The sequence below is a fragment of the Phascolarctos cinereus genome, unplaced genomic scaffold, assembly GCF_003287225.1.
Source record: "Phascolarctos cinereus isolate Bilbo 61053 unplaced genomic scaffold, phaCin_HiC Scaffold_9;HRSCAF=440, whole genome shotgun sequence".
Taxonomy (NCBI): Eukaryota; Metazoa; Chordata; class Mammalia; order Diprotodontia; family Phascolarctidae; genus Phascolarctos; species Phascolarctos cinereus.
Genome location: NW_027556402.1, coordinates 50,257,811 through 50,546,168, shown reverse-complemented (window position 1 = coordinate 50,546,168; position 288,358 = coordinate 50,257,811). Strand labels below are relative to the sequence as shown.

The following is a 288,358-nucleotide window of genomic DNA, read 5'->3' as shown; positions in this document are numbered from 1 at the left end:
GCTAGATTTGAATTTGGGTCTTCCTGATTCCAGGCCTAAGGCTGTATCCATTGTACCATCCAGATGCTATAAGCAGAGTACTTACCTTTATAGAGAGAGCATCTGTTTTTCAGTAATTTCCTTAACAGTTCATTTACATGGTCTAGAGTAGAACACCTGTCCCAGAGGAAGACAGGAAACAAAAACGCAAATGGAAAGAGCACTGAGTGCCCCTTTGAAACCCTCTAAGACTCAATGAGAGATGCTAAAAAAAAAAAAAAGGGAAGCCCATTACATGGGCACTCAGGGAAGGAGGAAGCAAACTTTTGAATTTGCTGTGCTATAATTCAAGACAAGAATAGAGAGGCTTTGGAGAAATCTGAGTAGTAAGTTTTCTTATAGCACCTGATCCTACCCTTTGTTTGTAGAATGGGATTCAGGTTTAAAAGAACAGAATGTGCAAATTCTGAACCCAGAGGCCTCAAAGAATTTTAACACTGTCAGAAATGCCAATGTGTCCCACCTGTTCAGGAGTTGGCACCCTCTCCTGGGCAGCCAGCCAAAGACCACAGAATGGAGAAGTGGAGCTGAGGACAATGATGAGGACTCATAGTGCCCACTGGAAACAGAGCACAGCATTGTATTGACGTAGCAGGCTTCACGGCACCTGGGAAATGGGAAAGCACTAGGTTGAGCTGTGACAAAGTCAGTGATGTGATCAGTCCTTTTCAACTTTGATATCTGCTCTGTAGCAAAACACCATACTCCCCTAGCACAGCAATAACACAGTGAATACATTTTCATGTCCTTGATTCCACTTCTACTCAATGATACCCACAAAGGTACACATTCCACAACTGACCAGTCTTAGTAAGGGTGGGATTTGACTACACTCTATGCCCAGTTCAGTTCTCCAGGGGGCAGCATGGATCTAGTTGGCCATTTCTATAATTTCTTCTTTCTTTTCCCCTCACCTATTAGTATTTTATTTTTTTACAATTACATGTAAAGATAGTTTTCAACATTCACTTTTACAGGATTTTGAGTCGCAAATTTTTTCCTATCTCCTTTCTTCCCCAAGCAATCTGATATAGGCTATACACGTACAATCATATTAAACATATTTCCATTACTAATCATATTGTGAAAAAGGAATCAGAACAAAAGGGAAAAACCATGAGAAAGAAAAAAAAGAGAAAATAGTGTATTTCAATCTGCTTTCAGACTCCATAGTTCTCTCTCTGGATGTGGATAGCATTTTCCATCCCGAGTCTTTTGGAATTGTTTCAGACTGTATTGCTGAGAAGAGCTAAGTCTATCAAAGCTGGTCACAACACAATGTTGCCGTTACTGTGGATAATGTTCTCCTGGTTCTGCTCACTTCACTCAGCATCAGTTCATGCAAGTTTTTCTGGGTTTTTCTGAATCCACTTGCTCATCATATCTTACAGCACAATAGTGTTCCGTTACCTTCATATACCACAATTTGTTCAGCTATTCCCAATTGTTGGGCATCCCTTCGATTTCTACTTCTTAGCAACAACAGAAAGAGCTGCTATAAATATCTTTGTACTTGTGGGTCCTTTTCCCTTTTTTATGGTCTCTTTGGGATTACAGGTCTAGCAGTGGTATTGCTGGGTCGAAGGGCACGCGTAGTTTTATAGCCCTTTGGGCATAGTTCCAAGTTGCTCTCCAGCGTTTCTGTCATTTCTTGCTCCCGTACGGAGCACTTTTAATGAGCCTCACTTGTCAGGTTCCACCCTGGCTTACTTACTGGTGTTTTAGTTGGTGGAGAAACAAAGTGCCATCTCTTGCTTCTCGTTTCTGGGCCCTTCTTCTTTTACTTCTGCAGTAGACTACATAGTGTTCTATTACTTATGTTAATGACTTCTTACTACGATCTTCTTTGTGGGGTGGCCCCTTGATGGAGAGATTAGACTTGTACGGCCACGGCAAAAGTCATTATTTTACATAAGATAGGACCCTTTTGGGAATATTGCCAAGCAAGTGAAATCTTTACCGACTTGTTTTACTCATACATACCACTTTTTCTGGGGGGTGAGGAATGGGAATCTCACCAATGGGAGTTCTGTTTTTAAGACTGCATCAGACGCAGCAAAGTGTTCTTAAATTGTAGTGGACAGCGAAGTATTTGGGTAAGTGATTTTCTGTGGGAATCCTAATGCATCTTTCTTGAGTTGAGTATTTAAACCTTACATAGCTTGCAGTCTTTGGGGCTTTAATCAGTACACTGAAAACACCCTTCTAGACCAGAGCCGCAGTGGTAAAGGAAAGTAGAGCTACAATGTTGGAACCAGAATGGTACATTAAGTCATAGGAATGACTCAGAACTCTGGGCCAAAGACAAGTGAGGCCCATTGGAAGGAGGAAAGAAGTTCTTCTGACTCTCTCTGGGCTCAGATATGAGTCCTTCCTATGTTTTATTGGATAAATAAAAATCTGTTTTATATTTGATGGCTTGTAATCTGAATGCTTGTAAAGGGCACTGGTACTACCACTGAGAGAATGACAGATTCTAGTGTTCAAAAAGGGAGGAGCATAAGACTAAGAGAAGTGAGAGTTTTCAAAATGTTTTTTGTTTACTTTTTAAATTGATGCATTTTGCTCTGACACATCAGTCACAACCTAGTAATCCTCCATCACTTCCTCCACACACAATCTGTTGAATAAAATTTTCTAATACAATGGTAATGATCATTAGCATAAGTAACATTCCATTGTTACTGTATACCATTTAGCAACAGAAAAGAAAGAAAGATTCAGTCATTTGGAATCATTATTGTCCACTGACTTTTACTGAATTCCATAGTCTTCGTTTATATTGTAATTATAATGTGGACTATTCTTTTTTTTTTCTAAGCCACTTCTCATTTATTCAGTCTGTTCTAGGTTTTACAGTTATGAAAATAAGAAAACCAATGCTGGAAGCCCAGGAATATTTACAATCTCTCTGTGTAGTGAGGTCAGTCTATTCTGTCACACAGATTGGTTATGTTTGGTACCACACCACAAGGTGTGTATAATTCTGACAAAATTGGACAGATTAACAATTATATATACAGGAAAATAAGAAGGGAAATAATTCAAGCTTTAGTTTTATTGCTGTATTGTGTTATTTTTCAGTGTAGTCTCACTCTTTAAATTGCAGCCACCCCCTGGAACCTTTCTTTCTAAGCAAGAAAAACTTTTTTTTTTTTGGCTAGGCAATGGGGTTAAGTGACTTGCCCAAGGTCACACAGCTAGTAAGTGTTATGTGTCTGAGGCCAGATTTGAGCTCAGGTCCTCCTGAATCCAAGGCCGGTGCTCTATCCACTGCGCCACCTAGCTGCCCCTCAAGAAAAACATTTAAATGAAACTAACCAATACAGTGTCAGCATAGGAAACATTCAGCATCTGTATGTAACCTCTTTACAAATTTCTATACTGAAAGGAGTTAGATGAGTTTCATGATCTGTCCTCTGAAACCATTATTAGCTATTGTATTTAATTTTAATTCAGCTACCATTCTTTTGGTGTTGTAATTTAATATATTGGAGTCATCGTGTATATTATTCTCCTGATTCTGCTTTTTTCACATTGCATCAGTTCATGCATATCTTCCCACATCTCTCCGGGTTTCTCATATTGGTTATTTTTCATCAATAATATTTTAATGCATTCACATATCACAATTTGTTCAAGCATTTTGTCAACCCACTTTATTTCCAGTTTTTCATTACCATAAAAGGTATAGTTTTGAGTGTTTTAATATATAAAAAATACACATGAGTATATATGTATGTGTATATATATTTATATTTATGTAAATATAAATATTGAAATATTTCAAGTTGCACGTGCAAATATGTGCATGTGTATATATAATATGTACTTATTATATATGTGTGTATCTATAAATAGATATTTAGATAAATGATAGACATAGATAAATGAAGATAGATTAGATGGATAGATAGGTAGGTAGGAAGAAAGAAAAGAAAGAAAGAAAGAAAAAATTTCTGCCTTTTACTTTCTTAGGATTAATGGCCCATAGTGGGATCACTGTGTCAAAGGACAAAAAGTTTAATCACTTTTCTCACATAACTCCAAATTCTTTTCTAGAACAATTGAAAGAATTAATAGCTCAAACAATTATTCTTTAATGTGACTATCTTCAAGCTGCTCCTAAACTATGTCTATCTTTCAAAACTTCTGACAATTTGATGAGTGCAAGATGAACCCTCAGATCTTATTATTATTGGTGATTTGGAATATTTCTTTTGCACAACTTTTGACTTTTTTTATTCTTCTTTTGAAAGTTCTTTTTTTGTATCCTTTCACCAAATTTATCTATTGGGAAATTTCTCTTTGTCTTTTATATCTTCATTCATTCCTTATATATCTAAGTATCATGTTTTAGTGGAACAATTGATGTAGAAAATTTGGAGGTTTTTTGTTTGTTTTTTACTACTGTCCATTTCTCTTCTTATTCTCTTTCCTTTGCTTAGATTCTTAGAATCTAACCAATACCTCACAGACTCTCAGATTCCTTAAGAGTCTGCCCAATATGATGATGTTCTAATAAACCTTGTGTTTGGCTGAAAGAAGGCTTGGGTCAAATTCTTTCAGGCAGGGTCCATGTGTTGATTTTTGGGGTCTCAGCACCCCTAAACCTCAACATATGAATGCATACATATATGAATTTCTCTTTCTATTTCTTCCTCCTAGTCTTTATTAGTACTGTACTGATAGGGTGATGGGACTGATAAGGAACCCCGAGATCTCAACAAGCAGGTCCTGTCCAAAAGAATTCAACCCAAGCCTTCTTTCAGCCAAAAACAAGGTTTATTCAAGATTCGCCATATTAGCTAGATTCTTAAGGAATCTGAGCATCTGTGGGCTATTGACTAGATTGTGAAAATCCACACAGTGGCTAGATTTTAAGAATCCCAGAAGTGGCTAGATTATAAGAATCCCAGCCTCTTAATAGAGACAAATGGACTTTGTATATAGAAAGACTGTGGGAGGGATCTACGAGTGACCTTGTAGTTTGGGGAGGAGGGGTCTAAGGAAGATCTGAATGGGAGCGGCCAGTAAACTGGGATGGGTGAACAGAACTCCTGGGACCTGGACAATGGAGCCTATCTAGGATTAAGTGTGGGAAATGTCTAAGGGCCATGGGGAGGTAAGACAATGGAGGGGAGACTGGGTGTAGCCACAATGAAAGGTCAATTGATAGAATTATAGCCTCAGGAGAAAGCCAGAGATTTGGCCACATGAGAAAGTCCCGGGTTTTTCCTTTTGGGGCTTTAGTTCCCATCCTCATCAGAATAATTTGTGTGTCATAGAGATTTATTGTGTATTTCTTCCCTTTGGTAGTTCATTTATGACTAGCTTGGAGTAGCTAGATAGAGCATCAGGCCTGAAGTCAGAAAGATTAGACTTCAAATCCCACCTCAGACACATCCTAACTGTGTGACTTTAAGCAAATGATGTAACCTCCATTTGCCTTAGTTTCCTCAACTGTAAGGAGATCATAGCCCCTAACTCCCAGGATTGTTGTGAGCATTTGTGCGAATGTTATCTATCTATTATTGTTGTTGTTGCTTGATTCTTTTTGAGATTGAATTGTTTTGTATCTCTATTTCCTGTTTTAAGTTGGAAATTTAATATATTTTAGCAATTCATCCATTTCCTTACCCATTTTAGGGAGCCATTCCTTATAATAAAGAAAAAAAAAAGAGAGTAAGAAAAAATTTAACAAAACTGACTAATATATCAGAAAATGTTAACATTATATATAGAATTTTCGTACACATGGTTGTGACAAACACAGTTAACTAAGAAGTGACTGAAGCTGCTCTGGTCTCCTTCCCCAGGCCAATAAATTGCCTGGAGTTGACCAAACCTTGTCACTTCCAGCTTCAGATTATTTTGTAAATATCTCAAACTCCAGAGATTCCCAAGCTGTCTTTATGGACTTTTGCTTGTTATACAAAACAACTTATCTTGTGAAACTGTGCCTTGTCTAACCTCTCCCACCTGGAGCCTAGTCAATCTTTCTGCCTTTGTGTGCTATATAAACCCTGTTCCAGCCCCTTCCCTGGGTACCCCAGCACTTGCTGTGCGGCACCCGGAGTTGCAGCTCACTTGCCCTGATTAAAGATTTCAATTTCGTTGTAGTGACTGTCTTCATTTGAATTCAGGTTGACATTCCCTTCATCCCTGCAAAAAAAAAAAAACATTGAGTGAGGTCAAAGTCTCTTCTCATATATCTTCTTTAGGTCCAAGTGTAGTTATCATAATTGTTTAGCATTTCATTTTATTTATTTAGTTGTTTTCCCATTTGCATTGTTGTAGGCACTGTGGATATCGTTTTCCTGATTCTGTTTGCTTTACTCTGCAGCAGTTGCTATGTCTTTCTATCCTTCTCTACAGTCATCATTTCTTGCAGTATAGTAATAATCCATTACATTAATGTACCATATTTTGTTTAGGTATTCCCAAATCAATGGCCATCTACTTTGTTTCCAATTCTTTGCTCCCACAAAAAGTATGGCTATAAGTATTTTCTTGTATATGGGACCTTCTTTTCTGTCATTGACCTCTTTTATGAATACATCTAACAGTAGAATCTTTGGATCAAAGGATAAAGAAATTTTAGTCACTGTCTTCACAGGATTCCAAATTGCTTTCCAGAATTGTTGGACCAATTCACAGTTCCACCAATAATGTATTATATTAGTATGCCCTTCTTTCTACAACCCCACCAACATTGACTATTCCCAACTTTTTCAGGGTACAAGATAAAAGAAATAGGGGGCAGCTTGCAGTCTAATCATAACATATGAGGCTGAGTCATATCCACATTCAGCAAATCTGTAGTGAGTTTATCACATTCAGGGGTTGCCTTATTTCTTAGTATTTTCTTAATGAAAGTACTATTTCCCATAAGTGCTTAGGACAAGTAACAAAACTGATAAAGAACTGCTTAATGATGACAGAAATGCTTTCTAGCAAGTCATTAAAGTGATGGCTGATGGTGTTAATTATGTGAAAAGAGTAGTGGAAATGACAACAATTATAAAAGATGACTTGTAATAGAAATTACTTGTATGAATGTCACTGAGCCAATAATATTATTCTATTTTTTACAGTAGTTATTTGTGGTTTTCTGCCTATAATAGACTGTTAAGTTTCATGAAGCAGGATAAGGTATATCTTAAACTTCTATCTTTCCCAAATGCCTTCACTCAAGGAGGAGCTTAATAAATGTTTGAAATGAACTGGTTTTTGAAAAGCGAAAAAACTAACCCTGTTCTATCATCTTCTGATAATAAACACTAACTGTATGCTCACCAAAGTTATTCATTATTGCAATGGATGAGATCCAAAGCAGAAAATTTTGGACAAGCCTGGTAAGACTTGTAAACATCCACATAGTAAAGTGACCAGAGAACAATATCTACAATTTTAAAAAATCTAAACAACATCATAAATACAACTTTGAAAGACTTAAGAATTCTCATCAATGGGGGCAGTTAGGTGGCACAGTGAATAGAGCACTGGCCCTGAAGTTAGGAGGACCTGAGTTCAAATCCGGCCTCAGACACATAACACTTACTAGCTATGTGATCCTGGACAAATCACTTAACTCCATTGCCTAGCTTAAAAAAAAAAAAAAAGAATTCTCATCAATGCAATGACCAAACAACAATTACAGAAGGTTGATAAGGAAGTGTGCTATTCCCCTCCAGGCAGAAGATCATTTCACTAAAGGTTTAGAGGGGAGGAAGAGAAAGAAAGTCTTAGTATTGTGCCCCCCCCAAAAGAAAGAAAGTAGAGTTATTAAAGCATTTTTTTAAAATTCACATCAGGGATTGTAAGAAAGGCTAGAAGGAAATACAGACAAGTAAGATAGCTCTGCAAGTTAAAATATTAAGGTTTTTTTTTACTTATTTAAAAGTAAATGCAAGCTATGGGTGTTAAAAGGGAGACAAGACTGACCAATAAGTTGGCTCAAAACTCATTTTGATTGATATCTACAAATTCAAATACTCCTTAACACAGAGGTTCTCAACCTGGAGTTCATGAACTCTTAAATATATATATATTTTTATAACTGTATTTCAATATTATTGGTTTCCTTTGTAAAGCTATGTATTTTATTTTGTACATTTGAAAAAAAAATTCTTCTGAGAAGGGGTACATCGCCTTCATCAGATTACCAAAGAGGTCATGACACACAAAAAAGTTATAACAAGTTGGCACTGCACATCATAGAAAGGCAGTGCTGAGGAATACAGTCACAGAAAGATGTGATAGAGAGTGCAGGAATACAAGGTCATAGAAAGAAACAACAGAGATCATAACACTCTGCATCTACCTAGTTGGGCATGTGCCAACCCCTACGGTGAGTATGGGATTCTCCAGTATGGCTATCAGTGTCATCTGGTGGCTAAACTGTCAATCATGTTCTGCATTTCTGCTAGTTTTTACCACTTGGTGCATAAATATTTAATTGTGATTTTGTTTAATTATTGTGCCTTTAACAGTCATGTAGTTTCCTTGTTTTTCTCATAGTCATATCTCTTTTAACTACTGCATTATCAAAAATAATGATTTCAATGGGTTATTTGGATTTCTCTAAAGCAATGGTCTCCAAACAAATCATCACATCCATAGCAGTAAAATATTTTTAAACACAAATACCCAATACATATGTATATGTACAGATTTTCAAATTATTTGTGTGTACTAACAATTACATACATTGCAAAAGTTATACAAAATAGAAATTTTAAAAGAATGAGAAAAACATGAGATAATAATTGATCCTAGAACTGATAGAGAGCTACTGGAATTTATTTAATAGGGCAGTGACATAGTCAGACCTGAACTTCAAGAAAATCACTTGGTAATTATGTGGTAGAGAGATAGAAGAGGGAAGATACTTTGGGAACTTTTTGCACATGAAACTGCAGATCTGTTATGTACAACTTGCTACTCCTTTTAAATATATATTTAGTTAGCATTTAACTTTCCCCCCCTTTTTTGTTCTTTTCCCCACCACTCCCACCCTAGAGATGGCTACAATTAGACACAAATATGCATATCTATGTGTGTGTGTGTGTGTGTGTGTGTGTGTGTGTGTGTGTGTGTATGCAATGTACTTCTATTTCTCAGTTCTTTCTCTGGATGCAGATAGCAACTTCCTTCAAAGGGGAGATACTTGAGGCTGGGTTACCATTGGAAGGCTATAGAGTAGTAATGCTGTGAGAGTTGATGAGGTCCTGAACTAACATGGTGGCTCTGTGACTTAGAGAAAGGGAAAGATGCAAGAGTTATTGTTGAGGTAGAAATAACAATATTTGGCACCTGATTGGATAAATGGGGGGAGTAAGGGCGAGAAACTGAGAATAACACCAAAGTTGTAAACCTGGGTGACTGGAATGATTATGGCATCTTCAACAGTAATGGAGAAGTTTAGAAGAAGGGAATGGGGTTTGGAGGAGAAAATAATGTAATGAGACTTGTTGTGCAGATTGCAACCCATCTACACCTGCTCATCCTGTGTGACTCAGAGGAACGTTCCCTACAGCCACAAGGTGATCTAGGGGGCAGAGTTCACCTAGGCTAAGAGGGGAGCATTTTCTCACAGAAGCTGCTGGTCTGCTAGAGTAGGCATCTGGGTAAAGGTTAGCTTATAACCACCCAGAAGCACCCACAGAAGGACAGAAGGGGAGAGGCTGGGAGCCTGCACAACCATTGGACCACACAGAGAGGTGGAGAGTTAGGCCAAAATGGGTGAAAGGGTGGTATGATCTGATGTGCTGGAGACCAGCCTCATTATTGACTTTTTAAAAAAATTAGTGGAGCCAGAATGCTTAATGAATACAAAATATTTACTATCTTGAAATGTGAGCACTAGACTCCTTTATGAGTAAAATTAGAATTTCAAGAAAAATTCCTTTTATCATATAACAGTATGGTTAGTAATTTGTTATGAATGAATATGCCATTTGGTTGTTAAAAGATGCTTATTTCCCCTCAGGAATCTCAGCTGTTAACCAATTATGAAATATAACAGGATGAATTAGAAAGGCAGTTTACCTAGTCCTTCTGTTATTAATGTTTGTTAGACATAATTACTATGAATGTTTGTGTATGTAATTTTAGATAATAAGAATCTCTAAAAATAGGTAAGGCAGTGTATGAGAAAGGATAGATGTCAAGGATTGTTAATTTAATTGGTATAAGTGGTTGTGACTGTTCTTTGAGCAGTCAGCACTACCAACCCATTCAGGTTCCCCACCACCACTTCACAGCCCATGTAATAGGCAATAGGCCTCAAGAAAGAAAGCGTGGCTCAGATGGTGTCTGTATCAATGACAGACAGACACACTGTCCATCGCCAGGTTTCTGTCGGAAGACTTTCTACCTTAGTAAGACCTATTAGAATTAGTTTTCCATTGTTATAAATTTGAGAATCCACAGTCAGTCCTCTTCCATGATGGAATCACTTTCCCGAAGAATTGGAAAAGATATTTGCACTAAGACCTCTGCATTGTAATTCAACAAACATTTGTTGAGCATCTACCATGGTCAGAGCACTATTAAGCACCATGAAAGTTCATATACAACATAGTTCTGGCTCTCCTGGAGCTTACAGTCTGGGGAGAGAGGGAGCATGATGCAAACAGATAGCTATAATTCATAAAATACATAGTCAGCAGTATAATTTACCATATGCAGACAATAAAGAAATGACTGAATTTGGCATTCTGGAAGTCTGCTATTTAAACCGTGGAGCTATCCCAATAAGTTTGAATGAGAAGTCCCTAAATACAATTTCCCAAGAAACATTTACTTGCAAACTTCCATTCCCCCAAATGCCTCCACCATGCTCACTAGAGGGCATCCTCTTTACATGGTACCCAAGTACTTGCAGGGGCTTCTTGGGCAGGAATAATGTGTATAATCACAAAGAGAAAGGATGCCATTATAAATGCATCCATGCCATAGCATTGCCAGAGTAGATTTTACCAGAGTAGATTTGGAGTAGGGCCAATCTCTTTCCAGAGGGCGTCCAGTCGTTCCTCATTTACTCTTGACCAGGCCTGAAGATCAAGCTGTTCTAAGAAGACAACCCTCACAACTGGGTTTTTCATTCCTGACACATGATGATAATGAGATAGCCTGGTAGGCCCATCTGTAGCAACAGAACTTACCTTCACAGCACATCTCAGTAAATTCTTAATCAGGAATCAAGAAACGTTAACTATACCAATGCAGAGATTTTTTAATTTTTCCATTTGTTTACTCTGTGGCTACTTTTTTCTGACCTTGGAAGGTTTTCTTTGATGTTGGGGAGTAGTGAATACATCTACTTCAGTGTCTAAATTAAACTTTAAAATGTTTTAAGCAAATATTTTTCCTTAGAGCTATGGTATTTTCCCAAGTTTCCTCGTTAATGAGATTTCTTTAATGGATTTCTTTAGTTTTTCAAGTCTTCTGTGGAGAATCCAGTCTCTCCAGAGAAAAAATAACACCCTTGGGGGTATATATGAGAGTATTTCCTCTTTCACCTAGAATTTTATCTAGAATATACTCTGTGACTCTCCTCAATCAGAGTTGCTAGTTCTGATGTTTTTTTTAATTTATTTTTAGTTTTCAACATTCACTTCCATAAGATTTTGAGCTTTAAATTTTCTTCCCCTCCCTCCCCACCTTCCTTCCAAAGATGGTGCAATCTGGTATAGGCTCTACATATACATTTCTATTAAACATATTTTCATATTAGTCATGTTGTAAGGAAGAATTAGAACCAATAGGAGGAACCACAAGAAAGAAGAAACAAAACAAATAGAAGAAAAAAAAAGAGCAAATAGTATGCTTCAAGCTGCATTCAAACTTCATAGTTCTTTCTCTGGATGTGGATAGCATTTTCCAACATGAGACTTTGGAGATGTCTTAGATCCTTGCATTGCTGAGAAGAGCTAAGTCTATCAAAGTTAGTCATCACACAACATTGGCTGTTACCATGTACAATGTTCTCCTGGTACTGCTCACTTCGCTCAGTGTCAGTCCATACAAGCCTTTCCAGGTTTTGCTGAAGTCTGCCAACTCATCATTTCTTATAATACAATAGTATTCCATTACATTCATATACCACAACTTGTTCAGCCATTCCTCAACTGATGGGCATCCCCTCAATTTCCAATTCTTTGCCACCACATAAAAAGCTGCTATCAATATTTTTGTACATGTGGGTGTTTGTTAATATCTAATTCCTAATGATTCCTCCTTTAATCTGACTGAGGCCAACTCTTCCATTCCCTCTGTTTGTTAGGTCAACAGAAAGATACCGATGAATCGTCTTACCCAGTAACTGATCTCAGGGGATACACTAAGATAAAACTGATGCTGGAACGCAAACCTAACTTGTGTTATCCAGGGTCACATAGCTAGTAGGTGTCTGAGGCTAGGAAGTAAGATGAGCCTTCCTGCCTCCAGGCCAGGAATTCTATCCGCTGCCCCACCTAACTACCCCCAGAGCATTAGTCTTTCCCCATTCCTAGAAGGCACTCCCTTCTCACCTCTTCCTAAAAGAATCCCACACCTACCTTCAAGACGCAGGTCAAGTACTACCTTTTGTATGAAGTCTTTCCTGTTCTCCCCAACTGCTAATATCCTCCATCCCTACCTACCTTGTATTTCATTGCTTGTATTTATTTTGCATAGGGTTATTCTGCATATACATGTTGTCTCCTGTAGGAGAACATAAGCTCAAGAGAGCAGGGATTGCTTCATTTTTGGGGGGTTTTTTTTGTTTTCATATTATCAGGATCTAGCACAAAGCCTGGGCCATAGTATGTGCTTAAATAAATGTTTGTTGATTGATTTATGGAGCAAGGACATGGATAATCTATAGAATGTCCTAAGGAGGGTAACTAGGAAAGTGAAGGTCTTGTTTCTATGCAATATCAACATAGACTGAAGGGACTAAGAATACTTAGCCTGGAGAAAAGAAAATTCAGAGATAACATAATAATTCTGTTAAAGTGTTTGAAGTGTTATCATGTGGAAGAGACACCATAAGTCTTCTGTTTGGTCCAGGGGGACAGAAACCAGAATCCATGGATGGAGGTTGCAAATTTAAGCTTTATTCTAGGAAAAAAATTCTAACACTTAGAGCTGCTTCAAAATGGTAGCTAGGTAGCACAGTAGATAGAACACTGCTGGAGTCAGGAAGTCCTGAGTTCTAATTCAGCCTCAGACACTACTAGCTATGTAGTCACTTACCCTGTTGGCCTGTTTCCTTATCTGTAAAATGATCTGGAGAAGCAAATGGCAAACCACTCCAGTGCTCTGCCAATAAAACTCAAAAGGGGTCATGAAAAGTCGGACGTGACTGAACAACTATAAAAGTAGACTAGGCAACCCCATGAAGTAGGAGATTTCTTTTCATTGGAGGTCTTGGGCAAAGATTTGTTTATCACCTGTTCAGAATGTTGTAATGAGGCTTCTTTTCCAAGTTTGGGTTGGACTGGTTGCTTACTGAGATCCCTTTTAACTTTGAAATTCTGAGGTTCAATGATTTTTATTAATTAGAAAGATTTCTAGATAGTAGCCCAAAGAATATTTAATTAATTAATCTATGTCATTTTAAAGAGGACTTTAATGGTTTGCCCTAAGATTTTGTCCTTAGACATGTCCTGTTAGCTTTCTATCAATTCAATACAGCAAATATTTATTGAGGGGCAACTATGTACATGGCACTATAGGGATACAATGATGAAAAACAATGAAAGCTCTTCCTTAAATCAAGAGGAGACCAAAACAATATCTTACAAAGCAAATTGAAGCAGAATCACCTAACTTAGTCACAAGTTCCTTGAAAGAACTCCTCAAGAAGGGCATCCCCAAAATCTCCAGGTCTGGGGTGCTTAGCCCTCTCAGGAGATCACTCCAACATTCCTGGTGACTTAATACCTGAAAAGCTGAGCTGTAATAGACATGCCAACTGCTTCCAGCTATTGAGTGCCACCCCCTCCCTAAGCATGTCCCAGGAACAGAAAGTATTTTGCAATCAAAAGCTGAAAAGTCTTCAGTAACTGTGTGCTACAGTATAAAGACTGCCAGATTTAGATTCAGATCACCTAGGTTCAAATCCCAGTTCTGTCACTTGCAATTTATGTGACCTTGGGAAAGTCATATAATCTATAAGCCTTAGTTTCTTCATCTGCATAATGAAGAGTTGGACCAAATTGTCTCTAAAGGTCTAAATCAATAATCCTGTGATGCCCTGTTTGGTGTGGCAGGACAGAGGGAAATTGCCCAAGACTTTCCAATACCAAACTTGACTTCTTCAAAAACATGGCTCTCTTTAATTTTCTGTCTCTCCATTGTCATTCTGGAAAGTTCAGGAATGTTCCAAAACATTCTTCATATGAACAACTGTTGTGAATGTTGCATGACAGAGTCAATAACATAACATTCCCCTGAGGCCATTGAACAAATGGCATCTGGGGGCAGCTTGGCGCAGTGTATAGAGCACTGGCCGTGAAGTCAGGAGGACCTGAGTTCAAATCCGACCTCAGACACATAACACTTACTAACTGTGTGACCCTGGGCAAGTCACTTAACCCCACTGCCTAGTAAAAAAAAAAAAAAGAAGAAAAAAAGAAGAAAAGAACAAATGGCATCTGGAGAACTATTTATGATGCTGGTTTCCATTTATTAGCCTGAATTGGGCCCAATATAGTCCCAGAGAGCAGGCAGGAGGAATCTTCCACAAGAGTTTCAGACTCATTAGAATATGGAAGGGAGACTGTCACCTTCAAAGACACCTGGGCATGAAAACTAGTAAACTGACTTTTAAAAAGTCTCTTTTAGAAATAAAACAGGAAAAATTAAGAAAAGAAAAAAGTTCATGAAATCACATATCGTTGTCATTTGTCTTTCATTGTCAAAGACAGCCATGACATCAGGAAGGTGATACTATGACTTGCAAGTGATTTGCATTTAAGTCAGGGAGGGCCATGCGAAGCCACCAGCCTCACTTTCTCCTCCTGAGCCACCTGGGTCCGGTGGTAAGATATAGATCAGGACAACTGGAGATGGCCCTGGATGCAGTGGGAGACCATGGCCTTTTAAAGGTAAGGTCTTTCATAGGTCTCAGTTTGACTGAGGCAACACCCATTCAGTGATTAAGGTTAGGTAAGAAATGAGGCAAAGAATAGGTTCTTTTACATATTCAAAAAAATTACACACACACACACACACAAACACATTAATCTGGGAGGAGAGGAGAGGAAGAAGGAAGGAGCTGTGTTGCCCAACTGGAACTGGCCAGTTGGGTCACCACTGGGACAGCTCATACTCATGAGATCACATATCAGAGATCCACTAAAGGAATACTTTTCCCTACCTACTGAGTTGAGACAATGAGAAGGAATGAGGTGGAACAGAACGTATGTTCCTTGGAGGGGAAATATTTAGCCACACTGATCCCCTGCAAATCCACTAAGAACTTGGGAAGTGGGCATTGCTTATGTGACAGAATAGGTAATACAGTAGATAGAGTGCCCAGCATGATGTCAGGAAGTCCTGGGTTCAAATCTCATTGCAGGCACTTACTAGCTGTGTGACCCTGGGCAAGTCACTTAACCCTGTTTGCCTTGATTTCCTCATCTGTAAAATGAGCTGGAGAAAGAAATGGCAAACTACCTCTTTGCCAAGGAAACCCCAAATGGGATCACAAAGAGTCAGACATGACTGAAATGACTAAACAACAGCAATAGGAGGTGAAATCTCATGTTGTAGTAGATAGTGCATGGAGAAAAAGTACGTTACTTTAATAATTTTCAGAATGCATAAGTTCAGAATTTATCCTAAACCTCTTTTCTTTTTAAACTCAGAAAGATACATTTATAGGGGAATAAACCTGTAAGCTGTGTAGTATGGGGCTTGGTAGAATTTTTGCCGCTTGCCACTAAAGCCTTGGGAGCATCTTGACACAAGAGAATGGACAAATGAATTTAGACTTGATTTGGGAATCTAAGGAAAGAACTTCTTCGGACAAGATCAAGTAGGCTGATAGGTGTCTGCCCATACAAATAATGAAAAGCTAATGTTTGCTCTAACCTGCTTTCAAAATACTCTCAGGGAAAGTCGGGGGAAAGGGAGGGGGAAGAGATCATCCTCCACATGATAGACATTGGGAATCTCCTCTTTTACCTTCTCAGTCAGAGCACCTCCATTTCCAATGAATGGCAAAGTGTTATCAAATATTAAGAGGAAGGCAATTGAGATGCTAGGGTTGAGAGAAATTCTACTATTTGTAAGCCATTAGGTTTCTCCAGATGGTTTGGTACTGGTGCCAGATGGAGCAATAAGCTCTTATGTTGATTACAGGAACACTCACACTGTTACTAAACAAAATATTGAGCCCATTTTGAGAACCTATGATCTTACCGAATCAGTGGGCCCTGCTAAGATAAAGATAGCTCCAACATAGATTTGGATAAGCAGTGTTTGCAAGTGGAAATAATCCCAGCACATGAGAAAAGCTTTCCTCACTAAAGAGGGGCCATATGAATGTTTTGAATTTAAATTATTATTAATATCTTTTGGTTTTGCATCACCTTAATTCCCCAATATATCCTTCCTTCCACATCAGAAAATCAATGCTTATAACAAAGAATTTAAAAGAAAAAAAGTCAATTTAGCCAAAACAACCAATGCATTATACAAGTCAGGCAATAGGCATAATATTTCATACCCATAGCCCCTCCCCCACTCCCATAAAGAAGGGAAGAATGTACCTACTTATGTCTCTTCTTTAGTGCCAGTGATGGTCCGTTACAATTTTTTTAATACTCAGTCTCAGTTTTATGTTGATGCTTCTCTTCCCATTTACTTTGTTGAAAACATTGTGTGTATCGTTTTTCTGATTATGCTTACTTCATCAAGTCTTCCTATTCTTCTCTGTAGTCCTCATAATTTCTAACGGTACAGCTATAATAATGCAAGATTCTATTATATTCACATATGACAATTTACATGGCCGTTTCACAATCTTCTACTTCATTTCTAATTCTTTGCTGTTTCAAAATATGCTACTATAAATAAACCATTCTCTCCCAGGCCATCTGCATACCACACTCCCTATACTTTAGCCATCATCCTCACCCCTTTTGTATTGGATATCTCTCTATATATCTATATATTTATTTCCTATTTATTTTCTTTTTTTGTTGTTATTTTTTAATTTTTAAATTTTTTTCCCATTTACTTTCTTTAAATGTTTTTTGTTTTAAATAGTATTTTATTTTTTCCCACAATGACATATCAAGAAAAATTTTAGCACTCATTTTTGCAAGATTTTGAGTCCTAAATTTTTCCTATTTACTTTCGAGAGAGAGAGAGGGTCCCCAGAGTCTTGATGATTAGGACATGGCTAAGAGCAGTTTGTTTTTCCAAACAAAGAAACTCTACTGGAGGGATGTAGGAGGGATCCTTGCTAGAAAGTCCCCTGAAGGAACAAAGCGGAAAAATGTCCAGTGGTTTGTCTTTTTCCTTTGTATACTATATTACATGACATTTTGATAGAGCTGGAATGAAGACGTTGCAGTTGTAGCTGGAAAAAAAAAGCTAGAAAAGGAAGGCTTAATCACTCAGTATTTAGTGTGTGCCTCCCATGGGCCAGGCACCATGCTATACTCTAGGGACAAAAAGTGAAAAAGACGAAGATGAAGTAGGCCTGGGTCTGAGGGAGCTGACATAACTGTCATTCTCCTAGGGAAGTTCATGTGAACATAAATAACTATTTGTATGCATATATGTATATGCACATATATGTGTGCACATCCTAGATAGATACAATATGTATATTTTTATACTTATTTATATGTGTATATATGTTTGTTTGTTCTTTTTCAGTCATTTCAGTCATGTCTGACTCTTTGTGACCCCATTTGGGGTTTTCTTGGCAAAGATACTAGTTTGCCATTTCCTTCTCCAGCTCACTTATGAGGAAATTGAGGCAAACAAGGTTAAGTAACTTGCATAGCTCCAATGATACAAAAAATGGCCAAAGCAGTGCCTGCCCTCAGGGAGCTCACAAACTAATAGAGGGGGTAATATGCATATGACTATTCATAGAGATATATAGTGAATAAACTGGAGATAATCTCAGAGGGAAGGTACTAACACTAAGGGGAAGTGGAATGGGCTTCTTGCAGAAGTTGTGTTGAATAGTGTAATCAGTGAAATCTTACTCATCTTTATCTTTCACCATTATCATGGGTAATGAGTAGGTGTCTAGCTTATGATGTTTAAATTGAACTTCATGTTTTCTCTAAGGTTTTTCTGTAATTCTGGAGAGCCCTGCTTTAGCTTACCTTAGGCCTAGAGCAAGTCATTTGGCATTCTAGGGGTGGCATCCACCTCCCTCCCCCAGAATAGATCAGGAAAGCTGAGTTACATAGAGCAGATCTGACATATACAGACTTTGATGCTGGCATGATTGAATTATCTGCCCTCATTAGCAACTGAGCCTCAGAAACAATAAATGAGCTACTGAGACTATTTTAAGGGTCAGAAACAGAGCAGGGATTGGTGAAGCAGCTCCATGCTTTTGCCTGTGATCACTTTTTCTCCCGCCGATGGCTTAAGGAATATCTCCTTTTTAAGCTATGGCCTTGGGATCCCGTACCTTGGTAATTGTGTCTTCTATCTATGCCCTTTCCTTAATAGTGCCACCAGCAATTAACTAAGTTATTTATGATAAAAGAAGTTACTTTAACAATGAACGGGAAATTTGAGGCTATACATTCACATATTATATATATATATGCATACATCATATACACATACATGTTATACACATACATATTCTCAAACTTGTGATTTCATCTGTATAGGTACTGATTTCATTTGTATAATATATATATATATTCATTGAGATATATATAGGTATATATTGGTATTATATATTGGTATCTCTGTACATATACAGGTATTATACATTGATATATATATACATGATTTCATTGTTACATATATTCATTGGTATGTATATATATTTACATATATATGAAGAGGTCACATTAAGGATATGCATGTATATAATATTGTATATATTTATATATGTGTGTATATATTTGATTCTCTTCTGTGAGACATTTGTCCTAAGGTGACATTTGCCTTTGCAATATGCTATAATGCCATTAACTGGCAGTGTAAACAAAAAATAATAATGCCATCCAGGCAACAAGCATTTATTAAGCACTTCCTGTTTGCCAGAGACTATGTTAAGTCCTAAGGATAGAAAGAAAAGCAAAAAAAGCAATTCTTTCTCTTAAGGAGCTCACAGTCTAATTGGAAAGAGTCCTTGCATATAACTATACAAGACATAAAAAGTATAAATTGGGGATGATCTCAGAGGAAAGGCACTGAGGACTAAGAAAGGCTTCTTACAGAAAGTAAGATTTTATCTGAGACCTGAAGAAATCTAGGGAAGTCAGGGGATAGAGATGAGAAGGGAAAGAATGTGGTACAGCCACTGAAAACTCCTGGAGTTGGAAGATGAAGTGTCATTGGCTCACAGAGGAGTAAAATATTAAAAAAAAAAACCCTGGAAAAATAGCAAGGAGCAAGGTTATTAAGGGCTTTAAAAGCTGGAGCATTTTATATTTGCTGCCAGAGGTGATGGGGAATCACTAGAGCTTATCAAATTTGTAGGAGGGTGGAGCAACATGGTCAGATCAGCACTTTAAGAAGATTGTTTTGACAGCTAAGGAATGGGAGACCTAGGAGCGGGTTATAGCAAGAGTCTCAGCATCAGGTAATGAGGGTGTTAGCAGTGCCAGAGGAGCAAAGAGGGCATATGTGAAAGATATAATCAAGATAGAAACTATAGGACTTGACAATTGATTGAATTATGGGAGTAAGAGAGGGTGAGGAGTGAAGGATGACACCTAGGTTGTGAACCTGGGTGACTGGGAGGATAATGGTGCCCTCAACAGTAAAAGAGAAATTAGAAGAGGGGAACATTTATAATGTATTCAGTTTGGGACATGTTGAGTTTAGCATGTCTATGGATCATTCAATTTGAGATGTTCAATGAACAGTCAAAGATTCATCACTGTAAGTCAAGAAAGCACTACACAAACAGATCTGAGAATCAACCAGCATAGAGATGATGATTCCATGGGAGCTAACGAGATCACCAAGCAAAATAGTACAGAAGGAGAAGAGGAGAGTGCCCAGCATAGAGCCTTGTGAGACACCAGTGGTTAGCAAGCATGATCTGACTAAAGATTCAGAAGAGGAGACTGAGAAAGAATGGTCAGATGGGTAGGAAGAGAACCAGGAGACAGTAGTGTTATGAAAACCTAGAGAGTATCAAGGAAAAGAAGGTGACTGACAGTGCCAAAGGCTGCAGCAAGGTCAAGAAGGATAAGGACAGAGAAAAGTCCGTTGGATTTGACCATTAAGAGATCATTGGAGAAAGTAGTATCAGTTGAGTGATGAAGCCAGAGTGCTAAGTGTTAGAAGAGAGTGAGAGAAAAATGGAGTACCTTCTCAAGGAGTTTAGCCACAAAACAGAAGATTGTGTGTGTGTGTGTGTGTATATATATATATGTATGTATGTATGTATATATGTGTTCATGTATATACATATATATACATATATTTGCAGCTGTATATGTATATATATAATATATGTATATATATATATATATATATATATATATATATATATATATAAACAATGGCTAACAGGGATGGACAGATCACGTAAGGATTTTTTGAGGATAGAGGAAACATATTTGTAGGCAGTAAAGAAGAAAACAATAAAAAGGGGGAGACTGAAAATTAGTGAGAGTTGGAGAAAAGAGAGGAACCAGTATGTTGGAGAAGATGGAATAGAATAAGATCACTTGAGAATGTAGAAGGATTTGGTTTGGCCAGAACATCCACCTGTTCATGTGGAGCAGAAGAGAAGGAAGAGGTAATGGTGGAAGACAAGGTCATGTAATTATCACTGTTGTTGTTCACTCTCCATTTTTGAAGAAACCAATAATATCATGGATAATGTCTTTACATTAGACATTACCATCACCAATCATCTTGAGTTTTGTCCTACTTCTGGAATTCGATGACTTTGAAAGAAAAAGTGACACTGAGACTTTGTGCAACTTTTCCCCACTTAAATCCAGTTCATTGTTACTGAGTATGGTGAATAGCAAACAAATGGCTGGGATGAAATGTGAAGCATGCCAGACATAATGAACCATAATGATGTAGTCACCAAGCAGGATGGCATGGACTGCCCTGACTGAGAGTTGCTTAAAGAAACAACAAAGGAAGATGTGATCTTAGTATGAACAAAGCATGCTCAAGAGATTAGGGGAGCTATGGATGGTGGAAAGTAGCCCCTCAACTTTTCTCCTTTGGCAATTCATCACTACTAAGTGGTCTGAGATAAAGAGGAAGGGAGAAGGAGCTCTCAGGGGGAAAAAAAGCCTCAGGTTTTTTTAGTGTAATATGATTTAAGGTTCTCAGATGAAAGGATGGGATGGGGGTCAAGGCTTGAAGATGAATGAAAAAGTTTCTGAAAGTTGCTGTGGTAAACAGGATAGTGAATTGATTAAGGAAATGTAAAAGGACTTGCTGACTTGGTGTCCTAGTTGAGATTATGTAACATATATCTGTAGTGGACTTAATGAACACAGTTTTATGATTTTCTCTAACGTTATTCAATGGTACATTAGTAAAAATGAAGGTATAAGATCATTGGAATAATTGTAGGTGGGGGGTTGGCAGGCTGGGCCAGATCTTTGATAAGATCAAGAGACTGAGAGAAGAAAACAGTATAAAGTTGAACTGGTTCACCATGGGATCAAGACAGATAAGAGAACAGACAATGGCTAGCCTGAGAATTGGAAGTGAGATTTGCCATGAGAACAAAGAAGGAGACCTGGGGTTACAAGGTAGAGGGAGAAATGGAATGACAAGAAATGAGTTTATTAATATGGATTTGGAACACTTGTGAATGGTGGCAAGATAACCATTTAAATCCCAATAATTATTTTGATCTTTTTTTTTTAAATAAGAACTGTGATTATTGATTTAGGGAATTTCTCATGAGGAACCTTACTCTGCCAATGCAGATGTACAACTATTCCAAAACTTTTGGTCTTAGTTACCTGGGGCACCACAAGGTACAGTGACTTGTCTAGGGTCATACATCCAGTAGGTAGCAAAAAACTTAAGTCCCGGTCTTCCCAATTGTGAAGCAGGCTCTCTATCCATCATTCTATGCTGCCTTCAGATAGAGAGACAGGAAGACAGACAATAGATTAGATAGATATAGAGTCAGGGAGGCAAGTTATAGACCTACAGTGTACTTCAACCCAGGCTTTCAAAAATCATGAATCACATTGAGACTTGCAAAGCTTTAATGATGCCATTAAGCTGGTAAGCATTCTTACCCTTGTTTTATAAATAAGGAAACAGAAGCTCAGAGGCAACTTTCCTAGAGTCATAGGGTCAGAAGAAGGATTTGAGGCTGAAGTGGAGACTCTAAGCTTAGTGAATTAATTGAGAAATATGGGGAAATTTTTGAAATTAATGAGGAAATAGGTAAAAAATATTCCCTCTATTAAGAATAATAACAATAATTGTTATTGTTGTTCAGTCATGACCAACTCTTCATCACCCTATTTGGGATTTTCTTCACAAAGGTGCTGGATTTGTTTGCCCTTTCCTTCTCCAGGTTATTTTAGAGATGAGGAAACTGAGGCAAGCAAGGTTAAATGACTTGTCCAGGGTCACACAACTAGTAAGTATCTGAGTCCAAATTTGAATTCAGGTTTTCCTGACTCCAAGCCTGGTGCCCTAGTCAAGGTACCACCTAGCTGTCAACAATAGTTAGCATTTATAGAGAATATACTATGTTCCAGGCACTATTCTAAGTGCTTTACTCGATCTTCATAACCCTGGGAGATAGGTGCCTTTATTATTTTCATTTCACGGTTGAAAAAACTGAGGCAGACAGAGGGTAAGTGATTTGCCTAGGGTTACACAATTGGTAAGTATCAGAGACTAGATCTGAATTCAAGTCTTCCTGACTCCAGGTCCAGTGCTCTATGCAATGGGCTACCTTACTGCCTCTACCCTAGAACTCAGGATGATAAGACTAAAGATGAAGAGTTAAATAGCACTCTGAAAGATGACAGACAAATGAGGCTGTATGACCCATGTAACTCATTATATGTGGAGCAAAATCCTCTAACCCTATTATTTTGTCTTTGTATTATCTATTAGTTGGATTTACATAATCAGAAAAGGCTTTTCAAAATTCCATTCTAATCATATTTTTCTCTTAGTTTTGTTTTGCTTTGGGGTTTTTTTGCTTCCCCCCTCCCCACCCCCCAGAGCATGGCTAATGTGGAAATATGTTTTGCGGCACATAACTTTCCAGTCTTTGTACACCTTACTCTTCAATCTAGGTGACACTGGCATCTTGGCCATTCTATAAGCAAGACATGCTATGTCTCAGTTCCCATCATTCTCTCTAGCTATCCCCCGTTTCTGGAATGTTCTCTTTCTTCCTCTCTGATTACTGAGCTCCTTGGCTTCCTTTAACTTCCAAGGAAAATCCTACCTTCTACTGGAACCCTTCCCCAAACTCTCTTAATCCCAGTGCCTTCCCTCTTTTAATTAGATTGCAGGATCCTTGAGGGCAGGGGCTATACTGTGCCTTGTTTTATAACCCCAACACTTAGCCTAGTGTCTGGAGTATAGTAGGCACTTAATAAATGTTCATTAATTGATTGACTTCATATGTATAATGGGTATCATATTTCTTGCCTTCACAATAGTTCGGAGAAGGATATAGGGAGGGAGTGAATTTGGAACTGAAAATAAAGATATTTTAAAATAAAAATAAGTGGGGGGGAAATTCCATTCTAAGTATTTCCATCTCCTTTTCAAGAATTTTTGTCATTCATTTTATTATTATGTGAGGCTTTGGAGTTTGTGTTAAAAGTAAGTATTTAATCTTTTAGGGTTCTTAAGCTTTTTCTCCTTCAGATTTAAGCAACTCCTCAATTTCTGCTTTTATTTTCTCTAATCTGGGCTGAGAAATCAAAGTGTTTCTTATGGTTGCTCTGAATTGATCTATAATTCAATGTGATATAATGTCAAACCAGGGGTATCATTGACCAAAAGCAGTATGAAGTAGTTGCCAATGCTGGTGCCTAATAAAAATATTCCATCCGTTTCATTCTCACTCCTAGTTTGCTCACTTTGACGGACAGCACCATCTGCAAAGAAGCATTTCCAACAAGTGGGATATTGATATTTCTGATTTGTTCTTACCTTCTTAAGGCATCAGAACATAAAAGAGTGCTATGTCTTTATTCTGTTGATCATCCAGACAGCTAGTAAGTGTCAAGTGTTTGGTGTGAGGCCAGATTTGAACTCAGGTCCTCCTGACTTCAGGGCCATGTTACCCCCTTTTTACAATTGAGGAAACTGAGGCAGGTGGAGATTGACTTATTTAAGGTCATACAGCTAGTATTTCTTAGCTTTATTGGAGTAGTTTATATGCCTTCCATTTCTTAAACACTCATCCTGTGATCTTGGAGTAACCTCCAATGGGTTCTCTTCTTACTTTTATGAGTGAAGCTGTTTCTCACAGGAAGAAATGACTGAAGAAAAGAGTCATTTTTTAACAGCCCTATATACTATGTAATTCTCTCCCATGAAGCATAAAGATTAGAACTAAGAAAGCAATCTATCTTTTTTAAGTACATAGGTTTATTTAGGAGTTAAGTGCTAAATTTCATTTGACAGGTCTTTAAGTGAATTTGTGAAGGTTAATTTATGTTTTTAATTAAAAATATGAAGACTACACGAATGTATTGCAGGAAATGTTGTCATGTATTCTATGACATTATTGAAAATATTTCCATAGTTTAAAATACATTCAATCTGACATAGCAGAATCATTGCAGAAAAAATAATCAAAATTAGTTTGATAGCTTAGACGAGAAAAATGACTGTAGAACAGAAATTTTGAACTTTTCACTAAAAATAGTATTTTCATTAACATTCTCTAAAAAAAAGAGAGTCCCCACCCTTCATATTCTGTTTTTTAGTTTTCTATTTCCTTTGCCTATTTCAGGATTCTCACACCTGTTCCCAGATCTTTGCTTAAAAGAATTCTGCTTAAATTCCAAACATACTCTTGTACATATTTCAAGCCTGCTGGGGACTAGGGGAAGAGGAGTATGTGTACATAGGCTGCATCAGAAAACATCTCCAAACGTGTATTAACTCTTTAAAGTTGCTTTCACTGAGGCAGGAACTATGGGAGAACAGGGGCTGGGAAATTAAATATATCCTATACTTTGGCATATGAAAGTCAAAAATAGAGGAAGAGGGCATGCTTGTTCCTGAACTTAAGATAGCTCTCGAGCTTCCAAGGCATAGAATTTTTAGACCCCTATGGCAATTTGTCAAATTCTAGAGACCTGAAAGGGTAAAGTTTTCCACTGGAGAACATATCACCTTATTAATTATGATACCATCTTCCTTAACCTTTCAAAACTTATCATATGCTTATTCTGTACAAGGCAGTAGACTAGGTAGAAGGAATACAGCAATGAAATAAACACCATCCCTTCTCTCAAGTGGGACACAGTCCATTAAGAAAAATAATGTGTACATGTGATAAAAATGTGAGCACGATAGGGGAAAAGGTGAGAGAGACAAAAGACTTTCAACTGAGTGATAAAGGAAAATTTCCCATAGGCATCAATCTGAGTTGAGCCTTGAAGAAAGAGGATTCTAACAAGCAGAGATAGGGAAGGAATACGTTGCCCCTGGAGAATATAAGCAACTTGAGGACAGTGACTATTTTGTCATTATATTCTCAGCATCTAGCTCAGTGCCTAACACACCATCAGCACAAAACAAATTCTTATTACGATTGATTCTTGTTGGGGAGAATACAGGTTGAGATCAGGAAAAGCCATTAACACTGTTTAACTGGAATGATGCCTGTGAAGGGTAGCAATATGAAATAATGTGGGAAAGTTAGGCTGGAACCATTGTTGTGGATGGCCTTACAAGGCCATGTTCTTCTATTGCAGTGGGGAGCAATTGCAGGTTTTGAAGTTGAGTCAGACCTCGGTCTTTAGAAGATGACTTGGATACTTGGATAAAGGCAAAAACTGGAATCATGGAGATAAGTTGGGACACTAAGCCCAAAATATACTTCTGGAATTCTACAGTTAAGAACCTTGATTCCCAAATCCAATGGACGTTATTTCAATTGTATAGATATGATACTGAAAGGACATAACTGTGGTACCATGAAAGCTGTGGATATGAATATGAATTTTACATATGTATCAGAGAATGGCAAATTTCCCAAATACTAAAATTTCTTCTTAAGCTAATTTTAAATACCTTATTTGTAACACATTATTCAGATTTTCCTTATTGTGGCTATTTGAACTTTGGGTTGTTTTCTTACTGGTCACTTTTTTTTTGCTGCTTTCTTTTACTTGAGGGAGAACATCAATTTCTAAGGTTAATGAACTCATTGGTAACTGTAATTAGCTTGACCTTTCTGTGTTTTTATGCTTTTAGTAATTCTAGCTGGCCCTCTAACATGCCCCTCCCATAATTCCACTCACTGGATCAATACCAAATTCTAAAACCCTGTTTACCTTGACCATGGCAATACTGTCTGTTTGTGTCCTTTCCTAGATAGGATTCAATAAATAGGTTTTTGTTTCTAGCATCATGTTTTCCCCTAAGGTCTCCAGACACTGCCTTACTGTTCAAAGAAATTTCCAAATGAAATAGAATTATTTCTGACCTTTTATCTTATTGTGCCCAAGATGTCATGTGAGAGAAGATTGACTCTTCTTGACATTTGTGATATAAATGTATTTAGAGATGAATAGGCCCTATGTCATTTTTCAGGGTACATCGCTCTGCCAGGAGCATTTCCACAAATGACTGAAGTAACATTCAGATAGCAATTTAGTGCTCAAATATCTAAATAAGATATCAAAGAGACAAAGGATAAAATAATTCTGTCTCTGTAGATGGAAAAAACATGAAAGATACATCAAGTATGTGTGTTTAGGAAAAAGGGAAATAGAAGATAATTCTTTTAAGTATATTCCTTTTAACTTCAAAGGAAAACTGTATTTAGAACTGTGAGCTAGATTTGTATACCAGGTAATTCCTTATGTATCCATATAAACATTAGCTAAAGAAAGTACCATAAGAGCAGAAAATAACTTCTCATTTGATATCATCTCCATTATAAGTTTAGAGAGGTCAAATACAATTTAATTTTATCTTTGTATCCTCAGTAGTTAATTTTTTTAACCTGTATATAGTATTTTATTTCTCCCAATTACATATAAAGACAATTTTAATATTCTTTTTTAAATTTTGAGTTCCAAATTTTCTCCCTCCCTCTCTTATCTCCCCTCTCCCTAAGATGGTAAGAAATTTGATAGAGGTTAAATATGTATAATCATGAAAAACATATTTCTGTATTAGTCATGTTGTGAAAGAAGAAACAGATCAAAAGTAAAAATGACCAAAAAAAAATAAAGTGAAAATAATGTGCTTTGATCTGCATTTGGACTCCTTCAGTTCTTTCTCTGGATGCAGACAGCATTTTTCATCATGAGTCCTTTGGAACTGTCTTGGATCATTGCATTGCTGAGAATAGCTAAGTCATTCCTAGTTGGTCATCATGCAATGTTGCTGTTACTGCATACAATGTTCTCATTCTGCTCACTTCATTTTGTATCAGCTCATGTAAGTCTTTCCAGTTTTTCTGAAATCCACTTGCTCATCATTTCTTACAGCACAATAGTATTCCATTACATTCATATACCACCACTTGTTCAGCCATTCCCCAATTGATAGGCATTCCCTCAATTTCCAATCCTTTGCCACCACAGAAAGAGCTGCTATCAATATCCTTGTACATATAAGTACTTCCCCCCCACACTTTTTTTTGATCCTCAGTACTTAATGCAGTGTCTGCCACATATATGCTGAATAAATGCTTGTTGTGAGACAGCTAGGTGGCGCAGTGGACAGAGCAGAGTGCCTGAAGTCAGGAGGACCTGAGTTCAAATTCGGCCTCAGACCAAACACTTGACACTTACTAGTTGTGTGGCCCGGGGCAAGTCACTTAACCTCAATTGCCTAAAAGAAATAATAATAATAAATGCTTGTTGCTTGATTGAAATTATTTACCATTCATTGGAAGAAATATTTTGGAATTCAGAGTTCAGAAAATCAGAGAATCATAAGATCACAGATTTAAAATTCATAGATCCTTAAAGGTAACTGAGTACAACTCCCATATTTTATAAATAAAAAACAAAAGCACAGAAAGGATAAATTACTTTCCTAGGGTCACACAGGGAGTTAGTATCTGAGAAGAGATTTTAATTGAGGACCTTTCTGAGGTCCAACCCTCTAGTTCTAGCAAAGAAATATCACTATGTGTTTTCAACACAACTTTTAAAATCCCTTTTGTTCCTGGGCAATAAATTAGCCTCTATTATAGCTAAAACAGCAACAAAAATAACCCTCTTGTCATCCTTAGTATTCATCACTAGTCTGAACTCTTCCTGAGCTTCAGTGCTCCTGACACCATTCTTAAAGAATACCTCTTTAGAAATCTAAGGTAACTCATAAGACACTGGTCTGTTGAGGTAGGTCGCCTGCTGCCACCACCCTTTTTTCCTGATCAGAATTGTGTTCACGACCTCAGAATTTCATTTTGGGGAGCATCTTATGGATCCCTTTCTGCCATAAACTTTTAGTTTATAGAATGGAAATTCTCCTTTCTCTCCAAATCTAAGGTAAATTTCAGACTTGATTTGACTGTTTCTATTTCCATATCATGAAATCTAAGATGCATTTCTCCCCAAAGGTTTCCATCATTTCTGCTTCAGTTTCCTCCTTATTAGTCACAATCAGTTCTAAAATAGAAATTTCCCTCCTCACTTCTGCTACTTTTAAAGAATAAAATTTTAATTACAGTAAGTCAAGAACTGGTTACCTGTTTAGGTTTTGTATTGAAGAGCTCATTATGTCTCCACAGTTGAAATATCCTATTATAACTGTATTATATTTCAATGCCAAATTTGTAATCTATTATATGAACTCATCATTTCTTCATCCTCTCCGGGTGATCCAGTCTCACCATTATATTGTCATGCTACTGTTGACTTTTTGTTTTGTTTTTTTGGTTTTTGGCTAGGCAATGGGGTTAAGTGACTTGCCCAGTGATTTAACCCCAATGGGGTTAAGTGACAGCTAGTAAGTGTTATGTGTCTCAGGCCACATTTGAACTCAGGTCCTCCTGAATCCAGAGCCGGTGCTCTATCCTCTGCACCACCTAGCTGCCCCTATTGTTGACTTTGATTCTCATATAGATGATGTAAGCATTTCTCTCTGCCATATAATGTATTTCCTTGTATGAACATGTCTTCATAATGTAAATTAAAATGTGCAAACAAACCCAATAAAGCCAAGATTAAAAGGAAAAAAGTTAGAAAAATCTCTGCTGCAAGTTTTTTTCTGATAAAGGTCTCATTTCTGAAATACATAAGAAACTGATTCAAATTTGTAAGAATAAATACATTCCCCAGTTGATAAATGATCTAAGGATGTGAAGAATCTGTTCTCAAGGGAAGAAACCCAGATTATCTATAGTCATAGTTTTAAAAAGTGCTTAAATCACTGCTAATTAAAGAACTGCAAATTAAAGTAATTCTGAGATGCAACCTCATATTTATCAGAGTGACAAAAATGACAAAAATGGAAAATGATAAAATGTTGGAAGAGCAGTGCATAACAAGTGCACTGCTGACAAATCTGTGAATAGCTATAACTATTGTGGAAAGTAATTTGGAATTAATTATATACAAACATTACTTAACATTGTGGGCCTTATACCCAGCTATTTCACAGCCTATACCCAAAAGAGATCAAAGAAGGAGGAAAAGGTCCTGTGTATACCAAAATATATACAGCAGCTATTTTTGTGACACAAAAAGTCCTGAAAACTTAAAGGTGACCATCAATTGAGGAAAGACTGAATTTCTGTTATATAGATGTGATGAAATACTGTTGTGTTATAAGAAATGAGGAAATAGATGATTTCAAAGAGACATTAGAAGACATGTCTGAACTGATATAGAATGAAGTGAGCATAACTGGAAGAAGAATTTATGTAACAACAACAGTCTAAAGACAGACAACTTTGAAAGCTGCAAGAATTATAGTCAACACCATAACCATCATTATTCCAGAAGACCAATGAAAAAGTATGCTATCAGCCTCTTGACAAAGAGGTGATAGATCCAATGTGCAGGATGAAACATTTATTTATTATTATTATTTTAGGCAATTGGGGTTAAGTGACTTGCCCAGGGTCACACAGCTAGTAAGTGTCAAGTGTTTGGTCTGAGGCTGGATTTGAACTCAGGTCCTCCTGACTTCAGGGACAGTGCTGTATCCTCTGCGTCACCCAGCTGCCCCTCAAACATTTATTTTTGTACGAAACCAATGAGGAGATTTGTATATTTATTATAAAGAATTTTTATTTTATTTTCTCTTTCTTTAAATGAGGTAGGGTATGAAAGGAAGAAAAATATATTTCTATTAATTAAAAATATTTTTTAAAAAGAAAAATGTAGAAGAGGCTACAGGAACAGAATTTTCCATGCTTTTTCAGATGATATCACTTGTACTATTAGTTTTGCTTTTTTTTTTTCTTTTTACTTTGTTGCAGGAGAACTCTCATGGGGTGAAGCTGATCTGGAAACATCTGTAATGTAAAAATAGATATATTAGTAAAACTTTTTTTTTTAAAAAGAGATAAAGCAAGCACAATGTAAGAACCTATCAATTACACAAGATATCGCTGTTGTTTTGGTCCTCATCTCCTTTCACCTATACTATTGCAATAGCCCTCTAACTGGTTCCATTCTCTTTCTTCTTTAATTTATGTTACACATAGCTAGAAAAATAATGTAATACCCTGTTACACTGATTGTCTCATTTAAAGCTTAGGGAGCAATACAATGACTCTAAAGTCCGCATGGTTCCTTACTCTTCAGCTTTACAGAGTTTGTTTTTGATGAAAAATTATGAGATCCATTATACCAGCTCCAACTTTCTCCCCGCCTCTTCCCAGTTGGGAAAATTTCTAACACTTAGACAAAAGTTGTGCTCTCTGCTACCTTAAATTCATGTACTCTTTGTAGTTAAAACAAAATTCATTTTACAGTACTAGAAACTTTGGGGTAATGAAGCAGCAGATTATATCAGTACTTGTGGAAAGAAAGGCGTAAGAAGGGCAATTTGGGGAAAGAGTCTGGATCTTCCACTCTGGGATGCCCATATAACCCTCCTTGATAGCTTCCTTCCCTGCTGCAGTTCTTTCCAAGCTTTGGTTCTCTGAGGTGTGTTAGAGCAGGGCTTCTTAAATTTTTTCCACTCACGACCGCTTTTCATCCAAGAAAGTTTTATGCAACCTGGAGCATATAGGTATATAAAACAGGTATACAAACCAAACATTTACTGATAATAAATTATAAAAAATTATTTTAAAAAATTCTTTGGTATACATGTAATTTTACTATTTATTAAAAATGAAAGCAAATTTGCATGTTAATGAGATGGATGGGCTAATTTATTTTCACAGTAGGAAAATATTAAAAGTCTTTATTTTCCATAATTAAACTGTTATGTTTCTGTAAGAACAGAAAACTTTATATGTGCAGTAAAAATACTGCAATTCATAACACAATAGTCTCGAATCTGAGCCAAGGTATTTCTGGCAGTGTTGTATGGTGTGACAGCACTTGCAGTCCAAAGTGTGTGTGTTGTGTGTTCAGAACCAAGGCTGCCATGAAGTCACGTGATGCAACTCAGGCAAGAACTGCCAGAAACACCTCAAATTCATCATGCATTTGATTTTGAATTAATTTTTGGCCATCGCATATTCAGAAAACATTTATTGTTGCCAAATTTTTCGCAACCCCTACATTCAGTTACACGACCCCTTACCGGGTTGTTTAAGAAGCGCTTTTTAGAAAGCCAAATGTTACCATTTCTATTCTTTCTCAATTGGCTTGATATCTTGTAGATAATCCCTGGAGAGGGGGATGTGCTGGAATAAGCTCATACAAACTCTCAGGAGCCAATCGTTAAATTTTTAATGTGAGATTTACACTTCAGAAATCAGTAAACACTACATGTCATGGCTTAATTTAGTGTTTTATTTATTATCTAAACTTAGGAAAGTGATGAAGAAAAGTGTGTCATGCATGATTTTTTTTTGGAAAAGCCAGTTATTAAACATTTTCCAGAATTTCCCTGCCTGGAAGTGTGACCAACTTTCCCAGCCTATTGGAACAGACTTTCTATCTGGCATCATTTCACTCCATCCAATGACTTTCAAAGATTTTTCACACTTAGTCTAAGATCCTTTAATTGATTGATTGAAACATGGTTTCAGCTAAAGTATGAGAGCTAAAAATTAGGCAGAGGTGATTTGAATCCCACCTTTACAATAATCTTCCTAAAGGCTCCATAAGGTACAGCAACACACTATTGCCTCTAGGATAACATATAAACGTTATCATTTGGTATTTAAGGTCCTTTACAATCTAGCTACAGCCTGCTTTTTTCCAGGCTGATTATAGATTATTCTCACGTATTCTACGCTTCAGTGAAACTGGCCTAATTGAGGTTTCTTATATACAATGGATGGGGCAGCTAAGTCGTTCAGTGGTCATGGAATCGGGAAGACCTGAGTTCAAATCTGGCCTCAGGCACTTACTAGCTATGCAACAAAAATGGGCAAATCACTCAATTTCTTTTTGCCTTAATCCACTAAACAAGGAAATGGCAAACCACTCCAGTATCTCTGCTAGTGCTGTCCGTGGGATCATGAAGAGTCAGACATGGCTAGGCAACACCAATATCCAACAATTCCTCTTTTACTTCTTTGCCTGTGAAAAGGCTTCACCTCTTTTTTTTGTGAGGCAGTTGGGGTTAAGTGACTCACCCAGAATCACACAGTTGGAGACTGTTATGTGTCTAAGGCTGGATTTGAATTCAGGTCCTCCTGACTTGAGGGCCGTGCTCTCTCGAGGCTTCACCTCTTGCCAAGAATGTGCTCCCTCCTAACTTCCACCTCTTGGAGTTATTAGCTTTCTTTAAGTTTCAGCTCAGGTACCATGTCCTTCGTGGGCTATTTACTGATTTTCTGCCTAGTTATTAGTACCCCCCACTCAAATTACCTTGTATGTATTTCGTATTTACTCGTCTGTGCTCATGCAGTATCTAACCAGTAGAATGTATGGCCTTGTTGGCAGGAATTGCTTCACCATGGGTTTTGTAGCCTCAGAACATTGTAGAATGCCTATTATGTTGTTTTTGTTTTTGTCGTTGTTGAGTCCATTCGGTTTGTGTCTGACTCTTTGTGACTCCAGGGACCATACTGTCCACGGGATTTTCTTGGCAAGAGTGGTTTGCCATTTCCTTCTCCAGTGTATTAAGGCAAACAGAGGTTAAATCACTTGCCCAGGGTCACACACCTAGCAAGCATCTGATGCCGAATTTGAGCTCAGGTCTTCCTGACTCCAGGCACAGCACTCAGTCCACTGAGCCAGCTAGCTGCCTGTTACATACTAGGTGCTTAATAAATACCTGTGAAATTGAATTGAATTCTGTGATTTTGTCATCACTTTAGGTTATTGATTTGCATACCACCTTTTACCCCATTAAAAAGGGCACAGATGGCTTATTAAGTTTTAAAATAAGATGGAGGGACAGCTAACATACTGTGTAATAGGGTCCATATCCAAAATTATCTCAACAGCATATAATTATGGCATTAATTAGAATGAAAATTAATAACATTAATTAAATGTTTATTCATTATCATCCATCAAATCAACTAAATATAATTAAAATTAATAAAATCAAGTGTAAAATCTGCATTACGATTAAAAAATCAATTTCACCAATACAGAATGGAGAAGGCATGGCTAGACAGCAGTTTGTCTGAAAAACTTCTGGGAATTTTAGTGGATGACAAGTATGTGTGCCAACAATGTGAAATAATGGCTAAAAACATGAATGCTTTCCCCTGTTGCATTAAGAAAAGCATAGTGTCAAATTCAAGTGAGATGATAGCTCTGGTGTGTACTCTGCCCTAGCCAAATCAACATTTGGAGGATGAGTCTCAGTTCTGAAAATAAAAAACAAGTCAAACATTTGTCCAGAAAAAGGTCTTCAGTATGGTGATGAGGTTAAAGAACTTGCCGTGTGAGGACTGGTTGAAAGGCAAGAGAAGGAGAAGGGGAAGAAAAAAGGATTAAAATTGTTTGCCACCTGAAGTCAAAAGAGAAATACATAATGGACAGAAGCAAGCTGCCACACATTAAAAATGAGGAATTGAAAAGGAGAAGCCCAGTAAAGGATGGCATATGATTAAAAAGAAGATGGTCCAGTCGTGTGACAAGAGTCCTTGTAACATGAAGAGATACCAAGAAAGGCACGCAGGATTTGGGTTTGATCCCCTACAAGGAACATGGGAAAGAATATAAACAAGAGTCACACAGGACAAGTTAAAATATGCATAGTTAGAGGGAATATCCATGTTGCTAATCTTACAGCTCCATTTGAGTATTTTTGGACTTTTCCAGTGATGCTATATGGCTCAAAGTCAAGCCAACAAGATTTATTGAGCACAACAACAGTAACTTCAGAATTAAAGTTGAGGGTCATCCAAAGGGTAATGGAGAAGCACAGAAGAAGCATTATAAAGGATGCTGCCAGAAAAATATATGGCTAGAAATGAAGGTGGACCTTTCATGTAGTAAGAACAAACAATAAGCAATGTAAAACACTCATGCTTCAATGGTATCCACGTAGCATCAAGAGATCTGAAGCACACATATGTGAATCTCCTGTAGATTTGCAGAAGTTCATGGACGACAAATACAGAAGACAGGAAGACATGGGTAGGTTTTTAATTCTATCATGGAAGGGAGTACCCACTTCAATAACATCACCAATCCTGCTTTGTGCTAGTCTTCTGGTGACATAAAATAGCTATAAAACGTAGTCTCTGCTTACAAAAAAAAACCCCAACTTATTCTAAACTGGATTACAAGATTAATATGCATATTTTGCTGATAAGCAAGGCAAAATCTCAGCACTTCTATAGTTTTAAAGAAGAATGATACAATGAGAATGTTAAGGATATTATTTTAGACAGTTGAAGGATTTACTATTTTGTTTGTCTTGATTATATTGGTTTTGGGTTTTTGTTTGTTTGTTTTGTTTTGGCTAGGCAATGGGGTTAAGTGACTTGCCCAGGGTCACACAGCCAGTAAGTGTTACATGTCTGAGGTCAGATTTGAATTCAGGTCCTCCTGGATCCAGGCCCAGTGCTCTATCCACTGAACCACCTAGCTGCCCCTGTCTTGATTATATTGGGTGGGTCATAATTAAGGGGAAATAAATATTTGTAAGTTTCTGGCTGAGAGGTGTTGGCTGAAGAGAAGGGGTAGATAAGTCTGAAGACAGATAATAATAGTTAGCTTGTATATAGCATTTTAAAGTTTACAAAGTTGTTGAGTTATTTTTAAATCCATGTTATCTCACTTGATTGTCCATTTAGCAGACATGGTGATGCCAGAAGATGAGAGAAAAGCCAGGGCATAGAGATTATGAGAATTACAATCACCAGTCCTAACTGGTAATGACAGAAAAGTATTATTGGAAGATTCAAATGGTTCTTGACTGTTGTCCTGAGAAAGGCAGAACTATTCTGGAGCTAACAATTGGCATGATAGGGAATAAAATAAAAAGACTTGTTCCTGTGTAAGGACATTCACCCCCTTCTTTGACCTCACCAGGGCTACTATCCCGTTCAGGCTCTTAGACTAATAAATTTAATGCTGTAATGGACCTTCAAGGTTATCTTGTCTAACACCCTCATTTTATAATTTAAGAAACTGAGGCCTCAAGTAATGAAGTGACTTGTCCAAGGTCATATAGATAGTAAGTAGCAGAGACAGGATTTAAAACCCAAGTTCTATGGCTTTGAATCTAGCACTAATTACCCTGCCTCCCTTCCTGGATTATTGGGTTTTAGAGTCACAAATTTAGGAATCAGATACTTGAATTACAATTTTGGATATGGTCTAAGAGCCCATGCCATCATGGGAAGGGTTTTTGGATTTGGGTTTTAGTACAGGAAATCTGTATTTTCATATACAGAAAATGTGTATTTTCTGTATATATTTGTATTTTCTATATATATTTTCTGTATTTTCATATAAAGATACAGAAAAAAAGGAGTTAGCAAAGAAGGAGACATGCAGCCCCTCCAGGGCTATTTCCTTCATCCCATTGGTAGACCAGGTCCCTAGAAGACAATTACTATAACTCTAAGAGATGTTGGTGCCTCTCACAAGCCCCTATCAATTTCCCATTGATAATGAGCCAGTGGCTTCAATTAACTTTTAGAAAGAGTATTTATAAATGGGAAAGCAAGAGCAACTCTTACAAAAGCAATCCTCTCCCCCCCACCCCGCCAAGAAAAACTGGAAAATACATTCTCCTCTTGTGCACACAAGGTCCCTGGAAAGATTGAATTCAAATTCAAGTTACGAATATGATGAGACATACATGTAAAAAACACAGGTGTGGCAAAAGATTAACTTCAGTGTCCTTGAAATACTTATCACTTTATGTAAAGTTCTCATGTGAAGCTCCCCTTTGATAAAGTACAAGTCTCCTCTGGACTCTGAGAATCAGTCACTTCATAGAATCCTAAAGTTGATTTTCCTCAGCCTGTAGTGTTTCTCTTTTAGCTTTCTATGCAAGCTGCTATCATTTGTCATTGTTCTGAGGATGCTACTATTGGCTTTAGTAGATGCTACTCCAGATGCCAACCAGATCTTCAAATCTTCCAATCTTTCATAATTCATAATTTCCAAGATCAGAGCTTGGTCAATTTATCCCTGTATACTTAGTTGCCTTCTATTAGGGACTTTTCTGTTTTCCCTATATTTCTCTCTTACTCCTGACTAGACTCTTATTTCCCTCTAGTCCAGTCTTTGTGCTAACATGATCATTGGGAAAGGAAGAAGCAAGAGACAGAAGAGAGAAAAGATAGCACTGTAACCTGTCCCCAAGAGAGATTCCTTCTTGGGAGCCTGGAATCTTCAGCTCTAGAATTTGGAATCTACTCCCACTTAAACTGGCTTCCTCCGAGCTAGCCTGTGGTTTTTATACATAGATTCACCATGTCTGATTTATTCTCTTCAACCCATATTTCCTGTGTGACATTATCTAATTTTACCCAATGACCCAAAGTGCCTTTGATTCTTTCAAATTGATTAAGAACTTATTCACACCTAGTTTACTTTTGATTGACTGATTGATTGAATAGAGATGTCTGGGCCTTCTGTGATTAACCGGAGTAGGGTTGGACCCACACCCTTATGTTGAGAAGAGGAAATTGTTAGCATGAGGTCCCAGAGGAAGCAGGAAAAGATGGAATTTAATGGAGAGATGACCTCTGGAAAAGTGAAAGAACTCATACCTCTGAGAAAGAAGGGAAGGAAAAGAAAATATATAAAGATATGGAAAAAGTCTGAGAGAGGCAGGCAGGGAACTAACATGGTAGAGTGGAAAGAGCATTGACTGTACAGTCATTGAACCTAGGTCCAAATCTTACTTCTGATTTCCACTACCTTTGGGACCTTAGGTGAGTCCCCTGAGCCCCAGTTTTCTCAAATGTCAAATGAGGGGATTAGAATAAATAGCTTCTGAAGTCCATTCTAGTGCCCCATCTCTGATCTTAGAATTCAAAGTATCAGTCAATCAGCATTATTAAGCACCTGCTGTGTACTTGGCACTGTGTTAAGCTCTGGGGAAACATAAGAAAGGCAAGAAACAGCCTTGCTCTTAAGAAACTCATGACCTAATCTTAATGCAGCCAAAAATTTCGTTAGGATAGATGAATATGGCTGCCAACCTGCTCACACTAATCCAGCAATGTTTATCCAGGTGAGTAAATATCATGAGACACTTAGCCTAAATATTCTTCTTTAACTCCTCTTCCTAATAGTACAGTATGTATTGTAATATACAGTTGGCTAATACAAGCAAATTCAGACCTCTTGCAAGAGTCCTATTCACCTCCTCTCAATATAGTTGAGGACATTGTTTAGCACAGCTATACAATATTACTGGCCTATACAATATCAGAACCCTTTACCTAATGCCATGATTATTTGGGCTCATTTAACACAGCCAATGATGAGACATACTTGGTTGTGTAATTCATTCTATTCTAGGAGTCTCAAAGCTAGTCAACATATCCATTTGTTGACCTCAAACAAAGATGGCAGCCCTCTAACTGTTTTGGAAATGAACCAGATGAAAGAGTCCATCCAGGACTTTGGAAGAAAAGTGGGGAGCTGAAGGTCTGCCATAATTTTAGAGCCCTAAACACCGTCACTTCCAAATTCACCATCCCCTACTTTTTTTTTCCTTTTATTTCCTTACTTATTTTGAAATTAACTTTTCTGTTTTATTATGAACTTTATCATCTACAAACATAGCATTTCAATATTCAAAGAAAAATTTTAAAAGTTTGTTTGAACAACTGTGAAGTTGGTTTAGTTTGTTTTTAAAATATATATAATGTTAAATCTAACGAGATAGTAAAAAATAATTACTCCATGTCCCCTTCTGCCCTTTTTTTCTTCTGTATACTTTTTTTAAAGTATTAATGTTGTTTTGCTTGCATATCTATCGCTACTGACTAACCTATCATCCACCCTCCCTTACCCAGAAGAAGCCCTCCTTTTTTACAAATACATTTGGACCAGCAAAACAAATCCATTCATTGGCCATATCTGAAAACATCCATTTCATTCTGCCTCTCTTGACTCCCCACTAGATGAACTAGTTGGCCAAGACAGTGCTATTCACGGTATTGGACCTTTAGGGTCCAGATTCAAAGGGAGCTGTGTAAATGCTAGGTTTTGCTCTTTAGCTTGCATATATCTATAGAAATCCATATATCTGGTATTCCAAGACTTGCTGGACCAAGGGGTGGTGTCTTTTCTTAATAATAACTACACTGAGTCATAAGCTAGTGAATATTTAACAACCAGCTCTCTGGGAGGGAAATGTACACACGACACACTTTTAAGTTTAAGCAGCTTCATTTGACATTTTCTCCAACACTTTCTTAAAGTCTAGATAATCAACAAAACAATAAACTAACTCTGATTGGAAGTGTTTGTCCATTTCAATGGTACAAATGTGCACACTGAAAATTTAACAATCGAGTCTCATGAACCAGTACAGTCTGGCTTCAGCGCAGCACTGACTGCATCTATTTCCTAGCTCCAGACCAGCAAGCCAGCAAGCCATCAGCCAGCAACTGCCAAAAGCTAGTGATTCATCAAATTAAGGAAATGCTGCTTTTAGAAATAGGAAATGGAATTCCTGGTGAATCAATAGCATGTGCATCTGTGTGAAGCAAGAAGAATTTAGAGCAAGGGGTGATTTGTTCAGGCTACCAGATGCTGGCAACTCCTGAAAAGAGTTAATCTCAACTTTGTCAATAGACTTGTGGCTAAGAATATGTTCTGTGGTACCTAGTGTGTCTAGAAGCAGAAAAAATAATTGAGGTCACATCCCTGCCTCCCTTTGATAATGGCAACTAAGTGGAAAAACATATAGCCTGAGGAGGACCAGATGAAGGAATCCTTCTCAATTGAGCACACAATCATGTTTTTATACACAAGAAAATATGGCAGGGACAAAGACTTGCTCTTTATCTGTGGTTGGCCTTGGGAGCATGGAACAGTGGAGTGAGAAGTGCTCAACTTCCAAGAACTGTATTTGGTTATTATTGTTGGTTACTGAGTCATTTTCAGTCATTTCTGACTCTTCGTGACCCCATCTGGGGTTTTCTTGGCAAAGATACTAGAGTGGTTTGCCATTTCCAACTCCAGCTCATTTAACAGGTGAGGAAACGGAGGCAACCAGGGTTGAGTGACTTGCCTAGGGTCACACAGATTGTGTCTAAGGCCAGATTTGAACTCAGGAAGATGAGTCTTCCTGACTCCAGGCCCGGCACTCTATCTACTGTATTACCTGGCTAATTTTGCTTGAACTAGACCTTCAAGGCCCTCCTCTCTGGGTCCAACGCTCAGCACAGTGCTTGGCACATAAGAAACACTTGATAAACGCTTGTTGATTGAGATGTCACACTAGAAGCTAGTGCTTTGAGAAAGGGGGACATCTAAAATATGTGATTTCCAGCTCAGAAAGGGTCGTGAAATTCTCAAATTTTTAAAAAATTAGTTAAATTAAATATGCATGAAGAGTCCAGTTTATATTTTAAGGGGGTTCATGCCTGACTAGTCTAGACCACCCATCAAGAAAGAAACCTATGAAACCTATGAAAATCTCAAGAATGCTAATAACTTCCTGCTTTCCAGTATGTGAGTCATAATTATATCAAAAAGCTTTATTAAAAAGAAAAATAATTTTACAATACATAGCAAATAAAATGACCCAGTATCACTTGCAATACCTAGATTCTCACTGTGGAAAGTCACTAATTCAGATACCCAGTTAAGCTATATCATGCTATGCTGTCTTCTATAACCCTAAGCTGGCAGCTCTTTCATGTTGTCCTTTTCAATGCTCTCTTTTGACTTTCTACTGCCTTCTGTGGCCCCCAGGAGGTGAATCTGCTCCCCACACTGGTTGTGTTAAGTAACCTTAGAGCTCCTAGACTGAGCCTAACAGTTTGACTTCAGGTTACAGCCCAGTCCCACAGCGCTTATTACCCTAGCAATGAGCTGCTAAATCAGAAATTTTACTTTGTTGAGGCTTATTCTCCCCACATTGTTGTTTGTCCTTTGTTTTCAAAGAGGACCAATGACCTCACGGGATGGTGTCTAGATCCCTTGTGGATTGGATTTAAGTGAGGCAGAGTTGCATAAAGTCATCAGCCCTATTCTCTCTTCTAGAGTCATTGGAGTCCTGTGGCAAGGCAAAAATCAAGAGGACTGGTGATGGCCTGGGATGCAGTGGATGCCCTTTGCCTCTTTGATGTTTGACCAGGCTCTAAGCCAAGGATGGAAAACCTGCAGCCTGGACGCCACATGTGGCCCTCTAGGTTCTCAAGTGTGGCCCTAAAGGATTCAGTCAATGGGCCTCAAGGCCACAGGTTCCCCACCCTGCAGTCTAAGCAATCCATAGCACCTACTTCAGCCATCTTCTTTGTAGTTGGAACAAATTGTTCTTATCCATCCATTTTTATTATAAATACTAAATTTTGTTATAAATATAAATATTCAGAGAGAACGATAAGCCTCACTCCAACTTCTATATCCTTCCTGCTTTGCACATACATGTGAGCGTATGTCCCACAAAAGACTATTCCCTACTGAGGTAAAGCCTAACAAGGTATCATGAGTGCATTCTAATTCATTCTTCTTAAGCAACTAGGTGAGGTGATTCAAATGACCCAAGACTTCAGAAATCTATAAGGCAGGTGGTGTGGATTATTACTGCTATATTGTTGGCTTATTCTCCTGCTTTCTCAACCTACAAAAAAAGCAGATTGTTAAGAAACTAGTTGACTAATTAACCATCTTGGAAGCAGAGTATGTAATTTCATCCTACCTGCAAATCAACAGCCAGGTGAATTTTGTTAAAAATGCCAGAGATGTGTTGATAAATGTTTAATAACCAGCTCTCCTCAACAACAACAAAAATGTTCACATGACAAACTTTCAAATTGAATCTTCATTACTAACATTTTCTCCATCATTTACCTAACTCTAGACAATTTAAAAACACCAATAAATCAAGCCCTGATTGTAGCATTTGCCAATTTATGATGTTTAAATGCTCATATTGAAAACTTTAACAATCAAGTCTTATGAACTTGTCTGAGCTGGCTCTAGCACACCCCAGTTTAGAGCACATGTACCAACTTTTTACTGCTCAGCAGAAGATTCTCAGTCTTTCAACTCTTAGCTTCTCCTTTCTCTCACTACTTAGAAATCAAAAGGCTTTTCTTCCCCGAGCACAAGCCCTAAGCTCATTGTAGATAGTTTTTTTAAAAAATCATATTAAAAACCCTTTATAACTTTATAGAGTTTTTGACATATGTTGTACTTTGAGTGTTGTACTTTGTTAAAGCCTTTTTCTGCATTTATTGAAATAATCATGTGGTTTGGAATGTTCTTATTTTTAATATGATTAATTACATTGATTATTTCTCTAATGCTGGACCATCTTTGTATTCCTGGTATAAATCCAGTTTGGTCAAAATGAATGATTTCTAATTGCTGTAGTTTGACAGGATTGTATTTAAAATTTTTGGATTTACATCCACTAACTGTATTGGTCTATATTTCTCTTTCTTTGCTTTATAATTCCCTGCTTTGCGTATTAGAACTGATGAGGTCTAGAGGTTAGAGGTGCTGGAATCCCAAAATCATGATAGGCGAATCTGCCCAAAAGAATTCAATCCAAGCCTTCTTTCAGCCAAAAACAAGGTTTAATTAAAGATTTGCCATATTAGCCTGACTCTTAAGGAATCTGAGCATCTGTGAGCTATTGGCTGGATTGTAAAAATCTGAGCAATGGCTAGATTATAAGAATCAGAGAATCTTAATGGAGACAAGATGGACCTTATATACAGAAAGACTATGGGAGGGATCTAGGGGTGTCCAAATAGTCTATGAGGTAATAGAACTCCAGGGACCTGGACCATGTGGCCAAGGGAGAATGGAGCCTAGATAGAATTAAGAGTGGGAAGTGGCCTGGGGCCATAGGGAGGTCTAAACTACTAGGTTAAGGGTAACAGAGGATTGGGAGATTGAGTGTAACCACAAAGAAAGACCAGTTGATGGGATTATAGCCTCTGGGGGAACACCAGAGATTTGGCCATGTAGGAAAGTCCAGGGTTTTTCCTTTTTGGGGTCTTGATCCCATCCTCATCAGAACAATCTTTGTTTTGCTGAGATTGGTAAATTGGTAAATTGCTTTCTTTCTCAATTTTTGAGAATAATTTGTATAGTATTTGGTATTAATTGTTCTTTATAGGCTTGAAGAATTCCCTTGTAAATCTGCCTAAACTGAGAGGTTTATTTGTTTGTTTTTAATCTTTGGTGGCTCCTCTATCATTAATTCTCCTTCTGAGATAGGACTGTTTAAGATTTCTTTTTCTGAGATAAGGTTATTTAAGATTTCTTACTGGCTTTCTGTTATTTTGGGGAGTTTATATTTTTGAAGGTATTCCTCTATTCTTTTGTGTTATCAGTTTACAGTAAATCTGATGAAGGCTAGTCTGATCACTGGCCTTCCCAGGCTTCCCAGACTCTTGATTTTTATCTAGGCAACCCAACTCCAGACTTTGCTCTGGGTGGAGTTTCAGTAGATCATTGACGTCCCAACCTCCATCACCTAACTGAAAGGTTCTGCAGATTCAGTGTGACAATGCAGTCTGCTCACCTCTGTTCTTTGCCAATAGTGAGTCTGCAATCCCCTTTCTTGAGTCAGTTCAATGTTTGTGAGTACCCGAAGGCTATAGGATGAATCTACCATTTCTTCTGAAGCTCTGAAGAGTTTCTGTTCCTCTGAAGAGGAACCTATCTATGACCATCTTCTGTGCCCTGGGGCTGGGCTGGGGCTGAGATCTTCTTCCTGAAGTCAGAATGATAATGCTGTGGCCCTGTTTTCCCAGGGTCTAGCTCTTGCTCCACAGTTCCTATCCCGGTCCCTTGACCATTGATCATATTTGTGATTGTGCTGGAAAAATGACTTACTGTGATTTCTCCTTAGATTTCTTAATCACATATTTGGTCTGGTACTCTTCTTAGATTTTTGTTGAAGTAGTTGTACCAAAAAAACCAGGTTCTACTGCTCCTTTTACTCCACCACTTTGACTAATCTCATCATTTCTTTTAAAAAATACTTTATCTATGCCTTTTGTTTTTACATCCAAGTTACTGATGGATATACCCTCCCATCCTCTCCCAACATGGGATCCTCTCTAGTAATAAGGAAAAATAATGAACCAAAATAACTAAAACAATAATCTCTGAGAGTGAACACTCTATAACCATAGTCAACCACCTCATCACTGAAAAGAAAGAAACATCTATCTTTAGCTGAGAGATGACTAGGTGAAGGAGTGGATAAAATACTAGACTTGGAGTGAGGAAGACCTGAGTTCAAATGTTGCTTCAGACACTTACCAGTTGTACAACCTTGGGCAAGTCATTTAATCTCTATTTGTCTCAGTTTCCTCATCTGTAAATGTGGATAATAGCACCTATCTCCCAGGATTGTTATGAGGCTCAAATGAGATAATATTTTACATACTTTGTGTTGCTTAAAGTCCTCTCCCTATATGCTATTATTACAACAATAATAATTATCATTATTATCTATTGTTCAGTATCAAGACTAGTTATTACAGTTACTCAGAGTTTGACTTCCTTTTAATATCCCTTTCCTTACCATTGTATATCTCATATATAGTGTATTTTAGTTCTGTTCTCTTTCAGTTCATGGAAGTTTGGCACTTTGCAATTTGTACCTAGTACTCTTTAATTCTGTCCTCTGGGGACAAAAGGAAAGATCACTCCACCATATGACAGCCTCTCAAATTCTTAAAAGCAGCCATCTTGACACCACTGAATCTTTTCACCTCCAGTTCTTTCTGCCAAACCTCAGATGATATAAAGTCATAAAATAATCCATACCTATGTGTAGGCTGGCACTGTGAAGCCCTGATCATTATCAGGCTCTTCTTTGATTGTCATCAGGGTCAAACTGAGCAAGAACTATCTCAGGCCAACCAAAAAGGGCATGATTTTTACCCTGTACTCTCTGGCCCATATAAGTATATCCACTAACAACAATGCTCATGACTTTTGCTCTATTTAGGGCAGCAGGAAACCTCCCTATCTTCATGTGGGTGCAAGGATTTATGGAAAAACATGGACAAGAAGCAGACAGAATGAGAAGGCATGAATGGACTGCAACCTTCATTAGTGGAAGGAGAAAAGTAGGCCCTGCTGAGGACCCATAGGACTTACAGAGGCAAAGAGGTAAAAATTGACAAACATAAAGAATGCAAGGAGTTTGGGAACTTCTTTTTCAAAACAATGAACACCAAAGAAAGCAGTGTCGAAACAATGGTCACATGGACCACAAAGAGTTTCAGCAATACACCAAAGCCAACTTAGAAGGTCAGTAGGAAAGGTCTGTCAGACCTGGGTGAGAGAAGAGCTCTGTCCAGCCCCAGTCCTGGTACAGCCACTGAGTGGCGACTGCTTCCAGATATCTTGGCCCATAGACAGAGGGAGGGATCAAGTGGCTATCAGAGCTCTTCTCTCTCACAGAACTGAAAATTTACAGGTCCCTAGAAATATCTCTGAAAACAGCTGCACAAAACCCCTGAAGCTTGGGACAGTACATTCTCCACACTGGAAGCAGACCCCTACCTTAACAAAAAGTTTAAAAGTAATTGGCTGGGAATGTGAGCAAACGGCGCAAAAAAAAAAAGTCAGACTATAGAATCTTATTTTGGTGACAAAGAAGATCAAAACATACAACCAGAAGAAGAAAACAAAGTCAAAGCTCCCACATCTAAAGCCTCCAAGAAAAATATTAAATCAGTTCCAGGCCATGGAAGAGCTCAAAAAGGATTTTGAGCAACAAGTAAGAGAAGTAGAGGAAAAACTGGGAAAAGAATTGAGAGTGATGCAAGAAAATCATGAAAAACAAGTCAACAGCTTGCTAAAGGAGATCCAAAAAAAAATGCTGAAGAAAATAACACCTTAAAAAAATAAGCTAACTCATATGGCAAAAGAGGTCCAAAAAGCCAATGAGAAGAGTGCCTTAAAAAGCAGAATTGGTCAAATGGAAAAGGAAGTCCACTGAAGAAAAATACTTTCTTAAAAATTAGAATGGAGCAAATGGAAGATAATGACTTCATGAGAAATCAAGAAATTGTAAAACAAAACCAAAAAAGTAAAAAAAAAAAAAGACAATGTGAAATATCTCATTGGAAAAACAACTGACCTGGAAAATAGATCCAGGAGAGATTATTTAAAAATTATTGGACTATCTGAAAGCCATGATCAAAAAAAGAGCCTAGACATCATCTTTCAAGAAATTATCAAGGAAAACTGCCCTGATATTAGAACCAGAGGGAAAATAGAAATTGAAAGAATCACCAATCACCTCCTGAAAGAGACCCCAAAGGAAAACCCTAGGAATATTATAGCCAAATTCCAGAGTTCCCAGGTCAAGGAGAAAATATTGCAAGCAGCCAGAAAGAAACAATTCAAGTATTGTGGAAACACAATCAGGATAACACAAGATTTAGCAGCTTCTACATTAAGGACTGAGGGCTTGGAATATAATATTCAGAGGCAAAGGAGATAGGATTACAACCAAGAATCACCTACCCAGCAAAACTGAGTATAATCCTTCAGGGAAAAAATGGCATTCAGTGAAACAGAGGATTTTCAAGAATTCTTGATGAAAAGACCAGAGCTGAATAGAAAATGTGACTTTCAAATACAAGACTCAAGAGAAGCATGAAGAGGTAAACAGGAAAGAGATATCATAATGGACTTATTAAAGTTCAACTGTTTACATTCCTACAAGGAAAGATGATATTTGTAACTCATGAGACCTATGTCAGTATTAGTGTAGTTGGAGGGAAAAAAATATTGATAGATAGATAGATAGATAGATAGATAGATAGATAGATAGATAGAGGGCACAGGGTGAGTTGAAGATGAATGGGTGATATCTGGAGAATAAAATTAAGGGGTGAGAGAGGATTATACTGGGAGAAGGAGAAAAGCAGAGGTAGAATGGGGTAAATTATTTCAAATAAAACAGACAAGAAAAAGCTTTTTACAGCAGAGGGGAAGTGGAGGAAGGTGAGAGAGAATGAGTGAATCTTATTCTCATTGGATTTGGCTTAAGGAGAGAATAACATACACACTCAATTGAGTATGGAAATCTCTTACCCTACAGGAAAATGTGGGGGAAGGGGATGAGAGAGGGGGGCTTGACAGAAGAGAGGGTAGATTGGGGGAGGGGGTAATCAGAAACAAACACTTCTGAAGAGAGACAAGATTAAAAGAGAATAGAATAAACACGAGGTGGGATAGGATGAAGGGAAATACAGTTAGTTTTTCACAAACATGACTACTATGGAAGTGTTTTGTATGACTATACATGTATAACTTCTATTGACTTGCTTGCCTTCTCAATGAGGGTGGGTGGGGAGGGAGGAAGGGAGAGAATTTGAAACTTAAAGTTTTAAAAACAAATGTTAAAAATTGTTTTTACATGCAACTGGGAAATAAGATATACAGGCAATGGGGCATAGAAATCTATCCTGCCTTACAGGAAAATAGAAGGGTTAGAGGATAAGAGAGGAGGGTGATAGAAGAGAGGGCAGATTAAGGGAAGGGGTATTCAGAATGCATGCCATCTTGGGGTGGGGAGAGATGGCGAAAAAACATGGAATTCAAAATCTTGTGTAAGTGAATGTTGAAAACTAAAAATAAATATTTAAATTTAAAAAAAGATTATTTGTTGTTGTTTACAGAAAACTTCATCTCCCTTATTTCTCACCGTAGAAACCTATGGGAGTAAAGAATCTATTTCCAATGAAATAGGCATCTTTCAAAGACTGGTAGAGATTTTCAATGGAATTGTGATATGCTTGGAGCTGACTTTGAGGAGAGAAACCACAGATGTAGACAGTCTTTACCAAAAAACTATAAATAACAGGTTGTACCAACAGTAAGAGCTACCTTTACTCTCTATACTATATCAACATGGCAAGAGTGGCAATTATTTATGTCCGGCAGGTTGACTAGTATCAGCACCTTAAATATAAAACATAATGTCCTTGAAGGCAGAGACTTTTCATTTTTTTTTGTTTGTTTGTTTTTGTATCCTCTGCTCCAAGCACTGTGGCTGTTGAATAGAAGGCACTGAATAAATGCCTGTTGATTGAGCATTGTCCATCATTCTTTCTGGAAATACTATTTTACTTCTTTGTTGTTGTTACTATCGTTCAGTTGATCAATCCTGTCTGACTCTTTGTGACCTCATTTGGGGTTTTCTTGGAAAAGATACTGGAGTGGTTTTCCATTTCCTTCTCTAGCTCATTTCACAGATGAGGAAACTGAGGCAGAGTTAAGTGACTTGCCCAGGGTCACACAGCTAGTAAATGTCTGAGGTCAAATTTGAACTCAGGTCCTCTTGACTCTAGGGATGACACTCTTTCCATTGCCACCTAGCTGCCCCTTCTACTTCTTAAAGATCTTAAATGTTTGGGGTTTACATGTACAAAGCACTTTCTCATACATATAATCCTCTAGCCTACAACAATTCTGTGAGATAAGTACAACCTGGCTTTGATGCATGGTCAGATCACTTAAAATAGAGGAGCCTACATGGTTGTAGAAAACCAGTGAGGCCATGGGGTGACATCTTGACTAGTTCATGAATTGGATTTAAGTGAGGTAGAGTTGCCCAAAGTTATCAGCCTCATTCTTTCTTCCAAAGTCATCAAGATCCAGCGGCAAGACAAAAATCAAGATGACTCATGATGGCCTGGGATGTGGAGGATGACCTTGGCATCTTTGATGTCTGACCAAGCTCTAAGAGCTCCGCAGCACCTGCTTCAGCCACCTTCGTGGCCATTGGAAAAAATTGTTCTCATCCACCCATTTCTCCAGGGGAAGTCTTCATGTACTTGGGGTAGATGCCCTCCTAATTCACTGATGGGTTTGAGGCCTGTCAGTTACGCTAACCTCGTTTAGCCCATCTACTGAGATGGTTTACTGGGATATAGCCACTTTGCATGCTACACTTTCTTGGAGCCACAGGTGAGAGTTGGGTGAAGGTGGACAGAAATCCCCTGTCTTTCACTTGGTTTCTTTCATATCACCATGTCATAAACCTATTACTCCTGAGCCCTGATTTAGCCTAAGCCATTCCTGTATGTGATTTGTAGCCTCATGACTGAACCCTCACCTGATATATAACAATTTCCATATGAGCATCGGTTGATCTCTTAATTTTTTGATTCCTGCCTCACATTAGAGACAAATTCCTGGTTCTGGCCATCTGGGGTTGTCCACGGCCTCTCCTTCTGGAACACCAAAGGCAGTTAGTGATCCGTACCCAGCAGCCCTGGCATCTGGACCTAGACAGATGCAGGTAGCATAGGATAAGCATTCCCTTTTCATGGATGAGGAAGTAATTTCAGAGTAATTAAGTGACTGCCAAAGGTCTAGGAGTTAGTAGGCAGCAGAGACAGCCCTGGATCTTTTGACTCCAAGGATCGTCTCTATTATACCCAAAGCTTTCCTGATCTTACTGATGTAGTTCATGTGATCTTGTAGTAACACTAATGGTATCAATTTAAAGGAGATATAAAATGCTCATAAATTTTTTAATTAAAGCAATGGCCTAACAATGAGACAAAATAATACAAAACCTCTGGACAAAGGCTAGTTTTTTTTTTCCCAGAGCTTTTAAAAGTAATAAATAAATATACTTACCATAAAAGTAACAACAAAGAAATTGTACTAGAAAAATCTGCTGGTTTTAGCTTGTAGCACACACTGAGGTAACCGCTTAATCTAAAATATGTATCAATGTGGCAAAGAGTCAGCTATGGAGAAATATATGTATACTTCAATTATCCACATTGCTTTTACTTTTTCCAATTTTAAACATTTTTATTTAAAGTTCTATGTTCCAAATTCTGTCCCTCCCTTCCTTCCTCCCTTCCCCCCTCCCTGAAACTGTAAGCAATCAGATACAGATTATATGTGTGCAATTATGTAAAATATTTCCATATTAGTCATTTTGTACAAGAAGATTTGAATAAAAGAAAAAAATGAAAGAAAAAAAGGGAGAAATAGCATGCTTCAGTCTGCATTCAATTAACATCAGTTCTTTCCTCTGGAGGCAGATAGTATGCTTCATCATTACATTAGTACTATGGGATTGTCTTGGATCATTATACTCCTGAGAATAGCTAAGTCATTCACACTTCTTCATCGAACAATATTGCTGTTACTGTGTACAACATTTGCCTGGTTCTGTTCACTTCACTATGTATCATTTCAGGTAAGTCTTTCCAGGTGTTTCTGAAATCATCTTGCTTGTCATTTCTTGTAGCACAATAATATTCCATTACAATCATATACCACAATTTGTTTAGCCATTCCCCAACTGATAGGCATCCCTTTGATTTCCCAATTGGCCACATTATAATCAAATCTTTGGTGGCAATGTTTGTTATTATATAACTTGTTACATATGACAAGTTATTATATAACTAGATTACAACTGAAGTAGTTTTCAATTGGCATCAGCAACTGCAGCAATGTTGTCAACTGGGGGTATTGCAAGCATTTTGTAAGGTACAGGCGCAGAAATGCCAAGGGCATGCCCCAGGTAAGGAAAGTACATTTTCTGGGATGCCTGAGACCAAAGTGTAGATGCTCATGGGAACAGTAAGGACTCCAATGCATGAGAAGTAATGTGCTCATGGCACAGGTGGACTGTGTCCAGGTGATGGAGGGATGACGGTCATAATATGAACAAATAATGGAAATTTGGTGCTAGAATTCATCGCCATGAAGAAAGAAAAATAAACCCAAAGAGATAAAGGAATACAGCATGGAGATGTTTGCAACCTTGAGCAGGGCCTGAGGCAAGACAAGTCAGACAGGGTTGAAGAGGAGACAGCTATCCTTTCATCCTTTGCATTTTTGAATTTGCTATAGTGTGGAAAAAAGACTATTCTGTACCAGATTTATGCATTGTTACCTTGACTTCTTATATAGGATCTCACTACATCTACAGAGATGTAGACACAAGATATAGCTACTTTCTGAGATTTCCCAGAGGGACCATTGGATGGTGGTAAAATGAGCCAAAGAGAGAATTATTTGATAAGGTAGCCTTTAATCCAAGATGTAGACAAAGAATCTGAGTGGCTAAACCATATATTACACTCAGTTGAAAAACCATAAAATTTATAAAGTCACCAGAACAACTTATAATTTTAAGTATGAAAGCACCCCTAGTACAATCCTCTTCCCTGAAGGCCCAATTTATTCTACCTCTTTCTTTTTTACCAGCCTCATTCAAAACTGTGAATATAACTCTTAGAGCATAATTTTATTTTCCCCATGAATTCAAAATGAAAAAGGGAAAAAATCCCAGAAATCACTACATTTTCTAGCTTAGAACTCCTAGCTTTCCTCATGAAATATGTTTCATTTCAATTGGGTTTTCCTATCTCAGCTTTCTTAATGTAATTTGGAATTCCTGTGTTTAAACATAGTAAGCAGATAACAATAAATGCTTGTTGAATGATTTATTGGTTGATTTCTGTCTTTCCTATATGATAACTCCATGCTCTTTGATTCTCTAGTTTGACCTTTGCCTGTTCCATTGTTTCTCTGCATTTCCACCCTTGACATACAGCATCATCTCCCAACTCCAACATTCAATGCACCAGATGGCCACCTGTCTACTGGTATTTGTCTGGTCATGTAATCACTGTCTTTTGGGTTTTTTGTTGTTGATGTTGCATAACAAAGTAAAATGAAAAGTTTTCAGCATTGCATGCCCCTCACCCAGGAGCACTATATTCCTTGTGAACTATTCCTTGCCTCACACTGACATTAAGAAATTAACCATTACCCTACAGCATCCCTCAAAGACCTTTCCTCTTTTGAGATCCATGTGTTCCATTATTGTTGCTTTTCAGTCATTTCCAGTCATATCTGACTCTTTGTGAACCCATTTGGGGTTTTCTTGGGAAAAATACCGGAGTGGTTTACCATTTCCTTCTCCAATTCATTTTATAGATGCAGAAGCTGAGGCAAAGGTGTTGTTACTTTCCCAGGGTCACGCAGCTGATAAGTATCTGAGGTCAAATTTGAACTCAGGAAGATGAATCTTCCTGACTCCAGGCTCGGCACTCTATTCACTGTGCCACCCAGCTACTCCTCTATTATTACTACCTTCATCTTTATTGCTATCCACAACTTCAAGTCATTTGCCCAGCTTTCTGAAAATTTTCATTACCTAGTTCATGAGGTTCCTCTCCATTCTGCTTTCTTCCCTGAATTTCTGCCATTCTGAAACTGCTAACCCTCATCTCTGGGTAAACCCAATCATCTGATTCATTTATTCCTGCTCCAAGGCTGCATATAATCACAGAAAAAAAGTGACAAAAATCAAGCTTATTTTATCCTCTTCAAATTTATGGTACAAACTCAATTGGTCTCCTGATAATCCTTCTCTACTTTTAGTGACTTTTCTATCTCATTACTTACAGTCACTTTTCCAAATCGTTGCTTCTCTCTTTACAGCTCTCAACCACACACCTGCCTGCCACACTAAGACAGCCTAATAGATGACCTAGCATCTTATTAATGCATTCTGTTTCCCTCAGCTCTTCTTCATTTCTTAATCATTATCATCCCCATCATCTATTCTTTCTTCTAGTCACCAAAGAAGAGGTATTTTTACTCCCAATGTGTTACATCATTCTGGATTAGGAGTCAGAGAACCTGGATTTAAATCCTGACTTTGTTACCTGCTGTCTGGGTGAGCCTCAGTTTCCTCCATCCATAAAATGAAAGGGCCAGATAAGATACTCTTTAAAGGTCCTCATGGGATGATTTCAGAAAAACCTGAGATGACTTTTATGAATTGATGCAAAGTGAAGTGAGCAGAACCAGGACAACATTGTACACAGTAACAGCAACACTGTAACAATGATCAACTGTGAAAGATTTAGCTATTTTGATCAAGACAATACCCATGACAATTCCAAAGGACCCATAATGAAAAATGCTTTCCACCTCCAGAGAGAGAAATAATGAACTCTGAGTGCAGGTTGAAGCATATTGCTTTTCAATTTATTTTTCTTGCTTTCTTTTTATGTAACATGGCTGATACAGAAATACGTTTTGCATAACTTTGCATGAAAAAGCCCCTTATAAGTATATGCATATAATTTTATGAGCTTAATCTCTCCGGCCATTCCTTTGATCCCATTTCCTCATGCCTTCTCCAAGAACATGTTCTCTTTCATATGTCTGCAATCTCTACCTGTCCAGTAGCTCCTTCTATATGCTTAAAAATATCCTCATGCCACATAATTATAGATTTAGATGAGATCAGAATGCTAATCACCTTGGTTGAACTGAAATTTCATCTTGTTCCCAGGTTGCAGAGCCCCCTGGCTCTTATAAATTCTATCACTTAAACTAATCTAACGGAGTTTCCACATTACTATTTTTACTTGTTTGCTTTGATAAATATATTTGCTCACAATCCATATTTGCCTTTGTGTAATAGGTGTTTTGTGGGAGGAGAAGATAATTTACTGAGATTACTGCCACTCTCCAGGTCTGAGGCAGGTGGAATTGCTTTCCCCTGGAATAATTAGAAAAATGGTTTTTTTCTGGAACTTCCCAGAAGAATCATACCCTTAGACTGAAGACATCTGAGATGTAACATATGTATATATATAATGTATGTACATATATATGTAATATAATTCTTCTTTGCAGATTAGAGTTAGCATCCAACCATGACCATCTTTTTAATCCCCACAAAGGTGTAACTCCACTCTCTCAAGATGTGGGGGGGCATTCTAGAATCCCCATTACAGGTAAAACAGAATGTCTGTATTTTAAGAAAGTATTGTCAAGTAGATAAAGCAATAGAGTTTGAATCAGAAAGATCTGAGTTCAAATCCTTCCTCAGAAATTTATTAACTATGTGATCAGGGGCAAATCACTTTAACTTTTCAGAGTCTCAGTTTCATCATCCATAAAATAGAGCTAATAATAGCATTTACAGAATCAGTATGAGCCTCAGCAAGATGATATATTTAAAACCCTCTGCAAACCTTGAAGAGCTATATACATTTTAGCTGTTACTGCTATAACAAAATATTATGAGAATTCCAGAGAAGGAGAGATGATGATGAAGGTTCAAATAATTTACTTAAACCTCAGGTCTACCCCCATCCCTCTTCTCATGCCTTATACTTTGTGGAGACCCAAGCCACCAGATATTATGTCCCTCATCTTTCCTTCTCTCTGTCAGGACCCCCACCTCAAAACCACTCCCCTTTTCATTCTTCTCTTTTCTTACATTAGGAGACAACTTGTTTTCCAGGGCCAAGGCCCAACCAGCAAGCTATGCCCTGATGTTGGCATAACAACAGTCTTTTGTGCTCACCTTCTGGATGATCTCTGCTGCAGATAGACCACTGTTGGATCATACCAACCCTAGGAGTCCTCAGCTTGGGCAAGCACCTGTAGGAACCATATTCTAGTCATGAAGCTGTGCTATGAACAGACTTCTTGTACCTAAGCAAACTCATCACATTCTTTGTCCTGCCCCATCTATATGTCTCAAGGTTTAGCCTCACTGCCTCAGGTCTCCTTGGTCCTAGACCAGACTCCACTACACATGTCCTCCTCCAGTGGAATAAAGAAAGCTGTTTGCATATAACTTTTATGAGCTCTTTGGTACTTTATTTTTTCACGGTTAACATCTCTAACTCAATATTTATCTTCACCTATCTTCACCTCCTTTTTTAGAGTAAGACATATCCCTTCCTCTTATCCATGTAAATCCCTCCATGCCTTCCCCTTCCTCTGCTGGAATCTCATTGCATTTATAATTATTCTCAATTTTCTTTTCCTTCTACCTACAAATTTGCTTAGACTTTTTGAATGAATGAACAAAAAAAATTCATTAAGTCCTTATTATGTGTTAGGAAGTGTGTGCTAGGTTCTAGGGATGGAAAGATTGGGGGGGGGGGAAGAGTCTCTTTCCTTAAAGAATTTATATCTTAGTAAGAGAATGAAGCACATAGAGAAGAGTGTTGTCCACAAAGGATGTTTTGGTGGGACGGGTCCCAGGGATGGTGAGTGACATATTGGGGATTTATCCTTTGCCATAGCAATGGTTACATAGATTTGATTACTGTCGTCAGAGCAGCAGCAAAAGATTCCCAGAACATTCATACTGCCAGGGCAGATGGCAAGATGTCTGCACTGGTTAGACTCTAGTTTCATCTAGATGGCTAGATAAGATGTGAAGGGTGGTTTGTGGCCAGCTACAGATAACGATGTGAGTGAATTTTAGCTCACTCACCATTCAATACAGCTCAGTTCCAAGGTTTCACAATGCCTATCTAATGCTAGGCCCAGCTAATTGTCCATTTGTAGTATTTGTCTAAAATATGTAAGAATGGAATGGATAAGCTCTATATATTCCACTTAACTTTGTGTCACAATCTAAATAAGAAACACTCTTAATCTACTTGGTTTTTCAGTTATAGAATAATTTCTTGCATTTGTATAACAAAAAATTTTTTTGTCTCCATAATTGAGATAATTATGCTACATTTTTCAAAAATATTATGTTTTTGCTTTAACACTAGAAGAATTAGACATATCAATATCCACAAAAGAATTACAATTTTACTTTGAAACAAAAATATTCATTCTATTCTCTCTGTCTGTCTGTCTGTCTGTCTCTCTCTCTCTCTCTCTCTCTCTCTCTCTTTTCTCTCTCTTTTACCTAATGGATTAAAAAAATGCACTATCTCAGTTGATACAAATTGGTATTTTAAGATATTCTTAAATACTTCAAGTGATTCCTAATTTTCTCTAGTGATCCAAGTAAAATTTACTATAGTTTTGTTATATAATGTGAAGTAAACATATATATACATACACATACATAAGTATATATTTATCTATCTATCTATCTATCTATCTATCTAGCTATCTAGCTATCTATCTCTATATATATATATATATATATATATATGCAACTACCTTATTTTTCTAACAGCATTTATTCAACAATGATTCCATTCATTAGTGGCTTTTTAAAGTCTTGGACTTATGAAATGCTAGTTGCTGGTTTACTTTCCGTTTTGGTAAACCTAGTTCAACTACAGTGACCTCTTTTTCTATTGTTGAACCAGTTTCCATAATTCCTTCTGATGATAATACACTTTGAAATCTCTCATGATAAAACTCCCTTCAGCAATTCTCTTTTTTCAGCTTTTGCCTTGATACTCCATGCCAACTATTTGGCTATGTGAATTTTATTTTTGCTCTATCCAATTCTATGAAGTAACCTAGGTACTTTCACTGGTATTACATTAAATCTATAAATTAATTTGGTAAATAGGAATATGTAGAGGGCCGGCTTTGGGGAGTTGGAGGGCTTAGGCCAGCCCGGGTCTTACCTGCAGCTTGTACTAAGCCTGACAGCTGTGAAACTCAGGATGTTGGCTCACCACCCCCCTGTTCTGTCTCTTGAGAACAGGATGCAGGAAGGGAGGAAATGGATGGGGTACAGGACAGGAGGTAGGAAAGATTGTAACAGACAAGGTACAAGGAAGTAAGGAAATCACCTAATTAGATTTGTACTTTTCATGAATAATAATGTTACTGTTGCTTGATCCAGCACTATATAAGCCTGAGCCCTCAGATCCATAAACAGAGTTTGTTCTTCACTGCTCTCACCTGGCCCGTGTTTTCTTTCTCTCTTCACACTCTGCCGGCATCAGACCACAGCCGGGGACGCAGGCGCTCCCGGCAGGAATATTTTATATTTAATTAATCTGAATCTATCTTTATGTGGATTTTAAAAAATCAAAAAAAGAGAGTAAGATTTGGAGAAAGAAAATGTGATTTCAGATCCTGGTTCCATTACTTACTGCCTATGGAGAAGCCTTATGCCTCACCTCCTTAAGGTTGTTTTCTCATCTGTAAAATGGGGGGGAATTAGAGTAGATGAGAGGATGAATAGATACGTTTCAAACAGAAACATCCCTGCAGGCCAAATATTGACTTAGAAAACCACAAATTAAGATTATTTTTCTTTTTTTTATTGGGTATTTCCCAATTTACATCTTAACCTGGTTCCTGCCCACACTCATTTTGAGGCTCTTCTAGACTAAGTGACCTCTAAGATCTCTTCTAATTCTTACTCTGTGATCCTATTAGCCTATGAATCCTATAACTCCAAAGTTGGAGGGGACCTGAAAGGGAGCCTAGTCCAATTATAACAGGAAACCCCTCTACCATATATCCAAGTGGTCAGCTAGTTGTTGCTTCGAGACTTCTAATTAGTGAAATTCAGTTTTGTGAGGCAGCTCATTACACTTTTGGATGGCTGTAATTCGGGGAAAGATTTTTCCATACATCATGATCAACTTTGACACGTTGTTCCCAGTTCTTTCCTCTGTGGCAAAGCAGACAAAATGAATGCCTCTTTCACATGACAGCCCTTCAAAAATAAAAAGAGATATTTCCCATGGCAGCTATTCATCCGGTAGACATCAAAGGTGAGGGGAGAAAGTGCATAACATATATCAAAATATTTACAGAAGATTTTTTTTGTAGTAGCAAAGTGATTAAACAATGGAATGGAATACTACTACACCATAAGAAATGATGACTATGAAAAACTGAAAGAAGCATGGATGGATTTATATATGATTTAAAGGAAATTGAAATAAGCAAAAAATTTTATATATATATATGTACACACACACATGCACAAAGACTATAATTACAAAGAATAACTACTAAACTAAGAGCTATGTAATTATAATAACCAATATTATTCCCACAGAAGAGATGACAATGCACCTCCCTCTTCTCTTTGCTGAAGTGTGAGGAGATTCTTTGGTGTGGATCACTGCATATGCTGTCATATTTGACTAATGTATTGGCTAGTTTTTCTGAATTTCTTTTCTTCTTTCTTTTTTATTCTTTGTTACAAGGAATTGCTTTCCGTTAGGGGAGCAGGGAGGAATATATTTGGAAATGAAGTTGATGTAAAAGAAAACAAACATTTTTATTTAAAGAGAGCCATTCTATTGCTCCTAAATCGTTCCTTCTACAGGCTAAAACTTCAATTTATCTTTATATGGTATGATACTAATCCACCGTGCTTGGTCTCCACTGGACATTCTCTAAATCAGAGGTGTCAAGCATGCTGCTCATGGATTGCAGTCCATAACGCCTCAGGTGAAGCCTGCACCAGATTAAAATGTAATTGGGAAATATTACTCAAAATAAATTTATATGCAATAGGATATAATATGTGGCTTTCTAAATCAATATGTGGCCCAGAGGGATCCTTATGTGTGATTTCTTGGTGCCATTTCTATTTTAGTTTTACACCATGGCTGCAGATTATTAGTACCCTTCCTAAATTGAGAAACTGATCATAATGCTTTAGACATGGGCTGACTAGGGCAGGGTTCAGTAAAACTATCACCTTAGTGCTGGAGAGAAATTTCTCAATACAGCCTGTGATCACAGTTTTGGCTGCCAAATCATACAGTAGACTCATATTGAGTTTATGGTTCACTAAAATCCCCAGATCTTTTTGTTTTCTTCGGGTGAACAGCTAGCTAGACATATTTGCCCAGCTTGTACTTATGAAGGTGGTTTTTTTTAAACCAAAATTAATGACTTTACATTTATCTCTATTAGATTTCATTTTATTAAGCTCTATCCAAGACCCTGTCAAGATTTTTGTGGAATATTCAATATATCATCTATACCTCCTTTGCCCCCAGCTTTGCAACACCTGAAAATTGGATAAGCATGCCACCATTGCCTTTATTCAAGTTATGGATAAAAAATATTAAGCAGTGCAAGGCCAGATATAGATCACTGAGGGTCTCAAAGAGACATCTCTTTTAAAGCTTATATCAAATCATGTAAGGAATATGTTTTAGATTCGGATAGCTCCAAATCCAATCTTAATTGCACTATTCTCCAGTGTACATCTTCAGTTTATACACAAGAATACCATGAGATACTTTGTCAAATGTCTTGTTAAATCAAAATAAGATGTATTTATGTGTAGAAAGACTCTTGATTTACTCTTCCAACCCGTATGCTCACTAGTCTGTCAAGTACCAAGAACATTGCGAGCTACATCTTCCTTCCTATGAATACCCTTGAAGTGTAACAAGATTCTTCTAAAACTACGATCTTGAGCCCCCATCCTGTGTTTTCTGCCAATTATCATCACTAGTGATTAATACCACATTGTCATTTAATCTGTTGATACCTTCTATAACCAACTAATATCAAGTAGCTTTTGTAAAGGGATATTTACTGAAAAGCTATAGAAAAAACAAAGTACAAACACTTCCAAAACTAGGGGTATCCTCACCCTTCTCCACACTCCCTGGTCCCTGGGGATGTGGGGGATAGACTCCAACCATAAAGCATTTCCACATGGGTTGACAGCACACATAACACTGAGCATACTCTCCGTACCAGGCCCCCATTGGCCAGTCCCCTGTTACATTCCACCTGAGTACCCAGTGTAATAATGAAAATTTTCTGACATCTGTTATTGGTAAAGACATGCTAGTTCTATGATCACTGCTTCCTAGTTTTAATTCTAACTAAACATCCTTTTAAAAATATGTTCTCAAATATTGCCAGGAACCGATGTCAAGCCTACTTGCTCATATTTGCAGATTCCCCTTTTTTCACTTTTCTGAAAATTGGACCAAATTTCCCCCTATACAGCACTTTCTCCCATTGTCTATGATCTTTCCATTATGATTGACAGTGGCTTAATAACACCATCATCCAGATTCTTTTGGTACTGAAGATCATGTTTTATTCATTAATTTCATATCATTTATTTAATTCAATGTTAATAATTAATGAAGCAAAAAAAATTAGATGCATTGATTTTCAATTTCAGTCATTTAAATTTAAAAAAAATAATAACATATATGCACCTCAGAGGAAAGTGACCAGAATCAGTCGAACAATGTATACAGTCACTACAATAATATAAAGAAAAAACATTTGGAAAGACAAGAACTTTTTTCAATGTAACGACTAATTATGACTTCAAAAGACTGATGATGAATCATTCTTCTGACCTCAGGTGTAGAACAGGACGTACAGTTTCAGACATGAGCAACATATGAACTTACTTTGGTTGGCTATCCTCATTTGTTACAATGGAGAGTTCTTATATGAGGAAAAGGAGAGAACTATGGGGTGAGAAATAATTGGATCAAAGCTCATTTAGAAAGAGACATGGCCAATTATTATTCTACATACTTTTCCACTTTGTTTATAAGCTCTTTTTTTTAAAATCCTAAATGCTATACTTATTCCTCAATAGCAACCCAAAATACTGTATATGTTGAAATTTTGTCTGGAAAATGATTATTTTTTTATTATTTTCTTTTTTTTTTCCAAATGGCTTATCATGTTGCCTAAATATTACCAAGGGGTATTTAGAGAATAAGACCTATCAAAAGAAGAAGAAGGCTGATACATCATCTATACCACTTACCACGGATGGGGTTTTTTTTTCATTTCCAGCATGAAAGTCCTTATGAAGAACCTCAGAATTTTAGAGCAAGAAGAAGCCTTAGGTCAATCTCTTTGTTTTATAAAAGAAGAAACTGAGATCAGGATATTAAGTCACTTACTCAAAAAAAGCCATTTTAACCTGTCAACTGTTCTTTCCCTTTCCCAATACCAATTCTCTGAGATAGATAGATAAGGATCTAGTTATAGATATAGATAGTTACATATGTGTGCAAATACATACATACATATATATATGTCTGTGGTTTAGGGTGTGTTAAGAGAAGACTAGTACCTCTGGTGAATGCTGCTTTCCACCTTTGGTGTGCACCTGATCACCCCAACACTCACCTGTGGCTCCAAAAAGCTGTAACATGCACAGTGGCTGCATCCTGGTAAACCATTTTGGCAGACAGGCTAAACCAGGTTAAGATAATGACCAAGATAAGACCATGAAACAGGTGCTGTGGGCTGCTAAGAGCTTGGTCAAGGGGGCAGCTAGGTGGTGCAGTGGATAAAGCACCAGCCCTGAAGTCAGGAGGACCTGAGTTCAAATCCAACCTCAGACCAAACACTTGACACTTGAACCTTACTAGCTGTGTGACCCTGGGCATGTCATTTAACCCCAACTGCCTAAAAAAAGAAAAAGGAAAAGGAAAAAAGAAATGACTCGGTAAAAGTCTCTTCCCTGCCTAACTCTAGAGGAATCCTTACAAATAACTGAAGCACATCTTTCCAGAAAAGTCTCTGTCTCTAGATGATCTTCTGAGGTCTAGCTTAGATGGCACCAGCCCTCTAAAAATAAGTATACCAAAAGTGTAGACCCTAGAATCTTTGACAGAAAGTCCTTCCCAACATGATTGGTTGTAGTTTGTGTTCGTTGTAAAGAAGGGAGATGGGATAGCACCATCTGCTGTCAATTCAATGATTTTACTAGTCTGATTTGTACCTGAGGTCTTCAGCCCGTGTTTCTTTTACACTTCGTCCTAGCCCAGAAGTGGGATATTATCCCAGAGGCTATTACAAAGCACCTTTTACCTGAGAACTTAATCACCTGATTCACCTTTACAACTACTTTTTAAGATCATGGGTATTGCCATTTTGAAAACTACTGAAAGATATGAACTAAAGTAAGAATGATGCAACAGACCAGCTCAGCATAAATCTGTCTGTCTTTGTGTTTGTCTTCCTTGTGTGTGACAAAATTTGCCAGTGCTCACTACATGCTTGGTTTGGCAGTCTTAACCTGGCAGGAATGAGACAAGTGGAGCTTGTGGGAAAAGCCTGGGTGGATTTTTATTTGTTTATCTCTTGGAAAACATCCTTGTGTTTGTTAAAACTGAAACAAAAGCAAAATAACAACTTTGCTCCATAGAGTTATCCAGTTGGTTTCTTTAAGAAGAATGAAGTTATTTTTTTTAATATCTAAAAAAAACCTCTATTTGCTGCTGATTCATGACTTAATTAGGGAATTTACTACAGCATCAGCATAGATAATAATTGAGATAAGTAATAACTTTAGGGAAGGCACAAGTTACAAAATAAGCCAACAAAACTCAATAGTATTTCTATATAATAATAACAAAATCAAAGAGGCAATAATAGAAGGAGAAATCCTATTTCAAATAATCATAAAATACATAAAATACCTGGGGACCAATTGACCAATGCATGCAAAGTGTTCCTAAATGAAATGAACAACTTAAATAGCTAGGGGAATAAACAGTGCTCATGTCTGGGTGGTGCCAATATAATGAAAATAGCAACATTACCACAGTTAATATACAAATTTAATGTTATGGTAATGAACTGCTAAAGGAATTCCTTACAGAATTTAGTAAAAGAATAACAAAATTCATTTGGAAGAACAAAAGAACTTGAATGTCTAGGAAAATACTGGAAAAAAGGAAGAATGAAAGAGGAAAAACACTTATAGACCTCAAACTGTATTCTAAAACAGCAGTCACAAAAACCATTTGGTATTGGTTAAAAAAGTAGAGAAACAAATCAATGGAACAAGCTAGACAAAGGAGAATCAGAAATAATGGAACTCAGAAATCCAGTGTGAAAAACCTAAACCTAAAAACACAAATTACTTTGGAAAGAGTTCCCTGTTTGATAAAAACTGCTAGCAAAACTAGAAAGCAATCTGGCAAAAATTAGGCTTAGATCAACACTTTGTACCACAATCTATAGTAAATTCAAGAATAAATAAAAATATTTGTTTCAAAAATATCTGATAAGTGTTTGGTATCCAAGATACAACTAACAGGTATGTGTGTGTATGTATTTATATACACATACACGCAACACACACACATATGTAACCCAAAACCATTCTCCAAATAAATAAGTGGTCATAGGATACCCTTTGCTATAGAGTTTTTACTGCTAGGTTTATATTCCAAAGAGGTCCCCAACTTAAAAAAAAAAAGTCCTTATATACACCAAAATATTTATCAATCATATTTTGTGGTGGCAAAAAGAATTGTAAACAAAGTAGATGCCCATTGATAGGGCAATGGCTAACTAAAATGCGGTTCATGAATGTAGTGGAATATTACTGTGCTAGAAGAAACAGCCAACATGTCAAATACATTGAAGCACAGAAAGACTTAAATGAGCTGGTATGAAGTGAATTAAGCAGAGTAAAGAAAATAATGCACACCATGACTACAGGCATGGAAATGAAGAAAAAGACAACCATAAGACAATCAAAAATGCAGTGTTGCAAAATCACAAAGAAGAGATAATCAGCTCTCTCCCTCCATCCTTTTGCAGAGGTTGGGGGCAGGATGGGAAGAACATCAAATACTGAATTCTGTCACCTCTTTAAAAATTTATTGATCAGTTTTGCTGGGGGGGGTTCTATTCTTCCTCTCTTTTTTTGTTTAAAAATATATTATTTGTTATATGAGATGGCTGTCTGGAAGGAAGAGAAAGGTTATGAGGAAATGTGGGTGGTGAAAAACCAACAAATACTAATAAACTTCATTTTTAAAAGGAATGAAGTTAATTGTCTATTTCAGCAGTTGTCAAAAACTGTGCCAGATGCCTGACAGAAGTTTAGGCTCAATGTGTGACAGATGGTTGAGAACTCATACTTGCGATCACACGAATAAGTAGAGTATCCCAATTCTCCCATAGTGAACCCCAGTTCCTCATGGCAAAAAATAATAATGTGCCAGGAGCAAAAAAAAAAGACAATCAGAATCACTGATATCAATCTCATTTTAAATACCCCTTACAGTATTTAAATACAGAAGTGGGGAGCAAAAAGAAAGCCATCATCTTGAATGTTGAAGTGGTTTTTTTTTAAGCACACACAGATAAATAATAATTCCAGTAGACTGTGAGCTCCTTGAGGGCAGGGACTGTCGTTTGCCTCTTTTTTGTATCCCCTGGGCTTAGTACAGCGCCTGGCATGTAGGTGCTTAATAAATGTTGATCTATTTGATTGAACAAACTTCTTTGATCCAGAATTATCCCCTAGATCATTTTTTTCCCATTGATATTAAATAATTCAATCAGGAAAGGGAGATAATGTTCTTGGGGGGGGGGGTCTGTGATTTCATCAGTGTAGGTAAACACCTGATAAGAAAATTCCTCCAAGCATGCAGATGAGCACCTTATGAGATCAGCAATTCAACTCTGACTTGCAGTGTTAGGAGGTTGCCCCGAGCACTAAGAGTTCTAGTATTTGTTCTTGCTCATTCAGGCAATGTGTGCCCAACCAAGATTTAAAACCAGCTCTTCCAGCCTCCAAAGTCAGCAGCCCTCTATGACAGCACACTCTCTCAAGGCCAGAAGTTACTTAATGCATTTCCCCCCTTGCTTTCCATGTTGGGAAAATCAACACTTAGAAATTTAATTTTCAACTGTAATCCACAATGTTTCACGTGACTTAAATCTAGTAATATTAGAAAGGAAATTCCTCATCTTCCTAAAACTGAAAAAAAAAAACTTTGATATTTTTAATATCAAAGGTAAACTTTAAAAAATCCTTTGATACCTCAAGGCTCTGTTGTTTCGGCATGGATGCCCTCCCCAGTAATAGGTTGATTATCTTTGTTGACTCCCCCATTCAACTGTGAGCTCCTTGAGGGCGGGAACTGTCTTCTCTTTTCTTTTCCTGTATTACACAGGCTTAACACAGTGTCACATAAGAAGCACTTTTAATGTTTGTTGGCTTGACTTGATCAATTTATTAGGAAGCATTTATTGAGCACCTAATAAGTCCTGGCATGGTGCTAGGCAGAGGAGATATAAAGGAAAAGAGGAAATCAACAGTCCCTCAAGAATTGTTGTGCCCAACAAAAGAATTCCCCCTGCAGCCAACCTGGTGATAAGCCTCTATGACCTTCACCAGTCAGTTCCTCAGGCAACGGATACAACCATACTTATCACCAAGCATATGTTCGATGACTTTCTGCCTTGGTAAGCCCATTCACAGCATGCTTTCCACTGGTATGGCTTTGGACAATGAAGGGTCACTAAAATGGGTTAGTAGAGGATTAGCACATTGCTTTTAATAAAGTGTTACATGCTGTGGCAGCCGGGTTATTGTTGTTTGTCCTCTCTTGAAGAGGACCATGACATCAGGAAGGTGATGCTGTGACTAGCAAGTGGATTGGATTTAAGTGAAGGAGGGCTGTGCAAAGTCACCAGCCTCACTTTCTCCTCTGGAGCCAACTGGGTTCAAATCCTGCTTCTGACACATTCTGATTGTAGAAGTTGTAGTAATTTAGACAGAAGATAAATCACTTAGAAATAGTGGAGACTGGTTGCATGATGTTTTTTAGGAAAAGTAGCATCCATCCAGTGGTTTTTGCCTTGACCCCAAATAATCAAGAAATTAATAGTACCATAACTTTAGTGGTAGAAGGGATCTTGGGAGTAAATCTAAGCTAATCCCCCTATTTTACGGATGAAGAACCCAAGGCCAAGGGTCAAACAGGCAGAGCTAAGGTCTAATTAAATCCATTCTGAATCCAATCCAAGCAGCTAGGTAGCACAGTGGATAAAACACCAGACCTGGAGTCATGAAGACTTGAGTTTAAATCTAGCCTCAGATATTTACTAGCTTGTGATGCAGGGCAAGTCACTTCACCCTGCTTGCCTCCCGTTTCTCATCTGGAAAATAAGCTGGAGAAGGAAATGCCATTTCGAACACTCCAATACCTGTGCCAAGAAAACCCCAAATCACACCCAACTGAAAATGGCAAAAGCAATGCGGGTAGGTGTTTTATGTTGTTTAGGGGTCAAGTTTATCTTAATACTTGACACAGTCAAGATTGGTCAGATGAATAGTGGCTTATACCCACATAAAAACCCTGTTTTCATTTCCAAATTCTGGGAAATAAAGATGGCCTTCCAGATACTCTACGACTAGTGCATTAATTATTAAACACAATCTATGCTAAAAAACAAAAACAAGGTTGTATATATGACTTTAAGTGTCAGAAATAAATTAGTAAAAAAAATGGTAATGCTGAAGTTCATTGTGGAAGTGAATGGAGATAAGTGTGATGAACATGTGCCTTGTATTACTTCATTTGATATCTGACCATATTAAATAAAGGCCACATTGTCCTTTCCCAACAAGGAAAAGAAATAATGGACAGGGTGGGCTCTTTGGTGACATATATACTGTAACTGAAATAGAAACAATACATTCTTCTCTTCTATTTCTATGATTTGAAGTCATCATAAATTATCTAACTCAAATGACAAAGCCAGCCTCAGGTTTTTCATCTATACAAAGAAGGGGTTGAACTTCACTGCCTCTAAGATGCCTTCCAGCTCTAAATCTATAACCTCATGAACTTGAGTAGCCTTTTTTTCTGTATAATTGGATCAGCAGTCATATACTTCTTGGGATACTTTGTGCTCAGCAAGTTAATGTTCTAAGAATGGGGCTTTATAAATGAAAGGTAATACTTTAAAACCAGGAGCAAAGTAGTATGCCCCTTAGGCACAATCCACTTCTGAATTTCTGGGACAGATCCTCACCTAGTTAAAACATGTCCTGATAAACAAGCAGAATGACTAGGACTGGAAAAATCACCTTTTTCCAAAAAATAAAGATCTGAAGTTTGGAAGCCCCTCTCCTAACCTCAAGTACAAAGCAAATTCTCCCTGCCTTTGGGGAGGCTACTAAAAGAACTCTTGTTCTTTTGTTAGTCCAGCCATGCCACAACCAGTGTGTCAGGTAATGTTAACTATTCCGGCCCACTGCCTGAAATAACAAGAGAATGCAATGAGTCATATTAAGAGGATTCCTTGAACAATCAATCATCATCTGCCCAGAACTCATGGTGAGATCTAGATAGGGGGCCACAATTCCCTTTGTAAGTACTGGATCATCAACCATGCAACCTAAAGTTGCAAATTTTATCTTTTAGAGAACCAGGGCAGGAACTCTGTACAAGGACACCCAACTGGGCAATGTTGTTTGGTTTTGGAAATTACATTCAGTAGAACATCATTACAATGACAGTTAATTACATGGGAATGAAATTAGAATATTTGAGTCTCAGGTAATTGGCTGAATGGCATATGCCAATGGGATTATGTGATGCTAGAGGGTAATTTGACTATAGTCATAACATTAATGTGAAATGAAAGCTCTGAGCTTGGAGTCTAAAAGACCTGAATTCCAATCTTGCCTCATTCACTTGCTGTATCACCCTGGGCAAGTCTCTCAATCTCTGGGTCTCAGTTTCCTTATCTCTGAAATGAGGTCCCTTCCTTTCTCTGAGTCTATGAGACAATATTATGTGGGATATGCCTTTTTGTTGGTGTGCTTTTAACCAGACCTGGGATTTCACTGGAATAAAAAACTCTAGTGAAGGAACTTATCAACCAGTGCTGATGCCACGTTCTTCCTTAGAGAGTTGCCTAGAGACATATTAAGAGATTAAGTAGCTGGTCCAAAGTCGCAACCTATATGTGTCAGAGGTGGACTTGAGCCAAGTCTTTCTAACTGGGATGGCTCTATCTATTATGATAGAGCCCTCCCATGACTGTATGGTAAAAGTTTTGTTATCTGGCTTATCCAATTTAATACCTTTAAAATTTCATTAAAATCAGTTTGTTTTTATAAATTAATTTATTAGTTAATTCAATTAAAAATTAATTTAAAATACCATTTAAATTTAAAGATTGAACATCTTTTACAAGGGAAAGCATTGGGAAAAGAAAGTAGAAAGTGTGCTTTTGGCATGCCATGGAAGAGACATTTTTAAAATAAATTTCTAAATCCCACCTCTGCACAAAGTCTTCCTTAGTCTTCCTTAATGTCAGTGCCTTGCCTCTGAGATTAACTCAGTCTGTTTTTATATTTCCTTCACTAAGCACAGTCCCTGGCACATAGTAGGTACTTAATAAATGCTTGTCCGACTTGACTTGAAAACATTTAAATGTCAAAGTACATTAGATAAAAAGGAGGAGAGCATACAATTCTTATCACTTAGACAATTCACTAGACACACACACAAAAAAATTTAAGCAACTATTTTAGTAAAGTAATAGAATATTTTCTTCTCCCACATTCCCACAATGACCAAAGTATATAAGGTCACATTATCTTAATCTAAGTGGCTTTTCCTTGCTCCAAAAGTATTTTATGTGGGTGTGGTGACTGCAAAACAGTCCCTGCCCTCAAGAAGCTGACAGTCTAATTGGGGAAACAGCATACAAACGACTATAGGTAAACAGGATAAATAAAAGACAGGATACAATGGAGATAATGTCAGAAAGAAGGTACTGACATCAAGGAAGACTAGGAAAGGCTTTTTGCAGATGTGGGATCAAAAGTATTTTATGTGAATGTGGTAACTACCTTCACATAATCTCTCAAACACAAGTAACCATACTTAGGTTGTTACCACCAAAAATTCAAATTGGAATAATTTCCATATGAATTCATCATTCACTTTATTTAACCACCCATAAAGAGTGAAAAAGAGAAACTAAATACAGGAGCTCAAATAATGCAGTACAATGATAACAGTGTCCATTTCAAGCTGTTAGCTGAAGTGTTCAAGTCACTCCTGGACTCCGTCAGCTGGAATTAGCCAGACCCGTAATGGCAAAGAGTGGGATTCAGCTGACAGAAACTTGGACAATCAATTTGTAAGATTTTTATTTCTAGAAAGCTGCATTTTCTGAGTGTGAAAGAAAAGCTTTCTAATATCTTCTATGATGTCCTATTTTTAATCTAGAAATTCATTCTATCTACAATCATAAAAGTTTTTGTGTGAGTTCCTTCTGCATTTTTCCTTCTGAGTCTTTTACTTTTAAAGAGGGGCAAAGTAGGGCCATGGGCAGAGGTATTTGCAAAGTAAAGGTTTAAAGGACTTATTTTCAAAATGTCAATTAATCTGTGATCTCTTCATCGGGGAGTATATCCTCCACTAACAGAATCATGGTCTTAGAGCTAGCAATTCAAGAACTTAGCAGTTTCCAGATCACAAATCACCTACATTTCTTTACCTTATGTGACTCTTGTTCAAATCTTCCACAAATATCCCATAAAACTCTACCCAATATGCTGGGTGCCATCCTCTAAACCTTTTAGTATTTCATGGAAACCAGTGCAAAACTAGGATTATCTGTTAGTCTTCTCATTCAGTAAATGGATTACTGACCTGGTCTTCTGTATGTTGTGAAGGGTGTTTCTGGCACCATATTTTGCACATACCATCTTTAGTAATGTCTCCCAGGTGCCTTATATTCATTGTGGCCCTTTCTATTACCCTTTAGATAACCTGTGATTTCATTTCTTCTCACCTCGTGGCATTGCATGCTTTATAGCCATAGAACACAATTCAGGGCATGGTGAGGCCCTAGTGGAAAGAAAGCTGACTTCAGAGCTGGGAAGTCTGGATTCAAGGCCTGCAACCAGCACAAACAGCTGTATGATTCATCATACCTCTGAGTGCCCACAAGTTATTTCTAAGACTACATTATTCAAAGTAGGAGCAGAGCTGCTTTGCAATAATTATCTATACCAACAAAATTACCGGTCCATTCCAAAAACAAAGGAGTATATTGAAATTTTGGCTTTTTTTAATGGTGTGTTGGTACAGGGAGCAGCTAGGCATATGTAACAGGACTATTTACCAGCATTTTTCTTTCTCCCCACCCACAACATAGGGAGGTCCAGGACCCCCTTCCTTCCCCAAAACCTTAAGAATTAGCTTTCCCTAAAAGGAGGCAAAAGTGCTTCTGGGACCTGATTGGCCCTGACTTTTCTTGACATAGCATCTTTCTCCCAGCTCCCAATACGGTAGAAGCACAGGTCCTTCCTTTGAATGGGATTAGTTTTTCCAAAAAGCAGACAAAGCTCTCCTGGGACCTGATTGGCCTCAATTTTACTGATGCATCTTCACAGTTACCAAAAGTCATAAAAAGTCTCAGCCAGGAAAGTCTAGGCCTTTCAGACTTGGTAGTTAGCTGATACTACAAAAGTTATCATGTCCCTCACCATATTCTATCCTGATAATCGGATGCATTTCCATACAGAGTCGAGGGTAGCCTTGTCCAGAGAAGCTAAGGACCACTGTATCTTTGTTGGATATCCCAGCTATGTTTGGGTAAAGTAAAACTCTTTTTGTTAAGTATTATTCAAAGGCTTTAGAGTACTTCATTTTGTCCCAACATTGAACCTGAACTAAGAGCATACTGACATTAGAACTGTCTCCAACAGTACCAATGAAAGTATTGCACAAATAAATTAGGTTAAGACCAGCCTTTTACACCATATACCACAATAATCTCCAAATGGATATGTGACGCAAACAGAAAGGATCACCTCATTAAAAAAAAAAAAGACAGAGAGAAAAGAGAAGGAAAGGATGTATCTCTTGCAACTATTGCTAGGGGAATAATTCTTAAACCAAGACATTATAGAGAAAATCACAAAAAATAAGAGACCATTTTGATTACATAAAAACAAAAGCTTTTACGTCAATAAAATCAATTCAGTAAGCATAAGAAGACAAACTATCAATTAGGAATTCTTTGCGTCAAATATCTGATACAAATCTGTTATCTCCGATGAACAGGGACTCACATCTATAAAGCTGAAATCTATTTCCAAAAGATAAATGTTCAAAGGAGAGGAGCAACGTTTCTAAAAGCAAAATTGCTAACTATCAGTAACAGTGTGGAAAGGAGCCTAAATGAAAAGCATTTATTAGCTGCTTTCTTTGTGCCTAACACTATGTTGAAGATTTAGAATAAAAATGGAAAAGTGAAAGGACTCTGGCTCTCAAGGAGCTCCATTCTAATCAGGCAAGATAATTGTTCTAAGAGGGTTCAACACCAGGGTGGACGACAAGTTCTGTGGGTTCAATAGCATGAGCAGCAATGTTCCTGACCAGGTAGGGAGCCCAAGGATTGGAATGGAGCAAGGCTCTAAGTTATCTCTAGCCACAGTGGGAATGGAGGGCATCAGTATCCAACCAATAGTGGGTGTCCAGTGCCTGGTGGGAGCTGGGTAATGGAGGCAGGGGTGGAGTAAGGCAAAGGTTCATCACAGCCTGCTCCTTCTGGGCTTTCACAGCCTAAATATATATATATATTTATAAAAAAAATATTCCAAGCCCCAATAATAATCATGATAAGAAAAGAAATAAATAAATAAATAAAGCCACTTATTTCATTTCAAACACTTTACATTTGAGAAGATGATAAAAGATGGAAACAATCATTGTAAGACAAGGCTATAGAAATACTGGCACGCTAAAATGCTGTTGGTTTATTAATGTCTTCCAATAGAATAGCAGAGGCCATTTAATTTTGTCTCAGTATTCCCAGCACATAGTAGACACTTGCTAAATGTTTATTGATTGATGGATGGAAGGAGCTATGAATTAATCTACTCACTCTGGATAAACATTTCTTATTATTCAAGGATGTCAGCCAAACTACATGTTAGTCAAACCCTTTGACCCAATAATCTCACAGCTGTATTGCACATATACCCCAAAGAGGTCAAAGACAGAAAGGTCCTCTATATACCAAAATAGCCACAGCATCAAATTTCTTTTTGTGCTATCAAAAAAAAAAAACATAGGGAAGGGGGTGGGAAGAGAGAGAGTATCCATTGAATAAGTAATGAAGAAATTATAGTATATGGATATGATAGGATATTATCATGCAATAAAAAAAAGTAAGCAGACTAACAAAGGAGAAATTCAGAGAAATACAAGACATGAACTGATGCAAAGTCAGCAAAACCAGAACAACATACACAACGATGACAATAAGGTATGAAACAACGCTAAAAGCAAATGAACTCAGATTAATTGTAAAGTTCATTCTCAGACCCAGAAAATAGATTACTAAGTGCACATGCCCTTTTCACAGTACAGAAGTAGGGGATTACAGATACAAAATATACTGTCAGATGAGGTCACTATTGGTTGGCTTTGCATAGCTGGTTTTTTCTTGTTAGAAGAAAGGGATAGATTAATGGATTAATGCGTATAAGGAAAATGCTATGATGGAAACACAAGAGGCATCAACAATTTTTTTTATGGTGTCCTATGATTCCCTAGGAAAGAATTAGATTCAGCTAGATTATTAAATTAGATTATTAAAATTAGATTAGATTAGTTGTAGCTGCATTTTTTTTTTGACACTGGGTATCCTTAGGCTGGAAGTATAGCAACCACTCATAGGTCTGATACCACTGCTCATCAGCAAGGTGCTTTGACTAGGGCAGTTCATCTCATGCCAGGCAACCTGGCGGTCCTCTGTTCCCCAGGTCTCATCATATTGGTGCTAATCTTAGTGTGGATGCCTGACTGGTATTAACACGTTGTCATTGTTCAGCCATGTCCGACTCTTCATGACCCCATTTGGGGGTTTCTTAGCAATTCCTTCTCCAGCTCATTTTACAGATGAGGCAACTCAGGCAAATGCAGTTAAGTGACTTGCCCAGGGGTACACAGCTAGGAAGTGTCTGAGGTTGGATTTGAACTCAGGTCTTCCTGACTCCAGGCCCAGCGCTGTATCCACTATGTCACCTAATGGCTCACTGAAGCTTAAAACTCCTGAGCTCAAGGAATCCTCCACCCTCATCCGACCCAGCTCCACCATGCCTGGCAGTTCCACTGATTTTGTAGGACTATCAGGGAATTAATCATATATTTGAAAAATAACTGACCCTACAGTGAGTATAAAGTGGTAGCTTTAGAAGCCTCCCTCACTCTTGCAAAGTTTCATTTAGTAAATGACTCCAACATACAATGCAGCAAATAAACCTACCTTTCCTTTTACAGTTCTACTTTTACAGATTAGTATTCCTTCCTCTTCTTTAGCATTTTATATGTTTACACATCACCTAAAGCAAATAAAGGTATCATGACACTGAGCATGCTTACTTGGTCTCCAGATAATCACTGATCTGGGAGCTGGTTTTTGTTTTCAAGTTTTCTTTTTTGCTGAGAGATTCAGATTCACATATCATAGGATCACAAATTACAAGATCACAAAATCATAGATTTCAAAGTCATCTAGACCAATCAAGTCACATTGACAGCTGAGGAAACTGAGGATAAAGCAGCTTGTTCAATATCACACTTGTAGTAAAATATAGTACCTTGGCAACTGGGTAGCACAATGGAGAAATTGTAGGAGTAAGAAGGACCTCAGTTCAAATCTGACCTCAGACACAAGTCACTTCACCTCAGTTTCCTCATCTGTAAAATAGGGAGAATAAAATAAAATAGGATTGTGTTGAGGTTCAAATGAGGTAATATTTGAAAAGCATTTAGCACAGTGCCTGGCATATAGTAGATGCTACACAAATCTTAGCTACCACTGTTAGAGCCAAGGTTTGAACCTTGGTGTTATAACCAGTTCAACTGCATGCACTACCTTTTGAATATGCCTGGGAGTTCCAAAACAAACTACTCTTAATTGAAGTAGCTCCAATCATCAATATGGGAAATTGTCCTTGAATTTATTGTAACATCAATCAATGGTTTATTAAACACTACTAGATCCCAGATACCTTGCTAAGCACAGGGAGTACAAATGAAAGGAATGAAAAAAAAAATCCCTACTCTCAAGGACCTTACCTTCTAAAGGGTAGGTATTTAGATGGCATAATGGTTCAAGCAGTAAACCTATAACCAGAAAGAAGTTAGTTCAGATCCTGCCTCAGTCACTTTCTGGCCACTTTCTGGCCTAGGCATGGCACTTTGATTCTCTGTACCTCAGTTTCCTCTTCTGTAAAATGGCAAAGCATTTGATGACTCTGTGGTTTTTTTCTAAATCTGTGATTCTATGTGTGTATATACATAATAGAAAGAAAATAAACACAAAATAGTTAAATAATATTAACTACTTATCTTTCTGTGAATGCAGTCTATTTCCCACGTGACTCAATATTTTAGCCGTCTTTAACTTCTGAAATATAAAGACTTAGAAATCAAAAGTAGGCTTTCTATTCTTCTTTCTCTTATGTTGTTTCTATATTTTCCAGAATGTTGGCAAAATTATTTTGTCCAGGAAAAAAAAAAGTCACACTGGATCTTTGGGAGGATAGCCAAGTAGCTTGGTAGGTTTTGAATAACAATTCAGAGGGAGCAGCTGTCTTTGGAGAAATATGTATAGTAGCTCCCACTCTATAAGAAGGACTGTTTCCTAGGCAGGGATGGAACATACCTAACAAAGGCTAATAGGAGTCTATATGCCTGATATCATGAAAATCTAATCAAAAGAATGATTGAACCCATTCACTGTTCCACAAACAGTGCATCAATGTCTATTTTTCACACAAGGTTATTCCAACATTTATCATTTTCCTTTTTTGTCATCTTTGCCAACTAATAGGTATGAAGCGGTATCTCAGAATTGCTTTAATTTACATTTCTCTAATTAGTAGTGATTTGGAGTATTTTTTCCATCTAATTATAAATAGACTGAGTTTCTTCCCTTGACAACCCTCTGTGCATATCTTTAAACCATTTAGCAGTTTAAGAGTGGCTATAATTCTTATAAATTTGAATTACTTCCTTTTTTCTTAGAAATGAGACTTTAATCAAAGAAATTGGCTGAAAAGACTTTTTTCTCAATTGTTTCTCTTTTAATCTTAGCTTTTATTGTATGTGTTCCTGCAAAACCTTTTTTAATTAATTAAATTAAATTAAATAATTAATTAGAATTATCTATTTTATCTTCTGTGATCCTCTCTGTGCCTTGTTTAATCATGAAATTTTCTTCTGAACATAGCTACGCAATTCTCTAATTTATTCATGATGCCACCATCTATTTCTAGGTCACATCTTCGTTTAGAGCAGAGCTTCTAAAACTTTTTTCCACTCACAACCCCTTTCCACATTTTGGCATTATTTGTTGGTGTTGTGTGGCCTGAGGGCATACACAGTGCAAAGTGCTCATGCTTTGTGTTCAGAACCAAGGCTGCAGTAAAGTTGCAGAATGCAATATGGGCAAGTGCTGCCAGAAACACATCGGATTCACTGAGATTTTGATTTTTAATTAATTTTTGGTCACTGTGCATTCAGAAACCTTTTACTGTTGCCAATTTTTTCACGACCCCATGTAGAGTCACGACCCACAGTTTAAGAAGCACTGATTTAGAGCTCATCTTGGGATAAAGAATGAAGTGTTGGTCTACATTTAGTCTCTTCATACTGCTGTCCAATTTTCCCAGTAATTTTTATCAAGTAATGAGCCCTTACCCCAGTAGGTGAGGTCTTATCAAATAATAGGCTGCTAGATAAATTGGCTTCTATATGTCTTGTATCTAATCCGTTCCACTCATCAATCTCTCTATTTTTTTAACCAATACCAAACTTTTGAGAAGTACTGATTTGCTCCCCAAATGACAGTCAAAAGACAAGAATATTTTCTTTCATAGGAAGAAATCTAAACTAAGAATAGCCATATGAAAAAAAAAAGACCTAAATTACTAACAATTAAATGCAAATTAAAACAAATCTGTGGCATTAGATCAGATACATCAGATTGGCAAAGTTTGCAGAAAAGGAAAATGACAAATACTGGAGGGGCCCTGGGAAAACAGGCAATGTTGATGAAGTGGTAAAAGCCATTTGTAAGTTCCAAATAGCCATTCTGAAAAGAAATTAGGAACTATGTCCAAAAAGCTACTAAACTATGCAGACTCTTACACCCAGTGATACAGTCACAATATCTATTTACTAAAGAGATCAAAGAAGGAGGAAAATATACGCACAAAGCATATTTTTAGCAGCTCTTTTGTGATGGCAAAGAATTGGAAATTGAGGAGAATTAGAGATTGGCTGAACAAGTTATGTGGTGGAATGCTATTGTGCTATATAGAACAACAAAGTGGATGATTTCAAAGAAACCTAGGAAGACATGTCTGAAAAGATGTAAATTAAAGTAAGAACCAAAAGGACAAGCTATATAATAACAGCAGTACTGTGAAGACAAGCAAGTTTGAAAGACTCAGCACAATGATCAGCACATCAGCACATCACTAACCATCGTGAGCCCACAGGACTCTTAGTGAAACATGCTACCCACCTTCGGATAGAGAGCTAACGAACTGAGATTGTAGACTGAGGTATCTCTTATTTATTTATTTTTTTGGACATGTTTAATGCAGAAATTTTTTTTGCTTAACTCTACATGTTTTGTATATGTTTGCATGCATGTTTCTTACTTTCTTAATGGGGAGAGGGGTGGTAGGAGGGAAGAATTCAGAGCTGAAAAGAAAACAGATATTTTTCCATTTATTTAGGTCTGTCTTTATTTCCATAAACAACTGTCTGTAGTTAAATTTACATAGATCTTGTGGCTATTTTGATAGGCTCCCAAGTATTTTATATGTTTTGTTGTTATTTTAAATGGAATCTCTCTATCTCTTCCCGCTGAGATTTATTGGCATTATGTAAACATGCAATTTATAACCATTATCTAAAACCATTTAGAATCACACACAAAAAGTTACTAAATAGAACACGCCCTGTGATGCAGCTATTCCACTGTTAGGCCTTTACCCAAAAGAGATAAAAGAAATAGTAAAAGGTCTTCCGTGTGTAAAAATAATTACAGCAGTTCTTAGGATGGCAAAAATGCTGGAAACTAAAGGGATGTTCATCAACTGAGGAATGGGTGGATAAGGTATGGTATATGAATGTGATGGAATACTATATGCTATAAAAAATGAAGGAACAGACTATTTTAAAGACATGGTAAGACTTATATGAATTCATGCAGAGTAATGTAAGCAGAACCCCAAAAAATGATTTATACTAGAATTCAATATTATAAAAATGAACAATTTTGAATATTTGTATTAGACTTACAAAGAATGGAAAGAGGAGAGCAATTTATACAACAACAACATCATTGTAAAGACAAATAACTTTGAAAGCTATAAAAACTATGATCAATGTGATGGTCATCCATGATTCCAAAGAATAAATGATGGAACATAATAGTCACTTCCTGACAGAGAAGTGACAAATTGAACCTACATACATACACACATTTATCAGCCAACGAGAGATTTTAACTATGAATATTTATTACAAAAAATTTGTTTTTCTTTTTCTTTATGAAAATGAGATTAGGTAGAATGTAGAGAAAATAGATTTATGTTCATTTCAGAATCTTCAAAATTGAAGAGGCGCTGCAGAAATAGAAGTCAGAATGCATCTTCAGATGAGGTCACTGTATTGTTCATTTTGCTTAATTTTTTTTTTTACTTTGGTACAAGAGGCCTCTCATGGTGTGGAAGCAATCTGTAAATGTTTGTAATGTAAAAATAAACCATATAAATAACACCATAAAGAAAAAAAAGAACTCTAATCGAACAGCCATTACATTTTAAAAGGAAAGGTGGTTAAGGGAGAAGGCTACCTAACCATCTCTACCAGGTTAAAGGGAGAAGATTACCCAGCCATCTCCACCGGGTTAAATGCCACAGAACGATGCTACTCTACAACATAGGATGTGTTGAAGCACTCGAGCTAATCAGAGGCAAAACCAAAGAGAGCATATGGTAGTAAAATCTATGGCCTCAAATATTGATACACAAATGCCCAAAACTGAACCAATGAGCAAGGTAAACTGAAGGTCTTGATGAAAGGCATTTTTTAACTCACAGCACCACTATGATTTGGTGAGGTGCTCCTGGCCATTACTTTGATTCCCACCTGCATGTCCCAGCAAGCTCCAGGGCTTGGAGCCATCGTGGAATAAGGCAATATCAGTGCTAGAAGCAGTGCTCTATCCTCTTCCATCTCTCGGCCTTGTGGCTTCTCTGCAGCTGTCCCTTCCAAAGCTGCCAGAAACAGGAAGGACCTGCTGTGGGCTTGTGTTTCCTCCACATGCTTTAGACAGCGGCTCTGCCTCATCTCAAGGACAACATCTCTGGGGGAGGGGTTATACCGACATCAGAGAAAAGGCCTAACAACTTTTCAATTTAGCTTCTGTTTTCTCTGCAAAAGAGAATAACCTTTAGAGAAATGGAAAGAAAGAACAAAAAAAAAAGGCTCTTTATCTTATCAATGACCTTTCTAAAATGTGGTGCCCAGAACCAAACACAATGACCCAGTAGTGTCTAACCAGGACAAAGTGCAGCAATACTATCTTCTCCTCATTCCTGAAAGCCTTTCAATGAAGCCCAAGCTCACATTAGCTTTTTTGACTAATGGATCATATTGTTGGCCCAGGTTGACCTTTCAATCTAACAAAACCTTTCCTGATTGGGACTCAATACCTAAGATAAGATAGATAATAAGAGTCCACTTTAGCTGCTCTTGATCAAGTCAAGTCACCCAACCCAGATAACCTACATCTTCTGCTATCTGAAAGACCACAGAAAACAGGATATTGAAGAATTGAAGAAGGGGGAGGTACTAGCAATACAGGGGCTGATGGGGGAAAGGGAGAACCAAGAAACACCTCTTATAGAAGGCAGGATCTGAACTAGGTCTTAAAGGAAGCCGGGGAAGCCAGAAGGGGAGCATTTCAGATATGGGGAACTTTCTGGCTTTCAAAACCAGTCCCCCTCTAATGCTGGCTTATCTGGAACTTTCCTCAATGCCTCAGGCTGAAATAGCCCCTTTGGTTTCAATCAAGTCTGACTCTCCATGACGCCATTTGGAGTTTTCTTGGCAAAGACACCGGAGTAGTCGACATTCCCTTCTCCAGCTCATTTTACAGATGAGGAAACTGAGGTAAACAGGGTTGAGTAACTTGCCCAGGGTCACACAGCTAAGTAAGTATCTGAGGCTGGATTTGAAATCAGATCTTCCTGACTCCAGGCCTGGTGCTATCTCCACTGAGCCATCTAACTGCCCCCTACCACCCTCCCTAGGACTTGTGTACTCTGGAATATTCCTGTAGAGGGCCTGTCCCCATCCCTTTCCCACAGCAAGTTCCTCCTGGTGTCTATTTTGTAAGCAGGCCCAAGCTGGCTGACCTTCATACTTATCAGGATCCTGTACTATGTTCCCAAGCCAGATGTCTTCATTTCCCACCCTCCCACAAGAACTTCCCCCTCCATTTTCAGCTTCACTTTCTGTGTTATCTCACTTCCATTAGAATGGAAACCTCTTGAGGACAAGTTCTCTCTTTTGTTTGTGTTTGTATCCCATCACCTAGCATGATGCCTGTACTTACATACTTACATAGTAAGTACTTAATAAATTCTTGTTTTCTTCCTTTCTTCTGTCTAATCTGCAGCAAGAAGACCAGTGTCACTGGATTGTAGAGTATAGAGGGGAGTACCCTCTAAGGCTAGAGAGGTGGGAAGGGGCCAGGCTATAAAGTATAATCCTGGGAAGGTAGGAAAAGGTTGTAAAGGACTTTAAAAGGCACACATAAAATTTTGTATGTGATCCTGAAGGTAACTGGGAGCCATTGAAGTTTACTGAGTGATGGGTGACAAGGTCAGACCTGCATTTTAAGATCACTTTGACAGCTGAGTGATGGGAGCAGGAAGAGAACGTGAGTCAGAAAGCTAATGCGATATCCAGAAATGAGCTGCCTGAAGCTAGGCCTAGTTGGTGCCAGTGGGAGTGCAGAGAAAGGAACATACATGAGACATGTCATGAAGGTAGAAAATGACAAGCTTGGGCAACAGAGTGGACAAGAAATGGGCATGAGAGAGGAGGCTAGTCAGATGTGCTGATGACACAAACCTAGGAGGAATGGATTGATTAACACAATGGATGGTAGTTAAGAGCCAAAGAGATCTTGATAGGTTAGAATGGGTTGAATCTAATCAAAGGAAATTCAAAAGGAATAAATAGAAAACCATATGCTTAGCTCTAAGAAATCAACTTTATGATGCAATATTGAGGAAGTATGGTTAGATAGCAGTTTATTTGACAGAGATTAGTAGGCTTTGCTGGACTGACCAATCAATACAATCTATGCCCCAAAAAGTCAATGTAATCTTGGGATTACATTGGAGGCATGTCCTCCAAGAATAAAGGAAGGATTGTTCTGCTGGACTTTGCCCTGGTCAGACAACACTAGATTCTGGCTACCATTTTTTAAGAAAGGTCATTGATAAATAGAAAGGAACTGGGGATATTCAGTCTGAAGAAGGACAAGATAGCTGATTTTAAAAGGCTGTCATTCAGAGGAGGCATTCAACTTACTCTGTTTGGCTCCAAAAGGTAGAACTAGAAGAAAAGAGTGGAAGTCACAAAAAGGCAAATTTAGACTTAACGACAACTTTCTATGATGAGAGCTATCACAAAGGTGGATGGACTACTTTGACAGGTATAGTTGCCTGCAACTGGAGATCTTCTGACAGATACTAGATGACTACTCTGGGGGTGTTTTGTAATCAGGATTCCTTTTCCAGAATGGATGAGACTAGAGGGCTATTCAGATCCATCCCAATCTTGAAAGTCTATGATTTTGTGATTTTGATTCTGGTTCTGTGACTACTACAGAAAGCATTTCTCCAATGAATTATCCTTTGATATTTTGTTTGGGGACTAAAAACAATCTTTACTTAATTTTGTTTATCTTTATGTGATAATCCCTCTGATATCTACCACTCTCCTTACTAACTTGGGTTCCTTTTTATCTAACCATGCAGCTTTTCCATTACAAATTGATATTTCATCCATCTTTGTTAACATCATCTCCTACCTATTTTCAATTAGTATAACTAATAGAAAAGAACTGTCCAATTATATGCAGTTCCTTATAGCTCATTTATCTGAAGCTTTTAAAGTATTACAAGATCTAATAACTTAAAACCACACTAAGACTTTAGGGACAACCTGTTAATGTAGTCATATTTTTAAAAAGAAAAATAAAGTGGTCACTCTAACAAAGAAAATTTTATAAGTGAAAAGTTTCGTTTTTCATTTCAGCCACAATTCATGACACATTCAGACATTATTCTACTAAACATGAGGGACACCTTCCCCACCTCCAGAATCAAACAAAGAAAGGGTTTTTTTTTCAGATATATTCTCCTGGCTCACATAAAATACGTCACACAGAGAGGAGCACTGCAGTTGGAAAACCCTTCTTAAATGAGACTACCATTTGTAAAGCACTTAACACTGTGCCTGGCATATAGTAGGGCAGTATATAAAGGTTTATTCCCTTACCTCCCCTCTTTCCTAAGCTCAGGAGTAATTACCAACTACCTCAATGGCTCCAGGTAAAGGTCCTAACCATTTATTTTGTTGACATATCACAAGCAGGACTTGGATGTCTACATGCTATACTTCACACTGTACCAATCACAACTCCTCTATGTATTTTCATTCTATGTTGATCTGTAAATCCCCATTGAGGATCTACTTGGAGAACTTGCTCTAGTTTTTTAACATCTTGAGAGTACCAATGTAGAATTCAAGCTATATATCTGTTGTCTCTTCTTCTATGACCACCTACTTTTCCAGTCATATGTTTCCTTAAGGCTGCCTTTTATGCCACTTCTTATTCAAAAGTTATATCCATTGATATGCTACAGCTTACTGACATTGACTCTGTACCTTTCTATTGCCCTTTGAGTCATTCAAAATTTTGATTCTTCTGAGAATGTGGTGTCTACCACGACTTTCAGTGATCTAGTATCACTGAGAGAATATTGATTTTAAGGAGATGAAATTTTGCATCAGGGAGCCACTTTGGATGAAGGAAACCACCCAATGTCCATAATTGGATCCAGCCCCATGTTCTTTTCATAATAAGTCCAGGCCACCTATAATACTGAAGAAAGAGAGAAAGACAGACAGAGAGAGAGAGAGAGAGAGAGAGAGAGAGAGAGAGAGAGAGAGAGAGAGAGAGAGAGAGAGAAGCAGTATGCTTCAGTCTGTATTCAGACAATATCAGTTCTTTTTCTGGAAGTGAACAGCATGTTTCATCATGACTCCTTTGGGATTGTCTTGGATCATTATATTGCTGAGAAGAGCTAAATCATTCACAATTCTTCATCATACAATACTGCTGTTACCATGTATAGTGTTGTCCTGGTTCTGCTCACTTTACTTTGCATCAGTCCATGTAAGTCCAATTTTTATGAAATCATTCTGCTTATCATTTCTTATAGCACAATAATAGTCCACCACAATCATATACCACAGTTAATTCAGCCATTGCCACAAAAAGAGCTGCTATAAATATTTTTGTATAAATAGGTCCTTTTCCCTTTTTTTTAAAAAAAAGATCTCTTTGGGATACACACCTAGCAGAGATCTTGCTAGATCAAAGGATATGCACAGTTTTATGGCCCTTTGGGCATAGTTCCAAATTGTTCTTCTAAATTTTGGCTCAGTTTACAACTCCACCAATAATGTATTAGTGTTCCAATTTTTCCACACCTTCTTGAATATTTGTCATTTTCCTTTTCTGTCATATTAGCCAATGATAGGTGTGAGGCAGTACCTCAGAGTTGTTTTAATTTGCATTTCTCTAATCAATGGTGACTTAGAGCATTTTTTTCATATTGAGTATAGATAGCTTTAATTTCTTTGTCTGAAAACTGCATGTTAATATCTTTTGACCATTTATCAATTGGGGAATGATTTGTATTCTCATAAATTTGACTCAGTTCTCTGTATATTTTAGAAATGAGGCCATTATCAGAAACACTAGATGAAAAATTGTTTCCCAGCTTTCTGCTTTCCTTCTAATCTTGGTTGCATTGGTTTTCTTTGTGCAAAACCAAAATTAACTATTTTACATTTTGTAATACTCTCTATATCTTGTTTGGTCCTAAATTTTTCCCTTATCCATAGGTCTGACAGATAACTTATTTCATGCTCTCCTAATTTGCTTATGGTATCACCCTTTATGTGTAAATCATGTACCCATTTTGAACTTATCTTGGCATATTGTGTGATATGTTGGTAGGTACCTAGTTTCTGCCATATGGTTTTCTAGTTTTTCCAGCAGTATTTGTCAAATGATCTTTTGTCCCAAAAGCTTGGATCTTTTGGGATATCATATACTAGATTACTATGGTCATTTACTATAATGTATCATGTACTTAATCTACTCCACTGATCTACCACTCTATTACTTAGCCACTACCAGATTGTTTTGATAATTACTGCTTTATAATACAGTTTGAGATCTGGTATGGAGAGACCACCTCCCTTCACATTTTTTCATTGATTCCCTTAATATCTTTGGCCTCTTTTTTTCCCTAGATGAATTTTATTTCTCTCTAGCTCTATAACATAATTTTGGGTTGTTTGGTATGGCACTGAATAAATATATTAATTTAGGCAGAATTGTCATTTTTATTATATTGGCTCAGCCTACCCATGAGCAATTAATATTTCTCCAATACTCTGAACTTAACTACATCTCTTTCTTTATTGGCTCCTTTCCTTCTCTCTATAAATATGCTCAGGCTTCCCACATGCTTAAAAAATACTTTCACTTTTAAGAAATGATGATTTTGAAGGATCTAGAAAAGCATAAGAAGGTTTACATAAATTGATGCCAAGGGAAGCAAGCTGAACCAGAAAAAGAACATTCACCATATCTACAACTATATAAATGAAAAGAGCGACAGTCAAAAAGTTTAGAAGCTTAAAATTGCACTAAGACTTTTGGAACAGCACTTTTTATGTTAATAAAGAATTTCAAAGTAGACGTCTGTCAATTGGGGAATTTCTAAACAAATTGTGGTTCATGAATGTAATGAAATATTAAATATATATATGTAGTGTGTGTGTGTATGCATACATATATACATATGATGAATACAGAGAAGCATGGAAGGCTTATACTATCACAATGTGAAGTAAGGAGAGTCAAGAAAACAATATATGAATCAAATTAAATAACATACATAGGAAAAACAATTACAAAACAATAGGTAATGAATGTTGCAAAATTACAAAGAATAAGTTCCTTAAAGTCTAGGTTTAAGAAGACACTTGCCCCCACTCCTTTGTAGCTATGGAGAGTCCACAGGTATGAAACACTGCACGTAATGTCAAAGTTTTTGAAGAATTGTTCAGTTTTGCTAAATTTTATCTTTTTTAGTTTTCTTTTTTAATTTAAAATTCTTTAAATCTTCAAAAAAATTAAAATTCTTTTTAAAAAATTAAATATTAAATGTGAATATATACATGACTGGAATCTTTGGAAAGTAGAGGAAAGTTAGCATCTGGAAATATCAGGAAAAGCCTTATGTAGAAGGGGGCATTTTGGCTGGGCTTTAAAGGAAATTAGAGATTCCAAGAGACAATGGAGAGAAGAGAGTGCATTCCATACGTTGTGGAAACACCAGGTCAAAGGCAAAGAGGTAGGAAATGAAGGGGCATGTATCAGAAATAACAAGAAAGCCAACATGCCTGAACTTCAATGTGCCCAGAGGAGAGTTAAGGGTAATAAGATTAGAAAATTATGCTGTAATCGTGTTATAAAGCCCTTTAAACCCAAAAGAACAGGCACAATACAAACAATTATCATTTCCCAAGGACATTTAACCTACATACATGAAATGGAAACCCCAAAGAGGCTAGATATAAGCTTAGCCACAAAACACTTGGCATCTTCACTGAGAGGAAAAGTAAGGCAGCCAAGGTCAATAGAGGTTTGGAATATAAACATGTTTGTAAATTTTTATGAAGGAGATGGGTGAAAGATAATAAATAGTATTACCTCATAAAACAGAGATATACAGTGAAGGAAAAGGTAAGACCATAGAACTTAACCACATCATTCTGAAGGTATTCAAGGATAAAAATGGAAGTAGGACAACAAAAAGACAAAAGTAAAAGAAATGCAGTTTTCTATAACAAGTAACGTAAACAAGCATTTATTAAGGACTTGCCAGGCACTGTGCTAAGCCCTGGGATACAAACACAAACAAAAGGAAAGATATTCCCTGGATTCTAATCCAGGAAGAGAACAAGTAAAAAGGAAGTAAAGAGCAGGCATATTGGGGAGAAGGTACCTGTACGGGGCATAGAGGTGAAATCTAGAGCATTTTGAACTTTTTTTTTTGGCTAGGCAATGGGGTTAAGTGACTTGCCCAGGGTCACACAGCTAGTAAGTGTTATGTGTCTGAGGCCGGATTTGAACTCAGGTCCTCCTGAATCCAAGGCCGGTGCTCTATCCACTGTGCCACCTCGCTGCCCCAATCTAGAGCATTTTGAAGCAGAGCCAAGAAATAAAGGGTGGCTGCCTGGGTCACTTACTCAAAATAGAGGTAAGGGGAAGAATTCACCAATGGGGGGAAAAATAACTGAGGCATGGTGGATAACTCTGGAAAGTCTGAAGCAGAGCCAGGAAAGGAATAAACAATAATTCTTTTTCTCCATCGATGACCCTGGAGCCACCATAAATGGATTCTAACACCAGTTCTTGAAATGCAACAAGAGGAAATAAAAAGGTGACAAATAAGATGGAAAGAGTAGCTGAACCAGGCTATGTATAAACAGAGGAGGTTTGTGCTAAGGATGAATTCTTAGGGTTTCAAGAGATCAATTCTCCACATATAGGAGAGAAAGATATCAACTGCTCCAGAAAAAAAATCATGGACACAAATTCTACCCAAAAAAAGTGCAACCAAGAAAATATCAAAAATTACTAATCCATATGCCAACTTTCCATTTATGAAAAATCTTTATGAGAATAATTTACTCATATAATGAAGGCATTCTGATCAAGTATAAGAAGGGCATAGGCAAGCTTTTGAAGATAGCAAACACTGATACTCCCACCTAAGCTAAATTAAAATATAATTGGGAAATATTTAACAAAATGAATAAAAACACAATAGAATGTGGATAATAGATAATGTTAATATGCAGCCCACAGGGATCCTTATGTAAGTTTCTACTTGAATTTGGCAGTGCTATACAGTAAGCCATAGTCACTTAACTGATTATAAAAAATACAGAATATAATATCCTATATAATTATTTTCATTCTTTTTTAATTCCATTTTTGTTCTTTTTCTCATTTTTTCTTTATTTTTCTACATTTTTGAAAAGTATTTTATTGAGAAAACTTCATTTTCTCAGTTGTATATTCATTCAATTTAATTCAATTTAACAAATATTTATTAACAACAGAGAAAATTAGGAAAGACTAGCTGGAAGGAATAGTATGTGAACTGAACCTTGAAGAAGCTGGGTATTCAAAGAGGAAGAGGTAAAGAAGGAGTGCATTCTAAGCATGAGGAAAAGACTAATGTCAAGAAACATCAAATAGGACCCTTCTAATGGAACATAGAGGTTGTCAAAGGGAACACTGTGAAATAAATCCATAAAGGTAGGGTTAAAGCCAGATTATAATGGGTGCTAAATGCCTAGATGAGGAGGTTGTATTTTGTCCTATATATATGTGTGTGTGTGTGTGTGTATATATATATTATATATATATATATATATGTATTTATTTTTAGTTTTCAACATTTACTTCCACAAGATTTTGAATTCCATATTTTCACCCATCTTGCCCCTTCCCCCACCCCAAGATGGCATGCATTCTGAATACCCCTTCCCCTAGTCTGCCTTCCCTTCTATCTCCCCCCTTCTCTTATCCCCTTCCCCTTCTATTTTCCTGTAGGGCAGGATAGATTTCTGTACCTCATTTCCTGTATTTCTTATTTCCCAGTTGCATGTGGAAACATTTTTTTAAACATGTGTTTTTAAAATTTTGGGCTCCAAATTTTCTCCCTTCCTCCCACCCACCCACCCTCATTGAAAAGGCAAGCAAGTCAATACAGATACATGTGCAGTTATGCAAAACACTTCCATAGTAGACATGTTGTGAAAAACTAACTCTATTTCCCTTAATCCTATCCTGCCCCCCATTTATTCTATTCTTTCTTTTGACCCTGTCCTCCTCAGAAGTACTTCCTTCTGATTACCCCTTTCCCAATCTGCCCTTTCTCTATCATCCCCCTGCTCTCTTGTCCCTTCCTCCCCTATTTTCCTGTAGGGTAAGACAGATTTCCATACCCAATTGAGTGTGTATGTTATTCCCTCCTTAAGCCAAATCCTATGAGAATAAGATTCCCTCGTTTCCTCTCACCTTCCCCTGTTTCCCTCCACTGTAAGAACCTTTTCTTGTCTGTTTTGTGCAAGGTAATGTACCCCATTCTACCTCTGCCTTTCTCCTTCTCCTAGTATAATCCTCTCTCACCCCTTAATTTTATTCTCCAGATATCACCCCTTCATCTTCAACTCACCCTGTGCCCTCTATCTATCTATCTATATACATATATTTTCCCTCCACTACCCTAATACTGACAAAGGTCTCATGAGTTATAAATATCATCTTTCCATGCAGGAATGTAAACACTTCAATCTTAATAAGTCTCTTATGATTTCTCTTTCCTGTTTACCTCTTCATGTTCCACTGGAGTCTTGTATTTGAAAGTCAAATTTTCTATTCAGCTCTGGTCTTTTCATCAAGAATGCTTGAAAGTCCTCTATTTCACTGAATGACCATTTTTTTCCCCTGAAGGATTATACTCAGTTTTGCTGGGTAGGTGATTCTTGGTTGTAATCCTATCTCCTTTGCCCTCCGGAATATTATATTCCATGCCCTCGTCCTTTAATGTAGAAGCTGCTAAATCTTGTGTTATCCTGATTGTGTTTCCACCACGCTTGAATTGTTTCTTTCTGGCTGCTTGCAATATTTTTCCTTGACCTGGGAACTCTGGAATTTGGCTACAGTATTCCTAGGAGTTTTCCTTTGGGGATCTCTTTCAGGAGGAGATCGTGGATTCTTTCAATTTCTATTTTGCCCTCTGGTTCTAATATCAGGGCAGTTTTCCTTGATAATTTCTTGAAAGATGATGTCTAGGCTCTTTTTTTGATCATGGCTTTCAGATAGTCCAATAATTTTTAAATTCTCTCTCCTGGATCTATTTTCCAGGTCAGTTGTTTTTCCAATGAGATATTTCACATTGTTTTCTAATTTTTCATTCTTTTGGATTTGTTCTACTGTGTTTTGATTTCTCATAAAGTCACTATCTTCCAATTGCTCTATTCTAATTTTTAAGGAAGTATTTTCTTCAGTAATCTTTTGGACTTCCTTTTCCATTTGGCCAATTTTGCTTTTTAGGGCATTCTCCTCATTGGCTTTTTGGACCTCTTTTGCCATTTGGGTTAGGCTATTTTTTAAGGTGTTATTTTCTTCAGTATTTTTTTGGGTCTCCTTTAGCAAGCTGTTGACTTGTTTTTCATGATTTTCTTGCATCACTTCATTTCTCTTCCCAGTTTTTCCTCTACTTCTCTTACTTGCTTCTCAAAATCCCTTTTGAGCTCTTCCAAGGCCTGGGACTGATTCATATTTTTCTTGGAGGCTTTGGATGTGGAGCTTTGACTTTGTTGTCTTCTTCTGGTTGTATTTTTGATCTTCTTTGTCACCAAAGTAAGATAATATAGTCTGACTCTTTTTGGAGGTTTGCTCATGATCCCAGCCAACTACTTGAGTTTTAAACTCTTTGTTAAGGTAGGAGTCTGTTTCCAGTGTGGAGGATGTACTGTCTCAAGCTTCGGAGGTTTGTATAGCTGTTTTCAGAGATACTTTTAGTGACCTGTAAATTTTCAGTTCTTCCAAGGAGGTATGATAAGGGTCAAGTTGTTTACTCTTTTCCTGGCCTGTGCTCTGGTCTTTGAGTGACTGGCCACAAGCAGTCTTTTCTGTCTTGGAACCGTGAGGAGGGCTTCCTCACCATGGCCACTACAAACTCCACCAAGCCAGCACTCCACCTCACCCCAGGACCGCCACCCAGAACTGTGACCCAGATCCAAGCACGGGCAAAGCAAGAGATTCCTGCCTCAGCACTGGCAAAGAGATCCCTGCAATCCCTCTCTGATCAGCCACTGATTCCCCCTCAGTCTGTGGGCCGGAAGCTCAGGACGCAGCCACCGGCCCGGCACCCGCATTGTGTGCTCTGTGCTCTGGAACTGGCTCTGACCTAGCTCTTCTCTCACCGAAAAAACAGACTTTTCCCACTGACCTTCTAAGTTGTCTTTGGCGTTTGTGGATTGAGGAGTCTGGAAGCTGCCACAGCCACCAGTGATTCAGTCCTCTGAAGCCTGCTCTAGGTTCACTGCGGCCTGCGTGCTGCTCCTCTCCCCACCCGGTGTGATATGCTCTTCTGATCAACCATCCAGGGTGTCTTGGGCTGGAAATTTGTTTTACTCTGTTTTTTTTGTGGGTTCTGCTGCTTTAGAATTTGTTTAGAGCCATTTTTTATGGGTATTTGGAGGGGTTTGGGGGAGAGCTCAAGGAAGTCACTGCTTTCATGCTGCCATCTTGGCTTATAGTCCCGCCCCCCCCCCCGCCCTGTATTTTATCCTTGAAGAAATAGAGAGTCACTGAAGATTATTGAGTGAGAGACATTAGGTATTTCTGTGCTTCAGGAAGATTATTTTGACTGCTTTTGAAAAGATGAATGTTGCTATTTAATCATGTCTGACTCTTTGTGCCCCTTGGGGTTTTCTCTGCAAAGATACTGGAATGGTTTGCCATTTCCTTCTCTAATTCATTTTATATATGAGGAAATTGAGTCAAACAGAATTAAGTGACTTCTCCAGGGTCCATAGCTAGTAAGTGTCTGAGACCAGATTTGAACTCAGGGAAATGAGTCTTCTTGATTTCAGGCCCTTCGCTCTATCCATTTAGCTATCTAGCTGCCCAAAAAGAACAGGTGGGAGGAGGAAAAACCAGAAGCCAGGAGGAGCTCATCAGGATGCTGTCACAATAACAAAGGTATGATGTAAGTAGGCAAGGCAGATATTATTATTGTCATTTGACAGAAGAGAAACTACACAGAAGCCAAGAGAGGTTAAGGGCCTTGGTAAAATAGAACATGTTGTTAAGTAAATGACTGAGATAAGATTAGAATTCAGTTTTTCCAGCTTACTGCCCAGTTTTCTTTCCATTACACCATACTACTGCAGATCCTCACCATTTAGTAAGAGTGACACTCTCTAACATTTGAAAAATAAGTCGTGTTGGTCCTGTAGGGACTAGGGTGTACAGAAGCATTTAAGATAATACTAAATATTTTTGAAATTAAAAAGATAAGAAGTTAGATTCCAGAAACATCTCATAAATATGCAAAAAATATTTGGACATCATGTTATCAAGAAGGAGATAATGGAAAAGCCAACATGCAAGGTCTGATTAAGTAGGTCACTTTTGATCTCTCAATGTTGTGGGTTACCAGAAACTACCATACATATGAGAGACAATGATTCTGACCAAGTTTGGCCGAGAATACATTCTCTCACGGACAAGACAAGAGAGTTTATTCTGTTCAATGAGAATGAACTAAAAGTTTATTGTAGAAATTTACCCATAGTTTCTTAACTTCTTCACAGTAAAGCATGCCTCCTCCCTGACCCAAAAATATACTGACGATTGGCTATCAATAAAATAAACCAGTTAAACTACTCTGGTAGCATATATATTAGACCAGAAATTCTGGATCTGTTTACCTAGATCTACAAAACAGATGGATAGAAGCCCTTTGTAACCTATGCGTGCTCTCCACTTATTTCCTTTTTCTAAGGCAACTCCTTGTCTCTTCTCTCTTCTCTTTTCCTCACTTCTCTTTTCTCCTTACCTCACCTTTCCTCTTCTCAGTTCTTCTCACCTTTCAACACTTTTTACTTCTCCTCACTTCTCTCTTTGCTTCAACAATGCTCTCATTATCTTGTCTATCCTCCTCCATCCCTCTCCTCAACTTTCCTATCTTCTTTGCCTCTCTTTACTTACCTCCTCCCCTCTTATTACCTCTTCCCTTATTACTTCTCTCCCCTCCTTTCCTTGTTTCTTCTTTCCTTTCTTAACCTCTCCTCAACCTTCTTATTCATTTCTCTTTACCTTTCCTCTCCCTTCATTTGAAGAATCCTAAGGACAAAGCCTCTATCATTAAGAGAAATGCAAACATTTTGTACTTTAAGAGATGGTAGAGTGTCTCTTAGACACTAGATTTGGAGTCAGAGAATTAAAGAATCACTGCATGCTAGAGCTGGAAAGGACCTGAGAGATAATCTAGTCCAACTGCTTCACTTTAGAGATGAGGGAACTGAGGCCCAGAGACATGAAATACTAGATAGCACCAGGTGCTGATAGTGGTTGGTGGTTGTTAACCTTGGTTCTCAAAGAGGACCAAAGTGACATCACTACGTTAGAGTCAAGTTTGCCTATGGATGATCAGACCAATAGGAGCTCGGAATGCTCTACCTCAGGTCAGGCATAAATAGTCCATGTGAACATTTGGGGTGGATTCTCTAAATTTATGCATCTCTCATTTCTTTTGAGCCACTTCGAGTCTGCTTTGCTCATAGAGCACAGAACCTTCTCTGATGTGAGCACACTATGCTGGAGGCTCCTGTGCCAGCGTCTCCCACGTCACACAATCAATTCCAAAGTTCTTAACAGAGACCTTGAGAGTGTCCTTGTATCGCTTCTTCTGACCACCATGTGAGCCCTTGCTCTGTGTGAGCTCTCCATAAAATAGTCTTTTTTTTTATGATAGCACCTAGTTAATGGAAAAGTATATATTAGAACCTTGGTCTCCTGAAAGGCAGAAATCCAATGCACTCTCTATTAGATGATACTACTCAAACAGCAATTCTTCTATAGCCTAAATAATATTTTATTACTAAAAAAAAATCCAAATTAAACTTTGGTTTTTTTGTTGCTGTTCAAGCACTAGTAATTTTTCTTCAGTATGTGGTACCTATTCGGCCATGGGGGCAACTAGGTGGCATATTAGATAGAGTGTTGGGCCTTGAATCAGGAAGACTCACCTTCGTGAATTCAAATCTGGCCTCAAACAAATGTCTGAGCTGTGATCCTGGGGAAGTCACTTAACCCTGTGTGCCTCAGTTTCCTCATCTGTAAAATGAGCTGGAGAAGGAAATGGCAAGCCACTCTAGTATCTTTGCCAAGAAAACCCCAAATGAGGTCACAGAGAGTCAGACATGACTGAAACCACTCAATAACAAAAACAATTTCCTCATGATATTTTTAGAAACATATCTTCACCCTTGGACACCTATTTAGTCTTGACTTAGAAGGTTACACAATATCTTTTTCCTAAGAAATATTTCACAAATCTTTCTTATGATTCTGTCATGATATTTAACCCAAAGTTCTCTAGCATGGATGCTCTTCTATATAGCCTTATTATATACACCACACACACACACACACACACACACACACACACACACACACACAACATACCCCACATATCACTCTTAAAGATCTGAGTGAGGAAACAGACAGCCATTAATGTATATGTTTGATGAGATTTAGAGCTGGAAAGGATCTCAAAGGTCACTTAATCCAGCCTCATCATTTATAGATAGGAGACTTTTGGCCAAGAGAGTTACAACAACTTGCCCAAAGTAACAAAGGCCATACTGTAAGGAGAAAAGTTGTTGATCAAGCCGAGGTTCCCTGACTCCAAATGTTGTCACTCTTTCATCTGCCCCAAATGGTTTCCCAAGCACTCTAAATATCTTCTTATTAAATTAACAGGACCTAAGGGTGGGTAGGTTTTTAATCTGGTAAATTTTAAGTAACATGAAAAAAAGTCATTGAATAAATTAAGAAATATGGCCTCATAGCCTCTGTTGAAGCAAAATTTAAAAATTATATGTAATAAGAGATACTGGTATTTAATTATCTATAATTTTATCATAAATGAGGCAATAATTAGAGACTTTATTATATTAAGGAGAATGGATGAAAGATGAAAAGTCTTTGCATCATTATTTTGAAAAATGATAATTTTTATAATGTTCATTACCAGTCATTAAAGTAATAATTTAGAAAAGGAAGAGCATTTAAAGATAAAAAGAGACCTTCCCGTCCCATACTCCAGCATCAATGAATGCCCTGTTTTCTTACTTTCTCACATTTTGTAATGCGCTCATATCCTCAGGTACTTTGGCTTCATCAGTTCACCCTCACCTTTCCACTCTACCTAGTCTATGGAAGTATTTGTTCATGAGCCATATAACCATTTCACATCTTACTGCAGGATTTTCTAGACAGACAGGTTCCCCTAAACAAAATCAGCCTCTTAAATAAGTAACATTGAAAGTCATTTGTTAATTATGGCCCCACTCATGACTCTTTTAAAATTAAACCTACTGTTTCAGACCTTAACATACCATTGCTTCTCAGTTCTCTCTAATATTTCTCATTGTTTTTTGCATTCTCTTTCATGGTGGATTTTCCCTTCCTTTTCCCATGAGTTAGAAGACATAGGTTCAAGTCCTGTCTTTTACTATTTACCTAGGAAGAACTCCTTGCTATCACAGCTTGGTACAATGGACAGAAAGCTGGATTTAGAGTCAGAGGAACTAGATTCCACTCCAGATCTGCCAGTTGCTACCTTTGTGACATTGGACAAATAAATCATTTACCTTCTCTGAGCCTAATTTTCCCTCCTATGAAATAAGAAAGTTGGAAAAAATTTATGATCCTCCGACTAATGGACTTCACTTATCTGAATTTTGATTTCTATATTCATAAAATAGGGACTTTATATTATAATAAGAAAGTCCACTACCTACCTCACTGAGATATAAAGAGTTTTGTAACCCATAAAGCCCTATGTAAATGTGAGCTACTATTACTTTTGAATGGAACTAAACACAAAAATACCAAAACTACTTTTGCTATCTTTTATGGCTTTCTCTTTCACAAAGGCTTTTTCTTCCTTCTCTCCCTCCATTTTTTCATCTTGACTCTCTTTCTGGGTCATATTGAGAAGACAAGTGCATGGATGGTCAACTGTGACAAGACCAGGGTGTTCCCATCAATATTCAGCAGCACTTAGTTGAGAAGACTTCTCAGTAAGCTAAGATGTTTTCATGTATATGGAATGGGCCAGTGAGCAAGAAGGGGCATTTGATGTAAACAACTATATTTAAAGAGAATGGCAAAGGGAAAAGGTCTGGTGGAACTACTAACATTTTAAGGAATAAAGTTTCCCACCGCAGGTCAGAGGATCATAGGTCAGAGGTCACAGGTCATATTTATATTATTTTAGAATTGGAAAGGATATCAATGGTCATACATTCCAACTTCTCACCAATTGTACCAACTGCCATCACTTTGAATCTATTCTTTTCAAAAATAATAGTAGCTAACAATTATATGGTGTTTTAAAGTTTGTAAAGTACTTTACAAATGTTATCCCATTTCATCCTCACAATAACCCTGCTATTATTATCTCCAAAGTGAGGTACACAAAGGTTAAATGACTTGCCCAGAGTCACACAGCTAGTAAATCTCTGAAGCTAGATTTGAACTCAGATCTTCTTGATTCTAGGCCTGGCACTTTATCCACTACAACACCTAGTACTCCAGGTAAATATAACCTAGAAGCTTGTCCTTTGATAAAGGGAAGAAAATATACCTCCCTCCCTTCTTTTCAGAGAAAGGGCACTACAGGTATAGAATATTATATATGCCGTCAGAATTAATTATTGTGTTTGATAGGTGCCTTTTCTCTTTATTTTTAGGTAATTTTATTGATAACATTCATGTCTCATTATATCCACTTTTAATACGTTCCTCCCCTCCTCCATACCAGGCAAGCCATTCTTGGTGAAAAATAATTAAAAGGGGTGGGGGGGAACTTAGCAAACTAAAAAATACTTATCAAGCATTCATTTGTTTTTCCTCTTTCTTATTTAATCTTTATCATAAGAGATGGCTCACTCGGTAAAGAAGATGTTGAATGTTTTCAGAAAATCAAGTGATATAAAAACAAAACAAAAAATCAAAAGTACCAAAGCAAATGTGGGAACTTGGAAACTTCAGAATAAATGTGCCAATGAAGCCAGTAAAAGGACAAGAAAAACTTCATAATAATAGATGACATTTAATATACTGCTCATTTCATTTTATCCTCACTGAAATGCAGGACCTATGAAACAGATCCTACAGGTATTATTATTGTTCCCATTTTAAAGATGAGCAAACTGAGGCTCGGAGAAATAAAATAATTTTCCCATGGTCACATTGTAAATATATTTAGGCAGAGTAAATAGTTAAACCCAAGTTTCTCTTGCATTTAGGTCCAGTGCTCTTTTCAAAATACTGTTGCCTCTCAAGCATTTTTTATTCCTAAAATACAATATAATAGAGAAGAGGGGTAGTAGATGGAAGAACCATCTGTGCCTGGGAATGAGGAAGCTCTAAGTTTGGAGTCCTGCCACTGATAGATACTATCTATATGACCCTGGGCAAGTCATTTTACTCCTTAGTAGCCCAGGTATCTCTCCAAGACTCTAAGTTACCGAGAAATTGCCGACCTATGTGGTGGAATGGAATTTCCACAATAGAGAGTCCCCAACACATAAGAAAATCAAGGGTAAGGACTTTAAAAATATCAAACTGTGTAATTAGACCCTGTACTGCCAGGATGAGGTAGGATCAAACTCCACTGAGCTGTTAAAGGAAAAAAAAAGAAATTATAAGTAATGACAAGGAATACATACTTCTATTTTTAAAAACTTAAAGAAAAAGAAAAGAGTGGTTTAATGTCTAATCTGCTCCATTTCCTAGCAGTGGCTATTTCTATTCTTTCAGCTTCCACTATTTATAACCTGAGATCATGAGAAGTTTGCAATAATTGACAAAAAGTCTTGAAAATGAATTATGCATTACACTTGGAAATGTAATTTTCCAGAATGGTTACATTTGAGAATAATATTTTTAACTATCAGATATAACATTGTGTGCATATCTTTATGTATACTTATGTACATATAAATACTCATGTGAACACACATGTATCTGTAAAGAGGTGGTGCTGTGGCTAGAACACTAGGCCTGGAGTCCAGAAGACCTGAGTTCAAATGTGACCTCAGACACTTCCTAGCTATGTGACCTTCGACAAGTCACTTAACCTCTATTTGCTTCAGTTTCCTCATCTGTAAAATGGGAATAATAATGGCACTTACTTTCCAGAGTTGTTGTGAGAATCAAATGAGATAATAATTGTAAAGTGCTTAGCACAATGCCTGGCACATAGTAAGTGCTATTTAAATGTCAGCTATAATTATTGTTATTATTATTATTATTTATTGCATATATATATGTAAATATACATACATATATGGACATATATAGTATAAATATATGTTCAGATAGATAATTAGATAGATGATAGAAAAATGAGAGATGATAGATGATGTTGTTCGTCCTTTGTTTTCTTTTTTTTTTTAGTTTTGCCAAACTATTGGTTTTCCCTCTTTTTATTCTGTTGTTGTTGTTTATCAAGGCTTTCTTTCTTTTTTTTAGCCTCCAAATTTTTTTTATTAATTTATTTTTAGTTTTCAACATTCACTTCCATAAGCTTTTGAGTTTTACATTTTCTCCCCCTCCCTCCCCACCTCCCTCCTCAAGACAGCACACAATCTGATATAGGCTCTATATATACATTCCTATTAAACATATTTTCACATTAGTCATGTTGTAAAGAAGAATTAGAACCAATAGGAGGAACCACAAGAAAGAAGAAACAAAACAAAACAGAAGAGAAAAAAAAGCAGGTAATATGCTTTGAACTGCATTCAAACTCCATAGTTATTTCTCTGGATGTGGATAATATTTTCCATCATGAGACTTTTGGAGATGTCTTAGATCCTTGCATTGCTGAGAAAAGCTAAGTCTATCAAAGTTAGTCATCACACACTGTGGCTGTTACCGTGTACAATGTTCTCCTGGTTCTGCTCACTTCACTCAGCATCAGTCCATACAAGCCTTTCCAGGTTTTTATGAAGTTCTCCTGCTTATCATTTCTTATAGCACAATAGTATTCCATTACATTCATATACCACAACTGGTTCAGCCATTCCCAAATTGATGGGCATCCCTTCAATTTCTAATTCTTTGCCATCACAGAAAGAGCTGCTATAAATATTTTTGTACATGTGGGTCCTTTTCCCATTTTTATGATCTCTTTAGGATACAGCCCTAGAAGTGCTGGGTCAAAGGGTGTGCACATTTTTATCTCCCTTTGGGCGTAGTTCCAAATTGCTCTCCAAAATGATTGGATCAATTCACAACTCCACCAACAATGACCAGTGTTCCAATTTTCCCACATCTTCTCCAACATTTATCATTTTCCTGTTCTGTCATGTTAGCCAATCTGATAGGTGTGATGTGGTACCTCAAAGTTGTTTTGATTTGTATTTCTCTAATCAATAGTGATTTAGAGCGTGTTTTCGTATGACTATAGATAGCTTTAATTTCTTCCTCTGAAGAAGTCCTTTGACCATTTCTCAATTGGGGAATTCGTCTTCGTTTTCAAAGAGGACCAATGACATCACAGGCTGATGTCTTAACTTGCATGTGAATTAGATTTAGGTCGAGACAGAGTTAAGTCATCAGCCTCACTCTCTCTTCCAGATTCACTGAAGTCCAATAGCAGGAAGAAATTAAACTGGCTATGGCCTGGGATGCAATGGATGACCCTGGTATCTTTGATGTCTGACCAAGCTCTAAGCAAACCATAGCACCTGCTTCATCCACCTTCATGTCCTTTGGAACAAAGCATTCTCATCTGCCCATTCTGACAAGGGAAGTCTTTACATTCTTAGGGTAGACATTCCCCTAACTCACCGTCAGGTCTGTGGCCCATCGGATACCCTCAGTCTGATTTAGTTCATATGCCAAGATGGTCTACCAGAGTGTGGCCACTGTGCATGCTACAGCTTCTTGGAGCCACAGGTGAGAGTTGGGTGACAGGTGGCCACCAAAGTAGCCCTGAAAAGGGCTCAGCAGCCCTCTCACCAGAGACACTAGCCTTCCTTGAATACCCCATACATTTCAGATAGATGATATAGACAAATAGATGGATAGTTCAGGGGTGGGGAACCTGTGGCCTCAAGGTCCTCTATGTCCTCAAGTGTGACCCTTTAACACAAAGTGAAGTTTGGATTCAGTCAAAGGGTCTCATCTAAGGACCTAGAAGGCCACACATGGCCTCAAGGTGTCAGGTTCCCCACCCCTGAACTCAACCAAAGATTTCTTGGTGTAGGTAAATTAATCCAGGCAAGCTAATTCCCTTTACCAGGGCAGCTTGGCTGGAATTTACAGTCTTAGAGAGCTGCCTGTAGCCTTGAGAAGTATGTGATTTGTCTAATGTCATACAAGAGGTTTATATCAGAAGTAAGATTTGTATACAGGCTTCCTGACTTCAATGTTGGCTCTCTATTCACTAAACCACACTGCCACTGGGTACAGAAATGTATCTCCAAAATAGAATGACAACTGTCCACAGTCTAGTCCTAGCTACAGATGGGAAGATGTGTGTTCCATAAAACTACCACACACCCCAAGTAATAGCTATACCATCTCAGGATTCCCTAGGACTGACTAAGGGGCATCTTGGTGGCACAGTAGAGAGAGCTCTGGATCTATGAGTTCAAATCTGGCCTTGCCAGCTGTGTGACTCTGAACAAGTCACTTAACCCTATTTGCCTCAGTTTCTTCATTTTTAAATGAGCTGTAGAAGGAAATGGCAAACCACTTCAGTATCTCTGCCAAGAAAACCCCAAAATGGCGTCACTAAGAGTCAGACACAACTGAACACCAATAATAAAGTACTTACTTTTTTGAATTGGTGCAGCAGGGTGGTGGTTCAAGATGGGTGTTCCTGAACAGGCTGTGGGGTAAAAGTAGGGACCCCACCATAGTACAAGTAAGCAAAGACCATTGCCCAAGACACAGGCCTTAAACCAAAGGACCAGTTAGTAATAATGCTTGAACTGTATGCCAACCTGTTCACTAGTTGTTGAGCTAAGGGTATTTAAAACAAAGAGCATCTCAAAGTTCAAAAGGGCTTGAGAAAGTTCAGGAATAAAAGGTACTGTATTGGCTGCATAACAATAGAGTGTTGGGCTAAATAAAGAGAATTCTGATTTGATTTGTTTTCCATTTTTTCCATTACAGATGCACAAGAATTGCAAAGACCATCCATAGAGGGTCAAGCCTATCAACCTCCTCCAGCTTTAGGTGGACAACTCCTGTAGCTATTGCCTTCATTATTTGCTTCCATAGACACTCTGGACTTTACGCAACACAGACAAGAATGGACCACAAGATTGAAGCATGGAGCCTTCCAGGAACACTGACTTCACTGAATAATTTCATTTTCTTCACTCAATCAAAAAGTATTATTAAATGCTTACTCTATGCCAGGCATTGTGATAGGAACTGAGGAATGATTGGTTGATTAGTTGTCCTTTGTTCGCAAAGAGGACCAAAATAATGCCACTATGTTGGGGTCAAGGTACAGTGTGTCCAACTGTGGTTGATCAGACCAACATGAGCCCTGAAGGCTCTATGACAGGTTGGGCACAAATAGTGCATATGAATATTTGGAATTGAGATGTTTCTAAATTTGCTCATTTCACATTGCTTTTGAGTTACTTCAATTCTGCTTTACTCATAGAGCACTTCAACTTCTTTGATGTAGACATGCCATGCGGGGCATGGAGACCATGCCAGTGTCTCCCATATTTTATAATTCCTTCCAAAGTTCTTCAGAGAGACCTTGAAAGCATCCTGGTATTACTTCTTCTGATGTCTATGTGAGAATTTGCCTTGTGTGAGTTCTCCATAAAATAGTTTTTTAGGCAAACATATATTTGGCAATCAAACAACATGGTCAGCCCATCAGAGTTGTGTTCTATGCAGTAGAGTTGGAATGCTTGGCAGCTGAGATCAAGAAAGGACTTCAATGTCTTGTACCTTATCTTGTCTGGTGATCTTCAGAATCTTCCTAAGACAATTCAAATGGAAGTGATTCAGTTTCCTGTCCAGGTTTCAGAGGCATACAACAATGAGGTCAATATAATGGCTATGTAGACATTCAATTTGGTAGGCAATCTAATATCTCTTCTCTCCCATACCTTCCTTCAGCACCTCCCAAACACTGCTCTGGCAATGCATGTGTCAATCTCATAACTTATATGTACATCCCTGGAAAATATACTGCCAAAGCAAGTAAACTTATGCACAGTATTCAAAATTTCTCCATTTGCTGTGACCAGTGGTTTCATAAATGGATGATGTGGTGCTGACTTACAAAGAACCTCTGTCTTCTTGGTGTTATCAAGTCAAGATTAGCGTAAGTGACAAAGAATCAACCCATACTGTGTTGCATCTCAGCTTCAGAGGCTGCACTGAGTGCACAATCATCTTCAAAGAAAAAGCCGTGCACCAATTCTCCCTCCACTTTGGTCTTGGCTTGTAGTCTTTTCAAGTTAAATAATTTACCATCAATGTAGTAGCTGGCCTTGATGCAGTTTTCTTCCTCATTGAAGGTGTTTGACAACATCACTCAAAACATCATGCTAAAAAGCATGGGAACAAGCACACAGCCTTGCTTCACTCCATTGGTAACTGGGAAAGTGTGAAAGCATCATCTGTTATCCAAAACCTACCCAAGCATGCCATCGTGAAACTGACTTACTGATAAACTTCTCTGAGCAACTAAATCTTACCACAATCTTCCACAAGCCCTCACACACCATCCACTCCCTACCTGTGATTGTCACAGGACAATCTATTTCTTTTACCATTGTAGAGATGGACAACGAAGGCATCCTTGAACTCCTGGGGGATAACCTCCCCTTGCCAGATAACCCAGAAAATTTCAGTCCATTTTTATAGGAACAGTGCCTTGTAAATCTCCCTGCCTTGTAAATCTCAACTGGAAAAGAATCAGCCCCAGGCACTTTGCCATATGAGAGGAGCCTAATGGCATTCAAAACCTCTTCTTCAGTTGGAAATTTGGCTAGAGAGGGATTGAGTTCAACCTGAAGTATATGGTCAGTGGCTTCAGTATTGATGGATGAGGGTCTGTTGAAAACACTATGAAAGTGTTCAGCCCATCTTTCCAGCATCATGTTCTTACCACGAATCAATGTGGCTCCATCAACACTGAGTAGTTGATATGCACCATGGGTCTTTGGCCCATAAATAGCCTTCAGGGCATTACAAAAGTACTTTGAATTGTTACTATCAGAATAAAACTGAATTTCATCTGCCTTCTTACTGTGCCAAGAATCCTACATCTCTCTAAGTGTCACTTGCACTCAACTTTTGATAGAATGAAAAACTGCCTTCTTAGAGATGGACAAACTGTCCTGCTGGTAAACCATGTGGAGTTCTTGTTTTTCATTTAGCAGTTTCCAAATTTCCCCATAATTTTCATCACACCAATCTTGATGTTTGCATGTATTCTGGCCCAAATGAGTAAATGCGGTGCTGTACATCAAATCTCTGAAAGCTGCTCACTCCTTTTGTGCTCTACTGTTGCCAACCATATGTTGGTTCAGCTTTCCCTCCAAGTTAGCCGTAAATTGTTCACACTCAGAGAAGCACTCTAATCTGTTGACATTAAATCTTTTGGTAATCACCTTGCCTTGGGGCTGCCATTTTTATGGAATACAAATGTTTAGCTTGGACAGGATAAGTCTATGATCATCCCAGCACTCTGCACCACACATCACCTTCACCACTCTCATCTCCTATCTTTCTCTTCTCCTTACAATGACATAATCTATTAAATGCCAATGTTTGTTGTAAGGATGTATCTACAAAGCTTTATAGTATTTAGGTAGATGAAGGACAGTGTTGGTGATAAGAAGGTCATGAGACAAACAAGTCTTCAGTGATAAGTGATCATTGCTGTTGCTGTTTCTGACTCCATTCCTCCCAAGAACTTCCTGTCATGTCTGATAATCTGTGCCTACTCTGGTACTAAAGCCACCCAAAATTGGAAGCTTGTCCTCTTTTGGAACACTGATGATGAAGGTCTTCGGGTCTTCATAAAATTTTTCTTTGACCTCATCAGGGTTCATCATGGTGGGAGCATAGGCACTGGTGATGGCAGCATGGTGCTTACTGCAAATGGCAATCACATTGTCATGATCCTGCCATTTACTCTTTTAATGAAAGGTATACAAGATTGTTGTCTTTTGATTGCAAAACCTATGCAAGCTTCATGGTGCTCTCCATCACTGCAGCCGCTCCAGAAAACACATATCCAGCTCCAACTTTGGTAAGGTGGTCTTCATTAGCCAGCCTTGTTACACTCAAGACGGCTATTTGGATGCTATACCTGCTTAGTTCTCTTGTAGCAAGAGCTATTTGTCTTTTAGGGCTGCTGGATTTTGTGTTATTCATAAGTGTGTGCACATTCCATATTGTGATGGTAAATGGAATCATCTTCACAAAAGTTTTTGTACAATTTGTGTGTTTGCCTGTTTTGACCATAGCGTAGGATTCCCACCTGCCATAGTATGTAGGCCAGGGCTGAATATTATAAATGCTCAAACCAACTACCAAGAACCTATGAAAGAAGATGTTATCCACCTACAGAGAAAGAACTGATAAATAGAAGTATGCATAGTATGGTTTTACATAGATATATACATATATATATACATATATGTCAAATGGTGGCCTTCTCTGGTGTGAGGTAAGGAGGGAGGGAGGGAGATAGCTTGGAACTTAAAATGCAGCAAAAAATAGATTAAAATTTAAAAATAATAATAATAACAAGGTCAGCAAGACCGGTTGGTCTTATGGTTATGGAGCTCAAATTCAGACAAATGGGAATGCAGACCTCTAATGTATCTTGGATCCTTAACTTCATAAAGTGCAGGCCCCCTTAAATGGGTCCACAAAAAGCAAGAGAACATCAACCAATTAATCAATGAATAAGCATTTATGAATCACTTACAATATGCTGGGCACTGTGCTAAGCACTAGAAATACAAAAAGAGGCAAAAGATTGTCCTTACTCTCCTGGAGCTCACAAACAAATAAGGGAGATAACATGCAAGCAAATATATACAAGGCACACTATCAATAGGAAAAATAGGAAAGTTCACAGAGAATCATGGATATTTCGGGGACTTTTTAGAAGAGCTCTTGCTGCTGCCAGGTTTCATTAGGGACACTTACTTCATTCAGCTGTGTTTCTAATTCCAGAACTAATGATATCTTGTAGTGAATTTGTCAAGATGAAAATGAAATATTCCATTCAGAAAACAAAGAAATACAATGTATATGTAAATTGTGTACATCATTTATATTATGTCTACAGATACAAATCTGTTTGACTCAATTTGGGTTGAAAGAGAGAGAGAGAAAGAGAGAGAGAGAGAAGAGAGAGAGAGAGAGAGAGAGAGAGAGAGAGAGAGAGAAATGAAATCCCACAAGACAGCCAGATTTTCTTGACTACATGACAATTGATTGACTGAAATTTTACCTTTCTTATCCATTGTCTTGACATCACACACTCAGATTTTAAGAACCCAGAAGATCAAAAAACCATTAAAAAAACATTTTGCTTAATTACCTTGATTTTTTTAATTGTATTTTTATATGAAAACCTAATTAAATGAGAAAATATGTGACATTCTCTGTAGCTCAGATAACCATGCCTATGGGCAACTTAGCTGTTCAGGCCATAAGGCCACAATTCTATCGCTGCCATCTCTTGGGCAGCCTTATACCCAAACTTTGAGCATTATATACAGGAGGAAATATTCTGAAGTGGTGATCTTACACCCCTAGACATCCTAAGGGATGTCCACCCACTGATGGACACTTTGCTTCTGGGAAAGGAAAATATTGTTTTTACAAATATGAAAACTTAATTGAAATTTTACTTTGCAACAATATTGTCCCTTATAATATTCCTGAGAGGTATTAGTATCCCCACACACAAATGCACACACCTTTAAAAAACAAAACAAGTCATCCACTGAATTTCACAATTCATGCAATTTATACATACATACAATTTCATGCTTAGGGAAGCAAAAACTAAAATGGCTGAACAAGTTGGAGTATATGATCAGGATGGAAATTTTGTTGTTCAATTGTTTCAATCTCTGTGACCCCATTGGGCATTTTCTTGGCAAAGATAGTGGAATGGTTTGCCATTTTTTTCTCTAGCTCATTTTACAGATGAGGAACTGAGGCAAACAGGAGTAAGTAACTTGCCCAGAGTCACACAGCTGGTAAGTGTCTGAGGCCAGATTCAAACTCAAGGAGATCAGTCTTCCTGACTCCAGGCCTGGCACTTTATCCACTACATCACACAGCTTCCCTATGATGGAATACTATTGTGCTATAAGAAACAACAAGCAGGATGGTTTCAGAAAAACCTTAGAAGACATAAGAACTGATGCAAAGTGAAGTAAGCAAAACCAAGAGAACACTGTATACAGCAACAGCAATATTATATGAGGATCAACTGTGAATGACTCAGCTGTTCTCAGTAATATAGTGATCTAAGACAATTCTGAAGGACATATGAGGAAAAATGTCATCGACCTCCAAAGACAGAACTGGTTTTATGTCTTTGGTTTCATCTGTGTTTTCTTTCACAACATGGCTAATATGGAAATATGTTTCACATGACTGCACATGTATTTACTCTATATCAAATTATTTGCCTTCTCAGGGAGAGTAGAGAGGAAAGAAGGAAGGAGATTTCAGAACTCAAATTTTTAAAAATGAATGTTAAAAATTATTTATGCAAGTAATTGAAAAAAAATAATTTTTTAAAAAGAAAAGCAAAAGTTAAAAAAAAGAAAGAAAGAAGTGACTACATGAAGTCATCAATCTATTTGCAATAGGCCAGTGCTGTCAAGTTCTTGGAAGGTGTGAGCAATAAGCCCTAGGTGTTCATCTAAAGGAAGCTGGTCCTTGACATGCAAAAACCTGCCTTTCCTTATAATCACCAAGCCCTGTAGCACTAACAGCTTCCATTAGCAACTTTTCCTTTGTTCATTATTTCTGTGTTATGGCACTCCATTTGTTCCATTTCAGCCTGTATCTCAGTTTCCATTCCTACCTAAGCCATTGGCCTTAATATTTCCTTGACTTTCAGTCTCTTCCCATCATTCTCTACATCAAAAACGATAGAAGTATTTAATTCATAGAGCCATCACATAGCACAGTAAGTAAAGCTTATTTCTATCACCATTCATAACAAGAAAAATCAAATGCCAAACCATGAACGGTAGAAAGCTGATACTCATTTCAGCTTTATTGAGAATTGGCTCCTTTAATATTTCTATAGGATAGAATTTCTGCCCTGGATCCTACTAAATTCAAGATTTAGCCCAGATCAGATGTAAACCAAAGTATTACATTTTAAATGCATGGGGAAATATATGCTATCTGATAGTTAATTACACTGAAAACTTGTATGAAAGTAGAAAGGAATTAGGGTAAGAAGGACCCACTTGGTTATGTTGTTTGTTTGTTTGTTTTTAAAGAAAAACAACAATTGAGCTAAGACAGAAAGAGAGCAGAATAACTCTATTCCTTGATTGTACTCTTGTAGGCATAGGAAAGTATACAACTCTTTTTAATCTTCTCTGTAGAATTTAAAACTGAATTAGTTGTGACTATTTTCTGAGCATAACCCTAGAGTTGACTCAGTATAGGGTAATTCTAATCCCTAAGCACCTGTTTTGCTTTCCTTATGTCCCTAGGTTCCATTTCTTTCTCATGTTTGGCACTGATGATATTGCATTAAATGTAGGTAGTAAAACTTCTTTAAACTGGGATTGTATTTGCCCAGTGTGAGAAGGAGGGCTGATTTAATCCCAGGCACTGGCAGCCTATACCAATGCCAGCAGGTGTGGGGTATTCCTTCCTTTGTTTTCATCCACCTCTTCATAAACATAAGAAATAAATGATGTGGGCCCCTAAATTAGGCCCTCCTGTTGATGACATCTTACCTGAAGGGCACTAACTTTGATATGAGATTTTTAACCTTTATCTACAGGTAATTCTCAGCAGTCAAGAGAGGCTAAAAAAGAAGTTGAGGCAGTGTGCCATAGGAAGTAGCAAGTTAAACTCAACCAAGAAGGCTGGACTCGGCAGCAAAATTCAATAAATTAATTAACCTATTAGTACTTGCCGACAATGCTCTAAGATTATAAATTGCAGAGCACATAGTCTGAATTGATAGAGGGAGTCCTTCACTAAGCCCATGGATGGGATGCATACACCAAAGAAATCGTGGGTCTGGATGAGGGAAAGAAACAGACAGATAGACATATGGACAGACTGATGGAAGGAGAGGCATAGACAAAGACAGACTGGTTAGTTTCAGTCATCAGTTCTGCTGACCCAACCATCCTGGAGAGCAATTTGGAACTATGCCCAAAGGACTACAAAACTGTGGTTTTTGATCTGGCAATACCACTAGTAGATTTGTATCCCAAAGAGATCATAAAAAAGGGAAAAGGACCCACATGTACAAAAATATTTACAGCAGCTCTTTTTGTGGTGGCCAAGAATTGGAAATTGAAGGGATGTCCATCAACTGGGGAATGACTGAACAAGTTGTGGTATGTGTATGTAATGGGACACTATTGTTCCATAAGAAATAATGAGCAGGTGGATTTCGGAAAAACTTACATGCACTGATGCTGAGTGAAGTAAGGAGAACCAGGAGAACATTGTACACAGTAACAGCAACATGGAGCAATGAACAACTTTGATAGACTTAGCTCTTCTCAGCAATGCAATGATGTAAAACAATTCCAAAACATTCATGATGGAAAATGCAATCCACATCCAGAGAAAGAACTATGGAGTTTGAATGCAGATCAAAGCATACTATTTTCTCTTTTTTGTTGCTTTTTTTCTTTCTTGTGTTTTTTCCCTTTTATTTTGATTCTTCTTTCACAACATGACTAATGTGGAAATATGTTTAATATGATTGTACATGTATAGCTTATATCAGATTGTTTGCCGTCTTGAGAAAGAGGGAGGGAAGGGAAGAAGGAAGAAAATAATTTGGAACTCAAAATCTTATAAAAGTGAATGCTGAAAACTATCTTTATTTGTAATTGGAAAAAATAAAATATTATTAAGTGGGGAAAAAAACTTTTTTTGAGAAATGTTTTTTAAATCATCAGTTCTGCCACTTCTTGTCAAAGATAAAATGCCTAGTTGTCCAGATTTAACTCAAGTGAGATCTCCTCTGGGAGATAAGGCCTACCCTAATCCTCCCTGTTGTTACTGTTCTCCTCCTCATCTGGAAATTATTGTTTGTGGTTTGTATTTATTTGTTTACACAATATTTTTGCCCTGTAGACTGTAAGCTCTCTGAGGGCATGTATTATTTTCACTTTTTGCTTTGGTATTCCTGGTACCTGGCATTTAGTGAATACTTAATAAATGCCTATGGAACAAATAAATATCTTAATCTTTTTGTAACCTTATCTTGCTCTTGGGAATCTTTGACCTCTATGTAGCACTTGAAACTGTTAAATGCCCTCTTGGTATCAGTGAAATTTTGCTCTCCCAGTTCTCAGTTTTTGCTGACTTCTCTTCTTCCTCCTACCTAGTAAATGTAAGAATTTACCCAGGTCTTGTCTTCCAAAGTCCTCAGAAATTCAACAGGTAATTGAATAATTGCCTAATATGGGCAAGGCAGGGGCCAGTTAGGTGGCGCAGTGGATAGACTGCCAGGCCTGGAGTCAGGTAGAATCATCTTCCTGAGTTCAAATCTGGCCTCAGACACTTCCTAGCTGTGTGACTCTGGGCAAGTCATTTAACCTTGCTTGCCTCAGTTTCCTCCTCTGCAAAATGACCTGGAGGGGGAAATGGCAAAGCAACTTCAATATCTTTGCCAAGGAAACTCCATATGGGGTCACAAAAAGTTGGAAATGGGTAAGGCACTGTCTTACATATCTAAGATATGAAAACAAAAATGACATTTTTTCCTCTATCTATGTTGTCTCTAGATTCCAAGGTCCACAGCTTCAGCTCCTGTCACCCGTAGCTCCAAAAAGCTGTTGCATGTGCCGCAACCACACCCCAGTAAACTGTGTCAGCAGACAGACTAGACCAAGCTGAGGGTAACTGACAGGCCTTAAATGTGTCGAGGAGTTAGGGGGATGTTTATCCCAAGCACGTGAAGATTTTCCTGGTGGATGAGGACAATTTGTTCCAATGGCCATGAAGGTGGCTGCAGCAGATACCACGGGGCACGTACAGCTTGGTCAAGCAACAAAGATGCCAAGGTCATCCACTGCATTCTGGGTCACTGCCAGTCATCTTGACTTTTGTCCTGCCACTAGACTTTGGTGACTCAGGAAAAGAGAGTGAAGCTGACAACTTGGTGAAACACTGTCTTATTTCAATCCAATTCACGAGCAAACCAAGACATCACCCATGAGGTCACCTTATTATCCTCAAAAACAAAGGATGAATAGCAACAATAGATGTAGATGATCCAAATTTGGACCTCTGTCCACTGACTAGTGCTCTACAGAGCAATCCCCAATCATTATCACAAACAGAGCCTTTGGTGGCAAGGGATAATGACTAGGTAAAAATGTGTGGCTGAATGAAACCCACTCCCTACTACTAGAAAACAATCCATATTCCTGCCCTATAGATGGTAGCATCAGCTATAGCACCCTAAGTAGTACCATCTTCCTTAACAATGATGCAATGAATATTTAAAATATTCTTGCATAACAAGCAATAAGACAGTAAAAGAAGAGAAGTAGCCGTAGAAATGGTAGAAACCAGGAGAGAAGAGGACTCTGGGGTTTTTGTTTGTTTCCTTTTACATTATACCAGAAGGATGGTTTTGAAAGTCTGGCGTTCTCTAGAAATTTCTTCCATTTGAAGAGTGGCTGGCCTGATGACATACTCCTTAAAGCTTAGTTAAACTATATTTAGTTATCTGAGGGTACCAAGAGAAAATTAAATTATATAGCATAGTCACCCCCACTAATGAAATGTCACCCCCACAAAAACAAATCAAATGAACATAAATGGGACATAAGCTAGCAAACATTTGATCTTCTCGATAAACAGAGACAGTGACCAAAAAAAAAAAAAATAACACCAGTTTAAAGGATTAGTTCACTCAAAAAATATTAAAGAGTGAGTTGAGTTTAGATTCTGTACAACAAGCCTTTAGCAAGGTTGCTACATAATTTGACTAAGTCAGATGACCTGAAAAGCATTTCTAGAGTAAGCTAGAAGGTGAATAATAAACACACATGAAATATAACAGATCTACTGACATTTGTATAGTCATATTTTTCCATTGGCAACTATGGTGGCACCATCACATTGGGACTCTACCGCCTTAGTACCCAATGCAATATATGAGTGTAACCCAGGATATAAGTCTGGCGTATTTGCATAAGACTCTCCTCCTTGAGGGAAAGACTGACATTCAAACCTGCTTAAGGGGCAGAGTTGGTGACAGATTGGGAGAGCAGAATTATTCTTGATTTTCATTTCAAGAGAAAACATCCTCGGTCTCTTGAGAAAGAGGCCACTGGATAGAGAGAAAGACTGTGAAAAAGTGGACATATGGAAGAGCCCACATAAGCACAACTGTTGAGTAATTATTCTCTCTACCGATAAGGAGATTCTAACTCAAATATACCATACTTGGATCCCAGCTTGAGTAGAAATTGAAATTTAAAAGATGAGGTTAGGAGAGATAGTTGAATGAATATGTCCAATTATATGCAGCAGAAACACATGCTGAATTTTAAAGGTACTCAGGAATCAGTGCTCAAGATCTCAAAGAACAGAGTACTTAAAACTTACTTAAATCTATCTAAGTATGCATATCTTACTGTCAGAATTTCCATAATCTTGATCCTCACGCCATTTCCATTGTCAAAGTATCTTCTCAAGATGAAAAATACCTTCAAAAACCTTGGGAGATAACTTAAAAGATCCATGCTTAATGACAAAGTTTGGACTTAGAGAAGAACAGAAAAAAGGCACCTTTCTCCACTCCTTGCAGAAGTATAGATATGGGGTATAGATGTAGAATATGTCGTATCCTGTCAATGATGGCCAAAGTATTGTTTGGTCCTTCTGAACTGTTCCTTTCTTCTTCTTTTTAAATTTTTGTTTTGAGGAACCCTTGCTGGGCAGGAGTGAGGAAAAAGATATATTTGGAACTGAATGTGATATAAAACCAGAGAGAATCAATAAAAATTAATTTTTAAAAAGAAAAATATCTATGCCTCCTTCTTTGAGAACAAGGGAATAGTTAGACTTAGGTTTAATGGCTACAGAAATCTAAATAAGCTCTTTACAGATGGATGGCTAAGCAAATGGCTATGATGCTGTTCAAAAAAATGAAAATCAATTATATTTGAGTCGAGTCACAGAGATCTTGTCTTAGGGAAAATCAGCACTGTGACTTTCCCCAAAATTCATTTCTCTATCTCAAGAGCAGGAAGGGAAGGTATTTTACAGAATTTTTTTTTAATGAAATGGCAAGTTAATATAACCAAGGTGCTGGGTTATTGAGAATATTATCTTTTCTAGATGTCCTTTCTTAGAAGGAAAAAGGGAAAGAACCACTATTATCTTTGATAATAGTCTCTTTGAGAACTGTTCTGAATGGTGACCACTATCCCCTCAAATCAGATTATCTCAGTCTACTCAATCTACTTACATTCTTACCATCTACTGTTATACAAAGACTAATCAACTCCTCCCTCCTGGGATCCACACTCTTCCAAAAATATAAACACAAGGTATATCTGCCCATGAGTCAGCTGGTCTGTCAATCAACAAGTATTTATTAAGCAACTACAATGTGTCAGGCACTGTACTAAGCAGCGGAGATACACTAAAGGCAAAAAACTTTCCCTGTCCTCAAGGTGCTCAGAATATAAGGGGAGAGACAACATGTAAATAATTAGAAATGTACAAGATATATGCAGAGAGGATGAGAACAATCTGAAAGCAAAAAAACATTAGCTTGAGTGGAATGGGGGAAGGTCCCCATGAAGAAGGTGGGATTTGAACTAAATTCTAGGAAGCCAAGGCAACTAAGAGGAGAAGATGAAGGAGAAAGAGCATTCCAGGCTTGAGGGATATTGAGTGAAAACACACAGAGATGGAAAGTGGAGTGTCATGTTCAAGAAAATGCCAGTAAAGGCAGAATACAGATTAAGGTGTAAGTAAGCTGGAAAGGAAAGGAAAGAAGGAGTCAGGTTGTGAAGAGCTCTGACTCTTTCTCAAGTAGATGTGTAAACTTTGAGAGGAAATATGGTCAGTGAAGCAGTCCACAAACACTTATGTACTTGCCATGTGCCAAACAGTGTGTCAGGCACTGAGGACACAAAGAAAGGCAATAAAATGGTCGCTGCCTTCAAAAAGCTCACAATCAAATGGAAGAAACATGAAAATGGAAAGTAATTTCAGGGGGCAATCAATTAGAGAGGGTGGTGGGAAAGGGCTCCTACAGGAGGTGAGATTTGAGCTGAGTCCAAATGGAGGCCAAGGAAGCCAAAAGCATTCTATGCATGGGGGGCAGCCCCTGCCAATGCATAGAGATAGAGGATCATGTGCACAGAACAGCAAGAAAGCAGTGTTGGTGTGTTGTAGAGTACATGGAGGAAAGTCAGGTGTAGAAAGACTGGTAGGGCAGGAAAGGACTGGGTTCTGAAGGGTTTGAAATGCCCTACAGAGGATTTTACATTTGATCCTTGAGGTACTAGGAAGTCACGGGAGTTTATTGAGTATGAGAGTGGTCAGTGGTCAGTCCTTGGTCAGTGTTTTAGGAAGATCACATTTTGGAAGAATGGAGAATGGATTCCAACAGTGAGACCAACCAGCAGTTTAGTGCATTAGTCTGGTCACCAGGTGATGAGGGCCTGTACCAAGATAATGTTTGAGTGAGTGGAGAAAAGGAGAAGTATTGTTGTAAGGCAGAAACAACCCTTGGTAACAGTGAGGTAAGATAGGAGTTGAGGATAACTCTGAGGTTGTGAAATTGGATGTAACTGGGAGAATGGTAGAGTCTTCGATGGTAATAGGAAAGTTTGGAAGATTTGGGAGAAAAGATAATGTGTTCTGTTTTAGACATTCTGAGTTTGTGATACTTATGGGAAATCTAGCAAAATCAGTTGGTGACATAAGACTGGAGCTCAGGAGAGAGTGAGCTGTTAGAAGAGGGCTTGATACATTCAATATGGTTATAAAAGGAAGTACTTGTAAGTCACTAAACAGTTAACAAAAGGAAGTTTACTTAGCCCTAATACAGCAAGGATACATACAAGTATGTACACATATCTGAATAGAGAGCAAACATATCAGCTTGGAAGGTTGTAGTGATTGTTATCCTCTCCTAGTATCCACCAAATCTGAAGGGCACCCCATGTGGGTGGGACATTTTATGCCCATTGGTGACCAGGAAGCAGGAACATGCCAGAGCCAGCTTATAGCAGCTCAGGAAATGATTGTTAAATTTTCAGTGTGAGCATTTATACCTCAGGAATTGGCAATGTCAATAAATCATGGCTTGATTTATTATTTTGCCAATCATTTAGATTTAAGAAAGTGATGGAGAAAATGTTAATAATTTAGATTAAACTTAAATTGTGTGTCCAGTATACATTTTATGAGGAGAGGTAGTTGTTAAATATTTGCCAGCATATGCCCATCAAGAAGCCATGTCAACACAGCCAAAGTCTATCAAGAATCTGCATCAAGGAGATACAGCTTGACCCTTGCCCTACCCCCAGGCCAATCAAGGGCCAGCGTTGTCACCTTTTAAGGAAAATCTAACAACCCACATAGGAAAGGCGAGAGGAAGGAACAGAAGAAACTCTGGTCCTATCACAGTCTAGATAAGTAGATCTGAGAATTATCTGCACAGAGATAATAACTATCCATGGAGTTGATGAGATCACCAAGAGAGATCTTATAGACGGAGAAGAGAAGAGGGCCCAAGAAAGTACTTTGTAGGACACCCCTAGTGAATGGACATGATCTAAATGAAGAAGCAAACTGGAACCCAGGAGAGAGGTTAGGGCTAGATATATATAAATGCAGGAATAATCTGCAGAGAGATGATAAACTGCAGAGAATATGGTGTAATAGAAAGACCACTGCTTATTCAAGCGATTAGTGGGCATAACTTCAAATGAGTACATGTGTTCCCTGCCCTCCTAAGTCTCCCAGAATCTTTGCTGTGAAGCCATTTCTGTTGTCAGCTAAACAAAGCCTGAGCCATAGGCATAGGTGTCTTTTTCTATTTTTTTTTTAACATTCATTTCAGCACTAAAGTTTTATGGAAATAAGGAAGGGGCTTGCCTGAAGTCATGTAAAACAGTGTCTTTCTATATCATTCAGCCAATTCATAAGCCATATGACACATTCACTTAGATATATTTTTTCCCCAAGAGAAACATTTTCATGTCCTTCAACCCATCTTGATCTGGTAGGTTCCCTAGTACTCTAACCCTCTGGCTCACCCACTTCTGGACACACTTGTTTATACACTTAGAAAAATGTTCCAAGAACTGAATACAGTACTACAAAAAGCGCCAGAGCGGAGTAAGATTTAATAGGACTACTTCTGTACTTATTCTCCATTTTGATTCTTTCATTAGAGCCTAGACTATATAGCTCTAACATATCTCTGATGGCAGAAAATTAAGAACATAGAAGCCTCTTGATGAGGGTGAAAGAGGAGAATGTAAAGGCTGGCTTGAAGCTTAACATCAAAAAAACCCCCCAAAACTATGATCTTGGCAACTGGTGTCATCTTGGCAAATGGAAGGAAAAGAAATGGAAAGTGTCAGATTTTATATTCTTGGCTCAAAGATCACTACAGATAGCAACTATAGCCATGAATTAAAAGATGCTTGCTCCTTGAAAGGAAATCTATGGTAAATCTGGACAGTATACCAAAAAACAGACATTACCTTGCCGACAAAGATCTGTGCATTCTCAAAGCTATGGTTTCTCTAGTAGCAATGTGTGGCTGTAAGAGTTGGAGTGTAAGGAAAGCTGAGCACCCCAGAATCAATGCTTTTGAATTGTGTTGCTAGAGAAGACTTTGGAGAATCCGTTGGATGAGAGAAGGAGAGTAAATGAGTCAAGAGTTAAAGAAATTAATTCAGCCTATTCGCTGGAGAGTCAAATACTGAAGCTGAAGCTTAAATAATTTGGCTGCATAAGGAGAAGACAGGACTCATTGGAAAAGACCCTGATATTGGGAAAGATTGAAGGCAAATGGAGAAAGGGGTGGCAGAGGATGAGATAGATAGATAGTGTCATGGAAACAATGAACAGACTTCATGAGATAGTGAAGGATAAAAGGATTTGGCATTCTATGTTCTATAGGATCACAAAGAGTCAGACACATCTGAATGACTGAAGAACAACAAAGGCCATATAGGATTAACTTTGGGGACAGCTGTGTCATGCTTTTGACTCATACTGAACATAGAATCTACTACAATCCCTAGCCACTTTTCTCATTTTTTTAGCTACACCTTCTCTAGCCTATGCTTGTGAAGCTGATATTTTGGGATTCTAGTGTAGAATTTTACATTTATTCCTATTGAGTTTCATCAAATTCTGTTTGATCAATTGTTCTATCTCATTTATATTTTTTTGGATGTGTTTGCTTTCTCTCCTAGGTTTGTGTCATTCAAAAATTTGGTAAGTATGCCATCTATATATTAATTGAAGGCATGAAAAACAATGTTGAGCAGCACTTGGTCAAGGAGAGATCCCTGGGACATTCCATTAGAAACCTCCTTCAAAATTCACTACTGTCATCATCACTCTGATTCTCTAGTCATTCAAACAGTTTCAAGTCTACTATCACATAGCCTCTATCTCACCATTTTATCCACAAGTGTAACATGAGAGACTTTGTTAAATGGTTTGTGGAAATCTAAGTACACAAAGTCTACAATTATGCCCCTTATCTGTCTGTCTAGCTACCCCGTCTAGAAAAGAAATGAGCTAAAGGATCAGAGGACTTAGAATATGATATTCCAGAAGGCAAAAGTGCTTGGATTACAACAAAGAATCAACTACCCAGCAAAACTGAGCATAATCTTTCAGAGGAAAAGATGGACATTCAATGAAATAGGAGAATTTCAAACTTTCCTGGTAAAAAGACCAGAACTAAACAGAAAATCTGATCTTAAAATACAAGACTCAAGAGAAGCATAAAAAGGTAAACAGGAAAGAAAAAAAAAACATGGTATTCAATACGGTTAAACTGTTTACATACCTACAAGGGAAGATGATACTTGTAACTCTTAAGAACAGTATCTCTATTAGAGCAGTTAAAAGGAGTATATTTAGAAGAGGGTGTGGGTATAACTTAACTTTGATGTGATGAAAAAAATAATTAAGGGATAGAAAAAGAATTGTGCTGGGAGAAGAGGAAAGAAGGAGGCAGAATGGGGCAAACTATATCACATGAAGAGGCATGAAATACCTGTTACAGTAGAGGGAAACAAGGGAGGGGTTGAGCATTGTTTGAATCTTACTCTCATTGGATTTGGCTCAAAGAGGGAATAACATACACACCCAGTTGGGTAGAAAAAAAATCTATCTTACCCTACAAGGAAGCAGGACAGAAAAGGGGGAAAGAAAAGGGAGGGGGGCTGACAGAAGGGAGGGCAGAAGTAGGAGGGGAAAGGGAAAGAAAATAAAGGGGGGGCTGATAGAAGGGAGGGCAGATTAAGGGAGGCATTGGTAAAACACTGGTGAGGAGGGACATGGTAAAAGGAGAGAGAAAAGTATAAACAGGGAATAAATGAGATGGAGGGACATAGACAGTAATCATAACTTTGGATGTGAATGGGACGAACTCTTCCATAAAATGGAAGAAAATAGCAGAGTGTATTAAAAACAAGGATCCTACAATATGTTGTTTACAAGAAACACACTTGAAGCAGAGAGAGACACACAGAGAGTAAAGGTAAAGGGCTGGAGCAGAATGTGTTATGCTTCAGCTGAAGTAAAAAAAAAAAAGCAAGAGTAGCCATCCTGATCTCAGGCAAAGCAAAAGCAAAAATAGATCTGATTAAAAGGGACAAGGAAGAAAACTACATCTTGCTGAAAGGTACTATAGACAATAAAGTAACAGCAATACTAAATATGTTATGTACCAAGTGGTATAGCCTCCAAATTCTTAAAGGAGAAGGTAAGCGAGTTACAGGAAGAAATAGACAGCAAAACTATATTACTCAGGGACCTCAACCTCCCTCTTTCAGAACAAGATAAATTTAACCACAAAATAAACAAGAAAGAAGTTAAAGAGGTGAATGGAATTTTAGAAAAGTTAGATACGATAAACGTCGGGAGAAAATTCAATGGGGATAGATAGGAATATACCTTTTTCTCAGCAGCACATGGCACCTACAAAAAACTGACCATGTACTAGGTCATAAAAACCTCACAATCCAATGCAGAAAGTCAGAAATATTAAATGCATCCTTTTCAGATCATGGTACAATAAAAATTATATGTAATAAAAGGCCATGGAGGGGGCAGCTAGGTGGCACAGTAGATAGAGCACTGGCCCTGGATTCAGGAGGACCTGAGTTCAAATGCGGCCTCAGACACATAAGACTTACTAGCTGTGTGACCCTGAGCAAGTCACTTAACCCCAATTGCCTCACCAAAAAGCAAAAATTAAAAAATTAAAAAATAAAAGGCCATGGAAAATAGATGTAAAAGTAATTGGAAACTAAATAATCTAACCCTAAAGAATGAGTGGGTCAAACAACAAATCATAGAGATAATTAATAATGTCATCAAAGAGAATGACAATAATGAGACAACATATCAAAATTTATGGGATGCAGCCAAAGCAGTATTTAGGTGAAATTTTATATCTCTAAGTGCTTACATGAATAAAATAGAGAAAGCACAGATCAATGAATTGGACATGCAATTTAAAAAGTTAGAAAAAGAACTAATTAAAAATCCTTAATTAAATACCAAACTAGAAATTCTGAAAATCAAAGAAGAGATTAATAAAATTGAAAGTAAGAAAACTATTGAATTAATCAGTAAAGCTAAGAGCTGGTTTTGGGGGGAAAAACAATAAAATAGATAAACTTTTGGTTAATTTCATTTTTTAAAAGAAAGAAGAAAACCAAATTACCAGTATCAAAAATGAAAAGGGTGACTTCACCACCAATGAAGAGGAAATTAAAGCAATAATTAGGAACTATTTTGCCCAACTGCATGCCAATAAATCTGACAATCTAAGTGAAATGGATGAATATTTACAAAAATATAAATTGTACAGATTAACAGAAGAGGAAGTAAAATATTTAAATAATCCCATTTTAGAAAAAGAAATTCAACAAGCCATCAATGAACTCCCTAAAAAACAAAATCTCCAGAGCTAGATGGATTTACAAGTGAATTCTACCAAACATTTAAAGAACAATTAATTGCAATACTATATAAATTATTTGGGAAAATAGGTGAAGAAGTTGTACCAAATTCTTTTTATGACACAAATAGGGTGCTGATACCTAAACTGGGAAGACCCTAAACAGAGAAAGAAAATTATAGACCAATTACCCTAATGAATGTTGATACAAAAATTTTAAATAAAATATTAGCAAAGAAATGACAGCAATTTATCTCAAGGATTATACTCTATGACCAGGTGGGATTTATACTAGGAATGCAGGGCTGGTTCAATATTAGGAAAACTATTACCATAACTGACCATATCAATAACAAAACTAACAGAAATCGTATGATTATCTCAATAGATGCAGAAAAAGCTTTTGACAAAAATACAGCATCCAATTCTATTAAAAACATGAGAGAGTGCAGGAATAAATGGAGCTTTCCTTAAAATGATAAGTAGTATCTCATCTAAAATCATCAGCAGGCATTATCTGTAATGGGGATAAGCTAGACGCCTTCCTAATAAGGTTGGGATGAAACAAGGATGTCCATTATCACCACAGCATTCAATATTGTACTAGATATGCTAGATTTAGCAATAAGAGAAGAAAAAGAAATTGAAGAAATTAAAACAGTCAACGAGGAAACAAAACTATCACTCTTTGCAGATGAAATGATGGTATACTTAGAGAATCCTAGAGAATCAACTGAAAAACTACTTGAAACAATTAACAACTTTAGCAAACTTGCAGGACAAAAAATAAACCCACATAAATCATCAGCATTTCTATATATTACAAATAAAGCTCAGCAAGAAGAGATAGAAAGAGAAATTCCATTTAAAATAGCTGTACACAATATAAAATATTTGGGAGTCTACCTGCCAAGACAAACCCAGGAACTATATGAACACTTTTACAAGGCACTTTTCACACAAACAAAGTCAGCTTTAAACAACTGGGAAAATATCAATTGCTCATAGGTAGGCCAAGCTAATATAATAAAAATGACAATTAATTTACTTATTCAGTGCCATACCAATCAAACTACCAAAACATTATTTTATAAAGCTAGAAAAAATAATAACAAAATTCATCTGGAAAAATAAAAGGTCAAGAATATCAAGGGAATTAATGAAGAAAAAAATGCAAAGGAAGGTGGCCCAGCCATACCATACCTAAAACTATATTATAAAGCAGTAATCATCAAAACTATTTGGTACTGGCTAAGAAATAGAGTGGTGGATCAGTGGAATTGAATAGATACACAAAACATAGTAGTAAATGGTTATAGTAATCTACTATTTAATAAAACCAAAGACTGTAGCTTCTGGGATAAGAACTCAATATTTGACATTAAACTGCTGAGAAAACTGGAAAATAGCAGAAACTAGGCATAGACCAATATGTCACACCATATACCAAGATAAGGTCAAAATAGGTACATTATTTAGACATAAAGGATGATACCATAAGCAAATTAGGAGAGCAAGGAATACTTTACCTGTCAGATCTATGGAGAAGGGAAGAATTTATGACTAAACAAGAGATAGAAAACATTATGAAATGCAAAATGGATAATTTTGATTACATTAAATTAAAAAGGGTTTGCACAAACAAAACCAATGCAACCAAAATTAGAAGAAAAACAGAAAGATGGGAAATAATTTTTACAGCCAGTGTTTCTGATAAAGGCTTCGCTTCTAAATTATATAGAGAACTTAGTCAAATTTATAATAATATAAGTCATTCTCCAATAGATAAGTTGTCAAAGGACATGAACAGGCAATTTTGAGATGAAGAAATTAAAGCTATCCATAACCACATGAAAAAATGCTCTAAATCACTATTGGTTAGAAAAATGCAAATTAAAACAGTCCTGAGGTACTGCCTCATGCCTATCAGATTGGCTAATATCACAGAAAAGGAAAATGATAAATGTTGGAGAAGATGTGGGGAAATTGGAACATTAATGCATTATTGGTGAAGTTGTGAATGGATCCAACCATTCTGGAAAACAATTTGAAACTATGCCCAAAAGGCAAGGAAACTGTACATACCCTATGACCCAGCAATACCACTGCTAGGTCTGTATCCCAAAGAGATCATTAAAAAAGGTTAAAAAAAACCTAGATATACAAAAATATTTATAGCAGCTCTTTTTGTGGTGGCAAAGAAATGGAAATTGAGGGAATGCCCATCAGCTCAGAAGTGGCTGAACAAGTCGTGGTATATGAATGTAATGGAATACTATTGTGCTATAAGAAACAATGAGCAGAGGGGCAGGTAGGTGGTGCAAGGGATAGAGCACCGGCCCTGATGTCAGGAGAACCTGTGTTCAAATCTGCCCTCAGATCAAACACTTGACACTTACTAGCTGTATGACCCTGAGCAAGTCACTTAACCCCAATTGCCAAGAAAGAAAGAAAGAAAGAAAGAAAGAAAGAAAGAAAGAAAGAAAGAAAGAAAGAAAGAAAGAAAGAAAGAAAGAAAGAAAGAAAGAAAGAAAGAAAGAAATGATGAGCAGGCAGATTTCAGAAAAACTTGGAAAGACTTAGATGAACTGATGCATAGTGAAGTGAGGAGAACCAGGAAGACACTGTACACAGTAACAGCAACTTTGTGCAGTGACCAACTATGATTGATCTAGCTCTTTTTGGAAATACAAAAATCCAATACAATTTTTTAATTCAATGAATATTTTCCACTCCCATGACAATAAAGGGAGGACATGAAAAAATATTTTATTTTATACATCAGTGACTGTAAAGCACAATGTAATTATAGAATTAGATAAATGTTGGAAGTCATTATCCAAATGATACAGCTATTTTGTTTCTATGCATTTCTTTAATTACAAATAGCACCTTCATGACTTACAAAAGAGCACCCATTCAATGTAATTTTAACCTTGAAATACACACTCTAACATCCCCGTAATTTGATAGTTTACAGACCACAGTGTGGAAGAGATGTATTTTTAATGATCTCTCATTTTGCCAAGCTAATGTGAAAAATAAATCAATGATGGACAACAGTTCCAAGGCTCAACAAGATATTTTCTGGAGAGATACAAAGTGAAGGTTGGGGAACATTTTGAGATTTCTAAGAATCATCTTCCATGTCAATATCCAAAAGACTCATGATGGAAAATAATATCCACAGCTAGAGAAAGAACTGTGGAATCTGAATGCAGATTGAAGCATACTGTTTTCACTTTTCTCTTTCATTCTCTTTCTTCTTTCAGAATGTGACTAATGTGGAAATATTTTTACGTTGCTGCACATGTATGGCCTATATTGGGTTGCTTGCCATCTTGGGGAGGGAGGATGAGAGAAAGGGAGAAAAAATTTGAAGCTCAAAATCTAATAAAAATTAATATTGAAAACTATATTTACATGTAAATATTATTTACCAAGAAAAAAAAATTTTTAAAAGAAAGGAAATTAGCTCAACATGGCATAGCCTATTCTTGATAAAGTCACTGTGTCCCTTCCTAAGTGCTTATAATACATCACTTTAACGACGTGTTCTAGAATTTTTCCAAGAGTCAAGTTCATTAATCACTATTAGTTTGCAGACTCCACCCTCTTTCATTCGTTGAAAACTAGAAGTATCTGATAATACCACTGCATAAGTCCAATACTTAGAACAAATTACTGCCCAATAAAAGCCCTAAACTTATGGCTTGGTAAACGGATATATTTTATTTATTATTGATTACTATATATAATAGGTGTTATTTTAATCTATATTATAGTATATAATAATAAAGACATGGTAATAAAGTATATGTGTACATCTATGCATAATGTGCATTCATATGTTTATCTGTATATTGTGTGTGTGTGTGTACACACACACACACACACACACACACACACACACACACACACACTCAGCCAGCTAGGTAGTGCAATGGATAGAGGGCTGGATCTGAAAGCAGGATGACCTGAGAGGTCAAATCTAGCCTCAGACACCTACTTCTGTATAACCCTGAGCAAGTTACTTAGCCACTATCTAGCTCAGTTTCCTTACGTGTAAAATGGAAATAATAACAGCACATACCCCACAGGGTTATAATGAAGACAAAATGAGATAATTTATGTATAAGGTATTTAGCAAATCACTCTGGACATATTTGAAAATGTGTTCCTTATTCTGTACCCACAGGGCAGCTAAGTGGCGAAGTGGATAGAGTGCCAGACCTAGAGTCGGGAAGACTCATCTTGCTGAGTTCGAATCTGGCCTCAGATACTTACTTGCTGTGTGACCCTGGGCAAGTCACTTGTACAAACTGTGTTTGCCTTAGTTTCCTCATCTGTAAAATGAGCTGGAAAAGGAAATGGCAAACCACTCCCGTATCTTTGCAAAGAAAATCCCAAATGGGGTCACTAAGAGTTGCGTATGTTTCAAATGACTGAACGACAACAATAGTTCACCAAGTCATTCTTGAAGGAATGGAAGCATAATTGACCATTAGTCAACTAAAGTTATGGTTGGTCACAGCAATTTCCAGAGTTCAAAAGTTTTTCAATAGGTTAACTTTCTCCAGGCAGTTCCTGGAGTCCTTCATCTCAGTTCAATCTTTTACGGTCCCTTGTGCTGTAATAGGGAGCAGTGGAATTAGATCATGGGTTGACCTTTGGGGCATACATGCCTTATAATATTGTTTCACAAGGAACATCCTGCCCATATGCTTATTTTCTTCCTCAGGCAATGGAGAGTTTCCAAAGACAAACTTATCTGGATCCATCCCTGAGGTGCAAAGTTCAGCAATTCAAAGTCCCTCTGCCAACAAGGCTTTTGGCATTCCTGAAAATTTCTTCCCAAGTCATGACTCATCAGGGCATTCAGGTTCTGAGCCTCAGAGGGCCCATATTTTGAAAACCTAGAGTCGGTCATAATCCACGATGAAACACAAGGAAATTTTTCTGAATCTGTACACGGCAGATAGGAGGAGGAGGAGGAGGAGGAAGGGAATAAGCATTTATATAGTACCTACTGTGTGCCAGGCACTATGGAACTTTACAAATATTATCCTTATTGATCCATTCTATAGCAGGGCTATGATTCCCCCAGGAAATTACAAATGCACTATAACATAACCCAAATATGAATCACCCTTTACCAAAGCTCAGTCAACAGAGGCTTAACCACTATAGGAGCTATAGAGGAAAATGTTCCAGGTATTGTCTTTTAGAATTATATAAATGTTTAGCTGCTGCGCTTTTTCCTTCCACATTGCTATTATTACTTTCAATGACTCTCCCCCTAACCTCCTTCCCTATAACAAATCAGTATTCACCATGTCTGACCATGTGTGTCTCATCCTGAGCCTCTAGTCCAGGGCTTCTAAAACTTTTTCCACTCACAACCCTTTTAGCACTTCTTAAACTGTGGGTGGAGACTGCAGCATCTAGTCCACCACCTCTCTGCCAAAAGGAGGAAAGCATGCTTCATTATCACTTCTCTGAAATCACAATTAATCATTGCATCACTAAAAGTTAATAGTTTTCAAAGTTGTTTTCCATCACATTAATGTGTAAATTGTTCTCCTGTTTGTACTTTGCTCTGTATTAATTCACAAAATCTCCCAAATTTAAATATTGAAGTCTTTTAAATAATGAATTGAATTACATTCATATCTCTTTGGCTTATGTCTCCATTCACGGTTTCACTTGGGAATATATGAATCTGGCTTATTTTAGCACTCCCCTAGTAGTACTAGGCTCTAGACTTCCAAGTTGTTTTCTTGTTTTTGTTTTTAACAGACTTGTGTTCACAAAGCAAATTCACTTTGTGACATTCACAATGAAAAGAAGGGAGTATATAGTAACACACTCACACACCGGAGGGAGTCTTAGATTGAAGGGGAAAATGGCTAATAGCCTTAGAGAAGTGATATAATGAGCTGGATTCTGATGGGTGGTGTCCTAGAAAGAAGTAAGGAAGTTGGAATCATATAACTAAAACCAGGAGAAACTTTAGAGGTCATCTAGTCCAAACCCCTCAGTGTACACATAAGGAAACTGAGGCCCATCAGAATTAAGGGACTTACCCAAAGTCAATAGTGGTTCTATAACTCTACGTAGGGAAGAAGGAAAGAAAGCATTTATTAGACTACTACAGTGTGCCAGGCACTGTGTGAGCTAGGTGCTTTACAAGTATTGTTACATTTGATCCCCACGACAATGCTGAGAGGTGAGTGCTATTGTGGTTATTTATTCCTTTCAGTTGTGGCTGATTCTTTGTGACCTCATTTGGGGTTTTCTTGGCAAAGATACTTCTCCAGTTCATTTTACACATAAAGAAGTGAGACAAATAGGGTTAGGTAACTTGCCCAGGATCACACAGCTAGTAAGTGTCTGAGGCAGGATTTGAACTCAATAAGGTGAGTCTTTCTGACTCCAGGCCTGGCACTCTGTGCACTATGGTGCCTCCTAGCTGCCCCTAGATGCTATTATTTCCCCCATTTCACAGTTTCAGAAACTGAGGCAAACACAAGTTGTGACTAGTTCAGGGCTATATAGTTAGTAATTAGCTCATTAAAAGCTTCCATCAGAGCAAAAGGAAGACAACCCAAGGAAAATGAGGGTTTTTTTAAATTAACAGTTATTGATTGTCTGAGGCCACAGTTGAACTCATCTTCTGACCACAGGCTCTATTCACTGTAATAGTACTATTTCTATTGAATCCCCATGCCTTCTTAAGGATGCGGACAAGGAATGAGATTTAAGGTGAATGGCTTTGGTTTTGTACATTTGGTCAAAGCTCTTATAATCTAGCCTGCACCTTCACCTTTCCAGTATTCTCACACCTTCCTTACACTCTACCACATAGCCTTGAAGTTGGTCTCCTCACTGTTCCCTGAACAAGATATTCTATCTCTCAACTCCAGGCATTTTTTTTGGGGGGGGGTCTGTCTCCTATGCCCTGAATGTCCTCCTTCCTTCTCTCTCTACCTCTTGGATTCCCTGCCTTCCTTTCAAGTCTCAGCTAAAATCCCACCTTCTACAGAAAGTCTTTCCTAAACCCTCTTAATTCCAGTGCTTTTTGTTAATTATTTCCCGCTTATCCTAGATATAGCTTGTTTGTACATACTTGTTCCCTTGGTTGTCTTCCCTTTCAGACTGTGAGCTCCTTGAGGTCAGGGGCCGTCTTTTGCCCTGCTTTGTAACCAAAGTACTTAGTACATTTCCTGGCACATAGTTGGCACTTAATAAATGCTTACTGAACTGGGAAAGAAGTTTTACAACCAGTGTCTGATAAGAGCTTCATTTCTAAAATATATAGAGAACTAAGTCAAATTTATAAGAATACAAGCCATTCCCTAATTGATAAATGGTCAAAGGATATGAACAGGCAGATTTCAGATGAAGAAATTAAAACTATCTATAGCCATTTGAAAAAAATGCTCTAAATCACTATTGATTAGAGAAATGCAAATCAAAACAACTCTGAGGTACCACATCACACCTATCAGATTAGCTAACATGAAAAAACAGGAAAATGATAAATGTTGGAAAAGATGTGGGAAAATTGGAACATTAATCCATTGTTGGTGGAGTTGTGAACTGATTCAACCATTTTGGAGAGCAATTTGGAACTATGCACAAAGGGCTACAAAACTGTGCATACCCTTTGACCCAGCAATACCACTTCTAGGGCTGCATCCCAAAGAGATCATAAAAATGGGAAAAGGACTCACATGTACAAAAAAAATTTGTAGCAGCTCTTTCTGTGGTAGCAAAGAATTAGAAATTGAGGGGATGCTCATCAATTGGGGAATAGCTGAACAAGCTGTGGGATACGAATGTAATGGAATATTATTGCTCCATAAGAAATGGTTAGAAGGCAGATTTCAGAAAAACCTGGAAAAACTTACATGAACTGATGCTGAGTGAAGTGAGGAGAGCCAGGAGAACATTACACATAGTAACAGCCACACTGTGAGACGACTAACTTTGATAGACTTAGCTCTTCTCAGCAATGCAAGGATCTAAGATATCTCCAAAAGACTTGTGATGGAAAATGCCATCCACATCCAGAGAAAGAACTATAAAGTTTGAACACAGATCGAAGTATACTATTTGCTCCTTTTTTTCTTCTGTTTTGTTTTGTTTCTTCTTTCTTGTGGTTCCTCCTTATCAGTTCTTCTTTACAACATGACTAATGTGAAAATATGTTTAAAAGGAATGTACATGTAAAGCTTATATGAGACTGCACACCATCATGGGGAGGGAGGTGGGAAAGGATGAAGAGAAAATTAAAAACTCAACAGCTTATGGAAGTGATTGCTGAAAACTAAAATAAATAAATTAGCTAATTAAAAAAATAAATGCTTATTGACTGACTGAGATGCTGCAATAAATATTAATTGAGCACCTAGGATGTGCCAGGTATTATGCTGGTGATACAAAACAGTCTCTGCCCTCAAAAAGATTATATTGTATATCATATATTAATTATAGCATATTAGTGTTGTTGTTCAGTTGTTTCAGTCATGTCTGACTCTCCATGACCCCATCTGGGATTTTCTTAGAAAAGATAGTAGAGTGGTTTGCCATTTTCTTCTACAGCTCATTTTACAAATGAGGAAACTGAGGCAAACAGGGTTAAGTGTCTGAAGCCATATCTGAACTCAGGAAGATGAATCTTCCTGACTCCATGCCTAGCACTCTATCCATTGTGCCACCTAGTTGCCCTGTAGATATGAGTATCGATGTATTATACATAGCATGCATACTTATTATAGTATATATTATAGAATATTAATATGTAGTATGTATTACTTACAGTATAGACACCACACATAGTATCAATGTATAGTATCTATATGATAATATGTCATATATTATCTATTATAAATATGTATAATAACAAGTAAAAACAAAGTACATGTGTAATAATCATGAAGTGCATTTAATGGGAGAAGTAACAATTGGAAAGTCCAAGAAAGGTTTCTTGTAGGAAGCAATACTTGGCTGAGCTTCTAATAGAGCTGGGGATTCCAAGAGGAAGGAGAGAGAACATTCCCAATACATATAGGGACAGCTTGGGTAAAGACAAGGAGTTAGAAGACGGAACGTCTTGGATTATTATTATAAACCTGAATAAAGGGGCCATGTCCTTTTAGCCTAACTATTGATGCCATGGTTATTATAATCACCATCATCACCATCATCATCTTTATACAGAAAATGAAACAATACAGAGGCAGAGTATTGCCCCAGGTGCTAGGAGTAGTTATATAGAAACCTGGATATCACTCTTCCTCACCCCACTTATTTAGACAGATGCCAAATGTTGTTATTTCTACCTCCATAACATTCATCTCATTTGTGCCTTTAGTCATGTAACTACCATTCTAATTCAGGTTCTTGCCAAGTCTCACCTGAATCTTAATTGGTTCCCTGCCTTAACACTCTTTTTTCCAATCCACCTTCTACTTAGCTGCCAAAGTGATGTTCTCCAAGCATAGGTCTGACCTACCACCCCAGTAATCAATAAACTCTAATGTGTCCCTATTATTTCCAGGGTCTAACAGAAATGCCTCTGTTTGGCATTAAGGCCCTTTACAACCTGGCTCCAATCTACCTTTGTGGGCTCATTCTATAGTAAACGCTTTCATAAACTCTATGATCCAGCCAAACTGGTTCTTTTGCTTTTCTCACGTATGGTACTTCATCCTTCATTTCTGTGACTTTGTACAGACTCCCCCCCATGCTGAAATGCACTCACCTTTACCTGCATCTCTTATCATTTCTATATAGATATCTCACTTAATTATATAACCTTTTTGATGACTATATGTATACACACATACACATATGCATATACATAGACATATACATAGACATATACACATACACATACACATACATATACATAGACATAGACATAGACATAGACATAGACACAGACACAGACACAGACACATACACATACACATACACATACACATACACATACACATACACATACACATACACATACGTATACACCATTCATCCGGTGCTCTGGCGTAAATGGTCAGGACTAGGTGTATTGTTTTGTTTTGTTTTGTTTTGTTTTACTGCCTGATACAGTAATTTGTAAACCACTGAGGCTTTGGTTAGTAATATCTTGTGCCAAAAATAGCATCGAATAGAATAAGGAAAACAATCATTTCTTATCTTAATCCTCAATAAATTTTCAACTCTCAACTTTAGTCCAGTGCTTTTTTTTTCTAAAATCTTCAGTAAACCAAAGCATTCATTGGATAGATTGACCTCAGAGTTTAGGAGCAAAAGATTTAACATGTTCTCTGTACTGCTAGACTTTTCATATGAGATCAATAAGAAAATCCAATTATCCCCTGTACTGGACCACAAAGAGTGAAATACACTGTCCATGAATGCCCTTTGCCCAGACCTAAGGCAAACATGATGACCACGAAGAGAGTAAATGAAGAAACTATTGTTTAGATGGCTGACATGCTAATTTAGTAAACAAAGGTAGAAGGAACTTTAATACTAGATGTCATAGTTCACTTAAATAACACATTTTCAGTTTAGAAATTTCCAGGTCACATGGAAACAGACTGGGTCAATCCTGGGGTTATTCATAGGTTTTACTCAAAGTTTATTCAAAGTCACCACAGTGACTCACCGTAGTATTAGTTTAGACCAGAATGTATGGGATGTTCAAAGAGAACTAGCATCAGCGTGTGGACTTGCCGAGCCTTCTTCAGGTCTGCTCTTCCATCCTTCATACCCAACTGGTCACCCAACTCTCGCTTGCGGCTACAAGAAGCTATAGCATGCACAGTGGCCACATCCTGGTAAAACCATCTCGACAGACCAGCCAAACAAAGGAGGGTACCTGACAGGTTGGTGAGTTAGTGAGTTAGTGGTGAGTTAGTTGGTGAGTTAGAGGGATGGCTACCCTGAACATAAGAAGACTTTCCCTGGTGGAATAGATGGATAAGAACAATGTGTTCCAAAAGCCATGAAAGCCACTGAAGCAGGCACTGTGTAGCACTTAGAGCTTGGTAACAAGGTCATCCACTGCATCGCAGGTCATCTTGACTTTTTTCTTGTCACTGGATGTCAATGACTGGAAGAGAGAATGAGGCTGCCGACTTGAGCTACTTTGCCTCACTTAAATCCAAATTCTCAGGCAAGTCCAGACATCACCCATGATCCACTATTTTACCCCAACATTGTGATGTCATTGGTCCTTTTTGAAAACAAAGGACGAACAACAACAGTTAAGACCTGAGGACAGAAAGAACTCTTCAACTTCTTTGCATTCTCAGTGTCTATCACAATGTATTCTAGAGTCTATTCACAGAGTCCATCACAATCCTCCATAGGGTAGGAACCCATTAAAAGCTTACTGCTGGGGCCATTGCTCATGATTTAGGTTTCCTCAATTTCTCATATGTAGAAAGGAAATAAGAATGACTGCTTTAAGAGTAATTGATAAAATGAACCTGAACATCATATAATTGTACTGACCGTGGGTGGCCTGGAAGAAGATATTAGAAAATGGACTCCCTCTCTTCTTTGCAGAGGCACAGAATTATTAGTGTGGCACATTGTAGAGTGTCAGACTCCACTGATGTGCTTGTTAGCTGCTTTTCTCTTCCTTTTTTATTCTTTATTACAAGGGATGGCTTCTGGAGTGGAGAAGGATATGTGTGGGAATATATAAAGATATAAAAATAAATGATGTTAATTTTTTTAAGACATCAGTTTCTTTGAAGCCAGTCTCTCTTTTACTCTGATAGCAGCCTTCAACATTTCAACTGCAAAGTCAGAAAAACAAATTGCATTTAAACTCCTAAAGTAATCCCTAAACACTTCCCTGTGAAACAGAGGACTTCATACAGAAATAGCTAAGTATTTTTGTAAATCTCAGGGTCACAGAGCTGGAAGAAACCTTGAAGAGTCCACTTCTGCCACTTTTCATTCTTTTTAAGGTTGTAGAATCTCTTCTGCATCAAGTCTCACACCACTCCACTCTTGGATTCAATACCCTCATCAGTCAAATGAAGGGGTTAGATGAGGTGACCTCTGAGGTTATTTCCAACCCTAAATCTATGATTCCAGTATGCTATGACATTGTATATGCACACATTCTGGAACTGAAGTACCACATGGGACATAGAGCCCTAGAATCTTGGAACACCCCTGACTTTACAGATGAGAAAACTGAGGCCCAGATGAATAAAAAAAAGCAAGATGCTCAAGGTCACACAGATATTAAGTGACAGAACTGGGACTAGTATTCAAGTCTGGACTCCTAGGCTTAGGCTCCCTCCATTAGAGCACAATTTTCCAATAATACCTCTCCTTTACAAAGCATTTTAGTTTGATAGAACACAAACAATGTAAGCAGATGCACCATTTATTTCCAGCTCCTGGAATTGCTTTGGAATCCTGAGGATCTAATTTGAAAAACCATTTCCTCACCTGCCTTCCCCTCCCCCGCTTATCTCCCACTCCCAAAGCTAAACATCCCTAATTATCCTATGATCACAGGATCACAGATTTAGAGTAGGATTTATCTTGTTTTTAAGATTCTCTAGGGACATACGGATTACATATACCTTTGAAGCCTAGTATTCCCAACTGTTAGCCATTTTCAAAGACATAACACCTTAGATTTTATCTTAAAACAAAATCTAAACTCTTAGTGTTTAGGTAGATGAGAAAGTGTAAGGTGTTAAGGTAGATGAGAAAGGAAGCAGAATATAGAAAGAATATGAGATACAGTTTCAAAAGAGGGAGAAGGGAAAAGTGTCAAATGTGATGAAACAGAAAATGAGTGGAAAGGGCAGAAAGAAAGGAGAGAACATGATGATATGGAAATGTGTGTGGGGAGAGAGACAGACAGACAGACAGACAGACACTAGGTCTTCCTATCAAGGAGTGAAACAGATGGGAGAAGGGGAAGAAGGAGGAAGAGGAGGAGGAGGAGGAGGCAGCAGAGGAGAAGAAGAAGAAGAAGGAGGGGAAGAGGAGGAGGAGGAAGAGGAGAAGAGGAGAAGGAGGAGGATTAGGAGAAGGAGGAGAGAAGAAGATGTAGAAGAAAAGAAGAAGAAGAAGAGGAGGAGGAGAAAAGAAGGGAAGAAGAGGAAGAAGAATGAAGAGGAGAGAAGATGTAGAAGAGAAGAGGAAGAAGAATGAAAAGGAGACAAGGAAGAGGAAGAGGAGAAAGAGGAGGAGAAAAAAAAGGTGAAGGAGGAGAGAAGAAGAAGATGTAGAAGAAGAGAAGAGGGAAGAAGAAGAAGCAAGAAGAGGAGGAGGAGGTGGAAGAAGAAGGCTTTCCAGAAACTACGAAAGATACACCAACTACCTAGTGTTTGTTGTTGAGTCATTTTTCAGTCATATCTGACTCCCTTGTGACCCCATTTGGGGTTTTCTTGGCAAAGATATTGGAGTGGTTTGCCATTTCCTTCTCCAGCTCATTTTTTTTACAGATGAGGAACTGTGGCAAACAGGGTTAAGTAACTTGCCCAGGGTCCCACAGCTAATATGCATCTGAAGCTGGATTTGAACCATAAAGATGAGTCTTCCTGACTCCAGGCACAGTGCTCTAGCCACTGAGCCATCTAGCTGCCTCCCACAAAGTCTTTCTGCTCCTCAATATCCTTGTTGATATGGGATACAAAAGAGAAGAGAACATTTCCGTCTCATTAGTGAGCCAGTAATGGAAAGCCTGCTGGAATTGTTGGAGTAAGAAAAGTCTGGGGTTCAAATCCCACGTCTAATACATGACCTTGGGAGACTCTTAACTTCTGCTGTCCCTGAATTGTCTTCTCTATTTAAAAAAAAAAAAGGTGATAATAAATGGCCGGAAGCACTTCTCTCCTAGGGTTGCTGAGAAGATTCAATAAGAAAAGCAATACAAAAGATGACATGTATGTAAATAGCTCCAATATAAGGCAGAATTCAGTCAGTCTGTGACAGCAAATAACAGAGCTAGAGTTCTTTAGAGGAAGTAAAGATCAAGTGGAGTTCAGTGTATCACAGAACATTTCCCAGCCAGAGAGCATTCAAACTAGCTTTGAAGGTATAGTAGGATTCCAACACAGACCAGAGGGTTAGCTATTTCTTAGCTTGCATTTACATGACGATTTACATGATAAGGTACGCATTTGATCCTCACAACCACCATGGGAGGTAGGTACTCTTATTATACCCATTCTGCAGATAATGAAACTGAGGCAGACAGAAATTAAGTGACTTGTACATACTCCCATAGCTAGTCATTATCAACAGGCTGGATCAAAACCCAGATTTTCCCAACAAGTACAGGTCTTGGTTAGTCACAACACTACATTGCATCATGGAGTACAATTAAGTCTGAAATGGTAGACTGGGGCGATCTAGTGGTGAGTCTTAGGAAAGAGAATTTTTTAAAAGATATTTTAAAATCATTTCATAGGATTTGTAGAGATGTAAGAGACCTCCAAGATTATCTAATTCAACCCCTACATTTTTCAACAGTTTAATGTAAGGGCAAATGGTCATTTATAATATAAGTGTCAAACCAGGGCCCAGCAGGTGGCTTCCCTGAGAACTAAATTAAAATGAAATTAGGAAACTTTTCAAAAAATAAATAAAAATACAACAGAACATAGATAATGTTGACATGTAGTTTTCTAAGTCAGCATATAGACCCCAGAATCCTTAAGTGAGGAGTAGCGGACATTTTTCTATTTGAAATTGACACCACTGATTCAGAAAATGCAATATTTTTTGAGAGGGAAGGATTATCTACTTGGGGAAAAATCTAATCAATTTATTGACTTCTCATATTGCTCTGATTTGTGGGGAAGTGTTACAAAGTGGAAGTAGGGTGCTATTAGGTTCTTATTTTTCTAGATTCAAGTTGAAAAACATCTGTCTGACTCACTTCCAGAGAAATATGTGTTCCTTAAACCAGAGAAGGTCAGAGCTCCAAGAAATCTTAGTGATCAACTTGTGCAGCCCCTTCATTTTATACACAAGAAACCTGAGTTCAGAAGATTTGCCTAAGGCTGAACAAGGAAAATTTAAATTAGAACCCAGGAATTCTATTTTCCAATCTAGAGCTTTTTCTACTATATACTTCTCCAGAGTTATATTAAGAAGTGGCCTGCGTTCAAGTCCAGCCTTGAAGCGCTTATAAATATTTTTAAAGGGCATTACCCTTAGCACACAGTCATCTAGATCTAGCTAGATCTAGATTTCAGTGAATTGAAATACTGCCTCAAACACTTCCTAACTGTTCGACCCTGAGCAAGTCACTTAAATTTCAGTCTGCCTGTTTCTTCATCGGTGACACTGGGATGATAAATATTAGCTCCCAGGATTGTTATGTGGATAAAGTGAGAAAATGTTTGTAAAGTGCTTCGCAAAGCTTAAAGCATTATATGTGTTCATTCTTATTATTGCCCACACATCCATGTTCTTCTGTTTGTTCACTTCATGCTCACTTCTCTCCTTCAGTCCATGTAGGTGTCTTGGCCTGGGCCTAATAATGTTTTTAGACCGTCTTACAGATAGGCAGGCTCTCCTAAGCTAGGAGATCAAAAGCACCCTTAACTTCAATCTCTAAAATTGGCAAGAAAGAAACGGCATTGCTAAACATCCTTTCTCCTGACCCTTTGATGTACAAAACCACCCCTAGTTGTTTTTTTTAACCTTACTTATGTTTCTCAATTGCTATTTTTCCTTTCCATTTCTCAGATTTTTTTTTTAAATTCAGGATCATTTTTATCCCCTCTCCACCCCACCCCCACCCCATCTAATTTCACAAGTTAGTGGTAGGCTCTATTTTGACTAGCTAACCTGTTTTCTTGGGCTGGGGTCGGGGTGCTGGAGAAGAGACGTGGGGATGTGAGGGGAAAGGCCAGTTCTTCCTGGTCCTAATGCCCATCAACTAACTTCTCAAAGCAAGGCTTCCCTCACATTTGTTCATTCAGTCTTTTATCTGTCTTTCTGTCTGTCAGGGTCTGTCTCTCTGTTTGTCTATTTACTTACACATCTACTGAGTACCTGGTTTAGGTGTTCTCAGAGCCCCTTGTAATTTATGAATAAGTAGCTGAAAATATGGTGAAATATAGTGTACTGAGTTGATCGAGTTTAAACTTCACTTTGGTGTAGGGGTGTGTGTGTATGTGTGCGTGCGTGCGTGTGTGTGTGTGTGTGTGTTGTGTATGGGGGGGTACTTCGAACATTATTCTGTCCCTCCTACACATATACCTCAAAACTATACACACGCACACTCGGTTTTTTTCCCCCCACTGGACCAGTAGTTCCAGTTCCCTTGCCCCCCCACCTTTTGTCTTAAGTCATTAACCTTCGCGCGCCCCTCCCGCCCCATCTCCATCACACTAACTTCTCAGCGCTGCTCTTTCCCCTCCCCGATTCACCCTACACTTGCAAACTTAAACCTTACGTGAGTTTTTGATCAAAAGTCTCAGCTCAGCATCCCCCAGTCAGCCCTCAAGCTCATGATTGCTGCAGGCAGCCAGGTTCTCTCAGCTTAGTAAATCAAGCTGCAAGCGCCAGCACCCCAGTGGCGGTAGTGGGGGTGGGGTGGGGGAGAGTGGTAAAGAGATAGCCAGAAACATGTGTCTTTGCGTCTAATCTATGAGAAAAATATGCGTTTAGCTTTCCTTGGGTAAGAGGGCTAGCAGGTTCGACTACTTCAAGAATGAGAACGCGGTGGGCTAGCAAAACTTCATTCAAAAGATAACTAGGAAAGGTCGCTGTGACTCCATGCCAGACTGGAGAGGGCCAATATCAAGTGTGATTGAACAGCCAGTGAACTCGAATTCACTTATACATTTTTTTTTAAATTCCCCTCCAGGCCGTATGCTTAACTGTAAACAAAATTGTCTGGGGGAGGAGGTCTCTCTCGATCCTCGCACGGGGTTTATTTTCCAATCACACAAGGGGGAGGAGATTTCCTCGTAGACATGCAAAGGGTGATGGATAAACGTGCGGGCACTAAGACCGCAAGGCATTCGTTTCCTCCTACGGTTGATGCAGAAGCAGAGAGAGGAGGAGAACCCCAGACACAGGAGAAGGAGAATAGCAAGAACAGGAAAAAGCAATGCTAAATCCAGGATACAGCTGAGAGAGACACAGAGGCTGCACAGGGAGGGGGAGAAATAGGGGGGTGGGTGGGGGAAGGACCTCAGAGAGTACTAGAAAGGGGGGAAAGACGCTTTTTGCAGATAATTTACATATTTTTATATAGAATACGCAGGGACTCAGAAGCAGTTCCAATGAACATGTCAGTGTTGACTTTGCAAGAATATGAATTTGAAAAGCAATTCAACGAGAATGAAGCCATCCAGTGGATGCAAGAGAACTGGTAGGTGATGTTTTGATGTAATACTAGGTCTAGGTACCCTGACTGCCTTTTTGATGTGTCTTAATGTTAATATTTCTGTACTAAGGTTTGAAATATGAATTGCACAAATACCAAGCGAATTTGTGTAAGTTTGTGTGTATCTTGTGTATATGTAGCTTATGCTGTGGAAGTGCACCTAGGAAAATGTGTAATTCTTGTGAATATGCACTATATATTATATAACATAATAGAACACATGTGTTTATTGTATAGAAAGATGTGTGTATGGCAGAGGAAGAGGGGAGTGATTCTTAGCTTCAGAATTCTAAAATGTGTAACCTTCTAGTTTTTTGTAAGAATTTGCAATTTTTTTTCATAATGCATGGCCTGACATATTTAGAATAGAAAAGCCGTCAGAACGTGAAAATTGACCCACCTCCATCTCCTGATCACTCAACCCCCTTTTTCCATTCCCCCCCACACCTCCTTCGGGTACACTCCCCACACCCTTTCACCATCTCCTTTATGCCCTTCCTTTCTCCTTGCAGCCCTTTTCCATACTACTGCCCCTTGTTCCAGCCCCAATCATTCCTTTCTAGGGACCTCTTTTCCCATTTTGATCCGATCCCCTTTCCGGTTACAGGAAAGGGTGGGAAGGAAGAGACAACAATAATAAAAAATGAATGAACCCCGGCATGCGTAGAGATACTCACCATTATTAACTTTTTGCTTTTAAATGAAAACGCGCCCCTGGCCCTCCCTAGCAATTTGCTAGGCGTTAAAAGATTTTAATACAAGTTATTTGAGTTCTTGAGCCGAAAATGGATCGGGCCCTCATAGCTCGGGGAGGGGGGGTGCAGCATGGAGTCAGGGGCTCCTACTCAGAAAAAAGTTCTAACCGAGGGAAGCATCGGTCTTGTTTACTATGTACGTTCCCTTCTCTAGCCCCGCAGAAAATCCCAGTGCTAATGATCCAGTGTCACCTTGCAATATTTATCAGGAGGAGCATGTAATGGACTAATCCTTGTAGTCAGATACGGGGGCAGGGTTATAGTTTCCTTTTTCAACTGAGAGCCTTGCAAAGTCACCCAAAATACGAAGTCTCCATCAGGCAGCAGTTCTCAACCCCAGGTGAACCCAGGCTGCTGTCGGGGGCTGCCGGAGCCTCCCAGAGGCTCGCGGAGGTTCCTTCTTCTACACGCACGCTCGCCGAGCTGCAGACCCACGCGTGCGCGCACACAGACACACACACCCTCAGTCCCATCAATGAGAAACCAGTTGGCGCTGGCAGGAGGCGAAGCCAGGCTGGCGGACTAGGGGAGTAGAGGAGGAAGTGTGGTGGTGCAGTGGGGTGCCCGAGAAGGGAGGTTTAACTCGTCCCCTCTCTCGGCCCACCTCCAGCCGCCAGGGCTTGCTCGCCGGCCCCGGAGATAAGGAGAGCGTGCGCCTCGGTGCTCAAGGGGCAGAGACGCCATCAGCTCCGGCCCAGGGGCGCACACCCTCACGCACACGTGTACTCGGACGCCCTGCCGGCTCCTTCTTCCCCTCTCCCACCATCCCCCTCCCGACCACTTCCTCCCCAGGCCGGACCTGGCGAGCATTTCCCCGTTGCCGCTGCATTTAACCCTTTCTTGCCCGTCTCCGTGTGTTTCTCCATCCCTGGGGCTGAGCTTGCTCTCCAGAGCAGGCTGGGGGGTGGAGGGGGGTACTCGGGAGACGGGAGACGGGGCCTGCTCCGAGGTGGGAGGCGGAGCTCATAGCGTTTGCACTGGCTGCAGTGGTGCTGGGGGGGGAGGCGACGGGGGAAGAGAATGCAGAGGGAGCAGTGGTGTGATGTGGGGTGAGCGCGCCCTTGTATATATGGTGTGCGCGTGTCTGTGAGCAGGGGAGGAAGGGAGAGTGTAGGAGACGTTTTTGGAGGAACTAGAAGTGTGTTACACGCAGAGGTGGCTGGGCGTGCTCAGCAAGCACAGAGGGAGAGTGGCGACGGCAGCAGACTGGCACACACCCAGCAGTGGTGGTGCGGGCGGTGTATTCAGGTTGACCACTGGGAGGAGGCAAGGAACTCCTGTTGAGCGCCCTCAGCCAGTAGAAAATTAAACATTTAAAAGCCCTGGTTGATCCCCTCTGAACTGTGCCCCTCGGCATCCTTCTTGGTCCATTTCTGGAAATCTCCCACTCCTTAGTGGCTGTGCTAGAGAGACATGAAAACTAGGGCTTCCTTAGTAATCTCAAGCTAGTTTATCTGTCGTCGTTTTGCTGCATTATCCCTGTATTACACATACTCCTCCCTGAGTCCCCCTCTAATGGGCATCATCTGCTATTCCTTTTGTCCCTTGTAGTCCTTGTTGGAATTTCTGCAATAAAGCTGCCCCATGGCCAAGTTCCTGTACCCACTATTAACCTGTGTGTCCTGTTCTTCTTTTAGTGAGTTGCTACTGTTAACTGCACATTTGCCCTCAGTAACTATAGTCCATTCCGGGATGGGGAACCTGCTGCCTCGAGGCCACATGTGACCCTCTGGGTCCTCAAGTTCGGCCTTTTGACTGAGTCCAAGTTTTACAGAACAAATCCTTATACACATACCTCTATAAATATATAGATGGATGTGGTTTAATTATGTATGTATACACGATATGTAAACGTGTGTCTATATGTGTAATTTAGCCACACCTTTCATTCTAGTGTTCTCACTTTTTCCCTTTGCTTGATCCTATTCTTTCTTTACACTCTCATTTTCCTTCCTTCTGGGCCTGCACAAAGCCATCTGTGAAACCTGTTTGCCAGCTCACCAGTGCTTCCTTCCTAACATCATTACGTTTTACCTGTATCAGACACACTCTTAAAGCATTTCCCTTAACAGTTTCACCTCCAGCCACAAAGGAAGAAACAAAAGAAAAAGCACCACCACCACAAAGGACTTAATAAGATAGTGGTTGTTAGAAATTCACCTGCCATTAACCCCTCCCTTTCATCAATGAGAGAAGGAAAAGAACTAGAGGCTTGTGGCCCTGGACACCTGTGGAGCCCTGGTGGAAGTGATGGGTTACTTTGAAGATTCATGTATTTCTAGGGAACTTATATTATTTCATTATAAACGCTAGTAGTTATCTATTTCCTTGCAGGAGGGCTAGGATAAGCTTCTGAGGAAGGAAAAGTAGTGGATTTTTCTTTCATTACCATCCCCTACATTGTTCTCAGTGTATAAACCTTGTCTATTTGACTTCTTTTCTTAGACTTGCTTTTAGTTCATTTCTGCATCTTGTTCTTTCTGATTTTGCCCTAAATAAAATTGGAGAAAGGCTGCTTATGCTTAGATTTTTTTTTTTGAGATAGCCCAGTAAACTACCTACTAGGAAAATTGGCTGAATTCCTCATTGACTTCCATGTTGACACCCTCAAATTGCTGATCTAAGAAGCTTTCCTCTGTGTGGAAGAGTGGAAGTGAAATGTTCCTAGGTTTTCACTTTCCCCAGTCCAGGCATACGTTTAAAAAATAAATTATGACCTTTTGAGATCATTTAGACCAGTCCCCCTTCTTTCCAGGTGGGGAAACTGAGGCTCAAAGTGGTTAGTTAAGTACCTTGACCAAAGTCAAACAGCTAATTAGTAGCCTGATGACTGACTGTGGAGTCATTGAAATTCAGAATGTTCAAAAACAAAAACAAAAAAACAAGACCTTTTAGCCCCACCCCCCTGCTTTAGAGATTTTACACTCTGTGTCTTTCAGTCTTTTGTTCAGTTTAGCCTAAATTCTGATATAATGTTGATTATGTGAGATTTTTAAAAAATGATTTAATCTTAAATTGTGTAAGGCAAAGGTAAATGCTACTCCACCCCTTTTGAGAGAAATGTTTTGAATCAGCTTCTAGGGAAAAAAATGTCAAAATTAAATAGAACCACACCCAACTGAAATCTTATCTTTTAAAAATGACTTTTGCATTTGTCACTAAATAGCCCTCCTAAGCACAGTCTTAGAGAAACTACTCTATTTTAAAATTGCAGCAATATAGCTTAATTCTCTATAGTCTGAACACATCCAAAGATGATACAGCCAAAATTTTCTAGAAGTAAAGACAGGTAAATGGTCTTTTTTCTGCATCTGGATTTCTAACATGGTTGTCTAAGACTGCCATCATTTACATTTGCCCTATAATAGGTATTTTGTTATATAGATTATCTAACTAAATAGGATCCCTTTGAAAGATACATTTCGCAATTTTTATGTCAAAGTTGTTTCATTGGAAGTGTTTGAGCAGAGACAGGATGACTTCTTTTCCCATATATTGGAGAGGTAGATTTATAGAGACCAGATAATATTTAAGGCCCCAAATTGTTATGATTCCAAGATTCTAGGGGCAGCTAGGTGGCAGTGCGTAAAACATTGGCCCTAGACTCCTGAGGACCTGAGTTCAAATTCAGTGACCTTGGGCAAGTCACTTAACCCTGATTGCCTCAAAAAAAAAAGATTGCATGATTCTAGTAGGATAAGCAAATATTAATGGAATAACATTGGTTCTTTTTTTCTAGTAAGACTTGGTCAAACAGGAAAGAATTCCATTAAAGGCATGTTTATCAAATTTTGTATTATCTCAGTGAATAGATAAGAAGATTAGGGATTAATAAAGGCGTGAAATGAATGCTATACCCATTTTAACTTTCCAGATATTTATATTAGATTATATAGATTAGATCTAGATATATAGAACAGCATGAAAAGCAAAGAAATATATTCTGGAGGGGAACAAATTCCACATACCATAATAATTTCAAGTAAAAATATTTCTGAGTAATAAAACAATTTTTATTTGGTAAGTGGCAGTTTATTTCTCAAATGATAGGAAAAGCTTAACATGATATTTAAAATGTTTAAAGTATTGCAGTTTTTAGATGAATGTGTTTGACACTTAATTTCAAAAGGAATTTATTAAGCACCTACTATGTGTTACATAGTCGAAGTTGTAATTTTCTGGGAATACAGTGGGTAGCCCTGTTGCTTTACTGAAAGAGAAATAGGGGCAATTATGTGGTTTTCCCTCGTTGCAATAGCTTTGCCTTTTCTCGTTCTAAGCTAGACTCTGGCTTAATTTGTTACTGCTGCCAGTAAGACAGCAAAACTGACTCGAGAGTGCAGAATAGGCACAAAATTCATTGTGGGAGCAGAAAAAATGTCCCCACCCACCCCACACAGTGCCTTTTCTTGCTGCTTTAGCTCTCAGACACCGGGCTCTGTGCTAACAGCAGCAGATGACAGTCGCTCCAGTTGTAATTGTCTGGCCAATAATAATTATCTTCTGATGTCTGCTGACACGGTGTTCACCAATAGGAAAGCAGGAGGCCTGTGCTGACTGCTCTAACATTAATTATGTAAGATGACGTCATGAAAGGGCTTGCCTCAAATCTGTCTGACAGTCTCCTCCCCCTTTCAGCACTGTAGAGTCCCCAGGAGCTACTTTGTAGCAATTTAGCCTGCTCTCTGATAAGTTTATTTTTTTTTCCTTTTTTCTAATTCAGAGTGGTGAGGCAGTTTATTGTCTTTTTTGCTTCACATGTTTATTTTCTAATGTAGGATTTCTTAAAGTTCACAAGGAATCTTATTTTTAATCACAAATGTCTTTTGAAACCTCTTTTTATTTATTTTTAAATCAAAAGAAACAAATGATTAAAGTAAAGTCTGTATTTATATTCTCGGTCCAGCCTATTGTGTTTTAAATGGAGCTACTTGACTTTGTTCTCCTTTATACTTAACTAGGAAGTCCAGCCTAGTGATGTACAGTTTAAATACCAGAGGAAAAGCCAAATATTAAATATGGAATAGATCTAAGCCAGAGGTGGGGAACCTGCAGCCTTGAGGTCATATGTGGCCCTTAGGTCCTCAAGTGCGACCCTTTGACCGAATCCCCCGAGAAATTTGTATTCAGTCAAAGGGGGCCACACTTGAGGACCTAGAGGGCCGCATTTTACAGCCTGGAAGCCACAGGTTCCCCACCCCTGATCTAAGTCTTCTGCTTGCTGTAGAAACAGCACTGGTTCTGGAATCGGAGGACTAGAGTTCAAATCCCATATCCGACACTTACTACGTATGTGGCCTTGGGCTTCATTTCCTCATCTGGAAAATGAGGGGTTTGGACTATGTGGCGTCTGAGGTAATATTGGGTTACAAGTTTAAAGTGCCAATAGGGTTAGGAGACAGTTTCACACAGGTGCAACAAGTTTAATAAATCACAATAATTTAATCATTCATCAAACGTTTATTAAAGACTTCCTATATTCTGAGAATACAAAAACAGAAACTAGTTCTTCCTCTCAGGAAGCTTCCATTTACTGGGAACTAGATGATGTTACTAGATAAGAAAAGACAAGATTCTTTGTACCCTGGGTGTCATGCACGTCGCAGGTATTTAGTAAATGTTTGGGGCATTGAGGTAGTGTCTTCCTGCACAGTGAGCTAGGCCTGAAGTCAGAAAGACTCATCTTCCTGGGTTCAAATCTGGCCTCAGACACTTACTAGCTGTGTGACCCTGGGCAAGTCACTTAACCCTGTTTGCTTTAGTTTCCTCACCTGTAAAATGAGTGGAGAAGGAAACGGCAACCTATTCCAATATCTTTGGCAACAAAGGGGGTCGTGGAGACTTGTACACTCTCTCTCTCTCTCTCTCTCTCTCTTTCTCTCTCTCTCTCTCTCTCTCTCTCTCTCTCTCTCTCTCTCTCTCTCTCTCTCTCTCTCTCTCTCTCACAAATGTGAAACTGATTTATGCTCCATAGCTCCTAACTCCTATTCTAATATTCCCTCCACCAAGCTTCTGAAGATGCCAAGGGCACAACAGGTTTTAATCTAGATCAAACAAACCTCCTTCAAAGAGACAGGATACATCCAGGGGGGATTCTTACAGACTGGTAGGAGGAGGATAAACACACTTCACCAAAGGAAGAAACGAGACAGTTTACAGGTAAACCCACAGAGAAAAGTGGAGAATTGTGGCAGGTAGCTCAGACCATTCAGGTTTTTACTTCAGTGATCTGGATATTTCAGGCCAAACCATTCCTTTGGCCTTAAGTAAACAGAAAATTACTTGAATTCTTCATTTACAGGTATAAACATAGGTGAGTTCTTCTTAAAACTTGGAAATAAAAAATTTTCACCAATTCACAAGAATTTGCCCAATACTTTTTTCCAATCTTATTCAACCCCTCATATCTGCTTTCCTTAGAACCACTATAACAGAGCTCTCATGGGAGACATACTTAGTTATTCATCCTCACAAACGAGTTCCCTTTTTTTTTCTCCATATAAGTAGCTTTTTATCTTTAATAGATGAGAACTCTTCAGAGTCGTCAGTAATTTTTAGGAGTATAAAGAAGCTCTGAGGACAAAAAGTTTGAGATGAAACTGCTGTGTTAAGATAAAAATTGAAAATGCAAAGAAATACATGGCAACTGACATTTATGTAGCATGGGAGTTACAAAATGCTACAAGTATTGTCACTTTTTTTAACAGATGAAGATATTAAAGCTTAGAAAAGTTCAGTGACTTACCCAATGTCACACATCAAGAATGGAATTTAAACATATAGTTATCTCAAGAGTTATTATATACATTCTTTTTCACCACACCACAATTTTATTGTGATACATAGTATATTACATGTTTCTTGGAAAACACATACTGTGTAACATAATAGAACCATCTATTCACTTAAGACATTTCATGTGAAGGAAAGAAGTTTTTAGCTGCTAAAATTAGTTTGTTAAATAAGTACATAGAATTGAGAGTTATAAGATCATCTAATTGAATGGTTAGAGAACATCTAATACAAACTTCTCATTTCACAGGAGGAAAATGATCTCTCAAAGGTCACATAGCAGAAATAAGACTTGCATCCATATCTACTAACCCCAAAAATGCATTGCCTTATCCTTATAATTTACTTTTTTTTTAATGGAAAAAGCATTTTTCCCCTCTAGCTCCAACCCCATTGAAAAAGAGAAAACAATGAAAAAACCAAATGCATGTAACAATTGTGACAAATATACGTAGCCAGGCAAAACAAATTCCTCAATTGGCCATGTCCAAAAATGTCACATTCTTCATATCGAGACTACCACCTTCTCTGTAAGGAGATGGTTTTCATACTTTATTCACTGTATTGATCAGAGTTCTCAAAAATCCTTCAAAGTCATTTGTCTTAACAATACTGTTGTATAATTTGTTCCCTTGGTTCTGCTCACTTTGCTACATATCAGGCCATTCAGTCTTCCCCTGTTTCTGAGAAACTGTCCTTGTCATTTCTTTTCACACGGAAGTATTCCATCATATCTATATTCTGTAATTTGTTCAGCCCTTCCTCAACTGATGAGCACGCCCTTCATTTACAGTTCTTTGTCAATGTGGGTCCTTTTCCTTTTCTTTCATCTCTTTGGTCTCTTGGCTTGGAGTGGTTGAAATGCCTTTTCCTTTACCACAGTTGCCTCTGATTTACAGAAAACATTTAAAATAATATTAAAGGTGTTTCAAAAACTATGCCAATGATACATGTATGCCCTTCAGCACCACACCAAATGGACCAGCACAGTGAAAATCCCCTGAAACCTAGCCAAAAGAAAAGATAGGCTTTCTGATGATTTATGGAGAGTTGCTCGGTTCCTTTTAGGTGTAATTTGATTACTATTAAACCTTCTGTACATGAGTATGTATAAATTTATGTGGCTGGCATAGTTTAGACCTTATGTAAAATGTTCATCTGGTGTAACATTACAACTAGCTGCCAATAAATTTAATTTAGAAGCCTTGATAAAAGGGGGCAGGGGTACTGTGTTGAGCTAGGCTAAAATGCAAATTTATGAATGTAATTTAAGTTAGTTGTTCCCTTTATACTCTCCAGATACCCTAGTCATAAGGTCAATATTAATAAAAATAAATTTCATGAATATAACAAAACTGTTGTTATGCTGAGTGAATAGCTTTGCAGTCTGCATGGTGGGTGGAACACCCACGTTGCTGAGTTCTTAGATCTATGGAAGTATCCAAGTATGTTTCACATTCATAATTAATAATGCTATCCATTATCTTTAATTTTGGGTTTGCCTTTCAGTCAATCAGTAAATGCTTACTAAGTGCCTGCATTATGCCAGGCACCTTGCTAAGTGCCAGGGATACAAAGCAAGGCAGAAGCAAAGACCTTGCCCTCCAGGAGCTTATAGTCCAAAGTAGGGAGAAAACATGCAAACAACTATGTACAAACATGTACAGACAAGGTAAATAGGAAATGGTCAACACAGGGAAAGCATTAGAGTTAAGGGGGATCTGGTAAGCTTTCTCTAGAAGTTGGGATTTTAGTTGAGTCATGGAACAAGTGGTGAAAACGAGAAGGGAGAGTATTCCAGGCATCATGTATAGCCAGTAAAAATGCCTGGCGTCAGGAAATTTAGTGTCTTCTTGGAAGAACAGAATCACCTTCATTGTCCAGTGATGGTGTCTCAGGATCACAGAATATGTGCTAGGGTATATGTATAAGGTGTAAGAAGACAGGAGAAGTTGGAGGTTGAAGGTGGCCAGTTCTCAGGGGATCGTTTTTAGGAATCACTTTTCACTTACCTTGAGACCTACCTTTGCTGAAAAGTCAGCCAATAAAACATTTGCATAAAGAGCTTTCCATAATGTTAACTTTGTGTTACTATTGACAAAGGCAGACAAAGGCAGACGTATACCAATTAATAGCACCTATGATAGTCTTCCAGGGAGGCAATTGTTGGCATAATTTCCTTAGACTCTTTCCTCATTTTTAAGATGGCAATATTTTTTTTGTGTGTTTACGGTTGTCTAATTATAGCATGGTCAGAGAAAATAGAATGTGATAAAATGTGATAGCTATGTTTGTCCAACTATTTAAGATTTTAAAGCAAATATCTCTTATGCAAGCAAAATAAATTTGGTAGGCCTATTTTTTCTTAAAATTATAGTTTAACTCTCAGTTTTGTTAAGCTTTATCATGGAATTCAATTTAACAAGCATTTGTTAAAGCTCCTATTGTGTGTTAATCATTGTGCTAGGAATATAAGGACAAAGATAGTAAATAATCCCTTCCTTTAATGAAATTGTGTTTCTTTAGAAATTATGTGAATCTCTCACTTGGGTTCTGAATTATTTGACTTGGCTCCAAATTGACAGTCATTTACAACTTCATTCAGTTTGTAATGCTAGAACTCTGATGGGAAAAAAAAATACACAGAGATAAGTACTAATGGCAAAATATTTTATAAATGAAAGTCATCTACAAAATTAAGTGATTTTAGGTAGAGACAAGCCCTAACCCTGACCCAGACTGTATTTCAGTATGAACTTCAGATATGTTTCATATTTCTTTATGTTCATGTGTTCATATGAAAACGTTCATGCTTTTAGATATATTTCATATGAATTTCAGAACATACTCTAACTTATCTCAAATATGAATTTCAAAAATTCTATCTGATCATTTAAAATTGGTAAATGTACATATGCATTTATACATTTGTACAAATGTACATATACATATACATACATTTATAAATAACATTAATTTCAGACCGCAGGCAAGAACAGGCTGCTTAAGTTACACTGAGGGATTACACAGAAGTGCTATAAAGAATGTCATTAGAAAAGACAATGAACCAGTCACATAACAAGAAAAAGGGACAACCCATGGACAACTCTAGTCTTCCTGTAATAGCCATACAGTATGGGGAGAACATGAGCAAGGCATTGCCAAGGAATAGACCCCTTGGATCCCCTCTGTTTATGGGAGGGCCTGGATAAGGATAAGACAGAATGGGTATCATGAATGCACATATGGATTAGATGATAGATCCATTGGAGTCATAGAGTATAATGTTAATAAGCATGAAAACTATAAGACATTAGCATTTAGTAATACCACAAAGAAAAAGAACTTGCTCACTGTACTGATTAATTTATCTTTAAAACGTTATTATAGCTGATACCCTCTAGTTTTCTGGGCTGCTGGGACTTATGTCCAGTGATAACCCTTCCATTAATGTGTGCAAAGTTAATTAAAATGTAAATGCATTTAAACGGCATGACCTACCTAGAAGGGGTTAATTAACATTTTTAGAAGAAATTAGTTCAGTGTTCTTGTTTGCTTTGAAGTTGGGAGACTTAGGATCTTCCCAGAAGGAGGCTAAATGAAGGAAAACTTGAGTTAAGGCTTAATGAAAGGGCTTCATCTTGAAACCCTTCTTTTTGTGGATACCTTCTATTGAAGTCAGTGAGAGTTACAAGCTGTTAATAAATTGAGCTAGATTAGGTTGTTATTATTTCAGGAAGAGGAGAGACATTGTGGTGATATAGGAAGGAAGGAAGTACTATATTTTAATAATTTTGATGAGGAAATGTTATTTCAAAAAAAATAGCTCCCTGAATTTCATAGATGTGTCACCCTTTCTAGAAGTCTTCAAAAGTTAAAATAGATCCATAGGCTCGTAGATGTAGAACTGAAAGGGACCTTGAGGCCATCTAGTGTAACTCTGTCATTTACAGGATTTTTTCTGAGATCCAAGGAAGTTAAGTGATTTATCCAAGGTCTCAGAAATAGTAAATCCTTTGACTCTAAATCTGGCCTATGTTCCACTGAACCATCCTAATTCAATTGTTTAGTGCAGTATGGTTTAGTGAGTTCAAGAAGCCCTGGACTGGTCATCAAACAGACCCATTGCCCAGCTATTTTTGGGTCTCAGTGTATTCATGTGTAAAATGAGGAGATTGAACTAGATGCCCTCCAGCTTATGATCCTATGAGTCCACTGAAATGTTTTTAAAATACCACTTATTTGATGTCCATTAAGAATTACAATAATGGGTGCAGTGATGCTCCAGTCATAAAACTTCTCTCAATATAGTTTCATCTCTTTTGTTGAAAATGTCTTTCCTCGATACTACCTGCATGGTCTTGGACATGCCAGATACCTACTGCATAGCTCAGTTTTCTCATCTGTAAAATGAGATGAGGGATTTGGACTAGGTGAACTCTGAGGTTCCTTCCAGCTCAAAAATCCAATGTACAGGGACTGTCGTAGTGCTGAAGAAAATATTTTTCTTTTTTAATTTTTTTGCAATTTATTTCCAATTGTTCCAATTATTTTTTCCAATTGCATGTAAAGATAGTTTTCAATATTCACTTTTATAAGATTTTGAGTTCCAATTTTTTTTCTCCCTCCCTTCCCCCCCTCCCCAGTCTGATATAGGTTACAATAATATTAAACATATTTCCTCATTAGTCATGTTGTAAGAGAAAAATCAGAACAAAAGGAAAAACCACAAGAAAGAAAAAACAACCAAAAAAAGAAAAAAGATAGTATGCCTCCATCTGAATTGCATTAAGACTCCATAGTTCTTTCTCTGGATGTAGATAGCATTTTCCATCATGACTCTCTTGGAACTGGTGAAGAAATTTTTCAATAAAGCTATCTATGATTTTGTACGGATTACATCTCAGCTACCAAGGTTTATAGCCAGGATTCTAGAACTCATGAAGAGACTAAATCTCTTCTGAAAATGTTAATAATCTTTCACAATAAACAATGTAGTCTGGCTACCACACTTAAATAATATAGCTGTTCACCTGATGGCAAGTTTCTTAGAGTAGAGATCCTAAAAGGTGAATCCCCGGTCCCCAAACTGAAAATACCATAGCTTCATCATTTCCAAAAAGGGAAGCAAAAATCACCTCCCTTCCCATCATATCTGTCATTGCATGTCCTTGGTCATTCCGGGGAGAGTGCTTATAGGTGGCTAGGAAAATACACAGTGGAGAAATGGACTTTGTAATGCATGGACATCAGTCAGAGAAGTCAGACTGAAGTGATTTCAGAATATGAGCTTCTTTCCACCCCATGTACAATGACAAATTTATTCTTTATGGGGAAATTAACAAAAACAGTTCCATAAAAGTGAATTTTAGTCTTTGGGTTTACCCATAACATACTCTGCTGAAATGGCAAAGCACCACAGTATCTTTGCCAAGAAAAGCCCAAAAAGGGTCACAAAGAGTCAGATATGAATGAAAAACAACTAAACAACAATAAAATCTAGGCAAACGTATGAGATACATGACTCTTTGGCTGGGGCAGGGTCGTATGGGGAACTGTGATTTCAAGTATCTCAAAGAGAAACTCACTCCCTCCCGCAATATGTGGCTTTTCAGTCTATACAGTCTTTGAGAGTTGCCAGAGGCACTGAGGTCAATGACCAGCTTACTTTCCCATCTTATTAGCCCTACTCAGAACTCTTCCTATTATACATTCCTGGCTGGAGGTAGAAAAAAAAATTCACTTAGGTCTTCTAGGTAGTTTGGGAGGAAGTGATGCCTAGGAGTTAGTACAAAAAGAGTTTCTTTTCCTATACTTAAGTAATTAATCTAAGGATATATTTTTTACTCCCAAGAGGTGGTACTAATCTGTTTACTAAACGCTTAAGTGTAGATTTAATATCCTTATCGAAGATACAAAAAAGATACTATTATCCAAGAAAACTCAATATGTGAAAATCAACCTCTGCAAAATAGATCAATGTGGGATTTTCCATTTTTCCCTGTCATATTTTCTTATTTTGGTTTTGGCCCATATTTTCTGCCTGTTGGGAAATATTAAATGCTTATTCTGTCACCCCTCATGTTAGCTACTTCTCCCGTCTCAGTGTTATCTGAAAAGTTGATAACATGTCTTCTGTGTGTACATCCAAGCCAGACAAAAAATGTTGACTTAGGGCAGAGCTAAAGAACCAAGCCTTGTGAAACACAACCAGAGATCTTTCTTCAAGTTGACATGAATCTATTAATAATCCCTCTGTGATGAGGGTATGTTGAGTGAGTCCTATATGAAGCTACCTCTCCATCCCTAGCCAAGAAATCAACCTTTGGCCTCATGTGTCCTTGGTGAGACCATGCTGGCTCACTAAGTGAGGACTTTTCTCTAAGTGCTCACAAACCTTCCAGTCAAGTCAAGATGTCATTACAGTTAAGTAACATAGAATTAAGATTTGTATGCCTACAAATGATAATTTTTGTCTCTAAAGGGAATGTGAATATTGCTTTCATTCAAAATGTCTTCCCTGGCCTGTTCAGCATTGGTCAAGATATGTCAGGAGGGAATAGGGATTATCTTATTCTTTTTCTTTGTATTCTTAATGCTTAATGAAGTGCTCAAAACATAGTAGGTGCTGAATAAATGCTTGTTGATTCAGATGAGTGAGCATTAAGAAGAAACATAATATAAGGACATCAGAGAATAATTATTAGTAATTATTAATAATTCAGAAAGGACTTACTTTCTGAGGATTAATGAGCAATCATGGGTTAAGGCAGTGGTGACAAACTCAGACAGAAACAGGAACCACTAATCCATACTGAAGGATCCCACAGGCCACATATTGACTTAGTTTTAAAATATAATACTATTTTAAAAAATATTTTTATCTATTCTGTTCAATATTTCCCAATTGCATTTTAGTCTGGCTCAGGCTACACTCAGAAGTGTTGTGGGTCTCATGTGGCCTACATGTATTTGACTCCTCTGAGTTAAGTGGCTGATAACACCTTTGCTGACCCAATAATTTCTTCTGGCTGACTCCAGATGGTATTGGACATTTCTGATTCATTATGAAGAGAGTGATTATGTTACTTTAGACAAGATAATAAAATGTGATACTTTATTTATCTTTAAGTATATACTTTATAATACAATCTCCTTGGGCATTGCAATTCATATATGTACACTGTTCAGGAATGTGTCCACTGGGGCAGAAGGTCCTTAGGGACAATAGCAATTTAATCTAATAGAGATGCAGGAGAAAACACAAATAAGTCTCTGGAGAGAAAATGAATACCTGTAGAATTAATTAAATGAGGTAACCGTGTGGCATCTGGAAATTTTGGGGCACACACACCTATCTCATTTGCAATATTGAAATGTCTGTCCAACTCTGCAAAATCCTGGGAGACTGTGTTCCCTGTGGGACTGCAGTGAGGATTTTCACTGGTTCTGGCACAGTCCTAGAAAAAGAGTTCATTTTACTAGAATCAGCTTTGAGGAATTTGGTAGATGTTGCCGTACCTCACCTGTTCTGCCTTTCTATAGACCTCACTTGTTTTCTGTAAAAAGGAAGCCTCAAATTCTTTTCTATGAGACTCTGTTTAAATAAACAGTAACCTGGGAGTGTTCATTGCTCTGATAGTTTCTGCAATCATAAAGAATTTATTCAGTTCAGCACCCTAGTCCAGCAAGCATTTTATCAAATGCGCACTGTGTAAGCGTTGGGATGAGGAACAAGACCAAACTTGTGATTTCATTGGTATAGAGCGAGGAAAACTCCCAGATGAGCAAATTCCTTCACCAGTGTAAGTCTGCCCCGTCGCTATAACTTATGATGTTTTAGAGTGACCAGTACTTCTTAACCTGTGGGTCCGCAGTCTTTAAGAAGACCTGAAGGGGTCACAAGTGGAAAAAGTTTAAGAAGCCCTATTTTAGACAATTATGGAAAGCAAGAATGATTGTGACTTGCCTAAGGTCATAGACCAGTTTATGTCAGAGGGAGGATTTGAACCCAGGTCTTCCTGTGTTCCATCTCATAAGCCAAGATGCCTCTCTGGTGTTCGACATACAAAGACAAAACCAAAACCTTCTGGCCTCCGTGGGGGCTTACATTCCATTGGACTAAATCAGATATGTCAAGGCTGCCTCTAGGTTTCAGAAATCCCCTGAACTCCCTCTAACCTTTAAAATAAATTTTGAGTAGAGAGATGGTAGTGAGTTTAGTGGATTGCCTTGTAGGTGGGGTTAAGAGTGTTGATTACCTGTTACACCTCTTCTCTACTTGTAATTCCAGTTTAGAGTTAGCTCTTGGCTAAAGGAAATCTATACTCTAAAGACTCATGCCTTTTGAGTTCCTGTGCTTTTCTGTTTTTTCATATACATATATATATGTATATATATGTGTGTGTGTGTGTGTGTGTGTGTATATATATATATAAGCATATACTGTATATGAAAGAAGGAAGGAGTGTGGCCCCATGAATCATAGTATTGAAACATGTGGTTCAGAAATAGTGTGGGATTCTAGACAATTCAATAGGGATTCTCACTATGCTAAATTGTTCTACTTAACTTCCCTTTTTGTGATAAATTCTTTTATATACTGCAATAACTTCTCTCTCTTCAGTTGTCTTTCTCCTTATTTGACCTTATTTTATTGAACTTCTTTTTTTTTCGCCCTCATACATGAATCTATCCCTAACCCTCTTCCCACTCCTACCCAGTGAACATCTCTTCTAACAAAGATTTAGAAAAGAAAAAGGAAGCAATTTGGCAAGGGCCACCCAATAGATATTCTCTAATGACCGAATATGTAATATTCCATCACCACACTCCCTGATCTCTGCAAAGTATTTCTCCTTCATTTTGATTTAATTTTTCCCATTCTTTTTCCATGGTCACCACATGAAATGCTTAAAGTGGTCTCAGTATGTAGGGTCAGATATACTTTTTAGATTCATAAAAATATAGTTTCTGGTCATTTGAAGATGATGCACAAAATTAACAAAAGGTTTATAGGTTACTCCTAAAACTAGGATCAACAACGAGGGTGTAATAGACCAGAGGGATTTTGTGATGAATGGAAGGGTGTCATTGGAAATCAACGGCAAAAGAAATAAGAGGAAATTAAAATGGATGGTAAGAAGCTGTGAACTTGATTCACAGTGCAGAGGCAATTTAGAAGCAAATCTGAAGTAATCATCAGGTTTGGGGGTAAAAAAAAGAACATGAAGGACGTTTGTAAAATGAAGCTTGTGGTTTAATAAATTTCATCCTCATTTTTAAAAGCAAGATTTGTTTTTTATTGGAAAGTGAAGACTGGCCTGGAGATTCTGTGTTTCAGTAGACAAGGACAAACTTTTATGTCACATAGGAAAATCATCTTCCTTGTTTGCTGTATAACAATTCCTAGGGCATAAAAGGAACCATACCACCTTGCTCCCAATCTCTGTGACACAGTTCTTAGTCAGAGTTTTGTCAACATTTTGCTAAAGCCTACCACCAAAGTGCAGCTCATAGACTCCTGCTAGCTTCCCAAAGGGCTCCATCCTCCCACTTGGAATATGGATTATGAACTGAGGGAGTAGGAGCTGAGGATTGATTATCATTTTCTGATAGTGTTAATACAAACTGGTAGCTATGATGCAGTGGGCAGTCAGGGAATGGTGTGATGGAAAGAAAACAGGATTTGGCGTTAGAGGGCAAGTTCAAACCTTACCTTTTTCACTTAATGCCTGTGTGACTTCGGGCAGGGTGTAACCCTCTGGGTGACCCACTTTGGCTTAACCCCCATGGGCCTCAATTTTCTTATGTTGTTGGACCACATGATTCACATACAGTCCCTTCTGGCTATATAGTTATCTAAAGATCTGTGTTATTCTATAAGGAATCTCATACATCCAAGACATTCAAATATATAAAATATTTGGGTCATATTCAAGTCTTGCTTATGGGAATTTCCCTTTTTGATTCACAGGTTATTCTCATATGTAGTTATCCAATAATAAATACTTCAGAGGCCTATAATTTGGTCCTCCCACCACCAGTGAAGATTACAACCGCTTTGTAGACCAAAATGTTCATGGTGATGAACCTTTCTGAAATTAACAAAGATGGTCCTTGGGCAAGAACCATACATCCCATCACTAGACCTGCCCTAAAGCCTTTCCCAATCTCTGAAATGTGCCACAAATTCAGCTCTGCTGCCAGATATGGACAGGAAGAATCCAGAGAGGCATCAGAGTAAGCTTTGAGTGGCTGACTTAGACACTTGAAGACTACTTTACATTTCTAGCTAACTAACAAAACATTGAAGGTTTTTTTTGTTGTTTTTGACAGCTTCTGTATTGTGGATTTATTCCATTAGTAATCTAAAGCAGTATATTAGAGTATAAATGAAGCTACTATAGTCTTAGGTGACATGGATATTAAGAACCCATGAAGAAAAGAAAGGTGTAGATGGTGCATATACAAAATCTATTAATTAACAGGATGTAGTAACAGTTATATTGTTCAGTAAACTGTATTAAATATCTACAATGTCTTTCCATGCATGGAAAACCAAAATAAAATGTCATTTTATGTCTTTATAGCAACTTCTTTTTAGATTGATGGTCATAGTTCTTTGTTGGTTGGGGGAGGAGAGAGCAGAGTTAAATGGTAAATAGTTATCAAGAATATACTGTAAAAAAAATAATATACTGTAAAATAATTTTATGGATTTAATGATACCATAGCCTCAAAGCCAGGAGGATCTGGGTTCAGGTACACTCCTTTGACACATATTGGCTCTATGACCCAGGACATAGCACTTAATCTCTTAGTGTCTTGTTCAGTTGTTTCAGTCCTGTCCAACTCTTCATGACCCCATTTGGGGTTTTCTTGGCAAAGATACTGGAGTGATTTGCCGTTTCTTTCTCCAGCTCATTTTACAGATCAGGAGCTGAAGCAGACAGGGTTACATGACTTGCCCAGGGTCACACAACTTAGTAAGAGTCTGAGGCTGGATTTGAACTCAGGAAGATGAGTCTTCCTGGTTCCAGGCCCAGCACTCTATCCACTGAACCAACTAGATTACCAGTGTGTTAGGTAGTCCTCTAATATTTATCTCTGAAGAAAAGATGCCAACCTGCATGAATCAATAGAAAGAGTTTCATCATCTGGATGGTCCCTATACCAATAAAGTCTCAAATCTAGCCCCTTTTGTTATCTGTATAGGTGTAATGCACTTGTAGCTGTTACTTCTAAGATTTCTGGTCCTAAGAGATAATTTGTTAACATCTATAGTAGTTCTAAATGTGTTAACACCATGTGTATATTATGGTATTGCATGGTGGAGACACATTGGATCAACATAAATTTATCTTACAAAACTGTATCATCCAGTGGAAGAGAGGGAAATATAATTAATGAGAACCTTGGACCTTTTTTAAATTTTCTTATTTATTTATTTGTTTGTTTGTTTTGAGATTGGGTCTCCCGATTTACCCAGGAGCTGCTTAAAGGCTGGATCCCAATACTGATCAGCCCAGAAGTTCTAACCTGCTCTGTTTTTCCAATTTGGAATAATTCTCTCCTTCTTAGACAACCTAGTACCCCTCTACTGTGCTGGAGTCAGTGAGAACAACCAGTTGGTGCTAGCACTGTTGTCCCTCGGGGTTCCGCTCCCCAGGAGCAGCAATTACAGGTGTGGACCATCACATTCAACCACTGACTTCATTTTCAAGAACAACATCTTTCATTATTAATGAATTTTAAAGTAAAGATGTCAACAATGTTCATACCAACTCTAATGACATTGATATTGACAGATCTAAATATGACTTGATATCCTAATAAAAAGCTTCAAAACGTAAGAGTTTTTCAAATTGAAATTTAAATGACACCAATATATTTGGGCAAACAAAACAATTAATTGATTTACAGAATTGTCCACTCTTGTGCTGGCATTATTAAGGCATGTGTGAGGTGGTTGGTTTTTTTTTAAGGGTGGGTTGATTTTGTGTGTTTGTTTTGTTTTGTTGGTACAGACCTGAGATTCATCAGTGTGAGAAATGCCCAATGTGGAGACCTCACTATCTGTGTGACCCTGAGCAAGTCACTTAACCTCTATTTGCCTCAGTTTCCTCAACTGTAAAATGGGGATAATAATAGCACCATCTTCACAAGGTTGTTGTGGATATTAAATAAGATAATATTTATAATGCCCTTAACGTAGTTCCTGGCATAGAGTAGGTACTACATAAATGCTTATTCCTTTCCCCAAACATCACCAGTTCCCCTCTGCTGAAGTAGGCCCAGAAACTCATCTCTAACTTACACATTTTGCTGAGTTACCTTGACAGGTTCAACAATATCTCTCTCCTCACCTACCTAGCATGTGCCAGTGACAGCATCTAAACCCACATATTCCTTTCTCCAAGCTTGGTGCTGTCTCCACTATGCAATGTTGACTCTCAGGCACGGTCTTGTAACTGAAATTATCCAACCTCAGTTGATTATGCATACATACAAAGTTAGAAAGCAGATAAATGAGTAAAGAAACCAATTTTAATCGGCTCTATTCAATGTAGGTAAAAGGTTCGTAGTCTTGGCGCCTTACCTGTAGGATTCTTTAGATAGGGAACTTCCTGGTTGTATACCTCAGCAAAGGTACTTAGAGTAAACATGAGATACCACTCCCAAAAGCAGACTGGTCAGTTGTGATCAGATTCTTCCTGTTACCCAATTTTGTCTGTTCCAAACCACTCCTTTTCTTGTGACCAACTGAGTCCTGGTTACCTTCTCTTTGGAGAAGTGTGTGAAAAGTTCTTTGCAAATACACAGATTGAATACCTTAAGTTTTATACCCAACACCACTTGACTGGCATGTGCTATTTTGTTTGGCTTCTTGAATATGTAAAGTGATAGATCATAAAGCTAGCACGAGGAGGAATCTCAAAGGCCAAGTAGACCAACCTCTCATTTTACAGATGAGCAAAATGAGGTCAAGAAAAACCAAGCGACTTGTCTAAGATGACACAGTAAGGTATTAGAGCTAGGATTTGAACCTTCATCCTCTGACTCCACAGCTAGAGTGAGTGTTTCTCTCTCTTCCCAGTCCATCTACACAAGGGGAAGGAATGGGGAAAGTCAGTAATGGAATTTGAAAGGGGTAGAGAACCATTTGCTGCCTGAATACTATAGTTTCTTACTTATCTAGGTCATCCAGGGCACAGCAGGATTGACAAACAAGCCTAACAAACAAGTATAAAAAATTAGAAGCCATATACCTCAGGAGACACACAGTTATTGTTTCTCAGTGACAAACTGCTCTGGCACATTGGTGAGTCCACAGTGTTAGCAAGAATCCCAAGTATTTTAGTATTTCAGACTAAGTCAGGTTAAACAGAGAAATAACTTCTTTTTTTCCTGATGGAAAATTTTTCATATAGTTAGCCAGCAGCTCCAAATATGGCATGCCCTTCTGAGTAGATTTCATGTGCACTGAAGAAGTTATTGTCAGAGGATGTTGGTAGGGTTCTTACAGAATGAGCATAGGGTATAGGAGGGTGCAGAATCTCAAGCACATACATTACATTTTGTCATTCATTCATCCATAACCCAGATTTCAGGGCCATCTCTTGCCTGAAGAATACTACAGATGTTGGAGATGCTCAGTCTTACCACGTGGATAATTCAAGACTCGGTTCTCAGTTTAGAAAACTCTTGTCTCTTAAAATCTTAACATCTCAAATACATGTTATTAAAACTGTGAAGTTAATCATTGTTCTGTTAATCTAATCAAATTTAAAAGCCAAAAAAAATTAAACAAAGAAACCTATGGTTCACGTTTTTGTCAGGGAATAAAAAAGTTTTGTATTTGGGGGAAAGAGTGATAGTTAGAGGCCATTTGGGGACTTAATTGTCCAAACTGTCTTATCTGAAGGAGCCAAATTATTCACAACTTGACTGATTTTTGTTTGACTTTATGCTCTTAGAATGATTCTCCACATCACTAGAAAAATAATAGTATATATGGTATATTCTGCATCATCATAGAATTGAGGCTAGGTGGTGCAGTGGATAGAATGCCAGGCCTAGAGTCAGAAAGTCTCATCTTCCTGAATTCAAATGCAGCCTCAGGTACTTACTAGCTGTGTGACCCTGGGCAAGTCACTTAACCCTGTCTGACTCAGTTTCCTCATTTGTAAAATGAGCTGGAGAAGGAAATGGCAAACCCCTCCAATATCTCTGCCAAGAAAACCCCAAATGGGGTCATAAAGGGTCAGACACAACTGAACAACACCAGAAGCATGTTTGCTATATATTCCAGATGGCTTTGGCCATAGTTAAGGCCTCTTGTCAGGCACACTGGATGCCTGGAGTTACCTTATTAGGCTGGGGTTTTTTTTGTAGGTATTGATGTGTTAGTAGATTTTATATTTTCTGGGGGAAATGAAAGACTCTTCATGCAAAAGCTGCCTCAGAAGAAGATGAAAACAAATGGCCTACTTTGTAAAAAGAAGAAAGTCCAAACCAAAGGGAGCCTATTGTGAGGCTTAGCAGTTTCAGATTGCTTATCTGATTGTGTATATTGACTTTGACTGGGATACTCATAATCTCCACCAACTTCGAACTCCCATATTGTCGAGCTAAACTATTGCCAGCAAAAAAGCTGACTCACTGTGGAAATGCTGCTTCCTTTCCCTTTTCCCTGAGTATTCTGTTCCCTTTGTTTTTGTGTTTGCTTTTAACCACAGATGGACACGGTGCATAGATTCACTATGCATCTGTGGAGAAGGGGGAACGTGGGGACAAAATTTTCTTAATATTAAATTAATCACATTGACAGATTTCCCTCTTTCCCCTAAGCAGCTCCTCAAAGAATAATAGCACTGTGTCATCTGACTGGGATTGGAAATTCAAAACTTGTGTTGATAGCTCAGGCCCCTTGGTGGTACAGTGGATAGAGCACCAAGCTTGGAATCAGAAAGACTCGTCTTCATGAGTTGAAATCCAGCCTCAGACATTTCCTATCTGTGTGACCCTAGGAATGTCACTTAACCCTGTTTGCCTCAGTTTTCTCATCTATAAAATGACTTGGAGAAGGAAATGGCAAACTGCTGTAGTATCTTTGCAAATGGGGTCACAAAGAGTCAGACATAACTGAAATGACTCAATAACAAGGACAAATGCTGAAAGATCCCTAGCAAACCCTTAAGGTTACCTAGAAGATTGGTTAATGTTAGTACTCAGTACTCCCCCACACTCATAGTTAATGTCTACACAATTCATAGGAGATAGGGCTTCTCTTCTCTCTTCATCGTTATGCACTAGCGAAGCATTCATTGCTAGAGTGCTTTGTGTTCCTGGCCAGGTTCCAAACTCTGTTAACATGTACAGTACCTTTTTTTTTTTATAACAGATCCTGAAGCCATTTCACCACACACCCCACCCCAAGAGCCTCACTGTTGTACTATCATTTCTGGTGACAAATGCAATAGATTTCCAATATAAAATATGCACGTGGTGCTCAGGTCAAGTCAGTTCAGTAATTGTAACATATCACTAAATAGAGTTGGTGATTCATATCAAGGAGTAAGAATAAGATGAGATAGATGAGGGAGATCCAAATAGTGGACAGTCTTGACTGCCACAAAATGGGGGTACAAATAAACAGAAGGTGGTGCCATGCACTGATTAGGTATTTTATGCATTTTTGTTTAATTAAATTAGAACCAATTTGGTAGGGGCAAAAGTATGTATGGAAAATAATATTGTAGTGTTTATAATGCTCTAAAGAGTCTAATATACTTTTTAAGTATAGGTATTCATTTTTGTTATTGGGCATTTCAGTCATGTCCAATTCTCTGTGATCCCATTTTGGGGTTTTCTTGGCACAGATACTAGAGTGGTTTGCCATTTCCTTCTCTAGCTCATTTTACAGATGAGGAACTGAGGCAAACAGGGTTAAATGACTTGCCCAGAATCACACAGTTAGTAATTATCCGAGGCCAGATTTGAATTTATGAAGATGAGTCTTCCTAATTCTGTCCACTGTGCCACCTAGCTGCCCAGAGGTATGCATGTAGAACATTAGGTTGTACCCCAGGCTTGTGGAAAAGCAAAAGATCATGGAGGTGGAATAAGTTTAAGGAAATGAGACTTGAAGCTGTTGATAGGTGAAGGAAATACATATGGTAGATTAATAGAAAGGAAGCAGAGCATGAGCAAAAGCTTATTAGGTATGACTAAATATCGTTAGGTAAACAAAACGCTAAGAAACCTGATCTGACTGCGGTGAATGGAGTTTGGGAAGCAGAAATAAGCAAGTGAGGTGGTTCCTCCTGCTGTAGGGCCATAAATGCCAGATCATGGTATCCTTGTTCTGGATCCTTTAAGAAGGAGGAAGTCATTAGTCATTCTTAGTCATGGGAATGACATGATGAAAGAGTTGCCTTCCTTCAGGGCAGATAACACAATTTCTCTGTTGTCTTACTGCCCAATAAATGAACACGTAACTCAAATCTAATTGGTTTAAACTTTATTCTGTTGGGGGAAAAAATTGGTTTAAAATTCACAGTTAACTAGCTTTTCAATAAAATAAATAGTACAAAATAGTAGAAAGTCTATTCTGCCCACAGTCAAACAGCTAAGATCTGTGCTATTCTTTGTATCCATGGTGTTGCTGGCAAGCATAAGACCATTTTAAAGTTGATTTCTCCTCTAAACAAGCCCCGGGAACCAAGTCAGGATAGAACACTACGTCACCCCTGCCCCCAATTCAGTAATCTCTTTTGTCTCCCCATTAATTCTAGGATCAAATGTAAAGGTCTTTGTTTGGCATTTAAAGCCCTTTACAGCATGACCGCATGGCCGCTTCCTATTTTTCCAGTCTTTGTAACTTAACTGCCTTCCTTGCAATTTATGATCCAGCTATGTCGGTCAGCCTTCTTGCTGTTCCTCAAACATGACAATCCATCCCTGGACACCATGGCTCCTCCTTCCTCACCTGCACCTAGCTTCTGTTAAAGTTTAGCTCTGATGCCACCTTCTCCATGGAGACTTAATTGGTGGCTGTCCCTACCCCACCTCAGCCCTGGCTTCTAAACTTACCTTTTACCTATTCTGTCAATATCTTGAGTGTACCTATTTATCTACCTATTGTCTCTGCTCCTCCAGGGCAGGAATTGTTTTTACCTTTCCTGATATCCCACTGCTTAGCGCAGTGCCTGCCACATACTAGGCACCTGATAAATGCTTATTGACTACCTGTCTTTTATAGTTGGGAAGCAAATCTTCCTTTAAACATTTGTCCAGGTATCAACTTTTCTTCCTTCCTTTCTTTCTTTGTTTCTTTGTTTCTTTCTTTTTCTTTGTTTCTTTCTTTCTTTCTTTCACTTAAGCCTTATGTAGAATGCCATGATTGGCCTTCTGATGGTTTATTGAAGTATGGTCATGATTCTTGAAAACTATGCCAATCAAAATGGAGATCCAGGCCTTATCAAGGTCAAAAGTCTTCTAGTACTGACCTGGTTGATGATGGATGGTCTGTCTGTCTCCAAAGTGTAGCCTAACTATGTGCAGAGAGTTTCATCACCATATTGACTATGTGGTGATACATTTTTTTCAGCTACAGTATCTCTAAGTCTGTTACAGATCTTTGAAGTATTTAAGTAAATGTCCTCCTACAGATGTCCTTCCATCACTTTGGTCATTTCCTTATAATAATAATAATAATAAATAGTGGTAATAATGGCACTTTGCAAAGGTTTACAAAGCACATTACAAATATGATTTCATCCTCACAACAACCCTGAAAGGTAGGTGCTATTATTTTCCCCATTTTACAGATGGGGGGACTGAGGCAAACAGAGATTAAATGACTTGTCCAGATTATATTGCTAGTTAATTGTTTGCAGTCAGGTTTTGACTCTAGCAGGTTTTCCTCACTCTACATCCAAGGCTCTATCCACTGTGCCATCTAGCTCCCTTCAATTTCCTTGTTCTTCCTTCAGCTCAATTATGTCTTTATTGAGATTCAGAGACTAGAGTTATTCAGAGTATTCCAGGTATAAAACCATCAATGTTTTCATTTTTTTGGTTTCTTGTAACCTTTCTTTTGCAATATAACGTTTTGGTATTCACTCTTTCTCTCTCTGTCCTGCTTTCCCTTTCTCTCCTTTTCTGCCCCCCTTCCCTTTTCCTTTTTTCTCTCTCCCTCCCTATCTCTTTTTTCCCTTCTTCCTCCATTTCCTCACTTTCCTCCCCTTTCTCTTTCTTCTCCCCATATATTATCAGGCACACAACAGGGTTAAAGAAAAGAGTGCTAGCTTGGGAATCAGAAAACCTGAGTTTAAATTCTACCTCTGACACTGTCCATGTCACCTTGAGCCTTGAGCAGATCAACCTCTTTGGGTCTCGGTTCTTCCTCACTATCAAGAAGTGGCTGGATCCAAGGTCCCTTCCAGCTTTCCATGTGTCTTCTTGTGATTATTTTTCCCTAAATGCATTGGTCTTAAGTGAATCTCATCTGTCACTTTTCCTTCCATTTATACAATCTCATGAGATTATCCTTTTTTGTCAGTTTGCCAATTAGATGTCTCCCAACGTTAGTGTTATCCGCAAACTTCAAAACTAGTATTGTACATGTTCTTTTCAGGTGATTTATACAAGTGGAAAATAACTCCCATCACTATTCCTAGTGAAAGAGAAGGGAAGAAAGCTAATGAGCTGTGCTCTTTTTCCCTATCTAGAGAAATGTTCATTTATTTCTATCCATTGTTTGCTATCTTTAAACCACCTCCCTATTCATTATAGAACAAGTACACTAAATCCATTTTAATATCCCTTGGTCTGCATAGAGTATAAGTTTAGCTAATTAAAATATGTCCGTGGCTCAACTGTATCAACCTACTCATATACTACCTTAAGTAACTTAATAGAGGAGACATCTTTCATTTTACAGAAATCGTGATTTGGCCTGGTACTTCTTAGTTGAGTAACAAGTGACAATTATTATTATTAATTATTATTAATAATTAAATAATATTATTAATAACCAAAACGTGTATTGCACCTACTTTGTGCCAGGCCCCATGCAAAATGCTTTATAATTATCTCATTTGAGCCTCATATAACTCTGGGAGGCAGGTGCTTATTATTATCCCCATTTTACAGTTGAGGAAACTAAGACAAACAGAGGTTAAGTGACTTGTCCAAGGTTACACAGCTAGTAAGTATCTGAGGCTGGATTGAAATTTGAGTCTTGCTGATTCTAGGCACAGCACTATCTGCTGTGCCATCTGGCTACGCCCAGCTCATGTATCACACCTTACTTAGGTGACTTACATATCCTCTCTTAGCCTAACTTTCCTCATCAGTAATCTGAGGGGTTGGACTTCATGACCTTTAAGGTCCCCTCTAGTTAGGTGACCTGTGCTCTGTTAAGCACTCAATGAAGTTGCTGCTGTTTTCTACCCTATCTCTGGCGACAGAAGTGAGACTCAGCAGAGCCTTTCCTTGGGAGTCTTTCAGATAAATGAATCAAAATGGACCCACTTCATTAAGAAAATAAGAATGTGTTTTAAGAAAAAAAATTAATCACCCCAAGCTTAGGAAGAGGCTAATAATTACCTATATCACTTCAGAGACATCATCAGATTCACTAATATACCTATCTGCTGAGGAAGATTGAGCTATGTATATGAAAGAGACGTCTGAGAGACTTCGGGAAAATTTAGTGCTATAGAGAACTTAGTAAGAATTTTAATGACTTCCCCAAATCAAGTGAAGTTTCTTTCTTTCCCTTAATTTTAAGGGATTAACCTGGGATCCATGAACTTTTAAAAAATTAATAACTGTATTTCCATATAATTGGTTTCTCTTGTAATCCTATGTGTTTTCTTTTATACATTTAAAACATTATTCTGAGAAAACAGTAATATTAATTAAAAAAAAACATCATTCTTTAGGTGTCACCAAACTGTTAAAAGGGTCCGTGATGCTTGATTTGCATCATGGACCCTTTAAACAGTCTGGTGACGCCTGTAGAATCTCTGCCCTAGTAAATTTGAAAATACACTGAGAATAGTGAGGCTTATATTTCTCTGTGTTCTTTCTCATTTATCTTGTTGGTTAAAGTCCATTTAACCTCCCTGAGCCTTTCTTTCATCATCTGTAAAAGGAGAATGAGATTAGATGGCCTCTGATCCTCCATATAGGAGACCAATGGTGGCCTCACAATCACTTAAGATGTGTGTGTGTGTGTGTGTGTGTGTGTATGTATGTATAAAATATGTACACACACATATATATACATACATATATATATATATGCATATATGTATGGCATTATTTTAAATAAGTAGCACTTCTTGCTAAAGATACTGGTGAGATGCTTTATCCTACATGTCCATTTTGCTGGCATCACCGAACTTATTAGGGATCTTTTATTAATTTTCAAGTAGCTAAGGTCATGAGATTGTCCACCCTATGGAAAAGAAACTGTTGGCACCCCATGGGAAACCAATGTGTGGGATAAAGTGAGCATCCCTACGTAAGCTCTTTATCACGTGTGGTACAGATTCTTTTATATCCCTTCAAAGGTCATTGCTGAATGTGCTTTATGTTTCACATGAGCTATTTGCTAATTCCCTTTATACTTTCTTGTTCTACCAAAAATAGAAATGCTAAAAAATCTTCTTCTATGTACATTTGAGCAACAAACTTGGCCAACATGATTTTGTTGCATGCCTTTTGATTAGTGGCATTAGTTTGAGTGAGAGGGGATGATGGCTTAAAATGTTTTTTAAAGATTCTATACTCCCGTAATGGGGTGGTCTGAGCTGCAAAATTGTATAATTGTAGAGAATTTGGGAGGTCATTTTTAGATTGTACTTTTAAAAACTGGTAGACCAAATTAGCAGATTCCATATCACTTATTTCATAGGGTTGCTGATAAAGAAAGTGCTTTGTAAGGCTTTAACTTAAAATAGATCTCTCTAGATAGATAGATATAGATATGAATATACCTATAAAATATATCTATATATACACATAAATATATGTGTGTATATATATTATATGCATATGTACATCTATCTATATATCTATATAATATATACATATATGTGTGTATATGTATTTATATATATGCTGTTTGTTATGGAGAACTGAGTGGGAAATGAAACCTAAATTACCAGTTGGTTTGCAGTGATACTTACCAATAGGTGACAATAGAACATTACTATTTCTCCAGTGTAAAAAAAAAAGTTGAAATTTTACTTAAGAATTTTCCTTTGAAAGTCTTTTGTAGTTAAAAGAAATCTTTATAGACAACAAGCCATTCATTTTCATTCATTCTAATTTAGAGCAGACTTTTTTTTTTAGCAGCCTTTTTGCAGTGTGATCATTAGTCAGGGGTCACCATGCTGTGAGGGGCTTCATGATTGTCTCCATTTTATAGAATGGGTAATTGGAGAACTGAAAAATGAAATTTCATGCCCAGAGTCACAAAGTGAATTCAATAAAAGAGCTAAAGCCAATATCATCAGTCTAGATTCAGTATTTAGCTCATTGGGCTATGTAGAGCCTCTGCATACCCAATTGGACACTCGATATTAGTAACACTTTGTCTTGGCATCTGGGTAATGATGTTCATGTTTCCTCTTTATCTTCTGATTATCTCTCCTTCTCAGTGTCTCACTCGTGCCTCACTTCCCTTGTCTCCATATAAAAGTTAACGAGCCAAAGCTTTACTTGACAAGATTTGTGTTCTTATGCTTAACATAACTACTACAGTCAGAAGAAATGTATGTGCAGACCCCAAAGAGCCATGCAAAACAATCAAATGTCAAATGTAATTGAGAATCCAAATGAGAAAGTATAGTCAGTGTGAAAATTAATTTAATTTTGAATATTTCCATTAACTTGAAACAAGTCACACCATTACATTCCTGCATAAAGTATAGTATCTAATTTTTTAAAGTGGAGTTTTGTTTTTAAACAAATCTAACATGACAACTGTTTCCACAGCTGATTTCTTCTGGCCATTGGTGATGAATGGTCTTTCTTGATGTCTGGCTAATAGGATTTTTTGATTACAAAAGGACATAAAATCCAAATGATTTGTATGGCTATGTATTGACCACAAAGAGAATGTCTCAAAAAAATGACCCCCTTCCCTTTAGCAAATTTCTCTGCCTTCTTGTTACCAAGAAGAAATGTATTTGAAATGAGCACAAGTAAATTATTATTATTATTATTATTATGCACTTCCCCCCTTCTTTATATGCTTATTTAAGAGGTTAGAGATTGTGTCTCTGGAGTCAGATGATTGGGATTCAAATCCCCCTCCCTACCATGGCCCTTATTACCTGTGAGATTTTGGTAAGTCACTTCATCTTCATGGCCCTCAGTTTCCTCATCTCTAAAATAAGGAGTTTAGACTAGATGGCTTCTGAGATTGCTTCCACCTCTTCACTTGTGATCCTGTGTCTCTGAATGAAATATGAATAATTAAGGATTAGTCCAGAGTTACACTAGAGCATTGGCCTCTAGTCAAAGAAGGAAGGAGGGAAAAAGAGAGAGAGGGAAGGAAAGAGATGGAGAGAGACAAAGAGGGGTAGAAAGATAGAGGAAGAGAGGAAGGGAGAGAGACACAGATATAGAGAGGGGGGTAGAGAAAGAAAAAGAGAGGAAGGGAGACAGAGAGGGAAGGAAAGAGAGGGCAGACAGATGAGGAGATTCAAAGAGGGAGAGAGAGATAGAAGAAGAGAGGAAGGGAGGGAGAGACGGGTATAGAGGGGGGTAAAGAGAGAGAAAAGAGGGAGAGATAAAGAGAGAAGGGAAAGAGAGAGGAAAGGAAAGAGAGGGGAAACAGACAGATAGAGACAAAGAGGGAGGGAGAGATAGAGGAAGGGAGAGAGAGACAGATATAGAGAAGGGATAGAGAGAGAAAAAAGAGACGAAGGGAGACAGAGAGGGAGGGAAAGAGAAGAGAAACAGATGGAGAGAAAGAAAGAGAAGAAGGAGGGAAAGAGATATAGAGAGAGGGAGAAAGAGAAAGAGGGATAGATGGAGAGAGGGAACAAGAAAGTGGAGAGAAATAAGGGGGAGAGATGGAGAGGGAGGGAGAGAGAAAAAGAGAGGGAACAAGAAAGGAGAGAGAGAAAAAGAGGGAGAGAATATCTCTATTGGGACATGGTGAGAAGACTGCAGAAAGTGATGTGGAGGCCCAGTTCCTGGTAAGAGAAGACCAAAAGTTCACCTGGGGAGGGTAGGGTGCTAGGGGTAGATTCCACCTTTCCAGTGTAGTGAAGGTGACAGACAGTGGCGCCATGGTGAGGAGACTCCAAGAAGTGATGGTACAAATTAAAGCTATCATCATCATCATTATAATATTCTGTAATCATGATTGTGTAAGTGAAGAAATGGATCTTAAAAGAAGTTAGCTTACATTTTATATTTAGGACCTTTAACAACATGCCTCCAGGTTATCTTTCCAGGCGTGTTATACGTTGGTATCAGACCCTTCATACCCTTTATTATGCAGCCCCCAACTGACCTTCTTACTATGCCTCTCATATGACATTTCATCTCCTACCTCTATGTGCCTTTGTATAGGTTGTCTACCATGTCTGGGATTAGCTTTTGCTTCTCTTCTACCTCTTAGATTGCTCCATATCTCAGCTCAAATTCTATATGATACCCCAACTGTTAGTGACTCCCTCTCCCGAAATTAACCTTGCATTTGCTTTGAATATTTTTACATATACATGCAAATATGTATGTATATATATACTTGTGTATATACACATATGTGTCTATATATACATACAATACACACACACACACACACACACACACACACACATATATAATCTGTTGTTCCCCCACCACCACCAATATATTATAAACTTCTTGAGGTCAGGGATGGTATCCTGTTTTTGTATTTATATGCCTAGCACAGTGTTTGGCTTATAATAACAGGTGTATAATAAATGCTTGTTGACTATATAAATTATTTTTAAAGCTTGTGAGCTTCCTATGTACCAAGCATACAAATAAAAAAGTGAAGACAGTCCCTGCCCCAAAGGATCTTACCTTCTAAAATATGAAGAGACAGGACTTAAAGGGAAATGGTGTCTAGGGAGGGGTATTTTGTTTTGGAAAGTTACAGGGGTGATGGGCGGGTAAAGAGGAGTAAGTAGCTTGACCCCCTAGATTTGATGATAGTTCAAGAACTGGAAAGCTGTTGGTGGGAGGAGGAAGGGATGTAGGGCCATGGTGGCAGGGGAGCTATTGAGAAGGCCAAAGAATGGAGTAAAGCACTGCTGGATCTGAGCCTAGATGTAGTGGGCAACTGAAGCAGTCATTGATTAAGACAGTGCTATCCCAGGGCAGGAATATCCAACATTAACAGAATAGAGTCCTCCAGGGAATGGTTTGTGGCCCAGGTAGAATGGCGGTTGGTGGGTGGGACAAAGCCCAGCAAGTGAAGCATAGCCAGAACTGTGCCTGGATATTGTGGGTCGGCCACCACCAGGGCTTCAGGCTAAAAGTTTGTGGTAGGATAAAATCCTCCAGGTCATGAGTTGTGGTCTGGGTGTCAAGGCAGCTGGGGAGAAGAAGACTGTCCATTATGGTCACTATCTTTAAACCTTGATTTCACAAAAGATTAGGTATTTTGAGCTTAGCCTTTTATTGGCAGGCGGGCTGAGGGAAATGTAGTTTTCCATAGCCGAAAGGTGGGACTGTAGAATTGTGGGAGGTGGAAGCCTCTTGGATAGAGGAACCTTACAGCTTTGGAGCACCAGGGTGTGCATTTGCAAGGGAAAGGTATTGCTACTCCACGTTAACCATAAGCAAGAGTACTTGTAGCCTTGTCTAGCTCACTGACCCTTTTAAAGAGTGATCTTCCTGTACAGAATTTGCTGCTACTCTGAGACCTGCTGAATTTATCCTCTCATCCTTTACTTCGCCAGTGTCTGGCAAACTGGCATCACTTACCTCAGCAGTTTTCTGCTATCTTTAAGTCTTGCTTATTTGGTATCTGGACTTAATATGAATTTTCTCTCCTAATAAAGATAAGCTGATTTTTGTTGTTGTTGTATTTGTAAGTTTGCTAAAAATGAATGAACCACTTTTTAGGGAGGAACAAAGAGGAATCCCTAGACCAGTAGCCCTGAGCCACCGTGGACCTGTAGTGAAGTTCTACCTCTCTCTCTCACTCTGTCTTTCTCTCTCTGTCTCTGTCTCTTTCTCTCTCTCTAACTCTTTCTCTCTCTCTTTCTCTCTCTGTCTCTGTCTGTCTCTCTCTGTAGAAAGGCATTATTTGTTAGCTTGGAAAATTGGCACGGTCTGCAGTTAGCTCAGTGGAGAGAGGCTAAGCTACACAAAGCTGCTTACCTTGCATTAACAAAAACCTATAAAGTAAAAAGAGGATCATTATTTCATCTCCACGGTTATCTCAGAAATCTTACTGAAAAGTTCCAAAGGTGCTGCTCTAAAGAAATACCTGTTAGCATGATATATGTCTGCCCTATTCATGTAATAATAATAATATATTAACAATAATTTAAAGTACTCTAACTGACTCTAATGGATGCTGATGCTGTCTTACATTTGGCTTGTTTCTTTAACATTTTTAAAATCTTACTCATATATTTCTAGTAAGTGGCAGAGCTAGAATCTGTTTTGTTTTGTTTTTTATTTTTCAGTTTTTCATTTTTTGTTTTTGTTTTTTGTTTTTTTGCAGAACTAGAATTTGAACCTAAGTTTGCTGTCTCTAAAATCCTGTGCTCTTTCCATTCTGCCACACTGCCTCCCTTAAAATAACTGCTTCCACCAGTTTGGAAAACTAAACTGTAAAAGGACCAAATGTTCATTTTTTTAAAACTGGGTTTCTAGGACAGTGCAGTAAGGCTCTCTTATTCTTCATCTAAATTTTCCTGAAGTATTTTTAGAATTCCAACTTATATGTGCATCATATCCATAGTGGCCTAGTTGTCTAATCCCCAGAAGGGGCTTAGGATGTACTGTACCTGAGGAAGGACTCCAAGGCTCCAGATGTAATCTTGGATCAGGAGGTGGTAGAGAGATGGGGCATGGGCTGGTAAATATGACACCTTTTAAACACTGTGGTCATGGCACTTCTAAGTATTATGATTTGTGAATAGCCATTCTCATAGACAAAGTGTTTTGTCAGTGTCTGGTTTCTCAGTGATAAACCATCAAGTTAACGTTCTGTGAATTGGTCTTGAAATAATATAGGCTCTACCTTTTTAATAGCCCCCATAGAAAAATTTTTAAAAAAAATGAACCAATCAAGCCTATAGGGATAGGAACTAGACCGATGATTTCATTGGGTTAGGGAACTTCCAGGTGAAGAAGTCCATCCAGTAATGCTGGCTAGTACTTTCTCTATAACTTATGGTCTTAGAGCAGACCTGTACAACATGAGGCCCACGCCGCCAAAGTGGCCTATAGGCAGTAAGGCCTGTTTTACATCCTGTACATTTTTCATGAGCTGCCCAAAATCCTTTGGCAGGACACAAGCAGAATGCAGGCCATGTGTTGTGCAGGCCTGTCTTAGAGAATTGTCTAGACTGTCAATTCTAGAGCACAGAGAAGTCAGCCCAATGACCTCACAGTTATGTAGACCTTTACATGCCATCCTTTGTTTTGTGAGGTTTTCCATCCCAATTAAAAAAAAAAAAGTAGTTTCAGTGACATCAGACTTACTGCTGTTCCCGTAACTCTGTAAATAGGAACATCTTTATGTTAAAAAAAAATTATGCAATTTTCTTGAACATTTATGTATTACCCTAGAGCTACATCTTCTGCTCAGAGTGAGACAAGTAGCAGGCTCAAATCCCAGGATCATTATCCTAATTATTAGGGGAAAATGCTTTAGAGAATATTTAAGGCTAAACTGCAATGCCTTTGTTCTTATGAGACATGGAATAATATTAGTTGGCCTTTCATTCTGTGACATAGTAATTAAATGTAGCAATTTGTAGAGACTCCTCAAAGGCTCTGAATCAAAAGCTAATTGTGCAGGTAACAGCGAACAAGCCTTTTCTCAGTTGGATCATCCCCTATCAATATGGCCTCATGGCCAGAAAGAAGCATTATTACTATTGTCGATTATATTATTTGGAGAATGCTTGTTAGATCTTTCTCATATTCCTTTTTTTGCGTTCTGATCACTCAGAAGTGGGAGGTATAGAACTGCAGAGCAAAGCAGATAAGTAGTAATAAAAAGAGAAAAAATTAAATTTCTGTAAATTGGAAATCATACCAAAAGAGACTAGGATAGCATAGAGATGGGGCCTGTTCATTGATGTAGGGAATGACTGAAGAACTCTCACCACTAATGCAGATGGATTCTCACCACTTGTTCTGCAACTTGAGTTTTGGGGATTTGCCAAGGGAAGATACGAAGATCGGGGGAATCTAGTGAGAAGAGAAGTGACTTGCAGTGGGCCTTAGAGTCAGTATGCATTAGCGCCATTTTACCTCTGAGACTAGGTCTTCCTGGCACTGAGATGGTTTCTCTATCCACTATGGAACACTGCCTTTGTACCAAAGTGAAAAAGCTATAGAAATATAAAAGAATAAACAAAGCAAACACGTGAGCTTATTTGTTCATAACCCCATGAACATGAATTGATGCTATATTTGGTGAGTAAATTATCATTACATTTTGGTTTGAAGAACTGAGCAGTAATGATGTGTTATCATAGCAATGTAGTGTTGTTTAAACATCAAAAGAGAAGCACACCATGAAAATTAGCAAGAAGATTTTCCCCTGTCATTTAAGCATCAACTAGAATTATATCAAGCATCATCTGTCTTTGAGAAAGTATCTAATAATTCTCATTTTCCATTTGGAAATAAGTCAAAAACCACAAACCAGATATGACTGTTACCATCTTAAGTGATCATCTTTTATTGATAATTCCTCATATTTTGCAAGATCATAGGATCATAAATAAAGAATTGGAAGAGAATTCAGAAACCATTGAGTCCAAGCCCTCATTTTTCAAATGTGGAGACCGAGGAACAAGAAGGTTTGGTGACTTGCCCAGAGCCCATAGTATCTGAGGCAGGATTTGATCCCACATTTTCTTGACTCCTGAGTCTAGTAGTTACATCCATTATCTAAGTTTCATTCATCATGACAGAAAGGTGACCTTGACTCAAGCTTAGACAGGTTTTGTTGAATTCAAGTTATGGGCCTGGTGACAGTCTGTATGGATGTATGTCCTCTGACTTAGGCCATATCTGCCTTAGTTCAGAAAGGTTCCTCAGTAGGTTAGCCATAGAGTGATGTATTTTTGCAGCAATAATTTCAGAAGACCAGCTGCTGAAGTGCAGAAGACATGTGATCTGCCTTGATAGGAGTATTCACATCTACAATATCACTGATCCTTAAAATACTGAACTATAAACCAGTGTTTTTAATCAGTGGGTCAAAATGATTCAGACCTGAAATAGACTAGAATATTTTATGAAACCAAAGCAAATGATTCTAGATTTGCATCTTTCCACATTCCATTTTGTTTCTGCTAAATCATAGAAGTGAAAGCAAAATTAATAAATATATACATGTATATACATACACACATACATACAAGAAACATGACTACTTTAAATTCTGAGATGCTGCTGTATATTCACTAAATGACCTAAAAGGGTTTTAAAACCTCCTTGGCTGTCATTTTCCTCTTTTGCAAAATTAAGACTGCGTAATACATTAACCAACTAGTGATTAAGAGTTGTCTTTTTATATGTAACATTGACCAAGTTATTTTGACTTTTGACCTTCATGTTGGCCAAGTTCTTTTGATTGTGGATTTTCTTCTGTCAGACAGCATTAACAGATACAGTATAACTACTAATAGTCACATTATTTTTTTTTAAAATAGCAATGAATTTCTTTAAATGATTAATCACTGATATGTTTGAATACTGACTACCTAGGGAACATTTAAAAGCAGAATCTGCTAAAAGGTATAGTCAAAGGACATCCTTTTTCATGTAATTAAATGACACAAAATTTTTATGGTGAAATGCTACTTATATATCCGTAACAAGTTCTATCACTTCACCTAATCAGAACACAAAACAGAGTTATTCAAGCATCTCCTTAGTGGAATTTCAAATGGAGTTTATGTTGCCTTAGTTGGACAAAGCACAGTGCATAATAAGAACACCATATCTGATCATTGGCTTCCTGCTTTCTGCCACTTGGCTACAACTTCCTAACTTTGAGCCCAAGGTACAATTGTTTACATTAAGCACATAAATAAATTAAAAACCCAACCAAGATCTTCATGGGGAAAGAAAAGATGATATAATGGATTGTAACTGTCAAAAACCTGTTCTTCATTTTTCTGTTTCCTGCCAGGTCACTATAGTGACTTGGTCATGACTCCAGTATATGTTTGTGTATCTTAACCTCAGAAAGAAATGCAAAATTCAGCTAGGAACTAGATGGGAAAATAAAAGAACTAAAACTCCAAAAATCAATGAGCTAGCCCACAATCATTTTATGAAGAACCTGCTATGTGCCAGGCAGCTGCTATGAAATAGTATGGGATGGTGGTGAGAAAGCTAACCTCTACCCAAAAGACCTGGGTTTGAGTTCCACCTTTTTCTACATATCAGCAGTGTACACTAGGGAAGTCTCAGGTAAGTTAAAGAGTAATTGCTGTGTGACACTGGGGAAGTCTCAGGTACATTAAAGACTAATTGCTGATCCACATGGGTTTTTGGAGTTTTCTCAACTAATAGTTCTTCCAAGCAATAAAATAGGCTCAGTCCTGTCCCCACCACCCTGTGCAAATAAATAAACAAACAGGCATTGTGCTAGGTGCTAAAAATCCACAATAAATCTTTTTTTTCCACTGTTCAAGTAGATGAGACAGCTAGGTGGCTCAATGGATAGAGCACTGGCGTAGAGTCATGGAGATTTGAGTTCAGATGTGGCCTCAGATGCCTACTAACTTGGTAACCCTGGGAAATGGAAATGGCAAACCACTCCAAATCTTTGACAAGAATGCCCCATGGACAGTATTGGCACGCTGTGGTCCATAGAGGGGAATGACTGAACAGCCACAACAGTATTCCAGTAAATATTTTAACAGTTTGCTGAAGAACATCACAATATAAGAAAAGTGTGGTAAGAAAAAAAAAATAACTATTATAAGGACCAACTGCTTAGACAGCATTCTAAAGACTGTGACAAGGTAACTCAGATTTAATCTAAGGCAAATTTGAGCCGTACTATTTTGAATAAAGACAGAAAATATCATTGTGCCCTTTCTTCCTATAACAAGCACAGCTCTTAGTAAACCTGTGTCTGTGTTACTGGTTTTCAGAGGTAGACTCAGAAAGTCTCCATGATGATTCATCAAAGGATCTATGTAAAATCAGGCTTTAAATATGGAAATAAAAGAGGACGTAAACAAAATAAGTGACATGACTGATGAAATATTATTCAACACAATATACTAGATAGAGATAAGTGTGTATGAAGAGGCAAGAGAAATTTCACCTTCCCAAGGGGTATGTCTCTTAGAATAGATAAGTTATCTCTAAAGTGGTCTCAGCTAGATAAATACAAGAAAAGTAACATAGAAGATATTTGATAAGTGTGTATGAAGGGGCAAGAGAAATTTCACCTTCCCAAGGGGTATATCTCTTAGGACAGATAAGTTATCTCTAAAGTGGTCTCAGCTAGATATATACGGCAAAAGTAGCATAGAAGATATTTTCAAGAATATATGTGTCCAGAAAAGGAGACAGCATCAGTTATCTCAAGAAGAAGAGATGACAGACACAACCTAACTTAGACATTGGATTTCTGTTTCTGTTCAGTTGTTTTTAGTCATGTCCCCGTTTGGGGTTTTTGTGCCAAAGATACTGGATTGGTTTGCCATTTCCTTCTCCATATCATTTTATAGATGAGGAAACTCTGCAAACAGAGTTAAGTGGCTTGCCCAAGGTCGCCCAGCTAGTAGATATCTGAGGCCAGATTTGAACTCAGAAAGATGAATCTTCCTGACTCCAGGCCCAGCACTCTATCCACTGCACAACTTAGCTGCCCATTGGGTACATGTGTCCATTTCTGATGGTCATTTATCCAACAGAAACAATGGAAACCATGGAACACTGAAATGTTTGCCTTGTTAGAGAGAGTACCTGCATCAATCAGCCCCATCTCAGTAAGTGTAGAACTTTTTACTGGGCAGTGACACAAGAAAAGACTGAGTCATGTGAATTATGATTAAAAAGAAAAACAAACAATGCTAGTGTGCCATGTTGCTCAGCAAAAGAAAAAAAAAGTCCTTAGTGACAGATGCATTAGTTTATATTCATTGGAAATTCATTACATATAGTGAAGGGGTGTGGTGACATGAAGGCATCTTGAAGGAAGAAAGTAGAACTTCATAAAACCATATAGAATTATGGGAGTTTGAGAAGCACTCAGATAACTTCAGTATATCTTTATGGAAGAGAGAAGTTGGATACTAACTCTTGGCATATTTGTTTTTATTTGAGAGAGGCTAAGCCATGAGATGAATTTTAGGATTGTAGGAGATGAGTGGACATCACAGGCCATCTCATCCAACCTTTTTATGTTACAGATGAGGAAACTGAGAGCTAGGAAAGTTGTTTACCCAAGTTTACTTAGGCATAACTGAGAATTTACAAAAGCGATGCAATATAGAATCTCCTTTATTCTCAGTATGGTAGTGTTATCTGCCATAATTTCACATTGGTATCACCAGTGTGGCTTTACCCTAGTGAAGAAAAAAATCACTTGATGACAATCACCTTAGACAAGTAGGTAGGTAGCACAGTGGATAGAGTACTAGGTCTAAAGTCAGTAAGACCCAAGTTCAAATCAGGCCTCAGACTCTTTCTTGCCTGTAATACTGGTCAAATCACTTAACCTCTGTCTGCCTCAGTTTCCACAGCTATAAAATGGGGATAATAATAGCACCTACCTCCCAGGTTTATTATGAAGCTCAGTGAGATGGTCTTTTTTTCAAGTGCTTAGCACAGTGCCTGGCACAAAGTAGAGACTAGATGAATGCTAATAATTATTGTTGTTGTTGTCATCATTATTACTGGTACCATCCTGTAGGGCTGGTTGTGGGTAGAGGAAGGGCATAAAGGGAAACTGGCTAGTAGCCAGGAAAACTTGAATTCAAATCCCACTTCAAAAACTTACTAGCTTTTTTACTCTGGGCAAATTATTTACAACCTCTCAGCTTCAGTTCCCTCATCTGTACAGTGATGAGACTAGATTTTATGTCTTCTAAGGTCCTTTCCCATTCTGAATCAGTGCTGATATGAGCCTTCTTATCTTTTGTTAATTATGAATGGGGGCTTAGTAAAACTTGGCTAGGTAGTTGGTCTGTAGGGACAGGTCTGTAAGGGGAAGAAGTGGGAAGTGCCTTCATCCCCAGCCCTGGTAGAGGAGCTAGCTCATTTTTGAACTTGCTGTAGAAATGTGTTCTGAAATCAGAAGAAATAGAAGCCAAGATGGCTAGGTCACAGAGAGGCATGTGTTATTGATACATTTCTTATTTTCATATCAATAAATTATAGTTAGTTTGACAGTGTGAGTATGAGCTATGTTATGTGTCTCCCTTGAATGTGTAAACAAACTATTGCATCACTTAACCAAGAGCAGAAAGAATGCTGTGTAGTACATCAGACAGGGACAAATCCTGGGTAATGAAATGATGCAGGAGAGCAGGACTCTGAACCTCTGGTTATTTTATTTTTTTTGGATACACAGACAGTTCTGTTATTTTTTCTCTGATGCCTTCCTGCAGTGCTTTTTGAGAAAGCTAACCTGCTGGGAGGTTCTGCAGGCAGAACATTGTCACCAGGGCATTCAGCTAACTCCTGCTCAAAGTATAAGAGAGTGTGTCTTCCATTGTCCCCACTAGAAATAGAAAATGTGTATTTCCCAGTTGTGTGTATGTGTATGTATGATCATAAATTTATAAATCATACATTTATATCATAGGATCATTAATTTAGAACTAAAAGAGACCTTAGATGCTGTCTGAGCCAATCCCCCCATTTTTACAGATGAGAAAACTGAGGCTCAGAAAGATTAAATTACCTGCACAAAGTCACACGGGGGAGCACATTGGTTGCTATTACCCCAGAGAGGTGGAGTTGAGAGTAATTTGCCTGCCTCAAAGGTAGGAAAAACCGGTTCTGTAATATGAAATCTCAACCAGAGATAGAGCAGTAAGACAAGTAGCAGCTTTGGACCTGCACAGATTGGGACATAGAAAAAGTAGGATTATTTCCCTTTCTATTTAGCATTGGCTTAGGAAACACTGTTTGCTAGGCAGGATGTGCTGATTGCTAGTACCCTGAAAGGGAGCATTCTGAGAAACGTGAAAAAGAATGAATGATCAAGTTGAAATACTGTAAAGCCAATGGAGAAATACACTCACACATGCTCTCATAATATCCACACAGACAGCCAAGCTCTCATTGAGGCTTCATAACTGGGGAGACACAGCAAAACCCCAAAATAACCAAAGTTTATAACATGGCAATAGCAAAACATTAGAAAAAAAATCTAGGATAACACATGTATTCTGGTCTCTATAATTAGATGATTCAAAGGACTAGAATTTGAATGTTCAAAAACATAATCTTTGGCAGGCGTGCTTTCGAGTTTTTGCAGTTCCTGTTTGAGATTAGTTTAATGCTTCCAAGAAAGAAAGTCATGTTTGAAGAAGCAGGTGAGGACTGGTGTTGTGTTTTTTTTTTAATTGGGAATGCCATGAGCCAAAATGAAACTATCACTTGATGCCATATATAAACAGAAAAACACTAAAATACAAAGATGCAATGCTTATTCTTTGCCTATCCACCTCTCCATGGTACCAGCAACCAACTTGCTCCTTGTGTGGCCTTAAGCAGGTAACTTAACCTCTCCAGGCCTCAGTTTCCTCATCTGAAAAAGTGAGGGGATTGGATTAGTCTCTAAGATCCTTCTCAGATATAAATTTAGGGTCTCACCACTCCTACTAACAAATCAAAAACAATGGAGCTTTAAAAATGCTTGGAGAGAAAACTACATTTATTACTCCTGTCATACAGCAAGCAAAAACTCTTACATATCTTGGGAGTCTTCACTCTCTAAGTTTTAAGTAAATTTTGTTTTCATCCCAAACTAGAAATTTTATTTAATGTTAGTAATAATTTGTTTCGCATGTCTATTAATCTCACTTTGTTGAATTCATTAAGCAGTCACAGAACCTTGAGCTCCATTTGGCAAAATCTCTTTAAAAAATAAATAAAGCCAAAATTTAAAAAAAAATAGTTGAAATGAAAAAAGGATATCATCTGAGGATAATTTGGACGATGATTTCTTAAACTTATGCCATTAGGCTGCCACAAAAATATGATGAGTCATTGCTAGAAATAGTAATGTCTGAAAAGATATTGATGTGGTCTCATGAAGCATGGGTTTCTGTGATGCACTTGCATGCATGTCTAATATATGTATGTATGTATTCTGTATAGATACACATTTGGTTTAAGTATACATGTAAACACATTTATATGTATATACAAATATATTTGGTATATATACACACATTTGTTTGCTTCATATATATATATATTTGTGTTTGTGTGTGTGTATAGATACACACACATGCACATTTGGTTTAAATATACATATATATTTAAGTATATCTATGAATATATATAATATCGATATGCTTAAACCAAACAAATATGTATATATATAAACCAAAAACATATATGTACACATGTATGTATATGTGCACACACATATATGTACACATGTGTGTGTATGTGTACACACACACACACACTTAAACCAAACAAATAAGTTCTGGCATTTATATAGCACTTTACAATTTGCCAAGTACTTTTCCCATAACTCTTTAATTTATGTGCAAAGTATGTGCAAATATTATTCCTCTCACAGGTGCTAAAATAGTTCCAGGCAGATTAAGTAAAAAGGGAAGGGAAGAGAATAAGCATTTATATAGCACCTGCTGTGTGCCAGGTACTGTATTAAGGGCTTTTTGCAAATGTTATCTCATTTGATCTTCACAACAACCCTGAAAGATAGATGTTATTATTATGCCCATTTTATAGTTGAGGAAACTGAGGTTAAGTTACTTGCCTATGGTCACACACCTAATAGGTAAGACCAGATTTGAACTCAGGTCTTCCTTACTCTAGGCACAGTGCTCCTTATTTGCCCAAGGTCACATAGCAAGTAAGTGACAGAGCCAGGATGAAAACTCATGTATTCTGACTCTAAGACCAGCGTTCTTCTCAAAATACCATGCTACTTCATGGAAGTATGCTCTTTTTGTAAGCTTGACGTAGACATAGCATCTCTCCACATTGCTAAAGTGCACAGGGGCTCAGTTAATTTAAGTAATGGAAGAGATGTAAATCATATGTATATGGAAATATGCTTAGGATTGCTGAATGCTTATATAACAGTAAATAGAAAGAATATAACCACCATTGCAGTATTATACATAAGTAACTAGAACTCACCAGTGTCTACCCATAGCACAGGCTATTTTTTAAGCACTGTTAGAGTGGACAGCTCCATAAAACAAAAAGAAGGGGACATCAATGGGTTAAGAGATAGGGAATATAGAAGCCATTGTATGAGGGACATAAGGGATAGTTCCCCAAAAAAGCATCTAGTTTTTTTTGGGGGGGCTATATTCAGGGAACTAGAGAGATTTGAAAAACAATTGCACAAATGGTCAATGATTGTACCACTTGGTGGCAGCTAGCTAAATCAAGCAACTGGCAAAATGTATTGAGTAAAGAAATCTGTGATCTCCATAAAGAACAAAAAAGGAGGAATAATTTGGTTACTATGAGGATCTTACTTTGTGCTAGTGGTATTTGAATTTGCCAGACAGTATATTTAATACTTATTAATTCATTTAAATATTTGACTATACCCCCACTCCAGGGTCAGTGCTTTCTTACAATGGAGAATAAATTAGTAGGAGAGATTTCAGACTATTTAGAGATGGAGATCATTCTACAGTTCACTCAAGCATATATGGAGATCCAAATAATCTTTTTTCTTCTAAAAGCTGAAAAGAGATAGAGCATGACAGTCAGTTGGTTGCTCCACTACACTTTTCTACCTTCATTCAATATGGAAAGCTGCTCAGTAAACCATTATGCTTTGGCCTGAGGGCCTATCAGATCTCGGCAAACAGAGGAATATGAACATCATTATGCATTGTACATGTCATATTGCTGCCCACACTTCCTTATACATTACTGATGTCTTGAGAGCAAGAGACTACACCATTATTTACAGATCTAGAGCTCAGAGGCCATCTAATCCATCTCCTTGATTAGATAAATAAGGAACTGACACATAAGAAGTAGAAGTGACTAACTTGGCCAATGTCAACACAGGCAGTAAGCATCAGAGGTGACATTTGAACCCAAGCCTTCTAACTCCAGAGCCAGAGCTTTTCCTACTCTACCAAGCTGCCTCCCACTGTATTATCTGTATCCTTGGGATCTATCATAGTTTCATGCATGTAACAGATGCTTATTAATTTTTGTGAGATTGAATTGAAAAGGCATTACTAATTTCCTGGTCTATTCCTCTAGTCTGTGAGGGTCGGTAGAGCTCCCTTAGAAGTAACCTCTATGAACAGATAGATGTTCAGGGAAAAAGGGTTTTATGATTCAGAGAAAAAGTTATGTGCAGTGTTCTTAAATTAATATCCTTAAATTTCAGAAAAGAGAATATATAATCAAAATAGAAACAAGATTCCATAGTATACATCTTTTTTTTGATTCAGAACTTTGACTAGTGTTATTAGTTGAGCTACATTTTTAAAAATTGTAGTTCAATTTACAAATTACTTCTGTGGGTTAGCCTAGAAGCCCAAAATTGTTGGTAAAGAAAATTTTATTATAATCATTTTATAAGTTTTTACCACATACCACATGATTACAGAATGTTTGTCTGTATTGGATCCTAGAGATTGTCTAATATGACCTGGTTATTTTATAGATGAAAAAACTGAGACCCTGAGAGGGAAAAATGACTTTTTCAACTTTCTTCCTGAGTTTGAGTTATTTACATGATTATTTCTTTTTGTGTTAGTTGGGGCACTTTATATTCTCATAAGTATTCATCTAAGTTTTCATTTGGTAGGGCATGTTATTGGGCAGAATTTTTTCTGATCGTTTATTTTGTATTTGAAATATGAATATCAGAATAGCTCACTGTTTATTTGTTTTATCACTTTAGTTTTTTTTTTAAAAGCCTAGTTTTAGCTTTCATTCAATCGCATTTTTTGCCTTCAGTTTTGTTAATTGCTTCTTTGATTTTTCAGAATTTCTACTGTGGTATTCACTTTTTTGTTGATATTTTTGTTTCATTTTAGTCACATGCTCAATTCATTGATTTGTTCTTTATCTCTTTTATTGATGAGAGCATTTAGAGACACAAATTTTCATCAAAGGATTGCTTTAGCTGCTTCCCCTTAGTTTTTGTATACTGTCTCATTGTTACTCTGATGAAATTTCTATTGTTTCTGTGATTGTTCTTTGACCTTCCAATTTTTCAGTATTATTATTTAGTCTCCAATTAGTTTTTAATTCTTTATTCATAGGCCTCTAACTGAATATAATTTTATTGCATTGTGTCCAGTAAAGAATATGTTTAGTTTTTCTGTATTGTTTTAGAATTTTTTTGCCCCAATACATGGTTCTAAAGATGCCATGTATAGCTAAGAAATATATAAACTCACTTCCATTCCCATTCATTCCCAGTCCTAATTTTTCTAAAATTATGTTCAGGTCCTTAACTTCTTATTTACCTTTTTGTTCAATTACTCTAGGTCTGAATGGGTTGCATTGAGGTTACCCATTGTTATAGTTTTACTGTCTGTTTCTCTGTATAATTCCATTAACTTTTCTTAATGTATTTATTTGCTGAAACTCAACTACTTTTCACGTTAAGCCAGTCTTAGACCATCAAATCTTCTACTTTCAAATCTAGTATTGTTTCCACTATACTACCCTTCTCTCAGTTCCTAAAACTGAAACTACATTCTTCTAAAAGTAATGTGTGAATTATTCAATATTGTACTAGAAAAGATGGCAGAGTAAAAAGGTAGTCACTCTCACCCTCCCCTATCAACCTCTGAAAACCCAGAAAATATCACCCTAGAAAAAAAAGCCCTGGAACAGCTGAACCAGAAGAAAGACAGGGAACAGCAGTGCAGCAACCTAGCAAACAGGTCTCCCAGTTCCTGAGCAAAAATAAGGGAAGCAGCATTAAAGAGGGCCCCAGGAGGATAAGCACCCTGCAGCATTCATCTAAAAGGAGCTGAAGAAAACAACCTAGAGTCTTCTTAAAGTCCCAGCCTTGCTGATTCCAACCCAATACCACGTAAGCTGTCAGAACCCTACAGCCTCCAACTGTCAACCAGGAGGAGATCCTGAAGCCCAGGTGGTAGAGCAGGCAAACACTAACACCTGGACCTGCGAGTGCCTCAATGAGGGTGGGGGGACCAGTGGAAACCAGATCAGAAAACCACCAGGTGCCTAGGCACTTTACCTCAAAGGAACCTCCCAGTGCATTAGCAGAAACAAGGGAGGCAGCATTGCAGGGGACCCCAGGCAGATAAACGCCCTGCGGCACCCATCTGAAAGGAGCTAAAGAAGGGCTAAAGGAAAGGAAAAGCAGGCAACCTAGAATTGCCTGAAAGTTCCAGCCTTGCTGATTCCACTTAGTGCAAGGTAGGCTGCCGGAACTCTGCAGCCTCCAATTGCCAACATGAGAGGCCCTAGCACACAAAGCCAGTGACCGGGACCTGGGCTCCCAACACAGGAGGCTTGAGTCGGTGCCCTCTGTTCCCCAGCAGAAGAGCTCAATCTCTTTAAAGGCCAGGGAATAAAGAAACCATGAGTAAAAAGAAACATACCATAGATTCATATTATGAGAAGAGTAGAGATCAAGACAGAAATTCTGAAGAGGACAACATTGTCAACAAACCCACATCTGCAACATCAAAAAGGAATACGAACTGGTCTGAAGCCCAAAAAGACTTCTTAGAAGAGCTCAAGAAGGATTTTAAAAGTCTAATGAGAGGTAGAAGATTCCTTAAAAAATACAATTGGCCAATTGGAAAAAAAGTACACTGAAGAAAACAAGTCCCTAAAAAACACAATTGGCAAACTGGAAAAAAAGTACACTGAAGAAAACAAATCCCTTAAAAATACAATTGGCCAATTGAAGAAGGAAGTACAAAAACTAACAGAAGAAAACAATCTGTTAAAAACTAGAATTGATGAAATGGAAACTAATGACTCTATGAGAGAGCAAGAATCAGTCAAACAGAAACAAAAAAATGAAAAAATGGATGAAAACATAAAATACCTCATCGGTAAAACAACCGACCTGGAAAATCGATCCAGGAGAGACAATTTAAAAATCATTGGACTACCTGAAAATCATGATGAAAAAAAGAGCCTGGACAGTATCTTTCAGGAAATCATAAAGGAAAACTGCCCTGAAGTCCTAGAACCAGAAGGAAAATAACCATAGAAAGAATACACGCTCACCACCTGAAAGAGATCCCAAATTGACAACGCCAAGGAATATAATAGCAAAATTCCAAAATTACCAGATGAAAGAGAAGGTGCTGCAAGCAGCCAGAAAGAAACAATTTAAATATCATGGAACCACAGTCAGGATTACACAGGACCTTGCAGCTTCTACATTAAAAGACTGCAGGGCATGGAACATGATATTTCATAAGGCAAAGGAGCTTGGATTGCAGCCAAGGATCAACTATCCTGCAAAAATGAGCATGATTTTTCAAGGGAGGAGATAGATATTCAATGAAATAGGGACTTCCAAACCTTCCTGATAAAAAGACCATAGCTCAACAAAAAATTTGATCTTCAAGTACAAGATTCAAGAAAGACAAAAAAGGTAAATGGGACAGAAAGATACAAAATGTAAATAAGGGCGACTGTTTGCATCCCTACAAGGGAAGATGACACTTGCAGCTCTTGAGGACTGTATTGCTATTACACCATGTTAAAGGAGTATACATAAAGGGGGTGAATATAAATTGACTTTGATGTAATGATAAAAAAAAAATCTAATCAGGTGGGTTAAATGGATCCAAGTAAGTGGATTAGTCTGATCTTAGAAAATCTACTGAGAAAGGAGGAGGTAGACAAGGGTAAATTACAGGAAAAGACAGAAAATCCTATTACAGCAGAGGGAAAGAAGGGAGGGGAGTGAGCATAGTTTGAACCTTGCTCTCATCAGATTTGGCTCAAGAAGGGAATAACATAATCAGTTAGGTATGGAAATCTAACTTGCCCTATGGGCAGTAGGAGGGAAAAGGGGAAAGAAAAGGGAGGGGGGATGGAAGGGAGGGAAGAAGCGGTGGGGGCCAAGGGGGGGGAGGATAATAGAAGGGAGGAGAGACTGAAGGAGGTGGTGGTCAAAAGCAAAGTACTGGTGGGGGGGGAAGGGAGAGAGGAGAAAGAAAAGCATAAGCCAGGGGAAAAAAGGATGGAAAAAAAGACACAGATAGTAATCATAACTGTGAAAGTTGAATCGCTATCTTTTTTTTTTCTCTTCTGTTGAATTCTGTTTCCTCTTTCTGATGGTTCCTCCTATTGGTTTTAATTTTTACTTACAACTTCACTAATGTGAAAATATGTTTAATAAGAATGTAAATGTATAGCCTATATCACATTGTGCACCGTCTTGGGGAGGGTGGTGGGGAGGAAGGGGGAGAAAAATCTTAAACTCAAAAGTATATGGAAGTGATTGTTGATAAATCAAAATAAATTAATAAAATATGCAAAAATAAAAAAAATAATAAAAGTAATGTATGGTCTATTACCATACTGTCTTTTATTGAGACAGTGATCAAAAAGGGTTATCTAAAGACATAAAGTTTTATGTATGATTTTGCTGTCTTTACTCATTTTAATTAGCATGTACCTTATTACATATGTGACATATTTTAGAGATCTAGGTAGAAAGTCCTGCAAAATGTGCCTTCAGTTGCAGTTGTATCTTACTTTAAGAAAAAATCAAACTTACAAAACACATAAATTAGTGGATTTTTATTTTGGTTGCTAACATAAGGATTAATCACAAGTTTGTTTTAAATAGCAAGGGTCCCATAAGTGTGCTAAAACTATTTGCCTCTATTGATTATGAAATATATTCATTATATATAAATATAATATGATACAAATATATTTAATATAAAATATTGATTATCAAAATTATATAATTTTTCTAAAGAGGCAGCAGTGCCATCCCATTGGCAAAGATGATAAAAAAGGAAAATGGCAATCATTGGATGGGTCTGTTGGAAGACAGACACATTAATGTAATTTATTAAAGTGGTTGACACTTATTAGGGGTTTAATAAATGCTTGTCAGTTGATTGATTGGTGGAGCTATAAATGGGTCCAACCATTCTGGAAACCAATGTGGAACTATACTCAGAAAGTCATAACCAGTGAATAGTCCTTGACCTAGTGAAACCCTTACTAGGTAGGTATGTAACTGAAAGAAGTCAAAACAGAGCAAAAGGACTCCTATACAAAAATATCTATTGCAGCACTTATTGTTGTCATAAAGGCTGAATAAACCGGGTTAAAGTCCAGCTGTGATTCCTACTAACTGTATGACTCTGGGCAAGTCTCTTAACCCCTCCGGGTCAGGAAGTTCTCTAAAACTATAACTTGCAGAACAGGGATGAATCTGTGTTGTAGGATTTTGAATGAATGTATAAGCATTGATTATGCATATAGAAAAAAATCTGTTATATCAATCAAGGTACAACTTCCATTTTTTTTCTCCTTCCCACCAGGGTTCTGAATATAATATAATTCTCGATGACTTACCACTTGTAGTCATCTACTCAGGTTTTTCTGGCTGAAAATACTGAGAAATCAAGTGGGTTTTCAGTGAGCTGAGGAGATTCCTTTTCAGACTAAGCCTTGCTGACTTAGAGGTCAGTTGATAAGTGGGTTTCTTAGTTAGTCCTGAAGCCCGTTTATACCTTGCAGGTAGTTGTGAGGAAATAGCAGTTGCATGACTTTTGTTTCCTATAAAGACATAAGAAGTATAACAGCAAGTGGGAAAATGTGATGTTTTCTCTTATACACCAGAGTTTAAATGAAAATAGTACATTGGACAGCCTACAGTTTACTGAATTACACATACATCTCTTAATATGAAATATTAGAGTGGAACAACTGTCCCAGTGGATGATTATTGGCATGCTCTTTACCAGGCTGTCATCACTATTAGGGATATGCCTTCCCCTTCCGGAACTATAGATTTAGCCCATATAGATTTAGGCCATATGTGGCCCTCTAGGTTCTTGGGTGCAGCCTTTTGATTGAGTCCAAGTTTTACAGAAAAACTCCTTTGATTAAGGGGATTTGTTCTGTGAAGTTTGGATTCAGTAGCTGGAGTCTAGCTACTGAGAAAAAATGCCCAAGGTAGTTTGCATTTGGGGTTCTGAAGTGCATAATTGGAAGGTATGAATCTTCCTTCCATCCTTGTGTTTCCAAAGACAAGTTATTATTCTCTAATGGGTAATAGGACAACTAGGATAACGTCATGTCAAGGGAACAAAGAGAAGAGTGACTATCCAGAAAGGGAGTCTACAGTGGTGTCAAATACAGTAAAGGGGTTAAAGGAAGGTGAATCCTAAGGGGGGGAGGGCAGGAAACTATTGGATTTTTTAAAAAATAAGACCTTGGAGAGAGCAGTGGTAACGAAAGCTAGTTTTCAAAGGGCTGAAGTCTTAAACAGAGAATGACAAAGAATGAAGGCAATAAATGGAAATAAGTTCAAGGCAGACATGGGGTTTAGCCTAAGGGAGTAATAAAGAGACAAGCGAAGCCAAAATATAGGTGCCAGAGTCAGAGAATGAGTGGTCAAGGAATCAGAATTGACAAAGAAGACCAAGAAAACTGTCAATTGGAGTGGATTAGGAAAGGTGGAAAATTGTGCTGAGAAAAGGAAATTCAAAATCTTAGAGGTGGGGCAGTTTCAGTGAGATGGTGAAGACGAGGGTGAAGACTAGGAGCTAGCCTGAAGGTAAACTTGACTGGAGTTGAGAAGTTGGGATAATCAATTCCAGGGCATTAGAAACACTATCATCATCAATACTGAAGTTGCAGATTGTAAGCCAACACAAATATTGTGGAAGTTAGCAGATAGATGATTGCCACGAGGATGGGGAAAATAGTATCAATCATTCAACAAGTATTTATTACACTCCTCTTATTTGCCAGGTGCCAAAGATATAAAAACAATGAATGAAACCGTCCTTAATTGCAAATAATTTACATGCTAAAAGAGGAAACAACATAGATCTGCATATAGCACATACACACACACACACACACACACACACACACACACGGGTTGTCTAATCAATAAGCTTGCCTTCACATTGACTGAGGTTTTTTTTTTTATTCTGTTAAATCTTAAGCAGACTCCTTAGTACTACTAATACTACTAAAACAAAACTATTAGATGCTTCTCATTACAGGAGTATAATTGGCTTTTCAAAAGTTGATTATCAGGCAAACTACTTAATTTTTTATGACAAAATTAGCATTCTACAATGCAGCGCTATTTGCAAAAGAACAATTAATCCTCTTGATAGGAAGGAATACTCATTATCTTAGCTAATTATTTGTGAAATAAAGATATAGATGCCATTTCTTCGTTTCTTTTCCATTAAAAGTTGATTTGCTGTCATGAATAATCATTGACTGACTAACACAGGCATTGAGATGACTTTATTGGACTTTCCCCTCAAATCAAGAAGTATTAGGAATCCAGTATGACAGAATAGCTATCTATTGGATGACAGTTACCCTTCCCACAGGTCAGTGCATGCATACTACCCCAAACCTTTTACAGATATACAAAATCCAGGGCAAATACCACGTCTTCTTTGCTAACATAGATGTTATTCCATCTTTTCTGTGCTGAATTCAAATATCAGTTCTCCGGATATCCACTTTTGATGTGGTGTTTGAAATTATTTGACTTCTCTATTGCAAATATCAGTCCTTTTATTTTTACTTTTAGACACTTGTTAATTTTTCTTTTCTCTGTGGTTATGTTGATGTTTGGGTTATTTTTTTTTTAATAAAAAAATGGAAGAAGGAAGGATGGGATAGTGAAACCTAGACAGGCTAATTGGTAGCCATTATCAGCTTAAAAGAAAGAGCATGACATGGAAAACATGAGCCATATGTGTGGGAAGAAACTTGGGCTTTCCAGGGACCAGCAACATCTTGGAGCCAGTATGAGGGAACTAGTGTAGAAAGTATAATCATTCAGGATTTTATTCTCCCCACACACCTTTATCAGAAGGCCTCCTGAAGCTTTCTAAGGGGCAAAACTGGAGTAATAGCTTATCATTTTCAGGAGTTCAAGACCTTTTCTCTCTTTTTTAGCTGCCTCCCATTCTTATTTATGCAATATTAACCTACCAACCATTACTATTTAAAACAGTGATTAGATTCCCTTAGTTATAAAATTAGTAATAAAAGATTTGCAATAGTTCTTGTCTTGTGAAATGATTTTTTTTAACCACTCCCTATCTTCCCATTCCCTTGTTTGGAACTCATCTTTCACCTCAAGAACTCACTTTAAGATCAACAACAATGTGAAGAACAGAAAGGAAAAGGAATTGGGGGCTAGGGGATGAGCAGGAGAAGTAAAGGGAATATTGCCTATGCCAAAACTCCCTTCCTTGGCCACCCTATCATATATTTGCTGTATCTCCATACTGGAATGTAATCTTGTTGTTGGAATTGGACAATTCCAGTTGATGGTTGAGGACAGGGACTCACTGTAATAGCTTAGCATATATAGTTCCTGGCATGTAACATAGTAAGTGCTTAATGACGTGTGTCGATTGAAATGAGAACTAGGTTTACCTAGTTAACATTACCTTCTACTTAACTACTTTGTATGTATTTGTTCATATTTATATTCTATATTCTTGATATTTATTCTATACAAATGTCCTCATTGTCTCCCTCATTCGAATAACTCTTAGAGTAGATATTGTTTCAATCTTTGTATTTGTATCCGCAGTACCTAGCACAATGCATGGCACACAGTAGGAGCTTAATAAATGATTCTTGATTAATTGATGCTAGATATTCTAATGCCCCAGTGGAGCTATGATCCCCTTTCTGTGGGCACTCTCTCTGAAATGTAGATCACAACCTATCCGTGCCAACCTATCCTGTGTGACTCTTGCCCATGTCCTCAGGAATTATTGCAATGGACGTCTATCCCACCACTTTCCGCTTATTCTCTTCACATTGTGTGGTTACCATGTAAGGAACATATCAATCATAGCAATAATCCTGTCTCAGTCCTGAAGTCTTGGTATATCATCTATGGGCAATCTACAAGGAGCCCAAACAGTAGCTATTGCTTCTTATGTAACTAGACAACTTCATCATGAACTTTTACACAATTTTCTTTGTACTTTTTTTTGCTGGAATTGTGACTATCACATAACTTCAGCATTTTACTGTTGATTATTTAACCTCTGTCTGCCTCAATTTCTTTATCTGTAAAATGGGAATAAAAATCACACCTACCTTTCAGTGTTGTTGTGAGGATAAAATGAGTTCTATTTGTATACATGCATTTAGGAGGTAACACATATGAAAATCATTTTTCAAACCTCATACTTCTTTCCTGTATTTGGTTTTGTGCCCAAAAAATGGAGGAGAATTAGAAATGGAATGTCATTGCTTTGCCTTGGTCACACAGCATTAAGCATTTTCTGCAGTTTAGATCCCACAACAGTGTGCTTGCAGTAAATTTAATTCTTTTGCCCATACCTCAGTTAGTAGAACGCCACAAGTAAAACCAATACTTACCAAGAATTTCTAATACATTCGAATTTGGTTTTGCAAGAGCTGATGACAAGAATGCCAACAAGCTCTTTTCTTAGTGTGACATAAATGTATCTCTGGTGCTGAGGGAATTATTTTAAATTCATAATTTTAAATATTACCTTAGTGTATGTTTCCACTGTGGCATCAGAAAGAAACAGAATTTTTTTAAAACCTTAATTTTTTTTAAAGGATATATTCAATTCGAGGCCTGTAAATTTTCCCCAAAAAATTTGGTCACACAGAAAAAATAAAAATGCTTTCTACATTTTCTATATCCTCTACATAATTTCATGTTTCACTTTCATTCTAAATATGTAATTATGCCCAAAAAAGATCACTTTGTGCCTTTTCTGAAATTTGTAACATTGGTTATATCTGTTCATAAATCTCTTAAGTACTTATTATGTGCTAGGTGTTATTCTAAACCCTGGGAATATAAAGAAAGGCAGAAACATGGCCCATACCCTCAATAAGGACATTCTAATGGGAGGAGGCAATGTAATCAATTAGATATATACAAACTACTGAGTTGATAGGAAATCATCTCCAAAGGGAAGTCTAGCAGTTGAGGGGACTATAATAGGCTTCCTGCAGGTGAGATTCAAAATTTTGCTGTTAAATATATTCATTCTGAGGAAGATACTTAATGAAAATCATTTTTCAAACTCCTGTCTTTCCCCGTGTTTGATTTGTGCTGGTGTAGGGGGGGAAAAAAGCTAGAGAAGAATTAATAATGAAATGTGGCTGCCTGGGCTTTATGTGAAAAAATAGACCTCTTGCTGTGAATCAATGAAAGGGTAAATGATCATTCAGCTGTAAATCTGGTTCCACCACTGAAGTCTCCCTACAATACCTTGTCATGGTTTTTAGGCAACCTAGATTCTCAAAGGTCATAGAAGGCATAGTCTAACCTCTGGCAAGTCATACTATGTAGGAAATAACAATAATTGATAATTAATAATCATAAGAAAAAGCAAAAGGAGAATACAGCTAGATCTTGATTGGTGCAAATAATGAAACCTCCAAAGTGATTGCATGTTTTCGAATTCCAACATTTAAAGTTATAATTATATAAAATATAGTAATTGGTTCCAATACAATGGAAATATGTAGTGTGAATTCAAACTAATTTGAACGTAGCTGTAATAATTAATAATAATCATCATCATCACAACTAGTGTTTGCATAAGGTGCTTTTATTATCCCTATTTTTTGTTGTTGTTAAGTCATTTCTGACTCTTTGTGACCACATGGAATTTTTGGGGAAAGATACTAGAGTGGTTTGCCATTTACTTCTCCAGCTCATTTTAGAGATGAGGAAATTGAGGCAAACAGGGTTTGTTCAGGCTCACACAGCTAGTAAATATCTGAGGTCAGATTTGAACTCAGGAAGATGAATCTTCCTGACTCCAGGCCCAGCACTCTATCCATTATACCACCTAGCTGCTATCTCTAATTTAAGGAGAAGTCAATGACTTTTCCAGGGTCACATAGCTACTAAGTGCCTGATGGTGAATTCCTGCCTGACTCCAAATCTAAGACTTTATTCACAATGCCTCCTGGCTTTGAGTACGAGCCAAGAAGATAGAATGTCCAAGAAGCTGCCTGTCTGCATTCAGAGGTTATCCCCAGAGAATTGCCTACCCTCTGCTGTTACTCTGCAGTCACTAGGGCTTATAAAGGCCACAAGCTTAAGAAAGGTATGGAGAGGGTATTTGAGCTGTGTTAGTAAAAACAAAGATATTATTACAGGAGGAGGAATGCTGGGTTTAGAGTCAAATCCTAACTATATTCTCCAATCATGTCATTTTTAAGGTAATATTTTATAGATTACTTGCCCATTGTACCTAACCAGCCATTCCAGGGCTTCAGTTCAGAATTTTTGTGTTCCTCTCATTTGAAATTTTCTTCATAAGTCTTTGGGATTCCTCAGAGCAGCTTTGTTAGAGAGTATGACTTAAAGAACTGAAGAATAAATTGTTTAATCATTGAAAGATAGGTACAGAATTTGCAAGGCCCGCTGAAGGTGTTGTACTCACCTACCTAGATCACGAGGGCCTATATGACTGATGGTAAAACTGAGATTTTTCCATCCCTTTCTGGACTTGCGCTGCTCTAGGCTTCTGGACATGGCTTGCTTTGAAATAGTTTATGTGAAAGGTACAAAGGAGATGTGTGGTTGAAGGCTATGGCTCCGGAGTAACATATTGCATTAGATAAGGGGGTCAACTATTATCACACCAGGGCAAAAAGTATACTTCAGGTCAGGTACCTTCTGAATGTTTATCTGTGAACAGTCATATTCCCAAAATATCAGATAGGTACAAATTAGGTCAAATACACTGATTTTTTTTTTTGGTTGAAGGCTGTGGTTCAGAATCACATGTTGCATTAGATAAGAGGGTCAACTATTGTCACGCCAGGGCAAAAAGTGTACTTCAGATCAGGTACCTTGTGCATGTTTATCTGTGAACAGTCATGTTCCCAAAATATCAGATGGATACAAATTAGGTCAAATACACTGAATTTTATTTTATTTTATTTTATTTTTTTTGGTTGAAGGCTGTGGTTTGGAATCACATATTGCATTAGATAAGAGGGTCAACTATTGTCACGCCAGGGCAAAAAGTGTACTTCAGATCAGGTACCTTGTGCATGTTTATCTGTGAACAGTCATGTTCCCAAAATATCAGATGGGTACAAATTAGGTCAAATACACTGAATTTCCCCCCCAAAAAAAAATATCAGGTGATCAGGTATAGGATCATATATTTAAAATTGGAAGGGTTTTTGTGGGCCTACTCTCTAATTATATAAATGAGGAAACTGAGTCCCAAAGAGTTTAAGTGACGTGCCCAGGATCATGCAGCTAGAAAGTGTATGAGATAAGATCAGAATTTGGTTCTTCATGACTCCAAGTCCCACACACCGTCTGCTCTTCTACCTTGGTTTGCCTTGGGCTATAGTAGCAAGAGACATTTCATATCTGAAAATCTTTGAATGTTTTTTGTATCAAATAATCAGTTGTTTACTTCTTACCATGGTACTGTACAAAGAAAGCTGGCTCTGGATTCAGAAGACTTGGCTTAAATCCTGTCTGTGACTCTTATAGTTTGTGTGATCTTAGTTATCTCCCTAGACCTCAGCTTCCTCATCTGTAAAGATGAAGAGATTAGATGACCTCTGAGGGCCCTTCTGGCTTTAGAGCTTTGATTCTATGGTCCCTAGGACGAAGCCAACACCTTCACTTATATCTCTGATCCGCAGGACATCTTATACCAAGAACCATCCCTTCCCTTTCGTTTCTCCCCTTTTGCTGGATCTTTCTAAAATTCTCATCTTTATACATATCTTCTCTGATTTATTGCCAAACTCATAGAATTTTCTTTCCTTGCTGACTCCATCAGTCAGTCAGTGAACATCACTTGCTAGGGACTTCTCTAAGTGCTGGGAATACCAAAAAAAGCAAAACATAGCCCCTGCACAGAAGGAGCTCACAGTCTAATGGGAGAGGTAATATGAAAACAACTAGGTACAAACAAGATAGAAATGGAATAAATTGAGTTATACAAATGAAGAAAAGCACCAGAATTAAGGAGGGTGAGGAAAGGTTCCCTCTAGAAGGTAGGATTTTAGCTGGGACTTGAAGGAAGCCAGGAAACAGAGAGGAGGAGAGAGAATAGCCCAAGCTTGGGGGGGGAAATCTTTTTCTGGAAATAGTGTATTTTTTTTCCCTGGTAATAGCAGGAGGCAGCTAGATGGCTCAGTGGATAGAGCTCTGGGCCTGGAGCCAGAAGACCTGAGTTCAAATGTAGTCTTAGACACATACTAGCTGTGCAACCTTGGAAAAGTAACTTAACCTCTGTTTGCCTTAATCCACTGAAGAAGAAAATGGCAAAGCACTCTAGTATCTTTGCCAAGAAAACCCCAAATGGAGTTGTGAAGGGTGGGACATAACTGGACAGCAACCAGCAAGGAAGGCATTGTCACTGGATTTCACAGTATGTGGCGAGAAATTAAGGAGTAAGAAGACTAGAACAGTAGGAGAGGTCCAGGTTGTGAATGGTGTTGAATGCCAGGTGATTTTATATTTGATCCTGAAGATGATAGGAAGCACTGGAACTTACTGAGTAAGAGGGTGACGTGGTCAGACCTGCACATTAGGAAGATCACTTTGACAGTTGAGTGGAGGATGGACAAGAGTGAGGGGAGACCAACCAGCAGGCTACTGTAGTAGTCCAAGAGTGAGGTGCACAAGGGTAGTGGCAGTGTCAGAGGAGAGAAGGGGGAGTGTACAAGAGATGTTACAAAGGTAAAAGCTACAAGCCTTAGCAAATTGGATGAGCATGGAGTAAGAGTGAGGAGTTAAGGATAACACCTAGGTTGCAAGCCTGGGTGACTGAGAGGGTAACAAGAAGTTAGGAAGGGGGTATGTGGAGGGGTAGAGATAATGAATTTTAAACAAAGAGGTTCAGATGTCTACAAGACAGCTCATGTGAGCTGTCCAATAGTCTGTTAGAGATTCTAGCCTGAAGGTTAGGAGAGAAATTAGGACTGGCTCTGCAAATTATCAGCAGAGAGATCACCATTGGAACCATGGCAGCTGATGAAATAGGAGAGAGGGGAAAGAGAATGGGACCTGGGACAGAGCCCTGGAAGACATCAGCTATTCATTTGGCAGCTTCTTGCAATCAATCTTCCAACTGTGTCAGCCTCTTAATTGTTAAATCCAGTGGTCTTTTCTCAGGTTTCATCCTTCTTGACTTCTGTGTAGATTTCTGTGTACTGGATGCTCTAGGCATCACTGGGCACTCCTTTCCTCTCGTTCTTTTCATACATAAGTATTCTATTATTTGCTGTTCATTCTTAGTCTCTTTTGCTGGGTTATCATCCATCTCCTGCTCTCTTATGTCGGTTATTTCTCAAGGTGTCATCCTGGACCCTCTTAGGGTGTTAGTCACTCTCTCTTAGAGATCTCCTTGGGTTCCATGAGCATTTCTATGTAGATGTCTCTACCATCTGTTCAATCTAAATCTCAACCTTCCAAGAAATTGCTGGACATTTCCACCTAGAACCACTTCCATCAGAAGCTCAAATTGGTCACATCCAAAACAACTTAGCATCTCTGCCCTTAAATATCTATATTTCCCTCCTCTAAACTTTCTTATTTCTGTCCAGGGCACTGCCCTATCCTCACATTCACTAGGTTCCCTAGCCTTTACTCCTTCACATTTAATTACTCATCAAGTGTGATCAATTTTCCTTTTTAAAGGCTCCTCTTGGGTGGGGCCTCCTAAGCAAAGCCTCCTCCCCACCTCCAGCATCTGTTTACTTTTTATCTCCTGCAGTAAAATGTAGACTCCTTGAGGGCAGGCACTGTTTAGGTTTTGTCTACACTCTTACTTACTGTTTGTTGAACTGAATTAAATTAAATTTGATTGTTCTGTTAGATCAAGCTCTAATCTTGTAACTAGGTTTGCTTGGGATCCTAAAGTGTATAGCAGCTGCAGAAGCAGCAACTTCCCTATAAAGTAATACTATTTGTATTATTATTTATACACATGCACTCTGGCATTGCCAAGCTGACATTACCATAGACGCCAAAGCTTCTCTGTAATTAAAAAGTCTCAATATTAACAAGCATTGTAAACTCCAAAGAGGAGGAAAGCCTTGTACGATATTATTATCATTATTGTAAATTGTGTTAACATTCCCTAAACATTGTAATGATGGAGTAAATCAAACGTATTGTTGACTCTGGTTCCTTTGCATCCTAATATCATCATAATTAGGTGGCTTTAAAAAAAGGACCTTAAATTCTTTCCCACTACAAAGAGGTCTCCCAAAAACCCTAGCTGCCTTTCTATGGGATTTTTGTAGCATTTTATCATACAGAGCATTGTTTTACAAATCCTTTTTAGAGCTGTTGTTATGATTTTCTCAGAGAGATGATGTCTCCAAACTGGCCTTTTTAGCTATTCCTCCTATCTACACTGTCACCTCTCTGCCTTTTTCTACTGGCTCCAGTACTAGGGAACCTGTGGTCCTCTAGGTCCCCCTCAGCCCTTTGAATTTAAACTTCATAGAAGTTTGCCATTTCCTTCTGCAGCTCATTTTACAGATGAGGGAACTGTGGCAAATAAGGTTAAGTGACTTGCTCAGGGTCACACAGATAGGAAGTATCAGAAACCAAATTTGAACTCAGGTCTTCCTGACTCCAGTCCTGGCGCTCTATCCACTGTGCCACCTAGCTGCCTATAAGACATCGGACAGCAGTCTTCTAAGAGTGCCAGACATCAAACTTCACAGAACTTTGGAGTCAGTCACAGGGCCTCACCTGAGGACCTAGAGGGCTACGTGTGGCCTCGAGGCTGCAGTTTCTACACACCTAGGCTAGCCCCTTGCCATCCTCTTCCCCTCTGCCTTTAGAACCTGAACTCCAGAAGCACCTTTCTGCTTTGTTCCCTCCACTGCTCTAGCCTCCTCCCCACCACCCAAATGGTTTCTTTTCCTGATAAAACTATGTGTGTGGATGTTGTCTCTTCAGGCTAGAATGTAAACTCCTGGAGGTCATTTCTTTTTTTTATGCTTTGTGCTTTATACAGTGCCTGGCCCCTGATAGGCCTTAAATAAATGTTTGCTGATTTACTGACTGATTGACAGATTAATTAAAGTAACTAGACTTTTAACCACATTCTGAGAGTAACTTGGTTGAGAAATTAAAGACCTGTACAGTGAGCACCCAGACACCTGTTTAGTTTACTCTGGGCCACACAGGCCAACCTTTCTCCGTATTCCAATATTATTCTCTTCATTTCGATATTTAAATATTAAGTTGAACTCCTTTTAGAAAACTCATTTGGGCTAAAAACAGGGATTATTTGAATTCAACTTCTTTTTTGAATTATGTTTTGATACATCAGTGGGTCTGTAATCTCACTGTTGTAGACCTTTCCTGCAGTGGTACAGGTTGCAACTTATCCATGCCTTCTCATAGGATTTTGATCAATACCAACCCACACATTCTGTCCAAGTAGTTAGTCCTTGTCACATGATAGGCACTTTCCTCCAGGACTCTTAACGTTACATTCAGGCCAACTCAGCACGTGGGCTGTCTGTCTACTGATCTGTTATCATTATATAATGGGCCTACTATCTTTTCCAATCATCTCTTTGGCACCACTTCTTACATGTAATTTCTCATTAGTAGTAATTTGTTACCTATTTAGGTATACCATGAAACTCCATTTTCCCTTGGGTGACTCACAATTTTGATTCTTTAGAGCATAAGCTTCCAGATTGATGCATACACAAAAATGCATCTGTCAAGTAAAGTAAATTTCCCATACCATTTCTCATACTAGCTTCCTACAGACCAAATATCTTTTTTAAGAATAAATTGATGCACATGACTCAAGTTAAATCAAACATATCCCTGTTAACGTAACATTACACTTAAAATAAGGAAACCCATCTACAAACCAGAGAAGTTTAGTGAATCACCCACTGTCATGATGGAAATAAAAGGTAGAGTGAGGCAGCAAAGGTCCCAGAGTGATCAAATTATTAACTAGGCTAACAGTTGCCAATAAGTGGGGTCAGTGACTCCTCAGTAGTCAAAAACCGCAAATGATAGAGGGCAGGGTCTTTTATGGTGACAGAGCAAACTCTCAAGTAACATAGGCATGCCTTCTTCTAATTGGCTAAAAAGTAAAATCTTGTGGCATCAAACTGATGTTACATCATTTGGATCTCCTCTTCAGAAACCCCCTTAACCGTAAATAGGACAGCTAGGTGGTACAGTGTAGGATAGAACGCCAGGCCCAGAGTCAGGAAGACTCATTTTTCTGAGTTCAAGTCTAGCCTCAGATACTTCCTAACCACGTGACCCTGGGCAAGTCACTTAACCCTGTTTGCCTTAGTTTGCTTATCTGTAAAATGAGCTGGAGAAGGAAGTTGTAAGCAACTCCAGTGACTTCACTAAGACAATCCCAGATGGGGTCAGGAAAAGTAGGATAATACTGAACTTCTACAACTAACCATAAATAAGACCCGTGGAATTTGGGAGTGGCTATACAACAGCTTTGACTGAATCATCTTGACCTTTAGGTTAACCTATTTTCTCAGGAATGTTGAAGTTATAAGGGTGGCAGTCACATAAAAAGACCAGGGTGGAGATGCGAGTCTCAAGAATAAAATCTAAACCCAAGTGACCTTAAGTTACCTGAGTAAGCGTACAAGAGTAAGGAAGAGCCAGATAGAATATTAAATCTAGCTTGATTAAATCCTAACAAAATAAAGTTAAAAATCAATATTCAATTTCACAGTCACATAGTAATGAGAAAAGCTGGAACCCAAGTACTGTGACTCTACATTTGGCATTCTTTCTCCTACATTACTGAAATGAACCTGTTTCAAGTGTTATTTTCAAATAATAGAGTACTTGGCTGAAGACACGGAGGGATAGTAATGGGTAGTATAAATGTTGCTACTAACTGTGTGACATTGGATCTGATCTAGGTAGGATACAATTGTCAGGCTGGGTGGCCATTATACCATTCTCTCTTGAGATTTGTACTTCTCAGTTGATTCACAAGATGGTTCTGCTGAGTAGAAGCAAGGTAGCAACTAAAGACATTGGATTTTTTTTCTCAGTTGTTTCAGTCACATCTGACTCTTCATGATCCTGTTTGGGGTTTTCTTGGCAAAGATACTGAAGTGGTTTGCCATGTCCTTCTCCAGCTCATTTTGTAGATGAGGACACTGAGGCAACCAATGTTAAGTGACTTGCTCAGGGTCACACAGCTAATAAGTGTCTGAAGCCATATTTGAACTTAAGTCTTCCTGACTCCAGTCCTGGTGCTGTATCCACTGTGCCACCTACCTGCCCATAAGACATTGGATAGCAGTCTTCTAAGATTGTTCAGTCCAGGAGAACACCAGACATCAAGTATCAGTGTTGCAGCAGGCACGCCTTGGTGCCATAGAATGTGATTTCCTAGATGGAATTAATAGTGTGAGGGTCCAAAAGTGAAATTATTTTATGCAACCTTGCACTCACTTAGGAAGTCAGAAATGCTCATTAGAGAGACATCACGGCATAATTGTTCTTTAAGTGTTTAAATCCACTTGTAGGATCAGTTAGGTCATAAATAGTCATAAACATACCTGTTGCATTACTTACACCATTTTTTTTAGTGTTTGCCAAGTCGCCAAGCATTTATTAAGCACCTCCTACATGCTAGACACTGTGCTAAGTCCTAGGGGATTCAACAAAAAAAAGCAAAAGCTATCCCTGCCCTCAGGAGCTCACAGTCTGATGAGGGAGAAGGCATAGAAACAACGATATACAAACAATTTGTATCCAGGATAAATTGGAGGTATTCCCCAAGATTAGGGGTGACCAGGAATGGCTTTTTGCAGAAGGTGAGACTTTAGCTAACAAAGCCAAGAGGCATGGATGAGGAGAGACAGCATTACCACTTCCTCTCTTCCTAGTGAAGTCAGAGCCAAAATCATATTCTTTTTCAGAGCCTTTGAATCACCTTCTGATTTTTGGTGTTTTAGATGTTGTTTGTATAGAGAAATGTCAATGGAGAATAATCTTCAGTTCTCTGAACAACCTATGTAGCCAGCCTTCCAGACACAGAATTTGCATGCCTCTGGAAAACATAGTACAACCCATTAGAGATTTTTTCTATTTTATTTCACTTCTAAATATGGATCTGGCTAAACACAATGAGATATGACACAGTGAGAGATTATTGTTATAATCTGATCTGTTCTTGTAATCTTGTTTTCTTCAGAGTATGGCCATTTGGAAGCCATGGGGTTAACAAGGCCAAGTAAGGTGAAAAGACGTTGACATGGTTTCATCCCAGATTCCATTCTTCCCCTTAGATTTATCTGTCCACCCCATAGAGAATCTTAGCCTATCCTATTTCTTGGGTGTTACCTTTGCCATTGTAGTGGCCTGGCATTGATGATTCTGAACACAGGATGCAGGTTTAAAGTCATTCCGGGTTGGCTGATACATTGTGGATGAAGTCAGAGAACACCATCTCATTGTGGACCCAGGAATGGCTGGCCCTTGCCCACATTACATCGATGTCTTCTTAATTAAAATAATAACATGAAATACCAGCATTTAATTGCCTTCAGAATGAATCAATGAGCTAATTACCTTGACCCCTATCACTAAAATATACTAATACACACTTTCCCTTGACCTGAATATGATGTTAAATACATTCCTGCCTCTTGATATCATGCTTTCATATTTACATTCTTTTATCAGTCATTCCTATTCCTGTCATTCCCCATCAGTTTCTCTTTCCTATGTTTTTAACTCCTAGAGAAGGTTCTTTTAATCTTGGGTTGGTGAACTTTAAAAAATATTTTGAAAATAGAATTTCAGTATAATTGGTTTCTTTAGCAATCTTACGGCTGGTTTTTTTTTTGTTTGCTTTGTTTTTTGTTGTTTTGTTTTGGTTTGGTTTTTTATGCATTCAAAGACATGATTCTAAGAAAGTTCTTTAAGTTTCACCAGGCTGCCAAAAGAGTCCAGAGCACAAAAAAAGGTTAAGAAACCCTGTACATTGTGTGTGTGCATCATGAATCAGTAAGGGGAGCTCAGGGCCTCAGCGAGCTAACTGCACTAGTATGCCAGACGCCTCCCAGGATGACAGCCTACTTTGTGCCTAAAGGAATGTGGATATCAGGGTCTCGACCAGGGGAGTATGCCCCTGGTACAGGGAAGGCAACTAACTACTCTTTAACATGGCAAAGATCAGCTCACTTATAAACTGCGAAAGCACCGTTGTAGCCCTTTGTAGCGCCAGAGTCACAGTACAACAAGGGGCACTGCTCTTACTGGTTTGCTTTCTTCATCAATTGTTTTCCCTGTGGATCAGTTAGAGAAGAGTCGAGGCTAGAAAAGAAACAAAGAGAGATCCTGCCCCCTCCCTCATTCAGCAAAGGAGAACTTTAAAAGTCCAGACTCTTATTTAAAAAAGCTAATTATTGGAAGATTTTTTTAAAAGGTAGAGAAATGTTGCTAAGCTCCTGTTATTGAAGGACCACCTGAGACAAGGAATCATTTCTTCACTCTTCTTTTTTTTTTAATATAAATTTATTTATTTTTAGTTTTTAACATTCACTCTCACAAGTTTTTGAATTCCAAATTTTCACCCCCCCCAATTTTCACCTCCCCTTCTCTTATCCCCTTCCCCTTCTATTTTCCTGTAGGGCAGGATAGACTTCTGTACCCCATTTCCTGTATTTCTTATTTCCCAGTAGCATGTGAAAACATTTTTTTTAAACATGTTTTTAAAACTTTAGGTTTCAAATTTTCTCTCTTCCTCCCTCCCCACCCACCCTCATTGAAAAGGCAAGCAACTCAGTATAGGTTGTATACGTGCAGTTGTGCAAAACATGTCCATAGTAAACATGTTGTGAAAAACTAACTCTATTTCCCTTAATCTTATCCTGCCCTCCTCAGAAGTATTTACTTCTGATTACCCCCTTTCCCAACCTGCCCTCCTCTCTATCATCCCCCTGCTCTCTTCTCCCCTTCTTCCCCTATTTTCCTGTAGGGTAAGACAGATTTCCATACCCAATTGAATGTGTATGTTATTCCCTCCTTAAGCCAAATCCTATGAGAATAAGATTCACTCATTCCCTCTCACCTTCCCCTTTCTCCCTCTGTAAGAGACTTTTCTTTTCTGTTTTTTTTTGTGAGATAATTTACCCCATTCTACCTCTCCCTTTCTTCTTCTCCTAGTATAATCCTCTCTCATCCCTTAATTTTATTCTCCAGATATCACCCCTTCATCTTCAACTCACCCTGTGCCCTCTGTCTACATATAAATACATATAATTTTTTTCCTCCAACTACCCTAATACTGACAAAGGTCTCATGAGTTATACATATCATCTTTCCATGCAGGAATGTAAGCAGTTCAATCTTAATAAGTCTCTTATGATTTCTCTTTCCTGTTTACCTCTTCATGTTCCACTTGAGTCCTGTATTTGAAAGTCAAATTTTCTGTTCAGCTCTGGTCTTTTCATGCAAAATGCTTGAAAGTCCTCTATTTCACTGAATGACCATTTTTTCCCCTGAAGGATTATACTCAGTTTTGCTGGGTAGGTGATTCTTGGTTGTAATCCTGTCTCCTTTGCCCTCCGAAATATTATATTCCATGCCCTGCGGTCCTTTAATATAGAAGCTGCTAAATCTTGTGTTATCCTGATTGTGTTTCCACAGTACTTGAACTGTTTCCTTCTAGCAGCTTATAATATTTTCTCCTTGACCTGGGAACTCTGGAATTTGGTTACAATATTCCTAGGAGTATTGCTTTGGGGATCTCTTTCAAGGGGAGATCGGTTGATTCTTTCAATTTCTATTTTGCCCTCTGGTTCTACTATATCAGGGCAGTTTTCCTTGATAATTTCTTGCATTTCTTCACTCTTCTTGCAAAAGACAGAAGCATAGTGAGAAGAGTGTCAGGCAAAGTGGGCTGTCAAGAGGCAAAGAAGATCACAAGGTCCTAGATTTAGTGTGGGAAGGGACCATGGAGGCCACCTAGTCCAGGGACTCAACCATTTCTGTATTATGGCAGTGTGGTGAAGCCTATGGCCCCCTTCTCAGAGTGATGTATTTAAATAACTAAAGTAAAATACAGAAGATTGCAAAGGAAACCAATTATATTGAAATATGGTTATCAAAAGTTTTGTTTTGTTTTGTTTTTAAGGTCAGGGTTAAGAACTCCTGACCTAGCTCTGATCTCTCATTTTACAGAAGAGTAAACCAAGGCCTAGAAATTTAAGTCCTTTGCCCAGGGTCACACAGCTGGTAAGTAACTAAGGCAGGATTTGAACTGAGATCCTATCCAGGGTTCTTTCTACTGTGTCATATCACCTCTCACCTACTAGCTATGATATCTTGGATGTGTCATTTACCTCTTCTCCCTCACCCTCAAACCTCAACTGCTTCCTCTGTCAAATGAGAACCAGAAGGCCTTTAGGGACCTAACATTCTGACATTTAAATTTGAAACAAATTTTATTTAAATATTTCCATTGATTTATGATCTCATTAGGGTAGGTACTCCATTTGCTAGTGCATGTCGCCATCTGTTCATGCTTTCTTACTCAATGTTATTCATACCCATAGACTTTTAATAAGTCTTCTCCAGGTCTGCTAGTTCACTGCAGGTTTTCCTCTGGTTCTTTTCCAACCCCAAAGCTGTCTAGTTATTGTCCCTTACTTTTGCTACAAGACTGCATCACCCCCTTTTCCAGTATCATATGTTCCCAGTGATATCATCAGTGCCAGACCTCCCACCTGAGTCAGAGAACCCCCATAAGCCTGAGCTGTGAGGCACCTTGGAGGTCTTGTAGTTCAGTTATATTTGACATGAATTTCCTCATCTGGAAAATGGAGGTTACTACTTCCTTAAAGACTTTGAGTGAGGGAGGAGCCACTGCTTCTTAACACAACCCATTTCACTGCACTTAGCTCTAATGCTTAGGAATGTTGTCGTCAATTTAGGGGTAAATTATCTTCCACACAAGAAAAACAAGGCTAATCTCTCTTCCACATAACAACCCTTCAAATCCATGAAACTTTCTTATAGTGTTCCACACAAAGTTGTGCTCAGTAAATAATCCTGGCTACTAATTGTATTTTTTTTTTTACCAAAGATCATACTTTCTATTTTATTCTGCATGCATAATCATCAAAATTAATAGAAAGCACATATGTGTCTATGTTGTTATTCAGTTGTGTCTGACTTTTTGTGACCCCATTTGGGATTTTCTTGGCAGAGATATTGGACTGGTTTGCCATTTCCTTCCCTAGCTCATTTTACAGATGAAGAAACTGAGGCAAACAGGGTTAAGTGGCTTCCCCAGGGTCTCTCAGCTAATAAGTGTCTGAAGCCAGATTTGAACTCATGTATTCCTGACTCTAAGGCTGGCACTGTGCCACCTAGCTGCCAGGTAAATAGATAGATAGGTAGGTAGATAGATAGATAGATAGATAGATAGATAGATAGATAGATAGATAGATAGATGGATAGATGGATGGATCAGACACATATACATATCGATATCGATATAGATATAGATATAATTTGTTTATGTCTTTTCACTTGCTTTTTTGTGGATATAATGCTAACTGTGATCTTGTCCATTTTGAAGAGCTCTTTATAGAGATCTTAAATTATAACTGGAGTATCTTTAAAATTATATTGTTCCCAGCCTGTATTTCTTCCTTATACATTTGGTAATGCCAGCTGTTCCTCCTGACTTCATCTTCTTAAACATTGTTACCAGATCTTCCTATAGTACATAATTACTGAGGCGTTGGGATCCAGATGTGGTTTTATTATAACTCTTTTATCACTGAATAGAAGTTGACATACAAAACACCAACATATCTCTGCCGTTTCAAAGCTTCCTTCTGGTTTCTTCTCTAAATATTCTTGGGATGTTCCTGATTATATTCTGAGTATAATCCTGATTGTGTATGTAGCACATGAAGCTTTCTTTCAGCTTCTTTCTCTACTGCTTTTGGATTTTTCTCCCTGAGGTCCAGTACTCTTGAAATAGTTTCTCTTACTCTTCTGTTTTGCAAATGACTTTTTACCCAACTTATGTGGCCCTTGGCCACCCATCTCATTCTGCATTTGAGGAGATCAAATATCTACTGGCCAACACAATTTGGTGGTTCCTTATCCTGTTCTCTTCAGGCAACTGTTTTTACAATGTTTAAACTTCACCAAGAACTCATAAATCAATGTCTTTGGATTTATCTTTTTCCCACAGTTGGAAGCTTCTTAGAACAGGTTGGGTTGAAGTTGCTATAATGTTCATTCATCCTTTTAGCTTTTCAATTTGACATCTATTTCACTCAGTCTGGTATTGATTTTTAACTTTGCCCTAGTCAGTTGACCACACGATCATAGAGACTGTAGACAAATAGCCAGCCAATTTTGAAATGATCCCCATTTCTTTTCTGCTGTGATACAATAGATTTCGTTTTTATGATGTTTGCTTCTTAACCACATCCAGCCCCTTCTGACTTTTTTCTTGAAATGTTAATGTCATACATGTGTGAATTTTATGAAGAATCTATAGTCCTTGGACTACTTTCATAATTTTCATTTTGATCTGTTGTTTTTTACCATCTTCCCCTATTCCCACCTACTGTTGAGGTTTAAGGGTTTAGAGATGCTGGGACCCCAAGATCATGACATACGGATCCTTCCTGAAAGAATTCGACCCAAGCCTTCTTTCAGCCAAAGACAAGGTTTATTAGAACATCCATCATATTGGGCAGACTCTTAAGGAGTGTGAACATTAGTGAGCTATTGTCTAGATTGTAAGAATCTGAGCACCTTAATGGAGACAAGATGGACCTTATATACAGAAAGACTATGGGAGGGATCTAGGAGTGGCCAAGTAGTTTGGGATGACTGGAGGAGGGGTCTAAGGAAGATCTGAGTGGGAGTGTCCAGTAAGCTGGGGTGAGCAGAACACCTGGGACGTGGACCTCATGGCCAAGGGAGAAGGGAGCCTAGCTAGGATTAAGGGTGGAAAATGGCCAGGGACCATGGGGAGGTAAGACAATGGAGGGCTAGGCTAATTCTGTTAAGGGTAACAGAGTTAGAAGATTGGGTGGAGCCACAATGAAAGGTCAGTTGATGGGATTATAGCCTCAGGTGAACACCAGAGATTTGGCCATGTAGGAAAGTCCAGGGTTTTTCCTTTTTGGGGTCTAGCTCCCATCCTCATCACTATCTCTACATTGAAGTTACCAAGGTATAAATTACCTTAGAGGCAGGCTCCTGATCAGTCCTTTATAGGATCTTTCTGCTGCTATAGACATGTAACAACCACCATAATAACAAAACCACAGCAACATTATGTAACACATATGTAACAACCATGTGCTCTTTGCTAATCCTCATTAAAAAATACTTCAAGGAGAAGTGACTAAGCGTTTTATTCAATTCTCTTGATGTGCCTTTGTTCACACACTGAAACCAGTTGCTTCAGCACTTTTTTTTTTTGGCCTCCCTGAGGAGAATCTATAAACCATCCTTCAGTTTAAGGCCAGTGTCTTTTTCTGTCTTTTTCTGATTTCATCTGTGGCAAGAATATCATTCTCCATGCAGTTCAGATGCTCTAATGAGGTCACTGGACAGAGATCTCCCATTTGGAGTAGTGCCACAGAGAGATTCTAAATGCCTTCTGCTCCCTTTTCCATGACTCTGCCATTTTCATTGTTTTGTCTATTTGAAGGGCCCAATAGCCTGCCTTTTCATGCTCTCTTAGCCTTCTCATATGTAATTGGTCTGGTCCACTCAGACAACAGACACAGACAGTTGTTGGGATCATGTTCAGTTTGTTAGAACCAGCCAGACAAATTCTATGAGCGTAACCTTTGAAAACCTAGAGTCATCTCCGTGCTACTGTGAGGAATCCTCACCTTGTTTATTTAAAAGAAAAAAATGGAGAGAGAGAATGGGGTTCTGGACCTGTGAATTCATTAGTACTGAGAATTACAGATATACAAATACCTTTTATCAGTGCAAATTGGTACCAGCTTTGCAAATGAAAGCCATAGAGAAATTGCCTTGCCTGGGTCACTGTGAGGTTCAGTGACTTTCCCAGGAGCACATAAATAGATTGTGTCCAAGAACCCAAGTATTCAGACTCTGAAGCCAGTGCTATCTCCACTACCCCACATTTCCTCTTTAAGTAATAAAATTACGTGTTTTCCTAAGTTAGTTTTCTGAGATTTATTTTTGGTCTTTTTTTTAAACATCACTGTGTAATTCCAGTGACTCTCTCTCCCTCCACCTCAATGCAGTCCTTCCCCACAACAGAGAAATATAGCTGAATAAAACAATTCAGCACATTACAACTACAGCATCACAACTTGGGACATTGGCATTTCTCAAGACATGGTCAAGAATTAATTTTGGTGCATAGTATATCCGTTAAGATCTTCTCATGTCTAACCTTATGTGGGAACCTTTTCTAAACAAGTTGATTTAGGGAAGGAATTTTGCCTCTTACCAGATTTCTGTGGTTAGTACTCTCCTTGGGGCATGTGTTAAGGCTGATAAATAAGAAAAATGGTTTATAAAACAGAAAAAAAACCCAGAAAACTAAACCAACTAAAAAAAAAGCAGTCAGCTGATGTATGTTTATGCAGTATTATGCTTGTTTTACAGATGTGACATGGGTGAGCTAAGTGACATGCTCCCTAAGAATATAAATGCATAGAGGTGCCGCCACACTGCTAAATGTTTTCTGCAGCTGTTATTCATTAGGCTGTGTTCCAGGAGTGAATCACCTGAGATCTGTGAACTCTCTCTCTCTCTCTATATATATATATATTTCAATATATATATCATTGTGTGCGTCTGTGTGTTTGTGTGTGTGTGAACAGAGAGAGAGAGAGAGAGAGAGAGAGAGAACTGAACTTCAAAATCATTTATTTCCTTTGTTTTACATGTTTAAACATATCATTCTGAGAATGAGTCCATAGGCTTCGCCTGACTGCCAGAGGGGTCCATGACATAAAAACAGTTAAAAACCCTTACTCTATTTGTGTTCACAAGGACACAATACTTTTGTGTTTCCCTAAGGAAAGACAGTTTCCATTGAACTTTGCTGCCAGATATTTTACCAATCCTTCAAGCTTATGTTTAAAAGGAAGACAAGATGCCATGGCCAGTCCAGATGCCCATAGTCTGGCTGCCAGGTTGTCTCAAAAAGTAATTATTTTTTTTTTTTAGTGGTTGTATGTTGGTGTCAGATTTTTTAAGAGAATCACCCTTTGCTTCACTCTTACTGATGCCTATCTTCTCTGTCACACTCTGCACTCTACCTCTAGATTCATCTGATGATGGAGGAAGAATGTTTTCCTGTGTCACACTTCAGTGACATATAAAACCCTTGAAAACACTCTGAAAACAAAAACTTTCTGAGATAATAAAAAGGACCTTTTTCTCATGCTTTTTGATGTGTCCTGTACTGTTTTTTATTTTAACTGAGGTTGAATTTATTGAAGATTCTTCTAAATATTCCCCCCCTTTTTTTTCCTTGCTTTGAACCAACACATTTGAAATTTAATGGGAATCCAAAGTGAAAATGTATGTGTATAGCCATGCAAGTAGATGCCAAAGATAAAAGGCCACCAAACCCAGCCAGGGGGAAGGGGGAGAAATGTCTGACTCTAGTTTTGCTCTAGTTGTATCAGTGATTGACAACACACACAGGAAAGAGAATAGATTGCTTCCCTTGTTTGGAGTCAGAGCACTACAAACATTTGTTTGTACTACAGACTCTTCATGGAAGTAAGGGGAAGTCAGGCTAATGTAATATAGTAGATAACAGTGCTAACCTGGAGTCCAGAAGCTCCAAGTTTAAATCCTACCTCAGACACTAGCTGTATGACCCTGGGCAAGTCACTTAATCACTGTTGGCCTCTGTTTCCTCCTCTGTAAAATGGGGATAATAACAGCATCTACACCCTAGGGTTGTTATAAGGCTCAAATGAGATAATATTTGGAAAACTGAATATATAAGTGGCAATTATTATATTAATGAACTCTGCTAGAGACTGAACATGATATTGAAGACAGTTGGATAGCTTCAATTATTTAGCATTTCAACTATTTAGTATAATCTAACATATATCAAGACCTTGTCCTTCAAATTATACAAAGAATTCTATAAGAAGAGATACAGAAGTTGGTAGATATAGGGGACCATTGGTGTGGGGAATGGGAGGAAGTGAAAGACCTTAAGTCAACTGAAACTCGAAAGTTTAGCATGAGTATAAAGTTGATCAGATATGCAGATGTGCTAACGGGCTAGTATGTTGTTTAGAGATTTGATACCTTGACAAAGACTGGAGGAGAAAAAAAAACATTTGTAATCTATTGAACCTGGATCATAGGCTGATAGAGCTAGAACTAGAAGAGAGTTCAGAGGCCACCTATTCATTTTTCAGGTGAGGAAACTGAGGCACAGAATGAATTCAGTGAGTTACTCAAGATACAAGTAGTGTCAACACTTGTTTAAAAAAACCTTATTTTTTAATTTTAATTTTTTGATTTTAACTTCAATTATAAATTTATAAATTTATTATTTATGTTTATTTCTATATTATTTATTCATTTATTAATAATTTTAATTATTAATTAATTCAATTATTAATTTATTTAATTTTAATTTAATTTTAGCATGAAAGTCCAATGAACATCAATATATATCATTGTCTGACTATATTCAACAGTAACCATCTTCTTGAATTATATTGTCCTATGATTTGACTGTCTATATTTATTTTAAAAATTTTTTTCTTTTTTTCTTTTTTCCATTGGAATAGGAGAGTGAGAGAGAGTGAATTAATTTTTTTTTTAAATAGAGACATGGGGAATGGGTACCTTCTTTAGATTTGGGATGTTGCATTTCCTTTCAGATGAGGGCACCATACTTTTAGTTTTGCTTAATTGTTTTCCTCTATTATAAGGGAACTCCCATGGGGTAGGAGTAATCTGCAAGTGTTTGTAATGTAAAAAAAGAAATCAGCAAAATTTTAAAAAGAGAGAATTATCTTGTCCTTCAGGGACTGGCCTGCCAAAAGTCACCTCAAAACAACTGTGATTCTCATGGGAAAAGAATGATTTCAATATCCGGCAGGACCCATGTGCTTTGGCTGACTGGGGTGTCTTTGACCTAGACTCTTACTTTCCCTGTTCCTGATCTCTATGATGAGCTTGTGTTTGGGGGATCCATTATCACAAGGTAGGAAAAAAAATATTTCAACCGATGCCATGTTTATGTGAATTTGATCATCCTTGGTGAGGTGTTACCTTATTAAACAGTAATGCTATGTTGATAAAAGGCCCATCTAGTACTAGAGTGAGAGGCCCACATTCAGGCAGTTTTTGGGGTTTCCACTGATAAGAAATGTATTTCACTGAATTGTAGATTTAGAAAAGAAAATTCACTTTATTTTCCCTATGACTAGGATCAGTTAGCAGTTAACAGTCTTAGAGCATGTAAAATATGACCAGTATCTTTCTGTCCAATGAACAAATGTATAAGGCTGAATCTCTTCACGTAAAAGTGATTGTGGTACAGTCAGACTGTTTGTTTTAAACATCAATTCAGATTTTATATAATGTATTATCAACAGCCAGAATAAGTATTAGCCAGACTATGCTTTAATTCAATCTTCATTTAGCTATCACTTGAGTCAGAAATACTCAAATGAAAAGGGAAAAAAGGCAAATAAGGATGTCTATTGCCTTCATAATCATTTATTTATCTTTGAAAGGAAATTAGCTTTGTGTTCTTGAGCTGTGCTAGAGAGTACCATGACTTTCTTGTTATTGTAAAATAAGTTTTACAATATCTTAATACTGATTTCTTAATAAAGAATATTTAAATGAGGTAGTTTAGTAACGAAATGACAACATGAAAGGATTGTAAAAGTTGATTATATTAGACAAAATTCTGAATTTTTAATAAGTCCAACATGTGTATAGGAATTTGGAATTAGTAACCTAGCCTGTCTAAAAAGACAACAGTTCATCCACATCCACAGAAAGAACTGTGGAGTCTGAATGCAGACCAAAGCATACTGTTTTCACCTTTTTGTTGTTTTTTTCTTTCTCACGGTTTTTCTCTTTTGTTGTGATTCTTCTTTCAGAACATGACTAATGTGGAAATATGTTTAACGTGATTGTACATGTATAACCTTTTTCAGATTGCTTGCTATCTTGGGGAGGGAAGAGAGGTAAAGAGAAAAATTTGAAGCTCAAAAAACTATCTTTACTTGTAATTGGAAAAAAAATAAAATACTATTAAGAGGGGAAGAAAAATTAAAAGACAGCAGCTTTACAAAAAGTTACGTAAACTCCCTTCCAGAAAGTTTTTTGAAAGATTTTATGTGTTTTCCACAGTCCTAAAAATGTACGCACAGCATTCTATCCAAGAAGTCCATTATCCCCTTCCTAACAGTAAGTACCTTCAGAGTTCACAGGGAGAAAATCAATGTTATTACTAAGCAGACTGCAGCAGAGATGGCTGGGATAAATGTAATATTTGAAGTTCATAGGATCATACATTTAGAAGTAGAATAGAACAGACATAAGTAGCACAATGGGCCGAGTGCAGAGCCTGGAGTAAGGAAGACTTATCTTTGGGAGTTCAAATCTGGCCTCAGACACTTACCAGCTATGTGACCCTGGGAAAGTCATTTCACCCTGTTTGCCTTAGTTTCCTCATCTGTTAAATGAGCTGGAGAATGAAATGGCAAACCTTTGGCAAAAAATGGCAGTCTCTTTGCCAAGAAGGCCCTAAATGGGGTCACAAAGAGTCAGACACGACTGAAACAATCGAAGGATGAAAGATCTGAATATTGTGTCTTCTAGCTGATTGTTAATGGAAAGCACACTCATGGGGGCTTATAAGCTATATAGTATTAGGAGTGGGTAACCATAGGATGCCTACCACTTTTAAAACTTAGGGTATCAGTATCCCTCTGCAGATATAACCTGCAGGCATTGATACAAATTGGGGCAGTACCCTATAAGGGTATGCTATGTGTATAAAGTACAGACAAGATTTTTTTTTTCAGTAGACAAAGTAGTAGTACTTCAGAGGATCAGGAAGGGCCTCCTATAGGAGCTATCCCTTGAAATCAGATTTGTTGTTTTGTTTTATTGCTTTATTCTTGTGGTTCCTCTCATTAGTTCTAATTGTTCTTTACATCATGACTAATAGGAAAATATGCCGAACATGAATGTATATGTAGAGCCTATATTGGATTGTATGCTGTCCAGGGGAGGGGGGAGAATTGGGAGGTGGAGAAAATTTTAAACTCAAAATCTTATGGCACTGAATGTTGAAAACTGAAAATAAGTAAGTTAAATAGAAAAAAGAAAAAGGCTATGGGTTCTAAGAGATGGAAATTAGGAGGGACCATATTTCCAGGCATTAGTGAACTAACCTTTGCAGAGGAACAGAGATAGGAGCTGGAATGCTAATCACAACAAAAAGCAGTCAGTTTGGCTGGAACATAAAGTGCATAAAGGGTACTAATGCACAGGAATCTTAAAAAGATTGGCTAAAGCCAAATTGTGAAAGGCTTTAAATGCTAAACAGTGAAGTTAGTATGTATTCTAAAACAATATCACCTTTGACTGTTAGATGGTGCAGTGGAGAGAGTGCTGAGCCTAGGGTTAGAAGGACCTTGAGTTTAAGCCCAGACTTATATACTTCCTAGCTGTTTGACCCTGAGCAAGTAAATAACCCGTTTGCCTCAGTTTCCTCATCTGTAAAATGGGCATAATAATGCCACCTACTTCATGGATTGTTTTGAGGATCAAATAATAATTGTAAAGTGCTTAGCACTTAGTACTTAGCAAATAGTAAGCACTATATAAATAATAACTAGCAGCATCATCTCATCGAGGCAAATCAAAATGTTATAGACAAAGGTGCTCCTTTAAAAAATTTTATTTTGGAAAATTTTTTTTTTAATTTTTATTTTTAATTATGGAATAAAATAAGCATTTCCATAACATAGTATAATAAAAAGATGATTGTACATGAAACTGTACATTTATTATGTACAACTTGCTGTTCCTTTTAAATATATTAGAAAGTTATATATATTTCTTTTTTCTTCCCTTACCTCCTTCCCCGCCCTAGAGATGGCTACCATTAGACACAAAGGGGTGTGTGTGTGTGTGTGTGTGTGTGTGAAATCATTCTATGCATACTTCTGTTTATCGATTCTTTCTCAGCATGCAGTCTTCCTTCATTAGTCCTTTGTAGCTAATTTGGATCCTTATAATAACCAAAATTATTTATTCCCTGCAAGTTGTTCTCAAAACAATATTGCTGTTACTGTATACCACATACTCTTTGTTCTGCTCATTTTGTGCAAGTCTGTCTATGTTTTTCTCGAGCTCCTCATTTCTTATGGCGCAGTAGCGTTCCATCACGATCAGACACCACAACTTGTTTAGCCATTCTCCAATTGACAGGCATCCTTGCAATTTTCAGTTCTTGCCACCACAAAGAGAACTACTAGACACATTTTAGAAAGTGTAGGTTCTTTTCCTTTTCCCCTAATCATCTTTGGAAATAGACCTAGTAGTGGTATTGCTGGGTCAAAGGGTATGGGTAGTTGAATAATTCCTTGGGCGTAATTCCAGATTGCCCTCCAGAAGGACTAGATCAGTTCACAGTGTCCCAGTTTTTCCACACGCCCTCCAACGTTTGTCACTATCCCCTTCAATCATTTCAGCCAATCCGATAGGTATAAAATTATATCTCAAGGTTGTTTTAATTTGGTCATCTTGTTACAGCAGTTGCTTAATCTAATAATACTCATCAATTAATCATTTAAACTTCGGTATGAAATTATTACACTTGGTTTCTATGTCCTTTCTTCCATTTATATCCCATTTTTACCTTTAAAAGCTAGTTTAAATAAATAAGAATACAGTTATTTTACTCGTATGCCGTCTTTTTTTTCTCATTTTTATTCTTCTGACCCTAGCCATTTTAAAAATCTACTTTTAAAAGTTGACTTTTGGTGTCTGTTGACTTATTAACTGACTAAAGGACATAATCACAAAGTTGGGAATTCAGAGGTAATCTCTCTCAACCCATATGTGAGTAGTCAACCTTTCTATGATGGCGACGATGGTTAGCCAACTTCGCTGGAAGAACTGCAAGGATGGGTAGCACGCTATCTTTTCGGGAAGCTTATTCCTTTTGGATAATCTATTCGAAGTTGTTCCTTACACCGAGTGTTTATCTGAAAAATTCTGATTAGAACAAAAAATTTCATCCCACCAGCAAACCCGAAGAGATACAATAATAGCTAATCCAAAAGAAGATCTAACAATGAAATCTTGTAAATATGGCTTTTGGTAAATTTGTCTACGAAATAAAATCATTCATAAGGTTTTTTGTCTTTTCCCCCCAGTGTTAGTGCCTTCCTCATGCCTTCCAAGAATTTATGAAACTGATGCTTTGCTAAAATGGTCTCAAAGTTATTTGTCACTGTCATAATCTTTAGCTCCCTCCCTGAAATTGACCACCACAGCTTAATTTTTTTTAAATTTATTTCTATCAACTCGTGCATTAATAAAAATAGGAAAACACCTTCCCTTTCTTAATCGTTCTATGGCAGCCTCTCTTTAAGGGCAGATCCCATGACAGATTTAAAGTAAGCATTTCTTTCGTGTTACTCATGAGAAGTCAGGGCACCAGTGGTAGATTCCCAACATTTTATCCAAATGAGCATTCTTAAAAGTAGAACTTGCATTCCTCCTTTAATAGGTGACCACATTCTCAAAAGAAGCATAGTCTTGGGTTGGTGATGAGGCTGGCCTGCTGTCGTGGAGTCAGACACCTGTGTTCATACGCCCTGAGCAAATCACTTAACTCCTCAAAGGTTCAGCTGCTTCATCCATAGAATGTAGGCTGTGTGACTCACAAACTGCCTAGCGGAAAGAAAATGCTGTTTAAATCCAGAAACAGAATAAAAACCATTAGTAGTTATTATTATTATTATTATTATTATTATTATTACTAAATTCAATAAAGGGAGAAATTTAAAGTTGACCCACTGTATATCGTCATTGAGTTTAACCTTGTGGTTATCAAGTCCAGGAGTTCCTTGTAGAGACTTGGTTGTATATATATGCCCTTGTCAGCATCTCTTATTATTAATGCTACTCCAAGTCCACATGTCAGATTATGTTGTATTTAGAGGAGCAAGTCAGGTTGCACAAATTTTGTAATTTAAAATTAGACTGGTGATTTTATATCATTTGGGGGGCTTTTATTTTGTCTTCAGAAGTTATCTCCAACTGTAGAAGAAGAGCATAGATTTAAAGATAGATGTGATCTTAGAGGCCATCTCTAATCCACTTATTTTACAGATGAGGAAACTGAGTTGCGAAGAGTTTGATTCACTTGTCCAGGGTCACAGCAAGTAAATGGTGGAATCAGAAAATGAACCCAGCTCCTCCATGATGCCCAATCTGATGTTCTTTCCCTTGAACTATGCTGCCTATCAGGAATGTCAATAGGATAATAGAATTCAAAATACCAGTACAAATTCAACATACCACCTATGATAACTAGTTGGCACAGTGAATAGAACTCTGGGCTTACAGTCAGAAAGACCTGAATTCAAATTTAGACTCAGATAATTACTTGGCTGTGTGACTCTGGGCAAATCACCTAATTTCTGTTTGCCTCAGTTTCCTCATTTGTAAGATGGAGATACTAATACTACCTATCTCCCAGGGTTGTTGTGAGGATAATAGTTGTGAGCTCTAGACATCAAAGATCACAGTGAACAGTTTTCAGCAGCATATCTCTTTTGTGAAGTGAAGGATACTTTTCTAAAGGAGAATGATAAATCAGTATAAATGTAGCATCTCACTGAAGCTATCAGACTAAAAATAATCCTGCTTCAATGACCTGCATCAGAGTTAGACTGACTGACAGTGAATGATTTCATCACTCTCTTTGTTTTAAAAAAAGAGAAAGTAGGATTGCTAATTAGCATCTGAGGAAAAAGTGTGACTGAAAAAAAAAATTTTTGTAAATGAAAAAATCTCCAAAATCACACACAGTTTGGTTTCTTGGGCCAAACATAGATTAAATTATTCTTACCATGCACCTTACCTTATCCTGAACTTGTTCTGAATTCAGATGGGCTTATAAAACTGTGATTTTTTTGTCTCTCAATAGACTGACAATCTTTTGATTTTCAAATCTTTTTATTTTTATTGTGTTTCTTTTTTGTTTGTCTTTAACATCATTTTGTTTTCATGTACAGCCCATCCTTCTTTACCCATGGAGCTATCCATTGTAACAAAGAATTTTTTTTAAACTCTTCAAAGAAGGGAGAGAGGTACATTTTATCGTTTCTTCTCTGGGGCCAAACTCGGTTCATATAATTACATAATGTTCAGTTTCTGTTTTCTTGTTGTTCTTGGCATTTGTTGTTGGAGTTAATGCTGTTGTGGGCGCCATCTGCAATCATCCTGATAGATATCTGGCCACTGGACCAAGATGGCTCTGGAGGAGAGAGTGAGGCTGGTGACTTTGCACAGCCCTCCCTCACTTAAATCCAATTCACTTGCATGTCATGGCATCACATCCATGATGTCATGGCCCTCTTTGAGAACTAAGGACAAACAATGACAGCGACAGTATTGTTGTTCAGTTGTTTCAGTCATGTCCAATTCTTCCTGACTCCATTTGGGGTTTTCTTGTTAAAGGTGCCAGAGTGGTTTGCCGTTTCCTTCTCCAGCATTGGAATTTATACATCGTTGCTTTTGCATCTGTTCATTATGAATTTTCACATCCTTCGCTGAATTTTTCATATGCATTGTTTCTTACCATGCCTTTGTATTACATTACATTCCTGTGCCACAAATTGTTTAGCCATTCCTCAGTTGTCATCAGTTGTCACTACAAAAAGTGCTTCTGTTAATATTTTTGCATAGATGGTGCCTTTCTTTCTCTGGCTTTTTTTTTTAATTGATAGTGGAACTTCTACATCAAAAGCAGTTTTGGACACCATTCTCAATCTAATTTCCAGATTATTTTCCAAAATGGTTGGACCAATTCACAGCTACACCAACAATTATTACTGTGTCTGTCTTTCTACATCCCTTCTACCACTGATTATTGCCATTTTTATCATATTTGTCTCTTTGTTATGCATAGGGTGAAACCTCAGAGTTGTTTTAATTTGTATTTCTCTCATGAGCATTGATTTAGAGCAATTTTTCCCCTGGTTGCTAAAAGCTTTCAGTCATTCTTTTGAGAAGTGTTTCACAATCAGTTATTAACGATGGGTGTGAATTCATAAATATGTGTTTGAATGATATGGTGAGTGACCTTGTGCTGATCATATCAAGCCCTGGAATATTTCAGAGCCTCTGTAACTCAAATTCAGCCTATCCCTCCACATAAGAAAAACTAAGGAAGAAGAATAGCAGTTAACACATATGATACTCAGTGGGATGACAAATGGAACAGCCCATAGAGCCGGTCTGTCAGTCCGTGTATATCACAGCCACTGGAAAAAGACATAGGATTGAAGTAGACTAGATTTCACTTAAATTATTGACTACAAACTTCACCAAAAACAAATCCATCTTTTTTGATAACAGTATTCTTATATTAGTGCTATATGTTTACAAATCATAGAATGCAGCAATCTCTAAAGAATCAAAATTGTGGGTGAGTCAAAAACCAAAGGAAAGTTGCATAGTGTGTGTCAGTGGGCTGTGGGACCTTGCTGATTCTCAAGGCAAGGTAAACGATATCAGAGAACCATGTGACAGTGAAGGGAAGTAGGCTGGTCACATGGTGAGAGTAAGAAATAATAGATGGACAAAATATTCTCTCAGTCTTGAGACCTTGAGGAAGGCCTAAGAGTGACAAAGGGTGGTGGTATCAATAGGTGACCATCTACATCACTGGAAATCCACAGATAAGATTATAAACCTGCTGAAGAAGTTGCCTTCTTGTTATCTTAGGCAATGGTCACATTCAAGAGTTCTTTGTTCATGAACAACTTAAGTAGCACCATGCTGAAGGAATAAATATTGGGTATGAATTTTCAGCCATTCTTCATCGCACTTTTCAGACCCCACATGAACAGTTTGGTGTTCTCTCAAGAAAACTTTGCTTCAAATTCCTAGGACCATAGGATCAAAGCTTTTGAACTGGAATAGACCTCAGAAGCCCCTGGTCCAATGCTTTCATTTTCCAGAGAAGGAAACTCAGGCCCAGAGAAATGTAATGACTACTCTAGTATCACACAGGTTGTAAATGGCAGAGCTGGGATTTGAACCCGGATCTCCTGACTCAAAATCCAGTTTTCCATCTACTGCACCAAATTGCCTCTTGGGTGAACATGAATGCATGCAGTATTCCAATTCCTTAATTATCTAGCTCCCTAGCTCACTCAGTGCCTTAAAAATCAGTTTCAGAACCTGTAGCTAAGATAAGGAATGTCTTTTGCAGTGAAGTGGTCACATTTTTATCCTTCCACTCATTAGCACTCTACCTCCCTTCTATACTCCATTAATTTTGTCCTCTCTGTGTATCCCAGGGAGACATCTTATTTTAATTCATCCAAATAAAAACCTAACAGACCGATTAATGCTGTGTTCTCAGTGGAGTTAGGGGGCTCCTCATCCCTTTGTCCTCACAAACTTTCAATAATCCGAGTTTCATATTCACAGTGCTTTTAATTTTCCACATGTATGAAAGCCAGAAAATCAGCCCACTTGAATTTATAGCATTGACTTTATGGTGTTGGTGCACAGGTTAAAGCACAAAGGTGTTCAGAAATAATTACTTCATGTTGAAATCCTGCTGACACAAAAGTTTCCTTACCCTAAAATAAGATCAGCTTTGACAGTTTTGAAAATAGGATTTACCTGGTGATAGGCACACAGGGGCAGTAAGCACAGATACTTGAAGATGACACAGAGAATCTCACCAAGTATAGATTTCACTGGAGTCCTACAGTGGAGAAAAATACAGGATATAATGGTGTGATTTTATATAGTAGCTTTCATTCAAACCCCAAAGCAAGGCTGTTACAGGCAATGCAAGCATAGCCAGGAGGCATTCAGTAGTTCAGTCAAAATTAGAAGAGGTTCTTAAGAAAGATTTGAAACAAGGTAGAAACAATCAGGAGGAGGCAGAACTCCAGCAGATGAGTGAGGAACCAAGAATGAGAAGGCTGGGCCAAGACAAGCATAACAGAGAAACCCAAAGCATGCCATCATTTCATTGTGGAGATGTTATGTTTGTTACAAGGGATCCTATCTCTAATCATCTAACAATGTATTTATTGTACGCTCACATTCTGCTGGCTTTGGGTCAGCCAGGTGGGATGGTAGCTAGAGTGTTAGATTGAGAATAAGGAAGAATTAAGTACAAAACCTGCCTCAGATACTTATGAGCTGTATAACCCTGGACCCAGGGGATTACCTGACCTCTCTCATCCCCAGTTTCATCATTTATAAAATAAAGATAATAATAGCACCTACCTCCCAGGGTTGATGTGAGAATCAGCTGAGAACATGTAAAGCACTTTGCAAACTTTGAAACATTATGTGAATGCTAGTTATTATCATTACTATCATTATGTTAGATACTGTGCTCTGCTATTATCTAAGAAAATATATCCCCTGTCTTCCTATGCACTTGTTCATTTACCTTTGGTCCATTAATTCAATAAGAAAAACAATAAGAAAAAAAAAGATTTTAAAAAAAAAGAATGATGCCAATAGGATTAGCATAGGAGCCACTTGGATTTTTCCTTAAGCTCTGAATGTACCAGGACAAGGTGTGTGTGTGGAGATAGAGAGATAGTTCATCAGATAGAGCTAGAGATATATAGATATCCATCATCCATAAGAATCCTATTCCAGAGTGAAAGCAGTGACTTGCTTGAGCTCTCCCCCCAACCCCTCCAAATATGTATAAAAAATGGCTCTAAACAAATTCTAAAGCAGCAGAAACCATAAAAAGACAGAATGAAACAAATTTCCAGCCCAAGACAACCCGGAGGAACACAGTTTGGTGTGGGCACACAGGCCTCAGTGACCCTGGAGCAGGCCTCAGAGGACTGAATTGCGGGCATCTGTGGCGGCTTCCAGAATTCTCAACCCAGGAAATCCAAAGACAACTTAGAAGGTCAGTGGGAAAAGTCTGTTTCTGCAGTGAGAGAGAAGCTAGGTCTCAGAGCTAGTTCCCGAGCACAGAGCACTTTCTTGGGCAGTGGCTGCTTCCTGAGCTTCCAGCCCACAGACTGAGGGGTAATCGAGTGGCTGATCAGAGAGGGATTGCAGGGATCTCTTTGCTGGTGCTGAGACAGGAATCTCTCGCTTTACCCATCCTTGGATCTGGGTCACAATTCTGGGTGGCAAGGTCCTAGGGCAAGGAGGAGCGCTGGTGTGGTGGAGCTTGTAGCAGCTGTGGAGAGCAAATCCTCCTCATGGTTCCAAGACAGAAAAGTAAGCTTGTGTTAACTTATGGACCAGAGCACAGCCCAGGAAAGGAGTAAACAACTCGCCCCTTGTACCACCTTGAAAGAACTGAAAACTTGCAGGTTCCTAGAAGCATCTCTAAAAACAGCTGTACAAACTTCCAAAGCTTGGGACAATACATTCTCCACATTAAAAGTACACCTCTACCTTAACAAAGAGTTTATAACTCAAGTAGTTGGCTGGGATCATAAGTAAACCTCGCAAGAAGTGTCAGACCATAGAATCTTTTTTTGGTAGCAAAGAAGATCAAAATATACAACCAGAAGAGACAACAAGCAAAGCTCCTACATCCAAAGCCTCCAAGAAAAATATGAATCAGTCCCAGGCCTTGGAAGAGCTCAAAAGGGATTTTGAGAAGCAAGTAAGAAAAGTAGAGGAAAAACTGGGAAGAGAAATGAGAATGATGCAAGAAAATCATGAAAAGCAAGTCAACAGCTTGCTAAAGGAAACCCAAAAAAATACTGAAGAAAATAACACCTGTAAAAATAGCCTAACCCAGATGGCGAAAGAGGTCCAAAAAGCCAATGAGGAGAAGAATGCCCTAAAAAGCAAAATTGGCCAAATGGAAAAGGAAGTCCAAAAGATTACTGAAGAAAATACTTCCTTAAAAATTAGAATAGAGCAATTGGAAGATAGTGACTTTATGAGAAATCAAAACACTGTAAAACAAATCCAAAAGAATGAAAAATTAGAAAATAATGTGAAATATCTCATTGGAAAAACAGACCTGGAAAATAGGTCCAGGAGAGAATTTAAAATTATTGGACTATCTGAAAGCCATGATCAAAAAAAGAGCCTAGGCATCATCTTTCATGAAATTATCAAGGAAAACTGCCCCGATATTTTAGAACCAGAGGGCAAAATAGAAATTGAAAGAATCCACCGATCTCCTCCAAATTCCAGAGTTCCCGGGTCAAGGAGAAAATATTACAAGCAGCCAGAAAAAAACAATTCAAGTATTGTAGAAACACAATCAGGATAACACAAGATTTAACAGCTTTCTACATTAAGGGCCCGGAGGACATGGAATATAATATTCCGGAGGGCAAAGGAGATAGGATTACAACCAAGAATCACTTACCCAGCAAAACTGAGTATAATCCTTCAGGGAAAAAATGGTCATTCAGTGAAATAGAGGACTTTCAAGCATTCTTGATGAAAAGACCAGAGCTGAATAGAAAATTTGACTTTCAAATACAAGACTCAAGTGGAACATGAAGAGGTAAACAGGAAAGAGAAATCATAAGAGACTTATTAAGATTGAAGTGTTTACATTCCTGCATGGAAAAATGACATTTATAACTCATGAGACCTTTGTCAGTATTAGGGTAGTTGGAGGGAAAAATTATGTGTATGTAGATAGATAGATAGATAGATAGATAGATAGATAGATAGATAGATAGATAGACAAAGGATGCAGGATGAGTTGAAGATGAAGGGGTCATATCTGGAGAATAAAATTAAGGGTGAGAGAGGATTATACTGGAGAAGGAGAAAGGGAGAGGTAGAATGGGGTAAATTATCTCACAAAAAAAAGAAAAGAAAAGGCTCTTACAGTGGAGGGGAAACAGGGGAAGGTGAGAGGGAATGAGTGAATCTTATTCTCATAGGATTTGGCTTAAGGAGGGAATAACATACACACTCAATTGGGTATGGAAATCTGTCTTACCCTACAGGAAAATAGGGGGGAAGGGGACAAGAGAGCAGGGGATGATAGAGAGGAGGCAGATTGGGAAAGGGGTAATCAGAAGCAAACTTCTGAGGAGGGACAGGGTCAAAAGAAAGAATAGAATAAATGGGAGGGGGATAGGATTAAGGGAAATAGAGTTAGTTTTTCACAACATGTCTACTATGGAAGTGTTTTGCATAACTGCACATGTATAACCTATATTGAGTTGCTTGCCTTTTCAATGAGGGTGGGTGGGGAGGGAGGAAGGGAGAAAATTTGGAACCCAAAGTTTTAAAAACACATGTTTAAAAAAAATGTTTTCACATGCAACTGGGAAATAAGAAATACAGGAAATTGGGTACAGAAATCTATCCTGCCCTACGGGAAAATAGAATGGGAAGGGGATAAGAGAAGAGTGGGAGAGATAAAAGGGAGGACAGACTAGGGGAAGGGATATTCAAAATGCGTGCCATCTTGGGGTGGGAGGAGGGGAGAGTTTGGGTGAAAAATTGGGACTCAAAATCTTGTAAAAGTGAATGTTGAAAGTAAAAATAAATAAATTTTTAAAAAAATTAAAATTAAAAATTAAAAAAAACTTGAAAAAAAAAAAGAATCCTATTCCAAAGCCTGATCACTGCCTGGATTTCTGGGTTCCCAAAGGCTGTGCCATCAGAGTGCAGGTTCTGGCCATGTAGTCTACCAAGCTTGATGGAGTACAAGTAAGCCAGAAGTCAGCTGTATGTTTGTTGATCAAGAGCCAGCTACATTGAAGAGGTTGGACACCAGATGATAAATCATCTTAAAGGAACTCCTAGAGATCAGTTACAAAGTGTGGAGTGATTAATAACAATAGTTGTCATTTACATAGCACTTTTGAGATTTGCAAAATATTTTATATGTGTTACTCAATCTTCAGAACAGCCCTCTGAGATAGATACTACTATTAGGTATTACTGTTATTACCACCCCCATTTTACAGACTGGGGCTCATAAAAGAGTTAAGTGACTTGTCCAAGTTCTCATAGAAAGTAGGATTTGAACTCCTGATGCCAAGTCCGGCATCCTGTCCACTCCTACGTTGTCCACTGTCCTATAATTATAATGTGTGTTGGTGGATGGAGTTCCTATAGAGATAAAATCATGTTGACATATCAGTAATTATACTCTGTCATGATAATGGAGTGTGTGTGTGTGTGTGTGTGTGTGTGTGTGTGTGTGTGTGTGTGTGTGTATGTATTGACAGGTCTAATGCTCATCCTCCCATTCTTCTGGAGGAAGTCTTTGCATGCTTGGGGTAGACATCTCCCTAATAGCCAAAAGTCCAGTATCATTGCCTGCCAGGTCATGAAGGCAGCTGAAACAGGCACTTTGGAGCATTTAGAGCTTGGTCATATATTGAAGATGCCAAGGTCTTCCACTGCATCCTGGGCCATTGCCAGTCATCTTGACTTTTTTCCTGCCCTGGGACTTAGATAACTCTGGAAGAGAGAATGAGGCTCGTGAGGCACAACTCTGCCTCACTTAAATCTTATTCATGCACAAGTCAAGACGTCCCCCATAATGTCATTGGTCTCTTCAACAATGAAGGATGAACAATAACAATGGTGACGGGTCTGGAGTTGGAAGTGACCCTGCACTGTCTCCTCCAACATCTTATCTTATAGGGAGGGAGGGTGCGACATGAAGTCTTAGAACCTGGTTTCAGCATCTGCCTTTGAGGCTTGCTACTTGTGTTACATTGAACCTAACTCCTCTGGTCCTCAGTTTCCTCATATATGGAATGAGGGAGAGTTAGACTAAATGGCATCTGAGGTCCTTTCCAACTCTGGATACCTGGCTCTATGACTTAGGTTCCGATCTTTGCTCTATCACTTGGTGTCTGTGTTTCTTTGAACAGGTCACCCTCTTTAGATATCAGCTCCACTTCTGTAAAATTAACCTTCCCTTTCTAGAAATCCATGATCCTATGACAGATGGGAAAACTGAGGTCTCTTGAAATATTCAAACAGCTATAACATGAAAGAATGTTTAGGTTTGTTCTGCATGGCCCCAAGGGGCAGAACTGAAAGGGGTAGATGATGAAAAGATGAAAATGTGGGGTTGGGGAAATAACTTAATAATAATTAGAGCAGTTGGACAGTAGAATGAGGTGCCCTGGAAGTCATAGGTTCCCTCTCACTGCAGGTCATTGAGTAAAGGGCCAGAGCCTTACCTCAGGGTTCCTCACAGCTAATATAACATGATATCTGAGGTGGGATTTATTAGCTCTGATGTCAGTCAGTCAATAAGTATTTATTAAGCACCTACTGTGTGTCAAGCGCCATGATAAGACCAGTGGTGTACTGATAAGTGTTTAATAGCCAACTCTATAGAGGTGGGGGTGGGGTGGGTGGAGAAATGTCACAGAAGTCTAAACGATTGTTATTAAGTCATGTCCAACTCTTCATGACTCTGTATGGGGTTTTCTTGGCAAGGATGCTGGAGTGATTTGCCATTTCTTTCTCCAGTGGATTAAGTTAAACAGAGGTCGAGTGACTTGTCCAGGATCACACAGCTAGTGAGGATCTGAGGCCAGATGTGAATTCAGGTCTTCCTGACTCCAGTGCTGTAGCCATTGAGCCACCTAGCCGCTTCCTCTAGATGACTGACAGAATCACAAATCAAGTCCTGATTTGCAACGTTTGCCACTTTCCAAGATTTAAATGCTCGCTGTGGAAATTTACCAGTTGACTCCCAGGAGCATATAAGAGCTAACCCCAGCACACCCCTGGCGAAGTCCAGCTCCCAGCTTTGGCTTCTGAGTAAACTAAATTGGCATAAGCAATTAGAATAGGAAAATAGTAGAAACAGTTTATTCTTTATGGAGATCACTGATGCTTGGTTTACAAGTGGTGTGATCATCAAACAGGTTATGTATCTAATAGCATTAGAACTATGTGGACAAGAGTTTGTGAAGCTGTCCCGTGTGTTGGGGGAAACCCTAGTTTAATCAAATTCTGAGGATGCACAGAAAGATTGCTGACCATTGTCTCGTTCCCTAAATATGTGCCCTAAAGCCATATGGGAAGAATCACTATCCCTTGGTAGTACAGTGAAACAAATCCTGAATTTGGAGTCAGGAGACCTGGTTTCATGTTCCAACTCCAACCTTATCAGCTGTGTGAATGTGAGTAAGTCATACATGGCTGGGGTACAGTGGGAGGTAATTTGTGTTTGTTACATGCCTTTGTAATCTTTCTGAGCCTCAGTTTTCTCATCTCTGAAATGGAGATAATAATAGCTCACCTTTATATGGCATTTTATGGTTTCCAAAGACATGCTTATCTCATTTGATCTTTATAGTAACCCTGGGGAGAAGGTGTTATTATTATCCCCATTTTATACATAAGGAAACTGAGGGCCAGAGCCTTACCTCAGGGTCCCTCACAGCTAATATAACATGATATCTGAGGTGGGATTTGAACCTAGGTTTTTCTGAAGCCAAGTTCAAGGTTCTGTCCATGATGCTACATTATCTTATGAGATTGTTGGGAGGAAAACCCTTTTTGAACCATAAAGAGAGAGAGGGAGAGAGAGAATGTGTGTGTGTGTGTGTGTGTGTGTGTGTGTGTGTGTGTGTGTGTGATTTCATTGGTATAAGGAACTCCTTCTAAGAGAACTCTACCAATACTAACTTCACTTAGAGGCTTAGAGAAATCGCACAGCCTAGATGTGTCAGAGGCAGGACTTGAACCCAAGTTTTCATGACTCAAGAACAGTAAAACAGTTCTCTCTCTCTCTCTTCTCTCTCTCTCTCTCTCTCTCTCTCACACACACACACACACACACACACACACACACACACACACATACTCTTTATATAGTAATGATATTAATGTGGAATTATATCTCTAATCCAATGGCACCTCAAATCTGAACCAAACTGTATGAACTCTGAAATTGAGTGGAATGAAAGGTTAGTACCTACTCTAGAGTGACTAGAACCAGTTATGATTAATTAGAAAGGGCTCTTAGAGCAAGATGAGTCTTCGTTATTTGGCATCATCTGGCATCATTTGGAATACATTTGGCAGAGAAGCAAGAAGCTATTAAAAAAACAGAGAATGTTGGGAAAACTTTTTTTTTTAATTTGCTTTTGGCTAAGAGCAATAGAAAGGCTTTTTCTGCCACAGGTTAGAGGGGAGAATTGGGCTTAACAAATCGCCATGATACTCTGCAGAATAGTATCTCATTGAATCTGTTTCCCTTCATTTTACTCCTAATACAAGCGCAAGAAATTCAGACTCACTGCTTGGCATTTAAGATTATGTCTTACCAAAGGCAAGTATTTCAGCAATAACTATTTAATTCATACCCTCAAATACCTCTTCCTGGATATATCTAAATAATTACCTTTTCCAGATAATTTCCCTAATTCTCCACTTCTCTTTCCATACTTAGAAATAGCCTGAATTTCCCTGAAGTAGTTTTTTAAAAGCTACCACCAACACATGATATTAAAAGCCTATTTTCTGTAGTTATTATAATTAGAACTTGCAATTATTGGGAAAATTGAATTATTCTTCCCATTAAAATTATGCTGGTTTTTCAGATGACGAGATATCAGATTGGCCAGAGGAGCTTTGGGGAAACATCAGTGAGATATATTATTAAGCTTTCATTTATGAGCAAACTCTCCTGTAGTTATTATCTTTACATTAACTTAAATAGGAATGCTTTTATGTAAATAAGGTATGAGCCAGCCCTTTGAGTCAGCAATACATGCCAGCAGTTAGAAAATATAGGACGATTTGCAGATAATGCATTTCATATTAACCCATTGTGGTTTCTGTTCTATGCCCAGGAACTCACTTTTCTCTTTTTTGGAAGTGTACTAAGTTAGGTTATTTCAAAAATCTCTATTAAATCCATGTGCAGAGATTGACTTTTTTCCATCAGTTTGTATTACATTGTTTCTCATCTAATCTTTGAGGTGGTTTTCATCATTACTAGCACCATTTACTTTCAATTTCTACTGTGATAGGGGGCAGCTAGGTGGCACAGTGGATAAAGCACCAGCCCTGGAGTAAGGAGGACCTGAGTTCAAATCCGGCCTCAGACACATGATACTCACTAGCTGTGTGACCCTGGGCAAGTCACTTAACCCCAATTGCCTTGCAAAATTTTTTTTTAAAAATTTCTACCATGATAGAGAAGTTTAGGAAGATTTTCAAGTTTCACTGTCAAGGAAAAGGCCCAACAAAAATGTTTGCCAAAACATGTGTCTATAATCTTGTCACTATGATAGAAAATGTTTTGGGGACAAATTAGTAATGAATTTAGTACTTACAGTGCTACTTTCTTAATGCGAAAACAATTTCCTCATCTTCCTTCACACAACAATATCTTGAGAAAACATTTATTTCAATGCAAATTTTCTCTATGAAGGAAATTTTCTAGGCCAAATCTGATTGACAGGTTATCCCAGTCAGATGCATACCCTGGCATGTCTTAAACATTCAGCTTAGCACTATGTAAGTAAGGCCAATTCCTCATCTGTAAAATAAATAAGTTAGACTAAATGGCCCCTGAAGGGTCCTTCCAGATTTACGAGGTTGGCTAATGATCTGTCTTTAACATTCTTTCTACCTCTATATAAGCTAGCAATATGGAAAAGTAGGGTATATTTGGTGACCTCCTTTGGAGGTTTTCTTGGCGAAGATACTGGAGTGGTTTGCCATTTCCTTCTCCAGCTCATTTTACAGATGAGGGAACTGAGGCAAACAAGCGACCAGATTTGAACTCAGGCCTTCCTGACTCCAGGCACAGCACTCTATCTGCTTTGCCAGGCTACGGTTTTAATTGACCTCTTGCCCCAAAACAGAAACCCAGTTGCCAGGTGTGTCTAATCTCCATGAAAATCAAAGAATCCATTGTCAACCAACTTTGAAAAATGAAACCTTCTACCTAGACAACTAGGTGGCACAGTGGATAGAGTGTTGTACTTGGAGTTAAGACCTCAGTTCAAATCTAGCCTCAGGCACTTACTAGCTATGTGATTTTGGGCAAGTCACCTAACTTTTGTCTGCCTCAGTTTCCTCATCTGCAAAATATGGGTAATAATAGCACTTACCTCCAAAGGTTATTGTGAGGATAAAGAAAGATAATTTTTGTTTAAAAAAAAAAGCATTTGGCAAACCTTAAAAAGTGCCTCATAAATGCTAGATATTATTAAGCAACATTCTCCATCTTTATCTCCTTTGTCTTCAGTGGCAGTCTTTTAAATATGTATATGCATATACATATATATGATACATATATAGATATAGATATTATACACACATTTATTTTAGGAAATCATAATTATAGTGGTACATAGATAGAGCCCTGGGCCTGGAGTCAGAAAGATTCTGAGTTCAAATCCAGCCTTAGACACTTACTAGCAGTGTGACCCTGGGCCAATCCTTTAAACCCTATTTGCTTCAGGTCCTCATCTGTAAAATGGGTACATACCATAGAAGGAAATGGCAAGCCACTCCAGTATCTTTGCCAAGAAAAGCTGATGGACAAGTCCATGGGGTCGTAAAGAGTCGGACATGACCAAACAGTGGCAATTATAAGTTAACTAAAAGAAAAGGCTAGCACGCTAAAAGAAAGCCCGGTGCTTGGCACCAAGTTTAAATGTGTTGGGTAATCTGTGGAACAGCCTTGCTTATGAAGAGAGAAACTCAGGTAGTCCAGTCAGCCAAATAGGCGGCTCAGCTCCTCTGTCCTCAGTGAGGAAGGACATTCTCAGGCACAGGAAAGATCAATGTGCTTGCATCGCCGGCTTCCAGCGATTTCAGTTAGCAGGAGTGGTATGAAATGTGATTTAATTTCAAGGGAGGAAAATTGCCGCATTGGGATGAGTCTGGATCTCAGCTTTGAATGGCTAGTGGGAGACTCATGACATTTTCTTTTTTCTGGTTTGTTTTCTTTACAGGAAGAAATCATTCTTGTTTTCAGCTCTGTATGCTGCCTTTATATTTGGCGGTCGGCACCTAATGAACAAACGGGCAAAGTTTGAGCTGAGGAAGCCGCTTGTGCTGTGGTCTCTGAGCCTTGCAGTCTTCAGGTAAGTTCCCTTTATTTCACTGCCAAGATATAGCCAGGGCACCTCAGTGAGGTGACACCTGGAAGCTTTGTTTTTATTGGTAGAGAGGTTTTTTTTCCCCTTATTTGACATTTTGATCATAAATGTGATGCCTCAGTGATATAAAACCATCATTTAAGAAAGTTCACATAGCAGTTTAGTCATGGGATAATCAGTCTGCTTGGGTGGGGAATGAAGAAGAAGGAGTTGGTCTGGACAGGCAGCCAGGTGCGGTAGTGGACAGAACTCGGGATTTGAGTCAGCAGCATCTGAATTTAAATCTTACCTCAGCCACTCACTAGCCATATGAACCTGGTGGGCATGTCTCTTGATCTCTCTCAGCCTCAGTTTCTCCATCTGTAAAATGACAAAAATAATAGTACCTCTGTCCCAGGGTTGTTGGGAAGATCAAATGAGATAATATATTTTAAAGTTCTTTGCACACTTTAAAGCATAAAGTATATGAGTTAGCTATTATTTTTACCAAAAGATTGCTCCTTCAATGATTCGATTCTCTTGCTAAGGTAGTAGTGAAAAAAGAGGTAATACTTTTTGCAGTAGACCACTTATTTCCTTTGCTTAGAGACAGACAAAGAACAGAATAGAAATTTAATCAAGTGTATATTTTAAAGTCACAGGACCAGGCTAGGCTTCAGTTTTACTAGTATGTTCCTTATGCTTGTGACTCTTGGTTCAGCGAGGAGACTCTGGCAAAAGACGGTCTTGATAATCTTAAGCATCCCCTTCTGTAAGTACACTGAGATTCCCCAGAGCCAGAGGATACCTTAGCCCCTGCCACAGAGACACCTGGGTGATTCTGACGTTCAGATGTGACCGCCTGTTACCTGACAAAGAGGCAAAGCCAAGGTCTCCAAACCAGCTTCCATCTCTGTCCATGCCACCTGTCACTGAACAAACAGACAGATTCCTGGAGCCAGAAAATGCACTTCTGGCTTTGGAATACTAGGTTTAGGCAGGCCCCAGACCATTGGCAGACAGCTGGTGCTGGAGCAGGTAGCCCATTTGTCCAGAGAACAGCAGTGACTCCCCTCAGGTCTGCGCTTTGTCGGCTAACTTGACGATTGGCACATAGACTTCTTTCTCTCTCCACTCAATTTGCCTCCACCCTAATCAAATCAATCAGTCAGTATTTATTACAAACCTACCTTGTGCCTGACACTGTACTGACTTACAGTAAGGTTAGTAATCTAAGTTGGAACCAGATATTAAAGAGCCTAAAAAGCTAAACAGGTTTATATTTTCTCCTAAGGCTAATAGGGGGTCACTGATGCTTATTGAGTAGAGGAGTGATGCGGTCAACATTTGTTTAAGGAGAATTACTTTCGCAGGAGGGTAGGCTGAGATGGGAAGAGAGTTGAGGCAGGGAGACCAGTTAGGAGGCCTTTGTAAGTATCTAGGTGATAGGCAAAGAGGATCTAAACTAGAGTGGCAGATTGAAGGGCTGTATATAAGAGATATTGCGCGGGTAGAAACAGCCGGGTTTGACAGCTCATTGAATATGCAGTATGAAAGAGAGTGAGCAGTCAAGGATAACACTTTTAAATCTGAGAGAATAAAATAATGGTGGTACCCCTGGCAGAAACAGGGAAGTTTAGAAAAGGGGTGAGTTTGGGGGGAAAACACATTCTGTTTTTGACATTGAATTGTAGATGTCTGCAGGACAGATATATAGATCTGTGAGTCATCACTATGGAGTAATAATTAAACCCATGGGAGCTGATGAAGTTAATGAAAGAGAGCTTAAAGAAGGAGGAAGAAGAGGCCTAAGAGTGAGCCTTGGGGAGTCCCTCAGGGAGGGTATGAGCTGGATGGTAAACCAGCAAAGGAGGCTGAGAAGGAGCAATCAGACAGCTAGGAGACAAACCAGGAGAGAGTTGTGTTGCATAAGCTCAGAAAGGAGAAAGTGGTCAGCAGCGTCAGATACAACAGACAGAGCTGAAAGAAGGAAGACTGGGGGAAGAAAATAGAAAACATCAGACTTGCTAATTAAGAGATCAGGATAGCCAGGTGGCACAGTGTCCACTGTGGGAGAGAGCCAGTCCTGGAATCAGGAAGACTAGCTTTCTGTTCAAAACCAGCCTTACTAACTGTGTGACCCTGGGCAAGTCACTTCACCCTGTTTGCCTCAGTTTCCTCGTGTATAAAATGAGCTGGAGAAGGAAATGGCCAACCACTCCAATACCTTTGCCAAGAAAACCCCAAATGAGGTCACAAAGAGTAGGACATGACTGAACAGCTCAACAGCAAATTAGCAAATTAAGAGCTCGGTGGTAATTTGGAGAGAGTAGTTTTAGTCAAGTGCTAAGACATGCTGAAATTCTGGCAGATGACCTCAGGAGTCTTTGCCAGTTCTAAAGCCCGTGATCCACCCAATGCACTGGACGTCACCCTCCGGGAAATAAGAAGAGTGTTAAAGAGCTTCCATTTAACAATTTAATGTGGGACCACTTATCTTGACAGTCCATACTAACCGCTGGTGTAATATGAGTGCTGTGTAAAGTGGTGTTTCCTTTGGTAAGTGCTAAAATTGCCTTTTTCAGACCTCACAAAGTGAAGCTGTAGTTTGTGAAATTCAGTGAACAAGTCAGTGTTCGTCCTACCTTTCACTGTTGTACACACTTTAACGGTGTCTCCACCTTTCCAGATTAGAGTCCTAACTTTCTGTATTGAAGAGTCCCTCTACTTCCTGCATAACTTCAGGGTGATAAAACCAGAGCCAAATGAGACTTCACACATCATTTAGTCCAATGCCTTCATTTTAGAAATGAGGAAATTGAGGTCTAGAAAAGTGTAGTGAGCTGTTCAGGGTCTCACAGATTAAACAGCAGACCCGGGATTCAAACTCAGGTCCCATGCCTTGAAATTCAGTGCTCCATGTTCAGCAGTCTTCCATGGAACTACATTGTGCTTCTCTTCTTGACCTTTTCTAGAGAAGGGAGAAGATCAGGATTTCACATAAAACTACAAATGAGGCAAGCTAAGGTATTGTACCATAGAAACCACCAGGAATTTTCAAAAAGTTAGTTTATTTCCTAAACCGACTTTTTCATTAAGATAATTCTGTAATTTTATTTCACTCACATTGAATCTAATTCTGACTGCATGCATTTTAAGGAAACGTCTGTATTTTTCAAGTATTTTTAAAATACTTCTCATGATGAAAGAATGTTATCTGATGGACTAAAATTACCTGAGTTAGAAGACCTCATCCCAAAGAACCTACTGCCATTTTTTTCCTTCAGGTATCCAATATATTTTTTTAATGCAGTTGGGAGGGGGTTAAGTGACTTGCCTAAGGTCACACAGCAAGTAAGTGTCTGAGGACAGATCTGAACTTAAATCCTCCTTACTCTAGTACTGGTACTCTATCCGCTGTGCCGTCTAGCTGCCCTGTGTATCCAATAAATTTTCAAGAATAATATTAACATAAATTACTCTTGAGAAGTATATCTATTTTCACCTTGCTAGTTGTTTATGGAGCTAAAAGTGGACATATTGGTAAATTTTAATTAAAAATTCACTCATTTGATCAAGTAACTTCATTATTATTACGTGCAAATTTGCTTTCCATAAGGAAAGCTGAATAGATTTGCTTTGCTGAAACTGAATAATTTCAGAATTGTTCTGTATAAATATATGGATATTGATATCTGTATCCAGGGGATCTGTCTGTATCCAGCCGCCTGAAGATAGATATATCTATATCAAAAGAGGGTGGGCGTCATCCAGATTGCGATTTAGTTTAGAGGCACTCTACTTGTAGAACATTCCCTCTACCAGGGATCTGAGAGGTTCTATGATTTGCCCATGGTCAGAATGCTAAGGTGTATGAGAGACAATACCCCACAAGATTGATTTTCTAGTCATTATGTATGCCACATGGCCTTTTTTTACTTATGTGGCTCCATCCACAGACAAAACAATTTTTAAAATAAATTGTTTTATACAATGTTTTAAATTAAGAGAATGTTTCTGTCCTTTATTTTGATCAAAAGTACAAAAAAAACCCTTAATATTTAAAAGGGTTTTTTTCCTCTTTAAAAAATCAGTGAAAATCTTTTCTACCTCATTCACTGCTGATGAGAACTTTCTCCTAATTTTTGAAGTTCAACAGTTCATTTCTTTGAGTAGCAAAAGACTGGTTCTTGTCTTAGGCTAGGTTTGCTTATGAACAAGAGTGGAAGTAAAATTAAATAAATTCATACAATAACTAAACCAAATACTTTGTCAGTTATCTACATGTTTAACATAAAAGTGGGAGTATTTTTTGCCTGAATTATCTGTATAGCTTACTTATTTTTCATTTCATTTTAGTATGTACACATATTCAGTCTTTGTCTACACTGTGCATATTTAAAAATAATCTTTATTGATATTTTGCTTTTATGTCACCTTCATTTCCAAATATATTTCTTCCTCTTCCTCTACCCAGAGAGCCATCCCTTGTATTAAAAGAGATGGAGAGATAACAATAGTTCCTCAAAATTAACCAACATATCAGTTGAGTCTGACAGTATGTGTGATGGTCTATACCTATAGTTCCCCTTTCCCTTAGCAAGGAAAGGAGAGAGGTGCATTTTTTCATGGCTACTTTGGCGCCAAGCTTTATTACCATAATTACACAAGGTTCAGTTATCATTAGTAGTGGTGGTAGTGGTGGCGTAGTTCTTTCCATTTTCATTGCTGTATTTATTGGGAATATTATATTCCTGGTTCTGCTTACTTTAGATGAGCTCCTATAAGTCTTCCAATATTCTTCCATATTTATCTTAATCTTTTCTTCCAGTACAGTAATATTCTTTCACATTAACGTATCACAGTTTGTTTAGCCATTTCCCAATTGATGGGCATCTAGGTTGTTTCCAGGTTTTGGATACTAGAAAATGGGCTGCCATAACTATGTTGGAGTATATGAGAACTTTCTTTGGACTTCTTGGGGTACTTGCCTTCCAGTAGGATTTCTGAGTCAAAGGATGTGGACAGCAATGTACTATTTAATTGGGGTTCAGAGCTATGATAGAATTCACTCACTTGTTACTGATTCTGTTCTGAACTGTAGATCCACCCTATCTCTTTAAGGCAGAGGTTCTTTATCTTTTTTGTATCATGATCCCCTGTGCAGTCTGATAAAGCCTATGGACCGTACCAGAATAATGTTTTTAAATGCATAAAATAAAGCATATTACAAAAGAAACCAATTATGTTATATTGAAATAAAACTCTCTACATACGTGTTTTTTAGAAGTTCACAGGCTCTGGGTTAAGAACTCCTTTGAGCAATATGAACCATAAGCTTCCAGTATCAATCAGTCATTTTTCCTGTCCCACCAAACCCAAGTACAGACAATCTGTGATTTACTTAGGTGACTGTATGTCTTTTGGTCCTCAGTGTCTGCACATCTCCATAAGCTAGTGACTGAGATAACACAGATCATTTGAATCCCCAGGTCTTTTAGATAATATTATTGCACAGCAGGAAGTCCAAGCTGGGGTCACCTTTGATAGTAATCTACTTCTCAGTAAAAGAACATCAAAAATCTCGTGGTGCTATCTCTGTAACCTCATTAAGCTGCCATGGCATCTCCCTCAGAAGGACCTAAATCATTCATTTCTCTTACTGTTCAATCTCAGTTAGGTTACTGTAATTCATTTTTAATGGCCCTTCCAAAATGTTTAATTAATAAACTTCATTCCCTTCACAATGCAACAGCTGTGCTTTAAAAAAAATTGTCTGGTGCTATTGCACTGGGTGATTTTTTTTTCCTGAGAGTTAGCATAAATGTTATCTAGTAGACCAGTGGTTATTTCAATTCAATTCAATTTTAATTAATTTTAATAAAAAGCCTACTATGTGCTAGGCACTATTCTAGGCATTGAGGATAAAAATGCAAAGAATGAAGCAGTCCCTATTCAAAAGGAGCTCACATTCTAATTAGACAAGTGTATGTATACATAGATATACTCACATATATATGTATGTGTATATATATATATATATATATATATATATATATATGCATACATACTATGTATAGTAGTACCTATGGGCATATATACATGAATGGATGAATAGATAGATAGATAGATAGATAGATAGATAGATAGATAGATAGATAGATGGAAAGATAGAAAGAAAACCAATACAAAATAGTTCAGTATAAGGTAGCTTGGGAGGGAGGGCACTAGCAGTTAGGAATAAGGAATATCAGGAAAGGCTTCCTACAGAAGGTAATTTTTGAGCTGTGTCTTGAAGGAAGAGAGGGTTTCTATGAGGTGGGTGTGAAAAGAGAATGCTTTCCAGGCATGGAAGTCAGCTGTATAAAAGCATGGAGAGGGACCTGGAGTACTGTGGTTGAGTAACAGGGAGAAGGCTAAGTTGTCTGTGTCATAGAGTATAGGAGGGGATGGATGGTAAATGAGGTTGGTGCCAGGTTTTTATGAGCTCAAAAACTAAAGTGTGTGTTATAGCCTAGAAGGCAATAGGGAGCCACTGGAGTATACTGAGTAAGGGAGTGTCATGGTGGGATCTACTCTTGCAGCATATCTTCTTGTCAGCAGTGTGGAGGGTGGGCTGAAATAAGGAGGGACCTCAAGCAAGACTATCAATTAGGAGACTTTTGAAGTAATCTTGGCTAAAGGGGATATGGTCCAGAACTAAGCTTGAAATGGTTAAGTAGAGAGAAGGGGCCATATTTCAGAGTTATTGTGGTGGTGGAGGTAACAGCAGGATCTAACAGCTGATTGGAAGCACGGGTGAAAGAGAGTCGAGTCTTAAAGATAACGTCAAGGTTACAAACTTAGGAAAATGGAAGGATGGTCAACCCTTTGACAGAAATGGTAAAGTGTAGAAAATCAGAGTATTGGGTGGAAAAGATGATGAGTTGTTTTCAATGTGCTGACTTGGAGATGTTCTTTGCACAATGCCAATAAAGTTCGTTGACTGATACTCTGGAATTTGAAATGCCTTGTCGATGGCTGGTGCTGAAGGACTGAAACTCCAGGGAGAGACTAGAATTGGGAATGTAGATCTGAGACTCATGGGCCTAGAGTTGATCATTAAGTCCATGGGTGCTGATGAGGTTACCAAGAGAGAGAATATAGAGAGAAGAGAGTAGGGTGGAGCACAGAGAACACCTGACCTGAGCTTTGGATGAAGCTCAGCTAATCTGAGTGCAGCCTGCATGTCAGTCAGCTGGGTCTTTCATTCTGTCTTTCCCAATTCTACTAATTATCAGAATAGTGATTCCAAGGTCTTCACATGAACCAAATTCTCATTCATTTAGCAAATATCTGTTTTGTGTCCATTTTGTCCAAGGCACCGTACTAAAGCAAATTTAAAAAATCCCTTTTCTGAGGGACGGGGGCTGTGAGAATGACATCGTTAAATAAGATGCAGTTTTTCTCTAAAGACGAAGGAGGTTATTAAAGCTTAAAGCTGCACTGAGACTTTTGAGATGCTCTGTAGAATATAGACTCTAATTGGTGCACCAAAAGAATTATAAACCTCATCCCATAATTTCTCCTTCCACTGCTTTAGGCAAAGCCAACAAACCTAAAAAGAAAAGACAGAAAAGCCACCTAGAAAATTAGTTCTATGCTGAAAAGACATGGAATGCGTATTCATCTCCCAAAGCTATGAGAATCTCCTTGTACTCATATGATGACATAGGAACCAAAAGGGGAAAGGAAGCTACCTTAGATGAAAAGATCACCTTGCTTTTACGACATTCAGAGCCCATGCAGTAATGACAAGTTAGAGCCAAAAGGTACCTTCTTCTACTTGTTGAGTTGTTTCAGTCATGTCTGACTCTTCATGACCCCATTTGGGGTTTTCTTGGTAAAGATATGGACTGGTTTGCCGTTTCCTCCTCCAGCTCATTTTACAGATGAGGAAACTGAGGCAAATAGGGTTACTTGCCCAGGGTCACACTAGCTAATCTGAACTCAGGTCTTCCCGACTCCAGAGCCAGCACTCTATCTACTATGCTACCTAGCCACCCAGATGGTGCCTTAGGGATCATCTGTTCCAGTGTAGCCATTTTTACAGCTGAAGAACTGAACTCTGACTTTGTTCTTAGCTGCCTGCACCACCTTGCCGAATCACATACCCTCTCTGAGCCTCGGTTTCTGTATCTGTAAAATAATGGAGTTGGACTAAATTATTTTTTAAAGGCCCGTCTAGTGCTAAATCCTATAAATCTTTTGTAATTCTTTTTTTCAAGATCAGGATTTGTAAATTGGAGGAATAAAGTAATTCTCAGTTATCTTAAGCATGGGCCAGATACTTGCTGTTTCAAGTTCTGGGACACCCAACTCAAAACACATATGGCGAACTTTGAATTTTGCAAGTTTCCTCCAAAACCTGCCTCCCCTCCCTGTGCGTGTTAATGACACCCCTCATCCCCCCGTGCTTGAAGCTGTTTCCGTCTTCCCTGCACCTCGCAGGCACTCATGCCCAGACCAGTTGACTCTTCCTCACACCTGCTCTCTTTGCGATATGCTCACATTGAAGACCTTGCTCAGCCTACCACTCTTGCAATGGCCTGCTAGCCAGTCCCTCTTACTCCAATGCCCCTCCCTCGCCTCTTATCCAATCCTTACCTGACTGCCAGAATCCTTGAGTCATTCATAATGAAGATTAGAGTCCTCACCACAGCAGCTGCAGCAAGAGGGTACAAGCCCTGGAAGACCCACAGAGTTAGAAAGACTTTTGAGACAGACCTTGGGTTGGGCTACAGATTGTCTAAGGATTCACCTTGCTAAATTTTCAGACTGCTGTGGAGTGACAGATATATCAGCAGTTCTTACCATCCATCTTTGTTGCTGTTTAGTCATTTTTCAGTCATGTGCGACTCTACATGACCCCCTATTTGGGGTTTTCTTGGCAAAGATACTGGACTGGTTTGCCGTTTCCTTCTCGTTTTACAGATTTTACATTTACACATTTTATAGAAACTGAGACAAACAGGGTTAAGTGACTAGCCCAGGATCACACAGCTAGTACATGTCTGAGGCTGGATTTGAACTCAGGTCTTCCTGACTCCAGACCTGGCACTTCATCCACTGTGCCACCTAGCTGCCCAAAGTCCATCTACTAAAGTATAAAGAGCTTGCAGTGTGGGTCATTGAAAGAGAACCTGGGCCAGCAGAACCGGACATTTTCAAAGTATCCACAGCTTCCTTTGTTCATTCAGTTGTGCTCTCCACCTCTAGTGCCAACTGAGTAAAGCCCAGCCTTCTCAGGATGACATTCAAGGCCTTTTGCTGTCTAGCTCAAGCTACTTTTCTGGTTTGATTTCTTACTATTCCCCTTCAAGTACTCTATGTTTTCATTAATTGACAAATTATTCACTCCTTTCTTCAAGAATCATTTCTTAAGTGCCTATTGTTTGCCATTCTAAATAAACTGTATTTACTCTCTTTAGAGACATTGAATGCTTTGCTGGCTTTACTATTTCCAGGGCCTGAAGGGTGTCCTACCCCTTTCTACCCCTCTTTTCTTTTCTCCTGGAATCCATCACCTCCACCAAGGTTTAGTTTAAATGCCACCTCCTCCATGAAGCCAGTTCTGATTCATAGGATCATAAATCTAAGCTGGGAAGCATGTCAGAGACCACATAGTTCAATTTCCTCATTTTGAAGATGAGGAAACGGGGGTTCACAAAAGTGTCTTACCCAAAATAATGCCAGAAGAAACTATTAAAGATGGGATTTGAATCCATGTTCTATGAATCAAAAGCCTCTTTCTTTCCAATGTACCATCCTACCTCCTGCAATCTAAAAGTGATCATCCCCTTCCTTTGAAGCAAGGACTCTTAACCAGTTTTTCTGCCATGGACCCCTTTGGTAGGGCAGCCAGGTGGCCCAGTGGATAGAGGAGAGCTGGGCCTAGAGTCAGAAAAACTCATCTTCCTGAGTTCAAATCTGGCCTCAGACGCTTACTTGCTGTGTGACCTGAGGCAAGTTGCTTAATCCTCATCTGTAAAATGAGCTAGAGAAGGAAATGGCAAACCAGTCCAGTACCTTTGCCAAGAAAATACCAAATGGAGTCACGAAGAGTCAGACATGACTGAAAACAAAATGAACAGCAACCCCTCTGGTAGTCTGGTGAAGCCAATGGACCGCTTCTCAGGATGATGTTTATAAATGCATAAAATATATAGGATACCAAAAGAAGCCAATTATTTTAAAAATAGTTATAAAATATTTCTTTTAAAAAGTTCATGGGCAGCTTAAGAACCCGTGACAAACTTTCCTTGCTACTTTGGGTGTAGGTCTGTTGTGTGCTGATTAGATTTTGTTTGTACCATGTCTCCCTGTGTGTGTACATATTTTAACTCCTCTACTGACTATGAGTTCTTTGTAGGATGGCTTTCCTGGATAGCATGACCAAATTAATCTTTCTAAAATGCTGCTCATAACACATCGTTCGTATGCTCAGCATTTTCCAGTGCCTCTTCACTCTCTATAGCAGTGGTCTCTAAAGTACATTGTATATACCCCAGGGACCGCATGACATAATCCATGAAAGTATGTCTTATAGGCCTAACTAATCTGAAGATGGGGTGCATCTGACCCTTGCAACCCCTACCATCTGCTTCACTGGGGGAAGTCTCCACAAGATGGTCTTGGGGACATTGTGTGCTTATGTTGGGGAGGTTGGAGGGGGCATTTTCCCAGAGGTGCTTGCAAACAGCTGCACAGGGTGCCCAGGTTGAGGTTACAGTCTTTCCAAGTGGCTGAGGTCTGATGCATCTCTTTAGGGGTAACACCAGCTGCCATCATGCTCCCTTCCTAACCCCAAGCAAGTCTAGGTTGGAGTGAACTTCATTTCTAGGTCCTCGTCACCAGAGGGATGCAGCCATGGAGAAAGCCAGCCTTGTCGGAGTCCTTTTCCCGCCAGCTCGCCACTGGGCCACTGATGCCAGCGTATGATAACCCATCGGGGCAGTGGCGGCAGGCGGGGGGCAGGATCCTTGGAAGACAAAGGCTGTGAAGGACTGAAGCCCAGCCCACCACCCTCCTAATGCCAGGAGGGAAGGTATGACTACAGGATTTCCATCTGATTCAGTGAAAAATGTTTATTGGAGCAAACTGGTCAACACCCCCACCTCCCTCAGCTGCCTTGGCAGATATCTCAGTCATAAAGAATGAGGCAGTGGGGGAAATCATCATCTTTATTATCATGTTGTTATCATTATTAGTGTTATTATTATTAATCATCATTAAACCTAGCAGAGGAGATGAAAATCATGTGGGAATAGAATGAGATGCAGGGCAGCGCTGTCATCCTGTTTGCTGCTGGAATTATACCAAGGATGTTTCTGGTGAGCCTCCATAGGACAAGCTTATATCCTGATACTTTTAGTCAACTACAAAAATCAGTCGTTAATATCCACAGGTGAAGTAGTCTGTAGGGCATTCAATAGATAGGAATGTTAGCAAGATAATGACTTGTCCCAGGAATATTTCTAGCTGATAAAAAATGAGTGAGCTGATCATGATGATAAAATTATGTGGGAATGTGTGTCTCTGTGTGAGTAAAGACAAGTCTAAGACAAATATCCATGGAAATAGGTGAATGTTGACTGGGGGGGAGGGGGGAAGATGTAACTGATGCACTAATGAGGGGAAGAGAGAGATGCATCACCCTCCCTCACAGTCAGAGTGTGGATAGCTAAGAGGCCATCCCCTCTGCCACTCTGGTTTCTTAGGGTTGAGGAAATATACAATATATTTTCTCACCCTTTGCAAAAATTATTTTTGAAAGACTAAGTATTTCTGCATATATCTATGTGTGTATTTAAGTAGTCTGTCTGTCAGACAAACTACTTGCAGGTAAGTTATAGAAGTATCTGGCCCTTGTCACCAATCCCCTGGCAGAAAGGGATCTCTCCCCACCCTGGGTCAACACACTGCTACGTAGACCCTTCTCACATCAGATCAAGTTTCTTAGCAATGAACTGAGAGTAAGCCTTCAAATAACTCTATCATCAAGTGTCAAACCAAGGTTTTGAAAAAAATAATGAAATATATTCGAGAACATTGCTCTCACACACACAAATACATATATATAATGAATATATTATATATATAGTGTGTATATATATGCATATATATACACAAACATGAATATACATATGTTGTTTAAGAGAAAGCAAAGAGGTTTTGCACTGTTAAAATTTAAGATTATTTTTCTTTTTTTTTCTTTTTTGGCTAGGCAATGGGGTTAAGTGACTTGCCCAGGGTCACACAGCTAATAAATATTATGTGTCTGTGGTCAGATTTGAACTCAGGTCCTCCTGAAACCAGGGCCAGTGCTCTATCCACTGCACCACCTAGCTGCCCCTAAAATTACTTTTAAATTGTGTTTATTTTATCATTATTTTCCAAGTTCTATTTTGTGTGTGTTTATAATAGACATAATATGCAGTGGTATATGCATGTAATTTGTAAATAAAAACACATCTATTGCATGCTCAAAAATATTTTACTGATGTGATTTGAAGGAAAAAAAGAGTCTGGAGACCACTGCTATAAGATCCTTGAAGGCCGGCCCTGTTTGCATTGCCCACAGTGTTTAGCACGGTGTTGCCTATGGTATTCCATAAATATTCAGTGATTGAATGAAACACGTCTTCCAGCTGCCCCCAGGCTTCAGAGAGTAAAGGCCGTTCTCCTAATTCACCGCAGGACACATTCACACTCAGATGACGTTTGCAGGCAATTTTCCTTCTTCAGCCTTTATGGCAACCAGAAACATCTGGAGCAACAGTCTGCTTTAGCTCTAGGAACATAACCACTACCCTTTTCAGTTGATTCTTTCATTTGCCATCAGTGGAAATTCCACCTGGGAAGATGGAGGAAACAGAGCTTCAGCATCATCGTGCAATCAGTGGCAATGTAGAGGGGATGGTGTGTTAACTACCAGCTTCAGTTTCTAAGGGGAAAGGGAGATAAAATGTCTTCTTTGCCTAATGAATTCAGGAAGCTGGCTTCATCCCATGTGCCCCAAAGAGAGCAGTATTCGGTATTTTTTGTGTTTGTGTGGGGACAGGAGTGAGACATACACACGAGTTAAATGCAAACCTCTTGGTGAGCAGTGAAGAGCTGAGTGTCCGTCTCTGAAAGGGATTTATTAAATTCAGAAAAGCCTGGCTGATCCTTTCCAGGGGGCATTGCTGGGACCTAGCTAGCCTGAGCAGATAGGCCCTCTCCCTTCTCCAATTGAATGACACACCCAAGTGCCAGGCAGTGACCCTCTGTGGCCTGTACAACTCTTAAAACTTCATTTATTGTATTTAATGTATTGACTGCCAGGTCGGGCCCCCAAAGATTACTGCAATCAAGGCTAATTAGAACAAAGTGCTTACATTTTGAAAACGGGTTCTACCTCATCAGAAGCACCATTTGGTTCGCTGTACATTTAATAGGCTCCCTTAGGAGCCCCGAGCCAAACACAAGACAGGCCTGGTGCAAGTGAACATCAAGCAATTTGCTAGATTCAGGGGTAGAGAGTGATCCAGTGGTTTCCGTTTTCTCCATCTCTAGGAGATCCAGTGACCCTCCCCCCCCACCCCGTTACTGGCCAAACAAGGCCCTCCCATCTCCTGACTTTGGGCATTCACTGGCTATTCCTCATCCTACTTGGAATTCATGTCTACCTCCTTGATTCTCTATCCATCTTCTTCAGGTCCCAGCTAGAATCCCACCTTTTGTGAAAAGCCTTTCCCTGACCATTCTTAATTCTTGTATCATACCTCTGTTGATTATCTTCAGTTTATCTCCTACATATGGCTTGTTTGTGTACAGTTATTGGCATGTTGTCTCACTCGGTAAACTGTGAGCTCCAGAGACCTCTTTGGTTTTTGCCTTTACTTGTATCCCCAGCACATAGTAAGTGCTTAAGAGATGTTGATTGATTGAATTGTCTGTGATTCCTTGATTCCAAATCATGGCTCTTTCCACCACACTGTATCAGTTCCCGAAAACTTTACCAAAACTTGAGTCTGGTAAACTTCTCATTAAACAAACAAAAATGACTTGTACAGAATTCATTCTTAATTAAGGGATCTATAACCAAGGGTTTATGAACTGTTTTAAAACAAGAGTCTGTTTTGATATAATTGACTCCCTTTGTAATTATAAGTATTATATTTTATGCATTAATTTTTTTTTTCTGAAAAGGGGTCCATGGGCATCACCAGACTTCCAAAGGGGCCCATAACACTAAACAGGCTGTAACTCCTACTATACACACACTTCAGTAATATCCATGCTTTGCAGTTAACAGCAACAGTCCCATAAGGTGTTTTAATTTATTTAGCAGAAACATTACTTTTCCCCTTGAATTGCTATTTGAGATATCTGGAGTAGTTAAAGTTTACTTTGCAGAAATGGCATAGGTACCTCAGGACAAATTGTACAGTAATTTAGGAAGTGAGGGCAAACATGCCTTAAGCGTTTGTTAAGGATTACTTCTGACTTTATGGCATGCTTACTAATTCCTCTTGGGCCACTTTACAAATCCGTAAGTGGGTTCTTAATTCTTAGAAGATTTTTTTTATCAAATGTAAGGCAGAAGCTCAAAACTGAATCCTTTTAATAATGGCCCTCTTAGCTATAGTCCAAACCTATTAGAATTAATTCTTTATGACACTATGCCTAATTACATATTCTGGACTATAGCTTGAATACTGTTGGCACTTGTTAAATAGTACTTCCCGCAGTAATAAGAAGGTAGCAGAAAATGGGAATGTGAATAGCATGTGTATAAAGTACTAAATATATCCATTCAGGAGACATGGAAGCCAGGAGGGAGAGTATTACCTGGGGAGTAATCTACTACTTATATTGCTCCTTCGTATGCACTCTGCATTCCAGCTAAATTGACCTATTAGCTTTCAATATTCCCATCCTTCCCAGGGACTGTCCCCCCTCCCAAGAGCTCTTCCTTCTTTACTTGTGCCCCTTACGTCAAGGCTCAGCTTGCAAGCCAACTCCTGCTTCAAGACTTTCTTCATTCCTTTAGTTGTTAATGCACTTCTGTTCTTAAAACCCCCTTATATTTCTTTATCTAGGTACATGATATAGTTTTCCCTAACTCTAGTAGATGGTAAAGGCATAGTGTAGTGGAAACAGCACTGGATTTGGAGTCAGGAAGACTCTTTACTAGCTGTTTGACACTAGATCAATCACTTAACCTCTCTGAGGCTGAACTTCCTGAAATGTAAAATCTCAATTACATGAAATTGAATTGCTTTTGCACAAACAAAATCAGTGCAAACAAGACGAAAAGGAAAGCCAATGTGGAGGAGGGGTATCTTTATCAAATATATCTTACAAGCGTCTGATATCCAAAATATATAAGGAACTAAATCAAATATATAAAAACTAGAGCCATTCCTCAGTGGATAAATGGCTAAAGAATATAAAAAAATTCTCAGAAGAATTGCAACATACTAACAATCACATGAAAGATTTCTCCAAGTCAGAATGCAAACCAAAACAACTCTGAGGTTCCATCTCACCCTCAGCAGATTGATAAAGATGACAAAAGATGTTTGTTGTCATGACCCCATTTAGGGTTTTCTTGGAGTGGTTTGCCACTTTCTTCTCCAGTTCATTTTACAGATGAAGAAACTGAGGCGAACAGGGTTAAGTGACTTACCCAGCGTCACACAACTAGTAAGTGTCTGAGGCCGTATTTGAGCTCAGGAAGAGGAGTCTAGGTCCAGCACACTACCCGCCACACCATCTAGCTTCCCCTTTAAAAAAAAAAAAAGTAGAGTTGATTTTGGAGGGAAACTGGAAAGTTAAGCATGCTTCCCTCTTTATAGAGCTGTGAATTGGTTCAACCGTTCTTGAAGGCAGTTTGAAATTATGCCAAGAAAATTACTAAAGTGATCACACCTTTGACCTAGTGATCCTGCTGCTAGGCATATACTTCAAGGTCAGTGATAAAAATAAAGACCCCACAGACTCCATGAAAGTACTCATTGCAATACTTTGTGGTACCATGAAATTGAAAACAGAGCAGATGATCATTGATTGGGGAATCGCTAAACAAATTGTGGTCCATGAATGTACATATTGGAATGTTAACATGCTGCAAGAAACATTGAATTGGCAGAATTCTGAGAGGCTTGAGAAGAGAGATATGAATTACAGTAGAGTGAAGTAAGCAGGAGGAAAACAACCGTTGGGTTAATGTTCGTTGGAAAAAACAACCACAAAAAAAAACTCGAAACTGAATGTTGTGTAATTATAAAGACCAAGCTAGGCCCCACCCATAAAAAAGAAGAGAAAATGCACCTCTTTTCCTCCTGTGCAAAGGTGGGAGAGTAAAGGGTATGGAGCATTGCCTAGATTGTCAGCTGCTGGTGTCTGGTTAGCTCTGCCAAGTGGCTTTTTTCCCCTTTTTTAAAATTCTTTGTTGTGGATGGATGTGGAAGCAGCTTGGAGTAGTAAAAAACTTGCCTTGTTTAAAAAAAAAGTTGATTGGAGCAAATTAATTAATAATAATAATAATACTCATTTATGTATCATTCTAAGGTTTACAAAATACTTTACAAATATGATGTGATTTCTTCCTCACAATGAAAAGACCTAAGTTCACCTCTTGCTTCTGACATGCACTAGGTTCGTGAATCTATGCAAGTATTACTGGATGTCTCAGAGCTTTCAGCAGTTCTCTGAGACTGTATTGCAGAGAAAATGTTGACCTGCGTTGGTGAAAGGAGTTTCCTTATGAGTCCATTCCCTATATCAGTGAACTCACCAGGGCTAGTCTCCCTCCCTATTATGAAGCTGTTTTGCTTTGTTTGGTTTTTTATCAGAGAAGAATATGTTTAGAAATGAAAGTGATGTTAAGAGCAAACACTAATGCTAAAATTAATTTTTAAATTTGTTTTGGGCCATGTCATGACAAAGGAATTCTGAATGTCCCGGTACTTACTCTTACATTGCTTTTTAGGTTTCCTAGTTATTTGGGCCTAAATAACAGATCTTTGTGGTTAAATAAAGTTGGTTGGGGTGGATTACTTCATTAATATATAATAATTATTGTAATAGCACTTTAATAATTTATATAGCACCTCAAGGTTTACAAATATTATGTCATTTCATCCTCCCAACAATCCTGGGAATTAGATACTGTTCTTATCCTCAATTTATAGATGAGGAAACTGAGGGTGAGGGTGGTTTAAGTGGCTTGTCCAGGGTTTCATAGCTAGTAAGTGGCTGAGTCAGCATTCAAACTCAAGCCTTCCTACCTCCGAGTCTAGCACTCTATCCACTGTGCCACATAGTTAGGATAGAACTAGTAATTTACTGTAGCAGTGATATTGTGTGGGTATTGCCTTCTAGCAGGTAATACTCCTAAGTGCTAGTGACTTTAAGGGGCAGAGATAGGCATTTTTGCTATTTCCTTGCATAGCTGTGGAGTGATCAATTAGATTACATTATAATATTATTGTATTATATATTAGTAGTATATATTATATACTATATTATATTATATATAATTATATTTATATGCTATATTAATATTATATGTATATGTGTATATGTATTAGTAGTAGTAGTAGTATTTAGGTAGACTTAAGACACAAAGCCAGTGTTTGTAGTGTAGACTCAATGAAGTTGCTTGTCATTAAGAGCCACCATCCTATTTCGATTTCACTGATGCAGGATGGAAGAATTTGGGTTATACAAAAAGAGGTGACTTTTAGTTAGAATTATTAGTTACTCTTTGCGAAGAGTAGAGCAGTCATCACTTTATATTCATATGAAACATGACCAACACCTAATCAATGTCTTTAGATTGAAGTGGCGGGGGTGGGATGGGGAGTAGGGGACAAGGAAGCTTCTGAAGACATAAATCTTATGGTAGATATGTGAGGACAGGCATTATACCTTTAATTAAGCTGGTAGTTTCTTATTCTAGAAATGAATATAGGCAAGATATTAAGTACTAACTGTGCGCTGGTGATACAAGTACAAAATGAGACAGTTCTGCCCTTGGGTTGTTTGCATTCTACTAAGAATCCACATGGTAACAGATGAATAGATCCAGATACATGCCAAGTGACTCTATCATGAGCTGTGGGATGGGGGTGAGAAACTGAAGACTGGGGCCATGAACAAAGGCCTCTTAAAAGTAGCACTTGAGCTAAGTCCTGAAGGAAGGTAAGGCTCCACTGGGCAGAGATAAGGAGGGAAGACATTCTAACCATGGGGGACATCCTGTGCAAAGCCACTGAGGTAGGCGAGGAAGTATCTCAGACTGAGAGCATCAGTCAGGCAAGTATACCCAGAGGGTCACCCGGATGAGGGGGATTTCTGTGGAACCATCCTGGAGAGATAAGCTGGCCACTGACTACCTAGAGCTTTCGGTACCAAATATGGGAGTATATATTTTAACCTAGCTGTAACAAATGGGAATCTTCTTTAGTGACACAGGAATTGAGGAAAATAACTTTCTTGCCTGTCCCAACCCATAGCTCTAAATAGACATGTTTGAAAAAGCTTTATTATGTACATAGTCTCATTTGAACCTCACAACAATGCCATGGGCTAGGTACTTAAGGTTTCATTATTCACTTTGTAGAAGAAGAAATCGAGACTCAGAAAGGTTCAGTGACTTGCCCATGCTCATATATAGCTAATAGGTATCAAGAATAGGACTCAAATTCAGTTCTTCTTGACTCCCAAGTCAAGGACTCTTACTTTCCCAGGCTTCCTTTAAGACAGCTGAAAGCTCACCTTCTTTAAAAGGCCTTTCCAAATAATGATAATAATAATAATAAAATAAAATAAAAGGCCTTTTCTATCCTCACCACCACCCGCCATGTCCCTGTTCCAACCAAGTCCTAGTACCTTTGCCTCTGAGATTTCTTTCCATCTAGTCTGTGTATATCTTGTATACCTAATCATTGGTGTGTTATTTCCCCAATTGGAAATGTGGACTTCTTTGGCTATACCCAGTGCTTCTCATAGTGTCTGACACATTGTTGTTGTCGAGTCATTTCAGTCGTGTCTGACTCTTTGTAACTTCATTTGGGATTTTCTTTGCAGAGGTACTGAAATGGTTTGCCATTTCCTTCTCCAGCTCATTTTATAGATGAGGAAACTGAGGCGTTTATCACAAACAGTAATAGAAGTAGGAAGTCCCTTATATAGAAGTAGTAACTAAATGTTACTCTCCCCTTCTCTATCTACTCCACACTGCACTGCCACCACCTCCTCCACTAAAACTGGGGACAGAACTGGGTCCCAGCTGCTGTCCCATCCCCCTGGCAAGGCCTTTTCAAAGCAAGAAAAGGTTTTAGGAGTGAATTTCATCAATGATGAAATCTGGGATTTGGCATAAATGTCTCTGAAACTGTTGTTCTCTTTTTAAAGTACATTTTCATTGCTATCTTTTGTTTTTACATCACCTAAACATCTCCTGGCATCCCCCCTCTTCTCTCTCCAAGAGCCATCCATTTGACAAAATATTTTTTAAAAGAAAAAGAGAAGAAATGAAAAATTGGCAAAAACCAATCTGAATATCAAAAAAAAAAGTCTGAAAATATATTCACTGTTCCACATCTGTGACCATCTACCCCTGCTGAGGGATTGTGGGGAAGAGGCTTCTTTGTCTTCTTTGGGACTCTGCTTGTGCTTTGTAATTTTTCAGCAGTCACCTTCTACTGTTTTTGTGGTTCTTGGTTTTACCATTTACATTACTGTGCCTTTGTATTGTTTTCTTGGCGCTGGTTACCTCAGTCTGCACCAATGCACGTAAGCATTAATATGTTTTCTTCATTCGTGATGCTCATTATTTCTTCCAGCACTGTAATATTTTATTACATTCAAGTACAATTTGTTTAGCCATTCCACCATCAATGGACATCTTTGAAACTGTTATTTTAAAAAATTAATTCCAAGGATGTTAGCTACACATTTTCACATATTTTCATATGCATCTATGTAAACACACACATATTAGAGAGAGAAAGAAGGAGAGAGGGAAGGAGAGAGAATACTTTAAAATGTAGTAAGACTCTTGGGACATCTTGCATATACACATCATACATGTTTGTATATACATTTACATAAAAATTATTTCTGGCAGGGGTCACCTGACTTATATTTGAAGAAAAGGCTCAACTGCTGTTTCATTTGAACTTGTAATTCATCTTTCCTGATTTAATTAAAGCATTTTGCCAAGAATCAAAACATGTGGTTATCACCTCAATTCGTCATCAAAGTCCTATTTGTTATGAAAAGAAAAGAAACAAAAATAACCCCAATTAAGAAGTGTGGGTTAGTCCTATTTTTAGATAGTATGAAACCAATTCTGAAACTTCAGGCAGAAGTCGAAATCACACAACTCTTATTTTATAATTGCTTAACTTGTTCACCTGAAACACAAGCAGCGTGGCCTCGGATAGAAATCAGGAGTTGTTCTTCGTTGTACTCCCAGTTGAAATAAAAAGCTGTGGTCACTCTCAACCAACATGATCCCACTAGCTTTCAGTCATCAGTGAGATACCAGGCACCTCTGAACGCCTTTGAACTTGGTGAACTGTCCAGGGTAGTCAGCTTTTTGGGTTGACAGGTGTTGTGTAACTTCATGGTAGCCATCTAATTAATCTTTTAGTCAATCAGCACACATTTATTAAATGCTTTCTGTGTGCCAGGCACTATGCTAAGCTCTGGAGATTCAAGGAAAGGCAGAAATTCTGAAAAGGGTCAGTGTGGAGTAGGAGATGAGAATGCTCGACTTAGAGTCAGCAAAAACTGGATTTAGATCCTGATTCAATTCAAGTAGCTAATTGTGTGACCCTGGGCAAGTCACATCACTAAAAAATAAGGGGGATGGACCTCTAAGGTCCCTGCCAGTTGTAAACACACACTCTCAGGTTCTTTCAAAAATACTAAATAGCCTCAGACGTGTAACACTTAACTAGCTGTGTGACCGGCCAAGTCACTTAACCCCAATTGCCTCACCCCCAAAAAAAATACTAAGTAGACTTTTAGTAAATGAAAAGTAGTAGAAAAATACTAAAGCTCTGTTTTATTATTCCCCATCCCACTGCCAGTCAGGAGGTTGAGAAGAGAGGGTAAATGAGCTACAGAGTGCTATAAAGGCAAATTTCAATTGTTGGAGCATAGATTTTTCAAGCTGGAAGGGAATTTAGAGGCCACTTTGTCCAACCTCCTCATCTGAGAAACTGAGGCAGGCCTAGAGAAGGGAAGAGAACAGAATGAGCATTTGTTAAGTGCCTACCTATACTGTAGGCCAGGCACTGTGCTTAAGTACTTTACAAACATTGTTGCATTTGATAATGTGGTAGTCTAGAGAGGTTAATGACTTGCCCAAGACCACCTAGGTAGAAAGAGCCAGGATTGAAGCCCAAATCTCTGACTACAAAGTCTTCCCACTATACCACTGTCCTCTTTTTAGTTCTTTTTTAATTTTTAGGCAATTGGGGTTAAGTGACTTGCCCAGGGTCACACAGCTAGTAAGTGTCAAGGGTTTGGTCTGTGGCCAGATTTGAACTCATGTCCTCCTGACTTCAGGGCCGGTGCTGTATCCACTGCACCACCTAGCTCCCTAAGTTCTTTAGCAATATAATGTCAATCCTAAATTAAGTTTGCGTTCAGTATGGAATGTGCCTCACATTACAGATAAATGTGTTTCTTAAAGCATTTCTTAAAGCTATGAGCAAATCCTCCACTCCCAAGCAAGATTCCTGTTCTTCAGCCAAAGAAAGGTCAATGTAGTTTGAGCTAATTTGTCCATACAGGATTCCATCTGAAACATTAATTAAACTGGTTCTTGTGAAGAAACTCATTCAGTTAATTCAGCAGAATGAAACAGAAGAATACTGTGGATCAGTCGGTCCACCAGGGCCTACGGGAAGTCTTTGTGGTTTCTAGGGCAAGGCAGAGTCCAGGAGGGAGATTACTTCGCCGATGGCATTGCCAAGTTCTTAGTACCTGTGAAAATGACAGTTGGCCTTGTATGGAGATACGAATATAAGTGAACTGGAGCTATGAAATCATCTATAAGGGAAAATGGTTTTCCCAACAGTTATCACAGCTGAAAGTTTTAGCTATACTTTCCCATGACTCAAAGAGTGAGTCAGATCAATTCAATTCTACAAAAATTTAATATTGATAGTTCACGTAAGGTCAGTTCCAGGACTGCAAAGCTGAAATGAGTCACCATCCCTGCCCTCATGAAATTTATCTTTTCTGAGGGGCAAGACTATTTGAAAGCCTTAGAGGCAGTAACTGGGGCAGCTAGGTGGCACCATGGATAGAGTACTGGGCCTGGAGTCAGGAAGACCTGAGTACAAATTTGGCCTCAAACACTTCCTAGCTATGTGACACTGGGAAAGTCCCATAACCCTATTTGTCTCCGTTTACCACTCCAGTCAGTATCTTTGCCAAGAAAACCCCAAAAGGGGTCACAAAGAGTTAGATGCAGCTGAAAAAAACAACTAAACAAAAAAGAGGCAGGAGCAAGTCATCCATGCACCAGACCGGTCAGTTTGCTGTTCCTTTGCCATATTGCAATATTTGGGGCACTTTCCTCTCTACCTGTCCCCCTCCTCATGTAGAATAACTTGATCCCTCAGGTTCAAGGTGCTTTGTTGACCCACATCCGATCAAATCAGTAATTCATGAGCCCCTACCAATGTGTTTAGTTCTCATGCCCAGCCAGATGACGCAGTCCAAAGCAAAAGCATTTAATGAAATGACAGGCTAGTAAGATTGTGATAAAACGTCCCGCATCCTTACTAAGGGGTTTTACTTTTTCTCTGGTGATCCAGAGGACACAGTTCATTCAAAGCAAAAGCATTTAATGAAAGAATGGAACAAGAATGTAGTAAAATATTCTCCCATATATCATAAAATTTACCTGGCTTGTGAAATTTACATCAAGTATACTATAAATGTTTTCTAAAATAGAGGACCAGCATGAATTGGGGCTAATAGATATATAGAGCTGAGAATTATTTTATGAGTAAGTTATGATGCAGAATTATATCACTAAGTACAGATCTAGCAATACTAACCTAAGCCCCTCATTCTAGCTTCCAATGCATTTTTTCTTAAGATAAACTTTAGTCCAGAAAACAAAATTCAGGGAAAAGACTATCAACCTTTGACTTGTTATAAGTTCTATACCCAGAACTCATTATCTATAGAACAGAAAGGTCTTCCTTTAAAAAAAGCTAGACAAGAAATGTGTAAGAAGCCTTTATATTCCAAAATCCAAACAGCACTTTTTTTGTTAATGGAAGAATAGAATTAATCAGTATGGGGTTATCATACAGCAATTCAATTTCTGACAGACCTTTGGCATACTTTGTATCTAGTCATGTATTTTATTGGGTCAAAGGTTTTACACTCATTTCCTAGTACAGTAAATTATAAACTCAGTGCCTACATCCTGAGATGATATCGAAGAATATGTACAATGTAAACTTTCTCTTAGGGCATTGCAACCTATCGGTGCTGCCCAGTTGAGTGGCTTCCCAGTACACCACATACAGGTAATAGAAGAAGGAGGAGGAGCAATGTGCCTCTCGCCTTTGTCTCTGTGAGGGCAGGGGCACCTGGTTTCTGAGTGCTTTTGGATTTCATTGGGAGTGACTTTGTTTGAATGTACAAAAGTAAAGTCAACATTTAGAAACACATGCAACAACTTTGTATTAAGGTTTTGTCACGTGAAGAGCATCAAGTGAAGAATGGAGGAAATTACCTACGCAATTCAACCTCCCCCAAAAACAAACAAAAAACCAGCTTTTGCCAACTTAAAGATTCACAAATTCATATCTCTCACCAGATTAGTCTCTTGAATTTCACTTTTTTAAAAAAAATTTTTTTCATTATGAAATTGACAGACATGAACAAATATGAACATATCAATATACAAATGTTTCATTCATGTTCTTTTCTTTCATTTGTTCTTTGCTTATATCATTATCACTCCCCACCAAACCCCTCCATCTACACATAGAGGCTGTCCTTTGTAATGAATAAATATAAATAAGGACAGCTAGGTGGTGGAGTGGATAGATTCAGGAGTCAGGAGGACCTGAGTTCAAATCTGGCCTCAGATACTTGACATTTACTAGCTATGTGACCCTGGGACTGATTTTGCCTCCCAAAATTTAGGGGAAAAAAAGTATAAATAAGTAATACAGGTCAATATGTTGGCTGTGGCTAAAAATGTCTAATTTATCCTATTTGACTGTAAATTCACTATATCTAAAAACAAGCCTTTTCATTTTAACCCCACAAAAAGAGTTCCATGTTTCCTATTTCAGTCCAAGGGGGAGGGGAGAGGAGTCACCATTTTCTGAATCACTCAGACTCAAAACTTCAGAAGTTTACAAGAGACTCTTTCCTTAATGGAGCCTGTTCTGGGTGTGATGAGGTCAGGTTCACCTGGTGAGGCATAACCCACATCCCAGGAGGATGCTGAATAAAAGCTGACATTTAATATATTACTTTAAGGTCTACAAAGCACTTTACATACTTTATCTTATGTTCCTCTTGACATTTGTCTTGACTCTATAGGGAAACAGACTCTGAGAATACTGCGGTCATATACCTAGTAAGTGTCAGAAGCAAAATATAAACCTCAAGCTCAGCCTGATGAATGGGGACTGGACTGAGGTATAGGGAGTTCCTGGGTGAAGAAATGCCTTCTACCAAAGCAAGTAGAGTGCTTGCCACCTTCCTAGCAATCTGTGGTCTTCTGGTTGGCTAAGCACAAAGAGGTCACATAGTCACACAGGCAGGGTCACCCAGCCAGTAAGGATCAGATGTGGTACATGAACTTACATCTTCCTGGATTCATAATTCAGCTCCAAACCGACCTCTTGCTGGAGGCCTTTTTCAGTTCCAACCTCCACTTCTAGGACTTTCCTGGATCAGAAGAGGGGAACATGTGGCCTTCTATGTCCTTAGGTGCAGCCTTTTGACTGAGTCCAAGTTTTACAGAACAATCCTTTTATTAAGGGGATTTGTTCTGTGAAGTTTGGATTCAGTCAAAGGGCCACACTTGAGGACCTAGAGGGCCACATGTGGCCTCGAGGCTGCAGGTTCCCCACCCCTATCCTAGACAATCCTTTGTATATAGATTAGTTTCTCTGTGTTCTTACTCTCTCTACACCTGATATAAAAGCACTTTAAGAGCAGAGCCCAGCAACTAGCACACCTAGCACCAGACACAAAGACCAGGCACATAGGTGGTGCTTAAAACGAGTGCTTTTTGATGAGGGAATTCATTGAAACAATACACTGGCCAAGTTAGGGCTTAGAAACTCCTTGTTTAAAGCTGTATGGAACAGGCCAGGCTTTTGAGCTAGAACTTGAATACAGCTATCATATCCTCCCTAAACCTTCTTCATTATAAACATCCTCATTTCCTTCAGCCAATTAAACCACTCAGTCATCATTACCTTCTGATGTATTCTTGCAGCTTCTCTCAAGGTCTGATTCTTTAGCATAAGAAATCATAATGAAACCACCTTCAGGAAGGTTTCTTTGAAAACTCTCTTGGTCTAAGGGGGATTTATGAAACGACATTTTAGAAGACCCTAGGGCAGGTAGTGCTTTAGGGACCAACCAAGACGTAACTCGCATTCAGAAGTTTCCAAAAAGCCCTGCCTGACTTGTCATGATTAAGAGGTTGTTCCAGATGTTAACCCACCGTTAAGATTTACACTGGCAACCACAAGAAAAATCTACATGTAAGACACCTTGCTGGGGTCCTCTTACTATTTAAAAAGAAATGTACAGCATATGGTGGGAGTAAATTCATGAAACACTTTCAGTCTCTAGTTGCCTTGGCTGTTGGTGCTTGTTTGTTTCATGTTTTAAGAATGGAATGATGGGACAGCTAGGTGGTGCAGTGAGTAGAATTCCAGCCTTGGAGTCAAGAGGATCTGAGTTCAAATCTGGCCTCAGACACATGACACTTACTAGCTGTGTGACCCTGGGCAAGTCACTTAACCCCGATTGCCTAACTAAAAAAAAAAATGATCTGAGTGCTGTTTTTAACCTCTGGATGCTAAGCAAGATCCCTTCATTAAACACATAGGATGAGCAAGGTTAGTTAGGAATAAAAAACACAAGGCCACCAGTTCCTTCCACTGGGAAACTTGATGTCCCTACCAAAGAGAACTAGACAGCTGGCCACACAGTTTGACACTGCTTAGTAATTGTTTCTGCCTTTGGTCGGTGGCACTACCTCACGAAATGCAGTGGTGATCCAGCTATTTTGTACCGGATGTTTCTAGAAGGAAAGATTCCACAATTCTACTCTTTCGAGGCTAGGAGGAAGGAAAGACTGCAGCAGTGGACTGAGAAGGTAAAGCAGATTGGATTCACCCCATTCATACATTTCACAAATCACAGACTCAAAGAATTTGGATGTTGAAAGGGATCTCAGGAGGCATCTTGGCTAAACCATTCATCAAAGGAATCTTCCACTGTAACATACTCAACAAATGTTTCTCTCACCTATACTTGAAGATCTCTAGGAAAGACCTCTTAAAGCAATGTTTGCTGAGTTTTTCCTTAAATCATGTCTGAATTTGTTTCTTTATGCCTTTTTACACATTGCTCCTGGTTCTTCCTGAAAGCTGCCTACTTAACTTGGGGTTTACTGGCTAGATTTTTTTTCTCAAAGACCAAGCCTTAAACCCAATTCACTCTGGATCCCAGTGGATTGGACAACAATAGGTCCCTGCACAAGCACCACTTAATGGTTATTTTTTGGGCCCTCCTGGTTCAGAGTGAATGTAAATAGTAACTGCTTCTCTTTTGGCCAGCAACCCTGTGGGTTTTCTCCTCCCAGTTTGATTTGATTTGATTTGATTAAAGGGGCCATCCCTTGACTCACTTCTTAAAGAAGCCTATTCATTGAATGGGTGTTGCCTCACTCAAAGTGAGAACCTGAAAAGACCTTAGCTTAAAGGGGCCACGGTCTCCCACTGTATGCTGGGCCATCTCCAGTCCTGATGAATATCAAGCCACTGGACCCAGATGGCTCTGGAGGAGAAAGTGAGGCTGGTGACCTTGCACAGCCCTTCCTCACTTAAATCGAAGTCAATTGCAAGTCATGTCGTCATCTCCCTGATGTCATGGTCCTCTTCAAGAAGGAGGGACAAACCACCACCACAACTTTCTGGGTCCAAGCAGAACAAGCCTAATCCCTCTTCCACCTGACAGCCCTTGAACACTTGAATACAGCTGTCCTATATACCTTGAGCCTTCCTTTCCTTTTTTTTTTTTTTTGAGGCGATTGGGGTTAAGTGACTTGCCTAGGATCGACTGCTGTTCATTACCTCTGAGGCATCCTTATAGCTTCTCTCAGGGTCTGATTCCTCAGCATAAGAAATATGAATGAGGCTAGTTTTAGGATGTGTTCCCTTCCTTTGCTTTAAGTAAGGTTTTTCAGGTGCTTCCTTAAATAAAAGGAAATCTTTCAACAAGACCTACACCTTATTGTCTCTAGGCAAGCCACTTGGTTCCTTTAAGTCTCTGTTTCCTTATTTGTAAAATGAAAATAATAAAATAACTTTTATACAACCTACATTATAGTATAGTTGAAAGAATGGAGTGAAATGTAAAATGGAGTAGAACGTGTAAATCTCTTTGTAAAATGAAAAATGTGACTTGAATGTGAATTATTCCTTTTATAAAAGAGTATGAATTCAGAGACAGTCACAGATACCCAGGGAAGCCTTTGGGAATAAAGCTTCAGGTTCCCTGATAACATCTTTGAACTAAGACACAAGTTGTGATACTTAGGTCGCCTTCTGGGAATGGAAGAGAGAGGTGGACATTGATGTTATCACACCCATAGCCTTGTTTTCTCTTGCTTACATGAGTCCCTTACACTTCCTCTCTGGTAGACTTTTGCTCCCTTTATAGCTCAGAAACATAGATAGTTTCCTTCAGAAAACAAATTTCCCCTAACTAGCTTTCTAGAATGAAAATAATAAGCACTCCCAACAATCACTAGCCTGTCCCCCAGAGATGGCATGCTGATTTGAGCCAGTCTTAACAGTAAGGAAGACTTCAGTTTAAGTTTTGCCTTTGACATGTAGTTATTGTGTGAGCCTGGATAAGTAACTCAACTCTACAGGGTGACAGATAGATAGATAAGAAAGGAAGGAAGGAAGGAAGGAAGAGAGAGAGAGAGAGAGAGAGAGAGAGAGAGAGAGAGAGAGAGAGAGAGAGAGAGAGAGAAAGAAAGAAAGAAAGAAAGAAAGAAAGAAAGAAAGAAAGAAAGAAAGAAAGAGAAAGAAAGAAAGAATTGGGTCCAGGGGTCCCATGGACTTTTTCATTATGCTTTGGGTTTTTTTATAATCCAATGTATCTTATTCAATTAAATTATTCTGAGACGGGGGCCGTAGGCTTCACAAGACTGCCAAATGGGTCCATGACACAAAAATTGTAGATACGTAATTGCTCTAAAACCATGGGTTGCAGAGAAAGTGCTGACCTGTCTTGGTAGAAAGAATTCCACACCAAGCACTCTTTACTAGGGATTCTAAAGGGGAAAGTGAATGGCTAGGTGACACTGATACACCAGAGTCAGGAAGATCTGAGTTCAAATCCAGTCTCAGATATTTACTATCTATGTGACCCTGAGCAAGTCAATTCTCTTTCTGCCTCAATTTATTTATAAAAATGAGGATAATAATAGCACGTACCTTCCAGGGTTGTTATAAATATAAAACTGCATCATACATTGCTGTATAAAGAATAAACTATTGTTATTACAGGCAAGAGGGACAGATTGTGCTAAGATGTGGAGATCAGAAATGGCATGTCAGGAACAGCAAAGCCATTTTGCCCGGACCATAGAGTGAGTGTTATAGTTAATGTATTAGAAACCTGCCAAGGTAGGTTAGGGACATATTGTAAAGGATGTTAAATGCCAAGCAGAGGAGATTATATTTGATCAAAAATTTCCCAGCACTTTGGAGATTTTCCCTGTCCGAGTATCACTATGCCTTCTTTCCTGCTACGACAAAATCAGCTTTCCCCTGCATCAGCCCTTGTTGTTATCATTGTTCAGTCATTCATTCATGACCAACTTCTTGACAAAGATAGTGGAGTGGTTTGCTAGTTCCTTCTCTCATGTGTCTATGTTTTACAGATGGGGAAACTGAGGCAAATAGGGTTTAAATAACTTGCCCAAACGTGTCACACAGCTAGCAGGTTTCTGGGGCTGTATTTGAAGTCACATCTTCCAGACTCCAGGCCCGGTGCTCTATCCACTCCACCATCTAGCTGCCCACCTGACTGAGCCTTGGAAGGATACAAAATCCCTGCCTTCACACAGAGTCTTGGAGCTGAACACAGAAGGGAGCTAAGCCTTCTGTCAGTGCCAAGCAAATTAAGGGTACCTTGGAGCAATCCACTCTAGAAAACACTCTATTTGAACATCTGCTTTAAGCAGATGTACTCTCCCTTATCAAGAGGATTAGTGGCTAATGGAAGTACCTCTGCATCCCTGCTGAATAATGTCTGTGTCTGAATGTCTAAATAAATGTCTGAGTGAATCATTGGGCATTCACCTGAAATGACCTTTTCCCAGCCCTTGGCCTATCTTATCCTTCCCTTCAAGGCCCAGGTCCAGCCCCAGGCTACCTGAGGCCTTTTCTGACCCCACTAGCTCCCAGTGGTCTCCTCCATGGCTGCAGCACATGAGATTTAGCACTTAAACATAGCCTGCCTGATCTGGTTCACTATTCTTTCATTCTTAATCTTGCCTTTTGAACTCAATTGTAAAACTTAATTCAGTCTTAAGACCACATCCAGTCTTCTCCTCCCTTAGTATCTAGCATCTATACAGTATCTGAGTAGTTGACATCTCTGTGTTCTATCCCTCCTAGCTAGACTGGGGGTTTCATTAATTATCCTTGTATTCCCACCACGCCCTTTAAATAGCACTGTTGAATAAATATTATTTTGTAAATAAATTGCATTATAGGATTATAATTCTAGAGCTGGGAAGTATTTTAGAAGCCATGGAGTGCAAGTCTCCCTCATTTTTACAAATAGGGAAACTGAGACCCAGGGGGAAAAAGCAATTTACCCAAGGTCACATGGGTAGTAAACATCCAAGACAGAATATAATCCCAGAGTCTCTCCATTGTATCACATTGCCTCCCTTGAGAAGTTTCATTATTTTTCCCAAGGTCACATAGCAAATGGCAGATTTGAACCTCAATTTTTCTGATTCTAAATCCTAGGACTCCTCCACTCTATCATAGTTCTTGTTGATTGAATATGCATTTGAAAACTCCAGTCTTTTGAAGCAGGTCCTCACCTGAATTTCCTATACCCAATTTCATATCTGTGTATGTTTGTCTTAACAGTGGCATGCTTGGGGCAGCTAGGATAGCAGCAATGGATAGAGCACCAGCCCTGGAGTCAGGAGGACCTCAGTTCAAATCCAGCCTCAGATACATAACACTCACTGGCTATGTGACTCTGGGCAAGTCACTTAACCCCAATTGCCTCACCCAAAAAAAAAAATACAATGGCATGCTGGCAAATGTTTAACAGCAGGCTCTCTGGAAGAGACACGCTTTTTAAGTTTAATCTGCACTATTAACATTTTCTCCATCACTTTCCTAAGTCTAGACAGTCCATAAAACAGTATGTCAAATCCTGATTTATAGAGCTTACTGATTTAAGTTCTAAATACTCCCTTCAATCAGCTGTGAGTGTGTTGCTGACTCCTGTATCCCCGTAGTTTTAAGTTTCATTAAAGCCTTTTGTTTTTACATCAGTCATTTCATTCCTCTCTGTCCCCACTCAAATCTTCCATTGATTCTCAACATAAGACAACATGCTAAAAAGAATATCTTGACCAAAGGAAAATTGTCAGAACCATTGTGACCAGTCAGATCTAACAGAGAAATCCACCTACATAGTGATCCATCAACAGAAATCCATAAGTGACTCAAATACTTCATATTCTTGTGTTTGACCAAAAGTTCAGATTGGCATTATTCTCAGAATTATTTAGTTACATATGTGTAGATACAAAGTATAGACTTCTACAACTTGAGCCAATCAGATTCGTTTCCTGCCTAACTTAAAATAACCTTCTCTCTGCAGAGTAAAATGGGAGAAAGTATTTGGGGACATTTATCACATCTGGCTTTCAGCATATAGACCCAGCCCTCTGGCCTAATTTGAGAACTAATCAGATTGTTTGTTGTTGTTGTTCAGTCATTTCTGACTCTCCATGATCACATCTGGGGTTTTCTTGGCAAAGATACTGGAGTGGTTTGCCATTTCCTTCTCCAGCTCATTTGACAAATGAGGAAACTGCAGCAAACAGGGTAAAAGTCTTTGGGTTTACATATACAAAACCCCAAATGGGGTCACGGAGAGTTGGACATCACTGAAAAACTGAACGCTGAAACTAAAAGTCTCATCCTACAGAGAATATAACAATTTCTGTTTGTTCATTTTTCACTTGTGTCTGACTCTTCATGACCCCATTTGTTATTTTCTTAGCAAAGATATTGGAGTGGTTTGCCATTTCCTTTTCCAGCTCATTTGACAGATGAGGAAACTGAGGCAAACAGGGTGAAGTGACACACAGCTAGTAAGTGTCTGAGGGCAGATTTGAACTCTGAAAGATGAGTCTTCCTGATTCTAAGCCCAGTGCTTATCTACTATATCACCTAGCTACCCAATATCAGATTGTTAATCTGACCTATTCAATTTTATCGCAGAATTTGAGAGTTGGGAGAGATCTCAGCCACTATTTAGTCTAACCATCATAGATGGGCTAGGACTGTCTACTGAAAGCCACAGCTTGAAGAAAGGTGAGCCTAGCACCTCTCTGGCCAACCTGTTTCATTTGGGGGAAGCCCTAATTATCAAGATTTTTTCTCAGTATCAAGGCTAAATTTGCATCTTTGCAATATCCAACCATTGCTTGTGATTCTGCCATCTTGGGCCAAGTAAAACAAATTGGTCCCTCCTCCATAGGACAGTCCTTCAAACATTTGAAGACATCTCTCTAGTTCCCATGGAATCATCCTCTTCTCCATGCTAAGCATGCCCAGTTCCGTGACCCAGTCCTTGTATGTCATGGCTCAAAACCCTTCACCACCCTCTTCACTCTACTAGACACTTTCCGACTTATCAACATCCTTCTTAAACCATGATGTCCCAGAATTGAACACAGGACTGCAAATGAAGTCTGATGAGGGCCTGTCACCTTCTTATTTCTGGAAGCTATGTGCATTTAAAGCAGTCCAAGATAACACGGGCTTCTTTGTCTAACACATCACGCTGCTGAGCTTACGTGAGACAATCAAAACCCAGTTTCGGAGAAACTGATGACTCCTCCATCTTATACATGTGAAGTTGACTTAATGCCATTACATAGGGTAAAAATTAGCTCTGCTTGGTATTAAATACATTTTAAGAGTAAGGAAAAGCCATCAAAAAGAGCTGACACAAGCTAGGGGACGGGGGGTGATGCACAGAAGAAAAGGAGATTGAGAGGGGAACACAGGCAGCTTTGAAACAGAGTTGTTGGCTTTTTTTTAATCAGTCAGTCAATCAACATTTATTAAGTGCCTACTATATGCCAGGAGGCTAGGTGGCACAGTGGATAGAGCTCTGATCCTGAAGTCAGAAAGACCTGAGTTCAAATATGGCCTCAGGCACTTATTAAGCTGTGTGACCATGAGCAAGTCGCTTAACCCTATTTGCCTCAATTTCCTCATCTGTAAAATGAGCTAGAGAAGGAATTGGCAAACCATGCTAGGTGATGGGTTATAGTTCTAAATTCATCAAATAATTTCCTTAGGCAATTTATGAAAGTTGTTTGCACCTTTTATCTTTGGGAAAAATCACAGGAGGTAGAAGGGACCTACTCCATTGCACTTCCTCATTTTATATTTGAGGAAACCGAGGCCCGGGAGGGTTAAAGGACTTAGTCAAAGTCACTTCAGAAGCAAGATTTGAACCCAGATCTTCTGGTCCCAGCACCAGAACTCCTTCCACCATATTGCCATTTCCATGGTTAGTGGATTAAATCAGATATCTTTTTAACAGTCAGTCCAACCTCAACAAATCCTTCTGAATCTGAGAGAGGCCACATTCATCTTCAGGATAGGAAAACTCGACCCACTGAATCTTTGTCCCGGATACTGACAGTTTTCAGAGTGAAAAGAAAGGATTGTTCTCTGAATACATTAAAACAGATGAGAAGTAGTCCACATCACCTCTAGAGCCCGGGAGGCGATATGGGAGAAAGATCAGAAAATATATGATAATGGTACCTCTAATTACAATACCCTAAAGTCTTCACGTCTTTATAACATGTTAACCAGATTTCTCAAATTTCTCTTACCATGCCTAATGAGCTTCTTTCCCAGAATAACTATGCTTAACATTTAGCCTTAGTGAGAAACATTTTTTGCTGATTCATTGTTTGTTTAATCTTCCCAGGTCACATAAGATGTAATAAACTGTAAGAGGAATTAGTGGGGAGGAGTAGAAAGTGTATTAGACTTGGAACCAAGAGGTTGAGGTTCAAATCCTGCCTCCAGCATTTGTGGCTATGAGCAAAAATCACTCACCTCAGAGCCTCAGTTTACCCATCTGAAAGACAGAGAGAATACTTACCTACACCTCAAAAGGCTATTAGGAAGGAGATGCTTTGCAAGTTTTAAAGAAAAAAGGTGGGGAAATCGATGTGATTGCAGACAAACCACTTTGAATTACTCTCCATGCAAACAACTGAAAAAGTGTCATTTCTGTTTACCCTTCATGATAAAGCGATTATCTTTAGGGAAAATGCATCTTGTTGGGGAAAATCACCATAAACCAGCAAGCATTTATTAGTACCTATAATGGGTTAGCACTGTTTTAGGCACCCAGGATATAAATCCTTGCCCTCAAGGAGCTTATGTTCGAAGGCAAACACCACCATGGATATGTTTTGATGCCATCTTAAATAAATTCAGTGCAGCCATCTCTTAGTAAAACAAAATAAAGCACTCATGAAGGTGGTCCAGTTGGAGACAGTGCTGATCTTGGAGTCAGGAAGATGTGAGTTTGAATCCCATTTCAGACGTTTTCTGTGCGACCCTGGGCAAGTCATTTCACTTTTTGCCACATCTATGAAAGAGGGATTATAGTACCGTCTACCTGGCAGAGTTAATATAAAGAACAAATGACATGTGTGTGTGTGTGTGTATCACTTTGTAAACTTTCAAATGCTATATAAAGGGTAGTTATTATTGTGGCCACAATGGCCAGGTGGTTTTTTTGAACTGTTATGAGACCAATTTTTAAAAAGTAAAGGAGGAGATGGTCTAGCAATTTGGGGATGCCAAGGAATTGGAGCAGATCTCTGATTCTAGAGAGCTGGGAAGTCTGGGGTCCAGCCACCTCTGAGGATTTCCCTAGAGCTTCAGTTGGGTGCCCCATGTGGCTGACCGAGCAGAGTTTCTTCATGGGAAACACCCAGTCTGAGAACTCTGCCCCATTTTCTACCAGGAATCATCTCTAACCCTCTACGGCTGAGCCAGCCCCAGTGAGGTGGAGTGCTTTGTCTCAGGTGGCCCGTCCTCCAAGGAACTTGAGTTGGCAGCAAGCTGTTGCTGGTATACTCTGTTAAGGTGGTGCTGTGCTTGTTGTCGCCAACCCGACAAGTTCCTTCTGTCTTTCTCACCTCGAAAGTCTTGCTAACTTCTCCTTGGGAGTTCCCTGGCCTTTGTCACCCATTTGTCTGACTGGGACCTCCTGTACAACCCAAAGTCCTGTCAGCTAGCCAAGTCAGCCCCACCTAAATGGTTATCTGGAACAGGGCAGGGGCTTTATGTGTTAATTGGGTTTTATAGGATAATAGAACCTTTCTACTACAAGAGACCTCAGAGATTTGTCGTTCAGTGGTTTCAGTCTGACCCTGTTTGGGGTTTTCTTGGCAAAGATACTGAGTAGTGTGCCATTTCTTCCTTCCAGCTCATTTTACAGATGAGGAAACTGAGGCAAACAGGGCTAACTGACTTGCCCAAGGTCACACAACTAGTTAGTATCTGAGGTAGGATTTGAACTCAGGTCTTCTGACTCCAGGCCTGACACTGCATCAACTTAGCTGCCCATCAGAGATAATTCAGTACAAATCTCTCATTTTATAGACGAAGAAACCAAGTCCTTGTTATTTGCTCAAGCTCACAGAGGCAATAAGCAGAAAAGAAAGAATTTCAGCCCAGGCCCTTCGACTCCATCTAAAACTAGTGTTTCTTCCACTAGCATTCCCAGCAAATGGTTGTCTGACCTCGTCTGTAACATCCAGTGGCAGTAGATTTTCTTCTTCAGTAAGTAGGTAGTCTGCTCGACTTCGTATCAGTTTGATTTTTAATCATTAGAAAGTACATCCTGTCACTGCTTATAGTTCAGACCAAGTCTAAATTCTTTTTCCACGGCGGCAGCCATTCAGATATTTGAAGGCAACTGTTATTAATCAATCAGTCATTCAACAAACACTCACTGAGAATACCAAGGTAAAAATAAAACAATCTCTGCCCTCAAAGAGTTTATGTTTTATTGGGAAAGGTAATGTGTCTCTGTGTGTGTGTTAAGGTAAGGCCCAGTGGCAAAAGCAGGGCAAAAGACCAGTGTCCACACTGACTACAACTATGTACGTCAACACACTGTTGAACAGAAGTCAAATGAAGTCATGGGTGTTAACTTGTTAAAGATAAAGCCCATGGCTATTTTTTTAAAAAGGCAAATTAAAGGGGGGCAGCTAGTTGATGCAGTAGATAGAGCATAGGCCCTGAAGTCAGGAGGACCTGAGTTCAAATGCGGCCTCAGACCAAACACTTGACACTTGCTAGCTGTATGACCCTGGGCAAGTCACTTAACCCCAATTGTCTAAGGGGGGGAAAAAGGCAAATTTAAAAATTACAGAAGTGTAAGATTACGTGTACCACTGAATTATAATTGCTCTTTTTGTTCAGGGTTATGGGGAAGGGGAAGGAAATACAATGTTGGTAGTTTAATTAGGTTTTCTGGCTGTGTCAAAAACAAAATTCGTTGCTTTTTAGTGCTCTATAGATAACCAAGGAATGAACAAAGAGGGGAGAAAAGTAACTTTTTTGTTGTATAAGTGTACTATAATTAGCTATTTATGAGAACACTTTCTAATTATACATTATATGTAATATAGATTATATATTTTAAAGGCGATAGGCATCATGATTCAGGCATATCATTAATATATCAGATTAATGTAGTAACTTTTGATTGCACCTTTTTTTTTTTTTGGCAAGGCAGTTGGGGTTAAGTGACTTGCCCAGAGTCACACAGCTAATAAGTGTCAAGTGTCTGAGGCCAGGTTTTTTTTATTACAACATTCTTCTATGCATGATTTTTCTGTGTTTTTATGGTAAGAAGGAATGTTGTAGGGGTGGCATATGACCTCATTAAACCATAGTGCTTACATGCTGTAGGGTCTGAATGAAGCTCTGGCCATTCACCCTTCCAGAAGGGCTCCCCAGTAGGTCACTAAGGCAATGTCCAAATATTCCCAAAAGGTAATCCAACCTTTGTTGCTATCCCTGGAATTTAAGTCAAACCAGCAAACATTTGAACTGAATTGATCCAGTGTGGATAGCAGAGGCATTCCAAGGTTCTAAGTTTCCTTCCTAGTTAAAAAGTAGCCATAGGAGTCAAAATATATACATAGCACCTCCATTTTTAATGAAAACTCCTTAGCCCTGTTCCCACTGATCTCTAGGTAGCAGGTAAGAATTGTACGTCTTAGTAGCCTATAAGTTAGGCACCACTGTATTTTCATGCACTAATAATAAATCCCTTGTAATCTAATCAAAGCTTTCTTCCAGGTACTTCAGGCTGGCTAGACTTAGTAAGCAAAATCCAGTGTTCAAGTTTCATTCCCAAAGTTACACACACTCATTCCTTTTAAATATTCCTATGCCAGAGACTGAGACAGTCGTTGTTTCTCCCCCCCCTCCAGCCCAAGTCAAGGCGCACACGTATGGTAGGATTTGAAGTAGTACATTTGGCTTTAAAAGACAGATTTAGGGATCTGAGTGTTTTTTCAATGGTCCAAGTCACAGGTGAAAAATATGAAGTATCCATTGTAGGAAGAAACATAAGAAAAATCTGGGCCTGGGAAGGACTGGCTTAGTGCAACAGTCCTGACAGAGCACAGTCACTTTGTGCAATGAGACTTTGGAGAACTGTTAATAGATTGATGGCAGTGGATACAGACATCCCTCACTCTGTCCCAGCAAAGTTGGCTATAAAGTGAATCACGCTCACCAGGCTAATTAGCTCATGAGGAAAGGGTGGGATGGTCTTAGATAAATTGTTTATCTCCCCTGGTACTTGTCACAATGCTTGAAAACACCAGCTACTTCCCAAATACTTACTTGATTTGTTGAATGAATGTTTTCTCATTTACTTTCACAGTCATTTGGAAATGTTTCCCCCCAAAAGGAAAACTAGCCACACCAGACTAAGTTGAAAGTTTCTTGTTGACAGAGGCACTGAGGTCGCCGGTCCAGTGGTTGGCTTGCTCTGTCTCATCAGTGGTATTTATAACCTGTGGCTGAGGCCAGGCCCTCTAGCAGCTTACTTTCACTTTACAGCCCACCGTATGGCTTCTCCCCATCACCATCAGGTGCCTTTCCGTACCTTCCAGAGGAAAAAGAAATTTCTCTCACACTTGAGGTATCCCTCAGGCTCATTCCCATAGTTTTGATCCCTGACTTTTCCTTCTGTTTGCTTATTTGCTTTAATGTTTTACTACAAAAATAATTAGCTTGTTTTGCTCTGGCTTGGAAATTCCTTAACCTTAGATCTGTTTCTTATTAAGATGAATGTTTCATACTTCATTGTTCTCCAAATACTGTATATTGAATGTATTTATAACAAGAAATGCTTCTAGCTATAAAGCAATTAACTGAGAAAAATCCATTCAAACTTGTTTGCCTACTATGTGCCAGGCATTGTGCTAAGGGTAGAAAAAGGAGGGAGCATTTATACAAACTTATCCTCTGTACTAAGGGGGGAAATGGAAAGGTCATTTGTATATGCTTATTTACTTATATGGGCAGCTAGGTGGTGCAGAGTGCTGGGCCTAGACTCAGAAAGACTCATCTAAGTGAGTTCAAATCTGGCCTCAGACACTTATTAGCTGTATGACCTTAGCCCTGTTTGCCTCAGTTTCCTCATTTGTAAGATGAGCTAGAGAAAGGAAATAGCAAATCGTTCCAGTATCTTTGCCAAGAAAACCTCAAATGGGGTCCAACACAACTGATATGAGACAACAACAAATTCACTTATATATACTTATTCCCCCTCTCTCTCCCCTTAATTACTTAGCCATTGTGACTGACTGAGGCATATGGGTGTTGAAAAAGTCAATACCCATCTAAGATGGGCAATTTGTACTCCCATGAGTACTTTGAAACATTATGTGACTACCTTCATCCCTACCCCTACTCTGCCCAAGAGTTACTCTAAAATGGATTTAGATCCACTTTGCCACTCATTTATCTATTTCAAACAAACATGTCCTAGAAACATGAGAGACATGTTATTAATATAACACTGAGGACCTTTCACTCTGCAGCTCCCATTTTTAAGAACTATTTCATGGCCTGCTTTGTAGCATGCTTAATAAGGATTTTTCTATATGGAAAGTTATAGTTCATAAGTCCACCACTGTAAGATCAAGGCAGTGGGGTACAGTGAAAAGTATACAGGATTTAAAATCAGAAAACCTGGGTTTTCAAATTCCAGCTCTGCTCTTTAATCCCTGTGTGTCCTTAAGCAAATCACTAATCATCTCTGGGCCTCAGTTTCCTCATCTGTAAAATGGCAGAGTTAGATTAGATAGCCTTTGGGGTCCCTTTGAGCTCTGAGTCTGTGGTCCATCTCTGATGCTTATTATTTGTGTGACCTCCCTGGGCTTCGGTCTCCTCATTTGGAGAATGAGAAGATTGGACTGGGTGACCTCAGATGTACCTTCCAGGTGTAGAACTACAAGCCTAAGATCCTATGTTCCCCAGAAGAGATCAGTTAGGCCTCCCCACGCAAGCCTTGTGTCTTCCTACTTGGAATGTATTTGTCAGACCTGGGTACCTTTGCAGGCTAGAGACGAAGAAAACCAGGCCAGGCACAGAGGGCACAGGGCTCAGAATCTAGAGCAGGTCTTGACAAGTGTGTATCCTTCCCTCGTTAGTGCTTCGCCTCTGGAATGTCTTGCTTTTGCCTGCAGCCAGGGGGAAAGACCATCGCTGCCTCTGCTAATCTGTCTGCTGCTCCTGAAGCTAATGGCAGTCCTGGTCAAGACTGGGCTTTGGCAAAGAAAGGGAGACACGTTTTAGAAGAAGGTGATGTGAAATTGCAGCTAGGGGAAGCTGATGTCAGTCAAGGACGTGAGAGATAGAACAATGTTGGCGAAGCATACCTAAACTAACTTTCCCAGCATGTGGGTTTTGAGTGAGAAGACTAAGCTACACATTGAACCCAAACTCCACATATAGGAAAGACACGTGCCTCTAGCTAGGATCATAACTCTGGAGTGAGAATTCTATGCCATCAACTTTTTTTAATTTGATTAATTTATTTTTTTGTTACATTTTAAGTTCTGAATTGTCTCTCTCCCTCCTTCCCCACCCTGCACTAGAGGCCACCATTGGAGATATAAACACACACACACACACACAGAGAAAGAGAGAGAATGATGGTGGCACAGTGAATAGAGCAGTGGCCCTGGAGTCAGGAGGACCTGAGTTCAAATCTGGCCTCAGGTACATGATACTTACTGGCTGTATAACCCTGGGCAAGTCACTTAACCCAATTGTCTCGCAAAAAAAAAAATACTATTCATACTTTTTTTTTTGGGGGGGGGGGCTAGGCCAGAGTCACACAGCTAGTAAGTGTCAAGTGTCTGAGGCCTAATTTGAACTCCAGTCCTCCTGACTCCATGGCTGATGCTCTGTCCACTGCGCCACCTAGCCGCCCCCAGTTGTACCTTCTTTCTTACTCTTTTTTTCTTTTTTTTGGCTAGGCAATGAGGTTAAGTGACTTGCTCAGGATCACACAGCTAGTAAGTGCTGTGTCTGAGACCTCATTTGAACTCAGGTCTTCCTGACTCCAGGGCCAGTGCTCTATCTACTGCACCACCTAGCTTCTCCCAACTATGCATACTTCTATCTGAGGAAAATAGCATTTTCCTCCATAGGTCTTTTGTAGTTGATTTGAATATTTATAATACTCAGAATAGCTGAGCCATTCACAAGTATTCTTAAAACAATATTGCTGTTACTGCATTCAACGTTCTTTTGGTTCTGCTCATTACTTCGTGCAAGTCTTTCCATGTTTTTCTAAAATCAACCATAAACTTTTTAAAAAACATTTTTTGGATACCTCAATTTCAGTATAATTGATTTCTTTCGTAATCTCATGTATTTTATTTTACAGGCAGCTAGGTGATTCAGGAGATAAAATGCTGGGCTTGACTTGAAATAGGAGGGCCAGAGTTTGAATCCTATCTTAGACATTTGCTAGCTGTATGAATCTGTGCAAGTGACTTAACCCCAGTCTCCCTCAGTTTCCTCATCTGTAAAATGAGAATAATAATAAAATCTACTTTTCAGGGTTGTTGTAAGGATCAAATGCATTTGCATTTGCAAATGTATTTGCAAACCTTAAGTTGCTATATACATGCTAGCTATAGCATTGCTATTATTTATTATTTATTATTATTATTATTATGCATTTTAAAACATCATTCTGAGAAGAGGTATGCACCACAAAGGGGTGCATGACACAGAAAAGGTTAAGAAATCGTGCTCCAGAGCTAGAAGGAGCATTAGAGGCCTACCAGTCAAACCCCCTCTTTTTACAGATGAGGAGACTGAATGAAGCCAAGGGAGTTAAGTGACTTGACCAAAGTCACCCACGTAATAAGCATCAGAGATGACCCATCGATTTAGAGCGGAAAGGGATCTTAAAGGCCCTCTAGTCTCTCTCTTTTTAGGAATGAGGAAACTAAGACCAAAAAACAATTAACTGAGTGACTTGCTTAAGGGCACACAGGGATTAAGTGGTGGAGCTGGAATTTGAAAATCCAGGTTTTCTGATTCAAAACCACTGTACCCCACTACCTTGTTGATGGATTTATAACTATTACTTTTCATGTATTAAAATCTTACTAATAATGCCATAAAGCAAGTCAATGAAATAATTTTTGATGGAGGGTGGGTATAGGAGTTTCTTAAGGATATTATTAATATATGTCTATGTATCTCATATGTTGATGTATCCAAGGAGATATGTATATATTAGAGAGAGAGAGAGAGAGAGAGAGAGTGAGTGTGTAAATATACATCCATGTATCTCATGTGTTGATGTATCCAAGGAGATATATATATATATATGTGTGTGTGTGTGTATACACATCCATGTATCTCATGTGTTGATGTATCCAAGGAGATATATATATATATATATAGATATAGATATATATAGATATAGATATATATATGGTGTGTGTGTGTATACACATCCATGTATCTCATATGTTGATATATCCAAGGAGAGATATATAGATATAGTGAGTGTGAGTGAGTGTGTGTGTGTGTGTGTGTGTGTGTGTGTGTGTGTGTGTGTTTGTACACATACATGTATCTCGTGGGTGTTCCCTGGGTTCCTATGAGATTTTCTGATCATTTTTGGGTGACATAATAAGAATCTGAATAAGATGGTAGCATACATTTTACAGTCAGAATTATAAAAAACAAAAAAAGGAAAGCTGAAAAATAGGCTACCCTCTAATAGAATTATATAGTAAGCTCAATTTTACTAAGGTCAGAGCTTGAGAGTTGGAAGGGATTTAAACAAGTACATTTTGTTTAGAGAAGGTCACACAGGCTGATGCCTCCTTCAATTGCCTGGCAGGTAAGGAGACAGACTCAGAAAGACATAATGTCTTATCCTGGGTCATACTGGTTGTCAATAACAGAGCTGAGATTTTAACCCAGGTCTTCTGATTTCAAACCCAGCTTTCGTTGCATTATGTTTTGCTGTGTCTGCCCAGGTAGAAGGGCGCATCAAAGAATGTCTTCATGATCCCTCCATGACTTTCTGGTTTTGATCTTTCCATTAACTTAAATGTGTAATCCGGAACAACAATTCACTTGACCCTATGTGTTGATTTCTTTATGATAAGATAACCCAACAGGGTTTTTGAAAATGAAATGAGATAAGTGCTTAGAAAAGTTCAAAACTTTTAACATATGTATATGTATTATATCTATACAGCTATATCTTCTTTATTTGGATAGAGTGGATAGAGTACTGGACCTGGAGTCAGGAAGACTCATCTTCCTGAGTTCAAATCTGGCCTCAGACATTTACTGGCTATGTGACCCTACATAATCACTTAACCCTGTCTGCCTCAGTTTCCTCATCTGTAAAATGATCTGGAGAAGGAAACGGCAAACCACTCCAGTATCTTTGCCAAGAAAACCACAATGGAGTCACAAAGAATCAAACATGACTGAACAATCATATTGTAATATTCACATTTTATTACCATTCTTATTGATGTTATTTGGGGCAATGGAAGTTTTCTGCCCAAAATGTGAGGAGGCAGCTTGGTACAGAAGAAGGAATACTAACTATGGATTCAGAGGACCTGGATTCAAATCCCATTTCTCTTGCTTACTTGTCTGACTTTGGATAAATCATTTATCCAAAGTGGACCTCAGTTTCCCCATATGTAAAATGAGAGCATTAGAACTAGATAACTTTTGAAATCTCTTCCTGCTTTCGATCTGTGTTCCTAAGTATCCTCGGGCAAAATACCACAATACAGGGACATTATACCTGACTTTAATAAAAGTCACCTCATTGCCAAATGGAAGTGGTTGGGATGTAGGGGGAAGAAGGGGACTAGCTGATATATACAAGGGGTGACTCTCCCTCATACCTCCCAGTCATGCTCACTGTCCTGGGGTAGCATTGTTACATCCTTTACAATACGCCTTTAACTAGCAGACACACAGCCCCGGTTTCTGGTACTGTTCATCTTGCTGAACAGTCCTACTGTCCTCTGTTCTGAGATGGGAATGTTGTTCCCAGCCAGAGAGTGAGTTTTTTGTTCAGATATGTGACAATGACATAAAATAGATGTCAGAAAGACTGTAAGCCTCTTTAATCCTAATCTACAATCACTAATTTTTGAATCTATAATAGGACTAAAAAAATCAGATATATTTAGCTCCATGCAACTTATAAGGTATGGGAGAATTTTTTTCAAGGGATCAATACAAATTCACTTACACCTACCTCTTTGATTATTGTTAGCCTAACTAAGGTTGTGCGGAACCTGTGGCCTTCAGGTCCTGGTCTAGCTATTACTATAGTAATATTATAGTAATAACTATTACTATTATTATTAATATTATGGTAATTATATAATTATAGTAATATATAGTATTATAGTAATAACTATTACTGTACTAATATTATAATCATAACTATTACTAAAGTAACTCCTTTACCATTCGGGATAGGGAAAAGAGGAGAGCCCTTGTCAGTCCAGGCAAGGATATGAGTTAGAAAAGAAGTGGACCTCAGAGGTCTTCCATTCCAACTCCCTGATGTGTTTTCAGGTGAAGAAACTGGGCCTAAAAACATTGTCACTTACCCAAGGTTATATAGCTGATAAGTGGCAGAGCGTGGATTTGAATTCAGGCTATAGGATGATAAGATTATAGATTTAGAGCCAGAAGGGTCCTCAGAGGTCAACCCCATTATTTTACAAATGAGGAAGTGAGACCCAAAGAGATTAGCAGCTAGGTGGCGCAGTGGACCCAGAGTCAAGAAGACATGAGTTCAAATATGGCCTCAGATACTTACTAGCTGTGTGATCCTGGGCAAGTGCTCTTTACCTCAGTTTCCCCATTTGTAAAATAGGGATGATAATAATAGAACCTACTGCCCAGGGCTGCTATAGTATCAAATGAGGTGACAATTATAAAATGCTTAGCACAGTACTTGGGACATCATAGCTGCTCTATAAATGTTAGCTCTATTATTAAAAGACTTACCCAAAATCACTCATGTCATAAATAGAGTGCAGGGATTTCAACCTAGGTCTTTTTACTCTGAATCCGGTTTTGTTCAAAGTGTAAAGATAATGATGATGATAAAAAAAAAGTCTTTTTAAAAGCATTTATTAAATATAAAGTGCTGTGTAAGGTTATAAATAGCAAAGCAGAGACAGTCCCCATTCTCAAAGAGCTCACAATTTTAATATTAGGGGACTACAACACATGTTGAATTTCAACTACGAGTCAGATGGAAAGGCCTACATCCTCTGAATGTGGTAGCAAAGCAAATGGTGGTGTAAATTCTTAAGAGCCATTTCATTAATAATAGCTAGTGTAAATACATACATGGGGCACATATAGAGCTCTGAGCTTGGAATCAGGGAGACTCAACTTCCTGAGTTCAAATCTGGCCTCAGACACTTACTAGCTATGTGCCCTTGGGCAAGTCACTTAGCTCTGTTTGCCTCAGTTTCTTCATCTGCAAAATGAGTTGTAGAAGGAAAAGACAAACCACTCTAGTATCTTTGCCAAGAAAACCCCAAATGGAGTCACAGAGTCAGAAATTACTAATAACAAATAGATACACGTATATTTGTGTATGTGTAATATGTATATTGCATACATTAGCTTATCTGAGCATCATAAGAATACTGTAAGGTAGTCATTAGTTAGTAGCACCCTTTTTACAACTGGAGGCTTTGTAAGCTGGGAGAGATTAAGTTGGTTATTCTAAAACACAACTAGTTAAGTGTCCAAAGGAGGATTTGAACTTAGGACTTCATCACTCTAAGTCTATATACTCTATACTCTGTATTCTATACTCTACCCACTACTATAAACTGTGCCACGAGGGTCCAGAATTCTTTCTTAACCTCCCAGAATTTAATTGCATAACTGTGGCTGAGGGCTTGGCATCATGCCTTTCTGTTTCTGAAAGTCTGTCACCCCAGGATTGGTTTCTGTGTATGCCACAGACAGAGTCCTACATTGTGGTGTATGCAAATCTGATGACTGCCTTATTGAGAGGCTCACTCGCCTGGACAGTCAGACCAGTGTGTTTTCATACCCCCAGAGGGACCCTTATCCACAGAATGTTGACAGTCTGAGCCCTGTCTGCTCAGTGGGCTGGGCTGATGACTCTTTCTGCAACAGGAGAGGCTGGAAAAGCTGTTTCTTTTGAGTGTGGAGACAGATTTTCTCATCCTAAGGCAATTCATCAGTAAGTGGGAAAGCAAAAGCTAAAGTGTTTTTGTGAATTTAACAGGGACAGAATGTCACTACCTAGCTCTGCTCTTGAAGTCCTGCCTTCCTTGAGGTCAGAGAAGGACATAGTTGTCTGGTTAAGATAAGGACCTGAATGTCAACTCTCCTGGGCACAATTTTTTTTTGCCTTAAATTATCTAGGTCAGTTATTTTAGTAGTCCCGGGGTTTTTTTCTGCTGAGAACTTTTATTTTTATTTTTAGAAACGGTTTTATTGATGATTTTTATTTTTAAGTCATTGTCATTTGCCAGTAATTCCATCCTCTATAACAAAAGAAAAAATTAAATACATTTTATTAACATTATGTGCTAGTGGAGGTTCCGATTTAAGAATCTCAGATTGGACTAAATGATGCTTGAGATACCTTCTAATTCTCAAATGCTGGTATTTCTGTGATATTGAAAATGTCTGATGATATATATGGTGTGCCACACTCATGGTCCCCTACCTCTGGAAAGAAATGTCAAAGAAGGTATCTTGTCATATCTCTTCTTTGAGGCCAAGTTTAGTCATGTTAATTTCCCATCTTTTTCAATTTCACTTGTTGTTAAACTCTTTCCAATTACACTGTGTACATTCTTTTTCCCTGCTGCACTTCCTTCACTTTGCATCAGTCCATATAAGTCTTTCTACGCTTCTTGACATTCACCATATTTATCACTTTTGAAACATTAGTCTTTGATATTCATCTACTATAATTTAGTTAGCCATTCTCTAAATCAGTGAGTATCTATTTTGAAAATCTCTTTTGTTTTTACATCTTTGCGCTCTCTTGTTCTCTATCTCTCTTTCTTTTTTCTTGAGACTCACTGCCTCCCTTTTCCAGGGTCACTTCTGAGTTAGAACTTCAGCAAGAAATCATTGATCTTTGTTTCTGACCTGGGCTGGTTCACCCTTCTTAGGCAGTCTGAGGGTTCCTCTGCGCCCACAGGCTCAAAAGATGTTAGTGCAAACCTGTTGAAGCTCAGAAATCCTGACCTCCAGTGACCCACAGCCTCAGTCTCTCCAGGAAGAGGGATCACATGCCCAGCAACTTCATTTCCACATTGATCACTCTCCCTCCTTTAGAATAACAAAGGATGCAAAAAGAACAAGGGGGAAGAAAGAGTTCAGCAACACCAAACAGCATACCAACTAAGTATGACAGTATATGCAATAAAAACCTCTTTTATAACAAAGAAAAAGGTTATGCAAACCAAATTGATATAATGCCTGTCACTAAACACAGGCACCAAAATCTATGACTTTAATCTACCATCTCTCCATTGTGAAGTGGTAATGTGTTTCACAAAGATAGAATGACTGAAATAAAATATAAATGAGTTCTTTGGATCCAAGATTAGATATGCCCACTCTGAGTTCTGATGTCTTTTAATAGTGTTTTCCTTTAAACCATTAGGGCTATCATACGTATTGTACTCCTTTTTTTTTAATCCCATGTCAGCTCATTCATGCCTTCCCATTTTTCTCTGAATTTCCCATTCCCTTTATAATTTTTCTTGATAACTTATTTCTGTACAACACAGTCATTTCTGGAGAAAAAGGCTCCCCTTCCCCCAAAAAATGCCTTCGCCATCTAATGGGACCCTTCTTAGTGACAATGAAAAGCGAGAACATACAAGAGAGTGACAGCATCTGACCACGTATTGTTTGTCTTAGTGGGACCTCTTTTCTCTGCTACATGGAGAGAGAAAGGTTTCTTTATCTTTTCTCTGAATCTTTCATCGTCTTTTGAGTTTCTCCATAATTCAGCTGCCATTAAGTGATCTTTTCATTTATATTTTGTTGTAGTCATTTGTATCTTTGTCATCGCTTATGCTATAACAATATTCTGTAACATTCATGTACCACAATTGAACCAGCCATTCCCCAATCAATGGGTACCCATTTCTTTTTTTTTTCCCCAAGATCAGGCAGGCTGATTTATAATTTTATTTTAGTCAGTGACAGCTTTTTTCTTCCATGCCTGTCTTCTGCCTTCTCATTTTATTGGATTCTTGGCCTAAAAATTCACTCATGTAATCATTCACATGAGGTCTAACAGCATTTTTGATCATTAGTCTCATAAGAAGTCACTCTTACCTCCATGGGGAAATTTTGATTAGTGAATCTGCCTTTGTATGTCCTTCCAGTCTTTGCTGGAGAAGAGTTGAGATTAGGTGGTTTCTCCCAGTCAGGGAACCGTATGTTGAAGTCTAGAGGCTTAGGGGTGCTGGGACCCTAAAATCATGACACGCAGGTCATGTTCAAATGAATTGGACCCAACCTTTCTTTCAGCCAAAGACGAGGTTTATTAAAGATCCATCATATTGGCCAGACTCTTAAGGAATCTGAATATTTATGAGCTATTGGCTGGATTATAAAAATCTGAGTCCTTAGCTAGACTCTTAAAGAATCTGAGCCTACCCATTTCATTATAGTTCCAATTTAATAGCTAATGATCAGTTTTCTACTCTGGTGCTGGCTAGAACAACTAGCCTGGAAGCCGTGGACATCGGGAAAAGCTACCTCTGACATATATTGGCTGTGTGACCCTGGATGAGTCATTTAACCCTGAGGACTCTTGGCAACCCTCTAAGACTCTTAGTTACAGAAAAGGTGCCAACCTACATTGTGGGACTTTCTTCATCTAGCATTTCCCTGTATCAATTTTTTTTAAAACTTCCCTGGTATAGTCCCTATCTTTAAGTGACAGAGTGTTTTAAAATTATTATAGTACTGTTTTATAAAGAGGTTAGAATAGTGCAGCACTTCTTAAATGATGGGTCATGACCCCAAATTGGGAAAATTTTGGCAATAGTAAAAGGTTTCTAAATGCGCAATGACCAAAAATTAATTAACAATCAAACACAAAATGAATCCAAGGTGTTTCGGGCAAGCCCTATCAATGTTAAATGGCGCAACTTAATACAGCCTTTGTTGTGAACACAAAGCATGTGCACTTTGCCCTGTGCACGCTCTCAGGCCATGCAACACCAACAAATGAGTTTAAGAAGCCCTGGTTTAGAAGGTCCTGAAGTCAGGACCTATGTTTGCGTTTGGGCACCAACACTTAGTGGTGTGATTTTGGAATTCACCTCTGAATTTCAGTATTATTCGCATTACCTACCTCATAGGGCTGTTCATTAGGAGAGCACTTTCTAAACTGTAGAATGATTGCTCATAACTATATGCTGATCATATTCTCCAATAAACATTTCATGAGATGCTACAAGACATTGAAGGAAAAGATGCTATGCACAGGAGTTCCCGTCTTAATTGTACAGCAGTAATTAACACATAGCCCATCATTTATTGTGCTGAGAAGCAACTAGGTGACTCAGTGGATAGAGGACTGAACCTGGAGTCAAGAAGCCTGAGTTCAAATACAGCTCAGACACTTAACTAGCTGTGTGATCCTGGGCAAGTCATTTAACTTCTGTCTACCTTGGTTTCCTTTATCTGTAAAATGGGGATGATAATAATAGCTCCTACCTCCAAGGGTCATTGGAGGATCAAATGAGATAATATTTGTAAAGCTCTTAGCACAGTGCCTGGCACATAGTAGGTATTTAATAAATGTCTATTCCTTTCCCTCATGATCTTCAGAAAGCTGAGCTTATACTGGTTAGAATTGAAATTGGAAGAAAACCAAAACGACCAACCTCCATTCCCTAAGTGGGCATCCATCTGGCTGGCTGTGCAATTCAGCAGTTGTTCCCTGGGGCTTTTAATGTTCTAGAATCCCCACTAATGTTGTTCCCTGGACAGACTGCTATGGTCAGCAGTAGCAGTGTTCACTTGAACATCTTAAAATGATTCTAACAGCAAGAAGAGGACTAATTAGCTGGGCAAGGTCTGGCCTCTCCTTTTGGCACATCATTTCTCAGACCGATGAAAAGCTGGCTCCCCGTAGCACAGCATGACCCAAATGCAACCATCACCCCAAGTGGTGAGAAGACTTCTCCACGCATTTAGGAGAAGACAGCTCCCCAGCCAAATTGGTTTCTCTCCATAAATGTTTCAGCACACAAACTTTTTTTTTCCTAGTCTTGATGCATCTTGAATGTGTATTTAAGTCTCAACCTTCAAGTCCTTTCCTGCTTTGAGATACACTAGTAGGACAACTCATGTTACTAAATATTTTCTTTTTCCTCAATCAATCAATCAATCAAAAAGCAGACTCTGTTAGGCACATAAAAGATGAAAGTAAATCAGTCCCCACCTTCAAGGAGCTTACATTCTAGCCTAGGAAGACAAAATGCCCATATCTAGATATGTACAAAAAAGAGATAAGATAATTTGTCCAGAGCCAGGGAGACATACTAACAACTGAGCAAAATTAAGAAGCCTCATATAGGGGATGATACTTAAAAGAAATTAGGGGTCCTCAGAGGCAGAGGTGGGGAAAGAGATCATTCCAGGCATGAGTATCATTCCTTGCCAGTGCAAAGACACAGGAGAAGGAGAAGGCAGACCAAGGATCAGGAAGGATCAAATTGTCAAATGTGATCATTTATGTAAAGTGCTTGGCATGTCTTAAAGCACTATGACATTGCTAGCTAAAACTAGCATTGGGAGCTCATTTGTGAAGTACTTTGAGATCCTCCTCCTAGGTCTTGGAGTACGTCATGAACGATGGTCCCACTATTGTTGGCTGGTTTTTCAAGTGGCACTATGCTTTGATATATGTGATTGTTGTCAGAAGGAAATCGTAATTCTTGAACTGTGTTTCTTTTCTCTTTTTATTATGAAGTATATTCGGTGCTCTTCGAACTGGTGCTTATATGGTGTACATTTTGATGACCAAAGGCTTGAAGCAGTCAGTTTGTGACCAGAGTTTTTACAATGGACCTGTCAGCAAATTTTGGGCGTATGCATTTGTATTAAGCAAGGCACCTGAGCTTGGTAAGTACTTCTCCTCTCTCTCTCTCTCTCTCTCTGTCTGTCTTTCTCTCTCTCTGTCTTTCTCTGTTTCTCTCTGTCTGTCTCTTTCTCTGTTTCTCTCTCTCTCCTCTCTCTCTCTCCTCTCTCTTCCTCTCTCTCTCCTCTCTCTCTCTCTCTCTCTCTCTCTCTCTCTCTCTCTCTCTCTCTGTCTCTTTCTCTGTTTCTCTCTCTCTCGTCTCTTTCTCTGTTTCTCTCTCTCTCTCTCTTCCTCTCTCTCTCTCCTCTCTCTCTCTCTCTCCATCTCTTTCTCTGTTTCTCTCTCTCTCCATCTCTTTCTCTGTTTCTCTCTCTCTCCATCTCTTTCTCTGTTTTTCTCTCTCTCTCTCTTCCTCTCTCTCTCTCCTCTCTCTCTCTCCCTTTCTGCTTTTGTCTGCCCGTCTATCACACTCTTTTTCCAGACAATTGCATATCATTATATCTCTAAAGCACAAGTGTTTACATGGAACGTATGCAGAATTCACAAGTATATATGTATCAGAGACAGCATTACCAATGAGTGGAGCAATGGCCTCCGGATCAAGAAGAGCTGGGCTCAAGTCTTACCTCTGACACATACTAGCTATGTGACCCTGGACAAGTAACCTCAGTATTCCCAGCCAACTCTCTCAGACTATGAATTTCAGAGAAGGCACTAACCCAGACTGGTAAAAATGAATTTCCTCTATACCAATGGGTCAAGCTCAAATACTGCTACATAGTACATACGAATCTCTGCAGACCTCGTATTGACTTAGTTTTCTAAGTCAATACATGTTTCTATACATGTTTGTATATTTCTTTTTTAATTGTTACACTAACACATTAAAATCAGGTAGGAACTACATTTTAATCTAGTTTGGGTCACAAGCAACCTGCAGGCCATGGATTTAACAGTTCTGCCCTATTCCAATGAAATATCCTAGGTTAAGTCAAAAAGAAAGCAGAATTTGATGCTGTCAAAACATACATTTTGAGGGGCTGATAAAATATACAGCCTCCACCCCCTAAGGGCCTTTAGCAGCAGTTCTAATATTAGAACAAGGAAAAAATGAAAAACAAACCTGTTTCCACATCTAAACATATTTTCATCTCAGGAGTTTTGATTCAGATTAGGGGAATAAGCTTTTCATTTGGATACTCCTGTGTGCTCATTAATGAATGCTGAAGTTTGGTCTCTAGAGTGTTCAACTGCAGGCATCAAAAATCCAGGCGTTGGGTAAGAGGGGATAGTTTACCTTTTAGAAACTGATGAGAAGTACTCAATGTCTTTGTCCTCCCGCCAATTTTTTTTTACCACTTTAATGTGTTGAAATGAATGTTTGGCAATTTAAACCCATGCAGGGGAAAATAAAATTCAGTTTGAGGTGATACAGTTATCCAGTTTTCCATAGCTCTTCCACAGAGTCAAAAACAAAAGTGAAAAGTCAATTGAATTCCAGTGAAAGGCTATCTAAGTTCCATAGCTCTTCCACAGAGTCAAAAACAAAAGTGAAAAGTCAATTGAATTCCAGTGAAAGGCTATTTAAGTGATAGCTCAAAGAAAAGGCATACTTCAGTGAAGAGGATCTGGGGGTTTTAGAAGACCACAAGCTCAGTAGAATTCAACATGCTGACAGCAGCATTCCCATAGTCATATGATGTGTTCCTTCCAATAAAACTAAAGCTGGCTCAGTCTGCATTCAAAGAAAATACAGCATCTAGAAAAAGGGAGATGGTAGTCCCATTATATTCTGTATGATGTGACTATATGTAGAATACTGTTTAGTTTCAGCATTCAATTTTTCTGTCCTGTCCAACTCTTTGTGACCCCATTTGGGGTCTTCTTGGCAGAGATACTGGAGTGGTTTGCCATTTCCTTCTCCAACTCATTTGACAGATGAGGAAACTGAGACAAACAGGGTTAAGTGACTTGCCCAGGTCACACAGCTAGTAAGTTTCTGAGGCCAGATTTGAACTCAGGAAGATGAGCCTTCTTGACTCTAGGCCCAGTATTCCACCTACAATGCCATCTAGCCACCTCATTGTTTCGTTTGGGAACCCATATTTTAGGAACAGTGACCAAATCTTTCAAAGGAAGACATTCAGTTAGTAAGGATAGTAAGTCATTTCAGACAAGAAGCCCAGTTGAAGAAAAAAAAAAGCAGTCATTGTGATAATAGTGGGGAGAGTTCAACTTCTATCTCTGTTAGTTACTACTCAGGTGACTTTGGGTAAATAACTTAACGTCTCTGGGCCTGTTTCTTCATCTATGAAATGAGGGGATTTGAAGGCAGAGACAGGATATCCAAAAATGAGTGTGATAAAAAATCTAAAGCCAGCAATAAAACTATATACACACACATATACACATACATGCACATACAAACATACATATATACAACACAGAGAGGGGCTGTACTAGAGAGACCTTTCTACTTATATACCTAGGATCCTATTAGGGCAGCTGGCTGGCTCAGTGGATAGAGTGCCTGGGCCTGGAACAAGGAAGACTTATCTTCCTAAGTTCAAATCCAGTCTCAGATACTTACCAGCTATGTAACCCTGGGCAAGTCACTTAACCCTGTTTGCCTCAGTTTCCTCATCTGTAAAATGAGCTGGAGAAGGAAGTGGCAAACCACTCCAGTATCTTTGCCAAGAAAACTCCAAATGGAGTCATGAAGAGTTGGACATGACTGAAACAACTAAACAAAGTAAAGGTTTGACAAAGGTATCCCCCTTCCTTCCCCGTTAGTTTTCTATCCCCCTCCACCACCATCACATGGATTTGCCCTTCAGGGATTATTCGGGCAACATCTTCCTCCTGCATTGTTTAACTCTTGCAGAACTTGTGAATGAGATTTTTTTTAAAAACTGGAAGCTATAATCCACATGGCAGACTAATCATTAAAAGCCATAGATGAAGCCATGTGTAATATAGGTGTTGTGGTATGCCCACAACAAAGATGTCATTCATTGATATGTTCCAGTCTTTAAAAACAAACATGCAGAATGTCCTGAAAAAATCTCAGTGATATTTAGTACCTTAAAACTGCACTAAAAGTTTTGGAACACTGCTGCTATGTATATTCAGTCATTTCAGCTATGTCCAACTCTTTTTGACCCCATTTGGGGTTTTCTTGGCAAAGCTACTGGAGTGGTCAGGAATTTCCTCATTCCCAAGCTCTACAAAAGCTCACTTAGATCAATGCAGTGAGAACATGCTGCCCAAATAATCCTTGAAGGGCAAGGCTGTGTGGTGGTGGTGGAGGGGGACAATAAGCTAATGAGGAAGGAGGGGTGGGGTCATGGAATGCCTTTGCCAAACTTTACTTTGGTGGTGGTAGTGGTGGTATTCAATCATTTCAGTTGTGTCCTACTTTTAGTGACCCCATTTGGGGTTTTCTTGGCAGAGATTCAGGAATGATTTGCCACTTCTTTCTCCAGCTCATTTTACAGATGAGGAACTGAGGCAAACAGGGTGAAGTGACTTGCCCAGGGTCACATAGCTGGTAAGTGCCTGAGGCCAGATTTGAATTCAGGAAGATGAGTCTTCCTGACTCTGGGCCCAGTATGCTATCTACTTTACCACTTAACTGTCTGTGTGTTTACATTAGAATAAATATCCAGTGTAAGATAGCATGGCACATAATGGAGAGAGAGCTGACTCTGGAATGCAGGACACTTGGGATCTTACTTCCCTCTCTGACACATCAGAGGGAGCTGACCCTGGACACTAAGTCACTTGACCTCTCTGTGCCCCCAAGCAATTCTTTAAGAATTTTTGCAGAAAAGATGCCAACCTTTATTGGCAGAAGGAATTGCCTATATGACCTTGGTAAACATTTGACTTCTGTTACCTCAGTTTCCTCATTTGTTAAAAAAAAAAAAGGGACAGAATTGGATTACATGATCTCTGAAGTCCCAGAGCTCTAAGTTTATGAATACACATACACATGTATATGGTCTGCTAGGACAACTATGGGATGATACCTCCCCAGTATATCATCAGCCAGATGACAAGATGCAAGCCAGTCCTCAGCTCAGCATTTCATTAGTCAGTACAAAAATATACATTGGTCCTCAATGATAATCTGATGTCACATTAGGAAAAGAAGATAAGGTTCCAGAGAATGGGCCATGTGACCACATTTAGCTTTCTTCCTTCTCCTTCTCCCCCTCACTTACCACCATGTGCACACAGTCACCATAGGCTTGAATCTCCATTTAAATGTAAAGTTCAGTCCTCCTTGTAGAGTTTTGAGGTTTGCTGCATTATGAGATCAGGGAACAGAGCTCTTCACAGTTAAATGACAGTGTTGAAGTGTGTTCAGTATTCTTTTTCTGAACACAAGAAGACTGAAGTCCATACACCTCTTAAGACAGTCATATTTACGTGGCAGTACTATGAAGAGTCACAAATTGTCATGGAGCTTCACAGTTGTTATTTATAGTGGTTTTTTTTTTTTAGTTATCCTGGTAGCCTATTAAGACAAGACCCCTTTCCCTGAAACTCTTCCCGGGTACTTGGAGGGATAGTAGGGCAGAGAAAAAAGCTTTTAAGATTTGGAGTACAGGTATGGTTTAAATCCTGCCTTTGCCATTTACTGTCTATAGGACCTCTGACAAATCATTTCATCTCTCTGAGACTTCATTGAAAATGTAGGAAATAGACTAGATGTTATATAAGGCCTCTCAGCTCAAAATCTTATTATTATCAATAATACACAAAGTTTTTGTTAGGTGTGTTATAGTATAGTAGTTTTCAAACTTTTTGGCATTGTTGAAAATTATCAAGGACCCCAAAAACCTTATATTTATGTGGGTTATCTCCATCAATATTTAATGTATTAAAGATTAAAACATAATTTTTAAATATTCACTCATTCATTTAAAAATAACAATAACAAACAAAATGCTAACCTGTTAATTATATTTTTCAAAACAAAATATTTAGTGAGAAGAGTAGCATTGTTTTAGATATTTTTTTGTGAAATATCTTTAATATTGTCAGACCACTGTATTCTCCTCTCTGCTTCTGCACTCAGTCTGTTGTAATAGATTGTTTTGATTGAAGTCTAGAAAGATAATCCAGCCTTTCAAAGATCTGTAGTTAGAAAAGAGAAGAGTATTTTAATAGGCAAATAATATCTTAGCATTTTCATGAAAAGAACTTTTATTTTCTAGACCCCTAGGGGTCCCTCAGGACCTTGGGACCCTCAGAGCATAATTTGAGGACTGGTGTTTTTGTGTAAGGGTTAGACAAGATGGCAGCTAAAAGTACTTTCCAATTTTCAAATTCTAGAATTCTTTGATTTCCTTCCAGATGCAAACTGGTGATTCAAAAATGGAGGAGAAGGAAACTGGTTGTGTTATAGAAAATAAAATTGTTCCTAGGATCATAGATATGAGAGATGTAAGGAAACTTTAGGGGTCATAGCATCCTGCCTGCTTGCTTTGTAGAAAAGACAAGCAGTAAATGGCAAAGCCAGGTTTCCAACTCTGACTCCAAATCCCTGTCTGCTGTGCCATGCTGTTCTCAAGACCCCAGGCCTATCTTCTAAAAGATAGGAATATTTCTCTCATGAGAGATATTTAAGTTAAATTTTTATGCTAACTTTCCTTTTGTCAACTTTCAGACTCTCTTTTTCAACAAAAAGTTCCTCAATTTGAATTATTTGGGATATTTATTCTTTTTAGATCTTCAAAGGTAGTATTTTCCTTAATCCAAGATTTTGTGCCCACTTTATAAATTACCTTGTTTCTTTCATCGGAAAGAAGATCATTTATTTAGAAGGGAAAAAAAAAAGAATTCAGCCACTCTCCCATATTAATTTCTAGGGCCACATTTCCCCCAAAAAGCCTTGTGCCTGCAGCTTTTACTAAATATCCTTCAGAGCAAGAAAGGCTTTCTCTTTCAGCCGTAAAACAATGAGCTCATTTCAGTGAATTACAGAGTTATAGTTTATCAGAACAAGTGAAAGGAAGAAACCTTGTTTTGTGTGCCCAAATCTACTGGTTGCCTACTGTTTGAATTGCACTACAAATATGCTGAGACTAAGTTTTGTGAAAACTTGGAAACATCTGTTGTGAGTGAGGCCCATCGCTCAAAGTTGAGTTCACCATTGTTTTGGGTTTTTTTTAACTCTGACTCAGCTTTGCTCTAGCCAGTTTTGCCCATGGAAGCTTGATGGTCTATGAGCACAGAAAGTAAGGGCTTCTGTTTCCCTTCTGTAGAAGCAGACAAAGTTTGGATTTCCAAGGGCTTACACCACAAAAGCTGCAGAATGTGTCTGAGTTTCTCAGAGACAATGATGGTGAGAAATACAGTGATGTAGGAACAACAGCCATAATAATAATAATAAAGATAATAAATAATAATATCTGAGCATGGGGGCCAACCGAAGTTGAATTTCCTGTTGCAGTCCAGCCAAAATTCATGCAGAACTTTCTGATTCTAGTGATACTGTATTTTGGTTCTACACTACTCAAAGTATAGCTATACTCCTAAATGCTCTTATAGGGTTTCCCTTTAGAGGGACTTTCTTGATCTGATGTGATATGTGTATGTGTATCTATTTTTGAAATTCCCTTTGACAGAGATGAAAAATACTTCCTAGAATGAAAGATTATTATGATCATGAAATTTTATCTTTTGGTTTTTATCATATTATTTCTTTATAATATGAATTTATTATTTATTTATAATATGAATGATATTTATAATACATAGTATAATATATTATAATATAATATAAATAATATATATTATTTATGTATTATTTCATTTTATATGTAATATCTTAATATATTATAATAAGATATTATTATATCTTTTTTATTTTTCCCACAAATATACCATGGTGCCAAAATTCCCTGCCTAGCTTCACAGAAAATTAAAACCAGAAGCTAGAAGGAACTTTAGATATACTTCAATTCAACATCCTCATTCTATAGAAAAGGAAACTGAGTTCCAAAGAAAGGAAATCACAGGACTAGGGTTGCTAATGGCTGAATCAGAATTCAAATCCAGAACTTCTGACTTCCAGCATAATTCTTATTTTGCTATACCATAAAGTTTTCAAAGATTCACTTCAGATCTTAGAGTATAATTCCTGTTTCGGAATTCTCAGTAGCAGGAACAATGGATTTTTTCCTTGAGGAACATATTGAGGTTTCTTTTGAGGAAATCCAACAGAGCCACCATGCCACACGCATTCATATGACTGCTTACCACTTCTAGGCAAATCATTGGATATTAGAGCTGGAATAGACTTTACGGATCATTTTAATTAAGCCACCTCACTTTTCAACGTAGATTCACCAATGTTTGGCAACCCCTTTGGCAATTAGCAACTGTATTCCTAGCATGAAGTCAGTGTTGGGAGTGTGGAGACTGGGAGGGAAGAAGGAAGGAAAGAAAGGAAGGAAGAGAGGGAGGAGAGAAGGAAACAAAGATTTATTAAGCACCTAATATGTGCCTTTTACAAATATCTCATTTGATTCTCACAACAACCTGGTTCTGTCTTATCCACATTGTACAGTTGAAGAAACTGACACAAGCAGAGGTTAAGTGACTTTTCCATGGTCACGCTTGACTTGAGGCCCAGCATTCTATCCACACTGCCACCTAGGAGATAGCATGGTATAATAGGAAGTACACTGAACTGAGAGTTTGAAGATCTAGATTGTGGTTCTGGCTTCCAATGTTAACTTGCTATACAAGCTAAGTCACCTTGGGCAAGTTGCTTAGTTTCTCTAAACATGTATCTTCATTGATAATGACGATGATGTTGACAATATCTGTCATTTATATGGCATCCTAAGATTTACAAAACATTTCACATGTATTATATCATTTGATCCTCACAACCTGGTAATATAGATGCTAATTTTCCTCCCGTTTGATTATGGGAGGCTGACACTGAGAAGTTGTGACTGCCCAAGGTCACACAGCTAGTAAGTATCTGAGGTGGGGTCTGAACCCAAGTCTTCCTGACTCAAAGTCCAGCATTCTATCCACTGCACCACCTTGGACTGGATGACCTCTAAGATCCTCTCCCGGTTCAAAATCAATACGGCTGTCACGTGTTCAAAGGAGGCTTCAGTTGAACCATAAAGCTGTTCTCATGCTCATGCACTCATGTGTCTTTTTCTTTTTCTTTCAGGAGATACAATATTCATTATTCTTCGAAAACAGAAACTCATCTTCCTGCATTGGTATCACCATATCACTGTGCTGCTGTATTCTTGGTACTCTTACAAGGACATGGTTGCCGGAGGTGGTTGGTTCATGACCATGAACTATGGAGTGCATGCAGTAATGTACTCCTACTACGCCTTGAGGGCGGCGGGCTTCCGGGTCTCGCGAAAGTTCGCCATGTTCATCACCTTGTCCCAGATCACACAAATGGTGATGGGTTGTGTAATTAACTATCTAGTCTTCTCCTGGATGCAGCAAGACCAGTGCCACTCTCACGTTCAGAACATCATCTTGTCCTCACTCATGTACCTCAGCTACTTTGTGCTCTTCTGTCATTTTTTCTTCGAGGCCTACATCGGCAAAATGAGGAAAATCAGGAAGGCTGAATAGTGTTGGAACTGAGAAGGAAGCCATAGCTCAGGGTCACCAAGAAAAAAAAACTAGACAAAAGAAAATGGCACAAGGAATCATATATATGGTGCAGCTAAAAATAATAATAATAATTAAAAACAAAACTTGGCAGCTTAGGGGTAACTAGGTTGATCTAACCCAGTAAGTTTATGATCCTTTTATGGTGAGGACTCACTGAGTTCAACTCCATCTCAAAGGACTGCTGCTGAGACACCATCCCTCTCGTACCTGTCAACTCTAGGAGAAAAAATGAAAGAAAGAAAGAAAGAAAAGGCAAATGAAGGTTATTAACAAATTTTATGAAAAAAAAATATTTAATAAGTGTCATATTTCCCTAAGGACAGAAGACTTTTACTAAAAACAAAACAAAACAAAAAAAGTATTTCTATATGCTTTCTAATCTTTTTCGACACTAAACTGGAGCCAACAAGAAAAAGACAAAAATGGTGGATGTGCAGGGGGTGTGCCTATAGAACCAGCGCTTTGGCAGAAATGGAAAACTTTCCCTGGGAAAGGCTGGCAGTGTTAGGCTAAATACAAAAGGTATCTAGAAGGTTTCTTTAAGTGGTCATGAGCCATGACTCGATGAGTAAGAGAAAAGTTTGATGTTTCCCACTGCAATCTTGAAATTGTGTGCAGCCCTTTGGCTAGTGAGTATGCAAAAACCAGCCGGGGTGTGATACTTTGACCAGGTTTTTAAAACGAGGAACAAAACATGACTGCCTAGTTCCAAATGAGAGAGAATTTGTCCAAGTGCATTTCCGATGGAAGTCCAGTGATTTCTATTATTGCATAGGATAAAAGAGATTCATCTTTGTTCTCTTACCTGAGACTTTTTTAAAAAGAACCTTGGGAGGGGAGGGGCAAAGGGACTTTAAAAAAAAAAAGAAGAAAAAGGCAAAACCACAACCAAATAATATGAAAATTAATCCTACTGGCTAGAAAATATTCACTTCCACTGAGGGAGGGGCAGGAGAGAGGGATCCTAGGAAAGAGGAAGACAAGCTAAAACAAGATTCCATAAATACAGGCAATATGTATATTCCTCCCTATATATTCACACATACTCATGCACACACATACACGCACACACAGCTTTCAATGTAAAAACCTGTGATATGGTACACATTTTATATTTTTTGTGACTTTCAAGAAAAATAAATAACTGCAGAACTCCATGCAGTATTGAGTTAACACTGTGTTTCTGCACCTGCCACACCTGCTTTTCCAGCAGTGTAGAGGTGTTTAAAGTGCCCTCTTCTGGTCAAGTGGAGCAAATACAAGGGAACGCATTTGGCCATGACAGTTGAAAATCCAAGGCCCTTCAAGTTTTGAAACCCATTTAAAAAAAAAAATTGGCCCATTGACCCCGTACAAGTTAGCTTCAGAAGTCAAACAAGGTCATTCACTCTGGATCAGAACTGATCAGAGAATCCGTTCTTAAGAGCCATATTCTTTAAAGGCAAAGTTAGATTACATTCTCTGTAATATTTCAGTCCTTTACAAGCCAAATAAATGTGTACGAGTTCTTAGTATTTCAAAGAAGCAATCATGTAAAGTCATTGTTTCATGTGATGCCATAGTACTCAAACTGTATCCGTCAAGTAGCTTAAAAATTAGAAGAACTAGATAAACAGGTTAGGGGCTTCTAATCTCCATAGACTATATACATCTGACCACACGCATATGCACACCGTGTGGGTTACACAGAACTGAACTGCAAAGCCCAACCGAGTAGACACACATTTTTCTGGCTGTTAGAAAAGATTGTCATTTATCTTTCTTGCTTTATTTGACAATGTACAGTACAAGGGATTTTTTCAAATTATTTTTGTATTATTTTAGCTTTAATTGTGCTGTCATTCATGGAATGGAGCTGCTCTGGTTTTCTGGTCAAAGATGACAAGGGCTTTTTGTGTGTGTGGAATTTAAAAAAAAAAGAATAAAGTTACATTCCATTCGGTGTGAATGGTTTTTACCAATTAGCAAGGAGTCAAAGTTATAAGAATATGGGGCTAGGGAGTGTTACCTTGTGTAAAATTATTCTGAGTATTTTATGATGTTTCAGCATCATTGGCACATGTAAAAAAACAATAGCTAGATGAATGTGATGTTTGTTTACAATGCAACTACCATGAGCCGAAATGATAGAATTGTAATGGGAAAAAAAATAGATTTTTATAAAATGTGTGAGCAGTGTTATCTTCAGCTTTGGGAG

At 38.4% G+C, this 288,358-nt stretch overlaps 1 protein-coding gene across 1 annotated transcript; it reads left to right on the top strand.

Moving 5' to 3' along the window:
• Positions 1–134,506: 134,506 nt before the first annotated feature.
• ELOVL6 (ELOVL fatty acid elongase 6) lies at positions 134,507–288,103 on the top strand. Its single transcript, XM_021001402.2, has 4 exons — positions 134,507–134,686; positions 227,041–227,172; positions 277,381–277,532; positions 285,695–288,103. The coding sequence occupies exons 1-4, from the start codon at positions 134,598–134,600 to the stop codon at positions 286,117–286,119; spliced, it is 798 nt and encodes a 265-aa protein (XP_020857061.1). The 5' UTR covers positions 134,507–134,597; the 3' UTR covers positions 286,120–288,103.
• The last annotated feature ends 255 nt before the right edge of the window (positions 288,104–288,358 follow it).

What these genes read in the sequence shown, in the direction of transcription:
- ELOVL6 (XM_021001402.2), top strand. Translation starts at nt 134,598, where the DNA reads ATGAACATGTCAGTGTTGACTTTGCAAGAATATGAATTTGAAAAGCAA. An exon ending in CAGTGGATGCAAGAGAACTG is followed by an intron (nt 134,687 to 227,040) that starts GTAGGTGATGTT and finishes TTTTCTTTACAG; the next exon opens with GAAGAAATCATTCTTGTTTT. An exon ending in CTGAGCCTTGCAGTCTTCAG is followed by an intron (nt 227,173 to 277,380) that starts GTAAGTTCCCTT and finishes TTTATTATGAAG; the next exon opens with TATATTCGGTGCTCTTCGAA.